Here is a 288,358-nt window from a genome sequence, read left to right as displayed (position 1 = left end):
GTCTGCGTCTCTGATGTTCCTCATTGGTGAGACGGGAGCGGTTGACCTGCATGGGTTCTTCAGTAGACGGTGAGGATGGTCTAGGAGTGGGACAGGCCCGAGGATTGGATCGCTCGAACCTTGTTCTCTCAAGACAGTGCTCCTTGTATCTTAGGTCAATCTTGTTACATAAAGAAATAAGCTGATCGAGCTTAACTGGCACATCCTGAGTGACCAGGTCATCTTTAATTTTGTCGGAGAGACCGTTCCAAAAGGCGGCAATGAGAGCCTCTTAATTCCAGCCCACTTCGGAAGACAGAGTACGGAATTGGATCACGTACTGGGCGACAGAAAGGGTTCCCTGATGCAGACGCAGAATCTCCAAAGAGGCAGAGGTGGTCCGGCCTGGCTCGTCAAAGATTTTGCGAAAAGTTGCCACGAATTCTGGGTAATTCGAGAGTATGGGATCAGTTCTCTCCCATAAGGGTGAAGCCCAATCCAGAGCTGGTCCGGTTAAAAGTGAAATAATGTATGCGATTTTGGTCCAATCAGACGGAAAGTTAGCTGACTTGAAGCTCAAACTGGATCTCGCATTGATTGAGGAGCCCTCGGCATTGCTTTGGACTACCGTCAAATTTACTGGGTGGCGGTAGTTGTAAATGAGGAACTGGAATCGACACCTAGAGGATTAGGTGCTGGCGGATTGGAAGCTGGAACTGGAGTCCGAGATGTGGAAATGGCTGTGTGAAGAGAATCCAAACGAGTAGACATATTCTGCATGAACTGTACAATCTGTGCCTGCATGGCCTCCTGTTTATTTAGACGAGACAGAATGTTCACAGAGGCATCACCCCCGGTAGCCTGCTCACTTGCCGGATCCATTAGGCCAGTGCTTACTGTCCTGCTCGGCGTAAGTGGGGGTACCGACAACCGAGTTTTGGCTGAAGGGACAGCTACCTGTGAGGAGAGTAAATAAGGTGGCTGAATGTAATTCCTCCTCATGGGGTGGAAGCCAAACTAAGTGTTAACGTAGGCCAGAGGGCGTAAAGAAAAGGAGGACTTCGTAGGAAGATAACTGTAGTTTTAATGAATAATTAAACTGTACACGAATATTGGAGAAATAGAAGAAACTGGAAGAATTAGAGTCTATGGTTAAATGACTTGAAGAGTGAAGCTGGAGAATTCCGGTAAAGATGAACTGAAGACTGTGTTTTATGATTAAAGACGAGGCTGAAGAACTTGGACTTTGAATAAATGAAGACTGTGGTTTGTGATTGAAAGACGAGGCTGAATAACTTGGACTTTGAATAAATGAAGACTGATGCGGGAACCGCTGTTAGCACCTGGAGATCCTCTATGACCTGGAACCCCGTGAGCGCTTCCACGAGTGGCAACGGACTTAGCAGGACTGCAGCAGCATTTAGGTAACCGATGGATTTGAGCAACCAGGACCAGGGAACCAGAAGTAACCTGGGAGCACAGAGCTGGAGAACCTTTCACAAAGAGGTAACTTGAAGCACTGGCACTCTCCCTCTGAGCCAGCCCCCTTTTGTAAGGGGAGAACACGCAGGATTGGCTGAACACAGATTGGGAACTTCATTGGTAATACTCTGGTCTCCAACATGGCTGCCCCCAGCACAGGAGACATACTTAGCTGTTAGCACATAGCTTTAGCCAGCTTCTGTCTCTGACACACTATACTGTGTCACCACCAGAGGACCTTACCGCAGCGATCCCCGCGACAGCGCCCGGCTCTCCAGACCCTCGCCCCCGGCCCTTGGCATCCGCACATCCGTCCAGGAGGACCCGCCACCAGCAGCTCCCTGCCGCCGCAGCCGTGCCAACCAACGGGACGGTAACCCGCGGGAGCACCCCCCGGAGGTAAGGCTCCGGAGCCTGACACTGACTCAGAGACTCCAACTCCTGGGGATGATCCTCGATACAGTGTTACAGCGAGTATTCCTTCCTCTGGAAAAGGCTACTGCAATCCAGTCCATGGTGCGACTGGTTTTGCAGTCTCAAAAAGTCTGTCCATCTATGCATTCGCTTGCTGGGGAAGATGGTATATTCTTACAAAGCGATTCAGTATGGCAGGTTCCATGCCAGACCTTTCCAGTTAGACCTTCTCAGCAAGTGTTGAGGGTCACATCTTCATATGCACCAAATAATATGTCTCTCACCTCAGACGGGAGTCTCACTCCTGTGGTGGATACAGACCTCGAACGTAGTGGCAGGTCGGTCCTTTGCAGCGTATCCCTGGATACTACTAACGACGGATGCCAGCCTCAGGGGCTGGGGTGCGGTCTTTCGGGGAGCGCAATTTCAGGGTTGATGCGCCAGACAGGAATCGACTCTTCCCATAAACATACTAGAGCTCCGAGCAATATTCAATGCTCTCCCTCAGGGGGCACATTTGCTACGGAACCAGGCGATACAGGTTCAGTTGAACAACGCAACAACTGTCGCGTACATAAATCGCCAGGGCGGAACAAAAAGCAGAGCGGCAATGAGAGAGGTTACAAAAATTCTACTCTGGGCCGAAAAGTATGCAACAGCAATTTTCCGCAATTTTCATACCAGGAGTAGACCACTGGGAAGCATACTTCCTCACCTAGGCGAGTGGGGTCTTCATCCGCAGGTCTTCCAGATGATAACTCATTGGTGGGGACGCCCGCAGATAGATCTGATTGCGTCCAAGCACAACACAAAACTTCCATGTTACTGTGCCAGGACTCGGGATCCACAGGCTGTGGCAGTGGATGCCTTGACATCGGATTGAAACTACCAGTTGGTGTATCTTTTCCCTCCACTTCCACTGTCGGCGAGAATTCTCAGGCGCCTGAAGCATGAAGGGGCCCCGGCAATCTTGATTGCTCCGTATTGGCCTCGCAGAGCATGGTATATGGATCTCTTGTTCCTGTCAGACGAGGATCCGCTGCCGCTCCGAGAAGATCTTCTTCAACAAGGCCCCTTCGTCTACCCAGACTTACGGTATTCCTGGAGTGGTTATTCCTACTATGATTCAGGCCAGGAAGGCAGTGACGTCTTGCCACTATCATAGGATATGGAAGAGATATGTTTAGTTGTGTGAAGAATGAAAATGGCCTCCGGCTGAATTCAAACTGGGTCGCCTTTTGAGATTCATCCAGGTGGGTGTTGATTTGGGCCTAAGGCTTAGATCCTTGAAGGTCCAGATCTCGGCTTTGTCAGTCTTTTTTCAAAAACAGATTGCGGTCCTTCCAGAAGTTCAGACTTTCCTGCAGGGTGTGCTCCACATCCAGCAACCGTTTGTTCCACTTACGGCTCCGTGGGATTTGAATGTGGTCCTTGAGTTCCTCCACTCTTCCTGGTTCGAACCGTTGCAGTCAGTTGAGGAAAAATTTCGAACGTGAAGACATTTGTGCTTTTGGCGTCAGCCTCGGCTAGGAGAGTCTCGGAATTAGGGGCCCTGTCTTGTAAGAGTCACTAGTTGATATTTCACAAGGACAGAGCAGAGCTACGCACTCACCAGACATTTCTGCCTTCCACATCAATTAACCTATTGTGGTTCCAGTACGGAAGGATTCATCTACTCCAAAGTCGTTGGATGTTGTCCGAGCTCTTAAAATTTATGTCAAGAGAACGGCTCGGTTCCGCAAGACAGAGGCCACACCTCAGACCACTTGCTAAAAGATTGGTACATACAAGGGCATATTCATAGGGGCTGGACCTGGGCTACTGTATATAGTAGATTTGTAGTCTCCGGAATGGGAATTGGGGTCGTTACCAAAGGCTGTATGTGTCTTCTGGCCTGGATTATGTTTCCACAAATCCAACAGTGTTCCTGCAATGTTCTGCGGCTCTTTGTCCAAATCTAGGTGCTATCCAAACTATCAGACATGCACACAGATAAACACTGAAAGTTAGAAAATAGGATTTTAAATACCTACCGGTAAAACCTTTTCTCGTAGTCCTTACTATCCAGACTAGTGCAGTCATTTGTTCTTTTCCTGTATGAGTTTTTCCATGTCTTGGTAAGCAAAGTCTGTCTTGACTTCTCCATACTCCATCCTCCTGTTGTTCTGTTCCTTTTCTTTTTCCAGGCTTCTTTCTTATTCTCTCCTGCTTGGTTCTGAAGCTTCTGCCAGATTGTTGCCTCTTGTTTCAGGAGTATCGTTTCTTGTGTGTGCCTGGATCTTAATTACTGCCACTTTGTGTGGCCCTTGCAGAGCTCTGAACATGTGCCTGATTAGGGAAGCATGTTGTACTTCTTTGCCACTTGCTGTCTTGAAGCCTCTGCTTTTCCATAAATCTTGCGTCACTCCCCATGCATATCGGGAATCTGTGTAGATGTTGGTTGTGGTGCTTCTGCATGTTCCAGAGCTTTTGCAAGGGTTATTATCTCTGCTGCTTGTGCTGATAAGCTGCAAGATAAGGAGACAGAGTCAATTACTTCTGTAGATGAAGTGACTGCATACCCTGTATAGGAAGTTCCATTGTCATAATATCGGAACCGTCCACAAAGAGTGTGTATGCTGGATCGAGCAAAGGGACATCAGTGACATTTGGAAGAACTTGAGTCTCTCTTGTTCCATAAGGGAGAGACAATCATGAACATTTTGAGAATAGGTTTCATTCTATTTATCTTCTTCTATTTCTCCTTCATATAACTCCTCTTCTTCATTATTTGTTACTATCCTTCCTTTTGAATCTTCTGATTCAACAAATGCTAGTATCAGTGTAGCGGTGTTGAGGGTAGTACATCTTTTAATGATGAGATTAGAGGCACTGAGAAGTGCTACTTCATATTTGGTAAGTCTTGCTGCAGACAGATGTTTGGTTCTTGCCTGTTGCAATATTTCTGTAACTGTATGTGGTACTTGTATAGTAAGCTGATGGTCCAAAACAATGTCTGTGCTTTTGTCTTTTAAAATGGCGGCTGCTGCTACTGCTCTGACACATGAAGGAGCCCCTTTAATGATAGGATCCAAATTTGCAGAGTAGTATGCTACTGGTCTTTGCTTTGTTCCAGGAAACTGTGTGATGACTCCTGTTGCATGGCCCTTATCTTCATTGCAAAAGAGGTTAAAGGGCTTGGTATAATCTGGGAGTCCCAATGCTGGTGCAGATAATATAGTTTGAGCTTTTCCACAGCTTCTGTTTTCTATGTAGAGTGGAATGAGGTCCTTCCTTCTTTGTGCTGTCATATAAAGTCTGCAAGTGCACTGAAGCTGAAGGAATCCATTCTCTACAGCATCCTATAAGTCCCAAGAATGCTCTCATCTGTTTAGTAGTAGTTGGGAATGGAGCTTTGACTATCAGCTTCTTCCTTTGGTCTGTGAGGTGTCTAGTTCTCTGTGATATACAATGTCCCAAGAAGATCACCTTCTCTTGTACCAGCTGTATTTTAGTAGGAGACACACTACAGTCTTGTTGAGCCAGAAATGTAAGTAGAGAAACAGTCTCATCTTTGCATTTGTCTTCATCTGTAGTGGCAATGAGTAGGTCATCAACATACTGCAAAAGTTGAGTGTCATCTGGATATACTGGTCTCCATGCTTGTAACACTGCAGACATAGCTTCTGTAAATTCTGAAGGGCTTGTAGCTCCTCTTTGTGGTAGCCTTGTCCAACAATATTGTGTACCAGCATGTGTGAATGCCAGCATCTGCTGTAAGTCTTTAGTAATTGGTACAGAGAAAAAATGCATTTGCTAGATTGATGACTGTAAACCATTTGGCTTGAGGCGGTATTTGTGGTTTAGCAAGGTGTGGTGATTATGGACAATGGGTGTATATACCACCAGTCTCTTGTTTATTTCTCTTAGATGATGAACAAGCCGATATTGAGGGATCCCATCACTTCCAACTTCCTTCTGCTTTACAGGAAATGAGGGAGTGTTAAAAGGCGAGCGACACCTTGTGATTATTCCCTTGCGGATATACTCCTGAAGTTGTTTTATGATTGTTTCATTTTGCGAGGGTGTAAGTGGAGACTGTTTTATGGAGACAGGTATGGTTCCTGGCTTGAGTACCAGCTGAACTGGTTGTACCTTGAGCAATCTCACGTCCATCTTGCCCTTGGACCATAACTTCTGAGGTCCCACATGTAGCCATGAAGGCAAGGAATGTTGTATGTCTTCTGCTTTTTCTTCCTTCTGGACATGATAGACTTGAATAGCTGCTTCCATTTGCTCCCTCGTCCAGTCTGAGAGGTTATTATTATAAAGTACACCTTGAGGTGTATATTTGATTGAAGCTTGCATGAGGCTTAGGATGTCAGCACCCAATAAATTTACAGGACCAGTTGCTGATACCAGGAATTGCACCGGTACAGGGGTGCATTCATCTTGAATCTGCAATGTAGTTTTCTTGCTTTTCTGGAGTGTGACTGAGCATCCTGTAAATCCTGTAGCATCAACTTTTTCTTGGGTAGTATTACAGTCAATGTACTACCAGGTAGCTGAATGTCCCCAGAAGCGGCCATTATCTGGGGTGACAGCAGGGAGTCTGTTTTTCATGCTTGATGGGGTTTATCTTCCTGTACTTTAAATGATGCCTGTCCGCCTTGCTGATCCTTCTGTCATAATGTCTGGTGCTGCTGGAGCTCTCTGTCTTTCTTCATGACACCACCACTGGATTCTTGCCAAATAATTTTGTCCACTTTCAATTGTGTATCTGTCAGCTAGGGCTGGTGCTGCAGATATTGCCAGTCTAGTACCCTCTGCCACTCTGTTTGCTATATTTGTAAGCTGTGTTGCTACTCCATCCCCCAGCAGTGCCTTTGCTGTTTGTTCCAGCATCTCCTCCACACTGTCTGTATTTTTGGCATGTATGCAGAGAACGCTGCAGGGTTCTTCCTAGGATCTTGGACTACTGTATGCAGTTCTGACTTGTACCACGGAGTATAGCTGTCTTGTGGATTAGGCATATATGGACGGGCGGCTGGTGTGTCTGCCTGTGCTGCTGGATCATAACTTGGGTTTGGCACCATTTGTACCCTAACCAGATAGAAATATGAATTGTTTTGTCCCATATAAGGCATAACCCCTTTCCTTGCTCTCAGTTTCTGAGTTTCTTTATCCTTTACAGGTGTGTCTCTTTCAGGACTGACGTTAAAATCTTGTAACTGTTCCATTAGGTCATTTGGGTTAGGGGTGGACGTGAGTGCATTGCCATTGTCTGTGCAAGCAGGCAAACCTGGTGGAATATCATTTCTACACTGTGGGCAGAATCTCCATCCCACAGGGATACATGCAAAGCAGAAACACTGCCACTGTGGATGTTCAGGGTCTAGGATTGCTGGTGGTCTCCTTTTAATAAATGTTTGTGCTGGACTGTCAATTTGTGGGGCTGTAAAATCTATTTCAGACAGCCGGGGGTACTGTGAAACATATGGTGACATTCCTGATATAGGTGTCACTGTTTGAGGCATCGGTGGGTGTATTACTGGCACATCAGCTATTGAGGCTGCCTGTATCAATGCTGGTGGCTGAAGTGGGTTACCTAATGATAAGGTGGACACATAGGGTGGTGGATTTTGTGTACTGTCTAACTCTTCCTCCCTCTTTTTTCTTGTATATTCTTGTACCTCTTGTGCCACTGCCCGCCATATTCTGCATGTGTCTATCAAAGCTGCATCTGTAGGGAAACCAGCGCTTTTAAAGATTTTGGAGATCCCCTTCAGGGCTTTCTTACCCTCCCTTCCACTCTGGGAGTCTGTCCCTAACCCTTGCTACCCTGTGCGCCCGTATTCTGGGGTAGCTAATCCCAAAATATCACTTTTAATGGGCTGCCTCCGCATGCACTTGTAGCTATGAGTGAGGGTAAGTGCTGCAAATAGCCCTGAATGTGACAATACACCTTGAGATACCTTGTCTTTGTTAGCACACTCCACTCATTTGAAAACAATTTACACAGCTTTAATCGTCTAATGCAGAACAGAAATCTTCAGTATGCACACACAATTTTTGCTTCTTTTCCCACCTAGCCCACTGCTTCCGTATATGCCAGTAATCTGTCTCCTCACCTTGAACCACAAGAGTTATTATGGGTTCGGGCAGCTTATGAATGCTTTGTGTACACAAGGGCATACCATCTTTTGGTATGAAATTCACTGGCAAGTACAACAGCACCTCTGGTCACACCTGTCCCACCAACACAGTTAAACCAATCTTGTCTAAATGAGTATTAATACAGGTTGAGTATCCCATATCCAAATATTCCGAAATACGGACTTTTTTGAGTGAGAGTGAAATAGTGAAACCTTTGTTTTTTGATGGCTCAATGTACACAACCTTCGTTTAATACACAAAGTTATTAAAAATATTGTATTAAATTACCTTTAGGCTGTGTGCATAAGGTGTATATGAAACATAAATGAATTGTGTGAATTTAGACACACTTTGTTTAATGCACAAAGTTATAAAAAATATTGGCTAAAATTACCTTCAGGCTGTGTGTATAAGGTGTATATGAAACATAAATGCATTCTGTGCTTAGATTTAGGTCCCATTGCCATGATATCTCATTATGGTATGCAATTATTCCAAAATACAGAAAAATCCGATATCCAAAATACCTCTGGTCCCAAGCATTTTGGATAAGGGATACTCAACCTGTAGTACAATAAAAATTTCCTTTATGCGAGACCAAACCAAAATCAGAAACCTCAATTATAGCCTCTATACAGGGGACCACTTCTCCCGAACGTTTCCTTAAAATTATAGCACTTGTACATTCAGAGCAATAACCTTTTAAGTGAAACAATCGTTCAAAACCTGGACCTGGTGTCCCTTGATTATTCATATACAAAACATAAACACAGATATCTCTTTTAAACCTTGTAATCAAAATAGCCAACTGGGTTCATTGGAATCTCGCTTACCACACACAGATGAACAACTGATACAAGCAAAAGCACTGAGTATGAGCAAACAAGTGGAAAATCACACTTTGTTTACCCACCGTACGGATTTGATGGTCAGTGGTTGTGCTATGCTGTCAGTGGGTTGATGTCAACTGTCATGGTGTTGAGATCCCAGACAAGGAGCCCCTAGGTAATGTTAGGGACATTCTATTTGTTTAGCAATATCCTTCAGTTGTCTGCTGATTCTTGTACCAGCTGCTGGGAGTCAGTAATCAAGACACAAACGCAGTATCTATGTCAAAACTGATTCTGACCTACGCTCGTTTACTTTCTAGGGGTTTTTATGGCAAAGTTTTCACATAATTAATATGTAATGAATACGTCACAAAGGGGTTTGGTAATAATTACAAATTTCTATAGAACAATACAGAACATTTTAGCAACATTACACATTTCTGCATTTCAGCGAGTTCTCATGAGTCTCCTAGTCCAGAGAGTTGTGTCTTGTAGTTATTAGTGTTCTCTCAAGGTTGGACAGCTGAAACATTCCACTTCTAATTACTGGGACTTGTTAGCGTAGAGAAACGTCTGCCTCATATCTGCTATTAACTGCTTAAGGTTCAAAACACACATATATTTCTTATATTTGATTTGCAAGCAATTAATTTAACCCTTACATCGTCAAAGCCAGTCTGGCCAGGTCCGGTAGACACAAGGGCAATGAACGAGGAGGCCTGGGCATTGAGGAAGTAGAAGAGGACGCTCTATCGAGAGACCATGCAGGTCTGAGAACCACTGCTGTCTGGGCAACGCTGGAGCGACTAGAAGTAGTATTCCTCCTTCTTGCTTGAACTTCCGTATTACCCTGGGCAGGAGTGATACTGGAGGGAACATGTATGGCAGCCAAAAGTTCCATGGAATTGCCAGTGCATCCACAAATGCTGCTTGAGGATCCCTTGTCCTTTCTCCAAAGACCGGAACCCTGTGATTGTGTCGAGATGCCATCAGGTCTACATCTGGTAGGCCCCACATGTCCACTAGGAGTGGAAAGACTTCTGGATGAAGACTCCACTCTCCGGCGTGCATGTCCTGAAGACTGAGGAAATCCGCTTCCTGGTTGAGGACTCCAAGAATGAACACTGCCGATATTGCTGGCAGATGGCGTTCCGCCCAAATGGAGGATTTTTGACACTTCCATCATTGCCATGCAGCTTCGAGTGCCGCCTTGATGATTTATGTACACCACCGTAGTGGCGTTGTCTGATTGTACTTGAACAGGCCTGTTCTGTACCAGAGGCAGGGCCAGTGTCAACTCATTGAACATTGCCCACAATTCCAGAAAGTTTATCGTGAGGAGAGATTCCTTCCTGGTCCACCGACCCTGGAGAGAGTGTTGCTCCAACACCGCGCCCCAACCTCGCAGACTGGCATCCATTGTCAGGAGGACCCAGTTGGAGATCCAGAAAGGACGGCCCCTGCTCAGCTGTTGGTCCTGTAGCCCCCAGCTCAGTGACAGATGAACCTCCGGAGTCAAGGAGATCATTTGAGACCTGATCCAATGAGGCAGGCCATCCCAATTGCAAAGGATTAACCTCTGCAGAGGGCGGGAATGAAATTGAGCGTACTCTACCATGTCGAAAGCCGACACCATGAGGCCTAGTACTTGCATCGCCGAGTGTATTGACACTCTAGCGAGAGAGGAAGCATCTGATCTTGTCCTGAAATTTCAGGACCTTCTCTGGAGATGGAAATAGCCTTTGGTTGTGTGTGTCCAGCAGCGCCCCCAGGTGCACCATGCTCCGAGAAGGGACTAGCGAGGACTTCATCTGATTGAGAGCCACCCGTGGGCTTGAAGGAAGTTGACTGACCTCTCCAGTTGACTGAGGAGGACATCTTGGGAGTTCGCCAGAATCAGCAAGTCATCCAAATATGTCGGATTCTGATTCCCTGATGACGGAGAAAAGCCGTCATCACAGCCATTACCTTGGTGAAAATACGAGGTGCCGTGGCCAGTCCAAATGGCAGAGCCTGGAATTGAAAATTAAGGTTGCCAATAGCAAACCACAGATATTGCTGATGCGAAATGGCAATAGGTATGTGCAGGTAAGCATCTTGTATGTCCAGGGATATCATATAGTCCTCAGGTTCCATGGCCAGCACAATAGAGCGCAGAGTTTCCATACGGTTTGGACACTCTTACAAACTTGTTCAATTATTTGAGGTTGAGAATAGGCTGGAAAGACCCATTCGGTTTCGGAACTAGAAACAGGGTCTAATAGTATCCCCTGCCTCTCTGGGACAGAGGTACCGGCAGTGTCGGACTGGGGCATGGAGGGCCTACCAGGGAATACAGAGGTAAAGGCCCATGCTTAGGGGTGTGGCCAGCTGCCTGTCAGAGCTTATCTGTCAGTCCCTTCACTGAGGTGATAGTGGTGACGGGCAGAGTAGAGTACACCACAAGACCGGCGATACGAGAGTCCACCGGTGGTGGAGTTTCCCACTTGTTGCTCAACTCCGCAGGGATAGGATAATGAGCTAGCATCTTTTTAGACAGGGAAAACTTGTTTCCTGGAGATGACCAGGATTCCTGACGTATGTCAATCAAATGGTCAGAATGTGGTAAGACTACTTTAGCAACCTTCTGCCGTTAAAACTTATCAGGTTTCTTAGATGTTTCAGGAGGCTCAATGTCATCATCAATTTGGAGAATCTGCTTGATAGCCTCCACAAGGTCAGGAACATCAACCTGGGTTGCAGTTTCCTTATCAGAAACAACTGTATCAGTGTCTGACGGATCAGTATATTCCCCATCTTCATTGGAATAATTATCTGAAATATTAGTGGATTGTGAGGAAGATATGGCCCACTTAGATGACCCCTTGGCCCCAGAGGGACGTGGGGTGGATTTTTGTCTAACCAAAGTCTGATTTAATTGCTGTAACTGGGTAGACAAATTATCTGCCCATGGCGGATGAACTACAGGGACAATATGTGGCTGTAATGGCACAGGAGGCCCCACAGGGGGCGTGAGACACGTTACAAGCGTAGTCAGCATATTTGAAAATGCTGCCCAAGGTGGGTCTTGATTGAACACAGGTGCCACAGATGGACCGGGAGATGTATGACCCCCAGCACCTGAACCAGCAGCTAACACTTCCCCCCACTGGTGAATCCATGATGACAGCACTGCATGATGCAGGAGCATCCGCAGATGTCCCACCCTGTGTAGCAGACATGATGTGGGATGTAGCCTTAGGATGTAATAGTACAATATAGCCAAGCAAACAAACAAAAACAAATAATCCCCTGTGTTTTGTGACCGTAAATACAGGGCACAAACAGTGGATATAAGTGGTGTGGGGTGACTGAAAAACACAGTGAGAAAAACAAACAGTATGCTCTGTGTAGTACTATATATTATATGAGACCCTGACGCTCCTAGTTCCCCAGGGCACAGAATATAATGATAGCAAACATGTGATATACAAGAGTGGAATCCATACAGCAGCTATAGGCACTCAGTCACAGGTACAATTCAGGAATTATCACATATAACAATAAAACTGCACTGGCATACTGTATTTCTATGGACAATACATATACGAAAACGGCCGGCTTCCATATGTGGTAATATACCAATTAATCTACTTTGCTTGCCCTATAACACAAATTTTATATTAATTGTTTATTTGTTGCAACAATCTTTTATGTGTTTATTAAAATATGTTTTAATCCATATCCAGGTATTAGTGCTGTATATATTCTCTAGTCTTTTGCTTCTCAGGGACTAACTATTCCTTTTGATCAGCAGCTTAAAGGTTAAACATATCATTTCACTGGCGCCGGCCCAATTACTTTGGTAGTTCTTTTTTTACAATTTCACAAAGTTTTGTCCGGCAGCAGAAATTAGCTGTTTTTCCTCTTTTAACGACAGGTATAGTCGGAGACAAATGTATATGTCCAAATGGGACAATAACAAAAGTCCTATGATTATTGATGATGAGGATTTGTTGAAAAATTATTTTTTGAAATTAGAGGATCTCTTGAAGTCTGAGACCAAACATTGGCTTGACAGCGTGAACCTACAAAAATATATAGATAAAAAAAATCATTCCAAGGGGTTTACGTCTGTTCAAGCCATCAATATTTCAGGAGATCCCAGAATTTCAAAATGAATGGGAATTTTTTTTTTAAATTCAATAATTTTTATTTGAGTTTTCGATTTTGCATTAACAACTTACACAAAAAACCAAACTTAAAACTACACACATACACAAAATACACATAAACAGCTGTACATTTATAAGGCACATGGTACATCAAGCGGATATAATGTCTCATAAGTCACATAGTCGCAAAGCGTCGGCGTCTGGGAGTAACACAACCCAAACATATCACTTCCAATATAAGCATAAGCATAGCAGAATAAGCACAGTATATCGAAATACAACATAGCAAGGCCGGCCGTGAGGGTATCCACCTCCAAAACATCCCAGAATAAAACAAGGAGAGAAATACAAATCTAAACTTTATTTATCCTTGAAATATTTAGAGTCCATCCACCTGCCCCATATTGTAAACAATTTCCTCTCCACCTTCCTAGCCAGGAACACAAATTTTTCGTGTGCAATAGTTTCGTTGACCAGGGATATCCAAGCCTTAGCTGCCGGAGCCTCACCAGCCAGCCACAACCGGGCTATACAGACCCTAGCCAGGGCACATAAATTGATGACATATCGCCTGCTAGGCGGATCTAAAGCTTCCTCATCCACAATCAGCAGTGTACACAGCACAGGCATACATACGGAAGAGGGAATACCTGTATCACTTATGGTACGTATAACAGCCGTCCAGAACAGAGACACGCTAGGGCACAACCAAAGTAGATGCCAGAAGTCGGCACCCATGGCCCCACACTTAGGGCACCGTGAGCTATGAGACCCCCCAATATGTGCTAACCTCACCGGGGTCATATACACTCTATGCAGAATATATAATTGTATTTGCTGGTATCTAACAGAGGAAGTGAAGATCCGATGGGCTCCCATAGCAGTGTTCCATGCATCATCTGATAACATACCCACATCTGACTCCCACCTACCCCGAAGAGCAATTAGAGGGTCAGTATGATGCATCTGGAGAATGCGACCATATATCCTAGAAACTAGGTGTCCCGAGTCCAGCGTCTGCAACATTAATTTGACCGGGGAATCAACGAGGACTGGAGGGCCATTCGGAAACTGGGCAGCCAAAGCGTGTCTCAGCTGAAGGAATCGAAAGAAGAACCGTGAGGGGACATTATGCGCCTGTTAAAGTTGTTGGAATGAGTTAAGGGTCCCATCACTATATAAATGGCCTAAAGAATACACTCCCCAGTTACCCCAGACCTCCCGGACCTGAAGTTGACACAGTTCCGGCAACCCGTAAGCATTATCCAGTGGGGTATCAGGATCAACACCGTGACCACGCATCACAGAGTGCACCAATTTCCATATTAGGATGGATTGTTTAATCAGTGGCAGTGTGGACATTTTGACGCTACCGCAAAGTAGTAGCTGTAATGGGGAGCCCCCAGGGTAATCATGGTGCACCATCAGCGAGTGCAAAGCCAGGGCATCGAGGTCGTTAACCCACTCCCAGACATGCGTCAGTTGCGCCGCAAAGTAATAAAAATGGAAGTTGGGGAGAGCCAAACCCCCCATTTCCCGTGACCTGGTCAGGGTATCCAATCTCAAATGTGCCCGCTTACTAGCCCACACCAGGGAGGAAAGCAACCCATTTATTTGTTTAAAAATCTTCTGCGGAATATAAACGGGAGAGTGCTGCAAAACATATAGAAGTTTGGGCTGGAAGACCATTTTCACCATATTAACACTCCCCGTGACCGTTAAAGGTAGCTTTCCCCATGCCTTCACCCGGCTACGGAGATACGTTATTTGTGGAGTGATATTTAGGAAGGAAAATTTTTGAGGATCATTAGACACCCAAATGCCAAGATATTTGAAGGAGTCCACCCACCGCAGCGGGAGAGCTACCAACGGGGAGGCAGGAACTTCGCCCCGAAGTGGGATAATAAAGGATTTCTCCCAATTAATCAGGAGCCCAGAGTATCGCCCGAACCCAATAATAATTTCCAAAATCCTAGGCATAGACTCAGCATAGCGATCCACAAACAGTAAAACATCATCGGCATATAAGGCCACCCTGTCCTCACGGGCACCCACCTTAAAGCCAGAGATCCCCACGTCTGCCCTCAGGAGGCATGCAAGGGGTTCAATGGCCATAGCAAACAGAGTAGGGGACAGTGGGCAACCCTGTCGTGTACCTCTAGATAGGGGAAAGGAGTGAGATACGAAACCATTAACCGCCACCCTCGCCGAAGGAGAGGAATACATCAATCGAACATATTTAATAAAGTTTGGGCCTATACCAAATCTACGCGTAACTTCCCACAAATAGTCCCACTCCACAGAATCAAAAGCCTTAGCAGCATCCAACGAAACGACTATGGAGGAGGAGGGGTCCTCGCGGGGGATTTGCAGGTGAGTAAACAGACGTCTAAGGTTAATGGAGGTCAATTTATTGGGCATAAATCCCGTCTGATCCGGGTGTATGATGTGAGAAATAACTGTATTTAATCTGCCAGCCAGCACCTTAGCCAAAATTTTAATATCAGTGGGTAAGAGGGATATAGGGCGATAGGACTCAACTTTCCTAAGATCCTTGTCAGGTTTAGGGAGAACCACAATCACTGCCTCCGCCATAGACGGGGGGAGAGACTCCTGTGCAAAGAGTTGGCCATACAACTCAAGTAGACGAGGGACAAAGAAATCCAGGTGTTGCTTATAGACCTCAGAAGGTATGCCATCCAAGCCCGAGGCTTTACCACTAGGGAAGGCCCTAACAGCGGCCATAATTTCATCGGATGAGATAGGTGCCTCCAAAAGGTCACAAGCCTCACTGGATAAGGTGGGGAAACAAACACTGTCTAAATAATCGTTCAGTTGCGACAAAGTACAATCCAGTTTGGATTCGTACAAGCGGCTATAATAGGATACAAATTCAGCCGCCATTTGTGGAGTCTGAGTCAGGGAAACACCCTCAGAGTTCACAATCTCAACCACAACACTAGTAGGTCTAACACCCCGGGCCAAAGAGGCCAGGTACGTCCCCGGCCTATCACCAGTAGCATAAAAGGTATGGGATGAGAAAAGGAGTCTATGCTGAGTCTTTTCCATTAGGTAATCTTTCCATTCCCTCTGAGCCGATAACCAGGCTAGCTTAGAACTGTTCAAAGAATCTTGTAAGTATTGTAATTCTGCAGCGACACTCTGGGCCTCCAACTCAGCCTCCCGTCGCCTATAGAAGGACTTCAAACTAGACACCCGTTTAATCAAACTCCCACACAGAAAGGCCTTAAACGTGTCCCATAGAATAGAGATAGCTTTTTCGGCACTGTTCAGTACAAAGAATTCCCGCCATGCAGCCACCAGGTCAGAGCCGTCCCCCATGTGAACGAGCCAAAATGGATTAAATTTCCATACAGCTTGGCCCCTAGAACAGATAAAGTCTAAAGTAAAGGTCAAAGGGGAGTGATCTGATATACCCCTAGTCTTATATCTGACACTACCAACCCGGGGAACCATGTCGCTCGAGAGGAGGGCCAGGTCAATCCTGGAGAACGAAGAATGAGAGTGAGAGAAACAGGAGTATTGATTAAGAGATGGGTGTCTCAATCTCCAAGGATCGACCAGGGCCAACCCCGACACCGCATTTGCAAAAGTGGATCTCCCAGGACACGCAGCAGATGGAGATATAGAGAGCCATCTAGCACATTATTGAAATCCCCAAGGCAAATAACAGATATCCCGGGGGATGAGGCCATGAACCCGGCAGCCTTCTTAAGAACATCAGGAGAATAGGGAGGGGGCACATAAACAGCTAGAAGGAGGACAGGGACATAAAATAGTCTACATTTCAAAAACACATATCTCCCCCAGGGATCCGTTTGTCTAGACTCCAGCACGAAGGGGACGGTCTGCCTAATAAGGACTGAAACTCCACGAGAGGCAGAAGTATGCATGGAGTGGTACGCCCATCCCACCCGGGGTCTTTTCAAAGAGAGAATCTTACTCCCCACCAAGTGCATTTCCATAAGGCAGACAATATCAGCAGCATAATGTTTAATCTGTCGGAGTACCAGCGACCTCTTAACTTTATCATTGAGCCCTCTCACATTCCACGATAACACTTTAAGCCCAGCCATAGGACATCAAAAGTATAATAAGTGCAACACCCCGCGGCCAGCCAATTCCGCCATGCATAAATTCAGTTACCGGACACCATTGCTTAAATAGTACAGCAGCAGACCATGTACATTCACAACATACACTTCCACACAAAAAGTAAATACAAACCAAAACCTTCCCCCACCCCCCTCCCTGTATACCACCCCCAACATGCCACATACTTGGATGCCAAAACTGAGTGCAAATACCTAAAAATAAAAATAAACAAAACTTCGTAGCACCATTAACTAGTGCAAACACACCTTAATTGGGGCCAAGAATATAATGACTCTCGGGAGAAAAAGAGGTAGCCTCCAGCCGAAAAAATTGAGGGGAAATCATAGAGATCCGCCCCCTAGGTCTATCCAATACCCAAAGTGAAGCATACACGGATATCAGAGAACCAAGCATATCAAGCCAAAAATATAACCCCCCCACCCCCCAAAAAAGAAAAACAGAAAAAACGAAAGCATAACAGAGATATCAGAGCAGGCAAGCGAATAATCATATAACCTGTCTAAACCGTGGGAGCAGAGTAGCGGAGGATAAAGTGGACATCGACAACAATCAAACACTCCCGCATCCTATCGCCTCGCAGTAAATAGCTCATATAAGCACAGCAAACAGAATAAATAACAAGGAAAACAAAAACAGGAGAAAGTCTGCTTCCAGAGCTAAGCCGGAGATTCACGGATCTGCAAGGGCACACCTCGCCGGGAATCGTCTGTCCAGCCACATCATGGCCTCACGAGGAGTTGTGAAAAACTTTGTTTCCCCATCTGCCACCACCCGCAGCCTAGATGGAAAGAGCATGGCATATGGCAGGTCAAGTTCACGGAGCCTCCTCTTAACAGGCAGGAACTGATCCCTATCTTTTTGTACATCCACCGCAAAATCCGGGAATACCGATATAGGCGACCCATTCCATTTTAAAGGGCCTTTGGTACGAGCCAGCCTCAAAACTGCGTCCCGGTCACGGAAGTGGAGGAACTTAGCAATAAAGGTGCGGGGTGGAGCCCCTGGAGGCAGCGGGCGCATTGGAACTCTATGGGCCTGTTCAACGGTGAAGTAAGGCGAAAATTCCTCAGATCCAAAGGCATCCCGGAGCCATTTTACGAGAAACTCTTCGGGAGCTGAGCCCTCTTCCTTCTCGGGCAGTCCAATGAAGCGGACGTTATTGCGCCGCAGACGTCCCTCCATATCCGTCAGCTTTTCGCGCACATCTGTCATCTGAGATTCCAAAGCATTAGTGCGACGACCCAGCGGGCCGACAGAGTCTTCAACATTGTATATACGGGTCTCAGCCTCTCCCACTCTCTCTCTCACACGCTGAAGGTCCTGATGAATAATGGAGAGATCAGACTGCACTTGCCCGATTTTATCAGCCAGACGTGCCTCGCTGGCAGTCACCGCATCCAATACTCTCTGCAGTGCGGCATCTGGAGGGTCAGAGGAGGCGGAACTATACACAGGAGATGGGGACGATGCCTCAGATCTTACAGCCTCCCCCCTCCGCTGTTTAGGACCAGGGTCACGAACAAACTTATCCATCGCTCCCGCCGCCGTGCCAGTCTGGCGACCCCTCAACATTTTGGACAACACGGTGTTGTTCCCTCCTGTCAGCAGGATATATCAAAGCAAATACAGGCAAAGGGGGGCGCCCGCACCAACACCTTACAGACCGGCCAGCGGGTGCGAGAAAGTATATAGATATGTATAGATAGACAACAGGGCCAGAGTCTCCAGTTATAATGCAAAGTGTCCGCCTAATGCAACAGGGGTGCAGGGACTGTCACCCCCAAACAAAGCCGTGGGACGTAGAGGATCAGTCCCCCGGCACCAACCACCAGGCACAGCAGGGAAGCTCGCGCCACAGATGATGAGGGCAGGGTCAGCGAGCCAGAGGATTGAAGCAGGAGGATGGAAAGGGTGTATGCAGCCCAATGACCACCCAGCCAGCACAGTTGAGGCTCCAAGTGTTAATCTTCCCCACAGTAGTGAATGTGCACCCCGTGTACCTGGGTCCCAGTGTGGATGGGGACATACAGCAGCAGGGGATCTGAAGAATGGCCGCAAAGGCAGGCAGCAAACAGTATTCAGGGTGGCCACGCTCCCCTCTAGACTTCACCCACGATTAGAGGGGTCAAGCAGTGCAGTCCCGCGGTCCGTGTATGAGTGCCCAGGCCGGCTGCAGTGGGCGGCGGCGGACAGCGGGAGCCGCACTTCCAGGTTTCCCGGGCAGCGCGAGTCCGCGGCAAACTGAGCAATGCAGGGAGACCCACACAGGACTCCCCCCGGATACTGCAGGAGGCTGACGGGGCAGCAGAGGAGAGCCCGGCGCTCCCGCTTCCAGGTACACGGCTGGCCGCAGTGGGTGGCGGCAGGGAACAGGAGCCGGACTTCCGGGTTGAGCGCGAAGCAGCAGTCCCACACGCCGGCCCAGCATAGATCAGGGCCCGCAGGCACACAAGGCTCCAGGACCTCTGTAGACAGCGGCAGCTGTCTCAAACCCGTTCCAGGGGGGGCAGGAGATGCTCACACACCGATGGCCCCAGTATTAGACCCAGGGGGGAGTACAGGATATACAGGATTAAGTGGCTGGAGAGCTGCACAATGCAAGTGCTACTCCATGCCCGTCCAGGCCACGCCCCCGGGAAAATATTTTAGATAAATGTTCGGTACAATTAATGGAGTTGGTCATTAAATTTAGAAACAAGAAGGTGGAGACACTGGTCTCAGAGATAGAAATCTTAAAGAAAAAAGTGGATAATCATAAAACTGCCATGGAATATATAGAAAGAGACCGCATCGTCTCTGAAAAGGTCATTAAGTTTGAAATATCCATTACAGAAATGAAATGCAAAAAATGTATGCGTGATATGGATGATTATAAGAAGGGAGACTCTAGATCATACAGAGACAAACATAAGGCCATGTCAGAGGGTACTAAAAATGGAGTAAGAAGAAACCATAGAAATACTTATTATGGTAAGGAAAATAATTCTAGGATAAATTAGTTCAATCGGGGGCAAGAAGAACCAATAACAAAATCTAAATATACCACACTACAAGAAAGTGGAGATTTGCAGAGAGGAGCACGTCCAAAGGAGGTACAACACAGGGGTGTCACAACTGAGGGCCTGAGCTGACGGGAGGCAGCCTCAGTTGTAGGGGCTGAGATGTACCGGAACCTGGGAGGTTGTATCAGACCCCTGGACATGTAAGTAACATGAATAATAACTGCCCGAAGGCGTGACCACGACAACTTAGATAAAAGTCAATGATGTTTATTATGACAACTCCGCAACACAGCAGCAGTAAAAGAAAACGTAAAAGTCAGCAAATAATAAATACAGTTCCTGGGTACTACAGGATGGCAGGAGCCACAGGGCACTGGTAGTGTGAGATAGTTCTTATGATCTTCTAGATGGAAAGTCCTTACCATGCCCGACTGTAGCAATGGAGATAACCCAGGATTGTGCCAGCTGGTGTTCCAGGAAAAGCTGGGTTGCTGAAGGTAAAACAGCTGCTGTGGATACTGGCTGGAACCAGACTGTTGTTAGCACGGAGTGGATACTGGCTGGAACCAGTTAAATAATAAATGAACTTGGGAGCGATGAAATATAACTGAAATGTAGAACTTGAGAGCGGAGAAATAATAATACCGGTGGAGAGTGGTAAAGTGTAGAAAGGACACCGGCCCTTTAAGGGAAGCTGTACTCTGCTGGAAGCTGAGCTGGAAGCAGGTAATGTTGTAGCTGGAAACAGATGAATCCACAATGGATTGGAGAGTCAGGCTACACCGCAGGTGGAATGCTGGTGCGGGTCTCTATGGTGGAAGTCTTGAGACAGGAGCTGGAACCTGGAAGACAATCACAGGAGAGAGACAAACAGGAACTAGGTTTGACAACCAAAGCACTGACGCCTTCCTTGCTCAGGCACAGTGTATTTATACCTGCAGCAAGGAAGGGATTGGCTAGGCAATTATGCAGATTAACAATACTGACAACAGATTGGAGGAAATGATCAGCTGACAGAATCCAAGATGGCTGCGCCCATGCAGACACTTGGAGGGAAGTTTGGTTTGTAATCCATGTGGTAATGAAAACAGTAATGGCGGCGCCGGCCACTGGAGACAGGAGACGCCAGGCTGACAAGTGCACATCCAACCACGCGGACACAGCGGAGGCCGCGGCTGACGTAATCGCCACTCTGACACTCTGCATGCAGAAGCTCAGGGACGGCGGCGGAGGCCGCGGGAGACGCCATGCCAGATGTAATAAGGCGTTACTGTGACAGCGTCTCAGAGAGACAGGAGAGGATGCAGGAATGTGAACATTAGGATAACAGATGGGATCCGGTCCTGGAGCGCTGAGCCAGCCTTAGGAGGCATCTGATGGGTAAGAAATGGCGTCCAGATACCCGGATCGTGACAGCACCCCCCCCTTTAGGATTGGCCCCAGGACACTTCTTTGGCTTTTGAGGAAACTTGGAATGGAATCTCCGGACCAAGGCAGGAGCATGGACATCAGAAGCATTGGTCCATGAACGTTCCTCAGGACCATAACCCTTCCAGTCAATAAGATATTGTAGTTGACCGTAACGGTGACGTGAGTCCAGGATCTTGGCCACTTCATACTCAACGCCTCGTTGAGTTTGGACTTTCGGAGTTGGAGGAAGTGAGGAATGAAACCGATTCAAGATCAGCGGTTTCAACAGGGAAACATGGTATGTCCTGGGTATTTTTAAGAAGGGAGGCAACTGGAGTCTGTAAGCAACAGGATTGATGACTTGTTCAATCTTGAAAGGACCGATATAGCGAGGTGCAAACTTCATACTGGGAACTCTTAACCTCAAATTCTTCGTGGATAACCATACCCGATCACCCACCTTGAGAGCAGGAACTGCTCGACGCTTCTTATCCGCAAACTTCTTGTACCTGAACGATGCCTTGAGCAGAGCTGATCGTACGCTCTTCCAGATATTGGCAAACTGATGCAAGGTGATATCCACTGCGGGAACAGAAGTTGCTGGAAGCGGTTGGAACTCAGGAACTTTAGGGTGGAATCCAAAGTTAGTGAAGAATGGTGTTGAAGCAGATGAAGAATGATACTGGTTGTTATGACAGAACTCGGCCCAGGGAAGTAATTGAACCCAGTCATCTTGAGAGGAGGACACATAGATGCGGAGGAAGGCCTCCAAGTCCTGATTCACCCTCTCGGTTTGACCATTGGTCTGAGGATGGTAAGCCGTGGAAAACTTTAGCTTGACTTGGAGGACTTGACATAAACTTCGCCAGAATTTGGCTGTGAATTGAACTCCTCAATCTGAGATAATTTCTTCAGGAAGACCGTGGAGTCGGAAGATCTCTTGTATGAATACTTGAGCCAACTTGGAAGCTGACGGAAGACCGGTGAGAGGAATGAAGTGTGCCATCTTGGTGAACCGGTCAACTACCACCCAGATGGTATTGAACTTGTTGCACATGGGTAAGTCTGTAATGAAATCCATCGACAAGTGGGTCCATGGTCGACGGGGAACGGACAGTGGAACCAGTTGCCCCGCAGGCGACTGGCGGGATACTTTATGTTGGGCACACTTTGGGCAAGATGCAATAAACTCCAAGACGTCCTTTTTCAGAGTTGGCCACCAATAGGACCTAGAGATAAACTCCAGGGTTTTTTGGATACCTGTATGTCCGGCAAAACGGGAAGCATGGGCCCAATGCATGAGCTTCTTCCTTAGCATCGGCTTCACAAAACTTTTCCCTGATGGGGGCGTAGAGTCCATCCCTACCGTGGAGAATGCCAACGGATTTATAATAGGATGCTTGTCTGAAGACTCTGACTCATTTTCTTGCTCCCATGAGCGGGAAAGGGCATCGGCCTTGCGATTCTGAGAGCCCGGACAGAACTGGAGTTTAAAGTCGAACCTGGAAAAGAAAAGTGCCCATCTGGCCTGACGAGGGTTGAGACATTGTGCGCCCTTCAGGTATAAAAGGTTCTTGTGGTCTGTAAGTATGGTGATTAAATGAGAAGCTCCCTCCAACAGATACCTCCACTCTTCTAGAGCGAGCTTGATGGCTAGCAACTCCTGGTCGCCAATGGCATAGTTGCGCTCAGCTGGGGAGAACTTCCGGGAGAAGAAACTGCAAGGATGTAAATGGCCATCTTTAGCCCTCTGAGATAACACCGCTCCTACTCCAACGGAGGAGGCATCCACCTCTAGGATGAAAGGAGAGTCGATGTCAGGCTGTTTCAGGACAGGCGCAGAGATGAACCTCTGTTTTAAAAGATGAAAAGCTTGCATGGCTTCTTCAGACCACTTGGACGGGTTAGCACCCTTCTTGGTGAAAGCAGTAATAGGCGCCACAATGGTGGAAAAGTCTCGTATAAACTTTCGGTAATAATTGGCGAACCCTAAGAACCTCTGGACCCCTTTGAGGGTTAAGGGTACCGGCCAATTCTGAATTGCTTGTAGTTTCTCAGGATCCATCTCTAGTCCGGAACCGGACACAATGTACCCTAGAAACGGAATGGACTTGACTTCAAAGACGCATTTTTCTAATTTGCAATAGAGATGATTGACACGGAGACGGGACAGAACCTCTTTAACCCAAAAACGATGTTCCTCTAAATCGTTGGCAAAAATGAGGATATCGTCTAGATAGACCACGACATGACGGTATAGAATGTCTCTGAAAATCTCATTGACAAAATGCTGGAAGACAGCTGGAGCATTGCTCAATCCGAAGGGCATGACGAGGTACTCATAATGTCCGTCACGGGTGTTAAAGGCGGTCTTCCACTCGTCACCCTCACGGATCCGGATGAGATTGTATGCACCTCGCAAGTCCAGCTTTGTAAAGATGGTAGCTCCGCTAACTCTGTCAAAGAGCTCAGTAATCAGGGGTAAAGGATAACGGTTCTTGATGGTAATGTCGTTCAAACCTCTGTAGTCGATGCACGGCCGCAGACCACCATCTTTCTTTTTTACAAAAAAGAAGCCTGCGCCGGCTGGGGAAGAAGAAGGTCGAATGAACCCCTTTGCTAGGTTCTCTTTAATGTATTCCTCCATAGAATGCGTCTCAGGCAGAGACAACGGATAAGTTCGGCCTCGAGGTGGAACCTTCCCTGGAACGAGATCAATCGGGCAGTCCCATTCTCTATGAGGAGGAAGGATATCAGCAGAAGCTTTACTGAACACATCCGTGAAATCTTGATATGGAGGAGGTGGAACATCTGACGACCTGGGGGAGGAAGAACAGACAGGCAATACTTTAAACAAACATGTCTCTGCACAGGAGGAACCCCATGCCAGGATTTGCGTAGTCGTCCAATCAATTGTAGGATTGTGAAGACGGGGCCATGGAAGGCCCAGGACCACAGGATGTGTGGCTCTTGGAATCACTAAAAGTGAAATAAGTTCGGAATGAAGAACTCCCACTCTCAGACGAACTGGTAGAGTCCTTAGAGCAATAACAGTATCAAAAATTTTACTGCCATCCACTGCAGTTAAGGAAAAGGAGGAAGGAAGTCTCTCGGTGGGTAGGGACCACCGTTTAACATAGGCTTCAGTAATAAAGTTCCCAGCTGCTCCGGAATCAAGGAGGGCAATGACGTTCCGATAACGTTGAGCAACTTGAAGCGAGACTGGGAGATTACAATCATGAGGAGATGGAGAGGAGATCATTACTCCTAGCCGGCCCTCTCCTGGGCGAGCTAGGGTTTGGAGTTTTCCCGGACGTTCGGGACAGGCATTGATGGTGTGAGACGGAGCTGCACAGTAAAGACAAAGAGATTCAGAGAGGCGTCTTCGGCGCTCAGCAGGAGTTAAACGGGAACGGCCAATTTGCATGGGCTCATCTTTAGATGGTGACAGTTGACGAGGAGGAGGAGCAGAAGATTTTGGAGCAGATGATCTTCCACGCTCAGTTGCTCTCTCTCTAAAACGTAAATCAACTTTCGTGCAGAGTGAGATTAGCTCATCTAACTTAGAAGGTAAGTCTCTGGTAGCTAACTCATCTTTAATAAGCTCAGATAAGCCATGCCAGAATGCAGCATACAGGGCCTCGTCGTTCCATGCCAGTTCGGATGCCAGGATCTGGAACTGTATCAGATATTGTCCTACAGTACGTGACCCCTGGCGTAAACGGAGAATCTCGGATGAAGCTGAGGTTACCCGGCCTGGCTCGTCGAAGATGCGCCTGAATGTTGACACGAATGCAGTGTAAGAAGATAGCAGGGTGTCGGACCTCTCCCATAACGGTGATGCCCAGTCAAGGGCGGAGCCACTGAGAAGAGAGATAATGTAGGCAATTTTTGTACGGTCACTGGGAAAATTGCCAGGTTGTAGCTCAAACTGAATCTCACACTGGTTGAGAAATCCCCTGCAGAATCTTGGAGATCCGTCAAATTTTGCTGGCGTTGGAAGATGAAGACGTGGAGCAGAAATGGGTAAGGTGGGTGGGGTTATAGCTGGAGTCACTGTGGTTGACGCACCAGATGCGCCTGATCCACGGAGAGTTGTCTGAATCCCATCCAGCCGAGTAGAGAGATCCTGGAGACAGCGGATGATGTGGCCCTGTGCAGCCTCCTGATGTTCTAGTCGGGCTGCCAGTTCTTGCATCGGCCTGGCCGCTTGATCCTGGTCTCCGGCTGGATTCATTAGGTCAGTGCTTACTGTCACAACTGAGGGCCTGAGCTGACGGGAGGCAGCCTCAGTTGTAGGGGCTGAGATGTACCGGAACCTGGGAGGTTGTATCAGACCCCTGGACATGTAAGTAACATGAATAATAACTGCCCGAAGGCGTGACCACGACAACTTAGATAAAAGTCAATGATGTTTATTATGACAACTCCGCAACACAGCAGCAGTAAAAGAAAACGTAAAAGTCAGCAAATAATAAATACAGTTCCTGGGTACTACAGGATGGCAGGAGCCACAGGGCACTGGTAGTGTGAGATAGTTCTTATGATCTTCTAGATGGAAAGTCCTTACCAGGCCCGACTGTAGCAATGGAGATAACCCAGGATTGTGCCAGCTGGTGTTCCAGGAAAAGCTGGGTTGCTGAAGGTAAAACAGCTGCTGTGGATACTGGCTGGAACCAGACTGTTGTTAGCACGGAGTGGATACTGGCTGGAACCAGTTAAATAATAAATGAACTTGGGAGCGATGAAATATAACTGAAATGTAGAACTTGAGAGCGGAGAAATAATAATACCGGTGGAGAGTGGTAAAGTGTAGAAAGGACACCGGCCCTTTAAGGGAAGCTGTACTCTGCTGGAAGCTGAGCTGGAAGCAGGTAATGTTGTAGCTGGAAACAGATGAATCCACAATGGATTGGAGAGTCAGGCTACACCGCAGGTGGAATGCTGGTGCGGGTCTCTATGGTGGAAGTCTTGAGACAGGAGCTGGAACCTGGAAGACAATCACAGGAGAGAGACAAACAGGAACTAGGTTTGACAACCAAAGCACTGACGCCTTCCTTGCTCAGGCACAGTGTATTTATACCTGCAGCAAGGAAGGGATTGGCTAGGCAATTATGCAGATTAACAATACTGACAACAGATTGGAGGAAATGATCAGCTGACAGAATCCAAGATGGCTGCGCCCATGCAGACACTTGGAGGGAAGTTTGGTTTGTAATCCATGTGGTAATGAAAACAGTAATGGCGGCGCCGGCCACTGGAGACAGGAGACGCCAGGCTGACAAGTGCACATCCAACCACGCGGACACAGCGGAGGCCGCGGCTGACGTAATCGCCACTCTGACACTCTGCATGCAGAAGCTCAGGGACGGCGGCGGAGGCCGCGGGAGACGCCATGCCAGATGTAATAAGGCGTTACTGTGACAGCGTCTCAGAGAGACAGGAGAGGATGCAGGAATGTGAACATTAGGATAACAGATGGGATCCGGTCCTGGAGCGCTGAGCCAGCCTTAGGAGGCATCTGATGGGTAAGAAATGGCGTCCAGATACCCAGATCGTGACAGCGGGAAAGAGAAATCCCAATGAGTCCTCCACTTTTTTAGACCAACGCAACCACCAATACAGGGACCAGATAGGGGGAAAAAAACAACGGGAACATACACCAAAAAGGTACAGAGATTCAAGTATAGAGGACGACGGGGAGGCAAAAAAGAGAAACTTGAGAGAATAAGAAATCAAAGAATAAAAAATAACGCTAAGAGCATCATAGTAGCATAGTATCTAAGGTTGAAAAAATACAATTGTCCATCGGGTTCAACCTATTTGTGGTCTCCTATGCACGATTATTTTGTATAAAATTTTGACTGCCGTTCCGATTAACCCCTCTTTTTTATAATAACCATAGTGTGTGACTATGCCCCGTAAACCCTGGATATCCTTATCCATTAGGAATTTATCTAACCCATTCTTAAAGGTGTTGACTGAGTTGGCCATTACAACTCCCTCAGGCAGGGAATTCCAAACACGTATCGTCCTTACCGTAAAAAAGCCTTTACGCCATATTGTGTGGAATCTCCTCTTCTCTAACCTGAGCGAGTGTCCATGAGTTCTCTGTGTTAATCTAACCAAAAACAGGTCCTGCGCAAGATCTGTATATTGTCCCCTTATATATTTGTAAATGTTGATCATGTCCCCTCTTAATCTCCTCTTTTCCAGTGTAAACATGCCTAGTCTTGCAAGCCTTTCCTCGTATTCCAGCGTCTCCATACCCTTAATTAGTTTGGTCGCCCGCCTTTGAACCTTTTCTAGCTCCAGGATATCCTTTTTGTAGTAAGGTGCCCAGAATTGTACACAGTATTCAAGGTGTGGCCTCACAAGTGATTTATATAACGGGAGTATAATACTCTCGTCCCTAGCATAAATTCCCCATTTTATGCATGCTAATATCTTATTAGCCTTCTTTGCTGCAGTCCTACTTTGGGTACTACTGCTTAGTTTGCTATCTATGAGGACACCTAAGTCCTTTTCCAGTACAAAATCCCCTAATTTTACCCCATTTAGTAGGTAGGTGTTATGTTTGTTCTTGTTACCACAGTGCATTACCTTACACTTGTCTGTATTGAAGCGCATTCTCCATTTGGCTGCCCATGCTTCTAATTTAACTAAGTCATTCTGAAGCGACTCACATCCCCCTCCACATTTCTAACTTTACACAATTTGGTATCATCTGCAAAAATTGACACCATGCTCTCTAGACCTTCTGTTAGGTCGTTAATGAAAATATCGAACAATAGCGGTCCTAATACTGAGCCTTGCGGCACACCACTTAGCACTTCAGTCCAAGTTGAAAAAGATCCATTAACCACAATGCGCTGCTCCCTATTATCTAACCAGTTTTTGACCCAAGCGCATATTGTGCTTCCTAGCCCTGATTCTTGTAACTTGTAGATAAGTCTCATGTGTGGTACAGTATCGAACGCTTTGGCAAAATCTAAAAAGATTACATCCACGTCTTTACCCTGATCTAGGTTTGCGCTTACTGTTTCATAAAAGCCAAGTAAGTTGGTTTGACAGGATCTGTCCTTCATAAACCCATGTTGATTCCTTTTAATGACCTTATTGACTTCAAGGAACTTCTGAATACTATCTCTTAGAATACCTTCCAATACTTTGCCCACTATAGATGTAAGACTAACTGGTCTATAATTACCTGGTTCAGCTTTACTTCCCTTTTTGAATATAGGCACTACTTCCGCTATACGCCAGTCTTTGGGAACCATACCTGATATTACTGAATCCTACATCTACAATTTATCTTCAAAAAAAATTACCAGATAGTGAGATTTCCCTCTTATGTAGAGGGCTCAAGTTCTCACCTACAGAATCCCCCAATATGTTTGACCTTTATGTGGAACTGAACAGGTTTGTTTGCACTCTCTGCAGAAAAAGATATTTTGCAAAGAAGGCAAACACAGGGGTTGGATTGGGTGAGATGCCCATTATACTAGATTCCATGGATGATCCACCCTTAAGATATTAGAAGAACTAGAATGAGAAAGTGATCCACAGTCCCCTAAGAAAAAGATTTTTGATATCGAAAAGAAAACATGTAGGCTAAAGTTGGATTTTTTTTCCAATAAGCTTTAAGAGTAGCCAGGTGGAAACTTTTTATAAAACAACTCTAGAAGACTTTAAAGTACTGTGCTCATCAAGTCACAATGTTAAACAAAATTTAAATAAATGGGAGAAACAAGCTATAAAAAATTTGACAAAAGATATTTCAATTATTATCAAGGAGGCTGACAAGGGGGTGGACTTGTCATACAGGACAGAGAGGATTACGTCAAAAAGGCTCTTCGACAACTGCATGACGTGAACTTCTCTGAAGTCCTGTGTGGTGATCCCACCCCCTCTGAGCTATATATACTCCTGCATTCTGCATTTGGGGATGGTGTTATATCCAAAGAAGAATTTAAGTTTTTATTTCCGATTCATCCCACTATTCCAGTTTATTATCATTTACCTAAAATTCACAAGTCCCTCACTTCAACCCCGGGACGTCCTATTATTTCAGGTGTTAACTCTTTAACTTCTTTTTTATCAGCCTATGTCCAACCACGTGTCTCTCGGTTGAGGTCCCATATAAGAGACACAATGCATTTTCTGGAGTTGCTCCAACAGATTACTTGGAAACCATCATATTCCTTTGCAACCCTGGATGTCTCTAGCCTGTATACAAACATACTACATACCTTAGGTGTACAGGTGATTAATGAGATATTACTATCTGATGAGGACCTCACCAAGAGACACCGAGGATTTAGTTTCGACTCTATTTCCTTTATCCTTTCACATAATTATTTTCTTTTTTCGAACACGTTTTATAGTCAGATGATGGGAACCGCCATGGGGACCAGATTTGCGCTGAGTTACGCCAACCTATATGTTGGACACCTTGAATAGGACCACATATGGGGAGGCAGACTCGGCGATTGTCTGGTCCTCTATGGGCGGTACATCGATTACTTATTCTTTATTTGGGATGGGGACTATAACACTTTTTCTGATTTGGTTTAAGTCTCTCAACATTAACACATAATTTATTTTTCACTTCTAACTTCAATTCTTCAAAAATTAATTTTTTGTAGATCACACTTGAAATAATTGACAACCAAATCCATACCTCTAATTATATTAAAGAAGTAGGAAATAACTCATATCTAAATTACAGGAGTGCTCATCATCAGTCCTGGAAAAATAATATTCCAAAAGGACAGTTACTTCGTATAAAAAGAAATTGTTCTTCCACTCAATCTTTTAAAAAACAAGCTTCATGTTTATTGGAATCTTTTGTTGATAGAAACTATCCGCAATATGTGTTGGATAAAGCAATGTCAGAAGTTGAGAAAGTAGATAGATATAGTCTTCTACATCCAAAATCTAAGACTACTTACAAGGAGGATAATAAGGAATTAGCCTTTATATCCAAAGTTAATGGGAGATCAAATGAAATAAAAAATTTAATAAAACACAATTATCATATGCTTCAAAGTGACCCTATTTTATGTAGCATCCTTCCGTCACAGCCTGAGTTCATTTTTAAGAAAAATAAATCTTTAAAAACGATATTAGCACCCAGTCAATTTAAAAGCCATATATCTAATACAGAGAAAAAGTCTGAAAAGGTCTGGTTAACAACAAAAGTGAAATGCTTCTATAGATGTGGGGCCAACAGATGCACGACCTGTACATATTTGTAATAAAATCAAAATAGTGAACCTGGCATTAGAAGAGAGAAGTATCACTATTTCAAGCTTTATTAATTGCAATACCTCATGGGTCATTTACTTATTAGAGTGTGGGTGCAATTTAAAATATGTTGGAAGGACTACTCGGATGCTTAAATCCAAGTTTATGGAACATCGCAGAAACATTGTCAATGAGATAACCAAACATAGCCTATCTAGACATTTTTTTACATCATCACAATAAAGATCCAAGCTCCTTACGCCTAATTGGGTTAGAGCACAGACAAGTCGGGGGGAGACAGGTTTACTAGATTATGTCGCCAGGAGATATACCTGAACTTTTCAGCTTAATTATTTATTTCCAAGTGGCCTCAATGAAGCACTAGAATTATATGCAGTATTATGGTAAAATGGTTTAAAGATACCCTTATTATTAGGATTCACATTTGTATCCAATTTACTATGATTTATATAAATCCATATACATGCCTGTATTAATAAATGTGTGCAGAAGTCAATTAAGATTACTAATAATACACATTGGTCAGTATGATCTTTAACCACAAGATGTCAGTAGTGAGATAATGTGAAAATATTCAATCATAGTGATTATTAATATACTTATTTAACCTGCATATGGACCCATTTTTTATTATATGATGCACTGTCAATAAATATATATGTATTTGTGTCAATACTATATAATGAGATATTAATTTATGTTTAAAGACACACTATTTGTACAGATCGAATAAGAGGATACTCATTGGATAAATGCAGTCATGTGATATGGACACGTGACCTTCTGTTTTGGCCCTCTGGAAATGCACACAGAGAGGTGGATTATATGTCCATTGAATTAACCTTTTAGAATGACAGCTCAGCCGCAATTGGCGGGACCGCGGGTCATGTGACGGGTGTTAGAAAGAGCCCAGTCATGTGATTACAACTAGAATAGGACTTAGGGCGGTGACGCACTTCCGGAAGTCTGCAATGAAAGCGATCACGTGGACAGATGTAATGGTAAACATTCGGTCACGTGATCACGGACTCTCACAAGCACGACCAATACAGTTTGGTGTGCGTTTCAAATACAGGAAGTTTCTACATGCGGTCACATGACCCGGAGCTCCATACAGGAAATGTCAGAAATATTTGTTATATTTATTCAGTAAGTGTTTTTCAAATGAAGTTTTATTTGGTCTATACATTTGTCTTGGTATAATATAAGTCATCAAAACTGGATATGGAGTTGTTTTTTAAAATATTATAGTATTTGTAATTAACATCAGCTGTAAGTGATGGGCAATTAGCACAGCCTTTAAAAAGGGCATTTTTGCAATGGGCACACATACCTTGACAAAGCTGTTGATACAGTGAAACGCGTTGGTACAGAGGAGCCAGACATCGTTGGTTATACATCCATACCTGAAATTACGCCTGGAAGTCCGCTATCATCTACAAAAGGGGAGCTTGCTATTACCCACAAAGGCATACAAGACCGGAGCTTTAAATAGGACTAATCCATGTCCGGAATCAAGCATTTGAAGGTCTGTCTCCAAATCCTATGTGGACAGTGGCGCACGCAGGGGGGTTTCCGAGTACCTGGAAACCCCCCTGGCCGCCGATCTAACGTGCAGCTGACCGATTTTTTTAATTATTATCGTGGGTCCTGGAGAGGAGAGACCCACCTGCAGTCCTGAGGACCAGTGATCGCAGCACGCACAGAAGAAGTAGGCCACCGGGAGTGTGAGATCGGGAGCCGGATGAGCTGAGCCTGCAGAGTCAAAAGGACCAGCGACCACAGAAAGGACCCCTTTCCGGAGGATAGTTGCCCGCAGCACTGCCTGACTGGACGGAGCGCCTGGAAGAGCCGCCGCTGGTGGAGGGACGTCAGCGCCGTGGCGGAGGGACAGCAGCCGCATAACAGACTTAGGGGAAGACGCCTATCCTGACATGGAAAGTGGAGGAGCAGTGCTGGCCGGTGACTGAAATCGCAGGCACCGCAGAAGACACCCCGCCTACCCGGAGAAGGACCCTAGAAGGACATCCTGCTGCTGCTGTGCGGAGGAAGGCGCTGACACGAGCCCAGAGCGTAGAGGAAGACCCCGGCAGAGGACCAAGAGACGACACCTGTATGCGGAGCACAGAATCGGACCTTTGTCGGCGAGACCTGTGACAAAGTGCACAGCTTGGTGCGGTGCTCAGCATCCCGGGCAGTGCTGAAGACCAACAGCCGGTCCTAGGTGGCAGAAGAGCCCCAGCTTGGGGTGAGCCCTTCCGCTGCCAATATTGCCCTTTTAACCCCTTCCGCTGCAATACTCTGCCTGAGTAAAGTAATGGGGTAGGCTCACCTGTGTTTTTTTCCTTGCTGCCTCAGTGTAGTTAATGAGGGGGTAGGAACAAAGTGCTTTGCATTGTGCTGAAGTTTAAAGGGGTAGGATCCCCTGTTGTTATCCTCTTCCCATTATTTAATTTATAAAGGGGGAATGTTCCCCTTATCCTGGTGAGTGCAGGGAACAACGGCTCCTCGGGTCCTCCAGCTTTAGGTAAGGTATCTGTCCAGCCGTGCAGTGGTGCTTTTCCTTTCTTCGGGAACCCCCTTTTCCGCGTTTTTGTCTCTCTTTTAAGGATCCTCAGTCACTTTGGGACCTCCTCTGCTCCCTCGGCTTCTCACTACCACTGGCTACAGGGTCCTCAGCGACAGGCCGCCCTCTGGTCACTCTGCACTACAACATGGGTACGGATGATAATGATGGTGTCTGTGCTTTCTGTTTACGAGGGGGGGGGGTCAGTAACTGTGCTCTTTTTCTTTGGTTCTGTAACCAATTATTTGGAAACCCCTATTTCAAAATCCTGCGTTTGCCACTGGTGGACAATCAATCGATAGCTTTGAACATACCCCTGTGGCATATTTCTATGGACAATACATATACGAAAACGTCCGGCTTCCATATGTGGTAATATACCAATTAATCTGCTGTGCTTTCCCTATAACACAAATTTTATATTAATTGATTATTTGTTGCAACAATCTTTTATGTGTTTATTAAAATATGTTTTAATCCATATCCAGTTATTAGCACTGTATATATTCTCTAGTCTTTTGCTCCTCACAGAGTCCACCTGTGGATCTTTAAAAATGTGACAGTGTCACAACTGAGGGCCTGAGCTGACGGGAGGCAGCCTCAGTTGTAGGGGCTGAGATGTACCGGAACCTGGGAGGTTGTATCAGACCCCTGGACATGTAAGTAACATGAATAATAACTGCCCGAAGGCGTGACCACGACAACTTGGATAAAAGTCAATGATGTTTATTATGACAACTCCGCAACACAGCAGCAGTAAAAGAAAACGTAAAAGTCAGCAAAGAATAAATACAGTTCCTGGGTACTACAGGATGGCAGGAGCCACAGGGCACTGGTAGTGTGAGATAGTTCTTATGATCTTCTAGATGGAAAGTCCTTACCAGGCCCGACTGTAGCAATGGAGATAACCCAGGATTGTGCCAGCTGGTGTTCCAGGAAAAGCTGGGTTGCTGAAGATAAAACAGCTGCTGTGGATACTGGCTGGAACCAGACTGTTGTTAGCACGGAGTGGATACTGGCTGGAACCAGTTAAATAATAAATGAACTTGGGAGCGATGAAATATGAACTGAAATGTAGAACTTGAGAGCGGAGAAATAATAATACCGGTGGAGAGTGGTAAAGTGTAGAAAGGACACCGGCCCTTTAAGGGAAGCTGTACTCTGCTGGAAGCTGAGCTGGAAGCAGGTAATGTTGTAGCTGGAAACAGATGAATCCACAATGGATTGGAGAGTCAGGCTACACCGCAGGTGGAATGCTGGTGCGGGTCTCTATGGTGGAAGTCTTGAGACAGGAGCTGGAACCTGGAAGACAATCACAGGAGAGAGACAAACAGGAACTAGGTTTGACAACCAAAGCACTGACGCCTTCCTTGCTCAGGCACAGTGTATTTATACCTGCAGCAAGGAAGGGATTGGCTAGGCAATTATGCAGATTAACAATACTGACAACAGATTGGAGGAAATGATCAGCTGACAGAATCCAAGATGGCTGCGCCCATGCAGACACTTGGAGGGAAGTTTGGTTTGTAATCCATGTGGTAATGAAAACAGTAATGGCGGCGCCGGCCACTGGAGACAGGAGACGCCAGGCTGACAAGTGCACATCCAACCACGCGGACACAGCGGAGGCCGCGGCTGACGTAATCGCCACTCTGACACTCTGCATGCAGAAGCTCAGGGACGGCGGCGGAGGCCGCGGGGAACGCCATGCCAGATGTAATAAGGCGTTACTGTGACAGCGTCTCAGAGAGACAGGAGAGGATGCAGGAATGTGAACATTAGGATAACAGATGGGATCCGGTCCTGGAGCGCTGAGCCAGCCTTAGGAGGCATCTGATGGGTAAGAAATGGCGTCCAGATACCCGGATCGTGACAGCACCCCCCCCTTTAGGAGTGGCCCCAGGACACTTCTTTGGCTTTTGAGGAAACTTGGAATGGAATCTCCGGACCAAGGCAGGAGCATGGACATCAGAAGCATTGGTCCATGAACGTTCCTCAGGGCCGTAACCCTTCCAGTCAATAAGATACTGTAGTTGACCGTAACGGTGACGTGAGTCCAGGATCTTGGCCACTTCATACTCAACGCCTCGTTGAGTTTGGACTTTCGGAGTTGGAGGAAGTGAGGAATGAAACCGATTCAAGATCAGCGGTTTCAACAGGGAAACATGGAATGTCCTGGGTATTTTTAAGAAGGGAGGCAACTGGAGTCTGTAAGCAACAGGATTGATGACTTGTTCAATCTTGAAAGGACCGATATAGCGAGGTGCAAACTTCATACTGGGAACTCTTAACCTCAAATTCTTCGTGGATAACCATACCCGATCACCCACCTTGAGAGCAGGAACTGCTCGACGCTTCTTATCCGCAAACTTCTTGTACCTGAACGATGCCTTGAGCAGAGCTGATCGTACGCTCTTCCAGATATTGGCAAACTGATGCAAGGTGATATCCACTGCGGGAACAGAAGTTGCTGGAAGCGGTTGGAACTCAGGAACTTTAGGGTGGAATCCAAAGTTAGTGAAGAATGGTGTTGAAGCAGATGAAGAATGATACTGGTTGTTATGACAGAACTCGGCCCAGGGAAGTAATTGAACCCAGTCATCTTGAGAGGAGGACACATAGATGCGGAGGAAGGCCTCCAAGTCCTGATTCACCCTCTCGGTTTGACCATTGGTCTGAGGATGGTAAGCCGTGGAAAACTTTAGCTTGACTTGGAGGACTTGACATAAACTTCGCCAGAATTTGGCTGTGAATTGAACTCCTCGATCTGAGATAATTTCTTCAGGAAGACCGTGGAGTCGGAAGATCTCTTGTATGAATACTTGAGCCAACTTGGAAGCTGACGGAAGACCGGTGAGAGGAATGAAGTGTGCCATCTTGGTGAACCAGTCAACTACCACCCAGATGGTATTGAACTTGTTGCACATGGGTAAGTCTGTAATGAAATCCATCGACAAGTGGGTCCATGGTCGACGGGGAACGGATAGTGGAACCAGTTGCCCCGCAGGCGACTGGCGGGATACTTTATGTTGGGCACACTTTGGGCAAGATGCAATAAACTCCAAGACGTCCTTTTTCAGAGTTGGCCACCAATAGGACCTAGAGATAAACTCCAGGGTTTTTTGGATACCTGTATGTCCGGCAAAACGGGAAGCATGGGCCCAATGCATGAGTTTCTTCCTTAGCATCGGCTTCACAAAACTTTTCCCTGATGGGGGCGTAGAGTCCATCCCTACCGTGGAGAATGCCAACGGATTTATAATAGGATGCTTGTCTGAAGACTCTGACTCATTTTCTTGCTCCCATGAGCGGGAAAGGGCATCGGCCTTGCGATTCTGAGAGCCCGGACAGAACTGGAGTTTAAAGTCGAACCTGGAAAAGAAAAGTGCCCATCTGGCCTGACGAGGGTTGAGACATTGTGCGCCCTTCAGGTATAAAAGGTTCTTGTGGTCTGTAAGTATGGTGATTGAATGAGAAGCTCCCTCCAACAGATACCTCCACTCTTCTAGAGCGAGCTTGATGGCTAGCAACTCCTGGTCGCCAATGGCATAGTTGCGCTCAGCTGGGGAGAACTTCCGGGAGAAGAAACTGCAAGGGTGTAAATGGCCATCTTCAGCCCTCTGAGATAACACCGCTCCTACTCCAACGGAGGAGGCATCCACCTCTAAGATGAAAGGAGAGTCGATGTCAGGCTGTTTCAGAACAGGCGCAGAGATGAACCTTTGTTTTAAAAGATGAAATGCTTGCATGGCTTCTTCAGACCACTTGGACGGGTTAGCACCCTTCTTAGTGAAAGCAGTAATAGGCGCCACAATGGTGGAAAAGTCTCGTATAAACTTTCGGTAATAGTTGGCGAACCCTAAGAACCTCTGGACCCCTTTGAGGGTTAAGGGTACCGGGCAATTTTGGATTGCTTGTAGTTTCTCAGGATCCATCTCTAGTCCGGAACCGGACACAATGTACCCTAGAAACGGAATGGACTTGACTTCAAAGACGCATTTTTCTAATTTGCAATAGAGATGATTGACACGGAGACGGGACAGAACCTCTTTAACCCAAAAACGATGTTCCTCTAAATCGTTGGCAAAAATGAGGATATCGTCTAGATAGACCACGACATGACGGTATAGAATGTCTCTGAAGATCTCATTGACAAAATGCTGGAAGACAGCTGGAGCATTGCTCAATCCGAAGGGCATGACGAGGTACTCATAATGTCCGTCACGGGTGTTAAAGGCGGTCTTCCACTCGTCACCCTCACGGATCCGGATGAGATTGTATGCACCTCGCAAGTCCAGCTTTGTAAAGATGGTAGCTCCGCTAACTCTGTCAAAGAGCTCAGTAATCAGGGGTAAAGGATAACGGTTCTTGATGGTAATGTCATTCAAACCTCTGTAGTCGATGCACGGCCGCAGACCACCATCTTTCTTTTTTACAAAAAAGAAGCCTGCGCCGGCTGGAGAAGAAGAAGGTCGAATGAACCCCTTTGCTAGGTTCTCTTTAATATATTCCTCCATAGAATGCGTCTCAGGCAGAGACAACGGATAAGTTCGGCCTCGAGGTGGAACCTTCCCTGGAACGAGATCAATCGGACAGTCCCATTCTCTATGAGGAGGAAGGATATCAGCAGAAGCTTTACTGAACACATCCGTGAAATCTTGATATGGAGGAGGTGGAACATCAGACGACCTGGGGGAGGAAGAACAGACAGGCAATACTTTAAACAAACATGTCTCAGCACAGGAGGAACCCCATGCCAGGATTTGCGTAGTCGTCCAATCAATTGTAGGATTGTGAAGACGGAGCCATGGAAGGCCCAGGACCACAGGATGTGTGGCTCTTGGAATCACTAAAAAAGAAATAAGTTCGGAATGAAGAACTCCCACTCTCAGACGAACTGGTAGAGTCCTTAAAGAAATGACTGCATCAAAAATTTTGCTGCCATCCACGGCAGTTAAAGAAATGGACGAAGGAAGTCTCTCGGTGGGTAGGGACCACCGTTTAACATAGGCTTCGGTAATAAAGTTCCCAGCTGCTCCGGAATCAAGGAGGGCAATGACGTTCCGATAACGTTGAGCAACTTGAAGCGAGACTGGGAGATTACAATCTTGAGGAGATGGAGAGGAGATCATTACTCCTAGCCGGCCCTCTCCTTGGCGAGCTAGGATTTGGAGTTTCCCGGACGTTTGGGACAGGCATTAATGGTGTGAGACGGAGCTGCACAATAGAGACAGAGAAACTCGGAGAGACGTCTTCGGCGCTCAGCAGGAGTTAAACGGGAACGGCCAAGTTGCATGGGCTCATCTTTAGATGGTGACAGTTGACGAGGAGGAGGAGCAGAAGATTTTGGAGCAGATGATCTTCCACGCTCAGTTGCTCTCTCTCTGAAACGTAAATCAACTTTCGTGCAGAGTGAGATTAGCTCATCTAACTTAGAAGGTAAGTCTCTGGTAGCTAACTCATCTTTAATACGCTCAGATAAGCCATACCAGAATGCAGCATACAGGGCCTCGTCGTTCCATGCCAGTTCGGATGCCAGGATCTGGAACTGTATCAGATATTGTCCTACAGTACGTGACCCCTGGCGTAAACGGAGAATCTCGGATGAAGCTGAGGTTACCCGGCCTGGCTCGTCGAAGATGCGCCTGAATGTTGACACGAAGGCAGTGTAGGAAGATAGCAGGGTGTCGGACCTCTCCCATAACGGTGATGCCCAATCAAGGGCTGAGCCACTGAGAAGAGAAATAATGTAGGCAATTTTTGTACGGTCACTGGGAAAATTGCCAGGTTGTAGCTCAAACTGAATCTCACACTGGTTGAGAAATCCCCTGCAGAATCTTGGAGATCCGTCAAATTTTGCTGGCGTTGGAAGATGAAGACGTGGAGCAGAAATGGGTAAGGTGGGTGGGGTTATAGCTGGAGTCACTGTGGTTGACGCACCAGACGCGCCTGATCCACGGAGAGTTGTCTGAATCCCATCCAGCCGAGTAGAGAGATCCTGGAGACAGCGGATGATGTGGCCCTGTGCAGCCTCCTGATGTTCTAGTCGGGCTGCCAGTTCTTGCATCGGCCTGGCCGCTTGATCCTGGTCTCCGGCTGGATTCATTAGGTCAGTGCTTACTGTCACAACTGAGGGCCTGAGCTGACGGGAGGCAGCCTCAGTTGTAGGGGCTGAGATGTACCGGAACCTGGGAGGTTGTATCAGACCCCTGGACATGTAAGTAACATGAATAATAACTGCCCGAAGGCGTGACCACGACAACTTGGATAAAAGTCAATGATGTTTATTATGACAACTCCGCAACACAGCAGCAGTAAAAGAAAACGTAAAAGTCAGCAAAGAATAAATACAGTTCCTGGGTACTACAGGATGGCAGGAGCCACAGGGCACTGGTAGTGTGAGATAGTTCTTATGATCTTCTAGATGGAAAGTCCTTACCAGGCCCGACTGTAGCAATGGAGATAACCCAGGATTGTGCAAGCTGGTGTTCCAGGAAAAGCTGGGTTGCTGAAGATAAAACAGCTGCTGTGGATACTGGCTGGAACCAGACTGTTGTTAGCACGGAGTGGATACTGGCTGGAACCAGTTAAATAATAAATGAACTTGGGAGCGATGAAATATGAACTGAAATGTAGAACTTGAGAGCGGAGAAATAATAATACCGGTGGAGAGTGGTAAAGTGTAGAAAGGACACCGGCCCTTTAAGGGAAGCTGTACTCTGCTGGAAGCTGAGCTGGAAGCAGGTAATGTTGTAGCTGGAAACAGATGAATCCACAATGGATTGGAGAGTCAGGCTACACCGCAGGTGGAATGCTGGTGCGGGTCTCTATGGTGGAAGTCTTGAGACAGGAGCTGGAACCTGGAAGACAATCACAGGAGAGAGACAAACAGGAACTAGGTTTGACAACCAAAGCACTGACGCCTTCCTTGCTCAGGCACAGTGTATTTATACCTGCAGCAAGGAAGGGATTGGCTAGGCAATTATGCAGATTAACAATACTGACAACAGATTGGAGGAAATGATCAGCTGACAGAATCCAAGATGGCTGCGCCCATGCAGACACTTGGAGGGAAGTTTGGTTTGTAATCCATGTGGTAATGAAAACAGTAATGGCGGCGCCGGCCACTGGAGACAGGAGACGCCAGGCTGACAAGTGCACATCCAACCACGCGGACACAGCGGAGGCCGCGGCTGACGTAATCGCCACTCTGACACTCTGCATGCAGAAGCTCAGGGACGGCGGCGGAGGCCGCGGGGAACGCCATGCCAGATGTAATAAGGCGTTACTGTGACAGCGTCTCAGAGAGACAGGAGAGGATGCAGGAATGTGAACATTAGGATAACAGATGGGATCCGGTCCTGGAGCGCTGAGCCAGCCTTAGGAGGCATCTGATGGGTAAGAAATGGCGTCCAGATACCCGGATCGTGACAGACAGTTAGTAATAACTGCACATGTGCAACTGCCAGGTGAGCTGGAAAATGTGAACTGTTGGTAGCTCTTGAGGACCAGGGTTGGCTACCACTGATCTAACTTATTCAGACGCAATGCGAAATAAACAACTGTAAATGTATACAGACTCATATGCAATAGGCACTTATCAAACTATTCATACTCAAAGGGTAGAGAGAGACTTAGGGGGTCATTCCGAGTTGTTCGCTAGCAGATTTCGGTTGCAGAGCAGCGATCAGGCAAAAAATTGGCACCTCTGTGCATGCGTATGCGGCGCAATGCGCACGCGCGTCGTACTATTACAACGAACGATGTAGTTTCACACTAGCGAAGCTTTTCAGTCGCACTGCTGGGCGCAGAGTGATTGACAGGAAGTGGGCGTTTCTGGGTGGCAACTGATCATTTTCAGGGAGTGATCGGAAAAATACAGGTGTGCCAGATAAAAACGCAGGCGTGCCAGATAAAAACGTAGGCAAGGCTGGGGAAACATAGGCGTGGCTGGCCGAACGCAGGGCGTGTTCATGATATCAAAACAGGAACTGAATAGTCTGAAGTGATCGCAAGCGCTGAGTAGGTCTGGAGCTACTCTGAAACTGCACAAAAATAAGAATTTACTTACCGATAATTCTATTTCTCGTAGTCCGTAGTGGATGCTGGGGACTCCGTCAGGACCATGGGGTTTAGCGGCTCCGCAGGAGACAGGGCACAATAATAAAAGCTTTAGGATCAGGTGGTGTGCACTGGCTCCTCCCCCTATGACCCTCCTCCAAGCCTCAGTTAGGATACTGTGCCCGGACGAGCGTGCATAATAAGGAAGGATATTGAATCCCGGGTAAGACTCATACCAGCCACACCAATCACACCGTACAACCTGTGATCTGAACCCAGTTAACAGTATGATAACAACGAAGGAGCCTCTGAAAAGATGGCTCACAACAAGAATAACCCGATTTTTGTAACAATAACTATGTACAAGTATTGCAGACAATCCGCACTTGGGATGGGCGCCCAGCATCCACTACGGACTACGAGAAATAGAATTATCGGTAAGTAAATTCTTATTTTCTCTAACGTCCTAAGTGGATGCTGGGGACTCCGTCAGGACCATGGGGATTATACCAAAGCTCCCAAACGGGCGGGAGAGTGCGGATGACTCTGCAGCACCGAATGAGAGAACTCCAGGTCCTCCTCAGTCAGGGTGTGCCCCTGACCAAGTAGCAGCTCGGCAAAGTTGTAAAGCCGAGACCCCTCGGGCAGCCGCCCAAGATGAGCCCACTTCCTTGTGGAATGGGCTTTTACTGATTTTGGCTGTGGCAAGCCTGCCACAGAATGTGCAAGCTGAATTGTACTACAAATCCAGCGAGCAATCGTCTGCTTAGAAGCAGGAACACCCATCTTGTTGGGTGCATACAGGCTAAACAGCGAGTCAGATTTTCTGACTCCAGTCGTCCTGGAAACATATATTTTCAGGGCCCTGACAACGTCAAGTAACTTGGAGTCCTCCAAGTCCCTAGTAGCCGCAGGTACCACAATAGGTTGGTTCATGTGAAAAACAGAAAACACCTTAAGGAGAAATTGAGGACGAGTCCTCAATTCTGCCCTGTCAGAATGAAAAATTAAGTAAGGGCTTTTATATGATAAAGCCGCCCATTCTGACACACGCCTGGCTGAAGCCAGGGCTAATAGAATCTTCACCTTCCATGTGAAATATTTTAATTCCACAGTGGTGAGTGGATCAAACCAATGTGACTTTAGGAAACTCAAAACAACATTGAGATCCCAAGGTGCCACTGGGGGCACAAAAGGAGGCTGTATATGCAGTACCCCTTTTACAAACGTCTGAACTTCAGGCACTGAAGCCAGTTCTTTCTGGAAGAAATTCGACAGGGTCGAAATTTGAACCTTAATGGACCCTAATTTTAGGCCCATAGACAGTCCTGTTTTCAGGAAATGTAGGAAACGACCCAGTTGGAATTCCTCTGTAGGGACCTTCTTGGCCTCACACCACGCAACATATTTTCGCCAAATGCGGTGAAAATGTTTTGCGGTTACATCCTTCCTGGCTTCGACCAGGGTAGGGATGACTTCATCTGGAATGCCCTTTCAGGATCCGGCGTTCAACTGCCATGCCGTCAAACGCAGCCGCGGTAAGTCTTGGAACAGACAAGGCCCCTGCTGGAGCAGGTCCTCTCTTAAAGGTAGAGGCCACGGTTCTTCCGTGAGCATCTCTTGAAGTTCCGGGTACCAAGTCCTTCTTGACCCATCCGGAACCACGAGTATCGTTCTTACTCATCTCCTACTTATGATTCTCAGTACTTTTGGTATGAGATGCATAGGAGGGAACACATACCCTGACTGGTACACCCACAGTGTTACCAGAGCGTCCACCGCTATTGCCTGAGGGTCTCTTGACCTGGCGCAATATCTGTCTAGTTTTTTGTTCAGGCGGGACGCCATCATGTCCACCTTTGGTTTTTCCCAACGGTTTACAATCATGTGGAAGACTTCCCGCTGAAGTCCCCACTCTCCCGGGTGGAGGTTATGCCTGCTGAGGAAGTCTGCTTCCCAGTTTTCCACTCCCGGAATTAACACTGCTGAGAGTGTTATCACATGATTTTTCGCCCAGCGAAGAATCCTTGCAGTTTCTGCCATTTCCCTCCTGCTTCATGTGCCGCCCTGTCTGTTTACGTGGGCGACTGCCGTGATGTTGTCCCACTGGATCAATACCGGCTGACCTTGAAGCAGAGGTCTTGCTAAGCTTAGAGCCTTGTAAATTGCCCTTAGCTCCAGTATATTTATGTGGAGAGAAATCTCCAGACTTGATCACACTCCCTGGAAATTTTTTCCTTGTGTGACTGCTCCCCAGCCACTCAGGCTGGCATCCGTGGTCACCAGGACCCAGTCCTGAATGTCGAATCTGCGGCCCTTTCATAGATGAGCACTCTGCAGCCACCGCAGAAGAAAACACCCTTGTCCTTGGAGACAGGGTTATCCGCTGATGCATCTGAAGATGCGATCCGGACCATTTTCCCAGCAGATTCCACTGAAAGGTTCTTGCGTGAAATCTACCGAATGGGATCGCTTTGTAAGAAACCACCATTTTTCACAGGACCCTTGTGCAATGATGCACTGATACTTTTCCTGGTTTTAGGAGGTTCCTGACTAGCTCGGATAACTCCCTGGCCTTCTTCTCCGGGAGAAAACATCCTTTTCTGGACTGTGTCCAGAATCATTCCTAGGAACATTAGACGTGTCGTCGGAAAAAGCTGCGATTTTGGAATATTTAGAATCCACTCGTGCTGTCGTAGAACTACTTGAGATAGTGCTACTCCGACCGCCAACTGTTCTCTGGACCTTGCCCTTATCAGGAAAGCGTCCATATTTCTTTTAGGAAGAATCATCATTTCGGCCATTACCATGGTAAAGACCCGGGGTGCCGTGGACAATCCAAACGGCAGCGTCTGAACTGATAGTGACAGTTCTGTACCACGAACCTGAGATACCCTTGGTGAGAAGGGCAAAATTTGGACATGTAGGTAAGCGTCCCTGATATCCAGTGACACCATATCGTCCTGGTTCGCTATCACTGCTCTGAGTGACTCCATCATGATTTGAACCCTTGTATGTAATTGTTCAAATCTTTTAGATCTCACCGAGCCGTTTGGCTTCAGTACCACAATATAGTGTGGAATAATACCCCTTCCCTTGTTGTAGGAGGGGTACTTTGATTATCACCTGCTGGGAATACAGCCTGTGAATTTTTTCCCAATACTGCCTCCTTTTCGGAGGGAGACGTTGGTAAAGCAGACTTCAGGAACTTGTGAGGGGAAGACGTCTCGAATTTCCAATGTACACCTGGGATACTACGTGTAGGATCCAGGAGTCCACTTGCGAGTGAGCCCACTGCGTGCTGAAACTCTTGAGATGACCCCCCACCGCACCTGAGTCCGCTTGTATGGCCCCAGCGTCATGCTGCGGACTTGGCAGAAGCTGTGGAGGACTTCTGTTCCTGGGAATGGGCTGCCTGCTGCAGTCTTCTTCCCTTTCCTCTAACCCTGGGCAGATATGACTGGCCTTTTGCCCACCTGCCTTTATGGGTACGAAAGGACTGAGACTGAAAAGACTGTGTCCTTTTCTGCTGAGATGTGACTTGGGGTAACAAAAGTGGATTTTCCAGCTGTTGCCATGGCCACCAGGTCCGATGGACCGCCCCTTTATACGGCAATACTTCCATGTGCCGTCTGGAATCTGCATCACCTGACCACTGTCGTGTCTATAAACATCGTCTGGCAGATATGGACATCACATCTACTCTTGATGTCAGAATGCAAATATCCCTCTGCGCATCTCGCATATATAGAAATGCATCCTTAAAATGCTCTATAGTCAATAAAATATTGTTCCTGTCAAGGGTATCAATATTTTCAGTCAGGAAATCCGACCAAGCCCCCCCAGCGCTGCACATCCAGGCTGAGGCGATTGCTGGTCGTAGTATAACACCAGTATGTGTGTATATACTTTTTAGGATATTTTTCAGCTTCCTATCAGCTGGCTCCTTGAGGGCGGCCGTATCTGGAGACGGTAACGCCACTTGTTTTTATAAGCGTGTGAGCGCCTTATCCACCCTAAGGTGTGTTTCCCAACTCGCCCTCACTTCTGGCGGGAAAGGGTATACCTCCAATAATTTTCTATCGGAGGAAACCCACGTATCATCACACCCTTTAATTTATCTGATTCAGGAAAAACTACAAGTAGATTATTCCCACCCTACATAATACCCTTATTTGTGGTACTTGTAGTATCAGAAATATGTAACACCTCCTTCATTGCCCTTAACATGTAACGTGTGGCCCTAAAGGAAAATACGTTTGTTTCTTCACCGTCGACACTGAAGTCAGTGTCCGTGTCTGTGTCGACCAACTGAGGTAAATGGGCGTTTTTACAAGCCCCTGACGGTGTCTGAGACGCCTGGACAGGTACTAATTTGTTTGCCGGCCGTCTCATGTCGTCAACCGACCTTGCATCGTGTTGACATTATCACGTAATTCCTAAATAAGCCATCCATTCCGGTGTCGACTCCCTAGAGAGTGACATCACCAATACAGGCAATTTGCTCCGCCTCCTCACCAACATCGTCCTTCTACATGTCGACACACACGTACCGACACACAGCACACACACAGGGAATGCTCTGATAGAGGACAGGACCCCACTAGCCCTTTGGGGAGACAGAGGGAGAGTTTGCCAGCACACACCAAAAACGCTATAATTATACAGGGACAACCCCTTATACAAGTGTTTTCCCTTATAGCATTTTCACATATGTAATCATATCGCCAAATAAGTGCCCCCCCTCTCTGTTTTAACCCTGTTTCTGTAGTGCAGTGCAGGGGAGAGCCTGGGAGCCTTCCTCACAGCAGAGCTGAGCAGGAAAATGGCGCCGTGTGCTGAGGAGAATAGGCCCCGCCCCCTAAAACGGCGGGCTCTTCTCCCGGAGTTTGTGAGATCTGGCAGGGGTTAAATACATCCATATAGCCTCAAGGGCTATATGTGATGTATTTTAGCCATAAAAAAGGTATAATACATTGCTGCCCAGGGCGCCCCCCCCCCAGCGCCCTGCACCCTCAGTGACCGCTGGTATGAAGTGTGCTGACAACAATGGCGCACAGCTGCAGTGCTGTGCGCTACCTTATGAAGACTGAAAGTCTTCTGCCGCCTGTTTCTGGACCTCTGGACCTCTTCAACTTCGGCATCTGCAAGGGGGGTCGGCGGCACGGCTCCGGGACGAACCCCAGGGTGAGACCTGTGTTCCGACTCCCTCTGGAGCTAATGGTGTCCAGTAGCCTAAGAAGCAAATCCATCCTGCACGCAGGTGAGTTTACTTCTCTCCCCTAAGTCCCTCGTAGCAGTGAGCCTGTTGCCAGCAGGACTCACTGAAAATAAAAAACCTAACTTAAACTTTTATTCTAAGCAGCTCAGGAGAGCCACCTAGATTGCACCCTTCTCGGCCGGGCACAAAAATCTAACTGAGGCTTGGAGGAGGGTCATAGGGGGAGGAGCCAGTGCACACCACCTGATCCTAAAGCTTTTATTATTGTGCCCTGTCTCCTGCGGAGCCGCTAAACCCCATGGTCCTGACGGAGTCCCCAGCATCCACTTAGGACGTTAGAGAAATTATTTTGTAGCCGCTCTGCGATCCTTTCGTTCGCACTTCTGCTAAGCTAAAATACACTCTCAGAGGGCGGCGGCTTAGCGTTTGCACGGCTGCTAAAAGCAGCTAGCGAGCGAACAACTCAGAATGACCACCTTAGTGCTGTATAACCTGTACTCAGTAGAGTGAGATACAGGGAGACTCACGTCGCTTCCAGGACCGATCAATACGTTAGCAAACGCTGAGTGGATCCAGACGCTACTAGTGTACACTGCCACTCCATGAACCTATAGTGAACAGATGCTCAGTGAACAGAGACGCACCAGTCACACAGCCGCCTATGCTGCGACTGGGTCCCCTTCGTGTACAGTGTCTGAGACGGAAGCGGGAAATAGTTCATGGCGGGAGACTCGGAGAAAACTGGTCATGAATCGGGGGGGGGGGGGGAGGGGCGACCAGGAGAGTGTCTGACTCCCCAGTGCTGACATCAACACTAGGGATCGCGGCCTCATACTGTTCCTGGAGCCTCTGATCCCTAAGGCCTAGCGCTGGTGCACCCGAGGTGACAGCCGCATCAGCGACTGTTTGGTGGTCTCCTCCCAAAAGAGTGCTGCTGTGTCCGTATTCCCCTTCTAAGCGGAACCGATGCCTTACCTTCTCCCCGTGCTCCGGCCACAGCCTGGTAACATCTGCTGGACCTGCTAGTATATCCAACACAGATGCCCGCCAAAACAGCACTGTACTCGTGGGTAAGCGTTGTCGCGACCCGGCGGAGAGTTGTTGGAGCGACTCTTTCTAAGGTCCGTATAAGACGTTGTTTAGAAAGATCACTCAGAAAAATAGTAAGACTATAAAAATAAAATAAGAAAGCTTAGGGCTGCTAAAAACCAGCAGCCCTCTGACCATGGTCCGGCTCCTGCCACACCAAACAAAAAACTGATTTGTCGCAGCAAGGAGGCAGGGATATATGGACAGCCTCGTTGCATGCTGGGAGGCCGGAAAAGCTTTGACCAATTGGTGCAAATCCGCTGTCGATTCATCATATCCCATTGTTATCCTGTGGATAACCTGTGGACCCTGCCGGAGAAAAGACACATATACACCACACATGAAGGGGGAGTAGAAGAGTGGTGTAAACTTAATAATATAATATTAAGGGAGGGACAGGAGGTGGGGATGTCAAATAACAGAATTTAATTCTACAGCTTCATTAATACCCGTGGGGTATATAGAGCCCATCTTGTACATCCAGTACACCTCCTGTTTACACAGTTTCTTAAATCTGTCCCCTCCTCTTTTCTTTGCTCTTATGATTTTGTCAAAGTCGAAAATATTATAGGCACACTCATCACGTACAAACACCACACAGATGGCCTCCATGCGGGTGCTTGTTCTGCCGTGCGTACGCATACTCGCAAGCTACGTATAATCGCTCACGCGGTCTTGCGTGTTAGCACATGGTATGAGTAAATACGGTAACATACGCATTTGCACAGAAAAGCCACATTCAATATTTTACCCATATAGTGCATAACTCACACACTGTCTGTACATCCTTCAATAGCAAGTTACTGTTCACACACAAATTAATCAAACCACTCGTACGCATAGAAAGGCGATTCACAAACAGTGTCTTGAATGTATCAGACTGTCTTCTTTACGCAAAGCTTTGTAATCATGGAACATGGACCCTGACTCTATGGGAAATGTAAATACCATTGTTTGCCCCCCAGCACTGGACTGTCATTGTTTTACTAGAAGCCAGGACAAACAAGAAGACAATATCCTACACAAAACACAAGCCAGAAACCTTGCTTGTACAATAACTTGAAAAAACTCGATTAACAACTTACAAAAGCACATACCAGACATATATATATATATATATATATATATATATATAAAAAAACACAGAAGTATCCTTATCTCGCGCCAACTCAAGAGCGACACACTGGGAGAGGTCTTTGTTGGGAGACCTCAGGAACATACAAAGAAAAACACAGATTCCCAAGTGCGCTAGTGATGTAATGTAATTACACAATTCTTCCAGCGTTTATTTCATCAGAAAATGTGAACTGGAGGATGTTTAGATCTGGGGACCTGTAACAGACACCCCTCACCAAAAAGTCACCCAAACAAGAGGCCAACAGGCCAATTAATAAAAGGTTATTTTAATAACATATGATTTTTATGCACAATATAAAATTATATCAATAAAACACAGCCACAACCAACATGTTTGTAAGATGGATTCTAGATACTCCCTCACCTTTTTCAAGGTGCAAGCTCGAAGGGAGTATCTTCACAAACTAGGGTGCGATTTTCTGACTGACAAACCCAACGCGTTTCGTCTTATCGACTTCATCAGGGGCAACGCATATAGGAAAAAAGGCTAATTCACTCTCGATGGGTTTATATGGCAAAACGTAACCTCAAATGGGAATTAATACAGTCTCCTTTATCAGGATTTAGTAGATGGAATTCCTATATTCAGGCTCCTAGCCAGAGTGGTAATTCTTTTTGGATATAGAAATCTTAAAACTAATTAAGCATGATTCCTTAAAGGCCGTCTAGGAAATACTCTTGATTATAGTCCGTTGGAAATGCCGACAACTGTATGCCGGCGTTTTTGCAAACTGCTAAAGTATGGTCTCCAGTTCTTATAATCAAGGTTATTGTTGGTTCAAATGTTGACTCACATGAAATTCAAAACTCAAATAGCTGGTCTGACAATCACAGGAATATAAAAGATGTGACTTCCCCAAATAGATCTCAAGGAACAAATCCTGGAGGAAATTTAGGCTGTATCTGAAAGTCACAGAGGTGGGGATGTCAAATAACAGAATTTAATTCTACAGCTTCATTAATACCCATGGGGTATATAGAGCCCATCTTGTACATCCAGTACACCTCCTGTTTACACAGTTTCTTAAATCTGTCCCCTCCTCTTTTCTTTGCTCTTATGATTTTGTCAAAGTCGAAAATATTATAGGCACACTCATCACGTACAAACACCACACAGATGGCCTCCATGTGGGTGCTTGTTCTGCCGTGCGTACGCATACTCGCAAGCTACGTATAATCGCTCACGCGGTCTTGCGTGTTAGCACATGGTATGAGTAAATACGGTAACATACGCATTTGCACAGAAAAGCCACATTCAATATTTTACCCATATAGTGCATAACTCACACACTGTCTGTACATCCTTCAATAGCAAGTTACTGTTCACACACAAATTAATCAAACCACTCGTACGCATAGAAAGGCGATTCACAAACAGTGTCTTGAATATATCAGACTATCTTCTTTACGCAAAGCTTTGTAATCATGGAACATGGACCCTGACTCTATGGGAAAGGTAAATACCATTGTTTGCCCCCCAGCACTGGACTGTCATTGTTTTACTAGAAGCCAGGACAAACAAGAAGACAATATCCTACACAAAACACAAGCCAGAAACCTTGCTTGTACAATAACTTGAAAAAACTCGATTAACAACTTACAAAAGCACATACCAGACAGATATATATATATATATATATATATATATATCTATCTATCAGAGGTATAACATTTATAGTCTAAACTCATGGTAATATATGTATACTTCATAACTAAGTGTAATAGCAGGAATGTATGTATATATATATATATATATATATGTATATATATATATATATATATATATATATATCTATCTTGAGGATAGAAATGGATAATCATATCATGTATGGGATCATATTGTTCAGGGTCACATAACCAGTAATCCGGTGGGTATGAGGATATTGTCGCATATTGCAACAATAAGTTATTAGTAATACCAGATTTATGTATGATTAATGTGGTGGGTTTAACTGGTCATGGGGCGGGAACACAGATGTAAACAACAGTAATCACATCTCAAGACTTAGCCATCGCCCACTGCTTGAGCTGACCAATGATTCCCAGTGCACAGGATATGTCCCACCCCCGAACCAATGGAAGAAGAGCATACAGTTTCTATTGTTTCATGCTTTGGAATACTGTATAAAAGCCAAGCCTCCTGGCTGGTTAGACACATTCTCTAAAGGTCATCTATCTTGATTGACTGAGGACCGGGACCGGGTGGCGCTGGCGAAACAAACGTATGTATAATTGATTGTAGCCTGTATCTCTTATGTAATTGTATTATTGTTGTAACCCCCTGTTTAGTAAATAACTTGGTGGGTCGGATCCCAACATTTTTAATACAATTGGTGTCGTGTTCCTTTCCTGCTAGGGGTTATAAAGTGTATTCCGCCTCACATGTAGCTACTCCGTGCTTACAGCGTGACGGCGTGCTTACGCAACGTGTACGCATCTGTTAGGGGTTTACACACACACACACACACACACACACACTTAGCGGTCACAGCGGCCTGCACAAATATAAGTTAAAGGTATTGCTTTTTCTTCCTGTAAATTAATCAGCATTAACAGTTTCTACCCCCACAATTCTAAGGCCTATAGGGTCGCTTCTGTGATGTTCAGAAAAGTGTTTGGACACTGTGTGTCATTACACGATTCTGCACATTCCTGTGATGCTCTAAGAACCTAGTCCTTAGTTTTCTTGTTGTTCTCCCCACGTACATGAGTTTGCAAGTGCAGCTGAGAATATATATAACATAAGGGGTGTTACAGTTTATAAAACTTTTTATTTCATATTTCTTGTTCTCCCTAGCTTCCTTCTGTGTTCTAAGATCAACTGCGTGTTTACTTGTAATGCAATTGTGTCCCCCACACCTAAAGAACCCATTTGGTTTTGGGGGAGCCAGTTTAAGCGTGCGTCTACCTCTTTCGGTAAGGGTTCTAACTTCAAAAAGTATTCTTTATGAAAATAAAATTAGGTTTAGGGGGTATATGTTCTATCAAAAGGGGATCTTGTCTCAAGATATTATAGTTTTTCTTGATAATACGTTTAATAGCCGGACAGTAGTTATTATAGGTGGTATAGGTGGAGATGAAGGCTATGGGTCTTTCTAATTTTTCTGCAGGTAATTTCCTCCGGGAAAGGAGAAGTTCCCTTCTATCTAACTGTGAAGTTTCTGAGAGGGCTTTCTCCAAAAGGAGTTCAGGGTATCCCCTTTGTCTAAAGGATTTAAGCATGGTAATTGCCTGCTCCTCGAATTTTTCTTGATTAGAACATTTGCGTTTTAGATGAGTTAATTGACCCTTCGGAATATTTGCTTTCCAAGGTGGATAATGCTGGCTTTGATAATGTAGGTAGCCATTTGTTCCTACTTCTTTCACAGTTATTCTTTTCAATCATATTATTTGTCACCTCTAGGGTCAAGTCCAGAAAGTTCATCCAGCTAGTGTGAAGGGAGTGAGTGAAAGTCAAATTATAAGGGTTGGTATTAAGGTGATCAACAAACGATATTGCCGAAAGTGAATCCCCATCCCAAATTATAAACAAATTATCAATATAGTGGCCATAGAGGACAAGGTTTGCGCCAAAGTCACTGCCCCAAATTAGATGGTCCTCCACTTCTCCCATGTATAGGTTGGTGTAACTTGGCACAAATCTGGTCCCCATGGCCTTTCCCATCACCTTTAAATAAAAAATGTCTAAAACAAAAAATAATTGTGCTTTAAGATGAATTATATGGAATCCAAAATAAACTGTTTGTGTTCCTCCAACAGGTCACCATCTTTTTCCAATCTATTAGAAATGTTCGGTATCCCTAAATTGTGCGGGATATTGGAGTACAAACTTTGTACATCCAATGTTAAAAAACTGTAGGTGTCCTTCCATTGGAAGTTTTCAATCAATTTGAGAAAATGCGTTGTATCCTTGATATGTGACCTGATGGAGGAAACTTGTGGCTGTAAAAATGTGTCAACCTAATAGGACAGATTAGAAGTTAAAGAATTAATCCCAGAAATAATAGGCCGCCCCGGGGGTGATGTCAGGGATTTGTGAATTTTGGGTAAATGATAATAAATGGGCATCAGGGTGTGTTCAGAAAATAAAAAACGGAATTCCTCTCTGGACAAGACCCCATTTAGTGTCGCCCCGTCTAAAAGATGGCGTAATTCAATAAAAATGATCTAATTGCCTGTTGGCTTCCAACACAGAGTCGGTTCTGTTTTGTATTACAAGGGCCCCACCCTTATCTGCCTCCTTAATGACAATTGAAGAGTCCTTAGTAAGCTATCGAAGGGCTTTCTGTTCCTGTTTTTTAAGGTTGGATATTTTCTTATCACTACCTTTACCCGATTTTTTATTTATATCCAAACATAAAAGCTTAAATTCATCTAAAGTTGTGGTACAAAAGGATGCTATTTTTGATCCCTTCGACTTAATCGGATAAAACTCAGATCTGTGCTTGAATTTGTTTCCAGAGATATCGAACAATTTTTGGGGTTCGTTATTAGACTCCTCCCATAGTTCTGTAAGGGCATCTATAAATGGAAGATCTCCCACATCCAATAGGATAGAGGTAGCTTCCTCCTTCTTTTTGTCAAGGCACTGCCTGGCAAAATATCGTTTGCGGCAAAGTGACCTGACAAACCTGTTTAATTCCACAAACAAGGTGAATATATTAGGTGTAGAGGAGGGGGCAAACTTTAAACCACAACTCAATAGAGACAATTCTGCTTCTGTGAGATTTTTGGAGGATAAATTAAATATACTACCTGAAACAGATGGTTTATTTATAGCTTTCTTAATTTCTCTTTCTTCACTCCTCTTCTTCCTCTGAACTTATACTCTGTCTTCTTCTTTTTGGAGTGCCCTGTAGGTTTTCTTTGGTTACAAAGGACTCTCTAAATGGTTTCTACCTGCGTTGTTCTAAAAAATTACTAGAATCATCATCCCGATTTCTATAATTAATTATTGTTTTATTTTTCGGTCTAGTGCCTGTTCTTTAACTTTCCCTATAGTCTTCTCGGTGATCTTTTTCTATGTCCCTCTGGTTTTTATTAGTAACCATCTCCCAGTCTTGGGTCCTTTCACCCTGCTTTTGATTGTTAAAGGAACGGTTTCTTGATCTATAATTCTTAGTATATTTTCCCAGATTCTGTTTAGATCTATAGCTTGATTGGGAATTGCTAGGTGATCTATTGTGTCTTTTCCTGAATGGGTCTGTTTTTTAAAACATTTTGGGTCTCCTCCCCCTATTTCTGTGTTTGTAAATTCTCACTTGTCCCTCTCTATAATCCTCAAAATCCCTCTTATATTTTTTACATTTTGTATCTACAGTAGCAGTGTTTGCTCAAATCTCTCTATTTTCTCCGTCAGTATTTGATCCCTCTCTTTATATTCCCTTACTTGATTGAATGGTTCTAATGTCTTTTTAATCACTTCAATCTCTTTTTCAAAGAATTATGCTTTTTTCTTTCTATTTTTAATTACAAGTTCCATGACTGAGAATGAACAGCTGTCTAGGATTTTTCCCCCATTATGTCTGAAAAACATCATCACCCTGAAATACGGAGGGTTTGAAAAGTCTGAGATCCCTGGGTATCATTTTTATATCAAGATATTTCTGTAAATTAACACTGTCTATCCAGTGTTTCATCTCAGACTTCAATAAATCCTCCAATTGGTGAAATTCATCTTTTAATTCACAATCATGTCTATCAGTTCCCTGATCGAGTGGTAAATCCCACTGAGAAAAATAGGTCTGCCTCCTTTTTTCCCTATTGTAAAAATTAGTAAAACAACTCATATTAGCAGCCCCCCTGTGGGACTATGTGTAACGTGTGGCCAGAAAGAAATAGTGGGATGGGTGCTGGAAATGAGTGTTCCACGAATAGCAGCTGCTACAAGGAGAGTCACTCCTTATACATAGACATATATAAACACAATTTAGCAGCACTGGACAATATTAAAGAATATATATGGATTGATCGCATTAGCTGTAAATAATTATTTTATTGATACATCATAGATATAAAGGATATATAAAATTAATAAAAAAGGTTTAAACTGTCATAAAAACAATTCATGTAATCTGGCACTTCTGCTCCTAGGGACAATATTTATAGAGTCCGGTCCTATGAAAGCTTTGCACTTGAGTTGTTAAGCTCTATTATCCTCAGGCAGGCTTTTGTTATGATGAGCAATTATATTTACCAGTCCACCATTAACGTAGATGTCCACTTGTATATTGGGGTGGTGATGGATGCTAATTTGCTGGAAATTGCTACACAAGCCTCCTTCCATTTGTGGAGTAGTTGAGCTGTTATGAATAAAGGGCCTAATTCAGATCTGTTCGCTCGCTAGCTATTTTGTGCAGTGTTACGAACAGATAGACGCTGCCTATAGGGGAGTGTATTTTAGCTTTGCAAGTGTGCGAACGCATGTGCAGCCGTCCTGTACAAAAACAGCTTGTGTAGTTTCTGTGTCGCTCTGACCTTACTCAGCCGCTGCGATCACTTCAGCCTATTCGAGTCCGGAATTGACGTCAGACACCCACCCTGCAAACGCCTCGACACGCCTGCGTTTTTCCAACCACTCACAGAAAATGGTCAGTTGCCACCCACAAACGCCCTCTTTCTGTCAATCACCTTGCGTTCGGCTGTGCGAGTGGATTCTTCGTGAGAACCAGTGCACAGAAACGATCCGCTTTGTACAAGTACGATGCGCCTGCGCATTGCGGTGCATACGCATGCGCAGTAGTTACCTGATCGCTGTGCAGCGAAAAACGCTAGCGAGTGAACAGATCTGAATTAGGCCCAAAGTGCAAAGTTCCTGGAGTCTTTTTAAGGTGCTGGTGGGGTCCTCCTTACATGCTCGCTGCTTGTCCCCAAATTGCAGCTACCATGCACAGTAGGCCTCATTCAACATCAATTGCAAATGCGAATAATCACGCAATGAGCGCTTAACGGAACACTGCGCATGCGTACCCAACCAAACAGAAGACAGTGCGCACGCCTCAAGTCTGGTCTTCCTTATCGTACCTAAGTATCTGCAAAGTCATGGGTGTTACAATCGCAATATATCTAAAACAGATTGCAGAAAATGCAAACACAGGCTGAGTAGCTAGAGAGCTACGCAGATTATGGAAGTACTGATGGCAGCAGCAAAAGTTCTGACGGTCAAGCTAATAATTGCAAAATCACAGGCAGCTGATGGTGTTTAGTGTTGCAGGGAATGCTGTATAGTGTGCTGCATACCTAATTAAATACATTCGTTTTTTAAATTTAAAAAATAACACTTTTCTTTAGGTATGTTGTCATTTGTATGCTCATTTTAACAGTGTTACGTATTACTATTGTAAGCAACACATGTTTACACCATGACCCTTAATGTCTGCCTAACATTATTTGACAGAATAGAACAAGAAACAAACCATCCAAGTTTTGTGCTGACATTGATGTATAAGAGCTGCGCTTATTCTCGTAATTTTGAGTGAATGTATGCAATGTTGCATTTGTAGCTATGTGTGCAATGGGAGTGGGCCAGATTTGCGATGGAGTTGAATAAACACAGATGAGATTGTGGGTTTGGCTAGAGGTCTTCGCAGGTTTGCAATTGCAATCAGTGTGCATTCAGTCGCAATTGCAATCCATGCTGAATGAAGCCCAGAGAGCTATGCTAGCTGAGCAGTGCAGCCTTCCGGCTCTCTGCTTGGCCACCGGCCCTCCAACACACCAGCGGCCGGTATACAGGGCATGACGCAAGGACAGGCCCGTCTGACTTGAGGCATTCCCGCATGAGCTATGGCCATCCCCCCCTTGTGTGTGTGTGTGGGTGCATGCCCTGTGGGTTGCCAAGGCAGCTTCACGGCCCCAGTACATTCCTGTTCCTCACCATGTGTCTCAGCCTCACATCTCCCATGTCTCTCCATTTGTAAGGGGAGATGGTTTAAAAGCATGTACTGTCTGCATAGGGTGCATTTGCATGCTTTCTGTGCATAAGATGCTGTAAGAGGTGTTATGCAAATTGCCGTACATCCCACTCTGCATCAGATTTTGTGATTTTTGTAAACAGTGTTAGAATACCAGGGCCGTATTTTCATATGAGCTCAATGGGCAGTTGCCCAAGGGCCCCAGGAGCAAAAGGGCCCTAGCCGATTGCCAAGGGTCCCTTTTCCCAGGTTTTTGAAAATCGGCCCTGGGGAGCTGGAGATATCAGACCTCAAAGTTGACTGATGCATGCGCATCAGTCAGTGATATGATGATGGCAACGTTAGGCTTCTGGCAACACAGTAGAGGGTGCTGTGGATGAGGAAGACATGGCTTGAGCTTGCCAGACAAGTGATGTTAAATATAGGGGGGTGGGGGATGTTAAAAACATGGGGGGTGTAGTTAACATCCCAACAGTCAGAATAGCTGTGCCGGCATACTGACAACTGTCAGAATGCCGATTCCAGAACTCAAATGTAAGTATGTGGGGAAGGTTAGGATTAGTCTGGCGGGGATAGGGGGGGTTGAGGGTACGGTGTGGGAGGGGAGGGTTAGACTGCAGGGAGGAGGGGTTAGGTGGAGAATTAGGATAAGGGTTCCTTAGCTCCAGTGCCCCTGTTGGGATTTCAGACTGTTGGCATGCCGATATGGTTGTGTCTATGTTACCTTCATGCTCAGGACCTGGAATTGACAAAACGAGAGGGCAGGAGAGAACTTCCGCCCTTATAGCACCTAACTGGTTTCTTTGTTCTCCGTTCGTTTGGGGTATTTTTTTTTCTATGCAGCATTGGACCCTTGCGGGCTCACTTCGCTCGCCACGCTTCGAGCCCGGTGTATCACTCCGCTTTGCTCGCCACAGGTTACTATTCCAAATAAATTGTGACATGGACCCAGGGGGTTATGGGAAAGGTCCTCTCCACGAAGGTAAACTGGACGCTACCACGCCGATATATACGTTATGGTAAAAACTTACAGTGGATAACGGTATTTATCCTAAGTCCACAGGTTCCATAGGATAACAATGGGATATGATGGAGTGACGGCGGATTGGCACCAAACAATCAAAAGCTTTCCGGCCTCCCAGGATGCAACGGGCCCGTCCATATATCCCGCCCACTGGCTCAGGCAAATCAGTTGTATTCCAAAGCACAAGGCAGGAGCATCATGTAGAGCCCTAATCAGGCGAGAACACATATGCACACCCTTCCATACAAGAAGGAAGAGGCTAGTGAGTAGAAGGATCCTCAAATCAGGTGCGTCAGTGTGGAATCCCTGTGGAACCTGTGGACTTAGGAGAAATACCGTTATCCATGGTAAGTTCTTATCATAACGTATATTTCTCCAGCAGGGTCCACAGGTTATTCACAGGATAACAATGGGATTTCCCAAAGCAATTTAGTGGTGGGGACGCTCCTGATTGGACAGGAGAACCTTACGCACGAATTTAGCGTCATGAGAGGCAAAAGTATCCAAAGCATAATGTCTAATGAATGTGTTAATGGAAGACCATGTGGCTGCCTTACATATCTGTTCTGCTGAAGCACCATGTTGTGCTGCCCATGAAGGACCTACCTTACGAGTAAAGTGAGCAGAGACATTAGCTGGAATAGGGAGATCCGCTTGAGAATATGATTCTGAAATCGTCATTCGAAGCCATCTTGCCAGCGTCTGTTTAGTAGCAGGCCATACTCTCTTGTGAATCCATAGAGAATGAAGAGAAAATCTGTCTTTCTGATGGCACTGGTACGATCCACGTAGATCCTTAATTCCCGGACTATGTCCAGCGACACATCTCCCGCAGAAAGTCCCGATACCTGAAAAGCCGGGACTACAATTTCTTCATTAAGGTGGAATTTAGACACCACCTTCGGAAGATACCCAGACCTAGTACTGAGAACTGCTTTATCTGGATAAAAAGTCAGAAAAGGGGAACGACATGACAGCGCTTCTAAATCTGATACTCTTCATAGCCAGTAGAAAGAGTACTTTTGCTGTCAACCATTTAATATCCACCTTGTTAAGTGGTTCAAATGGGGCAATTTGAAGGGCTTTCAGGACTAAACCTAAATCCCACGGTGCTGTAGGTAAAAATAAAGGGAGGTTGAATGTGCAGCATTCCCTGGAAAAAAGTGCGCACATCCTGCAAATTGGCAATTTTCTTTTGGAACCATACAGTCAGTGCCGATACCTGCACTCTCAAGGAAGCCACCTTCAAACCTTTATCCATTCCTGCCTGAAGGAATGCAAGGACTCTAGAAACTCTAAACGATTTCGGGTCCATACCTCCTTCACTGCACCAATGAATATAGCACTGTCATATTCGGTCATAAATACGAGCTGAGGAAGGTTTCCTTGCTCTGAGCATTGTTTGAATTACCTGTTTAGAGAATCCTCTTGACTTTAGGATAGAGGTTTCAAGAGCCATGCCGTCAAAGACAGTCGATCCAGATGTCTGTGATAACAGGGACCCTGCATCAGTAGATCTGGACGTTGAGGGAGCAGAAATGGAGCATCCATCGACTTTCTCTGCAGATCTGTGTACCAATGCCTTCTGGGCCAAGCCGGAGTTATTAGAATCGTGGCACCCTTTCCTTGCTTTATTTTCCTCACCACCCTGGGTAACAGGGTGATCGGAGGAAATAGATAAGCCAGATGAAAGTCCCATTTCACCGACAAGGCGTCCACAAAGATCGCTCCGGGATCCTTTGTTCTTGACCTGTTTTCGGGCACTTTGTTGTTCAGATGGGATGCCATGAGATCTATGGCAACCCCCATTTGTCTACTAGAGTCTGAAAGACCTCCGGGTGTAGAGCCCATTCGCTTGCTTGAATGGTGTGTCGACTGAGAAAGTCCGCTTCCCAGGTTAGGACTCCCGGAACGAACACTGTGGACAAGGCTGGAAGATGGAGTTCTGCCCACTTTAGTATGTAACTTACCTCCTTCATTGCTTTTTGGCTGTGAGCTCCTCCCTGATGGTTGAGGTACGCTACTGCCCTTGCATTGTCCGAGCGGATCTGGACTGGTTTTACCTGAAGAATGTCCTTTGCCTGAATCAGCGCCATGTATATGGCCCGACGTTCTAATAGGTTTATTGGCAGGCAACTTTCTTCTCTTGTCCATTGTCCCTGGAAGCATAATTTTCCGGACACTGCTCCCCATCCCTGAAGACTGGCATCTGTTGTCAGGATCTCCCAATCTGATATCCAAAAGGGTCTTCCCCTGTCTAGATGGGATGTCTGTAGCCACCAGGCTAATGACTTTCTTACCTTTACTGAAAGTACCATCGTCTGTTTCTTTATTGTCTGATGTACTCCATTCCATCTGACCAGAATCAGACGCTGCAGAGGTCTCGAGTGGAATTGTGCATACTCCACCATGTCAAATGTTGAAACCATCAACCCCATCACTCGCATGGCTGCGTGAATGGATACCCTCTGACTGTGTAACAAGTCCTGAATTCCTGACTGTACCTTGGATATCTTGTTCCGAGGTAAAAATACTCTCTGTAGACCTGAATCCAGTACAGCCCCCAAGTGCGTCATCCGTTGTGACGGCACCAAAGATGATTTTGCCCAATTTGTGAGCCACCCGTGCCTCTGCAGACATGTTATTGTCTGTTGGAGATGGCACAGGAGCAATTCCTGTGATTGTGCCAGGATTAAAATGTCGTCGAGGTATGGAAAAATTCTTATCCCCTGCTTGCGGAGATAAGCTGCCATAACCACCATAATCTTGGCAAATACTCTGGGGGCTGTGGCTAACCCAAAGGGTAGGGCCTAGAACTGGAAATGCTACTGGAGGATAGCAAACCTGAGATAACACTGATGGGACAGTGCTATAGGAACATGTAGGTAAGCATCCTGAATATCCAGGATTACCATATAATCCCCTGGCTCCATGGCTAAAACTATGGAGCGTAATGTCTCCATGTGGAACCTCGGTACCCAAATATACTTGTTTAGCATTTTGAGATTGAGAATGGGCCGAAATGACCCATTTGGTTTCTGGACCAAAAATAGGTTTGAGTAAAACCCCTGTACCCATTGTGCCGGGGGTACTGGAATGACTACTCCTGACTGAAGTAATTTCTGAACTGCTTCTTGCAAAGCCCTGGCCTTTGTCCGAGATGGGCTGGTGCAGAAGAACCTTCGAGGAGGATGCTTTTTGAAGGGAAACACATAACCCAGAGATACTGCTTCTTGCACCCAGGCATCTGTTGTAGATTGTCGCCAGATGTGTGCAAACTGAAGAAGTCGGCCCCCCACCCTGGGATCCCCCAGGTGGAGGCCCGCACCATCAGGCTGATGGCTTATCTTCTGGTTTGGAAGCTGGCCCTCTGGTAGCCCGATGCTTTTTTGACTTACCAAACTTATTGTATTGGGGCTGCTTACGATCACTTTTTCCCTTTTGTTTTCCCTGAGACCGAAAGGGCTGGAAAACCGGACCCCTAGGTTTGGGGTTATATGTGGAAGGAAACTGGACCTTCTTGGAGTCTGCTTCTGTCTCCAGAATATCTGTCAATTCTTTACCAAACAGAATATTTACAGAAAAAGGCAAAGATTCCAAAACCTTCTTGGATTCTGAATCAGCTTTCCAGGTACATAACCAAACTGCTCTGCGAGCAGCTATTGTTAAGGCTGATGCCCTAGAAGCAATAGTACCCATATCTAATGCAGCTTCTTCCAAGAATACTGCAGCTTGTTTAATATGGGCTGTATAAGATTTTTGCTCTCTAGAAGCTGATGAAAAATCACTTTCCAATGCATTAGCCCAGGCAGCAACTGCCTTTGCTATCCAAACTGAAGCCATAGCTCCAGACAGGGAAAATATGTTTTTTAGAAAACCATCCACTCTCCTATCCGTGACATCATTTAAAGATGTTGATAGCAACGGCAATATAGATTTTCGCACTAATCAAATCACGTGCATATCTACCTTAGGAGCTACCTCCCTTTTTAAACAGTCCCCAGCTGGAAAAGAATAATTAGAGTCCCATTTTTTGGGAATTCTATATTTTTTGTCGGGTGTTGCCCAAGCCTCTTCCGTGATTTCCGTCAGCTGGTCTGACCCTGGAAACTCAGTCTTAACTGTCTTGGGATGTTTAAACACAGGTGCCTTGGTTTTTAACAAAGGCTCTGCTGAATCTTCTAAGGATAGAATGACCTTCATTGCTCTAATTAATTCAGCTATATCTACTGAGCTGAGACCTTCCGCCTCCTCTTCGTATACTGAAGTAAATAGAGCTTTCATCATCTGATGAATCGTCATGTGTAGCCTGTGAAGGTGAAGATTTACTTACCATCGGTTTATCAGCTTGTTTAATTTGAGAAGCTGCTGAGGGAAATGGTATACCATAGGTAGGGAGCTGCATGTATGGATACCCCATTCCTGGTACAGAAACTGTAGGAATTATCCGTTCCGCTGTACTGGACAAGGTCTGTGCAAACATAGCCCAGGGTGGATCTATCTGTACCTTATGGTGTACAGGGATCTGCCTTATGTTCTGCTGAAAAGCAAAACAATTTGCACATAAACTATTCTGGACCAGATCCTGAGAGGATAACACAGTTTTGCAAGACAAACATGATATGAGTGTTGCTGTAAGTGTACCTTCGTCACCTTTGACGCTCTTAGACATGATAAATAATCAGCACTTTCAGTGTACTACACAATTTGTGACTGTAATCACTTTAACCCTCTAAAGTGATATCAATCTGATACTACCTATGCACCAGCACTGAGGATCAGAAGAAACAACTGACAAACATATATTAAAGTCAGCAATCACACTAGCAGTCAGTCACATGTTATATATTAGTCATATGAGCACATCATCAACTACACTTTTTAAAGTATGTAGGCGAACATTTACTGAATCCTGTATAAACAGATCTAACGTATTCAGACGCAATGCGAAGAAAACCACAGTAAATGTACACAGACTTATATGCAATAGGCACTTAACTTAACTATTCATACTGAACAAGTAGATAGAAATTTAGTGCTGTATAGCCCGTACTCAGTAGAGTGGGATACAGGGAGACTTACCTCACTTCCAGTGATCGATCAATACGTTAGTGAACGCTGAGTGGATCCAGATGCTACTAGTGTACACTGCCGCTCCAGGAACCTATAGCGGACACAGACGCTCAGTGAACACAGATGCACCGGCGACCGAGTCTCCTCACTGTAACGTTCAGTGAACACAGAGGCAGTGGTCACACAGCCGTCTATGCTGCGACCGGATCTCTCGTGGTAGCGCTTAGTGAACACTGACACAGCGCCTATGCTGCGACCGAGTTCCCTCTGGTAGCATCTGAGACGGAAGCGAGGAATCAGTTCATGGTGGGAGACTTGGCGGAAACTGGTCATGAACCGGAGGGAGGGGCAACCAGGAGAGCATCTGACTCCCCACTGCTGACATCAACTCTAGGGATCGCGGCCTCCTGCTATTCCTGGAGCCTCTGATCCCTAAGGCCTTGCACTGGAGCACCCGTGGAGGCGGCGCGTCAGCTACTGTTTGGTAGTCTCCCTGCAAAACAGTGCAGCTGTGTCCATATTCCATCTACTAAGCGGAACCGATGCCTTACCTTCTCTCCGTGCTCCGGCCACAGCCTGGTAACTTCTGATGGACCTGCTAGTATATCCAACACAGAAGCCCGCCGAAACAGCATTGTACTCGTGGGTAAGCATTGTCGCGACCCGGCGGAGAGTTGTTGGAGCGACTCTTTCCAATATGCGTATAAGACGCTGTTCAGAAAGATCACTCAAAAAATAGTAAGACTATAAAAATAAAATAAGAAAGCTTGGGGCTGCTAAGGAAACAGCAGCCCTGACCATGGTCCGGCTCCTGCCGCACCAAACAAAAAACTGATTTGCCTGAGCCAGTGGGCGGGATATATGGACGGGCCCGTTGCATCCTGGGAGGCCGGAAAGCTTTTGATCGTTTGGTGCCAATCCGCTGCTGCTCCATCATATCCCATTGTTATCCTGTGGATAACCTGTGGACCCTGCCGGAGAAATTGGTATTCTGACTACCGACATCCTGACTGCAAGTTTTCAAATCCCAACACATACAGGGCAGTGCCTAAATCTCCTTCGCCAGAAGGACCTTTCCTCATGCTTGCCTGACCTCCCGCATTTAGCGGGAGGCTCCCATTTTTTAATAAAGCCTCCCGCTGCCCCGCAAACCCTGCTTTTCCTCCCGGATTTTGCGGTCTCGCCGCGAAAAATCCGCACTGCACATGCGCGAGTGCAAAAATGTCTGAGGGTGGCATGATTTTATTTATTTATTTATTAACAGTTTCTTATATAGCGCAGCAAATTCCGTTGCGCTTTACAATTGGAAATAACAATGATATAACAAACTGGGTGATAACAGTCATAGATGTAGGAAGGTCCTGCTCGCAAGCTTACAATCGTGACGCTTGACATCATGTTACCTAAACGCCGGCCACCGCGGGTTGTCAGTAGCGGTGGCCGTTCTGCAGAGAGAGCCGGGGCAGGGCAGTCCGTGGAGGAGGAGACAACAGCAGCGGCGGGGTCTGGCTCAGCATGTAGCAGACGGCAGTGAAAGGAAGGATGTCCTTGCCTCCCTCAAGGTTGTTCCCTGGAGCCCTGACATTCCCCAGTAGGTAAGGAGAGGAGGGGGTGTCTGTACTCACCAGGACAGCCTTTCCTTCGGCTGCCAGAGCAGGGACAGCCTCCAGGCTTCCTCCATGCAGCCCCAGCCAGGCCCCAGGAATCAGGACATCATAGCTGCTGTGTCTGCTCTTCTCTCACACTCCGGCTTGTAGCCCCGCCCCCTCCAGCTCCAAGTCAGTCAGAGCTGGACTCAGGCAGAGAGAGGGTGAGGTGACTGGGGCAGGGGCAGAACTCTGGGAGTCAACGGAGTCATCTGCCGTCGGGCTCCTGCTCTGAAGGGGGCACCTCTCCTCCCATTCTGTGACACCATTGAATTAAGTTAATTGATATCTGTTGCTGTCTTTTCAGTGGCCAACCTATTCACTGGTCCCTGCACCTTACAAATCACATCCTTTTCATTATACTGTAGGTACACATTTTACAAGGGTCACACCCAAGATTAGAAACCACGACCTATTACACTGGAAGCAGACACCTTGCTAGTGGAGCTATTTGTAGGAAATAATAAGATTTTACTTACCGGTAAATCTATTTCTCGTAGTCCATAGTGGATGCTGGGGACTCCGTAAGGACCATGGGGAATAGACGGGCTCCGCAGGAGACATGGGCACTTTAAGAAAGAATTTGGATTCTGGTGTGCTCTGGCTCCTCCCTCTATGTCTCTCCTCCAGACCTCAGTTAGAGAAACTGTGCCCGGAAGAGCTGACAGTACAAGGAAAGGATTTTGGGAATCCAGGGTAAGACTCATACCAGCCACACCAATCACACCGTATAACTTGTGATAACTTTACCCAGTTAACAGTATGAACAACAACAGAGCATCAGATCAACCCTGATGCAACTATACATAACCCTTATTTAAGCAATAACTATATACAAGCATTGCAGAAGGAGTCCGCACTTGGGACGAGCGCCCAGCATCCACTACGGACTACGAGAAATAGATTTACCGGTAAGTAAAATCTTATTTTCTCTAACGTCCTAGTGGATGCTGGGGACTCCGTAAGGACCATGGGGATTATACCAAAGCTCCCAAACGGGCGGGAGAGTGCGGATGACTCTGCAGCACCGATTGAGCAAACACAAGGTCCTCCTCAGCCAGGGTATCAAACTTATAGAACTTTGCAAAAGTGTTTGAACCTGACCAAGTAGCCGCTCGGCAAAGCTGTAATGCCGAGACCCCTCGGGCAGCCGCACAAGAAGAGCCCACCTTCCTTGTGGAATGGGCCTTAACTGATTTAGGCAGCGGCAACCCTGCCGCAGAATGAGCCTGCTGAATCGTGTTACAGATCCAGCGAGCAATAGTTTGCTTTGAAGCAGGTGCCCAAAGCTTGTTGGAAGCATACAGGATAAACAAAGATTCTGTTTTCCTGACCTTAGCCGTTCTGGCTACATAAACCTTCAAAGCCCTGACCACATCCAGTGACTCGGAATCCTCCAAGTCAGTAGCAGCCACAGGCACCACGATAGGTTGGTTGATATGAAAGGATGAAACCACTTTCGGCAGAAATTGTGGGCGGGTCCGCAATTCTGCTCTATCCGCATGGAAAACCAGATAAGGGCTTTTATGTGACAAAGCCGCCAATTCTGACACACGCCTAGCCGAAGCCAAGGCTAATAGCATGACCACCTTCCACGTGAGATATTTCAATTCCACCGTCTTAAGTGGTTCAAACCAGTGTGATTTCAGGAAACTCAACACCACGTTAAGAACCCAAGGTGCCACTGGAGGCACAAAAGGGGGCTGAATATGCAGCACTCCCTTTACAAACGTCTGAACTTCAGGCAGAGAAGCCAGTTCTTTTTGAAAAAAAAATGGATAGGGCCGAAATCTGGACCTTAATAGAACCCAATTTTAGGCCCAAAGTCACTCCCGACTGTAGGAAGTGAAGGAAACGGCCCAGCTGGAATTCCTCCGTAGGGGCATTCCTGGCCTCACACCAAGCCACATATTTTCGCCATATACGGTGATAATGTTGAGCTGTCACATCCTTCCTAGCCTTTATCAGCGTAGGAATAACTTCATCCGGAATGCCTTTTTCTGCTAGGATCCGGCGTTCAACCGCCATGCCGTCAAACGCAGCCGCGGTAAGTCTTGGAACAGACAGGACCCCTGTTGCAACAAGTCCTGTCTTAGAGGCAGAGGCCACGGGTCCTCTGTGAGCATTTCTTGCAGATCTGGATACCAAGTCCTTCTTGGCCAATCCGGAACAATGAGTATTGTTCTCACTCCTCTTTTTCTTATGATTCTCAGCACCTTGGGTATGAGAGGAAGAGGAGGAAATACATAGACCGACTGGAACACCCACGGTGTCACCAGTGCGTCCACAGCTATCGCCTGAGGGTCCCTTGACCTGGCGCAATATCTCTGTAGCTTTTTGTTGAGGCGGGATGCCATCATGTCCACCTGTGGCAGTTCCCACCGACTTGCAATCTGCGTGAAGACTTCTTGATGAAGTCCCCACTCTCCCAGGCGGAGGTCGTGCCTGCTGAGGAAGTCTGCTTCCCAGTTGTCCACTCCCGGAATGAACACTGCTGACAGTGCGCTTACGCGATTCTCCGCCCAGCGAAGAATTCTGGTGGCTTCTACAATCGCCACCCTGCTCCTTGTGCCGCCTTGGCGGTTTACATGAGCCACTGCGGTGATGTTGTCTGACTGAATCAGAACCGGTTGGTCGCGAAGCAGGGACTCCGCTTGACGTAGGGCGTTGTATATGGCCCTTAGTTCCAGGATGTTGTTGGAAATTTCTTCCCTGTGTGACTGCCCCCCACCCTCGAAGGGCTTGCATCCGTGGTCACCAGGACCCAGTCCTGTATGCCGAATCTGCGACCTTCGAGAAGGTGAGCACTCTGCAGCCACCACAGGAGAGACACCCTGGCCCTGGGGGATAGGGTGATTAACCGATGCATCTGAAGATGTGATCCGGACCACTTGTCCAGTAAGTCCCATTGGAAGGTCCTCGCATGGAACCTGCCGAAGGGAATGGCCTCGTATGAAGCCACCATCCTTCCCAGGACTCGAGTGCAGTGATGCACTGACACCTGTTTTGGTTTTAATAGATTCCTGACCAGTGTAATGAGCTCCTGAGCTCTCTCTATCGGGAGATAAACCCTTTTCTGGTCTGTGTCTAGGATCATGCCTAGGAGAGGCAGATGAGCTGTAGGAACCAACTGCGACTTTGGAATATAAAGAATCCAGCCGTGTTGCCATTACACTTCCAGAGAAAGTGATACGCTGTTCAGCAACTGCTCTCTTGATCTCGCTTTTATGAGGAGATCGTCCAAGTACGTGATAATAGTGACACCTTGCTTCCGCAGAAGCACCATCATTTCTGCCATTACCTTGGTGAATATTCTCGGGGCCGTGGAGAGACCAAACGGCAACGTCTGAAATTGGTAATGACAATCCCGTACCGCAATTCTGAGGTACGCCTGATGAGGTGGATAAATGGGGACATGAAGGTATGCATCCTTTATGTCCAGAGTCACCATAAAATCTCCCCCTTTCAGGCTTCCAATGACCGCTCTTAGCGATTCCATCTTGAACTTGAACCTTTTCAGGTATATGTTCAGGGATTTTAAATTCAATATGGGTCTGACCGAACCGTCTGGTTTCGGGACTACAACATGGTCGAATAATAACCCCCTCCTTGTTGAAGGAGGGGAACCTTGACCACCACCTGTTGAAGATACAATTTGTGAATTGCAGTTAACACTGTTTCCCTCTCGTGGGGGGAAGCCGGCAGGGCCGTCGGTGAGGGGGCATCTCCTCAAAGTCCAGCTTGTATCCCTGAGACACAATATCTATTGCCCAGGGATCTAACAGGGAGTGAACCCACTTGTGGCTGAACTTACGAAGGCGTGCCCCCACCGGGCCTAGCTCCGCCTGTGGAGCCCCAGCGACATGCGGTGGATTTTGTAGAGGCCGGGGAGGACTTCTGTTCCTGGGAACTAGCTGTGTTGTGCAGCTTCTTTCCTCTGCCCCCGCCTCTGGCAAGAAAGGACGCACCTCGGACTTTCTTGTTTCTTTGTTCGAAAGGCTGCATTTGATAATGTCGTGCTTTCCTAGGCTGTGCAGGAATATAAGGCAAAATATCAGAATTACCAGCTATAGCTGTGGAGACCAGGTCCGAGAACCCTTCTCCACACAATCCTCAGCCTTCCATATGCCTCTTAAGTCGGCATCATCTGTCCATTGCATATTCTACAGGACACGTCAAGCAGAAATCGACATAGCTTTGACTCTAGGACCCAGAAGACTCATGTCTCTTTGGGCATGTTTTATATATATATATATATATATATATATATCTCTTAAGACAGCATCTTTAATATATATATATCTCTATATATACATATATATATATATATATATATATATACATACTAGGGTCTCAAACTCTGCTGATAAGGTACCTGTCCACGCTGCCACAGCGCTATAAACCCACGCCCACACAATCGCCGGTCTGAGTAGTGTACCAGAATGTGCACGCTATCTGCAGGATCCCTGAGAATAGCTGTTACGTCAGGGCTACCTTTTGGGCAAACGTGACACCCTAGGGGAAGATTCCCATCGTATCCTGGCCCTAGTGGGGAAAGGATACTCCCTGAGAATTCTTTGTGGGAAACTGCAGTCTCTTGTCTGGAGATTCCCGCTCTTTTTCATCATGAGAGGAGGGAAATTTACCTCAGCTTTCTTCCCCTTAAACATGTGTACCCTTGTGTCAGGGACAGATGAGTCATCAGTGATATGCAAATCATCTTTTATCACAATAATCATATATTGAATACTTTTCTGCCATTTTGGCTGTAATTTTGCATTATCGTAGTCGACACTGGAGTCAGACTCCGTGTCGATATCAGTGTATATTATTTTGGATAGTGAGCATTGAGAGACTCTGAAGGTCTCTGCAACATAGGGACAGACATGGGTAGATTTCCTGTCTGTTCTCTAATCTTTTGTGCAATAAATTCACCTTAGCACTAATTACACATATCCAAACAGGTGTCGGCGTTGTCGACGGAGACACCCTCTCACACACATATTTGCTCCATCTCCTCCTTAGGGGAGCCTTTTACCTCAGACATGTCGACACACACGTACCGACACACCACACACTCAGGGAATGCTCATCTGAAGACAATTACCCCATAAGGCCCTTTGGAGAGACAGAGAGAGAGTATTCCAGCACACACCCCAGCGCTATTAACCCAGGAATAACACAGTAACTTAATGTTAACCCAGTAGCTGCTGTTTATATTGATTTTTGCACCTAATTATGTGCCCCCCCCCCTCTCTTTTTACCCTCTTCTACCGTGTAACTGCAGGGGAGAGGCTGGGGAGCTTCCTCTCAGCGGTGCTGTGGAGAAAAAACATGGCGCTGGTGAGTGCTGAGGAAGAAACCCCGCCCCCTCGATGGCGGGCTTCTGTCCCGCTTTCATGTACAATTTTGGCGGGGGCTCATACATATATACAGTGCCCAACTGTACATATGCAAACTTTTGCCAAAGAGGTCTCTAATTGCTGCCCAGGGCGCCCCCCCCCCCCCTGCGCCCTGCATTGTTACAGTGACCGGAGTATGTGGGTGTATTGTGGGAGCAATGGCGCACAGCTGCAGTGCTGTGCGCTATCTCATGTGAAGACTGGAGTCTTCTGCCGCCGATTTCGAAGTCTTCTTGCTTCTTTCACCCGGCTTCTGTCTTACGGCTCTGCGAGGGGGACGGCGGCGCGGCTCTGGGATCGGACGACGAGGGTGAGATCCTGTGTACGATCCCTCTGGAGCTAATGGTGTCCAGTAGCCTAAGAAGCAGGACCTAGCTTCAGAGAGTAGGACTGCTTCTCTCCCCTCCACGATGCAGGGAGTCTGTTGCCAGCAGAGCTCCCTGAAAATAAAAAAACCTAACAAAATACTTTCTTATAGCAAGCTCAGGAGAGCTCACTAAACAGCACCCAGCTCGTCCGGGCACATATTCAAACTGAGGTCTGGAGGAGGGACATAGAGGGAGGAGCCAGAGCACACCAGAATCCAAATTCTTTCTTAAAGTGCCCATGCCTCCTGCGGAGCCCGTCTATTCCCCATGGTCCTTACGGAGTCCCCAGCATCCACTAGGACATTAGAGAAATGAGAATTTTAACTATATGTAGATACTTCTCTGACAATTACACGTAAATTCATATAGTTAGAATTCTCATGCTTCCTGTACAGGAGCAAATAGCTCCATCAGTAAAGTGTCTGCTGTCAGTGTAACAGGTCATGGGTTCTAATCCTCGGAATGACTGCTAAGAATTGTGTGATTTAAAATAAAAGACAATTAAATGTGTAAATACAGTATATAAATTTTTTCAGAACACTACACACACACACACACACACACACACACACACACACACACACACACACACACACACACACACACACACACACACACACACACACACACACACACACACACATACATTTATTTATCTTAATATAGGAAATAGGGGGGGCACCATTATTTATCTTGCCTCCGGGCAACTGGGACGAACTTCCGCCACTGGGCAGGGGTATATATGTTTCATGGAGGTTAGGTTACTGGGTGCCAGGCTGGGTGTGAGGGAGGTTGCTAGGTGCAGTACTGGGGCATATTGGTTTAAGGGAGATTGCTGGGTGCAGGGTTGGGGCATAATGGGTGTTAGGGAGGCTGCTGGGTCAGACTTGCCTATCCTCCCAAACTGAAGTGCAGCGCCCGGATTTCACAGTGTGCGCCCCCTCCCCCCATAGAATATGCACTGAGCATCCGCAAGTACAGAATTCACTGGGGCAGGGCTGGTAGGACTGTGGGAAGGAACGCAGCATGTGGCCCCTCTCCCGTAATACATCACTCACCATGCTTTCCAGATAGCGCACCAGCAGCTACAAAGACTCCGCAGCTTGGAGGAGCCTGTCCTTGAATCTGGAACCAGAAGCTCCTCAAGCCACCAGTCCCCGACTGCATCCACTGTGACAGCATGCCCAGCACAACAGTCACACGTAGCAGAGCCACAGCGGTCCCATTATCCAGCAGGGCAGGCTCTGTTTGCAGAGTGGCTTGTTTCCTTAGGCTTTCACTTTCTCCCCTCACAGCTGCAAACTTCCACCTTCCCCATCTGCGGCACCCCCAACCCCCTCTCCCCCACAGAGATTCCCCACCTGCTCACTCTTTCCATACATCCACCTCCCCTATGCACAGCGCCCCTGACCCCCCTCCCCACACAGGTTCCCCTCTGCTGCTCACTCTCTCCACACAACCCCCTCCCTCATCCACTGCCCCCCCTCCCCCACACAAGTTCCTCACTCCTGCTCACTTTCTCATCACATCCCCCTCCACGGCACCCCCAACCCCCCCTCTCCACCCCACCCAGGTTCCCTTCTGCTCACTTTCTCCTCACAGCCCTCCCTCCCATCCAGAGCACCACCAACGCCCCCTCCCCACACAGGTTCTCCTCTCATGCTCTGTCCCTACTCACATCCCCCTCCCCCATCTACGGCACCCCCAATGCCCACTCCCCACACAGGTTCCCCTCTCATGCGCTCTCTCTCTCTCCTCACAGGGTCCCGACTCCGGCGGTGTCAATTAGGTGAGGGCTGCTGGCTGGAGTGTGGAAGCAGTACATTCTTCATTGCTGTCCCCTCTCCCAGCGCGTGACTCCAGCATGGGCATGACCTGGCTGCTGAAGTCTGATGCCGCCTACTCCCCACAACCACCTCCGTGTTGCCTGGTTAGTGTTCTCTGCTGCAGGACCTGATTCCTGTTGGAGTTGGGGGGGTGGTTGGAAAGAAGATCTGCCTTCAGATCTCTCTCTGACACCCCCCTCTCTCACCCCCCTCACTCTCTATCCCTGACACCCTCTCTCTCTTCCCTCTTTATCCCTGACACCATCTCTCTATTCCCTCTCTCCCTACCTCTGACACCATCTCTATCTCTCACCCCCCTTTCTCTCTTCCCTCTCTAACCCTGACACTCTCTCCCTCTATCCCTGACACCATCTCTCATCCCCTCTCTCGCTATTCCTGTCACCCTTTCTGCCTCCCTCTCTTTATCCCTGACACCGTTTCTTTCATCCCTTTTTATTTTCCTTCTCTCTCTCATCCCCCTCTCTCTATCCCTGACACCCTCTCACTCACTTCACTCATACCCCCCATCCCCCTCTCTCTATCCCTGACACCCTCTCACCCCCCTTCCCCCACTTTCTATCCCGGGCAACCTCTCTCTCACACCCTCCTCTCTTTCTATCCCTGATACCCTCTCTCTCTAATCACCCTCTCTATCAATGACACCCTCTCTCACCCCCCCTCTCTCTATCCCTGACACCCTCTTCTCTATCAATGTCACCCTCTCTCTCTCCCTCTCTTTCTATCCCTGACACACTCACTCTCTCATCCCTCTCTCCATGATACTCTCGCTCTCTCCTCTCACTTTCTGTCATTCCCTCACTTTCCTTGACATCCGCTCTCTTGCTCTCACCCCCCTCTTTCACCCTGACACTTTCTCGCTCTCCCCCTCTCATTTCCTCACTTTCTCTTAACCACCCTCTCCCTGACACTGGAAAAGATCTCTAATACCCCTTTCATACCTAAAACTGCGGGTCTTACCTGGGAATACGGTCCCGGGATCATACAGGGGCATTCCCGGGTAAGACCCCTTGCATACTGCAGTCAGCGGTGACGCGGCGGGGGTGGCGCAAGAGATCACATGATCTCTAAGCGCCGCCTGCTACATAGAGAGTGAACGGGAGCCGGGGCATATTGACCCGGCTCCCGTTCACACTGACCAGGTTCCCGGGAAGATCCCGGGACCAACCCTGGAAGATAGCAGGGCTGAAATGCCAGGGCAGGAATCCCGGGATTTTGACCCTGTACCCTTTCACACTGAGAAATTTCCCGGGTTGATGCGCGTTCATGTGCATTAACCCGGGAAATTTTGGCTGGTGTGAAAGGGGTATTACACTCCCCTCCCCAATGTGGCATGTAAACAATGTAAGAACATTAAAATTTGAAACTTAGCAGTTATTACCAGGGCTGGATTAAAGTCTGTCAAATGTATATGTCACATATACTGTATGTGTATGATGTGTGATGTCAGTATTATGCTCTGCTGTGTAATTGTGTAATGTAGGTGTGATGTCAGTAGTATGCTCTGCTGTGTAATGTAGGTGTGATGTCAGTGTTATGCTCTGCTGTGTACTGTAGGTGTGATGTCAGTATTATGCTCTGCTGTGTACTGTAGGTGTGATGTCAGTATTATGCTCTGCTGTGTAATGTAGGTGTGATGTCAATATTATGCTCTGCTGTGTAATGTCAATGTGTAGCTCTGCTTTGTAATGTAGGTGTGATGTCAATGTGTAGCCCTCCAGTGTAATGTTGATATGTCAGTGTGTAGCCATGTAATGTAGCTGTGATGTAATTGTGCAGCCCTGTTATGTAACGTTAGTGTGATGTCAGTATGTAGCCCTGCTGTGTAATGTAGCTGTGATGTCAGTGTGTAGCCAGTACTGAGCTTTGTAGTTTGGTTTTCACCTGACACTGCAGGACACACCCCTGATTGACAGTAGATACCCCCATAGGTGGAGATAGACACGCCCCTTGGGTGCAATGTGACGTCCCCTCAATGGCGCGCCACGCGGAGCAGAGTGCGATCCGTAATCTCCCTAAAACTACTTTTCAAAAGTAGGCAATGCCTTTCCTTCCTCTCAGGCACTGAGGCAACATAATCCACTACTAGGAATAGTAACAGTCATACCTCCCAACATGACCCTCTCCAGGAGGGACAGAATGCTCTGCTCCTGGACTTCCCTCTTAATTTATGATTGCCGGCACTTGTGCTGAAACACCTTTTCTTATCCATTAACCTGTTCAATACAGGTGCTGGCAATAATAATTTAAGAAAAAAGTCCAGAAGCAGAACAGTCTGTCCCTCCTGGAGAGTGTCATGTTGGGAGGTATGGTAACATATGGCTGGTGAAGCGGAGTGAGCCCCCAGGTTGGAAGCATGGGAAGTGAAGCAAGCCCGCGAAGGTACAAAATGCAAAACAACAAGAAAATACTTAAAACTTAACCAGATTTGGGACAAAAAAAAGTTAAAGGGCATAAAAGCACTTCAACCCTCACTGTCACGTCACGTTACGCCCGGGTCCTTACGGCGAAGGGGAACTAAGCTGAACACAACCATGAAATATCAGAGTCGGAAACGTGTTGTGCGGCGGGTATCACGTGACTGCCCATATGGTCGTCACTTCCTGTGCCGCTACCTCGCGGAAGCGGAAGTCGTTCTCAGTCACAAGAAAGTTGCCGGTACAATGGGACGTGCGGAACGGAAAGCGGAAGCCCGAGAAGAAATTGTGCGGCGTGAGCAGCACCGGGAGCGGCGGAGACAGGTAACGCGGGAGAGCGGAGAGGCTGCGGCATATAGGAGCGGGGAACGGCACCGGTAACTCTCCGTCTCTCTGCAGATTTCGCGGATACTGTACAAGCCCGCAGCTGAGCGGAGTCCCGGGGAGCGGGGGCTGCTGGAGAGCTGTGCGGAGCTGGTGCAGGAGCTGGAGAAGCAGCGGCAGCGGAGGGAGCGGCTGCGCTACCGGGAGCAGGAGGTGGGTGATGATGGTCACCAAGCGGGAGGGCTGTGCCCGTCACTGTGGGTGATTGTAGTCACCATGGATATGTCATTGGTAGTCAGCATAAAGGCAGGATAAATGGATGTCTGTCACCATGAAGGTTGCTGGCAATTGCCATGGAAACATCACTAGTAACTGAGCCAGGTTGAGGGTCATCCGGTAGCTGTGGATACATTGCTGTCAGCCACAGGGAGGGTAGTTGATGGCATTGTCAGGATACAGGGATATTATTTAGCTCTTCGCCTCTGCTTACAGGTCAGACCTTATGGAGCTGATTCAGTTCTCATAAATCTGCCACTGGATATCACCCCACTGTCCAGCTGCGTGCTTTAACATCAAGTTAAGACCATGTTCACTGATTCTTGCGCATCTCTATGGGGTGTGACAGAAAGTCAGCAAAGGTGGATAGTCTCAGTGCACACAGCGACCGTTCTAGTGGAACTACATACTGTAACCCCCAGAGAGGGGATGCATTTATTTTACTGGCTGCTGGGATCCCGGTGATCAGAATACCGATTCCGGAATCCTGGAGCAACAGGGCTATTCCCACTCGTGGGTGTCAACGACATCCATAGAGTAGGAATAGATCCTGTGGCAAGTCACCGAGCCCGCAGCGTGGCTCAGGGGACTCATATCTCTCTCCTGCTGCCAGCATACTGGCGGGCAAGATGCCGCTGTCAGGATTTTGACAGCTGGCATCCCATACCAAACCCGCACAGTGTAATGAATCTGTCTACATGTGTCACTTTTGGCCTTCCTAGTACCTCAGTGTTTTTTAAATAAATGATTAGTGGGTGCAAGATACGGCCTGCTATTATCTATAAAAAAAAATTGTTTTTTTATTAAGGCGCACAACAGACCATACTAGATTGTTCATCACACTGCAAAATTCACACTCCTGTATGTCACCGACGTCTATGTCTCAATCACTTGGCTGTATAGTACCAGCTGCTGAGCCACACTCTTCACTCCTGTGTTCATGTGATAGGGACTAGATCAAATGGCTTTTTGCTGTTAGTGCATGCTCAAAGATAACAAAGTCCACATAATCTTCTCAATCCTCTGACAGCCAATTGTTATTTCTCTGTGGCTGTCTTGCACAACCAATCCTTACCACCTGGAGTCCAGTCCTCCTGGATTAGTGATTCTGGGTCAGCGCTGAGCAAGTTATATGCAGCAAAATGTTGCACTGCAACTCTACCTTTTTAATCTTCCTGGTATCGTGGAGACTTGCTACACCAGGATTGGTCCTGAGACATCCACCAGCCTTTGTCATGGTTGCCATGCACAACCTGGCTCCAGCATGTCTAATCAGACAAGCTTGGCCTGCTAATATCGCCTCTCCAACAGGACAGAGGGAAATTCAAATAGCAATGTAGGCATCATTTAAGAATACATACAATATATTACAGTACACACACTTAAATACTGACTGCAATAATAGTACACTTATTATTACACCAGATGGTGAGAAGGGGAACTCCAGTGGGCTAAATGTTTGCTCTCAATAGCTGATATTCTTGATCTCGCCACAGGCAGTCCCCATGTTACTGGTAGCCACTGTGTGGGTGGATGAGTGATGTCAGTCACCATGGAAGTGTGACTCTTGGGTACTTAGAAGGTTGGTAACGGCAGTGACATAGAAACATTAAGATAGCCACTGGGAGGGTTGATGATGGCAGTCTCCATGTATACTGAACTAGTAGCCACTGGGAGCCTGAGTTATGATGATAGGATATGATGATAGGGTGCATGATGAACCCCTGGTAGAGTGCATGATGTCAGTTGCATGGATACATAACTGGGTGGAAGGTTAAAGGCTGTGACAATAGATATGTTACTGGTAGTCACTAGGTACTTGGGGGATAGCAGTCACCTGGATACGTCACTGGGAGGGCGAGTGATGGCAGTCACCTGGATACGTCACTGGGAGGGCGAGTGATGGCAGTCACCTGGATACGTCACTTGGAGGGTGGGCGATGGCAGTCACCAGGATACGTCACTTGGAGGGTGGGCGATGGCAGTCACCAGGATACGTCACTTGGAGGGTGGGCGATGGCAGTCACCAGGATACGTCACTTGGAGGGTGGGCGATGGCAGTCACCAGGATACGTCACTTGGAGGGTGGGCGATGGCAGTCACCTGGATACGTCACTTGAAGGGTGGGCGATGGCAGTCACCTGGATACGTCACTTGGAGGGTGGGCGATCGCAGTCACCTGGATACGTCACTTGGAGGGTGGGCAATGGTAGTCAGGCAGAGGCGATCGCAGGGCTAAGACAGCCATCGGCTGTCTGCCATTCGCCGGCGCACTGCAGACCTGATCGCTGCTGTGCGAACACGCACAGCAGCGATCAGGTCTGAATTGGCGCCCTTGTCTAGATTTTTCCTAGAATGATAGTTTGCAAAGGACTGTGTTCCTATTGTTTCAACCTTGCAGCCCAGCTATTTTTAGTCTGTAATTTTTTTCAGAATTAATTTGTTTTTTTGTGAACTAAAACAAGGCCTGGTGGGTTCTGATGGTGTTTTACCAATACTGAATGTGACTAGCGAATGTTATTGCTTGACGTACTGGCCGTTGTTAGTAATATAATGGATAACGCTTCTGTTAAATTACTGTGTATTGCCTATTCAGGTTGTGGATGCAGCTGGATTACTTCAAGAGAAAGTTCTAGAGTTGGCTGAAGCTGTGCGTGGAGCAAAGAATATGGTGATCTACACTGGAGCCGGGATCAGCACGGTAAGGAGGAGCTAGCATCTGTCAGTTGGAAAGTGGCCCTGATAACCGCTGTAAGTTCATGGCCGACAGAATGTTTTAGCTATTTGAAGTTTCTTAACCACTTAACTGACTATTTATTTCGCCGAAAACCGCTCCGAAATTGTCGTGTTTTTTTTTAATGAGTTTTATTAGGTGAAGAACATGACTTTAACCCTATCCAAAATGATATTAGTAAAAAAAAAAAAAAAAAAAAAGGGAAAAAAAAATATTTCTCTGACGTCCTAGTGGATGCTGGGACTCCGTCAGGACCATGGGGAATAGCGGCTCCGCAGGAGACAGGGCACAAAATTTAAAAGTTTGACCACTAGGTGGTGTGTACTGGCTCCTCCCCCTATGACCCTCCTCCAAGCCTCAGTTAGGTTTTTGTGCCCGTCCGAGCAGGGTGCAATCTAGGTGGCTCTCCTAAAGAGCTGCTTAGAAAAAGTTTGTTAGGTTTTTTATTTTCAGTGAGTCCTGCTGGCAACAGGCTCACTGCAACGAGGGACTTAGGGGAGAAGAAGTGAACTCACCTGCGTGCAGGATGGATTTGCTTCTTAGGCTACTGGACACTAGCTCCAGAGGGACGATCACAGGTACAGCCTGGATGGGTCACCGGAGCCGCGCCGCCGACCCCCTTGCAGATGCCGAATAGAGAAGAGGTCCAGAAACCGGCGGCAGAAGACGTCTCAGTCTTCATGAGGTAGCGCACAGCACTGCAGCTGTGCGCCATTGCTCTCCGCACACTTCACACCAGCGGTCACTGAGGGTGCAGGGCGCTGGGGGGGGCGCCCTGGGCAGCAATGTAATATACCTATTCTGGCTAAAATATATCACATATAGCCCCTGGGGCTATATGGATGTATTTAACCCCTGCCAGGTTCCAAAAAAACCGGGAGAAGAAGCCCGCCGAAAAGGGGGCGGGGCCTATTCTCCTCAGCACACAGCGCCATTTTCCTGCCGAGCTCCACTGCGAGGAAGGCTCCCAGGACTCTCCCCTGCACTGCACTACAGAAACAGGGTAAAAACAGAGAGGGGGGGCACTTATTGGCGATATTTATAATATTTGAGCTGCTATAAAGGGAACACACTTTTCTCTAAACGTCCTAGTGGATGCTGGGGACTCCGTCAGGACCATGGGGATTAGCGGCTCCGCAGGAGACGGGGCACAAAAATAAAGCTTTAGGATCAGGTGGTGTGCACTGGCTCCTCCCCCTATGACCCTCCTCCAAGCCTCAGTTAGGTTTTTGTGCCCGTCCGAGCAGGGTGCAATCTAGGTGGCTCTCTTAAGGAGCTGCTTAGAAAAAGTTTTAGGTTTTTTATTTTCAGTGAGTCCTGCTGGCAACAGGCTCACTGCATCGAGGGACTTAGGGGAGAGAAGTTCAACTCACCTGCGTGCAGGATGGATTGGCTTCTTAGGCTACTGGACACCATTAGCTCCAGAGGGAGTCGGAACACAGGTCTCACCCTGGGGTTCGTCCCGGAGCCGCGCCGCCGACCCCCCTTGCAGATGCTGAAGATTGAAGGTCCAGAAACCGGCGGCAGAAGGCTTTTCAGTCTTCATGAAGGTAGCGCACAGCACTGCAGCTGTGCGCCATTGTTGTCACACACTTCACACCATTAGGTCACGGAGGGTGCAGGGCGCTGCTGGGGGCGCCCTGGGCAGCAATGTATAATACCTTTTATGGCTAAAAAAATACATCACATATAGCCCTTGAGGCTATATGGATGTATTTAACCCCTGCCAGATATCTCAAACTCCGGGAGAAAAGCCCGCCGGAATAGGGGGCGGGGCTTATTCTCCTCAGCACACAGCGCCATTTTCCTGCTCAGCTCCGCTGTGAGGAAGGCTCCCAGGACTCTCCCCTGCACTGCACTACAGAAACAGGGTAAAACAGAGAGGGGGGGCACTTTTTTTGGCGATATTTTATATATTTAAGCTGCTATAAGGATACAACACTTATATAAGGTTGTTCCCATATATATTATAGCGCTTGGGTGTGTGCTGGCAAACTCTCCCTCTGTCTCCCCAAAGGGCTAGTGGGGTCCTGTCTTCAATAGAGCATTCCCTGTGTGTCTGCTGTGTGTCGGTACGTGTGTGTCGACATGTATGAGGACGATGTTGGTGTGGAGGCAGAGCAATTGCCGATAATGGTGATGTCACCCCCCAGGGAGTCGACACCGGAATGGATGGCTTTATTTATGGAATTACGTGATAATGTCAGCACATTACAAAAATCAGTTGACGACATGAGACGGCCGGAAAACCAGTTGGTACCTGCCCAGGCGTCTCAGACACCGTCAGGGGCTGTAAAACGCCCTTTACCTCAGTCGGTCGACACAGACCCAGACACGGACACTGAATCTAGTGTCGACGGTGAAGAAACAAACGTATTTTCAAGTAGGGCCACACGTTATATGATCACGGCAATGAAGGAGGCTTTGCATATCTCTGATACTGCAAGTACCACAAAAAGGGGTATTATGTGGGGGGTGAAAAAACTACCTGTAGTTTTTCCTGAATCAGAGAAATTAAATGATGTATGTGATGAAGCGTGGGTTAACCCAGATAGAAAAGTGCTAATTTCAAAAAAGTTATTGGCATTATACCCTTTCCCGCCAGAGGTTAGGGCGCGCTGGGAAACACCCCCTAAGGTGGATAAGGCGCTCACACGCTTATCAAAACAAGTGGCGTTACCGTCTCCTGATACGGCCGCCCTCAAGGATCCAGCTGATAGGAGGCTGGAAACTACCCTAAAAAGTATATACACACATACTGGTGTTATACTGCGACCAGCCATCGCCTCAGCCTGGATGTGCAGTGCTGGGGTGATCTGGTCGGATTCCCTGACTGAAAATATTGATACCCTGGATAGGGACAGTATTTTACAGACTTTAGAGCAATTAAAGGATGCTTTTCTTTATATGCGAGATGCTCAGAGGGATATTTGCACTCTGGCATCGAGAGTAAGTGCGATGTCCATATCTGCCAGAAGAAGTTTATGGACACGACAGTGGTCAGGTGATGCGGATTCCAAACGGCATATGGAAGTATTGCCGTATAAAGGGGAGGAATTATTTGGCGTCGGTCTATCGGATCTGGTGACCACGGCAACGGCCGGGAAATCCACCTTTTTACCTCAGACCCCCTCCCAACAAAAAAAGACACCGTCTTTTCAGCCGCAGTCCTTTCGGTCCTATAAGAACAAGCGGGCAAAAGGACAGTCATATCTGCCCCGAGGCAGAGGAAAGGGTAAGAGAGGGCAGCAAGCAGCTCCTTCCCAGGAACAGAAGCCCTCCGCGGGTTCTGCAAAGCCCTCAGCATGACGCTGGGGCTTTACAAGCGGACTCAGAAATGGTGGGGGGTCGACTCAAGAATTTCAGCGCGCAGTGGGCTTGCTCACAGGTGGACCCCTGGATCCTGCAGATAATATCTCAGGGTTACAGGTTGGAATTCGAGAAGTCTCCCCCTCGCCGGTTCCTAAAGTCTGCTCTGCCAACGTCTCCCTCAGACAGGGCGACGGTATTGGAAGCCATTCACAAGCTGTATTCTCAGCAGGTGATAGTCAAGGTACCCCTCCTACAACAGGGAAAGGGGTATTATTCCACACTATTTGTGGTACCGAAGCCGGACGGCTCGGTAAGACCTATTCTAAATCTGAAATCTTTGAACCTGTACATACAAAAATTCAAGTTCAAGATGGAGTCACTCAGAGCAGTGATAGCGAATCTGGAAAAGGGGACTTTATGGTGTCCCTGGACATCAAGGATGCTTACCTGCATGTCCCAATTTGCCCTTCACATCAAGGGTACCTCAGGTTCGTGGTGCAAAACTGTCATTATCAGTTTCAGACGCTGCCGTTTGGATTGTCCACGGCACCTCGGGTCTTTACCAAGGTAATGGCCGAAATGATGTTTCTTCTACGAAGAAAAGGCGTATTAATTATCCCTTACTTGGACGATCTCCTGATAAGGGCAAGGTCCAGAGAACAGCTGGAGGACGGAGTAGCACTAACCCAAGTAGTGCTGCAACAACACGGGTGGATTCTGAATTTCCCAAAATCTCAGTTGACCCCGACAACACGTCTGCTGTTCCTGGGAATGATTCTGGACACGGTTCAGAAAAAGGTGTTTCTTCCGGAGGAGAAAGCCAGGGAGTTATCCGAACTTGTCAGGAACCTCCAAAAACCAGGAAAAGTGTCTGTGCATCAATGCACAAGAGTCCTGGGAAAGATGGTGGCTTCTTACGAAGCAATCCCATTCGGCAGATTCCACGCACGAACTTTTCAGTGGGATCTGCTGGACAAATGGTCCGGATCGCATCTGCAGATGCATCAGCGGATAACCTTATCGCCACGGACAAGGGTGTCTCTTCTGTGGTGGTTACAGAGTGCTCATCTGTTACAAGGCCGCAGATTCGGCATACAGGACTGGGTCCTGGTGACCACGGATGCCAGTCTGAGAGGCTGGGGAGCGGTCACACAGGGAAGAAACTTCCAGGGAGTATGGTCAAGCCTGGAGATATCTCTTCACATAAATATACTGGAGCTAAGAGCGATTTACAATGCTCTAAGCCTGGCAAAACCCCTGCTTCAGGGTCGGCCGGTGTTGATCCAGTCGGACAACATCACGGCAGTCGCCCACGTAAACAGACAGGGCGGCACAAGAAGCAGGAGAGCAATGGCAGAAGCTGCAAGGATTCTTCGCTGGGCGGAAGATCATGTGATAGCACTGTCAGCAGTGTTCATTCCGGGAGTGGACAACTGGGAAGCAGACTTCCTCAGCAGACACGATCTACACCCGGGAGAGTGGGGACTTCATCCAGAAGTTTTCCACATGATTGTGAACCGTTGGGAAAAACCAAAGGTGGATATGATGGCGTCTCGCCTCAACAAAAAACTGGACAGGTATTGCGCCAGGTCAAGAGACCCTCAGGCAATAGCTGTGGACGCTCTGGTAACACCGTGGGTGTTCCAGTCAGTGTATGTGTTTCCTCCTCTGCCTCTCATACCCAAAGTACTGAGAATTATACGGCAAAGGGGAGTAAGAACGATACTCGTGGCTCAGGATTGGCCAAGAAGAACTTGGTACCCGGAACTTCAGGAGATGCTCACGGAAAATCCGTGGCCTCTACCTCTAAGACGGGACCTGATTCAGCAGGAACCGTGTCTATTCCAAGACTTACCGCGGCTGCGTTTGCGCGGCTGCGTTTGACGGCGTGGCGGTTGAACGCCGAATTCTAAGGGAAAAAGGCATTCCGGAAGAGGTCATCCCTACACTGGTTAAAGCCAGGAAGGAGGTGACTGCACAACATTATCACCGCATTTGGAGAAAATATGTTGCGTGGTGCGAGGCCAGGAAGGCCCCCACGGAGGAATTTCAATTGGGTCGATTCCTACATTTCCTGCAAACAGGATTGTCTATGGGCCTCAAGTTGGGGTCCGTTAAGGTTCAAATTTCGGCCCTGTCGATTTTCTTCCAGAAAGAATTGGCTTCAGTTCCTGAAGTCCAGACTTTTGTAAAAGGAGTACTACATATACAGCCCCCGATTGTGCCCCCAGTGGCTCCGTGGGACCTTTAATGTAGTTTTGGATTTTCTCAAATCCCATTGGTTTGAGCCACTCAAATCGGCGGATTTGAAATATCTTACATGGAAAGTAACCATGCTACTGGCCCTGGCTTCAGCCAGGAGAGTGTCAGAATTGGCGGCTTTATCGTATAAAAGCCCATATCTGATTTTCCATTCGGACAGGGCAGAACTGCGGACGCGTCCTCATTTTCTGCCTAAGGTGGTGTCAGCGTTTCACCTGAACCAGCCTATTGTGGTGCCTGCGGCTACTAGCGATTTGGAGGATTCCAAGTTGCTGGACGTTGTCAGGGCATTGAAAATATATATTTCAAGGACGGCTGGAGTCAGAAAATCTGACTCGCTGTTTATACTGTATGCACCCAACAAGCTGGGTCCTCCTGCTTCTAAGCAGACGATTGCTCGTTGGATTTGTAGCACAATTCAACTTGCACATTCTGTGGCAGGCCTGCCACAGCCTAAATCTGTCAAGGCTCATTCCACAAGGAAGGTGGGCTCATCCTGGGCGGCTGCCCGAGGGGTCTCGGCATTACAACTCTGCCGAGCAGCTACGTGGTCGGGGGAGAACACGTTTGTAAAATTCTACACATTTGATACCCTGGCTAAAGAGGACCTGGAGTTCTCTCATTCGGTGCTGCAGAGTCATCCGCACTCTCCCGCCCGTTTGGGAGCTTTGGTATAATCCCCATGGTCCTGACGGAGTCCCCAGCATCCACTAGGACGTTTAGAGAAAATAAGATTTTACTTACCGATAAATCTATTTCTCGTAGTCCGTAGTGGATGCTGGGCGCCCATCCCAAGTGCGGATTGTCTGCATTACTTGTACATAGTTATTGTTACAAAAAAATCGGGTTGTTCTTGTTGTGAGCCGTCTGTTCAGAGGCTCCTACGTTGTCATACTGTTAACTGGGTTCAGATCACAAGTTGTACGGTGTGATTGGTGTGGCTGGTATGAGTCTTACCCGGGATTCAATATCCTTCCTTATTGTGTACGCTCGTCCGGGCACAGTATCCTAACTGAGGCTTGGAGGAGGGTCATAGGGGGAGGAGCCAGTGCACACCACCTGATCCTAAAGCTTTATTTTTGTGCCCTGTCTCCTGCGGAGCCGCTAATCCCCATGGTCCTGACGGAGTCCCCAGCATCCACTACGGACTACGAGAAATAGATTTATCGGTAAGTAAAATCTTATTATTAAGGTTGTCCCTATATATATTTTATAGCGCTTGGGTGTGTGCTGGCAAACTCTCCCTCTGTCTCCCCAAAGGGCTAGTGGGGTCCTGTCTTCTATCAGAGCATTCCCTGTGTGTCTGCTGTGTGTCGGTACGTGTGTGTCGACATGTATGAGGATGATGTTGGCGTGGAGGCGGAGCAATTGCCTGTAATGGTGATGTCACCCCTAGGGAGTCGACACCAGAATGGATGGCTTTGTTTATGGAATTACGGGATAGTGTCAGCACGCTACAAAAGTCGGTTGACGACATGAGACAGCCGGCAAACCAGTTAGTACCTGTCCAGGCGTCTCAGACACCGTCAGGGGCTGTAAAAACGCCCTTTACCTCAGTCGGTCGACACAGACCCAGACACTGACACTGAATCCAGTGTCGACGGTGAAGAAACAACGTATTTTCCAGTAGGGCCACACGTATATGATCACGGCAATGAAGGAGGCTTTGCATATCTCTGATACTGCAAGTACCACAAAAAGGGGTATTATGTGGGGTCTGAAAAAACTACCTGTAGTTTTTCCTGAATCAGAGGAATTGAATGACGTGTGTGATGAAGCGTGGGTTACCCCTGATAAAAACTGCTAATTTCAAAGAAGTTATTGGCATTATACCCTTTCCCGCCAGAGGTTAGGGCGCGCTGGGAAACACCCCCTAGGGTGGGACAAGGCGCTCACACGTTTATCAAACAAGTGGCGTTACCGTCTCCTGATACGGCCGCCCTCAAGGATCCAGCTGATAGGAGGCTGGAAAATACTCTAAAAAGTATATACACACATACTGGTGTTATACTGCGACCAGCAATCGCCTCAGCCTGGATGTGCAGTGCTGGGGTGGCTTGGTCGGATTCCCTGACTGAAAATATTGATACCCTGGATAGGTAGGGACAGTATTTTATTGACTATAGAGCAATTAAAGGATGCGTTCCTTTATATGCGAGATGCACAGAGAGATATCTGCACTCTGGCATCAAGAGTAAGTGCGATGTCCATATCTGCCAGAAGAAGTCTATGGACACGACAGTGGTCAGGCGATGCGGATTCCAAACGGCATATGGAAGTATTGCCGTATAAAGGAGAGGAATTATTTGGGGTCGGTCTATCGGATTTGGTAGCCACGGCAACAGCCGGGAAGTCACCTTTTTACCTCAAGTCCCCTCCCAACAGAAAAAGCCGCAGTCTTTTCAGCCGCAGTCCTTTCGTTCCTATAAGAACAAGCGAGCAAAAGGACATTCATATTTGCCCCGAGGCAAAGGAAAGGTAAGAGACTGCACCAAGCAGCCCTTCCCAGGAGCAGAAGTCCTCCCCGGCTTCTGCAAAGGCCTCAGCATGACGCTGGGACCTTACAAGCGGACTCAGGGGCGGTGGGGGTCGCCTCAAGAATTTCAGCGCACAGTGGGCTCACTCGCAGGTGGACCCCTGGATCCTGCAGGTAGTATCTCAGGGTTACAGGGTTGGAATTCGAGAAGTCTCCCCCTCGCCGGTTCCAAAAGTCTGCTTTGCCAACGTCTCCCTCCGACAGGGCGACGGTATTGGAAGCCATTCACAAGCTGTATTCTCAGCAGGTGATAGTCAAGGTACCCCTTCTACAACAGGGAAAGGGGTATTACTCCACGCTATTTGTGGTACCGAAGCCGGACGGCTCGGTAAGACCTATTCTAAATCTGAAATCTCTGAACCTGTACATACAAAAATTCAAGTTCAAGATGGAGTCACTCAGAGCAGTGATAGCGAATCTGGAAGAGGGGATTTTATGGTGTCCTTGGACATCAAGGATGCTTACCTTCATGTCCCAATTTGCCCTTCACACCAAGGGTACCTCAGGTTCGTGGTACAAAACTGTCATTATCAGTTTCAGACGCTGCCGTTTGGATTGTCCACGGCACCCAGGGTCTTTACCAAGGTAATGGCCGAAATGATGATTCTTCTTCGAAGAGAAGGCGTATTAATTATCCTTACTTGGACGATCTCCTGATAAGGGCAAGATCCAGAGAACAGCTGGAGGTCGGAGTAGCACTAACTCAAGTAGTGCTCCAACAGCACGGGTGGATTCTGAATTTTCCAAATCCAACTGATCCCGACGACACGTCTGCTGTTCCTACGGATGATTCTGGACACTGTTCAGAAAAAGGTATTTCTTCCGGAGGAGAAAGCCAGGGAGTTATCCGAACTAGTCAGGAACCTCCTAAAACCAGGGACAGTGTCTGTGCATCAATGCACAAGAGTCCTGGGAAAAATGGTGGCTTCTTACGAAGCGATTCCATTCGGCAGATTCCATGCACGAATTTTTCAGTGGGATCTGCTAGACAAATGGTCCGGATCGCATCTGCAGATGCATCAGCGGATAAAATTGTCGACAAGGACAAGGGTCTCTCTGCTATGGTGGTTGCAGAGTACTCATCTGTTAGAGGGCCGCAGATTCGGCATACAGAACTGGGTCCTAGTGACCACGGATGCCAGCCTGAGAGGCTGGGAGCGGTCACACGAGGAAGAAACTTCCAGGGCGTGTGGTCAAGCCTGGAAACGTCTCTTCACATAAATATACTGGAGCTAAGAGCAATCTACAATGCTCTAAGCCTGGCAAAACCTCTGCTTCAGGGTCAGCCGGTGTTGATCCAGTCGGACAACATCACGGCAGTCGCCCACGTAAACAGACAGGGCGGCACAAGAAGCAGGAGGGCAATGGCAGAAGCTGCAAGGATTCTTCGCTGGGCGGAAAATCATGTGATAGCACTGTCAGCAGTGTTCATTCCGGGAGTGGCCAACTGGGAAGCAGACTTCCTCAGCAGACACGATCTTCACCCGGGAGAGTGGGGACTTCATCCAGAAGTCTTCCACATGATTGTGGTCCATTGGGAAAGACCAATGGTGGACATGATGGCGTCCCGCCTCAACAAAAACTGGACAGGTATTGCGCCAGGTCAAAAGACCCTCAGGCAATAGCTGTGGACGCTCTGGTAACACCATGGGTGTACCAGTCAGTGTATGTGTTCCCTCCTCTGCCTCTCATACCCAAGGTACTGAGAATTATACGGCAAAGGGGAGTAAGAACGATACTCGTGGCTCCGGACTGGCCAAGAAGGACTTGGTACCCGGAACTTCAGGAGATGCTCACGGAAGATCCGTGGCCTCTACCTCTAAGAAGGGACCTGCTTCAGCAGGGACCGTGTCTATTCCAAGACTTACCGCGGCTGCGTTTGACGGCATGGCGGTTGAACGCCGGATCCTAAGGGAAAAAGGCATTCCGGAAGAGGTCATCCCTACCCTGGTCAAAGCCAGGAAGGAGGTGACTGCACAACATTATCACCGCATTTGGAGAAAATATGTTGCATGGTGTGAGGCCAGGAAGGCCCCGACAGAGGAATTTCAACTGGGTCGATTCCTACATTTCCTGCAAACAGGATTATCTATGGGCCTCAAATTAGGGTCCATTAAGGTTCAAATTTCGGCCCTGTCGATATTCTTCCAGAAAGAATTGGCTTCAGTTCCTGAAGTTCAGACTTTTGTAAAAGGAGTACTACATATACAGCCCCCGGTTGTGCCCCCAGTGGCACCGTGGGATCTCAATGTAGTTTTGGATTTTCTCAAATCCCATTGGTTTGAGCCACTCAAATCGGTAGATTTGAAATATCTTACATGGAAAGTAACCATGCTACTGGCTCTGGCTTCAGCCAGGAGAGTGTCAGAATTGGCAGCTTTATCATATAAAAGCCCATATCTGATTTTCCATTCGGACAGGGCAGAATTGAGGACGCGTCCTCATTTTCTGCCTAAGGTGGTATCAGCGTTTCACCTGAACCAGCCTATTGTGGTGCCTGCGGCTACTAGCGATTTGGAGGATTCCAAGTTGCTGGACGTTGTCAGAGCATTGAAAATATATATTTCAAGGACGGCTGGAGTCAGAAAATCTGACTCGCTGTTTATACTATATGCACCCAACAAGCTGGGTGCTCCTGCTTCTAAGCAGACGATTGCTCGTTGGATTTGTAGCACAATTCAACTGGCACATTCTGTGGCAGGCTTGCCACAGCCTAAATCTGTCAAGGCCCACTCCACAAGGAAGGTGGGCTCATCTTGGGCGGCTGCCCGAGGGGTCTCGGCATTACAACTCTGCCGAGCAGCTACGTGGTCAGGGGAGAACACGTTTGTAAAATTCTACAAATTTGATACCCTGGCTAAAGAGGACCTGGAGTTCTCTCATTCGGTGCTGCAGAGTCATCCGCACTCTCCCGCACGTTTGGGAGCTTTGGTATAATCCCCATGGTCCTGACGGAGTCCCACCATCCACTAGGACGTCAGAGAAAATAAGATTTTACTTACCGATAAATCTATTTCTCGTAGTCCGTAGTGGATGCTGGGCGCCCATCCCAAGTGCGGATTGTCTGCAATACTTGTACATAGTTATTGTTACAAAAAAATCGGGTTGTTTATTGTTGTGAGCCATCTTTTCAGAGGCTCCTACGTTATCATACTGTTAACTGTGTTCAGATCACAAGTTGTACGGTGTGATTGGTGTGGCTGGTTTGAGTCTTACCCGGGATTCAAAATCCTTCCTTATTGTGTACGCTCGTCCGGGCACAGTATCCTAACTGAGGCTTGGAGGAGGGTCATAGGGGGAGGAGCCAGTACACACCACCTAGTGGTCAAACTTTTAAATTTTGTGCCCTGTCTCCTGCGGAGCCGCTATTCCCCATGGTTCTGACGGAGTCCCAGCATCCACTACGGACTACGAGAAATAGATTTATCGGTAAGTAAAATCTTATTATTTTTAAAAATAATAATAAATGTTCCCAAACATCGAAACATCGATCGGGAACATCGAGAGCATCACGGACTGCCTGCAGGTATACGGGGGGGGGGGGGGGGGGGGGTCTGGGGGTGGTTTGGGAGGGTTCATTTACTCTCCCCAGCGGCTGCCATTGTCTGCAGCCGCTGGAGGGGGGGGGGAGGGGGGGATCCTGCCGTGCTGACCGATCAGCAGTGATCGGCAGCACGGCAGACACAGGGGGAGAGTGCAGGGAGGCAGAGGGACCTTGCGGTCCCTCTGACAGCAGTAGCGGAAGGAAGTTTATCTTCTAAGCCGCTGCTAACACTCTCTATCTGACTGGTCGCATCCTGTGCGACCAGGTCAGATAGAGCACTTACAGGCATGGTCGCATCTGATGCAACCATGCCAGGCAAGTGGTTAAAGGAACTCTCTTGATCATATTTATGTTTTTGGGAATCGTGTTATTGGTTCACTCAGATATCTGTAGGGCATATTGTAATAATTGTAGCATGGACTGTAAAGCTGGGTACACACTTGCCCAATCCTCAGGAGATCCGACTCCAGACCAACCGGCTTACCAGACATTGGACAAGTGTGTACCCTCCACTGACTGACCTGCACATCCAATCCTGGTCGCCTGTCTGGTCTCCAGATTTTTAAACACGCTTAAAAAGTAGGAGACCTGATTGGCGACCGAAATTGTAGTATGTAGGCTGCTGAGACCAGAGCAGGTGACCGATATCCGGCCCTGGCATCCTAGCACACTATCAGCGTGGTGGCAGTGCAGGATCCAGAGGGAGTCTGTACTGTCCTCCACTGCTACAAGGCATGGCGGGAGGTGTTGAGGGTATTGTGGCGGGGCTGTGTGTGTTTTACCTGTGCAGAGTTTGGCAGCGGGTGGCATGCATAATAGGGGTGGGCAAATTTTTAAATGGCGCCAGTTTTAAAACCTAAGCTGGCTGCGGCGAGACTTAGTCCGGCACTAAGGCCTCTTAGTGCCGGCTAAAATTAGGCTGCGCAGACAACGTGTGTCAGTTCCACAGTGCAGGAGGACCGATAAAGAGCTACTGAAAACAGAAGATACTGTGGAAGTTCTAGATGGGCAGCGGCCATGTAAAAAAAGCTTAAAGGCTGCTGCCACCAGGTGAAGATGCTGGCTAATAAAATATTAAAATATAAAGTGTGGTGTTTTTATTTTAATATTTCTTTTACATGGGGCCTATAGGTACCAGTTGGCCCTTAATGCTGTGCCTGCTGGTACTTGTTTTTCTCCCAAGTACCAGAATGCTGGGGAGGCTTGCTAGGACCTGTAGTCCTCCTGGAAACTACATTAATATTCTATTTCTCTGACGTCCTAGTGGATGCTGGGAACTCTGTAAGGACCATGGGGAATAGCGGCTCCGCAGGAGACTGGGCACAACTAAAGAAAGCTTTAGGTCACCTGGTGTGCACTGGCTCCTCCCACTATGACCCCCCTCCAAGCCTCAGTTAGATTTTGTGCCCGGCCGAGGCTGGATGCACACTAGGGGCTCTCCTGAGCCCATAGAAAGAAAGTATAGATTTAGGTTTTTTATTTTCAGTGAGACCTGCTGGCAACAGGCTCACTGCAGCGAGGGACTAAGGGGAGAAGAAGCGAACTCGCCTGCTTGCAGCCGGATTGGGCTTCTTAGGCACTGGACACCATTAGCTCCAGAGGGATCGACCGCAGGCCCAGTCCTTGGTGTTCGGTCCCGGAGCCGCGCCGCCGTCCCCCTTACAGAGCCAGAAGCAAGAAGAGGTCCGGAAAATCGGCGGCAGAAGACATCAGTCTTCACCAAGGTAGCGCACAGCACTGCAGCTGTGCGCCATTGCTCCTCATGTACACCTCACACTCCGGTCACTGAGGGTGCAGGGCGCTGGGGGGGGGCGCCCTGAGCAGCAATATTAACACCTTGGCTGGCAAAAATACCACAATATATAGCCCCAGAGGCTATATATGTGGTAAATACCCCTGCCAGAATCCAGAAAAAAGCGAAAGAAAAGTCCGCGAAAAAGGGGCGGAGCTATCTCCCTCAGACACACTGGCGCCATTTTCTCTTCACAGTGCAGCTGGAAGAAAGCTCCCCAGGCTCTCCCCTGTAGTTTTCAGGCTCAAAGGGTTAAAAAGAGAGGGGGGGCACTAAATTTAGGCGCAATATTATATATACAAGCAGCTATTGGGGAAATTTCACTCAGTTATAGTGTTAATCCCCACATTATATAGCGCTCTGGTGTGTGCTGGCATACTCTCTCTCTGTCTCCCCAAAGGGCTTTGTGGGGTCCTGTCCTCAGTCAGAGCATTCCCTGTGTGTGTGCGGTGTGTCGGTACAGCTGTGTCGACATGTTTAATGAGGAGGCTTATATGGTGACGGAGCAGATGCCGATAAATGTGATGTCGCCCCCTGTGGGGCCGACACCAGAGTGGATGGTTAGGTGAAAGGTATTAACCGACAGTGTCAACTCCTTACATAAAAGGGTGGATGACGTAACAGCTGTGGGACAGCCGGCTTCTCAGTCCGCGCCTGCCGAGGCGTCTCAAAGGCCATCAGGGGCTCAAAAAACGCCCGCTCACTCAGATGGCAGACACAGATGTCGACACGGAGTCTGACTCCAGTGTCGACGAGGTTGAGACATATACACAATCCACTAGGAACATCCGTGACTTAATCCCGGCAATAAAAAATGTGTTACACATTTCTGACATTAACCCAAGTACCACTAAAAAAGGGTTTTATGTTTGGGGAGAAAAAGCAGGCAGTGTTTTGTTCCCCCATCAGATGAATGAATGAAGTGTGTGAAAAGCGTGGGTTCCCCCCGATAAGAAACTTGTAATTTCCAAAAAGTTACTGATGGCGTACCCTTTCCCGCCAGAGGATAAGTTACGCTGGGAGATATCCCCTAGGGTGGAGAAGGCGCTCACACGGTTGTCAAAAAAGGTGGCACTGCCGTTTTAGGAACGGCCACTTTGAAGGTACCTGTTGATAAAAAGCAGGAGGCTATCCTGAAGTCTGTATTTACACACTCAGGTACTAGACTGAGACCTGCAGATCGTGCTGCAGCAGCGTGGTCGGTGACCCTGTCACACATGAGAACATATTAAAGACGTCGTCTTATATATGAGGGATGCACAGAGGGATATTTTGCCGGCTGGCATCCAAAATGAATGTAATGACCATTCTGTCAGGAGGGTATTAGAGACCCGGCAGTGGACAGGTGATGCTGACTTTAAAAGGCGCATAGAGACTCTGCCTTATAAGGGTGAGGAATTATTTGGGGATGGTCTCTGGGACCTCGTATCCATTACCTCAGGTTTCCTCACAGACTAAGAAAGCACTGTATTATCAGGTACAGTCCTTTCGGCTTCAGAAAAGCAAGCGGGTCAAAGGCGTTTCCTTTCTGTACAGAGACATGGGAAGAGGGAAAAAGCTGCACCAGTCAGCCTGTTCCCAGAATCAAAATTCTTCTCTCGCTTCCTTTGAGTCCACAGCATGACGCGGGGGCTCCACAGGTGTAGCCAGGTACGGTGGGGGGCCGTCTCAAAAATGTCAGCGATCAGTGGGCTCGCTCACAGGTGGATCCCTGTTTCATTCAAGTAGTATTTCAGGGGTACAAGCTGGAATTCGAGATGTCTCCCCCCCGCCGTTTCCTCAAATATGCCTTGCCGACAACTCCCTCAGGCAGGGAGGCTGCGCTAGAGGCAATTAATAAGCTGTATTCCCAGCAGGTAATACTCAAGGTGCCCCTACTTCAACAAGGACGGGGTTACTATTCCACACGGTTTGGGGTACCGAAACCGCATGGTTCGGTGTGACCCATTTTATATTTAAAATCCTTGAACACATACATAAAAAAATTCAAGTTCAAGATGGAATCGCTCAGGGCGGTTATTGCAAGCCTGGACGAGGGGGATTACATGGGATCCCGGGACATCAAGGATGCTTACCTGCATGTCCCCATTTACCATCCTCGCCAGGAGTACCTCAGATTTGTGGTACAGGATTACCATTACCAAGTCCAGACACTGCCGTTTGGACTGTACATGGCACCGAGGGTGTTTACCAAGGTAATGGCCAAAATGATGATACTCCTTCGAAAAAAAGGGAGTTTTAATTATCCCGTACTTGGACAATATCCTTATAAGGGCAAGGTCCAAGGAGCAGTTGCTAGTCGGGGTAGCACTATTTTGGAAAGTGCTACAACAGCACGGTTGGATTCTAAACAGTCCAAAGTCACAGCTGGTTCCTACGACACGTCTATTGTTCCTGGGGATGGTTCTGGACACAGAACAGAAATAAGTGTTTCTCCCGGAGGAGAAAGCCAAGGAACTGTCATCTCTAGTCAGAGACCTCCTGAAGCAAAAACAGGTATCGGTGCATCATTGCACGCGAGTCCTGGGAAAAAATGGTAGCTTCCTACGAAGCAATCCCATTCGGCAGGTTCCATGCAAGAGGGCCGCAGGTTCGGCATATAGGACTAGGTCCTAGTGACCATGGATGCCAGCCTTTGAGGCTGGGGGGCAGTCACACAGGGAAAAAACTTCCAGGGACTTTGGTCAAGTCAAGTGACTTCCCTACACATAAATATTCTGGAACTGAGGGCCATTTACAATGCCCTGAGTCAGGCAAGGCCTCTGCTTCAAAACCAGCCGGTACTGATCCAATCAGACAACATCACGGCAGTCGCCCATGTAAACCAACGGGGCGGCACAAGAAGCAGGATGGCGATGGCAGAAGCCACAAGGATTCTCCGATGGGCGGAAAATCATGTGTTAACACTGTCAGCAGTGTTCATTCCCGGAGTGGACGACTGGGAAGCAGATCTTCTCAGCGGACACGACCTCCACCCGGGAGAGTGGGGATTTCATCCAGAAGTCTTCCAAAGGATTGTACACCATTGGGAAAGGCCACAGGTGGACATGATGGCGTCCCGCCTCAACAAAAAGCTATAAAAGATATTGCGCCAGGTCAAAGGACCCTCAGGCGATAGCTGTGGATGCTCTGGTAACACCGTGGGTGTACCAGTCGGTTTATGTGTTCCTCCCTCTGCCTCTCATACAAAAGGTACTGAGAATAATAGGAAGGCGAGGAGTAAGAACGATACTCGTGGTTCCGGATTGGCCAAGAAGAGCTTGGTACCCAGAACTTCAAGAAATTATATCAGAGGACCCATGGCCTCTGCCGCTCAGACAGGACCTGCGGCAGCAGGGGCCCTGTCTGTTCCAAGACTTACCGCGGCTACGTTTTGACGGCATGGCGGTTGAACGCCGGATCCTAAAGGAAAAGGGCATTCCGGAGGAAGTCATTCCTACGCTGATTCAAGCCAGGAAAGATGTATCTGCAAAACATTATCACCGCATATGGCGAAAATATGTTGCTTGGTGTGAGGCCAAAAAGGCCCCAACAGAGGAATTTCAACTAGGTCGATTTCTGCATTTCCTACAAGCAGGAGTGTCTATGGGCCTAAAATTAGGCTCCATTAAGGTACAGATCTCGGCTCTGTCGATTTTCTTCCAAAAAGAACTAGCTTCAGTACCTGAAGTTCAGACATTGTAAAAGGAGTGCTGCATATTCAGCCCCCGGTTGTGCCTCCAGTGGCACCTTGGGTTCTCAACGTGGTGTTGAGTTTCTTAAAATCACATTGGTGTGAGCCACTAAAAACCGTGGATCTACAATATCTCACGCGGAAAGTGGTCATGTTATTGGCCTTGGCTTCGGCCAGGCGTGTATCAGAATTGGCGGCTTTGTCATATAAAAGTCCTTATCTGATTTTCCATATGGATAGGGCAGAATTGAGGACTCGTCCCCAGTTTCTCCCTAAGGTGATATCAGTTTTTCACTTGAACCAACTATTGTAGTGCCTGCGGCTACTAGGGACTTGGAGGATTCCAAGTTACTGGACGTAGTCAGGCCCTTGAAAAATTATGTTTCCAGGACGGCTAGAGTCAGGAGAACTGACTCACTGTTTATCCTGTATGCACCCAGCAAACTGGGTGCTCCTGCTTCTAAGCAGACTATTGCTCGCTGGATTTGTAGCACAATTCAGCTGGCGCATTCTGCGGCTGGACTACCGCAGCCAAAATCTGTAAAAGCCCATTCCACAAGGAAGGTGGGCTCATCTTGGCAGCTGCCCGAGGGGTCTCGGCTTTCCAACTTTGCCGAGCTGCAACTTGGTCAGGGGCAAACACGTTTGCTAAATTCTACAAAATTGATACCCTGGCTGAGGAGGACCTGGAGTGCTCTCATTCGGTGCTGCAGAGTCATCCGCACTCTCCCGCCCGTTTGGGAGCTTTGGTATAATCCCCATGGTCCTTACGGAGTTCCCAGCATCCACTAGGACGTCAGAGAAAATAAGATTTTACTCACCGGTAAATCTATTTCTCGTAGTCCGTAGTGGATGCTGGGCGCCCATCCCAAGTGCGGATTGTCTGCAATACTTGTATATAGTTATTGCCTAACTTAAGGGTTATTGTTGAGCCATCTGTTGAGAGGCTCAGTTATATTCATACTGTTAACTGGGTATAGTATCACGAGTTATACGGTGTGATTGGTGTGGCTGGTATGAGTCTTACCCGGGATTCAAAATCCTTCCTTATTATGTCAGCTCGTCCGGGCACGGTGTCCTAACTGAGGCTTGGAGGGGGGTCATAGTGGGAGGAGCCAGTGCACACCAGGTGACCTAAAGCTTTCTTTAGTTGTGCCCAGTCTCCTGCGGAGCCGCTATTCCCCATGGTCCTTACGGAGTTCCCAGCATCCACTACGGACTACGAGAAATAGATTTACTGGTGAGTAAAATCTTATTTTTTCACTAATGGACTATGGGGTGCCTCTTATGCCCTGGTACCAGTTTTGTCCCCCATATTTTCTCTGACGTCCTAAGTGGATGCTGGGACTCCGTAAGGACCATGGGGAATAGCGGCTCCGCAGGAGACTGGGCACAACTAAAGAAAGCTTTAGGACTACCTGGTGTGCACTGGCTCCTCCCTCTATGACCCTCCTCCAGACCTCAGTTAGAATCTTGTGCCCGGCTGAGCTGGATGCACACTAGGGGCTCTCCTGAGCTCCTAGACAAGAAAGTATATTTTAGGTTTTTTTATTTTCAGTGAGATCTGCTGGCAACAGACTCACTGCTACGAGGGACTAAGGGGAGAAGAAGCGAACCTACCTGCTTGCAGCTAGCTTGGGCTTCTTAGGCACTGGACACCATTAGCTCCAGAGGGATCGAACACAGGACCCGACCTCGATCGTCCGGTCCCGGAGCCGCGCCGCCGTCCCCCTTACAGAGCCAGAAGCAAGAAGATGGTCCTGAAAATCGGCGGCAGAAGACTTCGGTCTTCAACAAGGTAGCGCACAGCACTGCAGCTGTGCGCCATTGCTCCTCATGCACACCTCACACTCCGGTCACTGATGGGTGCAGGGCGCTGGGGGGGGGGCGCCCTGAGCAGCAATATTAACACCTTGGCTGGCAAAAAAAATCACAATATATAGTCCTAGAGGCTATATATGTGAAAAATACCCCTGCCAGAGATCCATAAAAAAGCGGGAGAAAGTCCGCCGAAAAAGGGGCGGGGCTATCTCCCTCAGCACACTGGCGCCATTTTTCCCTCACAGCTCCGCTGGAAGGATCGCTCCCAGGCTCTCCCCTGCAGTTTTCAAGACTACAAAGGGTAAAAAAGAGAGGGGGGGGCACTAAATTTAGGCGCAGCAGTATATATATAAGCAGCTATAAGGGAAAATCACTCGGTTATAGTGTTTATCCCTGTGTTATATAGCTCTCTGGTGTGTGCTGGCATACTCTCTCTCTGTCTCCCCAAAGGGCTTTGTGGGGTCCTGTCCTCTGTCAGAGCATTCCCTGTGTGTGTGCGGTGTGTCGGTACGGCTGTGTCGACATGTTTGATGAGGAGGCTTATGTGGAGGCGGAGCAGATGCCGATAAATGTGATGTCACCCCCTGCGGGGCCGACACCTGAGTGGATGGACTTGTGGAAGGAATTACGTGAAAGTGTCAACTCCTTACATAAAAGGTTTGACGACATACCAAATATGGGACAGCCGGCTTCTCAGCCTGTGCCTGCCCAGGCGTCTCAAAAGCCATCAGGGGCTCTAAAACGCCCGCTACCTCAGATGGCAGACACAGATGTCGACACGGATACTGACTCCAGTGTCGACGACGATGAGACTAATGTAACTTCCAATAGGGCCACACGTTACATGATTGAGGCAATGAAAAATGTGTTGCACATTTCTGATGTTACCCCAGGAACCACAAAAAAGGGTATTATGTTTGGAGAGAAAAAACTACCAGTAGTTTTTCCCCCATCTGAGGAATTAAATGAAGTGTGTGAAGAAGCGTGGGCTTCCCCCGATAAGAAACTGGTAATTTCTAAAAGGTTACTAATGGCGTACCCTTTCCCGCCAGAGGATAGGTCACGTTGGGAAACATCCCCTAGGGTGGATAAAGCGCTCACACGCTTGTCAAAGAAGGTGGCACTACCGTCTCCGGATACGGCCGCCCTAAAGGAGCCTGCTGATAGGAAGCAGGAGGCTATCCTGAAGTCTGTATATACACACACAGGTGTTCTACTGAGACCAGCTATTGCTTCAGCATGGATGTGCAGTGCTGCAGCTGCGTGGTCAGATTCCCTGTCGGAAAATATTGATACCCTAGACAGGGACACTATATTGCTAACCGTAGAGCATATTAAAGATATTTGCCGGCTGGCATCTAAAATAAGTGCAATGTCCATTTCTGCCAGGAGAGGGTTATGGACTCGGCAGTGGACAGGTGATGCAGATTCTAAAAGGCACATAGAAGTTTTGCCTTATAAGGGTGATGTTCGGGGATGGTCTCTCGGACCTCGTTTCCACAGCAACAGCTGGGAAGTCAGCATTTTTACCCCATGTTCCCTCACAGCCAAAGAAAGCACCGTATTATCAGGTACAGTCCTTTCGGCCCCATAAGGGCAAGCGGGTTAAAGGCGCGTCCTTTCTGCCCAGAGGCAGAGGTAGAGGGAAAAAGCTGCAGCATACAGCCAGTTCCCAGGAGCAAAAGTCCTCCCCCCACTTCCTCCAAGTCCGCCGCATGACGCTGGGGCTCCACAGGCGGAGCCAGGTACGGTGGGGGCCCGTCTCAAAAACTTCAGCAATCAGTGGGCTCGCTCACGGGTGGATCCCTGGATCCTTCAAGTAGTATCTCAGGGGTACAAGCTGGAATTCGAGACGTCTTCCCCCCTGCCGTTTCCTCAAATCTGCCTTGCCTACAACTCCCTCAGGCAGGGAGGCAGTGTTAGAGGCAATACACAAGCTGTATTCCCAGCAGGTGATAGTCAAGGTGCCCCTCCTTCAACAAGGACGGAGTTACTATTCCACAATGTTTGTGGTACCGAAACCGGACGGTTCGGTGAGACCCATTTTAAATTTGAAATCCTTGAACACATATATAAAAAAAAAATTCAAGTTCAAGATGGAATCGCTCAGGGCGGTTATTGCAAGCCTGGACGAGGGGGATTACATGGTATCACTGGACATCAAGGATGCTTACCTGCATGTCCCCATTTACCATCCTCACCAGGAGTACCTCAGATTTGTGGTACAGGATTGTCATTACCAATTCCAGACGTTGCCGTTTGGTCTGTCCACGGCACCGAGGGTATTTACCAAGGTAATGGCCGAAATAATGATACTCCTTCGAAAAAATGGAGTTTTAATTATCCCGTACTTGGACGATCTCCTGATAAAGGCGAGGTCCAGGGAGCAGTTGTTGGTCGGGGTAGCACTATCTCGGGAGGTGCTACAACAGCACGGTTGGATTCTAAATATTCCAAAGTCACAGCTGGTCTCTACGACACGTCTACTGTTCCTGGGGATGGTTCTGGACACAGAACAGAAAAAAGTGTTTCTCCCGGAGGAGAAAGCCAAGGAGCTGTCATCTCTAGTCAGAGGCCTCCTAAAACCAAAACAGGTGTCGGTGCATCACTGCACGCGAGTCCTGGGAAAAAATGGTAGCTTCCTACGAAGCAATAACATTCGGCAGGTTCCATGCAAGGACTTTTCAGTGGGACCTGTTGGACAAGTGGTCCGGATCGCATCTTCAGATGCATCGGCTGATAACCCTGTCTCCAAGGACCAGGGTGTCTCTGCTGTGGTGGCTGCAAAGTGCTCATCTTCAAGAGGGCCGCAGATTCGGCATACAGGACTGGGTCCTGGTGACCACGGATGCCAGCCTTCGAGGCTGGGGGGCTGTCACACAGGGAAGAAACTTCCAAGGACTATGGTCAAGTCAGGAGACTTCCCTACACATAAATATTCTGGAACTGAGGGCCATTTACAATGCCCTAAGTCAGACAAAACCCCTGCTTCAAAACCAGCCGGTACTGATCCAGTCAGTCAACATCACGGCAGTCGCCCATGTAAACCGACAGGGCGGCACAAGAAGCAGGACGGCGATGGCAGAAGCCACAAGGATTCTCCGATGGGCGGAAAATCACGTGTTAGCACTGTCAGCAGTGTTCATTCCGGGAGTGGACAACTGGGAAGCAGACTTCCTCAGCAGGCACGACCTCCACCCGGGAGAGTGGGGACTTCATCCAGAAGTCTTCCAAATGATTGTAAACCGTTGGGAAAGGCCACAGGTGGACATGATGGCGTCCCGCCTAAACAAAAAGCTAGAAAAGTATTGCGCCAGGTCGAGAGACCCTCAGGCAATAGCTGTGGACGCTCTAGTGACACCGTGGGTGTACCGGTCGGTTTATGTGTTCCCTCCTCTTCCTCTCATACCCAAGGTACTGAGGATAATAAGGAGAAGAGGAGTAAGAACTATACTCATTGTTCCGGATTGGCCAAGAAGAGCTTGGTACCCGGAACTTCAAGAGATGATCTCAGAGGACCCATGGCCTCTGCCGCTCAGACAGGACCTGCTGCAGCAGGGGCCCTGTCTGTTCCAAGACTTACCGTGGCTGCGTTTGACGGCATGGCGGTTGAACACCGGATCCTGAAGGAAAAGGGCATTCCGGAGGAAGTCATTCCTACGCTGATTAAAGCTAGGAAAGAAGTGACCGCAAACCATTATCACCGCATTTGGCGAAAATATGTTGCGTGGTGTGAGGCCAGGAAGGCCCCAACGGAGGAATTTCAGCTAGGCCTTTTTCTGCACTTCCTACAGTTAGGGGTGACTATGGGCCTAAAATTGGGTTCCATTAAGGTCCAGATTTCGGCTCTATCGATTTTCTTCCAGAGAGAACTGGCTTCACTACCTGAAGTTCAGACTTTTGTTAAGGGAGTGCTGCATATTCAGCCCCCTTTTGTGCCTCCAGTGGCACCTTGGGATCTCAACGTGGTGTTGGATATCCTAAAGTCACATTGGTTTGAGCCACTTAAAACCGTGGAATTAAAATATCTCACGTGGAAAGTGGTCATGCTGTTGGCCTTGGCTTCGGCCAGGCGTGTGTTAGAATTGGCGGCTTTGTCATGTAAAAGCCTTTATCTGATTTTCCATATGGATAGGGCAGAATTGAGGACTCGTCCCCAGTTTCTCCCTAAGGTGGTATCAGCCTTTCATTTGAACCAACCTATCGTGGTGCCTGCGGCTACTAAAGACTTGGAGGCTTCCAAGTTGTTGGACGTAGTCAGGGCCCTGAGAATTTATGTTTCCAGGACAGCTAGTGTCAGGAAAACTGACTCGTTGTTTATCCTGTATGCACCCAACAAGCTGAGTGCTCCTGCTTCAAAGCAGACTATTGCTCGTTGGATCTGTAGTACGATTCAGCTTGCACATTCTGCGGCTGGACTGCCGCATCCTAAATCAGTGAAAGCCTATTCCACAAGGAAGGTGGGCTCTTCTTGGGCGGCTGCCTGAGGGGTCTCGGCTCTACAACTTTGCCGAGCAGCTACTTGGTCGGGGTCAAACACATTTGCTAAATTCTACAAGTTTGACACCCTGGCTGAGGAGGACCTAGAGTTTGCCCATTCGGTGCTGCAGAGTCATCCGCACTCTCCCGCCCGTTTGGGAGCTTTGGTATAATCCCCATGGTCCTTACGGAGTCCCAGCATCCACTTAGGACGTCAGAGAAAATAAGATTTTACTCACCGGTAAATCTATTTCTCGTAGTCCGTAGTGGATGCTGGGCGCCCATCCCAAGTGCGGATTGTCTGCAATACTTGTATATAGTTATTGTTTAACTAAAGGGTTATTGTTGAGCCATCTGTTGAGAGGCTCAGTTATTGTTCATACTGTTAACTGGGTATAGTATCACGAGTTATACGGTGTGATTGGTGTGGCTGGTATGAGTCTTACCCGGGATTCAAAATCCTTCCTTATTGTGTCAGCTCTTCCGGGCACAGTATCCTAACTGAAGTCTGGAGGAGGGTCATAGAGGGAGGAGCCAGTGCACACCAGGTAGTCCTAAAGCTTTCTTTAGTTGTGCCCAGTCTCCTGCGGAGCCGCTATTCCCCATGGTCCTTACGGAGTCCCAGCATCCACTACGGACTACGAGAAATAGATTTACCGGTGAGTAAAATCTTATTTTAACTTGGATGTAGAACCTGCGAGAGCAGGCCTGCAGTAGATTTGTATAAACTGTGTTATCTGCAGTTTGATCTGCCAAGGATTGGACACCTGTGTATGCAGTTTAACTTTTTCCACTCCACAGGAAATAGTGACCGTTTGAGATTAGCCATTTTAATATTCGTGTCCTTTTCTGGAGACCTTACCTGTTACCATATACAGTATATTGCCTTCCTTCTCACCACAGTAAACGGCATTAAAGTGCTTAAATAACATAATGAAATCTGTGACACAAAGTGCAATATATAACAATTCAAAGCATACAATAATATAAATCTATAAATTTAGAAAGAATTGCACAAGGACGTGCCAGTAGCTTTATTATGCAACAGTAGAAAACCCTGTTTGTTCTCCTACTTCGTAATGCGTTTGCATGGGACATGCTTCACACTGTGAGTTGATAATTTGTTATGACATCCAATTGTTAAAGTAGCACTAACATGCAGGTGGCAGAACTTTGAAGTTTGCTGCTGTCTCAGTGAGGACCAATATGAAGTTGTAATCTATATAATTGTTTGGTACAGACTGGGTGGTAGAATGTCGGGAGGCATGGGATACTACAGTAATCAGTTGGCAGATGACTGGTATTGTGGAGTTACAAGTCTAGTATGTTGTATGTAATGCATGAGTTAACGTTTCTTGCAGTGCTAGTATAATTTGGCATGAGCTGTTAAATTTAAGAGACCAACACATAGTGGAATCAAACATTTTGTACACTAAACCAAGGTTCATGAAAATACAGCCTAAGTATTGGCTAGTGACCTCACTGAGCTGCCCCATAACCAATAGTCTAACAGGGATCAGTATGAAATACCTACAATCAAAATTCCGACAACAATTGACCGACGGTCAAAATACTGACAAGGTCAAAATGCCAACATTTAAAATGCCGACAGGTTAAAAAGTCAACACAAGTTTTTCATTGTTTTTTGGTTTGTATGTCGACATAGTTTGACATAGACACTGCTGCGCTCACCATGCTTTGGGCACGTTGCCTCGCTGCGCTCAGCACATTATTATATTCCCCCTCCAGGTCCACTGGGATGGTAAAGTATGAACAAGTCAGTTTCGGTTAAAAAAAAAAAAAAAAAAATCATGAAAAACTCATGTCTACTTCTTGACCTGTCTACATTTTAAATGTCGGTCTTTAAAATATCAGTATTTTGACCTTGTCGTGATTTTGTCCATCGGCCAATGTTTGTCGGGATTTTGATTGTAGGTAAATTGACTGCATCCCGTCTAGCAGGTGATTAGTGGTGATTCATTAAATATCTGCTTGCTTCTTACAGGCAGCTGCTATCCCAGACTATCGGGGACCAAGTGGTGTATGGACTCTTCTGAATAAAGGCAGAAGTGTGAGGTGAGGGGTGCCCTAAGAGGCTAGCCTGTCTTATGGGGCCTTGATGATGATAACTTATGTACTTAATTTGTGAACTGTTGTTTTTCCCATAGTACCGGAGATCTGAGTGAAGCTCAGCCAACGTTCACGCATATGTGCATTGCACAGCTACATCGAGCAGGGCTGGTAAGAGATTACACCTGCTCACCTATGCTGTATTCTGGATGGTGATAATTTTTTTTTATTTTTTTTCCCTGTGTAGCCTAGCCTTAACCACAAGCATTGCACCGATCTTTCTGTAGCAGATGTGTCAGAATGGTCCCCTTCTCTGTCTCCCGCGGGTTCCCTTTGACTCTTAAAGAGTAGCCATCCCTTTACACCCAATGGAAAAAGCCGTGTTTTGGGCTGAGCCAACATCCCTAATAATGAAGACTATAGTTTCAGTATAAACTTTTCTTTAGTTGAAAGAAATTTGTCCATAAGCCCAGCTCGCAGGTCATGCATACACGGGCAGTCAGACCTGCCTTATCAAAAAAACTTGATCATTTGGGAACTAGATTTCATTGGAATATTTTTGTGTCTTCTCTGTTGATGTCACTGTCTACTAGTAAATGGAATATTTTATGTATTTTATTATGTTCTTTATATAGTGCGCACACATTATGCAGCTCTTAACAGAGAATAATATGTGTCCCTGCCCCAGTGGAGCATACAACTTATATTACCTATCACATGGACGGACGAACACACTAACACTCTTAACCTACTATTAAGCGTTTTGAGTGCGGAAGTAAACCAGAGCACATGCAAGGAGAACATACTAACTCCACATAGTGCCTTAGTCAGGAGTTGATAGTGCAATATGCTTTTTATTCATGAAAACTCGTACATACACATTAAGTTTTTCTTATACCTCAGAGTTCATCTGAGTGGGCTTTAGATACCACTTGGTTTAAGAGTAAAATCCTCGACATCGGCTCCACCACCCGTCAGTATCCGCGTTAGGACCCTGTACCTCGCGCCACAGATTGATCTCAGCACGCCGGGTCACCGCCGCTTACAAAGCAGGGAGAGACTATCCGGGAGTCAGTAGTTACGTCACCAGGCCAGTCACCTACGCGTTTCGTCGTCGGACTTTGTCGGAGGATTGGCCCCGGTGACGTGAACTTCGATTTTATTGTAGCAGTATCCAATCAGCACAGGCATCAGCTAATTACCGTATATGAAACACAGTATACACATTAAAATATACAGTAAGAGCATGTACAATAAAAGTTTTTTTTTTTTATATAAAAACTCATTTTAGATAATTCTGAAGTCTCGTTTCTTACCCTTCGTACCAACTATTATGTTTTATATATACAGTGTATATGATCAATTTATATTCACACGCTGCATTGAGAGAGAGGGAGGCTTTCTCTGCTCCGTGTTCGTGTAACACCTGATTGCAGTGTTTCATAATTACCACACGCAGACTAAGTCTGAGATAACTATAGAGAAGAAATAAGTACTTCAGGGTATAGCTCATCAGATCGCATTTTTTTACTTTACAGTCAAAACAACTATTTACAAATTATCAAATTTGAAGGATTCAAATGTTGGTAACACTTCTCATTTCAATTTACAGGATAAACTTCTTTTGTTACAATTTTTTTTTAGGTTGTTTAGATAAGAGTACAACAGGAGATACATAGTAGCTTAATTGCATCTAGCCTCTATATGCAATAATAACTATCATATATTTAGACATTTAAACAGACAGTGAACTGGCAGATATAAGAGAAATGTAATTCGGTCATTTATCGCTTTTAAAGCAGAGCCCGCAGCATGACCTTTATCAGATCTAAAGTATGATATTTCTTATATGATAGATAAATGTTTCTCTGATTATTCAGACATAAATGTGCACCACATGTTCAGAACTTTATTTAAGAGTACAAGCTGCTCGTTTGCTACTAATTCCAGTTAGAGCGGTGGCATTGCTGCTTCAATAGGAGGAGCCATGGGTAACCAGACAGATAAATAAGCGGATCAGCACAGAAATAGTTGTATAAATAGACAAGTGACTAAACACCAAAAGTACATATATACCTCTCAGGGGAGACAGTATTACCTTCTCCTTTGAGACATTCAGTGGACTCCCTAGGAAAATCAATCACTATTAAAAAATCGGGAACGTAGGCATTACCCAGTGGTATATTAGAGATCACTGGTCTGAAATAAAGGGGGTGATTTCGTAGTTTTCATTTAATCCTTTAGGGATCAAAGTGTCTAATGTAATTATCCAAAAGGTTTCCCTCTCTTTCAGTTTTTTTTGTCCCTATCCCCTCTGTCACATGTTCTATACCTTGTAAATTTTAATAAATTTGGATCACTATTATGGAATTGTTTAAAATGTCAGGGTACACTATGATTGGTAACTCCATTCTTTATATTTTGTGTATGTTCTAATATTCTAATTTTTAATTCCCTTTTAGTTTTACCTATATAGTGATATCCACAGGGACAGGTCAGCGTATAGATCACGTATGTGGTATTACAGTTTATGAAGGTTTTTATAGATTGTTCTTTCGTACATTTAGTTTGTGACTGAAATACTTTTTGTTTTTTCACCTAGTGATCTTACAATGCCCACAGGGAGGAAAAAAAGCCCTTTAGCCCATTTAGGAAGGTCCTTTTTTTTTTTTTCTCCCTGAAACTTTTTCTAGACAACTTTTTGACACCCGGGACTTTATATTATTTGCTTTTTTGTAAATTATGTCCGGCCTTTCTGGAAGATGTTCTGACAGGATAGGATCCATTTTTAATACATTCCAATTTTTCTGAATCACTCTTTCTATTTCTTTATTACTATTAAATTGTTACAAACTGGCAGAAAGTTCTAGTATTGTTCTTAGTTTCTATTACTTTTTTATCTTTATTTTTATATTCTAATAATTCTATTCTTTTCCTTAGCCTTGTTTCTAGAATTTATTATAAGTTCCTCAGGGTAGCCATGTTCGTTAAAACATTTACATATACCTGTGACTGTTAATCAAATGTATTCAAATCTGTGCAATTCCGTCTTAGTCTAGTGAACTGTGAGAACGGAATGTTTGTTTTCCATCTTGGAAGATGACAACTTGTAAATTCCAGATAACTGTTACTATCCACATTTTTAAAATGGGTATATATTTCTATTTCTTGTTTTGCCGGAAATTTTTCAGTACTTATTACTAGATCTACTAACTCTATTTTGCTACTATTTGTATTGTATGTAAATTTCAGATTATATTCATTAATATTTATTTGTTCCATAAACCTCTCAAAGCTGTTAGTATCACCATTCCGTATCATGAGTATATCCTCTATGTATCTTTTAAACATTTCTATTTGTTCTCGCATAGTTCCAGTTAGGACCTCTGTTTCGCAGTGCCCCATATATAAATTCGCTAGACTTGGTGTACAGATACTACCCATCACGGTCCCGCACGTTTGGAGGTACCATTCCTCCAGAAACATAAAATAATTATTTTTTAATACAAATTGTAAACAAGATCCTATACATTCTACTAGTTTTGGACTTATTTCGGGGTCTTTCTGTAGTACACTTTTTATGACTTCAATCCCTTTTTGGTGAGGGATAGCTGTATAGAGTGACTGAACATCAACCGAACACCATATATAATTTTCAGCCCATGTAACACCTTCTAGTATTTTCAATACATGTGTAGTTTCCTGAATATATGAATCCAGATGGCAAACATATTTTTTAATATAAGTATCTAAAAATTCAGAAACTCTTGAAGTCTTAGAGCCTATACCACTAAATATAGGGCGACCTGGGGGGTGGGATAGATTCTTAGGTATCTTGGGGATATGATAGAAAGTCGCTATTCTAGGACTTTTATTTAGCATATAATTATATTCCTCTAGAGTTATACACTTAAGGGGGGTACTCACGGAGCGATCGCTGCTTAAAATCTAAGCAATCTGACTAGATTGCTTAGATTTTAAGCAGCGATCACTCCGTGTGTACCCCTCACAGCAATAGCGATGCGCAGCCCCGCGCATCGCTATTGCTGGTGCTAGATACAAGCCAATCTAGCAGGTCGCTCACTTCACCCGCTGGGTGAAAAGAGCTCTCCCCCGCACGCTTAGCACACATCTCTACCCAAATCGGCCCGTGAATACGGTCCTTTATTCTACAGACCTTCATTTAATATAATCTCAAGATCTTTTACAAACTCCTTTGTCGGGTCTGTTTTCAATTTTTTTTTAGAAGAAATGGGATCATTCAAAAGATTATATGCTTCCTTTTAATATATACACACACATCATTGTGATAATAATCCCTCATAGAATTTCTCTAGCTCTCTTTGAAACTCTCCTGTGTCTTCTGCATTAGCATTGTCTGTGTTATTGGTGTCATCCTCTTGTAACAGGTGAAACATGTAGTATCACAGAACTGTGATGGACTCCACCTTCGGAGTGGTTTACCCCGAGAAGTCACTTCTGAGGTTCATGGAAATATGTACATTGAGGTAAGGAGAGCTAAGCATTTGTTTCCTGTTTAATGCATTATTATTTATCCGGGTAAACTGAGCATATTAGAGCAATATCTTTTATAAATTGTGATGTATATTGCTTGTTGGTAGTTATATAAAGCAACCACTTCACTCCTTGTCAACCCGGTTCCACTAAGTCTGGGTTGGGAGATTTACTCATTAAAATCTCTTGCAAAAACATCTTCAGAGTTTTGGCACAGAAGGCATGCTGCTACCTCCAAGCAGAATAGGGCTTTCTTGCATTTGCTCTAGGATGTTTTTTCAGAAAGATGGCTGGTCACTTAGAAGGGGCACATTTTAATTTTAAAGGGCAAAAGTTTGGATTCTTTGCATTGCTAAAGTTGAAATATAGTGTTGTTGTAATTAGTATAATCAGTGTTACATTGTATGTAATGTTTACTCTCGCTCCCATTCAACGGTTTTGTACAACAAACACCTTAAGTGCCCATTGGCCCTCCACCCTCTCAACCAGCCCTGATATATGCCTGTTGCCTGTTTGTGGAAGCTAGCATAGAGGGCACTGTGGGGCAATAAAGTCAGTTGCTTGTCAGATACTTGAGGTTATGGCTCTATGTACAGAACTACATTTTGTTAGGGGAAACTGGAGATCTCCGTGTACTCACGTTGCTTCCATCCGACCTGTCAACATGCTTAATTCCCCTTCTACAAAGCAAGGTGCTGGTGACCTCTGCCACTGCATCTGATCTGCCTGGATTACTTCTGACTCCTGTACAGGAGCCATGATTAGCAGAACATAATGTGGACGTGCTGACAGGCATATCTAGGAAATATGCAGAAAAGGGCAGGGCACATTCTAAAATGTTAAAAACTGGCTGGGCACAGTTCCCTACTAGAACAGCCTAGCAGAAAACATTACTTCAGAAGGGTAGCACCTATATCCCCACATGGGAGGTTATTGTGGAGCAGCAGTCCAAAGGCAACTGGACCCCTTCATCTCACAACTACAAATAGAGACTATTTTCACAGTAAATTCAACCGAAGATTAGGCCTTTGGATGCATTAAGAGTTGACAACCCAAAAAGTACATCCAGGAAACTTCAACCTCTGTCAACATGGTAAATGTTAAGCTTCATAAGAATACAATCTGTAAAAGAATGAACAATAATGGCTTCCCTGGAAGGGTTAACAGGAAATAGTCCCTTATTTCTCTTACGTCCTAGAGGATGGTGGGGACTCCGTAAGGACCATGGGGTATAGACGGGCTCCGCAGGAGATAGGGAACCTAAAAAGAACTTTGACTATGGGTGTGCACTGGCTCCTCCCTCTATGCCCCTCCTCCAGACCTCAGTTAGATCTTGTGCCCAGAGGAGAATGGGTGCACTGCAGAGAGCTCTCCAGAGTTTTCTGTTGAAGAAGAATTTTGTTAGGTTTTTTATTTTCAGGGAGTCCTGTTGGCAACAGGCTCCCTGCATCGTGGGACCGAGGAGAGAGAAGCAGAGCTGGCTTGTCAAGTTGGGCACTGCTTCTAAGGCTACTGGACACCATTAGCTCCAGAGGGAGTCGGAACACAGGTCTCACCTGGGGTTCGTCCCGGAGCCGCGCCGCCGTCGTCCTCACAGATGCCGAAGATAGAAGCCGGATAGAGAAGGCAGAAGACATCTTAGGCGGCAGAAGACATCAGATCTTCATGAGGTAAGGCTGCGCGCCATTGCTCCCAGTCACACACACACAGAGCAGCACTGAAGGGCGCAGGGGGGGGGGGGGGGGGCGCCCTGGGCAGCAATAAACCTCACATTTGGGCAAATACACATTGACTAGGCTGCGGAGGCAGTAAATCAATGATACCCCGCCATTTTTATTGAAAAATCACTGGGACCGAAGCCCGCCGTCGGGTGGGCGGGGCTTTATCCTCAGCACTAACCAGCGCCATTTTCTCCACAGAAGCTGCATGAGGAAAACGCTGGCTCCCTGGTCTCTCCCCTGCTGAACTTCACAGGTTAGAAAAAGGAGGAGGGGGGCACATTAGCGACGCAGTAAGTGGGAATTGGCATATTATATATAGAAAAGCGCTATCTGGACATATTTTTTCCAGTGTTTTTAAGCGCTGGTGTGTGCTGGCATACTCCCTCTCTGTCTCTCCTAAGGGCCTGGTTGGGGTTTTGTCCCCTTATAGGTTAATCCCTGTGTGTGTGGGGTGTCGGTACGTGTGTGTCGACATGTCTGAGGCGGAAGGCTTCTCCAAGGAGGAGGTGGAGCAAATGAGTGGTGTGTCCCCGTCGGTTGTGCCGACTCCAGATTGGATGGACATGTGGCATATGTTGAATGCAAGTGTGGCATCTTTACATAAAAGGCTTGATAAGGCTGATGTAGGGGGGACATCAGGGGGTCAATTCTCGGATTGGACCGACTCACAGGGCCCGTCGGGGTCTCAAAAGCGTCCCTTAACACAAGACACTACTACCGACACGGATTCTGATTCCAGTGTCGACTATGACGAAGTAAAATTGCACCCTAGGGTGACTAAAACCATTCAGTGTATGATTGTGGCAATAAGGGATGTGTTGCATATTGTGGATGAACCCTCGATCCCCGACACAAGGGTACACATTTTTAAGGAAAAGAAACAGATTATTAACTTTCCCACATCTCATGAATTGAATGATTTCTTTGGAAAAGCTTGGGAGACTCCGGATAAGAGACCGCAGATCCCCAAAAGAGTTTATATGGCATACCCCTTCCCTAAGCAGGACAGGTAGATTTGGGAATCACCCCCCACTGTGGACAAGGCCCTGACGCGCTTGTCCAAGAAAGTGGCGCTACCGTGTCCTGACACAGCAGCCCTTAAGGACCCTGCAGATCGCAGGCAAGAAACAACCTTAAAGTGTATTTATTCTCATACGGGTGCTGTGCTAAGACCGACAATTGCGTCGGCATGGGTGTGTAGCGCAATTGCAGCTTGGACATATGAGCTGACAGATCAATTTGATAATATGGATAAGGATACTATATTCCTAACTCTAGCCCATATTAAAGACGCAGTCTTATTTATGAGGGATGCTCAAAGGGACATTGGATTGCTAGCTTCTAGGGCCAATGCCATGTCTATCTCAGCGAGAAGATCCTTATGGACTCGCCAATGGACGGGTGATGCGGATTCCAAGAAACAAATGGAAGTACTACCCTATAAGGGTGATGTATTGTTTGGGGACGGGCTGACGGACCTGGTTTCCACAGCTACAGCAGGTAAATCAAATTTTTTTACCATATATTCCCCAACAGCAAAAGAAAGTAACACCCTATCAGATGCAGTCCTTTCGGTCGCACAAGTCCAAAAGAGGTCGGGGATCCTCTTTCCTCGCCAGAGGTAAGGGCAGAGGCAAGAGAACATCTGCTTCGGCAGGTGCCCAGGAACAAAAGTCCTCCCCGGCTGCTCCAAAACCCACAGCATGACGCTGGGGCTCCCCTGAGGGGGTCCGCACCGGTAGGGGCACGTCTTCGACTTTTCAGTCAGGCCTGGGTCAGTGCGGACCTGAATCCCTGGGTGTTGGAAATAGTTTCCCAGGGTTACAAATTGGAATTTGAGGAGGTGCCCCCGCGCCGATTTTTCAAATCGGCCCTACCAGCTTCCACATCGGAAAGGGATATAGTGTTAGCTGCAATTCAAACGCTGTGTATACAGCAAGTGATAATCAAGGTTCCCCTGCACCAGCAGGGAAGAGGTTACTACTCAACCCTATTTGTGGTCCCGAAACCGGACGGTTCGGTCAGACCGATTTTGAATCTGAAATCCCTAAACCTGTACATAAAAAGATTCAAATTCAAAATGGAATCTCTCAGAGCGATAATAGCCAACATGGAGGAGGGGGAGTTTATGGTGTCTCTGGACATAAAGGATGCGTACCTTCATGTCCCCATATATGCCCCCCATCAGGAATATCTGAGATTCGCTGTACAGGATTGTCATGACCAATTTCAGACGTTGCCGTTTGGACTCTCCACGGCCCCGAGGATTTTCACCAAGATAATGGCAGAAATGATGGTGGTCCTGCGCAAGCATGGAGTCACAATCCCATACTTGGACAATCTCCTGATAAAAGCGAGATCAAGGGAGAAATTGCTGAGCAGTGTGGCGTTCTCTCTGAGAGTGCTCCAGCAACACGGGTGGATTCTAAATCTACCGAAGTCACAGTTGATCCGACAACTCGACTACCGTTCCTAGGTATGATACTGGATACGGAACAAATGAAGGTCTTCCTCCCAATAGAGAGAGCCCAAGACATCCAGAACATGGTCAGAGACCTGCTAAAACCGAAAAGGGTATCAGTTCTCCAATGCACTCGAGTTCTGGGGAAAATGATGGCGGCCTACGAGGCCATTCCCTTCGGAAGGTTCCATGCAAGGACTTTTCAATGGGACCTTCTGGACAAGTGGTCCGGGTCCCATCTGCACTTACATCGGAAAATAACTCTGTCCCTAGGGACCAGAGTGTCCCTCCTGTGGTGGTTGCAAGGTGCTCACCTCCTGGAGGGTCGCAGGTTTGGAATTCAGGATTGGATCCTGGTTACCACGGACGCGAGCCTCCGAGGATGGGGAGCGGTCACACAGGAAAAAAAATTTCAGGGTCTTTGGTCAGACCAGGAGTCCTGTCTACACACCAACGTGTTGGAACTCAGGGCCATTTACAACGGCCTTCGACAAGCGGAGAGTTTTCTTCGAAACCTACCGGTTCTGATTCAATCAGACAATGTCACAGCAGTGGCTCATGTGAACCGCCAAGGTGGGACAAGAAGCAGAGTCGCGATGGCGGAAGACACAAGGATCCTTCGCTGGGCGGAAAATCATGTAAGCGCTCTGTCGGCTGTCTTCATTCCGGGAGTGGACAACTGGGAAGCAGACTTCCTCAGCAGACACGATCTCCATCCAGGAGAGTGGGGACTTAATCAAGAAGTCTTTGCAGACGTAACACGTCTTTGGGGAACTCCTCAAATAGACATGATGGCGTCACGCCTCAACAAAAAACTTCGGAGGTATTGCGCCAGGTCTCGGGACCCTCAGGCAGTAGCAGTAGACGCTGTGGTAACACCGTGGGTGTTCAAATCGGTCTATGTGTTTCCTCCTCTTCCTCTCATCACAAAAGTGTTGAGGATCATAAGACGAAGAAGAGTACAGACTGGCCTCGAAGGGCTTTGTACTCGGATCTACAAGAGATGCTCACAGGAGATCCCTGGCCTCTTCCTCTGAGGGAAGACCTGTTGCAGCAGGGGCCCTGTGTATTTCAAGACTTAACGCGGTTACATTTGACGGCATGGCGGTTGAACGCCGAATCCTAGCGAAAAAGGGGATTCCGGAAGAGGTCATCCCTACTTTAATCAAGGCTAGGAAGGAGGTGACGGTAAAACATTATCACCGTATCTGGCGAAAGTATGTGTCTTGGTGTGAGACCAAGAATGCACCTACGGAAGATTTTCATCTGGGTCGTCTTCTCCACTTCCTACAGACAGGAGTGGATATGGGCCTGAAATTAGGCTCTGTTAAGGTACAGATTTCGGCCCTCTCGATTTTCCTTCAGAAGGAATTGGCTTCTCTTTCAGAAGTCCAGACGTTTGTAAAGGGAGTGCTGCACATCCAGCCCCCTTTTGTGCCTCCAGTGGCACCATGGGACCTGAACGTGGTGTTGCAGTTCCTAAAATCACACTGGTTTGAACCGCTTAACAAGGTTGAGTTGAAATTTCTTACCTGGAAGGTGGTCATGTTGTTGGCCTTAGCATCAGCAAGGCGACTGTCAGAATTGGCGGCTTTGTCACACAAGAGCCCCTACTTGATTTTTCATGTGGATCGAGCTGAATTGAGGACACGTCCGCAATTTTTGCCTAAAGTGGTTTCTTCGTTCCATATGAATCAACCTATTGTGGTGCCTGTGGCTACAAGTCTCCTGGAGGATTCCAGATCCCTGGACGTAGTCAGGGCCTTAAAAATTTATGTAGCCAGGACGGCTAGAATTAGGAAAACAGAGGCTCTGTTTGTCCTGTATGCGGCCAATAAGATTGGTGCTCCTGCTTCGAAGCAGACTATTGCTCGCTGGATCTGTAATACGATTCAGCAGGCTCACTCTACGGCTGGATTGCCGGTACCAAATTCGGTTAAGGCCCATTCCACTAGGAAGGTGGGCTCTTCTTGGGCGGGTGCCTGGGGCGTCTCGGCATTACAACTTTGCCGAGCGGCGACTTGGTCGGGGTCAAACACTTTTGCTAAATTCTACAAGTTTGATACCCTGGCTGATGAGGACCTAGCGTTTGCTCAGTCGGTGCTGCAGAGTCATACGCACTCTCCCGCCCGATTGGATGCTTTGGTATAAACCCCATGGTCCTTACAGAGTCCCCAGCATCCTCTAGGACGTAAGAGAAAATAAGATTTTAAACCTACCGGTAAATCTATTTCTCCTAGTCCGTAGAGGATGCTGGGCGCCCGTCCCAGTGCGGAAACTCTGCAAGACTTGTATATAGTTGTTGCTTACATAAGGGTTATGTTACAGTTGACATCGGTCTTGGACCGTTACTGTCGTTTGTTCATACGGTTAACTGGTTATGTATGTTCCAGGTTACATGGTATGATTGGTGTGGGCTGGTATGAATCTTGCCCTTGGATTGCTAAATCCTGCCTTGTATTGTCCATCTCCTCTGGGCACAGTTCTCTAACTGAGGTCTGGAGGAGGGGCATAGAGGGAGGAGCCAGTGCACACCCATAGTCAAAGTTCTTTTTAGGTGCCCTATCTCCTGCGGAGCCCGTCTATACCCCATGGTCCTTACGGAGTCCCCAGCATCCTCTACGGACTAGGAGAAATAGATTTACCGGTAGGTTTAAAATCTTATTTTTACCTCCGACAAAAGAGAACATTACTGTGTATTGGTTTAGAAATTTGTATTTGAAGGAAACACAAGATTTTGATGACATCTGTCTTGGGAGCATTGGGTCTGATTCTCAGTTGCACTCCATTTTGAATGTGAATGTATTGAGACATTTTTAGCAAACTCTGAATGCTATGTGGGTAGCATTCGCAATTTAAAGTACTTACGAGTGATTCAGAGTCATGCGTACCTCGGTCACTTCTTACTTGCAGCTGAATGGGCATTACAGGGTTGCAACGGGAGTTCGCTTGTAGAATAAATTTGCAGCCAGATTATTATTATTAATTTTTTTTATTTATAAGGTGGCACAAGTGGTTTGCATCGTCACACATATGGCAGACATTAGAACAATACAGGGTACACAGAACTTAACGTTACAGTGACAGAAAAACTAAAACAGAGCACAGGTAACAATTAGCACCACAATTCTCAGTACACAATACAGCTGAGATGTAAGGAAGCAAAGGTGTAATCGGAGTACTACTAGGGGTAGGCAACCACTGGAAGAATTAAATTGTAACGAGCGGGAGGAGATGCAGGTATAGACATTCGCTACGTAGGAGAGATCTGTAAATGAAGTGTGAGAGAAGAGGGTTGTGAGACCAGGAGGGAAGAGGGCCCTGCTCGAAAGAGCTCACTATCTAGGAGGTGGGTGGAGGCAGACAGGTGACTTGATGTGTGAGCAAGTGGAAGGTGGCCTGATGACAGGAAGTAAGCGAGGTATAGATGGCCATGGCATGAGGCAGTGGGTTGGGAGAGTGGCCTTGAGACTAGGTTATGCGGAAAGGTAAGGGTTCCAATGTTCTGTTTAGACTGCATATTGCAAGGGCATGTGGTTGCATGTATTTTGGGGTATGGGACTAGAACAGTGTGGACACAGGCTGGTGTATGATGTTTGGGGACCCAAGACTTGTATAATGTGTGTGGATATTGCTGGTGTTCTAGATATAGGGGCACGTGCCAAAGGAGGTAGAATTTATTTTATTTATTTTGTTCCTTTTTAATAATTCTCATTCCTGTTATAAGTTGCCTAATGATTATACAGTGCATACATTATACAAATATCTGGGCAATCTGCCTAATATCAGCAAATCCCCAGATAACTGCACAATGTAAGTGCACAACCGATCCAAAAATATCGATCGGTAGGACATGCTGAATCGTCCAGCATATCTGTCCGATCTGATATATGCAAGTCTGACGCATTGGGCAGTTTATGCATTGCTGCGGCCAACTAACAGACATGTCTCCTGTTCCCTCACAATGGAATAATGGAGAAATGTCTCCTCCCCAGGGGAGGAACCCGGATATCGGGTGGCCATACACTGTGAGACCTCTGTGTATTCTCATATCAGGCTGTCAGATAAAATGTCTGTCAGTATGACATGCATTTTATCTGACCGTCTATGCCCAGCATTAGGACTGAGTTTGGTACATTTTCTCCAGTTTTCCTCAATGCTTTCCTGTCTCCTGTAGGTTTGCACTTCCTGTTCTCTACACAGAGAGTATGTGCGATTATTTGATGTGACGGAACGCACAGCTCTTCATAAACACAACACTGGACGTTACTGCCATAAGTGTGGCGGAGAACTGAGAGACTCGATTGTTCACTTCGGAGAGCGGGGAAAGTTGACACAACCACTGAACTGGTCAGGGGCAGTTAAGGCTGTTGAGAAGGCTGATGTAATTCTCTGTCTTGGCTCCAGCCTGAAGGTAATTTATCATCTGTAAACCCTGTGTTACTAGTGTGTGCTACAAATACACTAACAGCTGTCCAACTGCTAAATGTGGACCCTTTTTTATCATGAACTATTAATACCCTTCATTACATCATCTATAAAAATACTGCTACAGCAAGGGAACATTGTTGATCAACTTGCATAACAACAGGAGACATGCATTTCATGCTGAATAATGATGAGATTTTGTTTAAAATTTCTTTCAAGTACTAAGACCCCATGTATATGATGGGCAGATTTCTTGCCATGCCCAGATACATTGGGCTCATAGTCTCCATTTTCTCTATGGGAGAATACAGACCTAGTTGTAACAGCATATTCTGTAGCACTGCTGCATCACCTTGGGGGTTATTCAGAGTTGTTAGCAAACCAAAAAAGTTAGCAATTGGGCAAAACCATGTTGCTCTGCCGGTGGGGTAGATGTAACGTGCAGAGATAGTTTGTGTGGGTTATAGTGTGTCTGTGCATGATAAATACTGGCTGCTTTATTTTGACAACGCTCTTAAGGTTTCAGTTTGAACACACCCCATCCAAATCTAATCTTTCTGCACATGTTACATCTGCCCCACCTGCACTGCAGCATGGTTTTGCCCGTTAGTTTTTCTTTTTTTTTTTTTCTTCTAACAACTCTGAATATTCCCCCCCCCCTATAGTTGAGCTGCTGTCCATAAAAATGTTTCAGATTTCTGAGTAACTGCCTGAGTACTTAGTTGTGGCTGCAACTTATTAATAAAGTATGGAAAGCCTTGAGAATTTGACCAGTGTGTTCCCTGAAAAAAGGTTTTCTTTTTGTACTTTTTATACAGTTTCTTTAGCTTTTTTTTTTTTTTTTTTTACCCAGTTTTGTTTTCTTCATTGATTCTGGTCTGTCCCCTCAGGTCCTAAAGAAATATCACTGTCTGTGGGCCATGAGTAAACCTAGTACTCGGCGTCCCAAACTTTATATTGTGAATTTGCAGGTAAGATGCAATATTTGTGTAAACTTATCAGGTGTTTTAAAATGCACAAAATATTTCAGGTTTGCACAGATCCAGTTATTTATTTTATTCACTAAAACACTTTCTATATGTAGATTAAAAAAAACGAATTTTATGGTAAGAACTTACCTTTTTTAAAACTCCTGTGAGGTACACTGGGCTCCACAAGGATTGGACAATGGGTGTAGAGTAGGATCTTGATCCGAGGCACCAACAGGCTCAAAGCTTTGACTGTTCCCAGAATGCACAGCGCCGCCTCCTATATCACCCCGCCTACCAGCACAGGAGCTCAGTTTTTAGTTAACCAGCCCAATGCAGTAGCAGGAAAAGAGATGACAACAGTTAGTAGCCACATACACCACACTCTCACGACAAGAGAAGTGTCAGCGGCTAATGCCATACCAACCCAAAGAAGCTAAGTGCGTCAGGGTGGGCGCCTTGTGGAGCCCAGTGTACCTCGCAGAAAGAGTTTTAACAAAGGTAAGTTCTTACCATAAAACTCGTTTTCTGCTGCGGGGTACACTGGGCTCCACAAGGATAGACATAGGCAGTTCCTTATGGGAGGGGACGCACTGTAGCGGGCACAAGAACCCGGCGTCCAAAGGAAGCATCCTGGGAAGCGGCAGTATCGAAGGCATAGAACCTTATGAACGTGTTCACAGAGGACCACGTAGCCGCCTTGCACAATTGTTCAAGGGTCGCACCACGTTGGGCCGCCCAAGAAGGTCCAACAGACCGAGTAGAATGGGCCTTAATGTGATCAGGAGCAGAGAGACCAGCCTTCACATAAATAAGCATGTGCAATCACCATTCTAATCCATCTGGCCCGAGTTTGCTTGTGAGAATTCCAGCCACGTTTGTGAAATTCAAACAAAACAAAGAGAGAATCAGATTTTCGAATAGAAGCAGTTCTGTTCACATAGATACGGAGAGCCCGTACCACATCCAAAGACCGCTCTTTGGGAGACAAATCAGGAGAGACAAAGACCGGAACCACAATCTCCTGAGTAAGGTGGAACGAAGAAACCACCTTAGGTAAATATCCGGGACGAGTCCTAAGAACCGCCCGGTCACGGTGAAAAATCAGATATGGGGAACTACAAGACAAGGTACCCAGATCCGACACTCTTCTAGCAGAGGCAATAGCCAGCAAGAACACCACCTTAAGGGAAAGCCGCTTAAGGTCAGCTGAACTAAGAGGTTCAAATGGAGGCTCTTGCAACGCCTCCAAAACCACCGACAAGTCCCAAGGAGCCACAGGCGGGACATAGGGAGGTTGGATACGCAACACACCCTGAGTGAAAGTATGAACATCAGGTAAAGTCGCAATTTTTCTCTGAAACCACACCGACAAGGCAGAAATATAAACCTTGAGAGAGGCCAGACGCAGGCCTAAATCTAGGCCTTGCTGCAGAAAAGCCAAAAGTTTAGCTGTACTAAACTTCGAAGTGTTATAATTGTTAGATGCGCACCAAACAAAGTAGGAATGCCAGACCCTATGATAAATCCGAGCAGAAGCCGGTTTCCGGGCCCGCAACATAGTTTTAATGACCCCTTCAGAAAACCCTTTTAGCCCTCAAGACGGAAGCTTCAAGAGCCACGCCGTCAAAGACAGCCGGGCTAGGTCCTGGTAGACACAGGGGCCCTGAACGAGGAGGTCTGGGCGTTGTGGAAGTAGAATTGGACGCTCTGACGATAGGCCCTGCAGGTCTGAGAACCAGTGCCGTCTGGGCCACGCTGGAGCTATGAGAAGCAGATTCCCTTTTTCTCTAACGTCCTAGTGGATGCTGGGGACTCCGTCAGGACCATGGGGATTAGCGGGCTCCGCAGGAGACAGGGCACATCTAAAAAGCTTTTTAGGTCACATGGTGTGTACTGGCTCCTCCCCCTATGACCCTCCTCCAAGCCTCTGTTAGGTTTTTGTGCCCGTCCGAGAAGGGTGCAAACTGGATGGCTCTCTTAAGGAGCTATTTAGTAAAGTTTTTTTTTAGGTTTCTAATCAGTGATTCCTGCTGGCGACAGGATCACTGCAACGAGGGACTTAGGGGAGAGACTGGCAACTCACCTGCGTGCAGGAGGATTGAAGTCTTAGGCTACTGGACACTGAGCTCCAGAGGGAGTCGGAACACAGGTCAGCCTGGGGTTCGTCCCGGAGCCGCGCCGCCGATCCCCCTTACAGACGCTGAAGAAAGACGGCGGAACGGAGGTCCGGAAACAGGCGGCAGAAGACTTCACAGTCTTCAGAGAGGTAGCGCACAGCACTGCAGCTGTGCGCCATTGTTGTCACACGGCTCACTGACACGGTCACGGAGGGTGCAGGGCGCTGCTGGGGGCGCCCTGGGCAGCAATATAAATACCTATTTGGCAAATAAATACATCACATATAGCCATTAAGGCTATATGTATGTATTTTAACCCAGGCCAGTTATTAAAAAAACGGGAGGAAAAGCCCGCCGAAAAGGGGGCGGAGCTTATTCTCCTCAGCACTCAGCGCCATTTTCCTGATCAGCTCCGCTGGTGAGGAAGGCTCCCACTCTCCCCTGCACTGCACTACAGAAACAGGGTTAAAAGAGAAGGGGGGCATAAATTGGCGATATAATGATATATTAAGAGCGCATATATAGAAACAACACCTTCTAGGGTTGTTATATACATTATAGCGCTTTTGGTGTGTGCTGGCAAACTCTCCCTCTGTCTCCCCAAAGGGCTAGTGGGTCCTGTCCTCTATCAGAGCATTCCCTGTGTGTGTGCTGTATGTCGGTACGTGTGTGTCGACATGTATGAGGAAAATGTTGGTGAGGAGGCGGAGCAAATTGCCTGTAATGTTGATGTCACTCTCTAGGGAGTCGACACCGGAATGGATGGTCTACTTATGGAATTACGTGATAATGTCAACACGCTGCAAGACGGTTGACGACATGAGATGGCCGGCGGACAAATTAGTACCGGTCCAGGCGTCTCAGACACCGTCAGGGGCTTGTAAAAACGCCCATTTACCTCAGTCGGTCGACAGACACAGACATGGACACTGACCCCAGTGTCGACGGTGAAGAAACATACGTAATTTTCCTTTAGGGCCACGAGTTACATGTTAAGGGCAATGAAGGAGCTGTTACATATTTCTGATACTACAAGTACCACAAATAAGGGTATTTTGTAGGGTGTGAATAAACTACTTGTAGTTGTGCCTGAATCAGATAAATTAAATGAAGTGTGTGATGATACGTGGGGTTCCTCCGATAGAAAGTTATGGGCGGTATACCCTTTCCCGCCAGAAGTAAGGGCGAGTTGGGAAACACACCTTAGGGTGGATAAGGCGCTCACACGCTTATAAAAACATGGCGTTACCGTCTCTAGATACGGCCGCCCTCAAGAAGCCAGCTGATAGGAAGCTGAAAAATATCATGACAGTATATACACACATACTGGTGTTATACTACGACCAGCAATCGCCTCAGCCTGGATGTGCAGCGCTGAGGGGGCTTGGTCGGATTTCCTGACTGAAAATTTTGATACCCTTGACAGGGACAAGATTTTATTGACTATAGAGCATTTTAAGGATGCATTTCTATATATGCGTGATGCGCAGAGGGATATTTGCATTCTGGCATCAAGAGTAAATGTGATTTACATATCTGCCAGACGAAGACACGACAGTGGTCAGGTGAGGCAGATTCCAGACGGCATGTGGAAGTATTGCCGTATAAAGGGGCGGTCCATCGGACCTGGTGGCCATGGCAACAGCTGAAAAATCCACTTTTTGTTACCCCGAATCACATATCGGCAAAAAAGGACAGTCTTTTCAGTCTCAGTCCTTTCGTCCCCATAGGGGCAGGCGGGCAAAGGCCAGTCATATCTGCCCAGGGGTAGAGGAAAGGGAAGAAGACTGCAGCAAGCAGCCCATTCCCAGGAACAGAAGCCCCTCACAGCTTCTGCCAAGTCCGCAGCATAACGCTGGGGCCGTACAAGCGGACTCAGGTGCGGTAGGGGGTCATCTCAAGAGTTTCAGTACGCAGGGGGCTCACTCGCAAGGGAACTCCGGGATCCTACATGTAGTATCCCAGGTGTACATTGGAAATTCGAGACATCTCCCCCTCACACAATTCACAGGCTGTATTCCCAGCAGGTGATAATCAAAGTACCCCTCTTACAACATGGAAGGGGGTAGTATTCCACACTATATTGTGGTACTGAAGCCAACCGGCTCGGTGAGATCTGAAATATTTGAACACTTACATACAAGCGTTCAAATCAAGATGGAGTCACTCAGAGCAGTGATAGCGAACCAGGAAGAAGGGGACGATATGGTGTCACTGGATATCAGGGACGCTTACCTACAGGTCCAAATTTGCCCTTCTCACCAAGGGTACTTCAGGTTCCTGGTACAGAACTGTCACTATCAGTTCAGACGCTGCCGTTTGGGTTGTCCACGGCGCCCCGGGTCTTTACCAAGGTAATGGCCGGAATGAAGATTTTTCTTAAAAGGAAACATGGACGCTTTCCTGATAAGGGCAAGGTCCAGAGAACAGTTGGAGGTCGGAGTAGCACTATCTTAAGTAGTTCTACGTCAGCACGAGTGGATTCTAAATATTCCAAAATCGCAGCTTTTTCCGATGACACGTCTACTGTTCATAGGGATGATTCTGGACACAGTCCAGAAAAACGTGTTTCTCCCAGTGGAGAAAGCCAGGGAGTTATCCGAGCTAATCGGGATCCTCCTAAAACCAGGAAAAGTGTCAGTGCATCATTGCACAAGAGTCCTGGTAAAAATGGTGGCTTATTACGAAGCAATTCCATTCGGCAGATTTCCCGCAAGAACTCTTCGGTGGGATCTGCTGGACAAATGGTCCGGATCGCATCCTCAGATGCATCAGCGGATAACCCTATATCCAAGGACAAGGGTGTCTCTCCTGTGGTGATTACAGAGTGCTCATCTTCTAGAGGGCCGCAGATTTGGCATTCAGGATTGGATGCCGGTGACCACGGAGGCCAGCCTGAGAGGCTGGAGAACAGTCACACAGGGAAAAAATTTCCAGGGAAGTGTGATTAAGTCTGGAGAATTCTCTCTGCATAAATAAGCTTAGAGCAAATTTATAAGGCTCTAAACTTAGCAAGACCTCTGCTTCAAGGTCAGCCGGTATTGATCCAGTGGGATAACTTCACGGCAGTCGCCCACGTAAACAGAAAGGGCGGCACAAGAAGCAGGAGGGCAGTGACAAAACTGCAAGGATTTTTCGCTAGGCGGAAAATCATGTGATAGCACTGTCAGCAGTGTTCTTTCTGGGAGTGGACGACTGGGAAGCAGACTTCCTCAGCAGGCATGACCTCCACCCGGGAGAGTGGAAACTTCATAGGGAAGTTTTTCAGCATGATTGTGGACCGTTGGCAAAGACCAAAGGTGGACATGATAGCGTCCCGCCCGAAAAACGGGACAGGTATTCCGCCAGGTCATGAGACCTTCAGGCGATAGCTGTGGATGTTCTGGTAACACCGTGGGTGTACCAGTCAGTGTATGGGTTCCCTCCTCTGTTTCTCATAACCAAGGTATTGAGAATTATAAGACATAGAGGAGTATGAACTATACTAGTGGCTCCGGATGGGCCAAGAGGGACTTGGTACCCGGAGCTTCAAGAGATGCTCACAGAGGACTAAGGGCCTGGGGAGCTAAGAAGGGACTTGCTTCAGCAAGTACCATGTCTTTTCCAAGAATTACCGCGGCTGCGTTTGACGGCATGGCGGTTGAATACCGGATTCTGAAGGGAAAAAGGCATTCCATAAGAGGTCATACCTACCTTGGTCAAAGCCAGGAAGGAGGTGACCGCACAACGTCATCACCACATGTGGTGAAAATATGTTGCGTGGGTAAGGCCAGGAAGGCTCCACGAAGGAAATTCAACTAGGTCGATTCTGCACTTCCTGAAAACAGGAGTGTTTTGAGCCTCAAATTGGGGTTCATTAAGATTTAAATTTCGGCCCTGTAGATTTTCTTCCAGAAAAAATTGACTTCAGTTCCTGAAGTCCAGATTGTAAAGGGTGTATTCCATATACAGTTCTTTTGTGCCTCTAGGGGCACCGTGAGATCTCAACATAGTGTTGGGATTCCTTAAAATCATATTGGTTTGAACCGCTCAAATCTGTGGATTTGAAATATCTCACATGGAAAGTGACCATGCTGTTGACCAATATCTCACATGGAAAGTGACCATGTTGTTAGTCCTGGCCTCGGCCAGGCGATTGTCAAAAAGAATGGGCGGTTTTTGTTTTACAAAAGCCCATATTAGAATTTTCCATTTGAACAGGGCAGAACTGGGACTCGTCTCCAGTTTCTTCCTAAAGGGGTGTCAGCGTTGTCACCTGAAACAACCTATTGTGGTGCCTGCGGCTACTGGGGACTTGGAGGACTCCAAGTTACTAGACGTTGTCAGGGCCCTAAAAATATATATATATATATATATATATATATATATATATATATATATATATATATATATATATATATATATATATATATATATATAGTTAGGACGGCTGGAGTCAGAAAGTCTGACTTGCTGTTTATATTGTATGCACCCAACAAGCTGGGTGCTCCTGCTTTTAAGCAGTCTATTGCACGCTAGATTTGTAGTACAATTCAGCTTGCACATTCTGTGGCAGGCCTGCCACAGCCGAAATATGTAGATGCCCATTCCACAAGGAAGGTGGCCTCATCCTGGGCGGCTGCCCGAGGAGTCTCGGCATTATAACTTTGCCGAGCAGCTACGTGGTCAGGGGAGAACACGTTTGTAAAATTTTACAAATTTGATACTCTGGCTAAAGAGGACCTGGAGTTCTCTCATTCGGTGCTGCAGAGTCATCCGCACTCTCCCGCCCGTTTGGGAGCTTTGGTATAATCCCCATGGTCCTGACGGAGTCCCCAGCATCCACTAGGACGTTAGAGAAAATAAGAATTTACTTACCGATAATTCTATTTCTCGTAGTCCGTAGTGGATGCTGGGCGCCCATCCCAAGTGCGGATTGTCTGCAATGCTTGTACATAGTTATTGTTACAAAAATCGGGTTATTACTATTGTTGTGAGCCATTTTTTCAGAGGCTACTTCGTTTTGTTATCATACTGTTAACTGGGTTCAGATCACAAGTTGTACGGTGTGATTGGTGTGGCTGGTATGAGTCTTACCCGGGATTCAAGATCCTTCCTTATTGTGTACGCTCGTCCGGGCACAGTACCTAACTGAGGCTTGGAGGAGGGTCATAGGGGGAGGAGCCAGTACACACCATGTGACCTAAAAAGCTTTTTAGATGTGCCCTGTCTCCTGCGGAGCCCGCTAATCCCCATGGTCCTGACGGAGTCCCCAGCATCCACTACGGACTACGAGAAATAGAATTATCGGTAAGTAAATTCTTATTTTCTCTAACGTCCTAGAGGATGCTGGGACTCCGTAAGGACCATGGGGATAGACGGGCTCCGCAAGAGACATGGGCACTTTAAGAAAGACTTTGACTCTGGGTGTGCACTGGCTCCTCCCTCTATGCCCCTCCTCCAGACCTCCGTTTGATACTGTGCCCAGAGGAGATGGGTGCACTGCAGGGAGCTCTCCTGAGTTTCCTGCTAAGAAAGTATTTTAATTAGGTTTTTTATTTTCAGGGAGCACTGCTGGCAACAGACTCCCTGCATCGTGGGACTGAGGAGAGAGAAACGGCCCTACTTCTCTGAGTTTCAAGGTCCTGTTTCTTAAGCTACTGGACACCATTAGCTCCAGAGGGAGTCGGAACACAGGTCTCACCCTGGAGTTCGTACCAGAGCCGCACCGCCGTCCTCCTCGCAGAGCCAGAAGATAGAAGCCGGGTGAGTATGAGAAGTAAGAAGGCTTCAAAGGCGGCAGAAGACTTCGTGATCTTCACTGAGGTAACGCACAGCACTGCAGCTGTGCGCCATTGCTCCCATACACCTCACACACTCCGGTCACTGTAAGGGTGCAGGGCGCAGGGGGGGGGGGGGCGCCCTGGGCAGCAATATAAACCTCTATTATGGCATAAACACATATATACATGTACAGCTGGGCACTGTACATGTATATAAAGAGCCCCCGCCATGTTTTTGAATAATTTGAGCGGGACAGAAGCCCGCCGCCGAGGGGGCGGGGCTTCTCCCTCAGCACTCCCCAGCGCCATTTTTCTCCACAGCACAGCGCTGAGAGGAAGCTCCCCGGACTCTCCCCTGCTTACTGAGGTGACAGTGGATTTTTCAAGAGGGGGGCACATAATTGGCGAAAAAGTGTTATTTCAGCGCTACTGGGGAAACATTCTGTGTTTTGCCTGGGTTATATAGCGCTGGGGTGTGTGCTGGCATACTCTCTCTGTCTCTCCAAAGGGCCTGGTGGGGAACTGTCTTCAGATAAGAGCTTCCCTGTGTGTGTGTGGGGTGTGTCGGTACGCGTGTGTCGACATGTATGAAGTGGAAGGCTCACCTAAGGAGGAGGGGGAGTGTATGAATGTCAGATCTCCGTCGGCAGCGCCGACACCGGACTGGATGGAGATGTGGAATGTCTTGAGTGCTTGTGTAAATTTATTACACAAGAGATTAGACAAGGCTGAGGCTAGGGAACAGTCAGGTAGTCAGACCATGACTGTCCCTGTGTCACCGGGACCTTCCGGGTCTCAGAAGCGCACATTGTCCCAGATAATGGACACAGATACCGACACGGATTCAGACTCCAAAAGTGGCTAAGGGCATTCGATATATGATTATTGCAATAAAAGATGTTTTGCATATCACAGAGGAACCCCCTGTCCCTGACAAGAGGGTACACATGTATAAAGAGAAAAAGCCTGAGGTCACTTTACCATCCTCGTATGAGCTGAGCGAGCTGTGTGAAAGGCTTGGGAATCTCCAGACAAGAGGCTGCAGATTCCCAAAAGGATTCTTATGGCGTATCCTTTCCCGCAAACGGATAGGATACGATGGGAGTCTTCTCCTAAGGTGGACAAGGCTTTAACATGTTTATCAAAGAAGATAGCGCTGCCATCCCAAGATACGGCTACCCTCAAGGATGCTGCTGATCGCAGACAAGAGGTTACCATGAAGTCCATTTACACACATTCAGGTACAATTCTTAGACCGGCAATGGCGTCGGCCTGGGTTTGTAGTTCTGTCGCAGCATGGATACCATTTTAATGACCCTAGGGCATATAAAAGATGCTGCGTTATATATGAGGGATGCTCAAAGAGACATTTGTTTGCTAAGTTCCAGAATAAACGCTATGTCTGTTTCTGCTAGGCGAGTCTTATGGACCCGACAGTGGACGGGTGATGCCGACTCAGAGGCATATGGAGTCTTTGCCTTACAAAGGTGAGGAGTTATTTGGAGAAGGCCTCTCGGACCTCGTCTCCACAGCTACGTCAGGTAAATCAAATTTTTTGCCTTATGTTCCCTCACAGCCTAAGAAAGCGTCTCATTATCAAATGCAGTCCTTTCGTTCGAATAAAAGCAAAAAAGTACGAGGATCGTCCTTTCTTGCCAGAGGTAAGGGCAGAGGAAAAAAGCTGCACACAGCTAGTTTCCAGGAACAGAAGTCCTCCCCTGCCTCTGCAAAATCCACGGCATGACGCTGGGGCTTCCCTGGGGGAGTACGCTCAAGTGGGGGCACGTCTTCAACTTTTCAGCCACATCTGGGTTCATTCACAGGTGGATCCCTGGGCAATAGAAATTGTTTCTCAGGGATACAAGCTAGAATTCGGAGAGGTGCCTCGTTGCCGGTTTTTCAAATCTGCTCTACCTCCGGCTCCCTCAGAGAGGGAGTTAGTGTTGAATGCAATACAAAAATTGTATCTTCAACAGGTAGTGGTCAAGGTTCCTCTACTGCAGCAAGGAAAGGGTTATTACTCAACCCTGTTTGTGGTTCCGAAACCGGACGGTTCGGTCAGACCCATTTTGAATTTAAAATCCCTGAACCTATACTTGAAAAGGTTCAAATTCAAGATGGAATCGCTCAGGGTGGTCATCGCCAGCCTGGAAGGGGGGGATTTTATGGTTTCCCTGGACATAAAGGATGCATACCTTCATGTTCCAATATTTCCTCCTCATCAGGCGTTCCTGAGATTTGCTGTACAAGATTGTCATTACCAATTTCAGACGTTGCCGTTTGGGCTTTCAACGGCCCCGAGGATTTTCACCAAGGTAATGGCGGAAATGATGGTGCTCCTGCGCAAGCGAGGGGTTACAATTATCCCATACTTGGACGATCTCCTCATAAAAGCGAGATCTCGGGAGAAGTTACTGGACAGCGTGTCTCTGTCTTTGAAGGTGTTACAGCAACACGGCTGGATTCTCAATATCCCAAAGTCACAGTTGGTTCCTATGACGCGTCTGACCTTCTTGGGCTTGATTCTGGACACAGACTAGAAGAAGGTTTTTCTTCCAATGGAAAAAGCTCAGGAACTCATGACTCTGGTTAGGAACCTATTGAAGCCAAAACAGGTGTCGGTGCATCACTGCACTCGAGTCCTGGGGAAAATGGTGGCATCGTACGAAGCCATTCCCTTCGGCAGGTTCCATGCGAGGACCTTCCAATGGGACCTACTGGACAAGTGGTCCGGGTCACATCTACAAATGCATCAGAGGATCACCCTGTCCCCCAGAGCAAGGGTGTCTCTCCTGTGGTGGCTGCATAGTGCTCACCTCCTAGAGGGTCGCAGGTTCGGCATTCAGGACTGGATCCTGGTGACCACAGACGCAAGTCTCCGAGGTTGGGGAGCAGTCGCACAGGGAAGACATTTCCAAGGTCTTTGGTCGAGTCTAGAGACTTGTCTCCACATCAACATCCTGGAGTTGAGGGCCATATACAACGCCCTACATCAAGCGGAGGCATTACTTCGCGACAAACCAGTTCTGATTCAGTCGGACAATGTCACCGCAGTAGCTCATGTAAACCGCCAAGGCGGCACAAGGAGCAGGGTGGCAATGGCGGAAGCCACCAGGATTCTTCGCTGGGCGGAAAATCATGTAAGCGCACTGTCAGCAGTGTTCATTCCGGGAGTGGACAACTGGGAAGCAGACTTCCTCAGCAGACACGACCTGCATCCGGGAGAGTGGGGACTTCATCAGGAAGTCTTCGCACAGGTCGGTGGGAACTGCCCCAGATAGACATGATGGCGTCCCGTCTCAACACAAAGTTAAAAAGGTATTGCGCCAGGTCAAGAGATCCTCAGGCGATAGCTGTGGACACCCTGGTGACACCGTGGGTGTTTTGGTCGGTCTATGTGTTTCCTCCTCTTCCTCTTATACCCAAGGTGTTGAGAATAATAAGACAAAGAAGAGTGAGAACAATCCTCATTGTTCCAGATTGGCCACGAAGGACTTGGTATCCGGATCTACAGGAATTGCTCACAGAAGATCCGTGGCCTCTTCCTCTAAGACAGGACCTGCTGCAGCAGGGGCCCTGTCTGTTCCAAGACTTACCGCGACTACGTTTGACGGCATGGCGGTTGAACGCCGGATCCTAGCGGAAAAAGGTATTCCGGATGAGGTCATTCCTACGCTAATAAAGGCTAGGAAGGACGTGACATCAAAACATTATCACCGAATATGGAGAAAATGTTTCTTGGTGTGAGACCAGGAATGCTCCTACGGAGGAATTCCATTTGGGTCGTCTCCTTCACTTCCTGCAAACTGGAGTGAATTTGGGCCTAAAATTAGGCTCCATAAAAGTTCAGATTTCGGCCTTATCCATTTTCTTTCAAAAGGAATTGGCCTCTCTACCTGAAGTACAGACTTTTGTAAAGGGAGTACTGCATATTCAGCCTCCTTTTGTACCTCCGGTGGCGCCTTGGGACCTTAACGTGGTGTTAAGTTTCCTTAAGTCACTTGGTTTGAACCACTCAAAACGGTGGAGTTAAAATATCTCACTTGGAAGGTGGTCATGTTGTTAGCCTTGGCTTCGGCTAGGCAAGTTTCGGAATTGGCGGCTTTATCACATAAAAGCCCCTATCTGGTTTTCCATATGGATAGAGCGGAGTTGCGGACCCGTCCTCAATTCCTACCTAAGGTGGTCTCATCCTTTCATATGAACCAACCTATTGTTGTGCCTGTGGCTACTCGTGACTTGGAGGATTCCGAGTCCCTTTATGTGGTCAGGGCTTTAAAAATTTACGTGGCCAGAACGGCTAGGATCAGAAAAACAGAAGCACTGTTTGTCCTGTATGCAGCCAACAAGGTTAGCGGCCCTGCTTCAAAGCAGACTATTGCTCGCTGGATCTGTAACACGATCTAGCAAGCGCATTCTACGGCAGGATTGCCGTTACCAAAATCGGCAGGATTGCCGTTACCAAAATCGGTTAAGGCCCATTCCACTAGGAAGGTGGGCTCGTCTTGGGCGGCTGCCCGAGGGGTCTCGGCACTACAGCTGTGCCGAGCTGCTACTTGGTCGGGGTCAAACACCTTTGCAAAGTTTTATAAGTTTGATAGCCTGGCTGAGGAGGACCTCATGTTTGCTCAATCGGTGCTGCAGAGTTATCCGCACTCTCCCGCCCGTTTGGGAGCTTTGGTATAATCCCCAAGGTCCTTACGGGGTCCCAGCATCCTCTAGGACGTTAGAGAAAATAAGATTTTAAACCTACCGGTAAATCTTTTTCTCGTAGTCCGTAGAGGATGCTGGGCGCCCGTCCCAAGTGCGGACTACTTCTGCAAGACTTGTATATAGTTATTGCTTAAATAAGGGTTATGTTATAGTTTCGTCGGTTTTGGACCGAAACTATGTTGTTTTTCATACTGTTAACTGGTTAGTTTAACGCAAGTTATACGTTGTGATTGGTGTGGCTGGTATGAATCTTGCCCTTGGATTAACTAAAATCCTTTCCTCGTACTGTCCATCTCCTCTGGGCACAGTTTCTCTAACTGAGGTCTGGAGGAGGGGCATAGAGAGAGGAGCCAGTTCACACCCATTTAAAGTCTTAAAGTGCCCATGTCTCCTGCGGAGCCCGTCTATCCCCATGGTCCTTACGGAGTCCCAGCATCCTCTACGGACTACGAGAAAAAGATTTACCGGTAGGTTTAAAATCTTATTTTCTCTAACGTCCTAAGTGGATGCTGGGGACTCCGTAAGGACCATGGGGATTAGCGGCTCCGCAGGAGACTGGGCACATCTAAAGAAAGCTTTAGGACTATCTGGTGTGCACTGGATCCTCCCCCTATGACCCTCCTCCAAGCCTCAGTTAGATCTCTGTGCCCGAACGAGAAGGGTGCACACTAGGGGCTCTCCTGAGCTTCTTAGTGAAAGTTTTAGTTTAGGTTTTTTATTTTCAGTGAGACCTGCTGGCAACAGGCTCACTGCATCGAGGGACTAAGGGGAGAAGAAGCGAACTCACCTGCGTGCAGAGTGGATTGGGCTTCTTAGGCTACTGGACATTAGCTCCAGAGGGACGATCACAGGCCCAGCCATGGATGGGTCCCAGAGCCGCGCCGCCGGCCCCCTTACAGAGCCAGAAGACAGAAGAGGTCCGGAAAATCGGCGGCAGAAGACATCCTGTCTTCACCAAGGTAGCGCACAGCACTGCAGCTGTGCGCCATTGCTCCTCAGCACACTTCACACTTCGGTCACTGAGGGTGCAGGGCGCTAGGGGGGGGCGCCCTGAGCAGCAGTAAAAACACCTTGGCTGGCGAAAATACATCACATATAGCCCCCAGGGCTATATGGATGAATTTTAACCCCTGCCAGAATCCATAAAAAAGCAGGAGAAAAGTCCGCGAAAAAGGGGCGGAGCCTATCTCCTCAGCACACTGGCGCCATTTTCCCTCACAGCTCCGTTGGAGGGAAGCTCCCCTGGCTCTCCCCTGCAGTCACTACACTACAGAAAGGGTTAAAAAAAGAGAGGGGGGCACTAATTAGGCGCAGTATTAACAATACAGCAGCTATAAGGGGAAAAACACTTATATAAGGTTATCCCTGTATATATATATAGCGCTTTGGTGTGTGCTGGCAAACTCTCCCTCGGTCTCCCCAAAGGGCTAGTGGGGTCCTGTCCTCTATCAGAGCATTCCCTGTGTGTGTGCTGTATGTCGGTACGTTTGTGTCGACATGTAGGAGGAGAAAAATGATGTGGAGACGGAGCAGATTGCCTGTAATAGTGATGTCACCCCTAGGGGGTCGACACCTGAGTGGATGAACTGTTGGAAGGAATTACGTGACAGTGTCAGCTCTGTATAAAAGACAGTGGTTGACATGAGACAGCCGGCTACTCAGCTTGTGCCTGTCCAGACGTCTCATAGGCCGTCAGGGGCTCTAAAGCGCCCGTTACCTCAGATGGCAGATATAGACGCCGACACGGATACTGACTCCAGTGTCGACGGTGAAGAGACAAATGTGACTTCCAGTAGGGCCACACGTTACATGATTGAGGCAATGAAAAATGTTTTACACATTTCTGATAATACGAGTACCACCAAAAAGGGGTATTATGTTCGGTGAGGAAAAACTACCTGTAGTTTTCCTGAATCTGAGAAATTAAATGAGGTGTGTGATGATGCGTGGGTTTCCCCCGATAACAACTGATAATTTCTAAAATGTTATTGGCATTATATCCTTTCCCGCCAGAGGTTAGGGTGCGTTGGGAAACACCCCCTAGGGGGGATAAAGCGCTCACACGCTTGTAAGGGCTCTATCCTCTCCTGAGATGGCCGCCCTTAAGGATCCTGCTGATAGAAAGCAGGAGGGTATCCTAAAATGTATTTACACACATACTGGTGTTATACTGCGACCAGCAATCGCCTCAGCCTGGATGTGCAGTGCTGGGTTGGCGTGGTCGGATTCCCTGACTGAAAATATTGATACCCTAGATAGGGACAGTATATTTTTGCCTATAGAGCATTTGAAAGATGCATTTCTATATATGCGTGATGCACAGCGGAATATTTGCCGACTGGCATCAAGTCTAAGTGCGTTGTCCATTTCTGCCAGTAGAGGGTTATGGACACGTCAGTGGTCAGGTGATGCGTATTCCAAACGGCATTTGGAAGTATTGCCTTATTAAGGGGAGGAGTTATTTGGGGTCGGTCTTTCAGACCTGGTGGCCACGGCAACAGCTGGGAAATCCACGTTTGTACCCCAGGTCGCCTCTCAACATGAGAAGACGCCGTATTATCAGGCGCAGTCTTTTTGTGGATAAGCGGGCAAAAGGTTCCTCATTTCTGCCCCGTGACAGAGGGAGAGGAAAAAGGCTGCAGAAATCAGCCAGTTCCCAGGAACAGAAACCCTCTCCCGCCTCTGCCAAGCCCTCAGTATACGCTGGGGCTTTACAAGCAGAATCAGGCACGGTGGGGGGCCCGTCTCAATGAATTTCAGCGCGCAGTGGGCTCACTCGCAAGTAGACCCCTGGATCCTTCAGGTGATATCTCAGGGGTACAAATTAGAATTCGAGACGTCTCCCCCTCGCCGTTTCCTAAAGTCGGCTTTACCGATGTCTCCTTCTGACAGGGAGACAGTTTTGGAAGCCATTCACAAGCTGTATTCCCAGCAGGTGATAATCAAGGTACCCCTCCTGCAACAGGGAACGGGGTATTATTCCACACTGTTGTGGTACCGAAGCCGGACGGCTCGGTGAGACCGATTCTAAATCTAAAATCTTTGAACACTTACATACAGAGGTTCAAATTCAAGATTGAGTCACTCAGAGCAGTGATTGCGAACCTGGAAGAAGGGGACTACATGATGTCTCGGGACATCAAGGATGCTTACCTTCATGTCAAAATTTACCCTTCTCACCAAGGGTACCTCAGGTTTATGGTACAGAACTGTCACTATCAGTTCAGACGCTGCCGTATGGATGGTCCACGGCACCCCGGGTCTTTACCAAGGTAATGGCCGAAATTATGATATTCCTTCGAAGGAAGGGAATTTTAGTTATCCCTTACTTGGACGATTCCCTGATAAGGGTAAGATCCAGGGAACAGTTGGAGGTCGGTGTAGCACTATCTCAGGTAGTGTTGCGGCAGCACGATTGGATTCTCAATATTCCAAAATCGCAGCTGGTTCCGACGACTTGTCTTCTGTTCCTAGGGATGATCCTGGACACAGTCCAGAAAAAGGTGTTTCTCCCGGAGGGGAAAGCCAGGGAGTTATCCGAGCTAGTCAGGAACCTCCTAAAACCGAGCCAAGTCTCAGTGCATCAATGCACAAGGGTTCTGGGTAAAATGGTGGCTTCCTACGAAGCAATCCCATTCGGCAGATTCCACGCAAGAACTTTCCAGTGGGACCTGCTGGAAAAATGGTCCGGGTCGCATCTTCAGATGCATCAGCGGATAACCCTGTCACCAAGGACAAGGGTGTCCCTCCTGTGGTGGTTGCAGAGTGCTCATCTTCTAGAGGGCCGCAGATTCGGCATTCAGGACTGGGTCCTGGTGACCACGGATGCCAGCCTGCGAGGCTGGGGAGCAGTCACACGGGGAAGGAATATCCAGGGCTTATGGTCAAGCCTGGAGACATCACTTCACATAAATATCCTGAAGCTAAGGGCCATTTACAATGCTCTAAGCTTAGCAAGACCTCTGCTTCAAGGTCAGCCGGTGTTGATCCAGTCGGACAACATCACGGCAGTCACCCACGTAAACAGACAGGGTGGCACAAGAAGCAGGAGGGCAATGGCAGAAGCTGCAAGGATTCTTCGCTGGGCGGAAAATCATGTGATAGCACTGTCAGCAGTATTCATTCCGGGAGTGGACAACTGGGAAGCAGACTTCCTCAGCACGACCTCCACCCGGGAGAGTGGGGACTTCACCCAGAAGTCTTCCACATGATTATAAACCGTTGGGAAAAACTCGACAGGTATTGCGCCAGGTCAAGGGACCCTCAGGCAATAGCTGTAGACGCTCTGGTAACACCGTGGGTGTACCAGTCAGTGTATGTGTTCCCTCCTCTGCCTCTCATACCCAAGGTACTGAGATTGATAAGATGGAGAGGAGTAAGCACTATATTCGTGGCTCCGGATTGGCCAAGAAGGACTTGGTAACCGGAACTTCAAGAGATGCTCACGGAGGATCCGTGGCCTCTACCTCTAAGAAGGGACCTGCTCCAACAAGGACCCTGTCTGTTCCAAGACTTACCGCGGCTGCGTTTGACGGCATGGCGGTTGAACGCCGGATCCTGAAGGAAAAAAGGCATTCCGGATGAAGTCATCCCTATCCTGATCAAAGCCAGGAAGGATGTAACCGCAAAACATTATCACCGGATTTGGCGAAAATATGTTGCGTGGTGCGAGGCCAGTAAGGCCCGACGGAGGAAATTCAACTGGGTCGATTCCTACATTTCCTGCAAACAGGAGTGTCTATGGGCCTGAAATTGGGGTCCATTAAGGTTCAAATTTCGGTCCTGTCAATTTTCTTCCAAAAAGAACTAGCTTCTGTCCCTGAAGTTCAGACGTTTGTAAAAGGGGTACTGCATATACAGCCTCCTTTTGTGCCTCCAGTGGCACTTTGGGATCTCAATGTAGTTTTTTGGGTTCCAAAAGTCACATTGGTTTGAACCACTTAAATCTGTGGAGTTAAAATATCTCACATGGAAAGTGGTCATGCTGTTGGCCCTGGCCTGGGCCAGGCGCGTGTCAGAATTGGCGGCTTTATCCTGTAAAAGCCCTTATCTGATTTTCCATTCGGACAGGGCGGAATTGAGGACTCGTCCTCAGTTTCTCCCTAAGGTGGTTTCAGCGTTTCACCTGAACCAACCTATTGTGGTGCCTGCGGCTACTAGGGATTTGGAGGACTCCAAGTTGCTAGACGTTGTCAGGGCCCTGAAAATATATGTTTCCAGGACGGCTGGAGTCAGAAAATCTGACTCGCTGTTTATCCTGTATGCACCCAACAAGCTGGGTGCTCCTGCTTCTAAGCAGGCTATTGCTCGTTGGATTTGTAGTACAATTCAGCTTGCACATTCTGTGGCAGGCCTGTCACAGCCAAAAAATCTGTAAATGCCCACTCCACAAGGAAGGTGGGCTCATCTTGGGCGGCTGCCCGAGGGGTCTCGGCTTTACAACTTTGCCGAGCAGCTACTTGGTCAGGACCAAATACGTTTGTAAAATTCTACAAAATTGATACCCTGGCTGAGGAGGACCTGGAGTTCTCTCAATTGGTGCTGCAGAGTCATCCGCACTCTCCCGCCCGTTTGGGAGCTTTGGTATAATCCCCATGGTCCTTACGGAGTCCCCAGCATCCACTTAGGACGTTAGAGAAAATAAGAATTTACTTACCGATAATTCTATTTCTCGTAGTCCGTAGTGGATGCTGGGCGCCCATCCCAAGTGCGGATTGTCTGCAATACTGGTACATAGTTATTGTTACCAAAAAATCGGGTTATTGCTGTAGTGAGCCATCTTTTCTAGAGGCTCCTCTGTTATCATGCTGTTAACTGGGTTCAGATCACAAGTTGTACGGTGTGATTGGTGTGGCTGGTATGAGTCTTACCCGGGATTCAAAATCCTTCCTTATTGTGTACGCTCGTCCGGGCACAGTATCCTAACTGATGCTTGGAGGAGGGTCATAGGGGGAGGAGCCAGTGCACACCAGATAGTCCTAAAGCTTTCTTTAGATGTGCCCAGTCTCCTGCGGAGCCGCTATTCCCCATGGTCCTTACGGAGTCCCCAGCATCCACTACGGACTACGAGAAATAGAATTATCGGTAAGTAAATTCTTATTTTCTTGCTTGAACTTCAGAATTACCCTGGGCAGGAGTGACACCGGAGGGAACACAAACAGCAGCCGAATCCTCCACGGCACCGCCAGCGCATCCACGAATGCTGCTTGAGGATCCCTTGTCCTTGCTCCGAAGACCGGAACCTTGTGATTGTGTCGAGGCGCCATCAGATCCACGTCTGGAAGACCCTACTTTTCCAAGAGGAGTTGAAACACTTCTGGATGGAGGCCCCACTCGCCGGCATGCACGTCCTGACGACTGAGAAAGTCCGCTTCCCAATTCAGGACTCCCAGAATAAATATGGCCGGTAGATGGCGTTCCGCCCAACGTAGAATCTGTGAGACTTCCTTCATTGCCAAACGGCTTCGAATGCCGCCTTGATGATTTATGTAAGCCACTGTGGTGGCGTTGTCCGACTGTACTTGAACAGGACGGTTCTGAATGAAATGCTGGGCCAGGTTCAACGCATTGAAGACCGCCCGCAATTCCAGAATGTTGATCGAGAGGAGAGATTCCTCCTTGGTCCACCGACCCTGAAGGGAGTGTTGCTCCAGCACCGCGCCCCAACCTCTTAGACTGGCATCTGTCGTCAACCGTAACCAGTTGGATATCCAGAAGGGACGACCCCTGCACAATTGTTGGTCCCGGAGCCACCAGTGTAGCGACAGACAGACCTCCGGAGTCAATGAGATCATGTGAGACCTGATCCGGTGAGGCAGGCCGTCCCACTTGGCTAGAATCAGCCTCTGGAGGGGGCGAGAATGGAATTGAGCATACTCCACCATGTCGAATGCTGATACCATAAGGCCCAGCACCTGCATTGCCGAATGTATCGACACTTGCGGACGAGAAAGGAAGCAACGAATCCTGTCCTGAATCTTCAGGACTTTCTATTGGGACAAGAACAACCTCTGGTTGTGAGTGTCCAACAACGCTCCCAGGTGCACCATTCTCTGAGCAGGGACCAGGGAGGATTTCTCCCAGTTGATGAGCCACTTGTAGAAACCAGACCGAAACCGGGCTTGTAGAAACCGGACCGTCATATCCAGATGACGCAGGAGAAGATCTGGGGAGTTTGCCAGGATTAACAAGTCGTCCAGATATGGCAGTATCCTGACCCCTTGACGGCGGAGTACCACCGCCATAACTTTGGTGAAGACTCGCGGAGCCGTTGTTAAACCAAAAGGTAACGCCCGAAATTGGCAATGTAGGTTGCCAATAGCGAACCTCAGGTATTGTTGATGTGACACTGCTATAGGAATATGCAGGTAAGCATCCTGTATGTCCAGGGAGACCATGTACTCCCCAGGTTCCAAGGCCAGAACTATAGAGCGAAGGGTTTCCATACGGAACTTGGAAACCTTCACAAACCTGTTCAGTGCCTTGAGGTTGAGAATGGGCCGGGAGGACCCATTCTGTTTCGGGACTAGAAACAGCGGAGAATAATACCCCCAGCCCCTCTGAGCAAGAGGCACTTGTACTACAACTCCTGTATCCTGGAGGGTCTGTACCACCGAGTGTAGAGTTTTTGCCTTTGTCTGGTCCAAAGTGAAGTCTGTCTGGCAAAATCGATGAGGGGGTCAGTATTTAGAAGGCTATGGCGTAACCTCGAGTGACGACTTCCCGTACCCAGGCATCTGAAGTGGTCTTCAACCATTCCTGGGTATACCCTACTAGCCGGCCCCCCACCCTGGGATCTCCCAGGGGGAGGCCCGCCCCGTCATGCGGCAGGCTTCTCGGTCTTGGCAGCTGGCTGACGGGCAGCCCAGGCTCTTTTGGGATTCGGCTTACCAGGTTTGGAAGTGCGGGCCTGCTTATGGTACGCCTGACCTTTTGCTTTACCTGAAGGACGAAAGGGGCGAAAGGACGTACCTTTAGCCTTCGACACAGAAGGAGCGGTATTAGGCAGACAGGCAGTTTTGGCAGTAGCCAAGTCAGCCACAATCTTATTTAAGTCCTCCCCAAACAGAATATCTCCCTTGAAAGGGAGTACCTCCAGGGTTTTTCTAGAGTCCAGATCCACAGACCAGGATCGCAGCCACAATATCTGGCGAGCCAGGACTGACGTAGAGGCCTTGGCTGCTAGGATACCGGCATCAGAAGCTGCCTCTTTAATATATCGAGAAGCTGAGACAATATATGACAAGCATTGTCTAGCATGGTCAGAAGAGATTTCAGCTTCTAACTCCAAGGCCCATGCTTCAATAGCCTCTGCAGCCCATGTAGCTGCAATAGTGGGCCTTTGTGCAGCACCCGTGAGGGTGTAAATCGCTTTCAGACAACCCTCCACACGTTTATCCGTAGGCTCTTTTAGAGACGTGACGATAGTGATAGGTAGAGCTGAGGAAACCACCATCCTATCCACATGTGAGTCCACTGGAGGAGGCATTTCCCAATTTTTAGACAGCTCTGGCGCGAGGGGATAGCGAGCCAGCATCTTCTTTTGAGGCACAAACTTCGTACCCGGGTTTTCCCAGGGTTCCTGACGTATATCCACTAGGTGGTCAGAGTGAGGTAAAACTTGCTTAACCACCTTGTGACGCTTGAACCTATCTGGTTTCTTAGGAGGGACAGATGGGTCGGGATCATCCGTAATCTGCAGAATTCATTTAATAGCCTCCAAAAGATCAGGAACATCCACATGTGAACTACCCTCCCTATCAGCCGTATCTGAGTCAGAACCTGAGGGGTCAGTATATGTGCAGTCTTCATCAGACGAGGTGTCAGTGACAGCAGTGGATTGTGAGGAGATAAGCGCTCGCTTAGAGGACCTCTTGGACTTAGGCGAGCGTTGGTCAGACTTTTTAGTAGTCAAGGACTGGTTCAACTTCTTTAATTGAGCAGATAAATTGTCCGCCTGCGGCAGGTTAGCTGCAGGGACCACATACGGTTGTACCGCCATTGGGGGTTCCATAGGGGGAGTTAGTTTATGAACTAGCGTATGCAGAAGCGTGGAAAAAGCGGCCCACGGTGGGTCAGTATGTGCCTCCGTTGCCTCAGTCCCACTGGGGGGCAAGGAGCCCCCAGAACCAGAGCCCACAGCTGCTATATTCTCCTCATATGGCCCCGTGGCGTCTGCAACACCGGCAGTGTGTTCAGCCCCAGAACCGTTACCCTCAGAAGCAGACATGATATAACTTGCAGTGTGAGGTTAACACAGTACAATTATCAGCAGCACTGTGGGGGTAATTCCAAGTTGATCGCAGCAGGAAATTTTTTTAGCAGTTGGGCAAAACCATGTGCACTGCAGGGGGGGGCAGATATAACATTTGCAGAGAGAGTTAGATTTGGGTAGGTTATTTTATTTCTGTGCAGGGTAAATACTGGCTGCTTTATTTTTACACTGCAAATTAGATTGCAGATTGAACACACCACACCCAAATCTATCTCTCTGCACAGGTTATATCTGCCTCCCCTACAGTGCACATGGGCCCTCATTCCGGGTTGTTTGCTTGTTGCAGAGTTTCGCTATATTGCGATTAGTCGCTTACTGCACATGCGCAAGTTTCGCAGAGCGCATGCGCTTAGTTATTTTACTCAAAAGTTAGGTATTTTACTCACGGCATAACGAGGATTTCTCATCGTTCTGGTGATCGGAGTGTGATTGACAGAAAGTGGGTGTTTCTGGGTGGAAACTGGCCGTTTTATGGGAGTGTGCGAAAAAACGCTGGCGTTTCTGGGGAAAACGCGGGAGTGTCTGAAGAAACGGGGGAATGTCTGGGCGAACGCTGGGTGTGTTTGTGACGTCAAACCAGGAACGAAACTGACTGAACTGATCGCAATGGCTGAGTAAGTCTGGAGCTACTCAGAAACTGCTAAGAATTTTCTATTCGCAAATCTGCTAATCTTTCGTTCGCAATTCTGCTATGCTAAGATACACTCCCAGAGGGCGGCGGCTTAGCGTGTGCATTGCTGCTAAAAGCAGCTAGCGAGCGAACAACTCGGAATGAGGGCCATGGTTTTGCCCAATTGCTAACAGAATTCCTGCTGCGATCAACTTGGAATTACCCCCTATATCTCTTAACCCATACCCCTGCACAGTGTAGTCAGCACTAGCAGAGATAAAGGAGAGATATGGTAACTAAATCACAGAGAAAAATACGTAATACAGTATATCTTTGTGAAAATCCTATTTCTCTGACGTCCTAGTGGATGCTGGGAACTCCGTAAGGACCATGGGGAATAGCGGCTCCGCAGGAGACTGGGCACAACTAAAGAAAGCTTTAGGACTACCTGGTGTGCACTGGCTCCTCCCACTATGACCCTCCTCCAGACCTCAGTTAGAATCTTGTGCCCGGCTGAGCTGGATGCACACTAGGGGCTCTCCTGAGCTCCTAGAAAAGAAAGTATATTTTAGGTTTTTTATTTTCAGTGAGATCTGCTGGCAACAGACTCACTGCCACGAGGGACTAAGGGGAGAAGAAGCGAACCTACCTGCTTGCAGCTAGTTTGGGCTTCTTAGGCTACTGGACACCATTAGCTCCAGAGGGATCGAACACAGGACCCGACCTCGATCGTCCGGTCCCGGAGCCGCGCCGCCGTCCCCCTTACAGAGCCAGAAGCATGAAGATGGTCCTGAAAATCGGCGGCAGAAGACTTCGGTCTTCAACAAGGTAGCGCACAGCACTGCAGCTGTGCGCCATTGCTCCTCATGCACACCTCACACTCCGGTCAATGATGGGTGAAGGGCGCTGGGGGGGGGCGCCATGAGCAGCAATATTAACACCTTGTCTGGCAAAATAAGCACAATATATAGTCCTAGAGGCTATATATGTGTAAAATACCCCTGCCAGGATCCATAAAAAAGCGGGAGAAAAGTCAGCCGAAAAAGGGGCGGGGCTATCTCCCTTAGCACACTGGCGCCATTTTCTCTTCACAGTGCAGCTGGAAGACAGCTCCCCAGGCTCTCCCCTGTAGTTTTCAGGCTCAAAGGGTTAAAAAGAGAGGGGGGGCACTAAATTTAGGCGCAAATCTGTGTATTATAGCAGCTATAAGGGAAAAATCACTGTGGGTAGTGTGAATCCCTGCATTATACAGCGCTCTGGTGTGTGCTGGCATACTCTCTCTCTGTCTCCCCAAAGGACTTTGTGGGGTCCTGTCCTCAGTCAGAGCATTCCCTGTGTGTGTGCGGTGTGTCGGTACGGCTGTGTCGACATGGTTGATGAGGAGGCTTATGTGGAGGCGGAGCAGATGCCGATAAATGTGATGTCGCCCCCTGTGGGGCCGACACCTGAGTGGATGGATAGGTGGAAGGTATTAACCGACAGTGTCAACTCCTAACATAAAAGACTGGATGACGTAACAGTTGTGGGACAGCCGGCTTCTCAACCCGCGCCTGCCCAGGCGTCTCAAAGGCCATCAGGGGCTCAAAAACGCCCGCTACCTCAGATGGCTGACTCAGATGTCGACACGGAGTCCGACTCCAGTGTCGACGAGGTTGAGACATATACACAATCCACTAGGAACATCCGTTGCATGATCTCGGCAATGAAAAATGTGTTACACATTTCTGACATTAACCCAGGTACCAAAAAAAGGGGTTTTATGTTTGGGGAGAAAAAGCAGACAGTGTTTTGTTCCCCCATCAGATGAGTGAATGAAGTGTGTGAAGAAGCGTGGGTTCCCCCGATAAGAAACTGGTAATTTCTAAAAAGTTATTGATGGCGTACCCTTTCCCGCCAGAGGATAGGTCACGTTGGGAGAATACGGCCACTTTGAAGGAGCCTGCTGATAAAAAGCAGGAGGCTATCCTGAAGTCTGTATATACACACTCAGGTACCATACTGAGACCTGCAATTGCCTCAGCATGGATAGTGCTGCTGCAGCGTGTTCTATTACCCTGTTAGGACAGGGATACTATTTGCTAACCATAGAGCATATTAAAGACGTCGTCTTATATATGAGGGATGCACAGAGGGATATTTGCCGGCTGGCTTCTAGAATTAATGCAATGTCCATTCTGCCAGGAGGGTATTAGGGACCCGGCAGTGGACAGGCGATGCTGACTTTAGAAGGCACATGAAGATTCTGCCTTATAAGGGTGGGGAATTGTTTGGGGATGGTCTCTGGGACCTCATATCCACAGCAACAGCTGGGAAGGAAAAAATTTACCTCAAGTTTCCTCACAGCCTAAGAAAGCACCGTATTATAAGGTACAGTCCTTTCGGCTTCAGAAAAGCAAGCGGGTCAAAGGCGCGTCCTTTCTGCACAGAGACAAGGGAAGAGGGAAAAAGCTGCACCAGACAGCCAGTTCCCAGGATCAAAAATCTTCCCCCGCTTGCTCTGAGTCCACCGCATGACGCTGGGGCTCCACAGGTGGAGCCAGGTGCGGTGGGGGCGCGTCTCGGGAACTTCAGCGACCAGTGGGCTCGCTCACAGGTGGATCCCTGGGTTCTGCAAGTAGTATCACAGGGATACAAGCTGGAGTTCGAGGCGACTCCCCCTCGCCGTTACCTCAAATCGGCCTTGCCTGCTGCCCTCGAGGAGAGGTAGTACTGGCGGCAATTCACAAGCTGTACTTCCAGCAGGTGATAATCAAGGTACCCCTCCTTCAACAAAGCCGGGGTTACTATTCCTCAATGTTGGTGGTTCCGAAACCAGACTGTTCGGTGAGACCCATTCTAAAATGTAAATCCTTGAACACTTATATACGAAGGTTCAAGTTCAAAATGGAATCGCTCAGGGCGGTTATTGCAAGCCTGGACGAAGGGGATTACATGGTATCACTGGACATCAAGGATGCTTACCTGCATGTCCCCATTTACCCTCCTCACCAGGAGTACCTCAAAATTGTGGTACAGGACTGTCATTACCAATTCCAGACGTTGCCGTTGGTCTGTCCCCGGCACCGAGGGTATTTACCAAGGTAATGGCCGAAATGATGATACTCCTTCAAAAAAAAGGGAGTTCTATATATCCCGTACTTGGACGATCTCCTTATAAAGGCGAGGTCCAGGGAGCAGTTGTTCGTCGGAGTAGCACTATCTCGGGAAGTGCTACAACAGCACAGCTGGATTCTGAATAGTCCAAAGTCGCAGCTGGTTCCTACGACGCGTCTACTGTTCCTGGGTATGGTTCTGGACACAGAACAGGAAAAAGGGTTTCTCCCGGAGGAGAAGGCCAAGGAGTTGTCATCTCTAGTCAGAGACCTCCTAATACAAATACAGGTGTCGGTGCATCAATGCACGCGAGTTCTGGGAAAGATGGTAGCTTCTTACGAAGAAATTCCATTCGGCAAGTTCCATGCAAGGATCTTCCAGTGGGATCTGTTGGACAAGTGGTCCGGGTCGCATCTTCAGATGCATCGGCTGATAACCCTGTCCCCAAGGGCCAGGGTGTCGCTGTTGTGGTGGCTGCAGAGTGCTCATCTTCTAGAGGGCCGCAGATTCGGCATACAGGACTGGGTCCTGGTGACCACGGATGCCAGCCTTCGAGGCTGGGGGGGCAGTCACACAGGGAAGAAACTTCCAAGGACTATGGTCAAGTCAGGAGACTTCCCTACACATAAATATTCTGGGACTAAGGGCCATTCACAATGCCCTAAGTCAGGCTAGACCCCTGCTTCAACACCAGCCGGTGCTGATCCAGTCAGACAACATCACGGCGGTCGCCCATGTAAACCAGCAGGGCGGCACAAGAAGCAGGATGGTGATGGCAGAAGCCACAAGGATTTTCCGATGGGCGGAAAATCATGGGTTAGCACTGTCAGCAGTGTTCATTCCCGGAGTGGACAACTGGGAAGCTGACTTTCTCAGCAGACACGACCTCCACCCGGGAGAGTGGGGACTTCATCCAGAAGTCTTCAAAATGATTGTACACCATTGGGAAAAGCCACAGGTGGACATGATGGCGTCCCGCCTCAACAAAAAGCTAAAAAAATATTGCGCCAGGTCAAGGGACCCTCAGGCGATAGCTGTGGACGCTCTGGTAACACCGTCGGTGTACCAGTCGGTGTATGTGTTCCTTCCTTAGTATTCTCAGTACCTTGGGTATGAGAGGCAAAGACGGAGGGGAGTAAGAACTATACTCGTGGTTCCGGATTGGCCAAGAAGAGCTTGGTACCCAGAACTTCAAGAAATGATCTCAGAGGACCCATGGCCTCTGCCGTTCAGACAGGACCTGCTGCAGCAGGGGCCCTGCCTGTTCCAAGACTTACCACGGCTGTGTTTGACGGCATGGCAGTTGAACACCGGATCCTAAAGGAAAAAGGCATTCCGGAGGAAGTCATTCCTACGCTGATTGAGGCTAGGAAAGATGTGATCGAAAAACACCGCATATGGCAAAAATATGTTGCTTGGTGTGAGGCCAGGAAGGCCCCAACGGAGGAATTTCAACTGGGTCGATTTCTGCACTTCCTACAGTCAGGAGTGACCGGGCCTAAAATTGGGTTCCATTAAGGTCCAGATTTCGGCTCTGTACATTTTCTTCCAAAAAGAACTGGCTTCACTGCCTGAAGTTCAGACTTTTGTTAAGGGAGTGCTGCATATTGAGCCCCCGTTTTGTGCCTCTAGTGGCACCGTGGGATCTCAACGTGGTGTTGGATTTCCTGAAGTCGCATTGGGTTGAGCCACTTAAATCCGTAGAGCTAAAAATACCTCACGTGGAAAGTGGTTATGCTGTTGGCCTTGGCGTCGGCCAGGCGTGTATCAGAATTGGCGGTTTTGTCATGCAAAAGCCCTTATCTGATTTTCATATGGATAGGGCGGAATTGAGGACTCGTTCCCAATTCCTTCCTAAGGTGGTATCAGCTTTTCATGTGAACCAACCTATTGTGGTGCCTGCGGCTACGTGGGACTTGGAGGACTCCAAGTTACTGGACGTAGTCAGGGCCCTGAAAATATGTTTCCAGGACGGCTGGAGTCAGGAAAACTGACTCGCTATTTATCCTGTATGCACCCAACAAGCTGGGTGCTCCTGCTTCTAAGCAGACTATTGCTCGCTGGATCTGTAGCACGATTCAACTTGCACATTCTGCGGCTGGACTGCCGCACCCTAAATCTGTAAAAGCCCATTCCACGAGGAAAGTGGGCTCTTCTTGGGCGGCTGCCCGAGGGGTCTCGGCTTTACAACTTTGCCGAGCTGTTACTTGGTCGGGTTCAAACATTTTTGCAAAAGTCTACAAGTTTGATACCCTGGCTGAGGAGGACCTTGAGTTGCTCATTCGGTGCTGCAGAGTCATCCGCACTCTCCCGCCCGTTTGGGAGCTTTGGTATAATCCCCATGGTCCTTGCAGAGTTCCCAGCATCCACTAGGACGTCAGAGAAAATAAGATTTTACTCACCGGTAAATCTATAAATCTAGTCAGTAGTGGATGCTGGGCGCCCGTCCCAAGTGCGGATTGTCTGCAATACTTGTATATAGTTATTGCCTAACTAAAGGGTTATTGTTATGAGCCATCTGTTACTGAGGCTCAGTTATATTTCATACTGTTAACTGGGTATAATATCACGAGTTATACGGTGTGATTGGTATGAGTCTTACCCGGGATTCCAAATCCTTCCTTATTGTGTCAGCTCTTCCGGGCACAGTATCCTAACTGAGGTCTAGAGGAGGGTCATAGTGGGAGGAGCCAGTGCACACCAGGTAGTCCTAAAGCTTTCTTTAGTTGTGCCCAGTCTCCTGCGGAGCTGCTATTCCCCATGGTCCTTACGGAGTTCCCAGCATCCACTACGGACTACGAGAAATAGATTTACCGGTGAGTAAAATCTTATTATTAGATAACACCTGACGCACCAAGCCCCCCTCAGGTTATGGATTATAGGGATAGCAGGTTGAGTGAAAGACACGAAATGGACACCACTCAGCTATCAAATGCACACACAGAAAGTCACAGTTTGTACAATGCAGAGGTTATTACTGACAATAATACTGCACTGGACTAGCTTACACAGCTATATAACAATAGATATAACAGTACACAGTAAGAACAGGATGTATATCACAGGGTAATTGTACTATAAAACCCTGACTAAGGCCCTCATTCCGAGTTGTGTGCTCGCAAGCTGCTTTTAGCAGCATTGCACACGCTAAGCCGCCGCCTACTGGGAGTGAATCTTAGCTTAGCAAATTTGCGAACGAAAGATTCTCAAAATTGCGAATAGAAATTTCTAAGCAGTTTCTGAGTAGCTCGACACTTAATCTTCCAGTGCGATCAGTTTAGTCAGTTTCGTTCCTGGTTTGACGTCACAAACACACCCAGCGTTCGCCCAGACACTCCCCCGTTTCTCCAGCCACTCCCGCGTTTTTCCCAGAAACGGCAGCGTTTTTTCACACACTCCCATAAACGGCCAGTTTCCGCCCAGAAACACCCACTTCCTGTCAATCACACAACGATCACCAGAACGAAGAAAAAATCTCGTAATGCCGTGAGTAAAATACCAAACTTCTTAGCAAATTTACTTGGCGCAGTCGCAGTACGAACATTGCGCATGCGCAGTTTGCGGAAAATCGCTGCGATGCGATGAAAAAGAACGAGCGAGCAACTCGGAATGAGGGCCTAAGTGCACTCTTTCTTAACTATCACTGTCTAAAAAGGCAGGTAGAATACTTAAGTGTCATGTGAAGGCACAGCACTGACAACCAGGCAGCTTTACATAGGAGGATTTGCCCAAGCAGTCCCAGGAACAGTGAGCTGAGGGATAATGGCACCGCAGACACTGACAGGGAGTGAGGAAAAGAGAGATATGCAGCTCCAGGGCGGGAACACTTGCTAGAAATGGCGCCCTGGGGCTGGGGGAGGGGCTTCAGGTCTAAGCCTTATCCCCTCTGCTGGCAAAACCACCGGGTACTGTGGGCGATATAAGAATTGGTTTAGAGAGAGAACCTGACCTGCGCCCATGCCCTGGTGATCTAGTGGGATCGCCTGTACTGCCACAGTGTCCGCCGCCAGCGCGCGCGGCCCGCCTCCCACTGACCGCGCCAGATCGCGATAAAGACCGGGTCCCGCAAGCGGGACCCACTTACCACCTCCCGAAGCGCGGCCACGCGATCCTGGAGAGCCCCAGCCGTGTGTGTCTAACGTGAAGAAAACCGGAGCCTCCGCTGTAGGTACCCGGCAACCAGGGCTCGGGAGTGTACAGCACTGCTGGGGAGAGCTGGAGCTGCAGCAGTGAATGTCACAAGACATTTACCACCGCTGCTGCCCCTGAAGTCTTCACTTTTTACCTCATAAAAAGCTTTTCTTAGGGCTGCTTGGAGCAGCCCCTCTGTTAAGTGCCTGCTTTCTGCAGCACCAACTTACAAAACTGAGCTCCTGTGCTGGGAGGCGGGTTGATATAGGAGGCGGCGCTGTGCATTCTGGGAACAGTCAAAGCTTTGAGCCTGTTTGTGCCTCGGATCAAGATCCTACTCTACACCCATTGTCCAATCCTTGTGGAGCCCAGTGTACCCCGCAGCAGAAATAGATATTTATTTATTTATTGGTGTCTTTATCCGTAAGTATCACTCTGCTGTTCTAATGTGATGTTTAAAAATGTTCTCAGTTGACCGCCGGCAACTCGATTGCCCTCCGTTCTCAGTACACCGTATTTTTTTAAAACTTTTTGGTAATATAACTTGATACAACTTTTTCATTCTATATTTTAGATTTCCTAGCAACCCAATTAGAAGTACCAATGTTTTGTTGTACAAGTTATGTAAAGCGCTGCGGAGCCTGTATGGCATTGTATAAATAAAAATTAAGCAGTTTGCTGTAAGCAATATAAGCAACGACAGTATATGTTCCAACCACACTGTATATTTCCTCAGTGGACACCGAAAGATGCAATTGCTAACCTAAAGATTAATGGGAAATGTGATGATGTCATGCACCTTCTGATGGAGGAGCTTCGGTTGGACGTTACCAAATATGACAGGTGACTTGCTTTGTATTTCTGTGGCCCATGTGGCAGTTCTTCACCCTGACATATGGCGTGCTCTCACACAACTTTATGTTTCCTAGATCTCAGGACCCAATTTTCTCTATGGCTGTACCCCTGCGTCCTGGAGAAGAAGGTAGTCACACTCGAAAACCCATCCAGGCCGTGGAGATTCACCCTGTGCCCCCAGAGCAGACTATGCCAGTCTCAGAAGAGCCTCTCAGTGGCGGCTGGTTTGGGAGAGGATACACCAAAGGAAGAAAATCAAAAAGATAGCGATGTAGTTTTTATTATCCCACTGGCTCTGAATAGGTGTAACATTGCACAATCCCACTGAGCCATGCTGTTTGCACAGTGTCATATTTTTGTTTTTGTTTTTAATTTTTATTTTTTTAATAAAAATGTTTTATTAGACCTGTCTGTCGTTTATAAAAACAGTTCAGTGTAATACAAGTCTGCCCAGAGTAAAAATGGCCGCGGTGTCGGAGCGTTTGTGGTTTCTATGGCAGCGCTACGTGTGCATCACTTCCGGGGGCGCGCCTTGGTGACACTTCCGTTTGGCTGACACTTCTATCTTAAAGATGATTCGGAACGGACACGACGGCCCCGCCCCGCAGCGGGATATGTCCCGGAGAACCGTGCGGGTGTGGTGCGATGGATGGTGAGATGGGCGGCGATCTGCTGCTGTTATTATCCCCCTTACGTCACTGGGCTTGATAGAGTGCGGCGCTGTATACGTCTAACACAGTGTATATACAACATGTATGACAGGCTGCAACGTGTGTGGGAGTGGGTGCAGTGTGATGCTCCTCGTTCTGTATTGGCTTTCAACGTTAGAAAAAACTGCGCAAGTTGTGTATTAATATCTTAATATTGTGAGGGTGTATAATCTCTATAGTGTGTTTTGCATATTTTCATGTACAGTGGGTGGGGGTTAAATCCCATTAGGATGATCACGTTGTATTTGTGCTACAGTCACATGAATGTAGCAGGGTTACATCAGGTCATGTTACATTATGTAGTTTATGCAGAAGTCCATGAAATCTCCATGATTGCAGTGTCCCTGTAACCTTGCGTAGATTACACAGTGACACTTGAAGTCATGCCATGTAGTAAAAGTTTACTAATTGGTTATCTCCTGAACTTGTAGCTGAGCAGTGACCGCATTAGTACAACGTGTCCTGTGATTGTGACCTTTGCGCTGCTCCCAGTATTTTCTGAGAAGAGATAAACATTATTTTGAAGAGAGTTCCCCCCCCCCCCCCCCCTTCCTAAGTATGATGAGTAATGTTAAATCTAACAAACAAAAACTTTGATCCATACACAAGACCTACAGATCCACAACCTCAAAGCAAGAACAGCAAATCACATAGCTTCATATACCTAATTTCTCTGACGTCCTAGTGGATGCTGGGGACTCCGTAAGGACCATGGGGAATAGCGGCTCCGCAGGAGACTGGGCACAAAAGTAAAGCTTTAGAACTACCTGGTGTGCACTGGCTCCTCCCCCTATGACCCTCCTCCAAGCCTCAGTTAGATTTTTGTGCCCGAACGAGAAGGGTGCACACTAGGTGGCTCTCCTGAGCTGCTTAGTGAAAAGTTTAGTTTTAGGTTTTTTATGTTCAGTGAGACCTGCTGGCAACAGGCTCACTGCATCGAGGGACTAAGGGGAGAAGAAGCGAACTCACCTGCGTGCAGAGTGCATTGGGCTTCTTAGGCTACTGGACATTAGCTCCAGAGGGACCGATCACAGGCCCAGCCATGGATAGGTCCCAGAGCCGTGCCGCCGGCCCCCTTACAGAGCCAGAAGACAGAAGAGGTCCGGAAAATCGGCGGCAGAAGACGTCCTGTCTTCAACAAGGTAGCGCACAGCACTGCAGCTGTGCGCCATTGCTCTCAGCACACTTCACACTCCGATCACTGAGGGTGCAGGGCGCTGGGGGGGGGCGCCCTGAGACGCAATAAAAACACCTTGGATGGCAAAAAAAAATGCATCACATATAGCTCCTGGGCTATATGGATGAATTTAACCCCTGCCAGAATACACAGAAAAACGGGAGATAAGGCCGCCGAGAAGGGGGCGGAGCCTATCTCCTCAGCACACTGGCGCCATTTTCCCTCACAGCTCCGTTGGAGGGAAGCTCCCTGGCTCTCCCCTGCAGTCACTACACTACAGAAAGGGTTAAAAAAGAGAGGGGGGCACTAATTACGCGCAGTATTAAAAATACAGCAGCTATAAGGGGAAAAACACTTATATAAGGTTATCCCTGTATATATATATATATATAGCGCTCTGGTGTGTGCTGGCAAACTCTCCCTCTGTCTCCCCAAAGGGCTAGTGGGGTCCTGTCCTCTATCAGAGCATTCCCTGTGTGTGTGCTGTGTCGGTACGTTTGTGTCGACATGTATGAGGAGAAAAATGATGTGGAGACGGAGCAGATTGCCTGTAATAGTGATGTCACCCCCTAGGGGGTCGACACCTGAGTGGATGAACTGTTGGAAGGAATTACGTGACAGTGTCAGCTCTGTATAAAAGACAGTGGTTGACATGAGACAGCCGGCTACTCAGCTTGTGCCTGTCCAGACGTCTCATAGGCCGTCAGGGGCTCTAAAGCGCCCGTTACCTCAGATGGCAGATATAGACGCCGACACGGATACTGACTCCAGTGTCGACGGTGAAGAGACAAATGTGACTTCCAGTAGGGCCACACGTTACATGATTGAGGCAATGAAAAATGTTTTACACTTTTCTGATAATACGAGTACCACCAAAAAGGGGTATTATGTTCGGTGAGGAAAAAACTACCTGTAGTTTTCCTGAATCTGAGAAATTAAATGAGGTGTGTGATGATGCGTGGGTTTCCCCCGATAACAACTGATAATTTCTAAAATGTTATTTGCATTATATCCTTTCCCGCCAGAGGTTAGGGTGCGTTGGGAAACACCCCCTAGGGTGGATAAAGCGCTCACACGCTTGTAAGAACAAGGGCTCTACCCTCTCCTGAGATGGCCGCCCTTAAGGATCCTGCTGATAGAAAGCAGGAGGGTATCCTAAAATGTATTTACACACATACTGGTGTTATACTGCGACCAGCAATCGCCTCAGCCTGGATGTGCAGTGCTGGGTTGGCGTGGTCGGATTCCCTGACTGAAAATATTGATACCCTAGATAGGGACAGTATATTATTGCCTATAGAGCATTTAAAAGATGCATTTCTATATATGCGTGATGCACAGAGGAATATTTGCCGACTGGCATCAAGTCTAAGTGCGTTGTCCATTTCTGCCAGTAGAGGGTTATGGACACGACAGTGGTCAGGTGATGCAGATTCCAAACGGCATTTGGAAGTATTGCCTTATTAAGGGGAGGAGTTATTTGGGGTCTGTCTTTCAGACCTGGTGGCCACGGCAACAGCTGGGAAATCCACGTTTGTACCCCAGGTCGCCTCTCAACATAAGAAGACGCCGTATTATCAGGCGCAGTCTTTTCGTGGGCAAGCGGGCAAAAGGTTCCTCATTTCTGCCCCGTGACAGAGGGAGAGGAAAAAGGCTGCAGAAATCAGCCAGTTCCCAGGAACAGAAGCCCTCTCCCGCCTCTGCCAAGCCCTCAGTATGACGCTGGGGCTTTACAAGCAGAATCAGGCACGGTGGGGGCCCGTCTCAATGAATTTCAGCGCGCAGTGGGCTCACTCGCAAGTAGACCCCTGGATCCTTCAGGTGATATCTCAGGGGTACAAATTGGAATTCGAGACGACTCCCCCTCGCCGTTTCCTATAGTCGGCTTTACCGATGTCTCCTTCTGACAGGGAGGCAGTTTTGGAAGCCATTCACAAGCTGTATTCCCAGCAGGTGATAATCAAGGTACCCCTCCTGCAACAGGGAACGGGGTATTATTCCACACTGTTGTGGTACCGAAGCCGAACGGCTCGGTGAGACCGATTCTAAATCTAAAATCTTGAACACTTACATACGGAGGTTCAAATTCAAGATTGAGTCACTCAGAGCAGTGATTGCGAACCTGGAAGAAGGGGACTACATGATGTCTCGGGACATCAAGGATGCTTACCTTCATGTCCCAATTTACCCTTCTCACCAAGGGTACCTCAGGTTTATGGTACAGAACTGTCACTATCAGTTTCAGACGCTGCCGTATGGATGGTCCACGGCACCCCGGGTTTTTACCAAGGTAATGGCCGAAATGATGATACTCCTTCGAAGGAAGGGAATTTTAGTTATCCCTTACTTGGACGATTCCCTGATAAGGTTAAGATCCAGGGAACAGTTGGAGGTCGGTGTAGCACTATCTCAGGTAGTGTTGCGGCAGCACGATTGGATTCTCAATATTCCAAAATCGCAGCTGATTCCGACGACTCGTCGTCTGTTCCTAGGGATGATCCTGGACACAGTCCAGAAAAAGGTGTTTCTCCCGGAGGAGAAAGTCAGGGAGTTATCCGAGCTAGTCGGGAACCTCCTATAACCGAGCCAAGTCTCAGTACATCAATGAAAGGGTTCTGGGAAAAATGGTGGCTTCCTACGAAGCAATCCCATTCGGCAGATTCCACGCAAGAACTTTCCAGTGGGACCTGCTGGACAAATGGTCCGGGTCGCATCTTCAGATGCATCAGCGGATAACCCTGTCACCAAGCACAAGGGTGTCTCTCCTGTGGTGGTTGCAGAGTGCTCATCTTCTAGAGGGCCGCAGATTCGACATTCAGGACTGGGTCCTGGTGACCACGGATGCCAGCCTGCGAGGCTGGGGAGCAGTCACACAGGGAAGGAATTTCCAGAGCTTATGGTCAAGCCTGGAGACATCACTTCACATAAATATCCTGAAGCTAAGGGCCATTTACAATGCTCTAAGCTCAGCAAGACCTCTGCTTCAAGGTCACCCGGAGTTGATCCATTCGGACAACATCACGGCAGTCACCCACGTAAACAGACAGGGTGACACATGAAGCAGGAGGGCAATGGCAGAAGCTGCAAGGATTCTTCGCTGGGCGGAAAATCATGTGATAGCACTGTCAGCAAGTGGGGACTTCACCCAGAAGTCTTCCACATGTTTATAAAACTCGACAAGTATTGCGCCGGGTCAAGGGACCCTCCGGCAATAGCTGTAGACGCTCTGGTAACACAGTGGGTGTACCAGTCAGTGTATGTGTTCCCTCCTCTGCCTCTCATACCCAAGGTACTGAGAATTATAAGATGGAGAGGAGTAAGCACTATATTCGGGCTCCGGATTGGCCAAGAAGGACTTGGTAACCGGAACTTCAAGAGATGCTCACGGAGGATCCGTGGCCTCTACCTCTAAGAAGGGACCTGCTCCAGCAAGGACCCTGTCTGTTCCAAGACTTACCGCAACTGCGTTTGACGGCATAGCGGTTGAACGCCGGATCCTGAAGGAGAAAGGCATTCTGGATGAAGTCATTCCTATCCTGATCAAAGCCAGGAAAGATATAACCGCAAAACATTATCACCGCATTTGGCGAAAATATGTTGCGTGGTGCGAGGCCAGTAAGGCCCCGACGGAGGAATTTTCAACTAGGTCGATTCCTACATTTCCTGCAAACAGGAGTGTCTATGGGCCTGAAATGGGGGTCCATTAAGGTTCAAATTTCGGCCCTGTCAATTTTCCTCCAAAAAGATCTAGCTTCAGTCCCTGAAGTTCAGACGTTTGTGAAAGGGGTACTGTATATACAGCCTCCTTTTGTGCCTCCGGTGGCACCTTGGGATCTAAATGTAGTTTTTGGGTTCCAAAAGTCACATTGTTTTGAACCACTTAAATATGTGGAGTTAAAATATCTCACATGGAAAGTGGTCATGCTGTTCGCCCTGGCCTGGGCCAGGTGCGTGTCAGAATTGGCGGCTTTATCCTGTAAAAGCCCTCATCTGATTTTCCATTCGGACAGGGCGGAATTGAGGACTTGTCCTCAGTTTCTCCCTAAGGTGTTTTTCAGCGTTTCACCTGAATCAACCTATTGTGGTGCCTGCGGCTACTAGGGACTTGGAGGACTCCAAGTTGCTAGACGTTGTCAGGGCCCTGGAAATATAGGTTTCCAGGACGGCTGCAGTCAGAAAATCTGACTCGTTGTTTATTCTGTATGCACCCAACAAGCTGGGTGCTCCTGCTTCTAAGCAGACTATTGCTCGTTGGATTTGTAGTACAATTCAGCTTGCACATTCTGTGGCAGGCCTGCCACAGACAAAATCTGTAAAAGCCCATTCCACAAGGAAGGTGGGCTCATCTTGGGCGGCTGCCCGAGGGGTCTCGGCTTTACAACTTTGCCGAGCAGCTACTTGGTCAGGAGCAAATACGTTTGTAAAATTCTACAAATTTGATACCCTGGCTGAGGAGGACCTGGAGTTCTCTCATTTGGTGCTGCAGAGTCATCCGCACTCTCCCGCCCGTTTGGGAGCTTTGGTATAATCCCCATGGTCCTTACGGAGTCCCCAGCATCCACTAGGACGTCAGAGAAAATAAGAATTTACTTACCGATAATTCTATTTCTCGTAGTCCGTAGTGGATGCTGGGCACCCATCCCAAGTGCGGATTGTCTGCAATACTGGTACATAGTTATTGTTACCAAAAAAATCGGGTTATTGCTGTAGTGAGCCATCTTTTCTAGAGGCTCCTCTGTTTTTATGCTGTTAACTGGGTTTAGATCACAAGTTATATGGTGTGATTGGTGTGGCTGGTATGAGTCTTACCCGGGATTCAAAATCCTTCCTTATTGTGTACGCTCGTCCGGGCACAGTATCCTAACTGAGGCTTGGAGGAGGGTCATAGGGGGAGGAGCCAGTGCACACCAGGTAGTTCTAAAGCTTTACTTTTGTGCCCAGTCTCCTGCGGAGCCGCTATTCCCCATGGTCCTTACGGAGTCCCCAGCATCCACTACGGACTACGAGAAATAGAATTATCGGTAAGTAAATTCTTATTTTAAGATGCACACAGATCACACAAAATGCCTAATCTTGGCAGAGTTACACAAGCTCTTTCTTGTAAAATGCAATGTAGCACTGAACATTTGTTCTGTATGTATTGTCTTACCACTTTTTGAATTAAATGGTTTTGGCTAAAACGGCAATGTATGTTACGCTTTTACACACAAGCCCTGGTCGTAGCTATATAATTACGGGTTTCATCAACCTGGATCTCGGCCTTAGACCTCCTCTCGCACAACAACAAAATCGGGGAAATTCTCGGTCGGATGAGTTCACCCCAGACCGGTGTCGTCCAGATTAACAGTGCAGGTTTTAGTGCTATCCAGGCTTCAACACAGATGGTTGAAAATAACTGAGGTACTAATTATGTCACCTGTGCTCAAGCATGGATATCACTATGACCTGGACTACTAGGGTGAGATTCAAATGTTAGTCCACCACCCCCTCCCGGCTATGATCACGCCCTCCGGCGGTGTTCTACCACCGGAGGTAGTGAGCTACAATGCGCTTAAAGAGACCTGTTTGGGCGCCCAAACAGGTCTTTCTCACAATCGTTCCTATTAGTTTAGTCGGGTTTAGGTGCTTTGTGTACCTAAACCCAATGGTACTAGGGGCGATAACGGGGTCCATTTGAATATTGCCCCTCTATCTCCCATCACTTTAGTGTTAAGATTTGAATTCCCCTCTGTGTGCCTTGCAGGCCGAGGCTGTTAATGCCTTATCTAGAGAAAGATGTTGCTCATTGCCAGGGCCGGTGTAAGGTTTCTCGACGCCCTAGGCAAAACTTCAGCCTGCTGTGCCCCCCCCCAAGGGGTGAGATGCAGGGGGAGGTGTTGTGACCAGCGGTCACATAACTACATCCCGTGCTTGCTGTTTCTCCAATACCTTGTGTGTATATATATATTTCCGAACGATGTCTCATTCAGAGCAGACACGGCACTCCAGGTCTTTCATATAAGCAGATTTAATAGCCACAACAGCAAAGCTTGTATACATACATATCCAGGGTTGCAAGTTCAGGAGTGTATTTCATGTGTGGCATAAAGCAGCAGTAACATCAGCACAAGCATAATCACAATGCAGCATTTCGGGCCACAGCTGGACCGTTCATCAGGCTTTGCAAGTGCTCAAATAAGACAAACATGAACATAACACACAACATGAATCTCACCTAAATAGCATCCCCATGCCGGCATTCAGGTCCATGGTCCGGCATGGAGCTTCCGGTCTCCCGAAGGCGCAGTACAGTGACATCATCAAAAAGCGTCGGTAACCATAGCAACCCAGCCGCACATGACGCACCTACGTCGCCACAAGGCTGGCGACCGGACAGGGAGACACTGTGATAAAACATAAATTCCCATGAGATAATAGACCCCATGAAAAAAACATATATTAAACATGGATGTTTTATATATATATATATGTTTTTTTGTGGGGTCTATTTAGGTGAGATTCATGTTGTGTGTTATGTTCATGTTTGTCTTATTTGAGCACTTGCAAAGCCTGACGAAGGGTCCCACTGTGGCCCGAAATGCTGCATTGTGATTATGCTTGTGCTGATGTTACTACTGCTTTATGCCACACATGAAATACACTCCAGAACTTGCAACCCTGGATATGTATGTATACATGCTTTGCTGTTTTGGCTATTAAATCTGCTTATATGAAAGACCTGATTACTTGACAAAGGCACAAAGGCAGTTGCAATATTCTTTAAGTGCCGGACTTTCTTGAGACTGTGTGTGTGTATATATATACATATATATATATATATATATATATACATATACATACAATTATATAATGGAAGAACAATGGCGGCACTCTGGAGACTTTGTTCAAAGAGGTGAAAAAATCAGTGCAGTTTAATCAACGTTTCGGGGGTACTGGCCCCCGTCTTCAGGATACACTCACAAAGTCACTTTGTGAGTGTATCCTGAAGACTGGGACCAGTACCCCCGAAACGTTGATTAAACTGCACTGATTTTTTCACCTCTTTGAACAAAGTCTCCAGAGTGCCGCCATTGTTCTTCCATTATACTTATGCTGACTGCTGTGTCTGCAAGGAGGGCACCGGCACAGGAGCCTTGCTCAGCCTGTCCAGAGGGGAGTGCCAGACTTGTTTGTTCTATATATATATATATATATATATATATATATATATATATATATATAATAAATGAAAGACAGTATAATAAAAGGCTAATGCCGCTCCTCACCTGTTTGGGGGGGGGGGGGGATTCAAGTGTTTTGCGCGCTGGCAGACACTATATGGCGCCTGACTGAGCAGTTCAAGTGTTGCTACGTCCGGGCGTGCACAGCCACTGATATTACTGCTATGATGTTCCGTCATTTTGACGGGCTGGTAACTAGTGTGTGTGTGTGTATATAAACAGATAGGCGGCACTCACGGACTTTTCAAAGCCAAAGAACAGACGTGACTCTGCCCTTGGTGCTTAACGTTTCGGTTGCTTCTGATGACGGTTGAAATAAACCGAAACGTTAAGCGCTAAGGGCAGAGTCACGTCTGTTCTTTGGCTTTGAAAAGTCCGTGAGTGCCGCCTATCTGTTTGTATATACCGCATGTGGATGCTTTGGATGGTACCAGGCTCGCTGCATCTAATTTGAGTGCCTTAAGTGCTGAATATCTTCCGTGTGTGTGTGTGTGTGTGTGTGTATGTATGTGTGTATGTGTATATATATATATATATATATATATATATATATATTCTATACCTCCGGCACTCAGACTGTCGGCGACGGGAGCTGTCCTGTAAATAAATGTAATCTTTCCCCCTTCCAGCATCCCAGCACCTCCAGCCCTTATATATTTAAGGATGCACCTTCAGCCATGCCCTTTACTGTATAGATTTAATAATCCCACCCCTTAAGTATTTCCCCCCTCTCCCTTAAATGAAGCTCTCACTTACCCAAAGAGCTACCGGTCCTTAATCCTGCCGTGTCTGGTGGTGCAGGTTATACACAGTGAGTGATTGCAGCCTGTGTCGCGATCATGAAGGGTAGGGCGGGGGAAGGAAGGAGGGGGGCTATAATATTCATGATGCAATTGCGGGGGGGGAAGGGAGGGGTGTTATCGTAGAGAGGGGGTGTAACATGTGGGGTGAGATCGCGGGAGTCTGTGGTGCGGGGCGGCAATACGTGGATCGTTTTCGTGGAGAGGAGGTAGAAGCACTGTAACAATAGCCGGCAGGACGCTGCTTACTCTGGGCGGGATGTACTAACCTCCGCCACTTTTCTCTGCACTCTGACACTCCCCGCTCCGCTGCCCACCGCTCCCCTGTCTGCTTTCTCATCCCCTTCTTCTGCTTGCACCAAACAGCCAGGGGGAGCGCAGCGATGAGAGAATACAGTGGCCGCGGCGGTGAGCATAGAGCCGCTGCCGATGGGTTACGAGCGCTGCACAGATGCCGCGGCCGCCCAACTGTTATCAGCCGCCAGCGCTATCATTGTGATTGTAACCCATGGGCAGAGGCTCTAATACTCTATGCACATAGAGTAAGCAGCGTCCTGACGGCTATAGTTACAGTGCTTCTAACAACTGTCTTCTCCTCTCCGCGGTAACGCTCCACATATTGCAAGGGAAAAGGAAAAGAAGGGAAGCATCCATCGGCAGCGTGACCGCCCTCTAGTGGCTGCCGCCCATAGGCAGCTGCCTAGTGGTGGCGCCGGCCCTGCTCATTGCAATTGAATGTTATGTAACCTATGAAGAAATCCGTGCAGTGGGTGAGGGAAAGCATCAAAACCTTATACTGTACATAATGCCACCCGCACTAAGTAATATATATAATTAGACACTGTATTATAACTTTAGGGAGAAAAGCTAAAAATTGACAGCAAAAGAATAAACTTCATTCATATTTCAGTCCTGGCCTTAAAACATATCTGTACATACTTGCCATCCTACAGTAGCTTATATATTCTTTTCTGCTACTACAATTATCCTATTGGTTTGAATTGTTCTATATTACGAACATAACATGCAGTACAGGATCCACTGTATTTCTGAGCAGCACTACATAGGGTGGGGGAGGGGTTCCTGTTCTACTTCCAGATAATGAGCTTCCTCTTATTGGGGCAGATGTATTAACCTGGAGACGGCATAAGGAAGTGATAAACCAGTGATATGTGCAAGGTGATAAAGGCACCAGCCAATCAGATTCTAACTGTTAATTTACATATTGAAGCTGATTGGCTGGCGCCTTTATCACCTTGCACATATCACTGGTTTATCACTTCCTTATGCCTTCTCCAGGTTAATACATCTGCCCCATGGATTTTTTGGGTGGGTTATACAATTTAGGGAGGGAGAGGGAGTTGTGCTCATCTCCATCCAGCAATAAAGCAAATCATCATAATTGCTCTTGTTAATGTTTTTTTTTTGTTTTGTTTGTTTTTTAAATGTATCACTAAATATCGATTTACAGCAAGCTCTGTATTGCACAGAACTCCAGATATTGTAGTTAATGGACTAAATATGCAAAAATTACTAGCAAGAGATAGCAACATGTGTACATGTCATAAAATAAAGCAAAATATACATTTACAATATTACTGCATAATAGAAAATAAAGCAACATTGCAGTATATCTGATCAATAATTCAAAACATGTACATAATCATACCATAATGAGGGAGAAGCAGCTAGGTTAAAGGCCCATACACACTTGCCAATAGAATGAGCGACGTCGGTCATTTTCCCCCTCCCTGAGCGATATCGCTCATTTTATCGGCAAGTGTGTATGCCACCAGAGACGACCGATGCGCGGCCCTGCGGGTCGGCAACGATCGTCGCTGTCGCCAGTGCATGCGTGCAGGATCTGGACTTGTCGTCCACGACCTGAGCGATATGAGTGGTCATATCGTTCAGTGTGTACAGTCGGCCGCTGACCGGCCGGCCCGGGAGGGGGAAACATTAGACGACGTCACTTATAGAGCGACATCGTCTAATGTGTACGGACCTTAAGAATCCTCATGCCAGATAAAATATGCTAATATTACTCTCGCAAAACATTCATTCCATCCAGCTCAGTGTTTCATACAAAATATCCGGACATAGGGCCTAATTCAGACCTGCTCGTAGCAGCACATTTGTTAGCAGATGGGCAAAACCATGTACACTGCAGGGGGGTGTGTGTGTGTGTGTGTGTGTGTGTGTGTGTGTGTGTGTATATATATATATATATATATATATATATATGTGTGTGTGTGTGTGTAAAACGTCAAATTTCATTAGAACTCCTTGTCCCATTCATTAACATATATATGTATACAGCAGTTTTCTGCCACATGATATTTATTCCAGTGTCACTTGATGAGGTAGGTATGTTTATTTACCATATACTTGTCCTATATTGTATTCAACTGTAAGTTCCTGTTTTCCTGATTTGATTATATGTTTATGTATTCTGTAATTGGGCGCTGCGAAACCCTTGTGCGGCCATATAAATAAAGGATAATAATCTTTGAAGACTCCTAAAAAATGTCATCACACTGGTCTGAACTTTGACTCCTCCCATACATATAACACAAATCTACAGTTTCCAGATGCTTCTGGTATTTCCCACACTTCCTCGGCACACACCACCTCATGATGCCAACACTGACACTCCTGATAATCTACCAATCACAGCATTATCCACAGCCACAAATCTATAATTAGTATAGAAGAAAGAGGCACATAGAGATGCACAGGCCGCATACAGAAAGGGAGAGAGTACAATAGTAAAGTGAAAAAAGATATAATGCAAATAATATTTATATAATAAAATCTAGTACTGTTCGGAGAAACAGACGGGTGATGGTGCAGTGTGAGGGGAGTGCTGAGGAGCGTAGGAGAACTAGCAGTGCCTGGGACTATCTATTTTTATATATGTCTTTTTGGGAGGCAGTCAAGTTGCCAGCTGCTGGGATCCCGGAGGTCAGGATACCAACACCGTAATCCCGACAGCCAGTGAAATACCACTGCCCGGAATTCCCGGTCAGGTGGTGGTCCACGACACAACCCCGAGGGATAATATAACCCTACGTCGGCACCAGGCCTGAAGCGTGGCGAATCCGCAAAGGGTACACACTGGTCTCGCCGCCCGTATTCTAGCTGTCAGGATCCCGCCGTCGGTCTCCTGACCGCCGGAATCCCGACAGCAGAGATATCATACTGAATCCGTGTTGTTGTTTTTTTCCCCCTCCAGCTTATACGTTTAACTGCTGGAAACTTTTTAATGTTATAAAAAGTAACAGCTGGCAAATTTTAGGCTTTTGTGAATTCTGTCTGCTGATGTTTACATGTTAATCGATCAGTGTTTTCTTCCAGTTGTTACCTGTGTGTTTTTTCTGATAAGAATTGCCCAGTGTCATTACTAGGAGCTGAGCTGTCCTTGAGAAGAGGTGTAACCTGGTGCCTAAAGGGCCCTACTCACTTGGCGATGTGCCGCCGAGGTGCCCGACGGCCGATACGGCCGACGAGCGACCCGGTGACGGGGGGAGTGAAGTTTCTTCACTCCCCCCGTCACCCGGCTGCATTGAAGTGCAGGCAAATATGGACGAGATCGTCCATATTGGCCTGCATGCACAGCCGACGGGAGACCAGCGATGAACGAGCGCGGGGACGCGCATCGTTCATCGCTGGAGTCTCCACACTGAAAGATATGAACGAGTTCTCTTTCATTTATGAACGAGATCGTTCATATCTTTCAGAATATCGCCAAGTGTGTAGGGCCTATAACATTTCCTGCTGTAAGATGAAAGCAGTGGCCTGGCCTCTGGGAGGGGATGTTCTAGCTATGGGTTATGTGAGGTGAGGGTGGGAGTGTACATGAGATTTGTGTGTGCCAATTCATTCTTTCACTAATTATCATGAGTAGAATGATTTAGTATTGGTCCTTATTCATGACCCGCATAAACAAGTTTAGCAAAGCAGCCCTGACACCTGTAAAGGTGTGTACACACGGTGAGATTTAGCCTTGCGAATTTGACTATTTAGTCAAAATCGCAAGGAAAGTTAGTGCAAATCACACTGTGTTAGGCAGCTTGCGATACCGATGTGCACTCCTGCGGGATGGGTATCGCAAGGAAAAATAGACTGTGCAGGAAAGTCAATCTTGACTATAAAGTGTACTATCTAGTACAAAGTCAAAATTGTCACTTAGTCAAAATCTGTGCTTCTGAGGGAGTTCAAGGGAAATCGCATCAAAATCAGAGATAGTCACTATCTCACCGAGTGTATGCACTTGAATATGCATCCTTCAGTTATTGTAGTTAAGTTTATCTTGCTTCTCAGATCAATAATTTGCTACTAGGATTTGCAGTTTGTGTTTTGAGTTAGGAAGCGCCATTGTGTCATCAGTAAAGTTAAATGCTTCATCTTATTCAGGCATAATTTTGTAGTGTCATTGATGGACAAATAAATGACGACATGCAAGATTAAGGTTTTTTTTCTTTCCTTGGGCCTCACTTATACAAAGAGACACACACATACGCAGTGGTGTAACTTCATTCCAGACGCCTGAAGGCAAGATAACCTGTTTTCTGCTGCGGGGTACACTGGGCTCCACAAGGATAGACATTGGGGTGTAGAGTAGGATCTTGATCTGAAGCACCAACAGGCTCAAAAGCTTTGACCTTCTTCCCAAGATGCATAGCGCCGCCTCCTATATCACCCCGCCTCTGTGCACAGGAGCTCAGTTTGTAGTTGGTGCTTGCAGTGCAAGCATGTAACAGGAAGAGCTGCTCACAGCAGCTCTATAAAAGCTTTTTCTGAGGAAAAAAGAAGACTATAAGGGCTGCAGCAGAGGCACAGATTGTGCTGGATGTTAGTAGACATTGCCTGCTGCAGCTCCATCTCTCCCCCAGCGGCGCTGTACACTCCCGAGCCCTGGTTGCCGGGTACCTACAGCGCAGGCTCCGGTTTTCTTCACGTTAGACACACACGGCTGGGGCTCTCCAGGATCGCGTGGCCGCACTTCGGGAGATGGTAAGTGGGTCCGCTTGCGGGACCCGGTCTTTATCGCGATCCGGCAGTACAGGCGATCCCACTAGATCACCAGGGCATGGGCGCAGGTCAGGTTTTCTCTCTAAACCGGTTTTTATATCGCCCACAGTACTCGGTGGTTTTGCCAGCAGAGGGGATAAGGCTTAGACCTGAAGCCCCTCCCCCAGCCCCAGGGCTCCATTTCTAGCAAGTGTTCCCGCCCTGGAGCTGCATATCTGTCTTTTCTCACTCCCTGTCAGTGTCTGCGGCGCCATTACTCCTCAGCTCACTGTTCCTGGGACTGCTTGGGCAAATCCTCCTATGTAAAGCCACCTGGATGTCAGTGCTGTGCCTTTACATGACACTTAAGTATTCTACCTGCCTTTTTAGACAGTAATAGTTAAGAAAGAGTGCACTTAGTCAGGGTTTTATAGTACAATTACCCTGTGATATACATCCAGTTCTTACTGTGTACTGTTATATCTATTGTTATATAGCTGTGTAAGCTAGTCCAGTGCAGTATTATTGTTAGTAATAACCTCTGCATTGTACAGACTGTGACTATTTGTGTGTGCATTTGATAGCTGAGTGGTGTCCATCTCGTGTCTTTCACTCAACTTGCTATCCCTATATTCCATAACCTGAGGGGGCTTGGTGCGTCAGGTGTTATCTAATATAGGATTTTCACAAAGATATACTGTGTTACGTATTTTTCTCTGTGATTTAGTCACCATATCTTTCCTTTATCTCTGCTAGTGCTGACTACACTGCGCAGGGGTTTGGGTTTAGAGGTATAGTGCTGCTGATAATTGTACTGTGTTACCTCAAACTGCAAGTTATGTCATGTCTGCTTCTGAGGGTAACGGTTCTGGGGCGGAACACACTGTTGTTGTTGCTGAAGCCACAGACACATATGAGGAGAATATACCAGCTGTGGGCTCTGGTTCTGGGGGCTCCTTGCCCCCCAGTGGGACTGTGGCAGCGGAGGCACATACTGACCCACCGTGGGACGCTTTTTCCATGCTTCTGCATACGCTAGTTCATAAACTAACACCCCCTATGGGACCCCCAGTGCCGGTACAACCGTATGTGGTCCCTGCAGCTAACCCGCCGTGGGCGGACGATTTATCTGCTCAATTAAAGAAGTTGAACCAGTCCTTGACTACTAAAAAGTCTGACCAACGCTCGCCTAGGTCCAAGAGGTCCTCTAAGCGAGCGCTTGTCTCCTCACAATCCACTGCTGTCACTGACACCTCGTCTGATGAAGACGGCGCATATACTGACCCCACAGGTTCTGACTCAGATACGGCTGATGGGGAGGGTAGTTCACATGTGAATGTTCCTGATCTTTTGGAGGCTATTAAGTTAATTCTGCAGATTACGGATGATCCCGAGCCATCCGTCCCTCCTAAGAAACCAGATAGGTTCAAGCGTCAGAAGGTGGTTAAACAAGTTTTACCTCACTCTGACCACCTAGTGGATATACGTCAGGAACCCTGGGAAAACCCGGGTACGAAGTTTGTGCCTCAAAAGAAGATGCTGACTCGCTATCCCCTCGTGCCAGAGCTGTCTAAGAATTGGGAAACGCCTCCTCCAGTGGACTCACTCACATGTGGCTAGGATGGTGGTTTCCTCAGCTCTACCTGTCACTACCGTCACGTCTCTAAAAGAGCCTACGGATAAACGTGTGGAGGGTTGTCTGAAAGCGATTTACACGGGTGCTACACAAAGGCCCACTATTGCAGCTACATGGGCTGCAGAGGCTATTGAAGCATGGGCATTGTAGTTAGAAGCTGAAATCTCCTCTGATCATGCTAGATAATGCTTGTCATATATTGTCACAGCTTCTCGATATATTAAAGAGGCGGCTTCTGATGCCGGTATCCTAGCAGCCAAGGCCTCTACTACGTCAGTCCTGGCTCGCCGGATATTGTGGCTGAGATCCTGGTCTGTGGATCCGGACTCTAGATAAACCCTGGAGGTACTCCCTTTCAAGGTAGATATTCTGTTTGGGGAGGACTTAAATAAGATAGTGGCTGACTTGGCTACTGCCAAAACTGCCTGTCTGCCTAATACCGCTCCTTCTGTGTCGAAGGCTAAAGGTACGTCCTTTCGCCCCTTTCGTCCTTCAGGTAAAGCAAAAGGTCAGGCGTACCGTAAGCAGGCCCGCATTTCCAAACCTGGTAAGCCGAAGCCCAAAAGAGCCTGGCCTGCCCGTCAGCCAGCTGCCAAGACCGATAAGCCTGCCGCATGACGGGGCGGGCCTCCCCCTGGGGGATCCCAGGGTGGGGGGCCGGCTTCTAGGGTATACCCAGGAATGGTTTAAGACCACTTCAGATGCCTGGGTACGGGAAGTCGTCACTCGAGGTTACGCCATAGCCTTCAAAAACCGACCCCCTCAATGATTTTGCCAGACAGACGTCCCTTTGGACCAGACAAAGGCAAAAACTCTACACTCGGTGGTACAGACCCTCCTGGATACAGGAGTCGTAGTACAGGGGTCTCTTGCTCAGAGGGGCCGGGGGTACTATTCTCCGCTGTTTCTAGTCCCGAAACCGAATGGATCCTCCCGGCCCATTCTCAACCTCAAGGCATTGAACAGGTTTGTGAAGATTTCCAATTCCGTATGGAAACCCTTCGCTCTATAGTTCTGGCCTTGGAACCTGGGGACTACATGGTCTCCCTGGACATACAGGATGCTTACCTGCATATTCCTATAGCAGTGTCACATCAACAATACCTGAGGTTTGCTATTGGCAACATCCATTACCAGTTTCGGGCATTTCCTTTTGGTTTAACTACAGCTCCGCGAGTCTTCACCAAAGTTATGGCGGGGATGACGGTGGTACTCCGCCGTCAATGGGTCAGGATACTACCGTATCTGGACGACTTGTTAATCCTGGCAAATTCCCCAGATCTTCTCCTACGTCATCTGGATATGACGGTCCGGTTTCTACAAGCCCACGGGTGGCTCATCAACTGGAAGAAATCCTCCCTGGTCCCTGCTCAGAGCATGGTGCACCTGGGAGCGCTGTTGGACACTCACAACCAGAGGTTGTTCTTGTCTCAGGAGAAAGTCCTGAAGCTTCAGGACAGGATTCGTTGCTTCCTTTCTCGTCCGCAAGTGTCGATACATTCGACAATGCAGGTGCTGGGCCTCATGGTATCAGCATTCGACATGGTGGAGTATGCTCAATTCCATTCTCGCCCCCTCCAGAGGCTGATTCTAGCCAAGTGGGACGGCCTGCCTCACCGGATCAGATCTCACATGATCTTATTGACTCCGGAGGTCCGTCTGTCGCTGCTTTGGTAGCTCCGGGACCAACAATTGTGCAGGGGTCGTCCCTTCTGGATATCCAACTGGGTCCTGTTGACGACAGATGCCAGTCTAAGAGGTTGGGGCGCGGTGCTGGAGCAGCACTTTCTTCAGAGTCGGTGGACCAAGGAGGAATCTCTCCTCTCGATCAACATTCTGGAATGGCGGGCGGTCTTCAATGTGTTGAACTTGGCCCAGCATTTAATTCAGAACCGTCCTGTTCAATTACAGTCGGACAACGCAACATAAGTGGCTTACATAAATCATCAAGGCGGCACTCAAAGCCGTTTGGCAATGAAGGAAATCTCACGGATTCTACGTTGGGCGGAACGCCATCTACCGGCCATTTCGGCAATATTCATTCCGGGAGTCCTGAATTGGGAAGCGGACTTTCTCGGTCGTCAGGACGTGCATGCCGGCGAGTGGGGCCTCCATCCAGAAGTGTTTTTAACTCCTCGAGTGAAAGTGGGGTCTTCCAGATGTGGATCTGATGGTATCTCGACACAATCACAAGGTTCCGGTCTTCGGAGCAAGGACAAGGGATCCTCAAGCAGCATTCGTGGATGCGCTAGCGGTGCCGTGGAGATTTCGGCTGCCGTACATGTTCCCTCCGGTGTTACTCCTGCCCAGGGTAATTCGGAAGTTCAAGCAAGAAAAAGGAAATCTGCTTCTCATAGCTCCGGCGTGGCCCAGATGGCACTCGTTCTCAGACCTGCAGGGCCTGTCGTCAGAGCGTCCAATTCTACTTCCACAACGCCCAGACCTCCTCGTTCAGGGCCCCTGTGTCTACCAGGACCTAGCCCGACTGTCTTTGACGGCGTGGCTCTTGAAGCTTCCGTCTTGAGGGGTAAGGGTTTTTCTGAAGAGGTCATTAAAACTATGTTGTGGGCCCGGAAACCGGCTTCTGCTCAGATTTACCATAGGGTCTGGCATTCCTACTTTGTGTGGTACGCATCTAACAATTATGACGCTTCTAAGTTTAGTACAGCCAAGCTTTTGGCTTTTCTGCAGCAAGGCCTAGAGTTAGGCCTGCGTTTGGCCTCCCTCAAGGTTCATAATTCTGCCTTGTCGGTGTGGTTTCAGAGAAAGATTGCGACTTTGCCTGATGTTCATACTTTCACTCAGGGTGTGTTGCGTATCCAACCTCCCTATGTCCTGCCTGTGGCTCCTTGGGACTTGTCGGTGGTTTTGGAGGCGTTGCAGGAACCTCCATTTGAACCCCTTAGTTTAGCTGACCTTAAGTGGCTTTCCTTTAAGGTGGTGTTCTTGCTGGCTATTGCCTCGGCTAGAAGAATGTCGGATCTTGTAGTTCCCCATATCTGATTTTTCACCGTGACCGGGTAGTTCTTAGGACTCGTCCCGGTTATTTACCTAAGGTGGTTTCTTCGTTCCACATTAATCAGGAGATTGTGGTTCTGGCCTTTGTCTCTCCTGATTTGTCTCCCAAAGAGAATGGGGCTGGCCTGCTCACAAGCAGACTTTGGCCAGATGGATTAGAGTGGTGATTGCACATGCTTATGTGAGGGCTGGTCTGTCAGCTCCTGCTCACATTAAGGCCCATTCTACTCGGTCTGTTGGACCTTCTTGGGCGGCCCGCCGTGGTGCAACCCTTGAACAATTGTGCATAGCGGCTACGTGGTCCTCAGTGAACACGTTCATTAGGTTCTATGCCTTCGATACCGCCGCTTCCCAGGATGCTTCCTTTGGACGCCGGGTTCTTGTGCCCGCTACTGTGCGTCCCCTCCCATAAGGAACTGCTTTAGGACATCCCCAATGTCTAGCCTTGTGGAGCCCAGTGTACCCCGCAGCAGAAAACGAGTTTTATGGTAAGAACTTACCTTTGTTAAAACTCTTTCTGCGAGGTACACTGGGCTCCACAAGGCGCCCACCCTGACGCACTTAGCTTCTTTGGGTTGGTATGGCATTAGCCGCTGACACTTCTCCTGTCGCGAGAGTGTGGTGTTTGTGGCAACTGGCAGTGGTCGTCTCTTTTACTTGCTACTGCATTGGGCTGGTTAACAAAACTGAGCTCCTGTGCACGGAGGCGGGGTGATATAGGAGGCGGCGCTATGCATCTTGGGAAGAAGGTCAAAGCTTTTGAGCCTGTTGGTGCTTCGGATCAAGATCCTACTCTACACCCCAATGTCTATCCTTGTGGAGCCCAGTGTACCTCGCAGAAAGAGTTTTAACAAAGGTAAGTTCTTACCATAAAACTCGTTATCGCTCTCTTTCAACCATGGATGCAGATCCTTGCGAGCGCCAGACAATACAGAGCATTTTAGTGACTGCCAGAGAATATAGAGACCATTTTAATGACTGGCAGTCAATATTAAAAGCAATTTTGTGACCACCAGACAATATTGAAAGTTATTTTCTGACTGCCAGACAATACTGAGAGTAATTTAATAACCGCCAGACAATACTGTGAGCATTTTAGTGACTGCCAATCACCACTGAAAGCATTTTTGTGATTGACCGACAAAACAGAGAGCATTTTAGTGACATACAAATAACAATGCAAGGATCACCAGACAATACAGAGAGCATTGCAGTGATTGCCATATAATACAGAGAATGTTGCAGTACAAGTCATATAATGCAGAGTGTGCAGTAACTGCAATAAAATGAAGTGTCACAGTGACCCTCATATTATACAGAGAGCATCATAGCCAAATACAGAACTACCTGCCCACAAATTCATCCACTCTGCATCCAGGAGTTTAGGCTATGTATATGTTACAAAAACACACACATGCAGTTACTCAGATGCATATACATAGACACAGTATAGACCGAGACACATATATGCACATACTCATACAGTACATAGTTGCACAGACACAATATAATGTAATGCCCCTCATACCTTACAGATTTGTAGCACTAGCAGCGTCATCCCTCCTATCTGCCATGTTACACTGCAGGAATCAGGGCAGTACACTGTGCTGGGTAACCCTACCCCATGTAGGGACACTGCCACCTCTATCACCTCAAATTTTCTGGTCATTGTGGATGGCCCCTTGAAGTAGGGTTGGCCATCAACCATCGATGATTCAAAATCATCGAAGGTCTATGGCCGATGTTGAATACTTTCACCATTGATGGGGGAGAACCAGATGGCTTCCCACCATCGATGGTTCAGTGCTACTGAATATTTTTTTCTTCTCCTCAAAATGTCAGGACATGGGCCCTCATTCCGAGTTGTTCGCTCGCTAGCCGCTTTTCGCAGCAGTGCACACGCTAAGCCGCCGCCCTCTGGGAGTGAATCTTAGCTTAGCAGAATTGCGAACGAAGTATTCGCAATATTGCGAAAAGATTTTTCTTTGCAGTTTCTGAGTAGCTCGACACTTACTCTTCCAGTGCGATCAGTTCAGTCAATTTCGTTCCTGGTTTGACGTCCCAAACACACCCAGCGTTCGCCCAGACACTCCCCCGTTTCTCCAGCCACTCCCGCGTTTTTCCCAGAAACGGCAGCGTTTTTTCACACACACCCATAAAACGGCCGGTTTCCGCCCAGAAACACCCACTTCCTGTCAATCACACTACGATCACCAGAACGAAGAAAAAACCTCGTAATGCCGTGAGTAATTTGAGTAAAATACCAAACTTCTTAGCAAATTTACTTGGCGCAGCCGCAGTGCGAACATTGCGCATGCGCAGTTAGCGGAAAATCGCACCGATGCGAAGGAAAATAACGAGCGAACAACTCGGAACGAGGGCCATGGAGCTTAGCATCGCCCCGACTCCCATAGAGCCATGCCCCCGGGCTCTGATTGGCCCACATTTAATTGTTCTATAATGCAGGGATGACCATTCATGGTTAAAACCATCGATGGTTCACTTACAGATGGTTTTACACCATCAAGGTTATCGATCTATTGTACCATCGATGGATAACCCACCGATGGCTATCCCTACCTTGAAGGAGGGGGCCCCTGGACACATGGCCCTAGAGACCCTCTTACTGCTCTTCATGCAGCTGCCCCCTCCTCCTCTGGGAGGCGGAGCTTCTGCCTGCCTTGCTGGGACTCAAGAGGACAGTAGTTCATTTTAGAGCAGCATAGCCAGGAGGAAGCGGAGCTGGCTGATAGCACACAACATGCAAGCCAGGACTCAGAAGCAGTGAAGAAGCGTTCAGCTAGAGGCAGCTAATAAGACCCGCAGCTGCTGCAGGCATCAGACGAAGTCTCCTGCTTAGCGCCAGCGCCACTGGTGAGCTGGATTGGAAGCTGGCTGGGAAACAGTGAAGGACATGTGCCTCCTTCAGGGCTGGAGCCCAGCGGCAACTAACTCCATAGTCTCTGGCAGTTCTGCTCCCTGCACGTACATATATACAAAATAGGATGCAAGGGAAATGTTACAAGATACAGGGGGTTATTCAGGTTTATTAGCAAACTAAAAAAGTTAGCAATTGGCCAAAACCATGTGCAGTGCAGGTGGGGCAGATAGAACATGTGCAGAGGTGAGTTAGATTTGGGTGGTTTATTTTGTTTCTGTGCAGGGTAAATACTGGCTGCTTTATTTTTACACTGCAATTTAGATTTCAGTTTCAACACACCCCACCCAAATCTAACTCTCTCTGCACATGGTATGTCTGCCCCCCCCTGCAGTGCACATGGTTTTGGCCAACTTTTTTTGGTTTGCTAACAAACCTGAATAAGGCCCACAGAGTAGTATTATACTGTAAAAAAAACTTCTTGCAAACAGGGATGTTTTGAGTACTTAAGTTTGTTACGCCCACATTTCAAATATTTTTAGAAAAGGGTTATTTCTTTGTAATCCAAAAAAGCACCCCTAGCCTGTAACAACTAGAGCAGGCCTGTCCAAACTGCGGCCCTCCAGCTGTTGAGAAACTAGACATCCCAGCATGCCCTGGCACAGCTTTTGCATTCTCTGACCCCAAAACTGTGTCAAGGCATGCTGGTATATGTAGTTTCACAACAGCTGGAGGGCCGCAGTTTGGACATGCCTGAACTAGAGAAACCTTGTTTTGTGACGTTCCTGGATGCTATTTGATTTCCCCCCACTAGGTACAATTACTTTTCTTTGGCTTGTGTTGTTTTTTCTCCCTGAATACCTTTTCCATTTCAGAAGCTAAATATATAAAATGTTATGCATTGTGTGTAACCCAGCTTGGTATATTGCAATGTGCAGCATTATAATTTAATGCATTAATACTGAGCCGGAGTGTGGCATAAAGCTACTTGGTCACTAAAGCAGTATTGTGCTTACTGATGAGGTTTAGCACCAGAGAGAGATGTACTATACTGTACTCTTCTCCCCTTCCTGTAGCTGCCTTGTCTTTGTTGAACTAGATTAGCTGGGGATTTGTGTGAGCAGATGAATGAGATTTCCTGTTTTGTTGTACAGCTATGACATGGTGCATTATGGACATTCCAACCAGCTCCGCCAGGCACGGGCCATGGGAGATTACCTGATTGTTGGAGTACACACAGATGGTAAGTGGTGTGCCTTAGCTGCATAGAATTGAAGCGGTTGTGCTATAGGGAGAACAACGGAACTTGATATTCAGTTCAATTGCACAGCGTATTCACTACCTGCGAAGTGACCTTACCTCACTTTCAAAAGGTCACAGTATCTTTTCACCACTGGTAGCACTTACTACAGTAATGCGGTCAATAGTTTCCAAATTGGGGATTCTCGAGCACAACTCTATTTCTCTATCGTCCTAAGTGGATGCTGGGGTTCCTGAAAGGACCATGGGGAATAGCGGCTCCGCAGGAGACAGGGCACAAAAGTAAAGCTTTTACAGGTCAGGTGGTGTGTACTGGCTCCTCCCCCCTATGACCCTCCTCCAGACTCCAGTTAGATTTTTGTGCCCGGACGAGAAGGGTGCAATTCTAGGTGGCTCTCATAAAGAGCTGCTTAGAGAGTTTAGCTTAGGTTTTTTATTTTACAGTGATTCCTGCTGGCAACAGGATCACTGCAACGAGGGACAGAGGGGAGAAGAAGTGAACTCACCTGCGTGCAGGATGGATTGGCTTCTTGGCTACTGGACATGAAGCTCCAGAGGGACGATCACAGGTACAGCCTGGATGGTCACCGGAGCCACGCCGCCGGCCCCCTCACAGATGCTGAAGCAAGAAGAGGTCCAGAATCGGCGGCTGAAGACTCCTGCAGTCTTCTTAAGGTAGCGCACAGCACTGCAGCTGTGCGCCATTTTCCTCTCAGCACACTTCACACGGCAGTCACTGAGGGTGCAGGGCGCTGGGGGGGGGCGCCCTGGGAGGCAAATGTAAACCTTTAAAAAGGCTAAAAATACCTCACATATAGCCCCAGAGGCTATATGGAGATATTTACCCCTGCCTAAATGTACTAAATAGCGGGAGACGAGCCCGCCGGAAAAGGGGCGGGGCCTATCTCCTCAGCACACGGCGCCATTTTCTGTCACAGCTCCGCTGGTCAGGAAGGCTCCCAGGTCTCTCCCCTGCACTGCACTACAGAAACAGGGTATAACAGAGAGGGGGGGCAAAATAAATGGCAATATATTAATATAAAAGCAGCTATAAGGGAGCACTTAATCATAAGGCTATCCCTGTCATATATAGCGCTTTTTGGTGTGTGCTGGCAGACTCTCCCTCTGTCTCCCCAAAGGGCTAGTGGGTCCTGTCTTCGTATAGAGCATTCCCTGTGTGTCTGCTGTGTGTCGGTACGTGTGTGTCGACATGTATGAGGACGTTATTGGTGTGGAGGCGGAGCAATTGCCAAATATGAGGATGTCACCTTCTAGGGGGTCGACACCAGAATGGATGCCTTTATTTGTGGAATTACGGGATAGCGTCAACTCGCTTAAGCTGTCGTTTGCCGACATGAGGCGGCCGGACACTCACTTAGTGCCTGTCCAGGCGCCTCAAACACCGTCAGGGGCTGTAAAACGCCCCTTGCCTCAGTCGGTCGACACAGACCCAGACACAGGCACTGATTCCGGTAGTGAAGGTGACGAATCAACCGTATTTTCCAAAAGGGCCACACGTTATATGATTTTGGCAATAAAGGAGATGTTACATTTAGCTGATACTACAGGTACCACTAAACAGGGTATTATGTGGGGTGTGAAAAAACTACCAGTAGTTTTTACCGAATCAGAAGAATTAAATGACGTGTGTGATGAAGCGTGGGGTGCCCCGATAAAAAACTGCTAATTTCAAAGAAGTTATTGGCTTTATACCCTTTCCCGCCAGAGGTTAGGGAGCGCTGGGAAACACCTCCTAGGGTGGACAAAGCGCTAACACGCTTATCAAAACAAGTGGCGTTACCCTCTCCTGAGACGGCCGCACTTAAAGATCCATCAGATAGGAGGATGGAAAATATCCAAAAAGGTATATACACACATGCAGGTGTTATACTACGACCAGCTATTGCGACTGCCTGGATGTGCAGTGCTGGGGTAGTTTGGTCAGAGTCCCTGATCGAAAATATTGATACCCTGGACAGGGACAATATTTTACTGTCGTTAGAACAAATAAAGGATGCATTTCTTTATATGCGTGATGCACAGAGAGATATCTGCACACTGGCATCACGGGTAAGTGCTATGTCCATTTCGGCCAGAAGAGCTTTATGGACACGACAGTGGACAGGCGATGCGTAGAGGAGTTATTTGGGGTCGGTCTATCGGATTTGGTGGCCACGGCTACGGCCGGGAAATCCACCTTTTCTACCTCAAGTCACTCCCCAACAGAAAAAGGCACCGACCTTTCAACCGCAGCCTTTTCGTTCCTTTAAAAATAAGAGAGCAAAGGGCTATTCATATCTGCCACGAGGCAGAGGACGAGGGAAGAGACAGCAACAGGCAGCTCCTTCCCAGGAACAGAAGCACTCCCCGGCTTCTACAAAAGCCTCAGCATGACGCTGGGGCTTCGCAAGCGGACTCGGGGGCGGTAGGCGGTCGTCTCAAGAATTACAGCGCGCAGTGGGCTCACTTGCAGGTAAATCCCTGGATCCTGCAGATAATATCTCAGGGGTACAGTTTGAAATTAGAGACAGAGCCACCTCGCCGTTTCCTGAAGTCTGCTTTACCAACGTCCCCCTCAGAAAGGGAGACGGTTTTGGAAGCCATTCACAAGCTGTATTCTCAGCAGGTGATAGTCAAGGTACCTCTTCTACAACAAGGGAAGGGGTATTATTCCACTCTTTTTGTGGTACCGAAGCCGGATGGCTCGGTAAGGCCTATTCTAAATCTGAAGTCCTTGAACCTGTACATAAAGAAGTTCAAGTTCAAGATGGAGTCACTCAGAGCAGTGATAGCGAACCTGGAAGAAGGGGACTTTATGGTATCCTTGGACATCAAGGATGCGTATCTCCACGTTCCAATTACCCCTCACACCAGGGGTACCTCAGGTTCGTTGTACAAAACTGTCACTATCAGTTTCAGACGCTGCCGTTTGGTTTGTCCACGGCACCTCGGGTCTTTACAAAGGTAATGGCCGAGATAATATTTCTTCTTCGAAGAAAAGGCGTATTAATTATCCCATACTTGGACGATTTCCTAATAAGGGCAAGGTCCAGAGAACAGCTAGAGATGGGTTTAGCACTATCTCAAGAGGTGCTAAAGCAGCACGGATGGATTCTGAATATTCCAAAATCCCAATTAATGCCGACAACTCGTCTGCTGTTCCTGGGGATGATTCTGGACACAGTTCAGAAAAGGTTTTTCTTCCCGAAGAAAAAGCCAAGGAGTTATCTGACCTGGTCAGGAACCTCCTAAAACCAGGAAAGGTGTCTGTACATCAATGCACAAGAGTCCTGAGAAAAAAAAAAAAAAAAAAAAAAAAAAAAATGGTAGCTTCTTACGAAGCAATCCCTTTCGGCAGATTCCATGCAAAGGGATCTGTTGGACAAATGGTCAGGGTCGCATCTTCAGATGCACCTGCGGATAACCCTGTCGCCGAGGACAAGGGTATCCCTTCTGTGGTGGTTGCAGGAGGCTCATCTATTGGAGGGCCGCAGATTCGGCATGCAGGATTGGATCCTGGTGACCACGGGTGCCAGCCAGAGAGGCTGGGGAGCAGTCACACAGGGAAGAAATTTCCAGGGAGTGTGGTCGAGCCTGAAAAAGTCTCTTCACATAAGCATTCTGGAACTAAGAGCAATCTACAATGCTCTAAGCCAGGCGGAACCTCTGCTTCAAGGAAGACCGGTGTTGATCCAGTCGGACAACATCACGGCAGTCGCCCATGTAAACAGACAGGGCGGCACAAGAAGCAGGAGGGCAATGGCAGAAGCTGCCAGGATCCTTCGCTGGGCGGAGAATCACGTGATAGCACTGTCAGCAGTATTCATCCCGGGCGTGGACAACTGGGAAGCAGACTTCCTCAGCAGACACGACCTTCACCCGGGAGAGTGGAGACTTCATCCAGAAGTTTTCCACATGCTATTAAACCGTTGGGTAAAACCAATGGTGGACATGATGGCGTCTCGCCTCAACAAAACACTGGACAGGTATTGCGCCAGGTCAAGAGATCCGCAGGCAATAGTTGTGGACGCGCTGGTAACACCTTGGGTGTACCAGTCGGTATATGTGTTTCCTCCTCTGCCTCTCATACCAAAGGTATTGAGGATTATACGGCAAAGTGGAGTAAGACTAGTGGCTCCGGATTGGCCAAGAAGGACTTGGTACCCGGAACTTCAAGAGATGGTAACGGACGATCCGTGGCCTCTACTTCTGAGAAGGGACCTGCTTCAGCAGGGTACTTGTCTTTTTCAAGACTTACCGCGGCTGCGTTTGACGGCATGGCGTTTGAATGCCAGATCCTAAAAGGAAAAGGCATTCCAGAAGAAGTCATTCCTACCTTGATAAAGGCAAGGAAGGAAGTCACCGCGAAGCATTATCGCCGTATTTGGCAAAAATATGTTGCGTGGTGCGAGCAGCGGAGTGCTCCGATGGAGGAATTTCAACTGGGTCGTTTTTCTACATTTCCTGCAATCAGGATTGTCTATGGGTCTCAAATTGGGATCTATTAAGGTTCAAATTTCGGCCCTATCAATATTCTTCCAAAAAGAATTGGCCTCAGTCCCTGAGGTCCAGAGTTTTATCAAAGGAGTACTGCATATACAGCCTCCTGTGGTGCCTAAGGTGGCACCGTGGGATCTAAATGTAGTTTTAGATTTCCTCAAATCAAATTGGTTTGAACCACTAAAGAAGGTGGATTTGAAATATCTCACATGGAAAGTGACTATGTTACTGGCCCTGGCTTCGGCCGGGAGAGTATCTGAACTGGCGGCTTTGTTTTATAAAAGCCTTATTTAATTTTCCATTCGACATAGGGCAGAGCTGCGGACGCGTCCGCATTTTCTCCCTAAGGTGGTATCAGCGTTTCACCTGAACCAGCCTATTGTAGTGCCTGCGGCTACAGACGACTTGAAGGACTCCAAGTTGTTGGACGTTGTCAGAGCCTTAAAAATATACATTTAAAGGACGGCTGGAGTCAGAAAATCTGACTCGCTGTTTATACTGTATGCACCCAACAAGTTGGGTGCACCTGCTTCTAAGCAGTCGATTGCTCGTTGGATTTGTAACAAAATTCAACTTGTACATTCTGTGGCAGGCCTGCCACAGCCTAAATCTGTTAAGGCCCATTCCGCAAGGAAGGTGGGCTCATCTTGGGCGGCTGCCCGAGGGGTATCGGCATTACTACTCTGCCGAGCAGCTACGTGGTCAGGGGAGAACACGTTTGTAAATTTTTACAAATTTGATACCCTGGCAAAGGAGGACCTGGAGTTCTCTCATTCGGTGCTGCAGAGTCATCCGCACTCTCCCGCCCGTTTGGGAGCTTTGGTATAATCCCCATGGTCCTTTCAGGAACCCCAGCATCCACTTAGGACGATAGAGAAAATAAGAATTTACTTACCGATAATTCTATTTCTCGGAGTCCGTAGTGGATGCTGGGCGCCCATCCCAAGTGCGGATTATCTGCAATACTTGTACATAGTTATTGTTAACTAATTCGGGTTATTGTTTAGGAAGCCATCTTTCAGAGGCTCCTCTGTTATCATACTGTTAACTGGGTTTAGATCACAAGTTGTACGGTGTGATTGGTGTGGCTGGTATGAGTCTTACCCGGGATTCAAAATCCTCCCTTATTGTGTACGCTCGTCCGGGCACAGTACCTAACTGGAGTCTGGAGGAGGGTCATAGGGGGAGGAGCCAGTACACACCACCTGACCTGTAAAAGCTTTACTTTTGTGCCCTGTCTCCTGCGGAGCCGCTATTCCCCATGGTCCTTTCAGGAACCCCAGCATCCACTACGGACTCCGAGAAATAGAATTATCGGTAAGTAAATTCTTATTATTAGATTCTGTCCTTATGTTATCACTACACGCTCTGCTACATCAATGAGTGAAGACTGTAACGTTGCTTAAACCTGTACACCAGTTGGGAAGTTTCCACTTTCTCTGTGTAGTTATGGTTTATATGGGTTGGGTATGGCTTACCGGTGCTGGAGATCCCGGTGGTCAGTATACCGACTGCGGGATCCCGGGTAGCCATTGGTATTGTGACACCACCGGTCACATAACTACATCCCGTTTTATACATGGTTCTCATCCTACTGTATGCTGACATTGCAATGCTGCACTAGCTAGAGACATGATTACTGCAGGATCTTGGTGTACTACAGGCTGCATGCAGCATTATCTGAGCTAAAGTGCTCTTGTTACCAGGATAAAGGCTTCCCCTTCAGCTCTTATTTATTTCCCAGCTGAAGAAGAGCAGCATTAAAGTAACCCTTATGTAAGGCCTTTCTTACCCCAGCTAGAGAAAGTGTTCTGCCAGGTTTTCCCAATCTGTTTATAGATTACACCACTCTTTTAGGCCCTACACACATGCCGATTTTTTGAAAGATATGAACGATCTCGTTCATAAATGAACGAGAACTCGTTCATATCTTTCAGTGTGGAGGCTCCAGCGATGAACGATGCGCGGCCCCGCGCTCGTTCATCGCTGGTCCCCCGTCGGCTGTGCATGCAGGCCAATATGGACGATCTCGTCCATATTTGCCTGCACCTCAATGGAGCCGCGTGACGGGGGGAGTGAAGAAACTTCACTCCCCCCGTCACTACCCCCCCGCCGCCGGGTCGCTCGTCGGCCGTATCCGCCGTCGGGCAGCTCGGCGGCGGGTCGGCCAGTGTGTAGGGCCCTTTTGTTTCCACATACTGCCCAGTATTGTTTAAAAACAAACCTTGGCCGTCTATTCCATCTATTGATGGCACAATATGTATTGGAACAAACACCATGGTCCTGGTGAGATGTATTATTATGCAATGTAGCTTTCCTTATCAGAAGTGCTTTTTTATTGTCCATGTACAATTCATTGCCTGAACAGATGCATGATACTGCCTTACAGCTTCTGCAGCTCTGTGTTTGAGTCTACAGTTTGTCCATTATTTGGTCATCTGTACCAAAATATTCTAATTTACCTTCTGAAAATGACCCCTTTTCATTCCCTGCAAGGAGAAATAAATGATGACATCTAAGTAACAGCAATAATGTTATAGAGTTCTTGTCTGGTCTTTTTGTTTTGTTTTTCCCCCCTCTCCTAAATAAGGAAACAAAAAGGACCTCCCATGTGTAGGGTTCATTATTTTCACATATTTATGCTGCATTAACAGTTCTGGGAAATAGAAATATACTTGACTTATATAATGAGGTATGTTTCCACAGTGGTGAGTCAACATTGCTTTCAATATAATCTGTTTAGAGGAGATTTCCCGTCACAAGGGGCCACCTGTCTTTACCCAGGAAGAGCGCTACAAGATGGTGCGAGCCATAAAGTGGGTGGATGAGATCGTAGCCGGAGCTCCCTATGTGACCACTCTGGACACGCTGGACAAGTACAACTGCGATTTCTGCGTTCATGGAAGTGAGTTACATCTCAAAAACACCCGCCAACTGCATCTAGCATGGCGAACACAGTGCAAACCTGATTAAAGTGTGTGTTACTCTGTTACTGTATACAATTGTACAATAACTCTATGTAATATTCAAAGTAAAATATGCACAAAAAAAGTAGTAAAAATGTTTCTATATGTGAAGGGGGTGTGGTTCGTTTTATCGACAGTATCTAGGTCGACATGGATGGAAGGTTGACAGGGTTTCTAGGTCGACATGTGCTAGGTCGACAGGTCTAAAGGTCGACATGAGGATTTTATTTATTTATTTGTGTCGTTTTCTTCGTAGAGTGACCTGGATCCCAAATTAGTGCACCGCGTCCCCTCGCATGGCTCGCTTCGCTCGCCATGCTTCGGGCATGGTGCCTTCGCTCCGCTACCGCTTCGCTCGGCACTCTTTACCGTTCCAATCGTAGTCCACGTGGATCGTTAAGTATGAAAAAATTAAAAAAAAAATAAAAAATTTGAAAAACTCATGTCGACCTTTAGACCTGTCGACCTAGCACATGTCGACCTAGAAACCCTGTCGACCTAGTGACTGTCGACCTATAGTGGTCGACCTAAACATTGTCGACCTAGACACTGTCGATCTTCAGACCGGATCCCATGTGAAGGTCATTGTAGAAGATAACTGTAGTCACTTGCAGATTTTGGGGGGAGTGTAATAGAGTGTGAGAATCAGGAAGACATACCCTCCAACTGTAGCTCTTTAGCAGGTACAGTGCCTTTTTTTTTTTTTTTTTTTTTTTTCGTATGGTCTGTACCGATTTTTGGCTCTCCAAACTTCAAGTGAAAGTATAGGAAAAGGGGTGTGACCACGCCCCTTTTACCCACAGCCATGCCCCCTTTCTTAATTTGTACCAATTTTTATGTGTAAAATGTTGGAGGGTATGGAAAGAGAGATTTTGTGACAGTTGTCTTTTTTTTTTTTTAAAGTGGCAATCATTTACACAGCAAAATCAGAACTCCAAAAATCACAATTCAGGCGCTGTATGTTTTTAAATTGTATAAATTCAATTAGTTTTTATACTATGCGCTGCAAAAAAAAAACAGTCCAGCTGTGTCTGTGTGCACACAGCTATTTTAATTAGTGATGATGAAGAGCCACAGATCTCCACCTTAGAAATTAAAGCAAACCAAAGAACCAAAAAATGACTGTTTTGCGCTAAAATACTAAATGGTCTATATATGAATGAAAACTCCTGTATAATATCTAACCATCTGATTTATTTATTCAATAAAAAATATATATATAAAAAGATTGGGTAACATTCTGCTTTTACTATATAGAATTCATGTGTACAAGGCATCAAATACTTTTCCTAATTGCTATATCAATGGAAAACACCTGATATATATTACCACATGTAGTATGAATACTTATGAACACTCTAGATAGTATCCAATCTTAAGTATACATCTTTCATAAAAAAGTGCAATTTAACTTTAAAATGTTATCCATATAGATATTGTAGAAACTACTGTTTAAAGATGCTGTCCCAAATTGTGGTTACCACTCATATGCTGTATGCACACAGCTTATTGTTCCATGATATATATGCTTATTAAAATGGTATGAAAACTTTTGCACGTAGAAACAACTGTGTTTAAAATTGCTGTCCCAAATTGTGGTTACCACTCATATGCTGTATGCACACAGCTTATTGTTCCATGATATATATGTTTCTTAAAGTGGTATGAAAACTTTTGCACACTCGTATCAGAAACCGCCAGCTGGGTCTTCTGCAACGAGGACGCGGCCAACCAGCTGACGGGGAGAGCCAGATCTGCACAGCCGTCCGTATACAAGCGGCTCCAGCTTCCCGTGCTCTGTTGAGCGGACGTAGACGGGTGAGAGACAGCACCACATACCGCTGAGTGCAGCGCAAGATCCCGCAAAACAGCCAGTTGGGCTGCAGTGGTAAGCTGCCATACACGGCACATAAGCAGCAATCACATTACGGGACAAGTGCTCTCAGGATCGTTTGCACATAACGTGGGACACCATACATAGTGCCACTGCTTGTATATACAAGAGACTGCACCTTAAAACTGAAAAGCATACGAGTGTGCAAAAGTGTTCATACCATTTTAAGAAACATATATATCATGGAACAATAAGCTGTGTGCATACAGCATATGAGTGGTAACCACAATTTGGGACAGCAATTTTAATCATAGTTGTTTCTACAATATCTATATGGATAACATTTTAAAGTTAAATTGCACTTTTTTATGAAAGATGTATACTTAAGATTGGATACTATCTAGAGTGTTCATAAGTATTCATACTATATGTGGTAATATATATCAGGTGTTTTCCATTGTTATAGCAATTTGGAAAAGTATTTGATGACTTTTACACATGAATTCTATATAGTAAAAGCAGAACGTTACCCAATCTTTTTATATATATATATATATATATATATATATATATATATATATATATATATATATATTTCTCTGACGTCCTAGTGGATGCTAGGAACTCCGTAAGGACCATGGGGAATAGCGGCTCCGCAGGAGACTGGGCACAAAAAGAAAGCTTTAGGACTACCTGGTGTGCACTGGCTCCTCCCCCTATGACCCTCCTCCAAGCCTCAGTTAGATTTTTGTGCCCGACCGAGCAGGGTGCAATCTAGGGGGCTCTCCTGAGCTTCTTAGATAAAAGTTAGTTTTAGGTTTTTTATTTTCAGTGAGACCTGCTGGCAACAGGCTCACTGCATCGAGGGACTAAGGGGAGAAGAAGCGAACCTGCCTGCTTGCAGCCAGCTTGGGCTTCTTAGGCTACTGGACACCATTAGCTCCAGAGGGATCGAACACAGGCCCAGCCTCGGAGTCCGGTCCCAGAGCCGCGCCGCCGGCCCCCTTACAGAGCCAGAAGCAAGAAGAGGTCCGGAAAATCGGCGGCAGAAGACATCAGTCTTCATCAAGGTAGCGCACAGCACTGCAGCTGTGCGCCATTGCTCCTCATGCACACCTCACACTGCGGTCACTGATGGGTGCAGGGCGCTGGGGGGGGGGGGCGCCCTGAGCAGCAATATTAACACCTTGGCTGGCAAAAATACATCACATATAACCCCCAGGGCTATATGGATGTACATTAACCCCTGCCAGAATCCATAAAAATGCGGGAGAAAAGTCCGCGAAAAAGGGGCGGAGCTATCTCCTCAGCACACTGGCGCCATTTTTCCCTCACAGCTCCGTTGGAGGGAAGCTCCCTGGCTCTCCCCTGCAGTTAATACACTACAGAAAGGGTTAAAAAGAGAGGGGGGGCACAATTTAGGCGCAGTATACATATATATATGCAGCTATAAGGGAAAACACTTTTTATAGGTGCTATCCCTGTGATATATAGCGCCCTGGTGTGTGCTGGCATACTCTCCCTCTGTCTCCCCAAAGGGCTTTGTGGGGTCCTGTCCTCTATCAGAGCATTCCCTGTGTGTGTGCTGTGTGTCGGTACGGCTGTGTCGACAGGTATGTGGAGGTGGAGGCGGAGCGAATGCCTGTAAATATGTTGTCACCCCCTGCGGGGTCGACACCGGTGTGGTTGAACTTATGGAAAGATTACGTGAAAGTGTCAACTCCTTACATAAAAGGTCGACGACACAGAACAGCCGGCTACTCAGCTTGTGCCTGTTCCAGCGTCTCAAATGTCATGGGGGGCTCTAAAATCGCCCGCTACCTCAGATAACAGACACAGATGTCGACACGGATACTGACTCCAGTGTCGACGTCGATGAGACTGGTGTACCCTCCAAATAGGTCCACCCGTTACAGGCTTGAGGCAATGAAAAATGTATTACACATTTATGATTATACCCCAGGTACCACATAAAAGGGTATTGTGTTTGGTGAGAGAAAACTATTAGTAGTTTTTCCTGCATCTGAGAAATTAAATGAGGTGTGTGAGGAAGAGTGGTCTTCCCCCGGTAAGAAATTTGATAATTTCTAAAACGGTTATTGGCAGCGTACCCTTTCCCGCCAGAGGATAGGTCACGCGGGGAAACACCCCATAGGGTAGATACAGCGCTTACACGCTTATCAGAAAAGGTGGCACTACCGTCTCCGGATACGGCCGCCCTGAAGGGACCTGCTGATAGAAAGCAGGAGGTTACCCTATAAGATATAGTCACACACTAGGGCATTATATTGCGACCAGCCGTTGCTTCGGCATGGATGTGCAGTGCTCCCGCTGCGTGGTCAGATTCCCTGTCGGAAAATAACTATGGATAGGGACAATATTTTGCTGAAAATAGAGCATATAAAAGACGTGGTCTTATACATACGTGATGCACAGAGGGATATTTGCCGGCTGGCATCAAAAATAAGCGCTAGGTCCATTGCCGCCAGACGGGGGTTATGGACTTGGCAATGGTCAGGCGATGCCGACTCGAATCGGCACATGGAAGTTGCCCTATAAGGGGGTAAAACTGTTTGGGGATGGTTTTTCAGACCTCGTTTCCACAGCTACTGTTGGGAAATAGATTTTTTTGCCACAGGCTACCCCACAACAACAAAAAGAAAAAGCACCGTATCATCAAGTACAGTCCTTTCGGCCCCAGAAAAGCAGGAGGGCTAGAGGCTCATCCTTTCTGCCGAGAGGCAAAGGTAGAGGAAAAAGCTGCAACACACAGCTAGTTCCCAAGAGCAGAAATCCTCCCTGCGTCCGGTAGGTCCACAGCATGGTGCGGGGGCTGCTCAGGCGGACCCGGGTACGGTGGGGGCCCGTCTCAGAAATTTCAGCGGACAGTGGGCTCTCTCACATGGATCCCTGGGTCCTTCAAGTAGTATCTCAGGGGTACAGGCTGGAGTTCGAGACGTTCTTCCCCCCGCCGTTTCCTAAAATCTGCCTTACCGGCACCTCCCTCTGCCAGGGAGACGGTGTTGGTGGATATTCAACACTATAATCACAACAAGTGATTGTCAAGGTGCCCCTCCTTCAGCAAGGAAGGGGTTACTATTCCACAGTGGTTGTGGTACCGAAACGTTTCGGTGAGACCCATCTTGAAATTAAAATACTTGAACTTTTATATCAGAAGATTCAAGTTCAAGATGGAATCGCTCAGGGCGGATATTACGAGCCTGGACGAGGGGGATTACAGGGTCTCCCTGGACATCAAGGATGCGTACCTGCATGTCCCCATTTACCCTCCTCACCAGGAGTACCTCAGATATGTGGTACAGGACTGTCACTATCAGTTCCAGACGCGGCCGGTGGAGTTGTCCACGGCACCGAAGGTCTTTACCTAGGTAATGGCAGAAGTGATGATACTCCTTCGCAAGAAGGAAGTTTTTATTATCCCGTACTTGGACGATCTCCTGATAAAGGCGAGGTCCAAAGAACGGTTGGTAGTGGGGGTAGCACTCTCTCGGGAAGTGCTACAACAGCACGACTGGATTCTCAATATTCCAAAGTCACAGCTGGTCCCGACGACACGTCTTCTGTTCCTGGAAATGTTTCTGAACGCAGACCAGAAAAGAGTGTTTCTTCCAGTGGAAAAAGCCGAGGAGTTGTCATCTCTAGTCAGAGACATCCTATAACCAGGACAGGTGTCGGTACATCAATGCACACGAGTCCTGGGAAAAATGGTAGCTTCGTACGAAGCATAATTCCATTCGGAAGACTCCACGCAAGGACGTTCCAGTGGGACCTGTGGGACTAATGGTCCGGGTCCCATCTACAGATACAACAGCGGATAACCCTGTCAGCAAGAAACAGGGTGTCGCTGCTGTGGTGGCTGCAGAGGGCTCATCTACTAGAGGGCCGCAGATTCGGAATACAGGACTGGGTCCTGGTGACCACGGATGCCAGCCTTCGGGGCTGGGGTGCAGTCACACAGGGAAGAAATTTCCAAGGAGATTTCGCTTCACATAAATATTCTGCAGCGAAGGGCCATTTACAATGCCCTAAGCTAATCAAGCAAGGCCCCTGCTTCAGAACCAGCCGGTTCTGATCCAATCAGACGACATCACGGCGGTCGCCCATGTAAACAGACAGGGCGGCACAAGAAGCAGGATGGCGATGGCAGAAGCCACAAGGATTCTCCGATGGGCGACCTACACCCAGGAGAATGGGGACTTCATTCAGAAGTTTTCCAAATGCGGGTAAACCGTTGGGAATGACCACGGGTGGACATGATGGCGTCCCGCCTCAACAAGAAGTTGAAAAGATATTGCGCCAGGTCAAGGGACCCTCAGGCGATCGCTGGGGACGCTCTAGTGACACCGTGGGTGTACCAGTCGGTTTATGTGTCTCCTCCTCTACCTCTCATACCCAAGGTACTGAGAATAATAAGAAGGCGAGGAGTGAAAACCATACTCGGGGTTCCTGATTGGCCATGAAGAGCTTGGTACCCGGAACTTCAAGAGATGCTGGCAGAGGACCCTTGGCCTCTGCCGCTTAGACAAGACCTGCTGCAGCAGGGACCCTGTCTGTTCCAAGACTTACCGCGGCTGCGTTTGACGGCATGGCGGTAGAACACCGGATCCTAAAGGAAAAGGGTATTCCGAAGGAAGTCATCCTTACCCTGATCATAGCCAGGAAGGATGTCACCGCAAGACATTATCGCCGCGTTTGGTGAAAATTTATTGCTTGGTGGGAGGCCATGAAGGCCCCGACGGAAGAATTTCAACTATGTTGATTCCTGCACTTCCTACAAGCAGGGGTGACGTTTGGGCCTCAAATTGGAGTCCATCAAGGTCCAGATTTCGGCTCTGTCGATTTTCTTCCAGAAAGAACTGGCTTCACTGCCTGAAGTTCAGACTTTGGTTAAAGGAGTACTACATATTCAGCCTCCTTTTGTGCCTCCTGTGGCACTTTTTGGATCTCAACGTGGTGTTGGATTTCCTAAAGTCGCATTGGTTGAGCCACTTAAAACCATGGAGCTAAAGTATCTCGCGTGGAAAGTGGTCATGCTGTTGGCCTTGGCCTTGGCCAGGCGTGTGTCAGAATTGGCGGCTTTGTCATGTAAAAGCCTTATCTGATTTTCTATATGGATAGGGCAGAGTTGAGGACTCGTCCTCAGTTTCTCCCAAAGGTGGTCTCAGGTTTTCACTTGAACCAACCTATTGTGGTGCCTGCGGCTACTAGGGACTTGGAGGATTCCAAGTTGCTGGACGTAGTCAGGGCCCTGAAAATTTTATTTTTCCAGGACGGCTGGAGTCAGGAAAACTGACTCGCTGTTTATCCTGATGGCACCCAACAAGCTGGGTGCTCCTGCTTCTAAGCAGTCTATTGCGCGCTGGATTTGTAGCACTATTCAGCTGGCGCATTCTGCGGTGGGATGACCGCAGCCTAAATCAATAAAAGCCCATTCCACAAGGAAGGTGGGCTCATCTTGGGCGGCTGCCCGAGGGGTCTCGGCTTTACAACTTTGCCGAGCAGCTACTTGGTCAGGGGCAAACACGTTTGCAAAATTCTATGAATTTGATACCCTGGCTGAGGAGGACCTGGAGTTCTCTCATTCGGTGCTGCAGAGTCATCCGCACTCTCCCGCCCGTTTGGGAGCTTTGGTATAATTCCCATGGTCCTTACGGAGTTCCCAGCATCCACTAGGACGTCAGAGAAAATAAGAATTTACTTACCGATAATTCTATTTCTCGTAGTCCGTAGTGGATGCTGGGCGCCCATCCCAAGTGCGGATTGTCTGCAATACTTGTACATAGTTATTGTTAACTAATCGGGTTCTTGTTGTGAGCCATCTATTCAGAGGCTCCTCTGTTATCATGCTGTTAACTGGGTTTCATATCAAAAGTTGTACGGTGTGATTGGTGTGGCTGGTATGAGTCTTACCCGGGATTCAAAATCCTTCCTTATTGTGTACGCTCGTCCGGGCACAGTATCCTAACTGAGGCTTGGAGGAGGGTCATAGGGGGAGGAGCCAGTGCACACCAGGTAGTCCTAAAGCTTTCTTTTTGTGCCCAGTCTCCTGCGGAGCCGCTATTCCCCATGGTCCTTACGGAGTTCCCTGCATCCACTACGGACTACGAGAAATAGAATTATCGGTAAGTAAATTCTTATTATATATATATATATATATATATATATATATATATTATTGAATAAATAAATCAGATGGTTATATATTTATACAGGAGTTTTCATTCATATATGCACCATGTAGTATTTTAGCGCAAAACACAGCTTAATCAACCTGGTTTTGCCGTGTAAATATTTGGCGCTTTAAAAAAAAAAAAAAAACCCCACAGAAAACTCTCACAAAATCTCTCACTTTGATTTTCACACCCTTTTACATTCCCCCTTTGTGTAGGATAAACTGAACCTTTGCAGAATCTAGAAATGCAGTAACATCTCTCATGCTGCTCTTTCAGCCTCAGCTTTTATACTTTATAATGTGGATACAGGGCCTAATTCAGTAAGGATTGCAAATTCTGCTAATTAGCAGAATTTGCAATCCTCTGGATTCGCATGTTGGGGGCCGCCCAGCATGCTGACAGGAGCCCCCCCGTTGAACAAGCAGAAGTGGCGAACGCATCTCAATTTCTGCTTGTTAGCCGAAACTAATTGTGAGCACTTCGCTACACAATTCAGGGGAGGATGCACTGATTGACAGGCAGAGGCGATTGCATTTTCTGCGCCCCTTCCTAGCTGAAAATGCGGGTGCATGCCCATGACGGGCGCTGGGCATGCGCCCGCATCTTTTTCTCAGAATTTGCGCTTGGATCGCTTACTGACATCAAATCTGAATTAGGTCAACAGTCTCTAGTAGCAGCACAAGTGAGTGTCTGTAACATGGAGTAGCTGTACACTGCTGTCAGTGGTCACAATCTCACATCATGTTCCATCAATTTGTGGTGGTTGTAGCTGCACACCTAATGCAGTATCAGGAAAACATCTATATATTTGCTAGCAAACAAATCTAAAAGTATCATTACATAGACTTTGACGGCAGATAAGAGCCACTTTGGCCTATCTTGTCTGCAAAGTACACGCTTACACACGGTTAATTTTTGTTGAGCACCAATTTACCTATCAGTGTATTTTTGGAGTGTGGGAGGAAACCGGGGCACCCAGAGGAAACCCACAAAAGCACAGGGAGAATATACAAACTCCACACAGTTAGGGCCATGGTGGGAATTGAACCCACGCTCTCAGTGCTGTGTGGCAGTAATGCTAACCATTACACCAGCCGTACTGGCCAAATGTAGATCAGTTTAGATCTGCATACCCTGAGGAAGGATTTTATCCGTAACGCGTTGGTATTTTAAGGAGGACCCTGGGCCATACTCTTCCATGGTGGTTGGCAACATATTGTGGGTAATTTGTTTTCTCTGACGTCCTAAGTGGATGCTGGGACTCCGTAAGGACCATGGGGAATAGCGGCTCCGCAGGAGACTGGGCACAACTAAAGAAAGCTTTAGGACTACCTGGTGTGCACTGGCTCCTCCCACTATGACCCTCCTCCAGACCTCAGTTAGAATCTTGTGCCCGGCTGAGCTGGATGCACACTAGGGGCTCTCCTGAGCTCCTAGAAAGAAAGTATATTTAGGTTTTTTATTTTACAGTGAGATCTGCTGGCAACAGACTCACTGCAGCGAGGGACTAAGGGGAGAAGAAGCGAACCTACCTAACAGGTGGTAGCTTGGGCTTCTTAGGCTACTGGACACCATTAGCTCCAGAGGGATCGACCGCAGGACCCGACCTTGGTGTTCGGTCCCGGAGCCGCGCCGCCGGCCCCCTTACAGAGCCAGAAGTGTTCCTGAAAATCGGCAGCAGAAGACTTCTGTCTTTAACAAGGTAGCGCACAGCACTGCAGCTGTGCGCCATTGCTCCTCATGCACACTTCACACTCCGGTCACTGATGGGTGCAGGGAGCTGGGGGGGGGGGCGCCCTGAGGGCAATATAAACACCTTGGCTGGCAAATCATCACAATATATAGTCCCAGGGCTATATATGTGATAAATTACCCCTGCCAGAATCCATGAAAAAAGCGGGAGAAAAGTCCGCCGAAAAAGGGGCGGGGCTATCTCCCTCAGCACACTGGCGCCATTTTTTCTTCACAGTGCAGCTGGAAGACAGCTCCCCAGGCTCTCCCCTGTAGTTTTCAGGCTTAAAGGGTTAAAAAGAGAGGGGGGGCACCAAATTTAGGTGCAATATGTGTATACAAGCAGCTATTGGGGGAAAAATCACTCAGTTATAGTGTTAATCCCTGCATTATATAGCGCTCTGGTGTGTGCTGGCATACTCTCTCTCTGTCTCCCCAAAGGACTTTGTGGGGTCCTGTCCTCAGTCAGAGCATTCCCTGTGTGTGTGCGGTGTGTCGGTAGGGCTGTGTCGACATGTTGGATGAGGAAGGTTATGTGGAGGCGGAGCAGAGGCCGATAAATGGGATGTCGCCCCCTGTGGGGCCGACACCAGAGTGAATGGATAGGTGGAAGGTATTAACCGACAATGTCAACTCCTTTCATAAAAGGCTGGATGACGTAACAGCTGTGGGACAGCCGGCTTCTCAGCCCGCGCCTGCCCAGGCGTCTCAAAGGCCATCAGGGGCTCAAAAAACGCCCGTTACCTCAGATGGCAGACACAGATGTCGACACGGAGTCTGACTCCAGTGTTGACGAGGTTGAGACATATACACAATCCACTAGGAACATCCGTTGCATGATCTCGGCAATGAAAAATGTGTTGCACATTTCTGGCATTAACCCAAGTACCACATAAAAGGGGTTTTATGTTTGGGGAGAAAAAGCAGCCAGTGTTTTGTTCCCCCATCGGATGAGTGAATGAAGTGTGTAAAGAAGCGTGGGTTCCCCCGATAAGAAACTGGTAATTTCTAAAAAGTTACTGCTGGCGTACCCTTTCCCGCCAGAGGATAGGTCACGTTGAGAGATATCCCCTAGGGTGGATAAGGCGCTCACACGTTTGTCAAAAAAGGTGGCACTGCCGTCTTAGGATACGGCCACTTTGAAGGAGCCTGCTGATAAAAAGCAGGAGGCTATCCTGAAGTCTGTATATACACACTCAGGTACTATACTGAGACCTGCAATTGCCTCAGCATAAATAGTGCTGCTGCAGCGTGGTCTGATACCCTGTCAGATAATATTAATACCCTAGACAGGGATAATATTTTGCTAACATAGAGCATATTAAGGACGTCGTCTTATATATGAGGGATGCACAGAGGGATATTTGCCGGCTGGCATCCAGATTTAATGCAATGTCCATTCTGCCAGAGGGTATTAGAGACCCGGCAGTGGACAGGTGATGCTGACTTTAAAAGGCACATGGAGATTCTGCCTTATAAGGGTGAGGAATTGTTTGGGGATGGTCTCTGGGACCTCGTATCCACAGCAACAGCTGGGAAGAAATTTTTTTACCTCAGGTTTCCTCACAGCCTCAGAAAGCACCGTATTTTCAGGTACAGTCCTTTCGGCTTCAGAAAAGCAAGCGGGTCAAAGGCGCTTCCTTTCTGCACAGAGACAAGGGAAGAAGGAAAAAGCTGCACCAGACAGCCAGTTCCCAGGATCAAAAATCTTCTCCCGCTTGCTCTGAGTCCACCGCATGACGCTGGGGCTCCACAGGTGGAGACAGGTGCGGTGGGGGCGCGTCTCGGGAACTTCAGGGACCAGTGGGCTTGCCCACAGGTGGATCCCTAGGTTCTGCAAGTAGTATCACAGGGATACAAGCTGGAGTTCGAGGCGACTCCCCCTCGCCGTTACCTCACATCAGCCTTGCCTGCTGCCCTCGGAGAAAGGGAGGTAGTACTGGCGGCAATTCACAAGCTGTACTTCTAGCAGGTGAAATCAAGGTACCCCTCCTTCAACAAGGCCGGGGTTACTATTCCAAAATGTTTGTGGTACCGAAACCAGACGGTTCGGTGAGACCCATTCTAAAATTGAAATCCTTGAACACTTATATACGAAGGTTCAAGTTCAAAATGGAATCGCTCAGGGCGATTATTGCAAGCCTGGAGAATTTCATGGTATCACTGGACATCAAGGATGCTTACCTGCATGTCCCTATTTACCACCCTCACCAGGAGTACCTCAAAATTGGGGTACAGGATTGTCATTACCAATTCCAGACGTTGCCGTTGGTCTGTCCCCGGCACCGAGGGTATTTACCAAGGTAATGGCCGAAATAATTATCCCGTACTTGGACGATCTCCTTATAAAGGCGAGGTCCAGGGAGCAGTTGTTCGTCGGAGTAGCACTATCTCGGGAAGTGCTACAACAGCACAGCTAGATTCTGAATATTCCAAAGTCGCAGCTGGTTCCTACGACGCGTCTACTGTTCCTGGGTATGGTTCTGGACACAGAACAGGATAAAAAGGGTTTCTCCCGGAGGAGAAGTCCAAGGAGTTGGCGTCTCTAGACGGAGACCTCCTAATACAAATACAGGTGTCGGTGCATCAATGCACGCGAGCCCTGGGAAAGATGGTAGCTTCTTACGAAGAAATTCCATTCGCCAGGTCCCATGCAAGGATCTTCCAGTGGGATCTGTTGGACAAGTGGTCCGGGTCGCATCTTCAGATGCATCGGATGATAACCCTGTCTCCAAGGGCCAGGGTGTCGCTGTTGTGGTGGCTGCAGAGTGCTCATCTTCTAGAGGGCCGCAGATTCGGCATACAGGACTGGGTCCTGGTGACCACGGACGCCAGCCTTCGAGGCTGGGGGGCAGTCACACAGGGAAGAAACTTCCAAGGACTATGGACAAGTCAGGAGACTTCCCTACACAAAAATATTCTGGAACTAAGGGCCATTTACAATGCCCTAAGCCAGGCTAGACCCCTGCTTCAACACCGGCCGGTGCTGATCCAGTCAGACAACATCACGGCGGTCGCTCATGTAAACCGACAGGGCGGCACAAGAAGCAGGATGGCGATGGCAGAAGCCACAAGGATTCTCCGATGGGCGGAAAATCATGTGTTAGCACTGTCAGCAGTGTTCATTCCCGGAGTGGATAACTGGGAAGCAGACTTTCTCAGCCGGCACGACCTCCACCCGGGAGAGTGGGGACTTCATCCAGAAGTCTTCCAAATGATTGTACACCGTTGGGAAAGGCCACAGGTGGACATGATGGCGTCCCGCCTCAACAAAAAGCTAAAAAGATATTGCGCCAGGTCAAGGGACCCTCAGGCGATAGCTGTGGACGCTCTGGTAACACCGTGGGTGTACCAGTCGGTGTATGTGTTCCCTTCTCTGCCTCTCATACCCAGGGTAATGAGAATAATAAGAAGGAGAGGAGTAAGAACTATACTCATTGTTCCGGATTGGCCAAGAACAGCTTGGTACCCAGAACTCCAAGAAATGATCTCAGAGGACCCATGGCCTCTGCCGTTCAGACAGGACCTGCTGCAGCAGGGGGCCTGTCTGTTCCAAGAAGTACCGCGGCTGCGTTTGACGGCATGGCGGTTGAACGCCGGATCCTGAAGGAAAAGGGCATTCCGAAGGAAGTTATTCCTACGCTAATTAAAGCTAGGAAAGAAGTGAACGCAAACCATTATCACCGCATATGGCGGAAATATGTTGCGTGCTGTGAGGCCAGGAAGGCCCCTACGGAGGAATTTCAGATAGGTCGATTTCTGCACTTCCTACAGTCAGGGGTGACTATGGGCCTAAAATTGGGTTCCATTAAGGTCCAGATTTCGGCTCTATCGATTTTCTTCCAAAATAGAACTGACTTCACTGCCTGAAGTTCAGACTTTTGTTAAGGGAGTGCTGCATAGTCAGCCCCCGTTTGTGCCTCCAGTGGCACCGTGGGATCTCAACGTGGTGTTGGATTTCCTGAAGTCGCATTGGGTTGAGCCACTTAAATCCGTGGAGCTACCATGCCTCACGTGGTAAGTGGTCATGCTGTTGGCCTTGGCGTCGGCCAGGCGTGTATCAGAATTAGCGGCTTTATCATGCAAAAGCCCTTATCTAATTTTTTTATATGGATAGGGCGGAATTGAGGACTCGTTCCCAATTCCTTCCTAAGGTGGTATCAGTTTTCATGTGAACCAACCTATTGTGGGCCTGCGGCTACTTGGGACTTGGAGGATTCCAAGTTACTGGACGTAGTCAGGGCCCTGAAAAATATATGTTTCCAGGACGGCTGGAGTCAGGAACACTGACTCGCTATTTATCCTGTAGGCACCCAACAAGCTGGGTGCTCCTGCTTCTAAGCAGACTATTGCTCGCTGGATCTGTAGCACGATTCAACTTGCACATTCTGCGGCTGAACTGCTGCACCCTAAATCTGTAAAAGCCCATTCCACGAGGAAAGTGGGATCTTCTTGGGCGGCTGCCCGAGGGGTCTCGGCTTTACAAATTTGCCGAGCTGTTACTTGGTCGGGTTCAAACACTTTTGCAAGAGTCTACAAGTTTGATACCCTGGCTGAGGAGGACCTAGAGTTTGCTCATTCGGTGCTGCAGTCATCCACACTCTCCCGCCCGTTTGGGAGCTTTGGTATAATCCCCATGGTCCTTACGGAGTCTCAGCATCCACTTAGGAGGTCAGAGAAAATAAGATTTTACTCACCGGTAAATCTATTTCCCGTAGACCGTAGTGGATGCTGGGCGTCCATCCCAAGTGCGGATTGTCTGCAATACTTGTATATAGTTATTGCCTAACTAAAGGGTTATTGTTGAGCCATCTGTTGAGAGGCTCAGTTATATTTCATACTGTTAACTGGGTATAGTATCACGAGTTATACGGTGTGATTGGTGTGGCTGGTATGAGTCTTACCCGGGATTCAAAATCCTTCCTTATTGTGTCAGCTCTTCCGGGCACAGTATCCTAACTGTGGTCTGGAGGAGGGTCATAGTGGGAGGAGCCAGTGCACACCAGGTAGTCCTAAAGCTTTCTTTAGTTGTGCCCAGTCTCCTGCGGAGCCGCTATTCCCCATGGTCCTTACGGAGTCCCAGCATCCACTACGGACTACGAGAAATAGATTTACCGGTGAGTAAAATCTTATTTTTTTCCCTTTCTAAACCTTATAGTTGGGAACATTTTGCCTAGTCCATCCTACCGGTATTATTGGAAGTGGCCCTGCTTTTCCTAATATAGGGTACCTCTTGTATTCTGTTTTCTCTAACGTCCTAGTGGATGCTGGGACTCCGTCAGGACCATGGGGAATAGCGGGCTCCGCAGGAGACAGGGCACATCTAAATAAAGCTTTTAGGATCACATGGTGCGTACTGGCTCCTCCCCCTATGACCCTCCTCCAAGCCTCAGTTAGGTTTTTGTGCCCGTCCGAGAAGGGTGCAATCTAGGTGGCTCTCCTAAAGAGCTGCTTAGAAAAAGTTTTTTTAGGTTTAAATCTCAGTGAATCCTGCTGGCATAGTACCGGCTCAGGCGTCTCAGACACCGTCAGGGGCTGTAAAACGTCCCTTACCTCAGTCAGTCGACACGGGTACCGACACAGATGAATCTAGTGTCGACGGTGAAGAAACAAACGTATTTTCCAATAGGGCCACACGTTATATGATCACGGCAATGAAGGAGGCTTTGCAGATCTCTGATACTGCTGGTACCTCAAAAAGGGGTATTATGTGGGGGGTGAAAAAACTACCTGTAGCTTTTCCAGAATCAGAGGAATTGAATGACGTGTGTGACGAAGCGTGGGTTAACCCAGATAGAAAACTGCTAATTTCCAAGAAGTTATTGGCATTATACCCTTTCCCACCAGAGGTTAGGGCGCGCTGGGAAACACCCCCTAGGGTGGATAAGGCGCTCACACGTTTATCAAAGCAAGTGGCGTTGCCGTCTCCTGATACGGCCGCCCTCAAGGATCCAGCAGATAGGAGGCTGGAAACTACACTGAAGAGTATATACACACATACTGGTGTTATACTGCGACCGGCAATAGCCTCAGCCTGGATGTGCAGTGCTGGGGTAGTGTGGTTGGATTCTCTGACTGAAAATATTGATACCCTGGATAGGGACAGTATTTTATTGACTCTAGAGCAATTAAAGGATGCTTTTCTTTATATGCGAGATGCTCAGAGGGATATTTGTACTCTAGCATCAAGAGTAAGCGCGATGTCCATATCTGCCAGAAGAAGTTTATGGACGCGACAGTGGTCAGGTGATGCGGATTCCAAAAGGCATATGGAAGTATTGCCATATAAAGGAGAGGAATTATTTGGGGTCGGTCTTTCGGACCTGGTGGCCACGGCAACTGCCGGCAAATCCACTTTTTTACCTCAGACCCCCTCCCAACAGAAAAAGACACCGTCTTTTCAGCCGCAGTCCTTTCGCTCCTATAAAAACAAGCGACCAAAAGGACAGTCTTATCTGCCGCAAAGCAGAGGAAAGGGTAAGAGAGGGCAGCAAGCAGCCCCTGCCCAGGACCAGAAGCCCGCCCCGGGTTCTACAAAGCCATCAGCATGACGCTGGGGCTTTACAAGCGGACTCAGGAGCGGTGGGGGGTCGACTCAAGATTTTCAGCAATCAGTGGGCTCGCTCACAAGTGGACCCGTGGATCCTGCAGATAATATCTCAGGGTTACATGTTGGAGTTCGAAAGGTCTCCCCCTCGCCGGTTCCTAAAGTCTGCTTTACCAACGTCTCCCTCAGAAAGGACGTCGGTTTTGGAAGCCATTCACAAGCTGTATTCTCAGCAGGTGATAGTCAAGGTACCCCTCCTACAACAGGGAAAGGGGTATTATTCCACACTATTTGTGGTACCGAAGCCGGACGGTTCGGTAAGACCTATTCTAAACCTGAAATCCTTGAACCTGTACATACAGAAATTCAAGTTCAAGATGGAGTCACTCAGAGCAGTGATAGCGAATCTGGAAGAAGGGGACTTCATGGTGTCCCTGGACATAAAAGATGCTTATCTGCATGTCCCAATTTACCCCTCACACCAAGGGTATCTCAGGTTCGTGATACAAGACTGTCATTATCAGTTTCAAACGCTGCCGTTTGGTTTGTCCACGGCCCCTCGGGTCTTTACCAAGGTAATGACCGAAATGATGGTTCTTCTACGAAGAAAAGGCGTATTAATTATCCCTTACTTGGACGATCTCCTGATAAGGGCAAAGTCCAGAGAACAGCTGGAAGTCGGTGTAGCACTAACCCAGGTAGTGCTTCAGCAACACGGGTGGATTCTGAATCTTCCAAAATCTCAATTGACCCCGACAACTCGTCTGCTGTTCCTAGGAATGATTCTGGACACGGTTCAGAAAAAGGTGTTTCTCCCGGAGGAGAAAGCAAGGGAGTTATCCGAACTTGTCAGGAACCTCCTAAAACCAGGAACTGTGTCAGTACATCAATGCACAAGAGTCCTGGGAAAGATGGTGGCTTCTTACGAAGCGATTCCATTCGGCAGATTCCATGCACGGACATTTCAGTGGAATCTGCTGGACAAATGGTCCGGATCGCATCTGCACATGCATCAGCGGATAACACTGTCACCAAGAACAAGGTTGTCTCTCCTGTGGTGGTTGCAGAGTGCCCATCTGTTAGAGGGCCGCAGATTCGGCATACAGGACTGGGTCCTGGTGACTACGGATGCCAGCCTACGAGGCTGGGGAGCAGTCACACAGGGAAGAAACCTCCAGGGCGTGTGGTCAAACCTGGAGACGTCCCTTCACATAAATATACTGGAGCTAAGAGCGATCTACAATGCTCTAAGCCTGGCAAAATCGCTGCTTCAGGGTCAGCCGGTGTTGATCCAGTCGGACAACATCACGGCAGTCGCCCACGTAAACCGACAAGGCGGCACGAGAAGCAGAAGAGCAATGACAGAAGCTGCAAGGATTCTGCGCTGGGCGGAGAATCATGTCATAGCACTGTCAGCAGTGTTCATCCCGGGAGTGGACAACTGGGAAGCAGACTTCCTCAGCAGACACGACCTTCACCCGGGAGAGTGGGGACTTCATCCAGAAGTCTTCCACATGATTGTGAACCGTTGGGAAAAACCAAAGGTGGACATGATGGCGTCTCGCCTCAACAAAAAATTGGACAGATATTGCGCCAGGTCAAGAGACCCTCAGGCAATAGCTGTGGACGCTCTGGTAACACCGTGGGTGTACCAGTCAGTGTATGTGTTCCCTCCTCTGCCTCTCATACCAAAGGTGTCATGACTAAGGTTTTTGTGAACCCGGTGCTAGCGAAGTCTGCGCGGGCGACTGGAGGACTACACGAATACCACCACTGACCTGGTTTTGGAAGTGTTGTGGACTCGGGGTCTCTTCCGGTGACTGGGAAGAGGAACCGCGGCAGAGATGGCCGAATCCAAGTTCTCCTCATGCAGGATGAGGTCGGCAGACAGGAAGCACGTGTGGGCGCTGAAGGTCTCCTGAAAGACAGAACTGGAAAGGCACTGATGAATCAGTGAAGAATAACAGGTACAACTGTGCTAAAGGGCACGGGGTGCTTGGGGACACTGAGGTGCTTGGAGACACTGAGGTGCTTGGAGACACTGAGGTGCTTGGAGACACTGAGGTGCTTGGAGACACTGAGGTGCTTGGAGACACTGAGGTGCTTGGAGACACTGAGGTGCTTGGAGACACTGAGGTGCTTGGAGACACTGAGGTACTTGGAGACACTGAGGTGCGTAGAGGCACTGAGGTGCGTAGAGGCACTGAGGTGCGTAGAGGCACTGAGGTGCGTAGAGGCACTGAGGTGCGTAGAGACACTGGGGTGCGTAGAGACACTGGAGTGCGTAGAGACACTGGGGTGCTGAGGCACGGAGGCACGGAGGTGCTGGAAGCACGGAGGTACTGAGGCACGGAGGTGCTGAGGCACGGAGGTGCTGAGGCACGGAGATGCTGAGTCACGGAGATGCTGGAAGCACGGAGGCACGGAGGTGCTGGAAGCACGGAGGTACTGAGGCACGGAGGTGCTGAGGCACGGAGGTGCTGAGGCACGGAGATGCTGAGGCACGGAGGTGCTGGAAGCACGGAGGCACGGAGGTGCTGGAAGCACGGAGGTACTGAGGCACGGAGGTCCTGAGGCACGGAGGTACTGAGGTGCTGAGGCACGGAGATGCTGAGTCACGGAGGTGCTGGAAGCACGGAGGCACGGAGGTGCTGGAAGCACGGAGGTACTGAGGCACGGAGGCACGGAGGTCCTGAGGCACGGAGGTACTGAGGTGCTGAGGCACGGAGATGCTGAGTCACGGAGGTGCTGGAAGCACGGAGGTGTTGGAAGCACGGAGGTACTGAGGTGTTGGAAGCACGGAAGTACTGAGCTCTGGAGATCCCAACTACAACAGTAGTAAAACTGAAACACGACAGCTGTGGTTTTCAGTGGAGAACATGGAATTCAGTACTGTGCCTTTAAGACGAAACATTGCAGCTGTGCCTTTACATTGAGACTCAGGGAAATGGTGAAATCAAATGGCAACACACAAGTAACCATACAGGAACAAGGGAACAGAGTTTCCACAGGAACTTAGGTACAATGGTTACCTTAAGGGAGCTCAGCATAAAGACTCTCACAAGGCTGTATGTGACACGAGGAAATGGCCCAGATTCCAACTCAGCCTCCTGATTTATACTTCCTGGTCCTTGATGATTGGTGGGCAGGATTAGGTGATGTCACTGTCATGTGACTACTCTAGCCAAGGCTGTGATGTAGAATGAGGCCTAGCAGGCCAAGAGAACACTGAAGCCTGGACTTCTGCAAAACACAGGATGCTTGCTTTTAGATTACTGAATTCAGCCTCACACAGGAGATCACCACAGGTGGAGCTGATTACCTCCCAGGCAGAGAACTCAGGAAACTCAGTGCTGACAAGCTGTTTAACTCCGTGAGTGAAAAGACACAGGATCCAGGACAGAAAGCAGGGGTAAGTCACCAAATATGAGAATTACAGTCAGGATTGTGACAGTATCCCCCTCTTCGAGGGTGGACTCCGGACACCCATCCAATCTTAGGGGAACTTGAGAAATTCATACAGAAGAATTTAGGACCTTTGTTGATGCCTCTTCTTCTTATGGGAACGTTTGGTTTTGACCAAGGACCGCGGGATCTCCTGTAAAGAAAAACCTTCCTTAGAAAACATGGGGGCTCCCAAGAAAGGAGTAGCATCATGGACTGGATCAAATTCAGAGTCTGAGTCCAAGTCTAATGGAAGATATGAATCTCCCATAGATACACAGTTTGCAGATGAAAATGAGGTGCACTGGAGATTTAAATTCTCTGGGCTAGGAGAGACTCCAACATGAGCAATTTTAATGGTCGGATTCTTACTGAAGGAGATTCTTAGATTATCCCTGGGAGGACAGCACAAACTTCCTTCTGCATTCCCTTTAGAGCCTGATTTCTTTACCGAGTCAGATTCCATAGGTTTAGGACCAAATTCTTTAACCACAGCATTACTAAAATTCTGTAAGTCATGGAACACAGGATCATTACTCTCAAAAAGCATGTTGGCCCACTCCAAAGCTCTTCCTCTGAATGCCAGGAACAGATATCGAGTAACGTTGGAAGGAGTTACTGCACCTGAAGGATCAGACTCCATCCGAGACAGAAATTGTTCAACCAAAGCGGCATATTGCAGTAAATCTCCATCGAAGTAAATAGGTGGTAAACCATCAGACGAAAGCTTAGAGGCTGAAACTGGAGAAATCTTTGACTGGACGAGTAGGACTGGATTGGATCCGGGGATGCTTGAATTGGCTGGAACCAAAGGAGACTGACCAGGCTGGTCCTGGAGTAACACTGGACCGGCTGGAACCGGAACGAACTGACCAGGCGGAGCCTGGAGTATTGCTGGACCGGCTGGAACCGGAACGGACTGGCCAAGCTGGGCCTGGAGTATTGCTGGACCGGCTGGAACCGGGACGGACTGACCAGGCTGGGCCTGGAGTATTGCTGGACCGGCTGGAACCGGGACGGACTGAGTCCTTTCTTCACGGGGCTGAACCAAGGCAGGAGCCCCCACTTCAAGGGGCTGGGCTGAGGCAAGAGCCCCCACTTCAAGGGGCTGGGCTGAGGCAAGAGCCCCCACTTCAAGGGGCTGGGCTGAGGCAAGAGCCCTCTCTTCACGGGGCTGGTCTGCGCTCTGAAGGCTCTCTGGCTGGGCAGCGCTCTGAAGGCTCTCTGGCTGGGCAGCGCTCTGAAGGCTCTCTGGCTGGGCAGCGCTCTGAAGGCTCTCTGGCTGGGCAGCGCTCTGAAGGCTCTCTGGCTGGGCAGCGCTCTGAAGGCTCTCTGGCTGGGCAGCACTCTGTAGACCCTCTGGCTGGGCAGCACTCTGTAGACCCTCTGGCTGGGCAGCACTCTGTAGACCCTCTGGCTCTGGACCCTCGGATCCCCTTCCTGGGGCTGTACCCTCGGAACCCCCTCCTGGGGCTGGACCCTCTGAAGAACCCCCTCCTGGGGCTGTGCCCTCTGAAGAACCCCCTCCTGGGGCTGGACGCTCTGAACCCCTCACTGGGGCTGGACGCTCTGAACCCCTCACTGGGGCTGGACGCTCTGAACCCCTCACTGGGGCTGGACACTCTGAAGAACCCCTTCTTGGGGCTGGACACTCTGAAGAACCCCTTCTTGGGGCTGGACACTCTGAAGACGCCCCCCCTGGGGCTGAAGACACGGACGCCCCCCCTGGGGCTGGACACTCTGAAGACGCCCCTCCTGGGGCTAGACACTTTGAAGACGCCCCTCCTGGGGCTGGACACTCTGAAGACGCCCCTCCTGGGGCTGGACACTCTGAAGACGCCTCTCCTGGGGCTGGACACTCTGAAGACGCCCCTCCTGGGGCTGAAGACACGGACGCCCCCCCTGGGGCTGGACACTCTGACTCCTCTGTGACTCTAAATGGCTTGAATATTCTTCTCTGGACACCCAACTTGGGATAAGGTCTTTTAATCACCGGACCCCAGTCATAAATTTGAGTCTCTTTCCGAGTAGCCATCTTGATACCCCCGTCAGCAGTAGCAGGATCGGCTACTGTGGATGACTTGTAGACATGAGCACTGTGATACTGCGATTTGTCACCATTCCCTGGCTTGCGAAGAATGCAGTCTTTAACAAAATGACCAGAATTTCCACAGTAAAGACAGAGATGTAGCTCCTTACGCCGCTGACGTTCAGCTTCAGAGAGCTTGGGCCGTGGATAGCTCTGATGAAAAACTTTCCCTTGCGCAGAGGAAGAGACTCTATTAACTGGATGGGACAAAACAGGATCAACAACGTTGGTAGTATTCCTGAGGAGATCAGGCATCACAGAGAGAATACTAGGCAAAAGTTCTTGTAACTGTAGTAACATCTGGTAGAAAATCTGCAGTTGGTCAGGAGTCTTAGAGCAGAAGGTCATAGAATCTCTGGAGGACGAATTCCGCTGCAGACACTGTGCCAATCGATGCTGAGTCGACTCCAGACCTTCCAAGCGTCCTGCAATATTGCTTAGGAGGTCATGCGTCAGACTAACACTTTCGGCCGGGTCCATGTGGCCATTTCCTACTGTCATGACTAAGGTTTTTGTGAACCCGGTGCTAGCGAAGTCTGCGCGGCGACTGGAGGACTACACGAATACCACCACTGACCTGGTTTTGGAAGTGTTGTGGACTCGGGGTCTCTTCCGGTGACTGGGAAGAGGAACCGCGGCAGAGATGGCCGAATCCAAGTTCTCCTCATGCAGGATGAGGTCGGCAGACAGGAAGCACGTGTGGGCGCTGAAGGTCTCCTGAAAGACAGAACTGGAAAGGCGCTGATGAATCAGTGAAGAATAACAGGTACAACTGTGCTAAAGGGCACGGGGTGCTTGGGGACACTGAGGTGCTTGGAGACACTGAGGTGCTTGGAGACACTGAGGTGCTTGGAGACACTGAGGTGCTTGGAGACACTGAGGTGCTTGGAGACACTGAGGTGCTTGGAGACACTGAGGTACTTGGAGACACTGAGGTACGTAGAGGCACTGAGGTGCGTAGAGGCACTGAGGTGCGTAGAGGCACTGAGGTGCGTAGAGACACTGAGGTGCGTAGAGACACTGGGGTGCGTAGAGACACTGGAGTGCGTAGAGACACTGGGGTGCTGAGGCACGGAGGCACGGAGGTGCTGGAAGCACGGAGGTACTGAGGCACGGAGGTGCTGAGGCACGGAGGTGCTGAGGCACGGAGATGCTGAGTCACGGAGATGCTGGAAGCACGGAGGCACGGAGGTGCTGGAAGCACGGAGGTACTGAGGCACGGAGGTGCTGAGGCACGGAGATGCTGAGTCACGGAGGTGCTGGAAGCACGGAGGTGCTGGAAGCACGGAGGTACTGAGGCACGGAGGCACGGAGGTCCTGAGGCACGGAGGTACTGAGGTCCTGAGGCACGGAGGTACTGAGGTGCTGAGGCACGGAGATGCTGAGTCACGGAGGTGCTGGAAGCACGGAGGCACGGAGGTGCTGGAAGCACGGAGGTACTGAGGCACGGAGGCACGGAGGTCCTGAGGCACGGAGGTACTGAGGTGCTGAGGCACGGAGATGCTGAGTCACGGAGGTGCTGGAAGCACGGAGGTGTTGGAAGCACGGAGGTACTGAGGTGTTGGAAGCACGGAAGTACTGAGCTCTGGAGATCCCAACTACAACAGTAGTAAAACTGAAACACGACAGCTGTGGTTTTCAGTGGAGAACATGGAATTCAGTACTGTGCCTTTAAGACGAAACATTGCAGCTGTGCCTTTACATTGAGACTCAGGGAAATGGTGAAATCAAATGGCAACACACAAGTAACCATACAGGAACAAGGGAACAGAGTTTCCACAGGAACTTAGGTACAATGGTTACCTTAAGGGAGCTCAGCATAAAGACTCTCACAAGCAGTGGCGTAAGTTCGTCCTAGACGCCCGGAGGCAATATAAATACAGGTGCCCCCCTATATAGAGGCAAAAAAATTTTTTTTTTATATATATATATATATATATATATATATATACATATACACACCACACCAATATTGATCCTGCAGGCTATATATATATTTATATATATATATATATCCTGCCATTCTTTGCAAGCATAATGGCGTATGCATGAAGAAATTTCCAAAGGACAGCTCTTGCGGTGAGAGCTATTCTTTGCCATGATACAGTAGAACTTCCCGGTGTATGATCCGGAGTCCTATCTGTGCATGCGTGGGCTGATGCGCCCCACTAGGGGGTGCTGGGAGGGGTCCAATGGGTAATGTGATAGAAGCCCATCTAAAGATGGTGTTGCCCACCGCATCCAAGCCCTGGGGTCTAGGCTTGGTGGATAAGTAGTAAGCCGCCAAACCTCTGAAAACTGCATTTTTGGAGGTTTGGCTGCATTTTTAACCTTGTGCCAATGATACATCCCTGCAGACCAGTGCCAGTTTGGGGTCCACATGGGCCTGGAGCTGAAAGTGAGTCTATTATGTGACCGATACTGCGGGAGGGGAGGCAATCATTTTGCTGGCTGTCGGGATTCCTAGCGGTCAGGATACCGACACCAGAATACCGTCTCACAGGTCTTATTCCCATTCGTGGGTGTCCACAACACCAATAGAGTGGGATGGGAACCACCGAGACCACTGCGTTGCGAGCGCAACAAGCAAGGGCCTTCATTGCGCACGCCCCCTGCCAGAATTCTGACGGACGGGATGCTGCTGTCAGGATGCTGACAGACGGCATCCCGTCTGTCGGTAAAACATATGTATTCCCTGCGGGAGGACAATTAATTATGGGAGGAAGATGGGGAGGGATGGTCGCGGGCGGGCAGAAGGACTTGGCAAATGGGGGGGGGGGGGGGCGATGGAGTAACAGAGGTCTGGAGGACGGGATGAGGCAGAATGGGGGTCATTGTATATATGACAAAAATGCAGATTCATTAAACGGGCATTGAAACGTTGCACTACTTCAATTGGTGTCAGTGTGCAAATCATTGGAGTGCCGCACCACCTCTATTTTGCTAAACTACTTTGCTGTGAGGGCACCCAATGTATTAGTCTATTATGTGGCTGTGCCAGACCCCTACCTCTATCTATATATACAAACATACATACAGTATACTGGCAGTGCACTTATACAGGGAGAAAGGGAGCATAGATGGATACCTTGTGTAGTGAAAGAAGGCTCTTCTCTCCTCCCCAATTACCAGAGGCAGAGCGCAATAAGAAGTGTAATCCAAGGCAAGCGTGGTACCAGCTCTTAAACACCGCCTCGCACGTGTGTCCATCCATCCCGTCCCCCCCTTCCCCACAGCAGCGGGGCAACGGTAGCAGCAGCTCCTCTCCTACCTCCCACAGCAGGCGCGCACCAGCGTACTCTCCTGGGGTTTGCGCTGTAGTGGCGGCTTACAGGAATGAGTCAGTTCAGTGACGTAACTAGAAATTTTTCTCCCCCAAGCCAAAAAATTATTCGCCCCCCCCCCCCCCCCCTCCATAATTGGCAGTATAGAGTGTGTGGCTTCATTGGGATGGGCATGGCTTACCATAAAGGGGTGTAACATTGCAGGAAAAGACTGCGTTATACCCCAGTTTTCCAACCTGCACGCCCAGGCGGGAAAGAAAATTAATCCTGATTCATGCCCCTTACATTATTTGTAATTTTTCCTCCTTATAGTAATGCCCAGTATACATTATGCCACATACTGCAGTGGCCCTTAGACATTATGCCACACACAATAATGCACATGACACAATATGAACACACCATAATGCCCCCGACACATTATGCCACACACCGTAATGCCCCCGACACATTATGACAGGAATCGTAATGCCCGTTATACATTATGCTACACACTGCAATGCCCCTGATACATTATACCACACACCGTAATGCCTGTGACACATTATGACAGGAATCACAATGCCCGTTATACATTATGCTACACACTGCAATGCCCTTGATACATTATAGCACATACGTCTTTGACACAGTATAACACACACCACAATGAGCCTGAGACATTATACCACATATCACAATGCCCGCGATATAGTATACCATACACCGTAATGCCCGACACATTATGACACACACCGCAATGTCCGTGATACATTATGCCACACACCGTAATGCCCATTATACATTAAGTTCTACAGTAAGGCTTCTAATTACTTTTAAATTACCTGCTCGTTGCCAGGGGTTTCATGCTCTTGGTTCCATGCACGGTGCCAGGGGTTTTCATGCTCAGGTTGTCATGCTCGTTGCCAGGGGTTTCATGCACTGGGTGTCATGTTCGTTGCCAGCGGTTTCATGCTCTTGGTTCCATGCACGGTGCCAGGGGTTTTCATGCTCAGGGTGTCATGCTCGTTGCCAGGGGTTTCATGCACTGGGTGTCATGCTCGTTGCCAGCGGTTCCATGCACGGTGCCAGGGGTTTCATGCTCAGGGTGTCATGCTCGTTGCCAGGGGGTTCATGCACTGGGTGTCATGCTCATTGCTAGGGGGTAGTGCGTGTTGCTAGGGCCGTGCTCCCAGTGCCACATATGCCCTCAGTGCCAGATATTCCCCCACAGTGCCAGGTATATGCACCCAGTGCCAGATATTCCCCCACAGTGTCAGGTATATGCCTCCAGTGCCAGGTACATGCCCCCAGTGCCAAATATACCCCCCCAGTGCCACATATGCCCCCTCAGTGCCTGCTCCCCCACAGTGCCAAATATTCCACCACAGTGCCACCTATGCCCCCTCAGTGCCAGCTATATGCCCCCAGTGCCAGATATTTCTCCACAGTGCCAGGCATATGCCCCCAATGCCAGATATTCCCCCACAGGGCCAGGTATATGCCCCCAGTGCCAGATATTCCCCCACAGTGCCAGGTGTATGCCCCCAGTGCCAGATATTCCCCCCACAGTGCCGGGTATATGCCCCCAGTGCCAGATATTCCCCCACAGGGCCAGGTATATGCGCCCAGTGCCAGGTATATGCCCCCAGTGCCAGATATTCCCCCACAGGGCCAGGTATATGCCCCCAGTGCCAGATATTCCCCCACAGGGCCAGGTATATGCGCCCAGTGCCAGGTATATGCCCCCAGTGCCAGATCTTCCCCCATATGCCCCCAGTGCCAGATCTTCCCCCACTGTGCCAGGTATATGCCCCCAGTGCCAAATATACCCCCCTCCCCAGTGCCACATATGCCCCCCGCCCCAGTGCCAGGTCTCCCCCCCCAGTGCCAGGTATATGCCCCCCAGTGCCAGGTCTTCCCCCACAGTGCCAGGTATATGCCCCCAGTGCCAAATATACCCCCCTCCCCAGTGCCACATATGCCCCCCGTCCCAGTGCCAGGTCTTCCCCCCCAGTGCCAGGTATATGCCCCCCAGTGCCAGGTATTTGCCCCACAGTGCCAGGTATATGCCCCCCAGTGCCAGGTCTTCCCCCCCAGTGCCAGGTATATGCCCCCCAGTGCCAGGTCTTCCCCCACAGTGCCATGTATATGCCCCCCAGTGCCAGGTCTCCCCCCCCCCCCAGTGCCAGGTATATGCCCCCCAGTGCCAGGTATATGCCCCCCAATGCCAGGTATATGCCCCCCAGTGCCAGGTCTTCCCCCCCCAGTGCCAGGTATATGCCCCACAGTGCCAGGTATATACCCCACAGTGCCAGGTATATACCCCACAGTGCCAGGTATATGCCCCCCAGTGCCAGGTCTTCCCCCCCAGTGCCAGGTATATGCCCCCCAGTGCCATGTATATGCCCCCCAGTGCCAGGTCTCCTCCCCCCCCCAGTGCCAGGTATATGCCCCCCAGTACCAGGTATATGCCCCCAGTGCCTGCTCCCCCCTTGTGTTGGAGGGACATGGAGCGCATCGCGCGTCTCCTGTGTCCCTCCCTGGCTCTCTCCCCCGGCCGGTCTAATACAGGAAGTGCCGGTTCGTGAGCCAATCAGAGCTCACGAATGGCACTTCCTTAGACCGGCCGGGAGAGAGCCAGGGAGGGACACAGGAGACGCGCGATGCGCTCCATGTCCCTCCAACACAGCAGGGAGGGAGACATCAGATTGACATGCGGGCGCTCGTCCGCATGTCAATCTGTGTAATGTCAGAGGCGCCACTGCGAGGCGCCCTCTGCGGGTCAGGAGCCCGGCGGCAGCCGACTCCGCTGCCTCCCGGACTTCCGCCCCTGCTCACAAGGCTGTATGTGACACGAGGAAATGGCCCAGATTCCAACTCAGCCTCCTGATTTATACTTCCTGGTCCTTGATGATTGGTGGGCAGGATTAGGTGATGTCACTGTCATGTGACTACTCTAGCCAAGGCTGTGATGTAGAATGAGGCCTAGCAGGCCAAGAGAACACTGAAGCCTGGACTTCTGCAAAACACAGGATGCTTGCTTTTAGATTACTGAATTCAGCCTCACACAGGAGATCACCACAGGTGGAGCTGATTACCTCCCAGGCAGAGAACTCAGGAAACTCAGTGCTGACAAGCTGTTTAACTCCGTGAGTGAAAAGACACAGGATCCAGGACAGAAAGCAGGGGTAAGTCACCAAATATGAGAATTACAGTCTGGATTGTGACAAAAGGTACTGAGAATTATACGGAAAAGAGGAGTAAGAACAATACTGGTGGCTCCGGACTGGCCAAGAAGAACTTGGTATCCGGAACTTCAAGAGATGCTCACGGAGGATCCGTGGCCTCTACCTCTAAGAAGGGATCTGCTTCAGCAGGGACCTTGTATGTTCCAAGACTTACCGCGTCTGCGTTTGACGGCATGGCGGTTGAACGCCGGATTCTAAAAGAAAAGGGCATTCCAGAGGAAGTTATTCCTACCTTGATTAAGGCTAGAAAGGAAGTGACTGTACAACATTATCACCGCATTTGGCGGAAATATGTTGCGTGGTGTGAGGCCAAGAAGGCTCCAACGGAAGAATTTCAATTGGGTCGATTCTTACATTTCCTGCAAGCAGGATTGTCTATGGGCCTAAAATTGGGGTCCATTAAAGTTCAAATTTCGGCCTTATCAATCTTCTTCCAGAAGGAATTGGCATCAGTGCCTGAAGTACAAACTTTTGTCAAAGGTGTACTACATATACAACCCCCAATAGTGCCTCCAGTGGCACCGTGGGATTTGAATGTAGTTTTGAATTTTCTCAAATCTCATTGGTTTGAGCCTCTAAAATCGGTAGATTTAAAATACCTTACATGGAAGGTAACCATGCTATTGGCCCTGGCTTCAGCCAGGAGAGTTTCAGAGTTGGCGGCTTTATCATACAAAAGCCCATATCTGATTTTCCATTCGGACAGGGCAGAACTGCGGACACGTCCTCATTTTCTCCCTAAGGTGGTTTCGGCTTTTCACTTGAACCAGCCTATTGTGGTGCCTGCGGCTACTAGCGACTTGGAGGACTCCAAGTTACTGGACGTTGTCAGAGCATTAAAAATATATATTTCAAGGACAGCTGGAGTCAGAAAATCTGACTCGTTGTTTATATTGTATGCACCCAACAAGATGGGTGCTCCTGCGTCTAAACAGACGATTGCACGTTGGATCTGTAGCACAATCCAACTTGCACATTCTGTGGCAGGCCTGCCACAGCCTAAATCTGTAAAGGCCCACTCCACAAGGAAAGTGGGCTCATCTTGGGCGGCTGCCCGAGGGGTCTCGGCATTACAACTTTGCCGAGCAGCTACGTGGTCAGGGGAGAACACGTTTGTAAAATTTTACAAATTTGATACTCTGGCTAAGGAGGACCTGGAGTTCTCTCATTCGGTGCTGCAGAGTCATCCGCACTCTCCCGCCCGTTTGGGAGCTTTGGTATAATCCCCATGGTCCTGACGGAGTCCCAGCATCCACTAGGACGTTAGAGAAAATAAGAATTTACTTACCGATAATTCTATTTCTCATAGTCCGTAGTGGATGCTGGGCGCCCATCCCAAGTGCGGATTGTCTGCAATACTTGTACATAGTTATTGTTACAAAGATCGGGTTATTACTATTGTTGTGAGCCATCTTTTCAGAGGCTACTTCGTTTTTTGTTATCATACTGTTAACTGGGTTCAGATCACAAGTTGTACGGTGTGATTGGTGTGGCTGGTATGAGTCTTACCCGGGATTCAAGATCCTTCCTTATTGTGTACGCTCGTCCGGGCACAGTACCTAACTGAGGCTTGGAGGAGGGTCATAGGGGGAGGAGCCAGTACGCACCATGTGATCCTAAAAGCTTTATTTAGATGTGCCCTGTCTCCTGCGGAGCCCGCTATTCCCCATGGTCCTGACGGAGTCCCAGCATCCACTACGGACTATGAGAAATAGAATTATCGGTAAGTAAATTCTTATTTTATTATTGTTTTTAAAATCTTTTACTCCCGCATTGTTGTGGGACAATTCTTTTTGGAATAAAATAGACTTTTTTTCACCACTTGCTGTCATTTGGAGCCATTTTTGAGTGGAGGCGACGGGAGTCCAGATATCAACTAGGACTGGAAAAGATACCTTTCCGTGCATATAGGGCTTATCCTAAAGGTAAGCCTGGTGCTAATAGACCGTGGGTTAGAAGGCTGTGGATATATAAAGTGTGAAAGAAACCTTTATGGGAATGCATCTTATTTAGTACAGGTCAGTCACTGAAAGATAGTGACCTTGGAAGCCATCTGTGGAAATATTGATATCTGCTAACAAACATGTTATATATTATGTTCTCTGTTTGAGGAACAGGAATACACACGGATTTGGAACTTGTATATAGCATCGCTGGGAGATCGCCTCTGTGTTTCTATTGAATTTAGATCTCTCTTTAATAAATATAAATATATATATATATATATATATATATATATATTAGTGAAACCTGAGCTAGAAGAAACTGCAATGGGGTAAAACTCAGATTAGCCTTTTCAAGTAGGACCAGTGGGGCATCCCTATGTTACAAAAGCAAGACTCAGGAGCAGATGTATTAAGCATGAGGAAGTGATAAATCAATGATAAGTGCAAGGTGATAACGCACCAGCCAATCAGCGCCTAACTGCAAATTGACATATGGGAGCTGACTGGCTTAATACATCTGCCCCTCATTCCCACAGATGAGTTAATTGAGCTGCAATATAATAAAGGCACATGTTTGGCAAAGCTAAGACACCCTCCCGTCTAGGTTGACAGAGTTTTATAGGTTATTCTTGCTCTGCTGTTGCCCCATACAAAAGAGGTTACATACCTGGCAATGAGAGTAAACTGAGAGGGAAGAATATAAACAGGAGAATTATGTAATAAATATATATATATATATATATATATATACTGTATATATAACATGTTGGCTGTATCAACATCATTATAAGATTGACATGGCCTGTAACTGAGAGGTAGATTCTGACAGGCACGGGACTTAGGGCCTAATTTAGTATAGAATGCATCCGTTCGCATACTGAAGCCCTTGTGGCACACAGTGAGATGCGCTGGCATCTCACATGCGAGCGCCTCTGCCTGACTGACAAGCAGAAGAGGCATTCGCGGGTTGGGCGGGGGTGTCGACGCACCACTTTTGTTGCAGCGTTTGGGGGGGGGGGGGGGGAGTGCGGTCCGGACAATGCAGGCGCGTCCAGACCATTTATAATTTATAGGCTGCGTGATGTCACGAGTAGCCGCTTGACCCAAAACATGGCAGCCTCGCAACTGCCTTTGCAGCTAGACTGTGGAGGCAGGGGGCTACCCTAAACATGCGATCACTTCACTGTGAAGCAAAGTGCTCACATTTTAAAACTTGAGAGTTCCGAGAATGCCCTGACTGCACACACCTTTGGTTCTATATCCAGAGCAAATAATCATGGGGACAGTGGACAGCCCTGCCTAGTCCCACGCTCTAGCAAAAATGCTCAGCAACAAACCCGTTCACACAAACCTGGGCATACGGACAGGAGAAAAGTAATTGAATACATGTTATAAAAGTAGGGCCAATCCCAAATTTAGAAATCAGTTCCCAAAGAAAGGGTCACACTGTTGAATGAAATGTGTGGGCTGCATCAAGGCAAACAACTACAGCATCATCCATTTCTCTAACGTCCTAAGTGGATGCTGGGGACTTCGTAAGGACCGTGGGGGGATAGCGGCTCCGCAGGAGACTGGGCGCAACTAAGAAAGCTTTAGGACTACCTGGTGTGCACTGGCTCCTCCCTCTATGACCCTCCTCCAGACCTCAGTTAGAATTTTGTGCCCGGCCGAGCTGGATGCACACTAGGGGCTCTCCTGAGCTCTTAGAAAGAAAGTAATATTTAGGTTTTTTATTTTCAGTGAGATCTGCTGGCAACAGACTCACTGCTACGAGGGACCTAAAGGAGAGAAGCGAACCTACCTGCTTGCAGCTAGCTTGGGCTTCTAGGCTACTGGACACCATTAGCTCCAGAGGGATCGAACACAGGCCCAGCCTCGGTCGTCCGGTCCCGGAGCCGCGCCGCAGTCCCCCTAGCAGAGCCAGAAGCAAGAAGACGTTCCTGGAAATCGGCGGCAGAAGACTTCGGTCTTCATTAAGGTAGCGCACAGCACTGCAGCTGTGCGCCATTGCTCCCCATGCACACCACATACTCCGGTCACTGATGGGTGCAAGGCGCTGGGGGGGGGGGGGGGCGCCCTGGGCTGCAATATGAGTACCTTACTTGGCAAATTAACACATAATATAGTCTTTAAGACTATATATGTGTAAAATCCCCTGCCATAACTGTATAAAAAAAGCGGGAGAAGTCCGCCGAAAAAGGGGTGGGGCTATCTCCCTCAGCACACTGGCGCCATTTTCCCTCACAGCTCCGCTGGAAGGATCGCTCCCCAGGCTCTCCCCTGCAGTTCCAGACTACATAGGGTAAAAAAGAGAGGGGGGGCACTAATTTTAGGCGCAATCTGTGTTATATAAGCAGCTATAGGGGAAAAATCACTGTGTAGTGTGTATCCCTGTTTTATATAGCGCTCTGGTGTGTGCTGGCATACTCTCTCTTTGTCTCCCCAAAGGGCTTTGTGGGGTCCTGTCTTCTGTCAGAGCTTTCCCTGTGTGTGTGCGGTGTGTCGGTACAGCTGTGTCGACATGTTTGATGAGGAGGCTTATGTGGAGGCGGAGCAGGTGCCGATAAATGTGATGTCACCCCCTGCGGGGCCGACACCTGAATGGATGGACATGTGGAAGGAATTACGTGATAGTGTCGACTCCTTACATAAAAGGTTTGACGACATAGCGGATGTGGGACAGCCGGCTTCTCAGCGCGTGCCTGCCCAGGCGTCTCAAAAGCCATCAGGGGCTCTAAAACGCCCGCTACCTCAGATGGCAGACACAGATGTCGACACGGATACGGACTCCAGTGTCGACGACGATGAGACTAGCGTACATTCCAGTAGAGCCACCCGTTATATGATTGCGGCTATGAAAAATGTGTTGCACATTTCTGATATTACCCCAGGTACCACAAAAAAGGGTATTATGTTTGGGGAGAAAAAACTACCAGTGGTTTTTCCCCCATCTGATGAATTAAATTAGGTGTGTGAAGAAGCGTGGGCTTCCCCCGATAAGAAACTGGTAATTTCTAAAAAGTTACTAATGGCGTACCCTTTCCCGCCAGAGGACAGGTTACGGTGGGAGACATCCCCTAGGGTGGATAAGGCGCTCACACGTCTGTCAAAGAAGGTGGCACTACCGTCTCCGGACACGGCCGCCCTAAAGGAACCTGCTGATAGGAAGCAGGAGGCTATCCTGAAGTCTGTTTATACACACTCAGGCATTATACTGAGACCAGCTATTGCTTCAGCATGGACGTGCAGTGCTGCAGCTGCGTGGTCAGATTCCCTGTCAGAAAATATTGATACCTTAGACAGGGACACTATATTGCTAACCATAGAGCATATAAAAGACGCTGTCTTATACATGAGAGATGCACAGAGGGATATTTGCCGGCTGGCATCTAGAATTAATGCAATGTCCATTTCTGCCAGGAGGGGTTTATGGACTCGGCAGTGGACAGGGGATGCAGATTCTAAAAGGCACATGGAAGTTTTGCCTTACAAGGGTGAGGAGTTGTTTGAGGATGGCCTCTCGGACCTAGTTTCCACAGCGACAGCTGGGAAATCAGCATTCTTACCCCATGTTCCCTCACAGCCAAAGAAAGCACCGTATTATCAGGTACAGTCCTTTCGGCCCCAGAAAGGCAAGCGGGTTAGAGGCGCGTCCTTTCTGCCCAGAGGCAGAGGTAGAGGGAAAAAGCTGCACCATACAGCCAGTTCCCAGGAACAGAAGTCCTCCCCCGCTTCCTCTAAGTCCACCGCATGACGCTGGGGCTCCACAGGCGGAGCCAGGTGCGGTGGGGGCCCGTCTCAAGTACTTCAGCGATCAGTGGGCTTGCTCACGGGTGGATCCCTGGATTCTACAAGTGGTATCTCAGGGGTACAAGCTGGAATTCGAGACGTCTCCCCCTCGCCGTTTCCTCAAATCTGCCTTGCCAGCGACTCCCTTGGACAGGGAGGCAGTGCTAGAGGCAATTCACAAGCTGTATTCGCAGCAGGTGATAGTCAAGGTACCCCTCCTTCAACAAGGAAGGGGTTACTATTCCACAATGTTTGTGGTACCGAAACCGGACGGTTCGGTGAGACCCATTTTAAATTTGAAATCCTTGAACACGTATATAAAAAGATTCAAGTTCAAGATGGAATCGCTCAAGGCGGTTATTTCAAGCCTGGAGGAAGGGGATTACATGGTATCACTGGACATCAAGGATGCTTACCTCCATGTCCCCATTTACCCTCCTCACCAGGTGTACCTCAGATTTGTGGTACAGGACTGTCATTACCAATTCCAGACGTTGCCGTTTGGTCTGTCCACGGCACCGAGGGTATTTACCAAAGTAATGGCCGAGATGATGATACTCCTTCAGAAAAAGGGAGTTATAATTATCCCGTACTTGGACGATCTCCTTATAAAGGCGAGGTCCAGGGAACAGTTGTTGATCGGAGTAGCACTAGCTCGGGAAGTGCTACAACAGCACGGCTGGATCCTGAATATTCCAAAGTCGCAGCTGGTTCCTGCAACGCGTCTATTGTTCCTGGGGATGGTTCTGGACACAGAACAGAAGAAGGTGTTTCTCCCGGAGGAGAAGGCCAAGGAGTTGTCATCTCTAGTCAGAGACCTCCTAAAACCAAAACAGGTGTCGGTGCACCACTGCACGCGAGTCCTAGGAAAGATGGTAGCTTCTTACGAGGCAATTCCATTCGGGAGGTTCCATGCAAGGATATTTCAGTGGGATCTGTTGGACAAGTGGTCCGTATCGCCTCTTCAGATGCATCGGATGATAACCCTGTCTGCAAGGACCAGGGTGTCTCTAATGTGGTGGCTGCAGAGTGCTCATCTTCTGGAGGGCCGCAGATTCGGCATACAGGACTGGGTCCTGGTGACCACGGATGCCAGCCTTCGAGGCTGGGGAGCAGTCACACAGTGAAGAAATTTCCAAGGACTATGGTCAAGCCAGGAGATGTCCCTACACATAAATGTTCTGGAACTAAGGGCCATTTACAATGCCCTAAGTCAGGCAAGACCCCTGCTTCAAAGCCAGCCGGTGCTCATCCAGTCAGACAACATCACGGCGGTCGCCCATGTAAACCGACAGGGCGGCACAAGAAGCAGGATGGCGATGGCAGAAGCCACAAGGATTCTCCGATGGGCGGAAAATCACGTGTTAGCACTGTCAGCAGTGTTCATTCCGGGAGTGGACAACTGGGAAGCAGACTTCCTCAGCAGGCACGACCTCCACCCGGGAGAGTGGGGACTTCATCCAGAAGTCTTCCGGCTGATTGCAAACCATTGGGAAAGACCACAGGTGGACATGATGGCGTCCCGCCTCAACAAAAAGCTAGAAAATTATTGCGCCAGGTCAAGGGACCCTCAGGCGATAGCGATGGACGCTCTAGTGACACCGTGGGTGTACCAGTCGGTTTATGTGTTTCCTCCTCTTCCTCTCATACCCAAGGTACTGAAGATAATAAGAAGGAGAAGAGTAAGAACTATACTCATCGTTCCGGATTGGCCAAGAAGAGCTTGGTACCCAGAACTTCAAGAAATGATCTCAGAGGACCCATGGCCTCTACCGCTCAGACAGGACCTGCTGCAGCAGGGGCCCTGTCTGTTCCAAGACTTACCGCAGCTGCGTTTGACGGCATGGCGGTTGAACGCCGGATCCTAAAGGAAAAGGGTATTTCGGAGGAAGTCATTCCTACGCTGATCAAAGCCAGGAAGGATATTGACCGCAAAACATTATCACCGCATATGGCGAAAATATGTTGCTTGGTGTGAGGCCAGGAAGGCCCCAACGGAGGAATTTCAGCTGGGTCGATTCCTGCACTTCCTACAGTCAGGGGTGACTATGGGCCTCAAATTGGGTTCCATTAAGGTCCAGATTTCGGCTCTGTCGATTTTCTTCCAAAAAGAACTGGCTTCGCTGCCTGAAGTTCAGACTTTTGTTAAAGGAGTGCTACATATTCAGCCTCCTTTTGTGCCTCCTGTGGCACCTTGGGATCTCCGCTTGGTGTTGGATTTCCTTAAATCGCATTGGTTTGAGCCACTTAAAACCGTGGAGCTAAAGTATCTCACGTGGAAAGTGGTCATGCTGTTGGCCTTGGCCTCGGCCAGGCGTATGTCAGAATTGGCGGCTTTGTCATGTAAAAGCCCTTATCTGATTTTCCATATGGATAGGGCGGAATTGAGGACTCGATCCCAATTCCTGCCTAAGGTGGTATCAGCTTTTCATTTGAACCAACCTATTGTGGTGCCTGCGGCTACTAAGGACTTGGAGGATTCCAAGTTGCTGGACGTAGTCAGGGCCTTAAAACTTTGTTTCCAGGACGGCTAGTGTCAGAAAAACTGACTCGTTGTTTATCCTGTATGCACCCAACAAGCTGGGTGCTCCTGCTTCAAAGCAGACTATTGCTCGCTGGATCTGTAGCACGATTCAACTTGCACATTCTGCGGCTGGACTGCCGCATCCTAGATCAGTGAAAGCCCATTCCACGAGGAAGGTGGGCTCTTCTTGGGCGGCTGCCCGAGGGGTCTCGGCTTTACAACTTTGCCGAGCAGCTACTTGGTCGGGGTCAAACACATTTGCAAAATTCTACAAGTTTGATACCCTGGCTGAGGAGGACCTAGAGTTCGCTCATTCGGTGCTGCAGAGTCATCCGCACTCTCCCGCCCGTTAGGGAGCTTTGGTATAATCCCCATGGTCCTTACGGAGTCCCCAGCATCCACTTAGGACGTTAGAGAAAATAAGATTTTACTCACCGGTAAATCTATTTCTCTGACGTCCTAGTGGATGCTGGGGACTCCGTAAGGACCATGGGGAATAGCGGCTCCGCAGGAGACTGGGCACAGCTAAGAAAGATTTAGGACTACCTGGTGTGCACTGGCTCCTCCCACTATGACCCTCCTCCAGACTTCAGTTAGAATGCTGTGCCCGGCTGAGCTGGATGCACACTAGGGGCTCTCCTGAGCTCCTAGAGAGAGAGTATATTTTAGGTTTTTTATTTTACAGTGAGATCTGCTGGCAACAGACTCACTGTAGCGAGGGACTAAGGGGAGAAGAAGCGAACCTACCTAACTGGTGGTAGCTTGGGCTTCTTAGGCTACTGGACACCATTAGCTCCAGAGGGATCGACCGCATGGAACCGGCCATTGATGTTCGGTCCCGGAGCCGCGCCGCCGGCCCCCTTACAGAGCCAGAAGCAAGAAGAATCCGGAAAATCGGCGGCAGAAGACATCAGTCTTCACCAAGGTAGCGCACAGCACTGCAGCTGTGCACCATTGCTCCTCATACACACTTCACACTCCGGTCACTGAGGGTGCAGGGCGTTGGGGGGGGCGCCCTGAGAAGCAATAAATACACCTTGGCTGGCAAATATATCACAATATATAGCCCCATAGGCTATATATGTGATAAATACCCCTGCCAGAATCCATAAAAAAGCGGGAGAAAAGTCCGCCGAAAAAGGGGCGGAGCTATCTCACTCAGCACACTGGCGCCATTTCTCCCTCACAGCTCCGCTGGAAGGAAGCTCCCTGGCTCTCCCCTGCAGTCTACACTACAGAAAAGGGTAAAAAAGAGAGGGGGGGGCACTAAATTTAGGCGCAATATACATATAGCAGCTATAAGGGGATGTAATTTAGTTAATCCCTGATTTATATAGCGCTCTGGTGTGTGCTGGCATACTCTCTCTTTGTCTCCCCACAGGGCTTTGTGGGGTCCTGTCTTCTGTCAGAGCATTCCCTGTGTGTGTGCGGTGTGTCGGTACGGCTGTGTCGACATGTTTGATGAGGAGACTTATGTGGAGGAGGAGCAGGTGCCTATAAATGTGTTGTCACCCCCTGCGGGGCAGACACCGGAGTGGATGGACTTGTGGAAGGAATTACGCGAAAGTGTCGACTCCTTACATAAAAAATTTGACGACATGCCAAATGCGGGGCAGCCGGCTTCTCAGCCCGTGCCTGCCCAGACGTCTCAAAAGTCATCGGGGGCTCTAAAACGCCCGCTACCTCAGATGGCAGACACAGATGTCGACACGGATACTGATACCAGTGTCGACGACGAAGAGACTAATGTAATGTCCAATAGGGCCACTCGTTATATGATTGAGGCAATGAAAAATGTTTTACACATTTCTGAGGTGACCCCAGGTACCACAAAAAAGGGTATTATGTTTGGGGAGAAAAAACTACCAGTAGTTTTTCCCCCTTCTGAAGAATTGAATGAAGTGTGTGAACTAGCGTGGGCTTCCCCCGATAAAAAATTGGTAATTTCAAAAAAATTACTAATGGCGTACCCTTTCCCGCCAGAGGATAGGTCACGTTGGGAAACACCCCCTAAGGTGGATAAAGCACTTACACGCTTATCAAAAAAGGTGGCACTGCCGTCCCAGGATACGGCCGCCCTAAAGGAACCTGCTGACAGAAAGCAGGAGGCTCTCCAGAAAGCTATATATACACACACTGGTATTATACTGAGACCAGCTATTGCCTCAGCATGGATGTGCAGTGCTGCAGCTGCATGGTCAGACTCCCTGTCAGAAAACATTGACACCCTAGACAGGGACACTATATTGCTAAACGTAGAGCATATTAAAGACGCTGTCTTTTACATAAGAGATGCACAGACGGATATTTGCCGGCTGGCATCAAAAATAAGTGCACTGTCCATTTGTGCCAGGAGAGGGTTATGGACCCGGCAGTGGACGGGTGATGCAGATTCTAAAAGGCACATGGAAGTTTTGCCTTATAAGGGTGAGGAGTTGTTCGGGGATGGTCTTTCAGACTTAGTGTCCACAGCAACAGCTGGGAAGTCAGCATTTTTGCCACATGTCCCCTCACAACCAAAGAGAGCACCGTATTATCAGGTGCAGTCCTTTCGCCCCCAAAAGAGCAGACGGGGTAGAGGCGCGTCCTTTCTGCCCAGAGGCAGAGGTAGGGGAAAAAAGCTGCAGCATACAGCCACTTCCCAGGAACAAAAGTCCTCCCCTGCTTCTTCTGCTAAGTCCGCGGCATGACGCTGAGGCTCAGCAGGCGGAGCCAGGTACGGTGGGGGGCCGTCTCAAAAACTTCAGCAATCAGTGGTGGGCTCGCTCACAGGTAGATCCCTGGATCCTTCAAGTGGTATCTCAGGGGTACAGGCTGGAATTCGAGACATCCCCCCCCCCCCCCCTTCCCGCCGTTTCCTCAAATCTGCCTTACCAACGACTCCTTCAGAAAGGGAGGCTGTGTTAGAGGCAATTCACAAGCTGTATTCCCAGCAGGTGATAGTTAAGGTGCCCCTACTTCAACAAGGACGGGGTTACTATTCCACAATGTTTTTGGTACTGAAACCGGACGGTTCGGTGAGACCCATTTTAAATTTGAAATCCTTGAACACATATTTAAGAAAATTCAAGTTCAAGATGGAATCGCTCAGGGTGGTTATTGCAAGCCTGGAAGAGGGAGATTACATGGTGGTATCTCTGGACATCAAGGATGCTTACCTGCATGTCCCCATTTACCATCCTCACCAGGAGTACCTCAGATTTGTGGTACAGGATTGTCATTACCAATTCCAGACGTTGCCGTTCGGCCTGTCCACGGCACCGAGGGTATTTACCAAGGTAATGGCCGAAATGATGATACTCCTTTGGAAAAAGGGAGTTTTAATTATCCCATACTTGGACGATCTCCTGATAAGGGCGAGGTCCAGAGAGCAGTTGTTGGTCGGCGTAGCATTATCTCAGGAGGTGCTACACCAGCACGGTTGGATTCTGAATATTCCAAAGTCTCAGCTGGTTCCGGCGACACGTCTACTGTTCCTGGGGATGATTCTGGACACAGTCCAGAAAAAAGTGTTTCTCCCAGAGGAGAAAGCCAAGGAGCTGTCATCTCTAGTGAGAGGCCTCCTGAAACCAAAACAGGTGTCGGTGCATCATTGCACACGAGTCCTGGGAAAGATGGTAGCTTCCTACGAAGCGATTCCATTCGGCAGGTTCCATGCCAGAACCTTTCAGTGGGACCTGTTGGACCAATGGTCCGGATCGCATCTTCAAATGCATCGGTTGATAACCCTGTCTCCGAGGACCAGGGTGTCTCTGCTGTGGTGGCTGCAGAGTGCTCATCTCAGAGAGGGCCGCAGATTCGGCATACAGGACTGGGTCCTGGTGACCACGGATGCCAGCCTTCGGGGCTGGGGTGCAGTCACACGGGGAAGAAACTTCCAAGGACTTTGGTTAAGTCAGGAGACTTCCCTACACATAAATGTTCTGGAACTGAGGGCCATTTACAATGTCCTTAGTCAAGCAAAGCCCCTGCTTCAAAACCAGCCGGTTCTGATCCAGTCAGACAACATCACGGCAGTCGCCCATGTAAATCGACTGGGCGGCACAAGAAGCAGGACGGCGATGGCAGAAGCCACAAGGATTCTCCGATGGGTGGAAAATCACGTGTTAGCACTGTCAGCAGTGTTCATTCCGGGAGTGGACAACTGGGAAGCAGACTTCCTCAGCAGGCACGACCTCCACCCGGGAGAGTGGGGACTTCATCCAGAAGTCTTCCAACTGATTGTAAACCGTTGGGAAAAGCCACAGGTGGACATGATGGCGTCCCGCTTAAACAAAAAGCTAGAAAAATATTGCGCCAGGTCAAGAGACCCTCAGGCGATAGCTGTGGACGCTCTAGTGACACCGTGGGTGTACCGGTCGGTTTATGTGTTCCCTCCTCTTCCTCTCATACCCAAGATACTGAGGATAATAAAGAAAAGAGGAGTAAGAACTATTCTCATTGTTCCAGATTGGCCAAGAAGGTCTTGGTACCCGGAACTTCAAGAATTAATCTCAGAGGACCCATGGCCTCTGCCGCTCAGACAGGACCTGCTGCTGCAGGGACCCTGTCTGTTCCAAGACTTACCGCGGCTGCGTTTAACGGCATGGCGGTTGAACACCGGATCCTAAAAGAAAAGGGTATTCCGGAGGAAGTCATTCCTACTCTTATTAAAGCTAGAAAAGATGTAACCGTACAACATTATCACCGCATATGGCGAAAATATGTTGCGTGGTGTGAGGCCAGGAAGGCCCCAACGGAGGAATTCCAGCTAGGTCGATTTCTGCACTTCCTACAGTCAGGGGTGACTATGGGCCTAAAACTGGGTTCCATTAAGGTCCAGATTTCGGCTCTGTCGATTTTCTTCCAAAAAGAACTGGCTTCACTGCCTGAAGTTCAGACATTTGTCAAGGGAGTGCTGCATATTCAGCCTCCTTTTGTGCCTCCAGTGGCACCGTGGGACCTCAACGTGGTGTTGGGTTTCCTAAAGTCACATTGGTTTGAGCCACTCAAAACCGTGGATTTAAAATATCTCACGTGGAAAGTGGTCATGCTTTTGGCCTTGGCTTCGGCAAGGCGTGTGTCAGAATTGGCGGCTTTGTCATGTAAAAGCCCCTATTTGATTTTCCATATGGATAGGGCAGAATTGAGGACTCGTCCCCAGTTTCTTCCAAAGGTGGTATCGGCTTTTCACTTGAACCAACCTATCGTGGTGCCTGCGGCTACTAGGGACTTGGAGGACTCCAAGTTACTGGACGTAGTCAGGGCCTTGAAAATTTATGTTTCCAGGACGGCTGGAGTCAGGAAGACTGACTCGCTATTTATCCTGTATGCACCAAACAAGATGGGTGCTCCTGCTTCAAAGCAGACTATTGCTCGCTGGATTTGTAGCACAATTCAGCTTGCGCATTCTGTGGCTGGCCTGCCGCAGCCTAAATCTGTAAAAGCCCATTCCACGAGGAAAGTGGGCTCTTCTTGGGCGGCTGCCCGAGGGGTCTCGGCTTTACAACTTTGCCGAGCTGCTACTTGGTCAGGGGCAAACACGTTTGCAAAATTCTACAAATTTGATACCCTGGCTGAGGAGGACCTTGAGTTCTCTCATTCGGTGCTGCAGAGTCATCCGCACTCTCCCGCCCGTTTGGGAGCTTTGGTATAATCCCCATGGTCCTTACGGAGTCCCCAGCATCCACTAGGACGTCCGAGAAAATAAGATTTTACTCACCGGTAAATCTATTTCTCGTAGTCCGTAGAGGATGCTGGGCGCCCGTCCCAAGTGCGGACTGTCTGCAATACTTGTATATAGTTATTGTTAACTACAAGGGTTATTGTTGAGCCATCTTTTGAGAGGCTCTGTTGTGTTCATACTGTTAACTGGGTATATTATCACGAGTTATACGGTGTGATTGGTGTGGCTGGTATGAGTCTTACCCGGGATTCAAAATCCTTCCTTATTGTGTCAGCTCTTCCGGGCACGGTATCCTTACTGAAGTCTGGAGGAGGGTCATAGTGGGAGGAGTCAGTGCACAACAGGTAGTCCTAAATCTTTCTTAGCTGTGCCCAGTCTCCTGCGGAGCCGCTATTCCCCATGGTCCTTACGGAGTCCCCAGCATCCACTACGGACTACGAGAAATAGATTTACCGGTGAGTAAAATCTTATTTTCTCGTAGTCCGTAGTGGATGCTGGGCGCCCATCCCAAGTGCGGATTGTCTGCAATACTTGTATATAGTTATTGTTTAACTAAAGGGTTATTGTTGAGCCATCTGTTGAGAGGCTCAGTTATATTTCATACTGTTAACTGGGTATAGTATCACGAGTTATACGGTGTGATTGGTGTGGCTGGTATGAGTCTTACCCGGGATTCCAAATCCTTTCCTTATTGTGTCAGCTCTTCCGGGCACAGTATCCTAACTGAGGTCTGGAGGAGGGTCATAGAGGGAGGAGCTAGTGCACACCAGGTAGTCCTAAAGCTTTCTTAGTTGTGCCCAGTCTCCTGCGGAGCCGCTATCCCCCCATGGTCCTTACGGAGTCCCCAGCATCCACTACGGACTACGAGAAATAGATTTACTGGTGAGTAAAATCTTATTTTCATCATTAACCGCCGGTAAATAGGTATAGAGCTTTCTAAGATTAATGGCTGTAGACTTCCTCGGCATAAAACCTGTTTGGTCAGGGTGGGCAATTAACAACATAACCTTATTGAGCCGGAGGGCCAGAGTTTTAATATCCGTAGAGAAAAATGAGATGGGACTAAAAGAATCTGGATAGAAGTCCTTATCCGGCTTTGCAATAACCATATAAGGGCCTCAGCCATGGAGGGAGAAAGAGAACTAACCTTATATGGCCTGAAAGATTTCCAGCAATTTAGGGACAAAAAAGCCTAAATGGGTCTTATATAATTCAATGGGAAGGCCATCTACCCTAGGGGCTGTACTAGTAGGAAAGGACTTTTCAGCATCCTCTAGTTCCTCCAGAGTAATGGGGGAATCCAAGTACTGTTGATGCACATCATACAAAATCGGCAAAATAAATTGGTCTAAATAGGTCAACGCTGAGGAGGAGTAGTGGGCCATAGAACGATACAAAGTGGGCACAAAATGCAGCAGCAGCAATAGAGGCGGTCTCCTCATTAATAAATCCAGCAGCTTCTTGCAGTCTGTGTACAGTGGTAGGAGAAACCTCCACCCTAGCGAAATACGCCATTAACCTACCAGTATGATCTGCATAGTAGTCATGGGCTGTAAAAAGAAGAGCACGTCTGGAATCATCAAGAAGGAAATCTGTCTATATTGCTTGTGTACAATGAGCCACCTCACCCTGTCAGTCTGACGTCAGCCAGTAGTATATGCAGCCTCAAGAGCTCTACTCTTCTGCTGGTACACAGGGTGCGATTCAGGCTGTGGCCGATATTGACTATACGATCTGCCTGGAGGTATGAACCTCCGATACAGTCAATACTGGCCTGTCTGCACAGTCTATTTTTCCTTGCAATGCCGTTCCCGCGGGACAGCGCATCGGCATCGCAAGGTGTTTCTACAAGGTGCGATATGCACTATGTTTTCTACCTATATCGGTAGTTAATATCGCACCGTGTGTAGGCCCCTTTACACTCCAGTTCCATTTCACGCTTTTATGGAAGACCTTGATCTGAGCAACCCTAGAAATTAGAGAGCCCCTCTGACTATGCCGCAAGGAGTTTAGAGACTGGGGCAGACTGGGGGCCATCTGCGTCAACCAGAAAGGGTTGTCTGTTGCAGATTTGAAGCGTGTAATGCAATCGTATTACATACAAGTGAGATCAGGTAGACAGGAGGAATGCCATTACAGACCCCAAAATGATATTTCCAATATTAATCACTAGTGGGCTTAGAGGTTCATAGACATTTTCCAGAATAATCAGGTGGTTGTAGCATCCCTTTACCTCTCACTGATTGTGGTGCAGCTTACATTACAGTTCAGGTGTTCAAAGTCTTGTGCTGTATTGAATGTTGGATAGTCATTTTCTGTATCCATGCTTGTTGTAGCCTGGTGATCTTTATTATTTAGCAATTGAAGATTTAGCGTTGATGAGTACTCACTTGGGAATATGTTTATCCTTGTACTCCATGTGCAGTGCTCTGGCAGCTCCCCGTATTAGGTTGCTTAGTAACCATGCACTACCAGAGGGAGAGGTGTGTGCAGCAATGTAGTGCAGACTCCTCCATATCCTCCCTACAGAAGGAATACGTTGTCTGCATCTGTGTATACCGGTACTCCTCCCAGCAGCTTGTGTCTAGTGTGTGCTCAGCAGTCCTTATCTAACTCATTGATTCCTCTTTATTAAGTGGTGGTACCAGGTAAAGGCTATGCCACTTGCTACGTTTCTGTTTAGGTTGAGTGAATTCATCACCTCTGAATGTGCATTTTTCTATGCCTGCCTGCTTCTCATTCAGCTCCACCAGGGATAGCATAATCTGGCTACATATAAAGATGTACTATTTATAATGGGAATCGTTATCTACATCTTATGTATTAATCAGTTCCATAATAAAGATCCAATGATTTCTATAACGTGATGGTGACAGGTCTAATAAGTCAGTTTCCACAGCTGTGGTATTCCTACTGTTGGTAAACATACAAGGATCGCTGCTGGGAATTAGCTCCCCCACCCCTCCCCAGCGTTGCATGGGGAAGCCTTTTTAACAGTCAAGAGGTAAAAACTGAAAATATGCTTTATTTTCTGTTTAATGGTTGATAGTTTGTGTTTTATATCTTTTTTTTTTCCCAAACCCCCCCCCCCCCCCCATTAGTGGATGTAAAAGGTCATGTCTGTACTTTCATTGGAACTGTGAATGTGCGAGCTGCTGTCTGGCGCATACATTCACGTTTCTGCATAGATTGTACATCCACATGATGACCCATGCCCGCAGTATTTACAATCAACTGTCCTTCCCAACTAGAAATTCAGGTATTCCATTCATCTGTCTTATGCCCCCAACTAGCCAAATGCTAGATTTCATCACCAATTCTGCACATACTTTGAGTTGTTCACCAAAAACTGGACTGGCTACATCAGTCAACAGAACTGCTAGGTAGTATGTGGATTGCAGTATAACACCTATCTGCATGGCCTACAGTAAGGAGTGCCTGAGCCTGCATTTAAGGAACTAAGGGGTAAATCTGTGAAACGTCGTTATGGGGGAGAAGTTGTATCATCACAGCAATGTGCAGGGACACCTGCAGCTATAGATGTGGACAGCTGCAGGTGTCATTGCCCATTCACCACAGCCAGAGACAGTGCTGTCCCTGGCTACGGCGGCTGCCGTTCTGGAGCTGCATAGGAAATCTTGCGATAATAGCGAGATCAAGGCGCATGCCCAGTGAGCCGGCCAGGGGAAGAGACAGCGCATCAGCACTAGGCTGATGCGCTGTGCGACTAGAGCAGGGATTGCCCTGAGGGGGGAGATGTAGTATAGTGGCACTTCCTGCTTTGCCTCTTTCCCCAGACAGGAAGCTACTCTGAGGAGATGTATTACCATCTCGTTTGCCAAACTGGGGGAATGAAAACTTTCTCCGGCGATCCCCGCTTGAGTGCACAGGGCATGTGTTGATGCGCTGTCTCCCTCCTCCCGGCCGGCTCCACTGGACATGCATGAAATCTTGCTATTACCCGGAGCCGGCAGCCAGAGGACAGTGATGCCCCTGCTATAGTGGATGGGCAGTGATATCTGCATCAGTCTGTCGATACCTTCACGTATCGGAATGGTCAGTGTTACTGACCATTCATACATTGCTCTGCATATCAGCGCGCTATCTTGGAGATAGCGCCGATAATGACAGGGGCGCATACACCCCTATCATATAGCACAAATTGCCGCAGTAATACATGGGGGAGACATAGTATCAGTGCACATAACGTGTGCTGATACCACTTCTCCCCCGTAACAGAGTATCATACATCTACCCCTGATCCTGCTTGCATGTAGCAGCAGACAGTGCTTACCTTTATACTGGTCAGCAATAGACATGTGACTCAGGTACCTATGCTTTGAACTCCCCAATCGTCTATATTCTGTGCCCTTCTACACAAATCACAGGTAGCCGATGGATCAGTAAGAATTTTCAGTGTCTATTCATTTGAATGCCAATATAGGAATTTTAAAGTGTAGTTTTAAAGGGGAACATTTTTTTTTCATTTGCCTTGAGCGCCATCAAACCTATTTACGCCTCTGAGTGCTTTCATAAGAGAGCTGCACACAGCAGCGACCAGACTACAGGATCATTACTAGGCATAATAGACCAGGCTGACGGAAGCTGCATGTGTGCGGTGGTCTGTCATGCCTAGTAATGATCCTGTAGTCTCTGGTCGCTGCTGTGTGCGCATGTATACATAATGTAATGTGAAGTTGGCCTTTCAGCATTCATATCCCTTTCGTTTATTAACAAGAGATTTGGCATTTGTGTAACTGAAACTGCAATTTTATTTATTTAAAACCTTTTTTTAATGTCACTTCAGTTCTCTTTCCAGCCTGCTCCTCCATTATAAAATAACACCGAGGTAACAGCTGTGCATGACACATGAGACTGTGATGCCTGATACACACTAATAAATGTTTCCTTTCCTACTCCTCAGATGACATCACTCTGACTGTAGATGGTAAGGATACGTATGAAGAGGTGAAGCTGGCGGACAGATACAGGTCAGTGGATGTAGAGGAGACGTCCAGGTACTGCACAGGACATAATTCTGTGTAGAGTGTGCTTTATTCTTGTCTCCTATTCTATTTTAAGGGAATGTCAGCGCACACAGGGAGTGTCAACTACTGACTTGGTGGGAAGGATGCTACTCATGACAAAGGCCCATCACAGTGTAGTAAGTAATGTGTAGGTGACTTAGTAGTGAGAATGTGCTAGGTGCAATGTATTGTGTAGGTCGCACAGGAGCAAATGGTGATATTGTGGCTGAACCATTGAGCAGCTGTGAGGCAATCATGGGCACCAGAGATTTTGAAAAAGCGTTTTTTTGCATCTGGAGAGATATTATCACATGGTGGTGTCAGTGTAGCTGGTAAAGCGAATGTGAAGCGTTAAAGTTGATCGGTCACTTAAAGAAAATTGAAGCAGAGGTTTTGTGGGCCAAATAAATATTCAGGAAAGTGTAGCCCAGTGGTTCCCAATCTGTGTGCTGTGGCACCCTGGAATGCCGCTGGTCACTTGTAGTGCCACAAGTTGGTGGTCCAGCACCAAATCACAAGCTCTGGTTTTGCCTGTCATAAAATATGTGGACAAACAGAATAGCAACGCTGTCCACCACCACATAACTGAACCTAGGGATGACAGACAAACACAATTTACTTCATTTAATACTTTTTGCAGAATTTCTCAATAAGAAACTTTTGACCTAAGATTGCAGTGAAAAAAATGCTGATACTGTAGGGCACTGTGATTCAAAAAAGTTTGGTAACTACTGGTGTAATGGGATGCGGTTCCCCCGGTCACCATACCGGCGCCAGAATCCCAAGCATGGGAAATCCCGACAGTCGGCATGCCGACTAACAGGGACTATTCCCACTCCTGGGTGTCCACTACACCCATAGAGTGGGAATAGAACCTGTGGCGAGCCACTGAGCCCGCAAGGTGCTTCGCTGCGCTCGCCAAACCCCCCACCCCCCCTTCCTTATCCTCCGGGATCCCAAACGTCGCTCTCACAATACCAGCCCGGTGTAATTTATCTTGTCACCAGACACATGCGTCACTGAAGCACCTGGGCTGAACCAGTGTCCTGAGAATGTATTCTGTGTGCAATATATCTTTTTGTTCCCACACAGGAAGCTACCCAAGATTATAAGCGCCACCAGGACAATTTTGGTAAGGTGAGTATACGCTTCCCCACTAATTAATTTATTAACATTTATTTTATAGTGCCAGCATTTTCCACAGTGCTGTGCCATTGGTAATAAAGGCATTCCCAACCTCGGTCCTCAAGGCACACTAACAGTCCAGGTTTTAGCGATATCCATGCTTGAGAACAGGTGACCTAATTACTACCTCTGTTTATTTTGATGTAACCGTCTGTGCTGAAGTCCGGACATCATGAAAACCTGCACTGTTAGTGTGCCTTAAGGACTGAGGTTGGGAATACCTGCATTAAATAAAGAAGATTGGATATTGACAAACAGATGAAGAGATCAGAGGATCCTGCTCGCTACAATCTGTAGAGAAATAGGAGTTTGATTTATGTGGTTTCACAAAGAGCATATGAGTCCAGCTAGATTGCAGTGGGAAAAGTGCTTAGCTGGGCTATGTGGTCCAGTCACACTGCAATGTTGGTTTGGGGAGCAGGAGGTTGCTTGAGCATAGGAGAGTTTTGATCTGATTAGTAGGATGGAAATCTGGATGGTTCAGTGTCTTGAAGACCTGGGGGATGTAGTGTCTGTATGAGAGGTGTGTGGGGCAGAGTGCAAACAAGCACCAGATCCAGGAGAATTAGAAGTGTGTAGTGGCCTTTAAATTCGTCAGTAATCAATTCATTGACCAGCTTAGTCCGTGCATTCTCTGTGGAGTGTTGGGAAATAAAGCTGGACTGAAGAGGGTCCAATAGGTTATGTAAGGCGAGTGTAGAATAGCCTCGCAGGAAGCTTGTAGGGACATGGATTGGCTGATTTGTGAGGGCATGGGGTCCTATGTACATGTAATGTGAGGTGGAAACCCATTTAAATTACAGTGTTCTGTGGACTTAAAGGGCTCCTGTCTACCATACACTTGGGTCATAAGGACGGCAGTGGGTTTTCCTCTATTTTTTTTTTTCAGTCCTTCTGTATGAATGTCACAGGGGATATGTATTAGTGTCCTCTTCATAACCCCCATTACACAGCAGCAATAATTAATAATACAGTATTTTGGTAGGTAAACCCAATCTGTATTTCCATATCTATTTCTTTCTTAATTGCTTTTTTTATGTCAGGTCATACATTTGCCATGGATTCATATGTTACATGAAATACAAGTGCCTGACTTGCTGGTGAAATGGAGAACTGAATAAGAAATGCAAGAGGATGTCTCGTGTGACATTTAAATATCACTTTACAGTTTACATTCACTGTTGCTGTCACTAAGGGATTTCAAAGTTCAGTGTTGTAAAGTGTCTATGAAGCTCCAGCCCCCAGCACATTGATGGTTCTTGTCTAATACTAATAATAGCAAGTAAATTAAAAATACATATTGCTAGGACCTTTTTCTGTTCTGGGTGTGTTGTAGCTAAATCCTGTTAGACTTGTAATGCTTATGTTTTGTCATCTCACTATTGTACAGAGGACCCCCACACACACTGTAGGTGGGGCATACAGCACCCTAGAAATAGGAATCAGAGTGATGGAAGCCAGAACCTGCACAGACACTGCAGCAAGCACTCACTGTTACTAATGCTATTAACTTTGCTTATACCTCTCATTCATTCTGACTTGTACCGGTCATTTCAATTGTGGGTGATGCCCATGATGCGTCATGACAACGTTGTGGGAACACATGCAATGGCACACCAAATTGCAGCCCCAGAAGGGTGGCACCTAAAAGATCATAATTGAAAAAAAATGTCCAGAAATATGATTGTCTACTGTTGAGTATACAGCAGTGTTTTGTTAGTAAAAGAATTGCTCTCTTTAAGTTTTGGGCATAAACACGATCGGAAGCACTGGGTTTAAGAACCCATCACTTGGTAAATAAAGGGGGTCATTCCGAGTTGTTCGCTCGCCAGCAGTTTTTAGCAGCCGTGCAAACGTTATGCCGCCTCCCACTTTGAGTGTATTTTAGCTTAGCAGAAGTGCGAACGAAAGGATCGCACAGCGGCTACAAAATTATTTTGTGCAGTTTCAGAGTAGCTTCAGACCTACTCAGCACTTGCGATCACTTCAGACTGTTCAGTTCCTGTTTTGACGTCACGAACACGCCCTGCGTTCGCCCAGCCACGCCTGCGTTTTTTCGAACACTCCCTGAAAACGGTCAGTTGACACCCAGAAACGCCCTCTTCCTGTCAATTACTCTGCGGCCAGCAGTGCGACTGAAAAGCTTCGCTAGACCTTGTGTGAAACTACAATCTTTGTTATAATAGTACGACGCGCGTGCGCAATGCGCCACATACGCATGAGCAGAAGTGCCGTTTTTTTTTTTTGCCTGATCGCTGCACAGCGAACGAAAGCAGCTAGCGATCAACTCGGAATGACCCCCAAAGTCTCTAGTATTAAGGGTTCCTAATAAGAGGTGTAAATGAATGAACATATATTCTGTATTCTTCAGGGATGCCATGTTGTCTGCTGCTGCCCCCTTGTGACTCTATTTGTAATTGTTGCTTGTTTAATTGTTGAAAAGCCAACCAGCTCATCTTTGTCATAACTCCTTCCTATAAGACAAGTTCAAGGGTCAAAATGTTTTGTTTTTGTCTTTTCATTGTTAACCTGTTCTCCAGCATATGATTTTAAGGGGTAAATGTATGAAGCAGTGATAAGAGAGGAAAAGTGAGCCAGTGGAGAAGCTGCCCGTGGCAACCAATCAGCTGCTCTGTATAATTTTATAGTATGCAAATGATAAATGTTACTTCAATGCTGATTGGTTGCCATGGGCAACTTCTCCACTGGCTCACTTCTCTCTTATCACTGCTTCATACATTTACCCCTAAGTTACGTATTTCCCAGGACTGCCCCCCTTCCCCTTTAAGATTGATAAACTCATTTTTGAAGTGTTGTGTTATCTAATTTTTTTAGTGTTGTATTATATAGGATGCCAGGGGTCATAGTCCATGGACAGGGGTGTCTCAGTTCCTTCAGACATCACAAAAGATTATGCAGTTTGCCTCAGGAAAGGAGCCTGAACCTGGAGACTGCATTATATATGTGGCGGGAGCCTTCGATCTGTTTCGTATCCTTTACTTGTTATCACAGAAGATAAACTTGCTTTAGCTGTACCTATTGTGTTCCCCCACACTCGCTCCCTCTCTCCATCCATTTCTCTCCACGCTTGGTATTACCTTGCTGACAACATTACCTGTTCTTTTATTTCTGTTAACATTTTTGCATTCTAAATGGTTTACACCTGATCTTATTATGTGACTGTGCCCTCATATCTTCTGCTGCATACTTTATTAATTCCCCCTACCTTTCTCTTGATAGAGTTAAATTCAGAATGATGAGTGGTTCAAATTATGCTGACATGTAGAAACAAGACTTTGTCTTTAAAGGTTCATATTCTCACATATTTTCTCAGAGTTGCTCAGCTTCGATTCCCATGAGCTTAGCAGGTGCAAAATATACAAAGTTTCAATTAGAATGCCGTTATCTACGTGTTCCCAGAGACCACAGAATAGTCTAGAAAAGCAGTATTTATTTGCTTATTAATAATAATAATTAGGCAATACTGCCCCCTGCTGCAAATCCAAAATACACCTAATAGCGTGTACATGACTTGAGAACATTTTTGGTGACGCTCAACTCATGCTCTAAATATGAAATGATGTTTGATTCAAAAAGCTATATAAACCCATTCCATGCATAATAAAGACAGAGTACTGCTAGAACACCATAAGTGTGTGGGTTCTCTTACTCTCTGGCCATTACACATTTCTTTTATTATTAGCCTGGTTATGCTGCTGTCACTCTTTACCTCTGCTATCTTACTTGGGCCTCATACACACTGTGCACATGGAATACACTGTATAACTGACCAGCTTATAATGGGTGTGGTTCATCAAATCGACAGTATCTAGGTCGACAATGTTTAGGTCGACCACTATAGGTCGACAGTCACTAGGTCGACATGTATGGAAGGTCGACAGGGTTTCTAGGTCGACAGGTCTAAAGGTCGACATGAGGTTTAATATTTTTTTGGTGTCGTTTTCTTCGTAGAGTGACCGGGATCCCCAATTAGTGCACCGCGTCCCCTCGCATGGCTCGCTTCGCTCGCCATGCTTCGGGCATGGTGCCTTCGCTTCGCTCGGCACAGATTACCGTTTCAATCGTAGTCCACGTGGATCGTAAAGTATGAAAAAATTTAAAAAAAGAAAAAAAATGTGAAGAACTCATGTCGACCTTTAGACCTGTCGACCTAGCACATGTCGACCTGGAAACCCTGTCGACCTAGTGACTGTCGACCTATAGTGGTCGACCTAAACATTGTCGACCTAGACAGTGTCGACCTTCAGGCCGGATCCCCTAATAATGGTTATTACAGTTCAGCCCTTCAGATGATATGCACTATTTGTGTGTTTTAACACATTATTAAGATCTGCAAACCTAAAATACAAGATGACTTGTATAAAACAGTCAGTAACAACACATATGAGTCTCAGCACTTGAAGATGTCTGAGAAAAAGGGATGCTGGTATCTTCGGTCTCTTGTGTTCTGTGTTTCACTGGCTTGTAAGTGTAATATCTATCCACACATCCGGCTACCTCCAAATCTTTATATCTCTGTATGGTTTATCTCCTGCCTTTGAAGTTTTTGGATCCTTCATAATTTGCTGCAGATATTGGTCATATAGACTTCCTGGAGAAGGTACACAGCTTGGCACAGAAGCCATATGTCATTGTGGGATTGCATTTTGACCAGGTAATTAGGAACCCGAGTGACTTCCGTATTGGCTGCTGTTCCTCTTCTGTACGCTAACAATGTCTCTTTGCAGGAAGTCAATCACTACAAGAGGAAGAATTATCCCATCATGAACATCCACGAGAGGACGCTGAGTGTGTTGGCCTGCAGGGTGAGTCTTGGGTTATTAGTATGCAATTGTCTGCAGCGAACAGCTTTGTCCTTACCTGTATTGTCTGTGCTTTTCCCTTTGTCTGATTTTGATCTCCTCTAACTTGTCTCTGTACGTTACACACAACTACAGTATTCAGCACTGTTTATCTTTTTTTTGCCGGTGCAGTATGTTTCGGAAGTCGTCATTGGGGCTCCATATTCAGTCACTTCTGATTTACTGGATCATTTCAAGGTACATTGTGATTTGCAAGAGGGACAGCTGCAATCTGAACTCAGATTAGGGGGGGGAGGCTAGTAGTGGTTAATGAGAGGGTTGGCAAAAACATGTTCTAAATGGCTCAAAGAAAATGAGAGAGAAGTTGATGATTTTCCCTTTATCTTTTTAGAGCAACCTAATAACTTTTCTCTATCGTCCTAAGTGGATGCTGGGGTTCCTGAAAGGACCATGGGGAATAGCGGCTCCGCAGGAGACAGGGCACAAAAGTAAAGCTTTTACAGGTCAGGTGGTGTGTACTGGCTCCTCCCCCTATGACCCTCCTCCAGACTCCAGTTAGATTTTTGTGCCCGGCCGAGAAGGGTGCAATTCTAGGTGGCTCTCATAAAGAGCTGCTTAGAGAGTTTAGCTTAGGTTTTTTATTTTACAGTGATTCCTGCTGGCAACAGGATCACTGCAACGAGGGACAGAGGGGAGAAGAAGTGAACTCACCTGCGTGCAGGATGGATTGGCTTCTTGGCTACTGGACATGAAGCTCCAGAGGGACGATCACAGGTACAGCCTGGATGGTCACCGGAGCCACGCCGCCGGCCCCCTCACAGATGCTGAAGCAAGAAGAGGTCCAGAATCGGCGGCTGAAGACTCCTGCAGTCTTCTTAAGGTAGCGCACAGCACTGCAGCTGTGCGCCATTTTCCTCTCAGCACACTTCACACGGCAGTCACTGAGGGTGCAGGGCGCTGGGGGGGGGGCGCCCTGGGAGGCAAATGAAAACCTTTAAAAAGGCTAAAAATACCTCACATATAGCCCCAGAGGCTATATGGAGATATTTACCCCTGCCTAAATGTACTAAATAGCGGGAGACGAGCCCGCCGAAAAAGGGGCGGGGCCTATCTCCTCAGCACACGGCGCCATTTTCTGTCACAGCTCCGCTGGTCAGGAAGGCTCCCAGGTCTCTCCCCTGCACTGCACTACAGAAACAGGGTATAACAGAGAGGGGGGGCAAAATAAATGGCTATATATATTAATATAAAAGCAGCTATAAGGGAGCACTTAATCATAAGGCTATCCCTGTCATATATAGCGCTTTTTGGTGTGTGCTGGCAGACTCTCCCTCTGTCTCCCCAAAGGGCTAGTGGGTCCTGTCTTCGTATAGAGCATTCCCTGTGTGTCTGCTGTGTGTCGGTACGTGTGTGTCGACATGTATGAGGACGTTATTGGTGTGGAGGCGGAGCAATTGCCAAATATGAGGATGTCACCTCCTAGGGGGTCGACACCAGAATGGATGCCTTTATTTGTGGAATTACGGGATAGCGTCAACTCGCTTAAGCAGTCGTTTGCCGACATGAGGCGGCCGGACACTCAATTAGTGCCTGTCCAGGCCCCTCAAACACCGTCAGGGGCTGTAAAACGCCCCTTGCCTCAGTCGGTCGACACAGACCCAGACACAGGCACTGATTCCGGTGGTGAAGGTGACGAATCAACCGTATTTTCCAGTAGGGCCACACGTTATATGATTTTGGCAATAAAGGAGATGTTACATTTAGCTGATACTACAGGTACCACTAAACAGGGTATTATGTGGGGTGTGAAAAAACTACCAGTAGTTTTTACCGAATCAGAAAAATTAAATGACGTGTGTGATGAAGCGTGGGGTGCCCCGATAAAAAACTGCTAATTTCAAAGAAGTTATTGGCTTTATACCCTTTCCCGCCAGAGGTTAGGGAGCGCTGGGAAACACCTCCTAGGGTGGACAAAGCGCTAACACGCTTATCAAAACAAGTGGCGTTACCCTCTCCTGAGACGGCCGCACTTAAAGATCCATCAGATAGGAGGATGGAAAATATCCAAAAAGGTATATACACACATGCAGGTGTTATACTACGACCAGCTATTGCGACTGCCTGGATGTGCAGTGCTGGGGTAGTTTGGTCAGAGTCCCTGATCGAAAATATTGATACCCTGGACAGGGACAATATTTTACTGTCGTTAGAACAAATAAAGGATGCATTTCTTTATATGCGTGATGCACAGAGAGATATCTGCACACTGGCATCACGGGTAAGTGCTATGTCCATTTCGGCCAGAAGAGCTTTATGGACACGACAGTGGACAGGCGATGCGTAGAGGAGTTATTTGGGGTCGGTCTATCGGATTTGGTGGCCACGGCTACGGCCGGGAAATCCACCTTTCTACCTCAAGTCACTCCCCAACAGAAAAAGGCACCGACCTTTCAACCGCAGCCCTTTCGTTCCTTTAAAAATAAGAGAGCAAAGGGCTATTCATATCTGCCACGAGGCAGAGGACGAGGGAAGAGACAGCAACAGGCAGCTCCTTCCCAGGAACAGAAGCCCTCCCCGGCTTCTACAAAAGCCTCAGCATGACGCTGGGGCTTCGCAAGCGGACTCGGGGGCGGTAGGCGGTCGTCTCAAGAATTACAGCGCGCAGTGGGCTCACTCGCAGGTATATCCCTGGATCCTGCAGATAATATCTCAGGGGTACAGGTTGAAATTAGAGACAGAGCCACCTCGCCGTTTCCTGAAGTCTGCTTTACCAACGTCCCCCTCAGAAAGGGAGACGGTTTTGGAAGCCATTCACAAGCTGTATTCTCAGCAGGTGATAGTCAAGGTACCTCTTCTACAACAAGGGAAGGGGTATTATTCCACTCTTTTTGTGGTACCGAAGCCGGATGGCTCGGTAAGGCCTATTCTAAATCTGAAGTCCTTGAACCTGTACATAAAGAAGTTCAAGTTCAAGATGGAGTCACTCAGAGCAGTGATAGCGAACCTGGAAGAAGGGGACTTTATGGTATCCTTGGACATCAAGGATGCGTATCTCCACGTTCCAATTACCCCTCACACCAGGGGTACCTCAGGTTCGTTGTACAAAACTGTCACTATCAGTTTCAGACGCTGCCGTTTGGTTTGTCCACGGCACCTCGGGTCTTTACAAAGGTAATGGCCGAGATAATATTTCTTCTTCGAAGAAAAGGCGTATTAATTATCCCATACTTGGACGATCTCCTAATAAGGGCAAGGTCCAGAGAACAGCTAGAGATGGGTTTAGCACTATCTCAAGAGGTGCTAAAGCAGCACGGATGGATTCTGAATATTCCAAAATCCCAATTAATGCCGACAACTCGTCTGCTGTTCCTGGGGATGATTCTGGACACAGTTCAGAAAAAGGTTTTTCTTCCCGAAGAAAAAGCCAAGGAGTTATCTGACCTGGTCAGGAACCTCCTAAAACCAGGAAAGGTGTCTGTACATCAATGCACAAGAGTCCTGGGAAAAAATGGTAGCTTCTTACGAAGCAATCCCTTTCGGCAGATTCCATGCAAAGGGATCTGTTGGACAAATGGTCAGGGTCGCATCTTCAGATGCACCTGCGGATAACCCTGTCGCCGAGGACAAGGGTATCCCTTCTGTGGTGGTTGCAGGAGGCTCATCTATTGGAGGGCCGCAGATTCGGCATGCAGGATTGGATCCTGGTGACCACGGATGCCAGCCTGAGAGGCTGGGGAGCAGTCACACAGGGAAGAAATTTCCAGGGAGTGTGGTCGAGCCTAAAAAAGTCTCTTCACATAAGCATTCTGGAACTAAGAGCAATCTACAATACTCTAAGCCAGGCGGAACCTCTGCTTCAAGGAAGACCGGTGTTGATCCAGTCGGACAACATCACGGCAGTCGCCCATGTAAACAGACAGGGCGGCACAAGAAGCAGGAGGGCAATGGCAGAAGCTGCCAGGATCCTTCGCTGGGCGGAGAATCACGTGATAGCACTGTCAGCAGTATTCATCCCGGGCGTGGACAACTGGGAAGCAGACTTCCTCAGCAGACACGACCTTCACCCGGGAGAGTGGGGACTTCATCCAGAATTTTTCCACATGCTATTAAACCGTTGGGTAAAACCAATGGTGGACATGATGGCGTCTCGCCTCAACAAAACACTGGACAGGTATTGCGCCAGGTCAAGAGATCCGCAGGCAATAGCTGTGGACGCGCTGGTAACACCTTGGGTGTACCAGTCGGTATATGTGTTTCCTCCTCTGCCTCTCATACCAAAGGTATTGAGGATTATACGGCAAAGAGGAGTAAGACTAGTGGCTCCGGATTGGCCAAGAAGGACTTGGTACCCGGAACTTCAAGAGATGGTCACGGACGATCCGTGGCCTCTACTTCTGAGAAGGGACCTGCTTCAGCAGGGTCCTTGTCTTTTTCAAGACTTACCGCGGCTGCGTTTGACGGCATGGCGTTTGAATGCCAGATCCTAAAAGGAAAAGGCATTCCAGAAGAAGTCATTCCTACCTTGATAAAGGCAAGGAAGGAAGTCACCGCGAAGCATTATCGCCGTATTTGGCGAAAATATGTTGCGTGGTGCGAGCAGCGGAGTGCTCCGATGGAGGAATTTCAACTGGGTCGTTTTCCTACATTTCCTGCAATCAGGATTGTCTATGGGTCTCAAATTGGGATCTATTAAGGTTCAAATTTCGGCCCTATCAATATTCTTCCAAAAAGAATTGGCCTCAGTCCCTGAGGTCCAGATTTTTATCAAAGGAGTACTGCATATACAGCCTCCTGTGGTGCCTAAGGTGGCACCGTGGGATCTAAATGTAGTTTTAGATTTCCTCAAATCCAATTGGTTTGAACCACTAAAGAATGTGGATTTGAAATATCTCACATGGAAAGTGACTATGTTACTGGCCCTGGCTTCGGCCGGGAGAGTATCTGAACTGGCGGCTTTGTTTTATAAAAGCCCTTATTTAATTTTCCATTCGACATAGGGCAGAGCTGCGGACGCGTCCGCATTTTCTCCCTAAGGTGGTATCAGCGTTTCACCTGAACCAGCCTATTGTAGTGCCTGCGGCTACAGACGACTTGAAGGACTCCAAGTTGTTGGACGTTGTCAGAGCCTTAAAAATATACATTTAAAGGACGGCTGGAGTCAGAAAATCTGACTCGCTGTTTATACTGTATGCACCCAACAAGTTGGGTGCACCTGCTTCTAAGCAGGCGATTGCTCGTTGGATTTGTAACAAAATTCAACTTGTACATTCTGTGGCAGGCCTGCCACAGCCTAAATCTGTTAAGGCCCATTCCGCAAGGAAGGTGGGCTCATCTTGGGCGGCTGCCCGAGGGGTCTCGGCATTACAACTCTGCCGAGCAGCTACGTGGTCAGGGGAGAACACGTTTGTAAATTTTTACAAATTTGATACCCTGGCAAAGGAGGACCTGGAGTTCTCTCATTCGGTGCTGCAGAGTCATCCGCACTCTCCCGCCCGTTTGGGAGCTTTGGTATAATCCCCATGGTCCTTTCAGGAACCCCAGCATCCACTTAGGACGATAGAGAAAATAAGAATTTACTTACCGATAATTCTATTTCTCGGAGTCCGTAGTGGATGCTGGGCGCCCATCCCAAGTGCGGATTATCTGCAATACTTGTACATAGTTATTGTTAACTAATTCGGGTTATTGTTAGGAAGCCATCTTTCAGAGGCTCCTCTGTTATCATACTGTTAACTGGGTTTAGATCACAAGTTGTACGGTGTGATTGGTGTGGCTGGTATGAGTCTTACCCGGGATTCAAAATCCTCCCTTATTGTGTACGCTCGTCCGGGCACAGTACCTAACTGGAGTCTGGAGGAGGGTCATAGGGGGAGGAGCCAGTACACACCACCTGACCTGTAAAAGCTTTACTTTTGTGCCCTGTCTCCTGCGGAGCCGCTATTCCCCATGGTCCTTTCAGGAACCCCAGCATCCACTACGGACTCCGAGAAATAGAATTATCGGTAAGTAAATTCTTATTATTTCTTTCTTTAGGTTGATCTTGTTTGTCATGGAAAGACGGAGGTTCTGCCTGACAAGGACGGGTCTGACCCCTATGCAGTGAGTGTGTCACAATATGTCCTTAGGCATCTGCGTTCACACTGAGAGGATTTATATCTCTTTCTTGGCATGAGATTGGACCATTCTTTTCCGCTTATATTCCCACTGCATCTTATGATCTGCATAAGCTTTTGTATTTGTAGCCTAGAGGCGAGTTGAGTAATCTAGATTTCACTTGTGTCTCTTCTCTGTTTCTGAGCTGTCATTGTATTTCGCCTCAGGCGGTCCTAAATGTGTGTTTATTTGTTTGCAGAGCTCCTAATATCTGATAGTGTTCATCAGAGCTCCCTGTGCTTTTATTTTTCCCTGTCATTACTTTGTCATTTCACTATTTCAGGAACCTAAGCGCCGCGGCATATTCAAGATGATAGACAGTGGCAGCAGCCTCACAACTGATGATATTGTACAGAGGATCATAAAAAACAGGTCAGAATTTCATGGGGGTTGTTTGCCAGTTAGTCTAAGAATAAGTTTCTGGTGTTTAATTGTCTCCCTCTGGCTATATTTCTGCCTCCTGTAAATCCCTATTTCCATAGACAGCAGTCTAATCTATTCTCCCAGTCCTCTTTCTGATACTGAATTTGGCCCTGCCATCTCTGGATGGATTTATCCCCAGGACAGTGGGTCTGGTGGATGGCACTGCATTTACAGAATGGTCATTTGTACAAGAACCAAGGATAGCAGAGCTGACCTATCCAAAGATCTTTCCATTTGTAACCTGTGGCTGGCATCTTACATAGATGGACTGGATAGAGTTGAAATCTCATGCAGTTAGAGCTACATATATTAAGAAGCACCATGTGTATGGCTTACTAGTAGACATAAGTAGTGCATTCTACAAAGTCATTTTAATAAGTTATTTAAACTATTTACTCTGTAGGTTGGAGTATGAAGCTCGAAATCAGAAGAAGGAAGCGAAAGAGTTGGCCCTGCTAGAGGCACAACAGAGACGAGAGAGAGTCATAGAGGGACAAGAAAACTGAAACCTTCCTGAACACACACACTCTCTCTCGCTCTCTCTCTCTCTCTCTCTCCCTCCCTCTCTCTCACACACTACTGTCTGCTTTCTAATACAATGACTTTACTACTCCATCATCCCAGCAGCTGTATGCCAGGCATTCTCTCACCTGCATTACACCAGTAATGCTATAGGTGATGTAAGGATTGTATGCGCTCAGTGGTTTCTGTATAAAGTGTGGCCTGCACCCAACCTAGTATAGGTCCCCAACTAAATCACTGCCATATAAAACGACATTGGTGTCTTACAAAAACTGGATTACTCTAGGCCAGGGATTACCAACCACGTTCCTTAAGGCACACTAACAGTCCAGAATTTAAGGATAGCCATACTTGAGCATAGGTGACCTAATTAGCACCTCAGTTATTTGATATGGATATCACTAAAACCAGGACTATTATTGTGCCTTGAGGACCAATATTGGGAATCACTGCTCTAGGCAATTGTATGTTACAGCAATTAAAAGTAACTTTTTTATATTTTATCTGAAGCTAAAGTGGGAAGGAGGAAGAATGCCTGTTATCATTCTATGTACATACTATCCCATTGGCATTGCAGAGGAACAGCCACCAAAGATGCAGTAGATAGCAGCTGTCTTAGAAAGACGTGCCTGTCTTTTTATGTAAACCGTTTCATATTCTCCTAACTTGTTCATTCAAGCTGACTGGGCCACTGTAGATGCAACATATGGTTGAAGAATGATTTCCTTTCATTGTTCCGTACCATGTACAGCCAATAGAAAGGATATTATTTATTGCACTGTGCAAACTGGACCGGTCTTGCATAGCACCACTCCTATGATTCCTGATGTAGGGAGAGGGGGTGGTGCAGTGTAGCAGGGCTGCAAAAGTCTCCTAGTAGAGTGTGTTTCCTATCTCCACAGATGTCTATATTAAGGGTTAAATAACAGAACTGCCTGCAGTGTCCAGCACAGCCACCAGGGGACAACCCCAACAATTTAAACTAAATCAGCTGTTATTGTTTCTATTATATGTATACGGTATATGTGTACCTTGCTGGACAATATATACAGTCTGGGCTCTAAACAAATGCTTGCTTTGTGTGCAGCTGTCTGTTATTATGAATAATACAAAACTGCTTTTACTGGGAAACCGTTTTTTCATTTAAGTTTATTGGTTAGACATCCCTAACATACCATTAAATCTCCCCATTTACATAGCAATATCTTGCTACATAACGGTTGCAGGACATTCTGGAGTTAGAGGAAACAACTTAATCTTTCATGTCTATAGCTACATTGTTCGGATCACAGAAATACATTGATATATAATTTCCTTCATCGGCCTCTTTTATTCAGGATATCAATAACCTCACACTACCACCATGGGCTCCCAAACCCCCCAAATGCCTACCTTCCATCAGCATTCCTTGTATATTATTATTAATTTATAAAGCACTGACATATTAGGCAATGTTCAATATTGAGGAGCTAATGATGCTAAATGACATACAATGACCTGAATCAGAAGTGCTATGTAAGAGGTGAGGGACATACTGATGTGTGAGGTAGTGGAGTAACCAGCTGCTGGAGGGGGAGTGTGTGTGACTGCTGTAAGGCGGAAGCATTGTCAGCCAACAACCATGTGCAATTGGCATTTCTGTGCACCTTCCATGCTGTCAGCTTATGTCCTTCAGCAGAACACCTTTTCCTCCCAGAATCCTTTCATCAATGTCCATCAGCTTCCCATCTTCCATGCATCAGCCTGCAAATATCATTTCTCTATCGTCCTAAGTGGATGCTGGGGTTCCTGAAAGGACCATGGGGAATAGCGGCTCCGCAGGAGACAGGGCACAAAAAAGTAAAGCTTTTACCAGATCAGGTGGTGTGCACTGGCTCCTCCCCCTATGACCCTCCTCCAGACTCCAGTTAGATTTTGTGCCCGAACGAGAAGGGTGCAATCTAGGTGGCTCTCCTAAAGAGCTGCTTAGAGAAAGTTTAGCTTAGGTTTTTTACTTTACAGTGAGTCCTGCTGGCAACAGGATCACTGCAACGAGGGACTTAGGGGAGAAGTAGTGAACTCACCTGCGTGCAGAGTGGATTTGCTGCTTGGCTACTGGACACTAGCTCCAGAGGGACGATCACAGGTACAGCCTGGATGGTCACCGGAGCCGCGCCGCCGGCCCCCTTGCAGACGCTGAAGAGAGAAGAGGTCCAAAATCGGCGGCTGAAGACTCCTGAGTCTTCATAAAGGTAGCGCACAGCACTGCAGCTGTGCGCCATTTTCCTCTCAGCACACTTCACACAACAGTCACTGAGGGTGCAGAGCGCTGGGGGGGGCGCTCTGAGAGGCAAATAAAAACCTTATTAGAGGCAAAAAATACCTCACATATAGCCCACAGAGGCTATATGGAGATATTTAACCCCTGCCTAACTTCAAAAATAGCGGGAGACGAGCCCGCCGAAAAAGGGGCGGGGCCTATCTCCTCAGCACACAGCGCCATTTTCTCTCACAGAAAAGCTGGAGAGAAGGCTCCCAGGCTCTCCCCTGCACTGCACTACAGAAACAGGGTTAAAACAGAGAGGGGGGGCACTGATTTTGGCGATATTGTATATATATAAAAGATGCTATAAGGGAGAAACACTTATATAAGGTTGTCCCTATATAATTATAGCGTTTTTGGTGTGTGCTGGCAGACTCTCCCTCTGTCTCCCCAAAGGGCTAGTGGGTCCTGTCCTCTGTCAGAGCATTCCCGGTGTGTGTGCTGTGTGTCGGTACGTGTGTGTCGACATGTATGAGGACGATGTTGGTGAGGAGGCGGAGAAATTGCCTGTAATGGTGATGTCACTCTCTAGGGAGTCGACACCGGAATGGATGGCTTATTTAGAGAATTACGTGAGAATGTCAACACGCTGCAAGGTCGGTTGACGACATGAGACGGCCGACAATCTATTAGGACCGGTCCAGGCGTCTCAGAAACACCGTCAGGGGTTTTAAAAACGCCCATTTACCTCAGTCGGTCGACACAGACACAGACACGGACACTGAATACAGTGTCGACGGTGAATAAACAAACGTATTTCTCATTAGGGCCACACGATAAGGGCAATGAAGGAGGTGTTACGTGTTTCTGATACTACAAGTACCACAAGAAAGGGTATTATGTGGGAGTGAAAAAACTACCTGTAGTTTTTCCTGAATCAGATAAAATAAAATGAAGTGTGTGATGATGCGTAGGGTTACCCCGATAGCAAATATTGGCGTTATACCCTTTCCCGCCAGAAATTAGGGTACGTTGGGAAACACCCCTTAGGGTGATAAGGCGCTCACACGCTTATCAAGTGGCGTTACCGTCTCCAGATACGGCCGCCCTCAAGGAGCCAGCTGATAGGAAGCTGGAAAAATATCCTAAAAAGTATATACACACATACGGTGGTTATACTGCGACCAGCGATCGCCATCAGCCTGGAGATGCAGTGCTGGGTTGGCTTGGTCGGATTCCCTGACTGAAAATATTTTATTCATGTAGAGCATTTAATAGGATGCATTCTATATATATGTATGTGAGATGCACAGAGGGATATTTGCTCTCTGGCATCAAGATAAGTGCGTTGTCCATATCTCCCAGAAGATGTCAGGGACACGACAGTGGTCAGGTGATACAGATCCCATACGGCAGATGGAAGTATTGCTGTATAAAGGGAAGGAGTTATTTGGGGGTCGGTCCATCGGACCTGGGGACCACAGCAACAGCTGGGAAATCCAACCTTTTTTACCCCAAGTTACATCTCAGCTAAAAAAGACACCGTCTTTTCAGCCTCAATCTTTCCTTTCCCATGGGGGCATGCAGGCAAAAGGCCAGTCATATCTGCCCAGACATAGAGGTAAGGGAAGTAGACTGCAGCAGGCAGCCCTTTCCCAGGAAAAGAAGCCCTCCACCGCGTCTGCCAAGTCCTCAGCATGACGCTGGGGCCGTGCAAGCGGACTCAAGGTGGGGGGGTAGTCTCAAGAGTCTCAGGGCGCAGTGGGATCACTCGCAAGTTGACCCCTAGATCGTACGAGTATTATCCCAGGGGTAAAGATTGGAGAGTCGAGACATCTTCTCCTCGCAGGTTCCTGAAGTCTGCTTTACCAACGGCTCCCTCCGACAGGGAGGCAGCATTGGAAACAATTCACAAGCTGTATATCCAGCAGGTGATAATCAAAGTACCCCTCCTACGACAAGGAAAAGGGTATTATTTTTCCACACTATATTGTGGTACTGAAGCCAGACGGCTTGGTGACACATAGTCTAAATCTAAAATGTTTTGAACACTTACATAAAAGGTTCAAATCGAGATAAAGTCACTCAGAGCAGTGATAGCGAACCGGAAAAAAGGGGACTATATGGTGTCCCTGGACATCAAGGATTACCTCCATGTCCAAATTTTGTCCTTCTCATCAAGGGTACCTCTGGTTCGTGCTACAGAACTGTCAATATCAGTTTCAGACGATGCCGTTTGAATTATCCACGGCACCCCGGGCCTTTTTACCAAGGTAATGGCCGAAAAGATGTTTCTTCAAAGAAAAAAGGCATCTAAATTATCCCTTACTTGCACGACCTAAAAAGGGCAAGTTCCAGAGAACAGTTGGAGGTCGGAAGAGCACTATCTAAAGTAGTTCTTCGACGGCACGACTGGATTCTAAATATTCCAAGAATCGCAGCTGTTTTCCGACGATACGTCTGCTGTTCCTAGGGATGATTCTGGACACGGTTCAGAAAAAGGTTTTTCTTCCCGAGGAAAAAGCCAAGGAGTTATCCGACCTGTCAGGAACCTCCTAAAACCAGGAAAGGTGTCTGTACATCAATGCACAAGAGTCCTGGGAAAAATGGTGGCTTTTTACGAAGCAATTCCATTCGGCAGATTCCATGCAAGAATTTTCCAAAGGGATCTGTTGGACAAATGGTCAGGGTCGCATCCTCAGATGCACCTGCGAATAACCCGGTCGCCAAGGACAAGGGTATATCTTCTGTGGTGGTTGCAAAAGGCTCATCTATTGGAGGGCCGCAGATTCGGCATACAGGATTTGATCCTGGTGACCACGGACGCCAGCCTGAGAGGTTGGGGAGCAGTCACACAAGGAAGAAACTTCCAGGGGGTATGGACGAACCTGGAAAAGTCTCTTCACATAAACATTCTGGTACTAAGAGCAATCTAAAATGCTCTAAGCCAGGCGGAACCACTCCTGCAAGGAAAACCGGTGTTGATTCAGTCGGACAACATCACGGCGGTCGCCCATGTAAACAGACAGGGCGGCACAAGAAGCAGGAGTGCAATGGCAGAAGCTGCCAAGATTCTTCGCTGGGCGGAGAATCACGTAATAGCACTGTCAGCAGTGTTCTTCCCGGGCGTGGACAACTGGGAAGCAGACTTCCTCAGCAGACACGATATTCACCCGGGAGAGGGGGGTCTTCATCCAGAAGTCTTCCACATGCTAATAAACTGTTGGGAAAGACCAATGGTAGACATGATGGCGTCTCGCCTCAACAAGAAACTGGACAAGTATTGCGCCAGGTCAAGAGATCCACAGGCAATAGCTGTGGACGCACTGGTAACACCTTGGGTGTACAAATCAGTATATGTGTTTCCTCCTCTGCCTCTCATACCAAAGGTATTGAAGATTATACGGTGAAGAGGAGTAAGAACAATACTAGTGGCTCCGGATTGGCCAAGAAGGACTTGGTACCCGGAACTTCAAGAGTTGGTCACGGACGACCCGTGCCCTCTACTTCTGAGAAGGGACCTGCTACAACAGGGTCCCTGTCTCTTTCAAGACTTACCGCGGCTGCGTTTGACGGCATGGCGGTTGAACGCCAGATCCTAAAAGGGAAAGGCATTCCAGAAGAAGTCATTCCTACCTTGATTAAGGCAAGGAAGGAAGTCACCGCGAAACATTATCACCGCATTTGGCGAAAATATGTCGCGTGGTGCGAGGATCGGAGTGTTCCGACGGAGGAATTTCAACTGGGTCGTTTCCTACATTTCCTACAATCAGGATTGTCTATGGGTCTCAAATTGAGATCTATTAAGGTTCAAATTTCGGCCCTGTCAATATTCTTCCAAAAAGAATTGGCCTCAGTTCCTGAGGTACAGACTTTTGTTAAAGGAGTACTGCATATACAGCCTCCTGTGGTGCCTCCGGTGGCACCGTGGGATCTAAATGTAGTTTTAGATTTCCTCAAATCCCATTGGTTTGAACCATTGAAAAAGGTGGATTTTAAATATCTCACATGGGAAGTGACTATGTTACTGGCCCTGGCTTCCGCCAGGAAAGTATCTGAATTGGCGGCTTTATCTTATAAAAGCCCTTATCTAATCTTCCATTCGGATAGGGCAGAACTGAGGACTCGTCCGCATTTTCTCCCTAAGGTGGTATCAGCGTTTCACCTGAACCAACCTATTGTGGTGCCTGCGGCCACTGGCGACTTGGAGGACTCCAAGTTGTTGGACGTTGTCAGAGCCTTAAAAATATACATTTCAAGGACGGCTGAAGTCAGAAAATCTGACTCGCTGTTGATACTATATGCACCCAACAAGTTGGGTGCCCCTGCTTCTAAGCAGACGATTGCTCGTTGGATTTGTAACACAATTCAACTTGCTCATTCTGTGGCAGGCCTGCCACAGCCTAAATCTGTTAAGGCCCATTCCACAAGGAAGGTGGGCTCATCTTGGGCGGCTGCCCGAGGGGTCTCGGCATTACAATTCTGCCGAGCAGCTACGTGGTCGGGGGAAAACACGTTTGTAAAATTCTACAAATTTGATACCCTGGCAAAAGAGGACTTGGAATTCTCTCATTCGGTGCTGCAGAGTCATCCGCACTCTCCCGCCCGTTTGGGAGCTTTGGTATAATCCCCATGGTCCTTTCAGGAACCCCAGCATCCACTTAGGACGATAGAGAAAATAAGAATTTACTTACCGATAATTCTATTTCTCGGAGTCCGTAGTGGATGCTGGGCGCCCATCCCAAGTGCGGATTATCTGCAATACTGTACATAGTTATTGTTAACAAATTCGGGTTATATTGTTAAGGAGCCATCTTTACGAGGCTCTTTCTGTTATCATACTGTTAACTGGGTTTAGATCACAAGTTGTACGGTGTGATTGGTGTGGCTGGTATGAGTCTTACCCGGGATTCAAATTGCCTCCCTTATTGTGTACGCTCGTCCGGGCACAGTACCTAACTGGAGTCTGGAGGAGGGTCATAGGGGGAGGAGCCAGTGCACACCACCTGATCTGGTAAAAGCTTTACTTTTTTGTGCCCTGTCTCCTGCGGAGCCGCTATTCCCCATGGTCCTTTCAGGAACCCCAGCATCCACTACGGACTCCGAGAAATAGAATTATCGGTAAGTAAATTCTTATTTTATTCCCCTTTCAGACTAACAACAGAGGTCCAACCTGGGTTATTGAACACCGTTTCAAGCTGTGTCACACTGCAAGTTGGACCCATGTTATTGCCTGGTCATCCCTCTGCCGCCACTTCGCTTGTCTCCCAGAGCCAGTGATCCGACTCTTTTAGCGTGATCTGGGTAGCGGACCCGGGACACACAACCTGGGTAGACCCTTTCACACCAAGCCAGGTTGCCATGAAGTCAGAGGCTCGGTGTGAAAGGGGTAATACATTCCACAAGACTCTGAGAGACTTCCATCAGAGGTACACCAGAGGTGTCCCTCACCCTGCAATCCATCAGTGTATCTAATCTTCTCTACTACACTACATCACAGCCCCTCATATAAGACCATTGCATACCTGAATCCCTCACAACCCATCTAGCCTTTCATCTATAGTATGTCACATTTAAATCTACTTTCAGTGTTCACCTTATCTTTACTATTCCAGGATCTATCACCAATCCCATAGACTACTCTACTCTACCAATATATCCATCACACTTCTGGTTTCCTGATATCTATGAAATCTCCCCTAATGTACACAGATCCCAACTTTTATTATGTATCCATATCTTCCTGCAACAGTCGCAACAGTTATCACTTTCCACTCAACAAGGACATGTTAGGGCCTTGTGCAGAGATTTATCTAAATGTCTTAAATTAAAGAATTTTAATTGTTTTACTTTTTGTACGTGGTTTATTTGCTGTGGTTTTTTTAAGATTTGTATGCAATGCTTTATGATGTTTGGCTGGTAAATACAATCTGACTGTACTAACTGCCACCTCTATTACCTGACCATTCCGCCATAGCCCCATATGGTCAGAACTGCCGTATTTGGTGCTGCACTTGTATGTTCATATTTAACAGAGACCAGAAGGATAATTTGGTAAAGCTGCTAAAACAGATACAGTAAGTGGTGGCACCCATAGCAGCCAGTTTCTGTCTATAATTTTCTAGAATGCAGTAGAGAAATGATAGCTGGAATCTGACACCACCACTTGTCTGGTTTTGAAGCGTTGATAGGGGGGGGTACACACGGAGAGATCCGTGCTTAAATTCTAAGCAATCTGACTTAAACATGGATCTCTCCGTGTGTAGGGTGCCGGCGCCACGATGCGCGGCCCCGCACGTCACTGTCGCCGGCTCTAGATTTGGCATGCATGCATGCCAAATCTAATGAGATCGCTCATTTCACAGCTGGGTGAAATAGCGGGCCCCCCCACCACCACCCCTTGCTCAGCACACATTGCGCTGAGTGGGGAGAGGTGTGCTGAGCGGTCACTGATAGATCGTTCAGCACACATCTCAGTGTGTATGGGGCTTTGATCTACCCCCAGTCACTTTGGTGTAAAAGCCAGGTCACTCTCTGTATGGGAACATTAAGGCAACATATATTTCTGCTGCGGGGTACACTGGGCTCCACAAGGATTAACATCGGGGTGTAGAGTAGGATCTTGATCCGAGGCACCAACAAGCTCAAAGCTTTGACTGTTCCCAAGATGCACAGTGCCACCTCCTCTATAACCCCGCCTCTGTGCACAAGAGCTCAGTTTGTAAGTTGGTGCCATGCAGTGATCAGGCAATCACCAAGGGGGCTGCCTTTTGCAGCCCATTTATAGCTTTTTCTCTAACGTCCTAAGTGGATGCTGGGGACTCCGTAAGGACCATGGGGAATAGCGGCTCCGCAGGAGACTGGGCACATCTAAAGAAAGCTTTAGGACTATCTGGTGTGCACTGGCTCCTCCCCCTATGACCCTCCTCCAAGCCTCAGTTAGATTTCTGTGCCCGAACGAGAAGGGTGCACACTAGGTGGCTCTCCTGAGCTGCTTAGTGAAAAGTTTAGTTTTAGGTTTTTTTATTTTCAGTGAGACCTGCTGGCAACAGGCTCACTGCATCGAGGGACTAAGGGGAGAAGAAGCGAACTCACCTGCGTGCAGAGTGGATTGGGCTTCTTAGGCTACTGGACATTAGCTCCAGAGGGACGATCACAGGCCCAGCCTGGATGGGTCCCGGAGCCGCGCCGCCGGCCCCCTTACAGAGCCAGAAGGCAGAAGAGGTCCGGAAAATCGGCGGCAGAAGACGTCCTGTCTTCAACAAGGTAGCGCACAGCACTGCAGCTGTGCGCCATTGCTCTCAGCACACTTCACACTCCGGTCACTGAGGGTGCAGGGCGCTGGGGGGGGCGCCCTGAGACGCAATAAAAACACCTTGGATGGCAAAAAAAATGCATCACATATAGCTCCTGGGCTATATGGATGCATTTAACCCCTGCCAGAATACATAGAAAAACGGGAGATAAGGCCGCCGATAAGGGGGCGGAGCCCATCTCCTCAGCACACTGGCGCCATTTTCCCTCACAGCTCCGTTGGAGGGAAGCTCCCTGTCTCTCCCCTGCAGTCACTACACTACAGAAAGGGTTAAAAAAGAGAGGGGGGGCACTAATTACGCGCAGTATTAAATAAAACAGCAGCTATAAGGGGAAAAACACATATAAGGTTATCCCTGTATATATATAGCGCTCTGGTGTGTGCTGGCAAACTCTCCCTCTGTCTCCCCAAAGGGCTAGTGGGGTCCTGTCCTCTATCAGAGCATTCCCTGTCTGTGTGCTGTATGTCGGTACATTTGTGTTGACATGTATGAGGAGAAAAATGATGTGGAGACGGAGCAGATTGCCTGTAATAGTGATGTCACCCCCTAGGGGGTCAACACCTGAGTGGATGAACTGTTGGAAGGAATTACATGACAGTATCAGCTCTGTATAAAAGACAGTGGTTGACATGAGACAGCCGGCTACTCAGCTTGTGCCTGTCCAGACGTCTCATAGGCCGTCAGGGGCTCTAAAGCGCCCGTTACCTCAGATGGCAGATATAGACGCCGACACGGATACTGACTCCAGTGTCGACGGTGAAGAGACAAATGTGACTTCCAGTAGGGCCACACTTTACATGATTGAGGCAATGAAAAATGTTTTTACACATTTCTGATAATACGAGTACCACCAAAAAAGGGGTATTATGTTCGGTGAGGAAAAACTACCTGTAGTTTTCCTGAATCTGAGAAGTTAAATGAGGTGTGTGATGATGCGTGGTTTTCCCCCGATAACAACTGATAATTTCTAAAATGTTATTGGCATTATATCCTTTCCCGCCAGAGGTTAGGGTGCGTTGGGAAACACCCCCTAGGGTGGATAAAGCGCTCACACGCTTGTAAGGGCTCTACCCTCTCCTGAGATGGCCGCCCTTAAGGATCCTGCTGATAGAAAGCAGGAGGGTATCCTAAAATGTATTTACACACATACTGGTGTTATACTGCGACCAGCAATCGCCTCAGCCTGAATGTGCAGTGCTGGGTTGGCATGGTCGGATTCCCTGACTGAAAATATTGATACCCTAGATAGGGACAGTATATTTTTGCCTATAGAGCATTTAAAAGATGCATTTCTATATATGCGTGATGCACAGCGGAATATTTGCCGACTGGCATCAAGTCTAAGTGCGTTGTCCATTTCTACCAGTAGAGGGTTATGGACACGTCAGTGGTCAGGTGATGCGTATTCCAAACGGCATTTGGAAGTATTGCCTTACTAAAGGGAGGAGTTATTTGGGGTCGGTCTTTCAGACCTGGTGGCCACGGCAACAGCTGGGAAATCCACGTTTGTACCCCAGGTCGCCTCTCAACATGAGAAGACGCCGTGCTATCAGGCGCAGTCTTTTCGTGGACAAGCGGGCAAAAGATTCCTCATTTCTGCCCCGTGACAGAGGGAGAGGAAAAAGGCTGCAGAAATAAGCCAGTTCCCAGGAACAGAAACCCTCTCCCGCCTCTGCCAAGCCCTCAGTATGACGCTGGGGCTTTACAAGCAGAATCAGGCACGGTGGGGGGGCCGTCTCAATGAATTTCAGCGCGCAGTGGGCTCACTCGCAAGTAGACCCCTGGATCCTTCAGGTGATATCTCAGGGGTACAAATTAGAATTCGAGACGTCTCCCCCTCGCCGTTTCCTAAAGTCGGCTTTACCGATGTCTCCTTCTGACAGGGAGACTGTTTTTGGAAGCCATTCACAAGCTGTATTCCCAGCAGGTGATAACAAGGTACCCCTCCTGCAACAGGGAACGGGGTATTATTCCACACTGTTGTGGTACCGAAGCCGGACGGCTCGGTGAGACCGATTCTAAATCTAAAATCTTTGAACACTTACATACAGAGGTTCAAATTCAAGATTGAGTCACTCAGAGCAGTGATTGCGAACCTGGAAGAAGGGGACTACATGATGTCTCGGGACATCAAGGATGCTTACCTTCATGTCAAAATTTACCCTTCTCATCAAGGGTACCTCAGGTTTATGGTACAGAACTGTCACTATCAGTTCAGACGCTGCCGTATGGATGGGCCACGGCACCCCGGGTCTTTACCAAGGTAATGGCCGAAATGATGATATTCCTTCGAAGGAAGGGAATTTTAGTTATCCTTTACTTGGACGATTCCCTGATAAGGGTAAGATCCAGGGAACAGTTGGAGGTCGGTGTAGCACTATCTCAGGTAGTGTTGCGGCAGCACGATTGGATTCTCAATATTCCAAAATCGCAGCTGGTTCCGACGACTTGTCTTCTGTTCCTAGGGATGATCCTGAACACAGTCCAGAAAAAGGTTTTTCTCCCGGAGGAGAAAGCCAGGGAGTTATCCGAGCTAGTCAGGAACCTCCTAAAACCGAGCCAAGTCTCAGTGCATCAATGCACAAGGGTTCTGGGTAAAATGGTGGCTTCCTACGAAGCAATCCCATTCGGCAGATTCCACGCAAGAACTTTCCAGTGGGACCTGCTGGACAAATGGTCCGGGTCGCATCTTCAGATGCATCAGCGGATAACCCTGTCACCAAGGACAAGGGTGTCCCTCCTGTGGTGGTTGCAGAGTGCTCATCTTCTAGAGGGCCGCAGATTCGGCATTCAGGACTGGGTCCTGGTGACCACGGATGCCAGCCTGCGAGGCTGGGGAGCAGTCACACAGGGAAGGAATATCCAGGGCTTATGGTCAAGTCTGGAGACATCACTTCACATAAATATCCTGAAGCTAAGGGCCATTTACAATGCTCTAAGCTTAGCAAGACCTCTGCTTCAAGGTCAGCCGGTGTTGATCCAGTCGGACAACATCACGGCAGTCACCCACGTAAACAGACAGGGTGGCACAAGAAGCAGGAGGGCAATGGCAGAAGCTGCAAGGATTCTTCGCTGGCCGGAAAATCATGTGATAGCACTGTCAGCAGTATTCATTCCGGGAGTGGACAACTGGGAAGCAGACTTCCTCAGCACGACCTCCACCCGGGAGAGTGGGGACTTCACCCAGAAGTCTTCCACATGATTATAAACCGTTGGGAAAAACTCGACAGGTATTGCGCCAGGTCAAGGGACCCTCAGGCAATAGCTGTGGACGCTCTGGTAACACCGTGGGTGTACCAGTCAGTGTATGTGTTCCCTCCTCTGTCGCTCATACCCAAGGTACTGAGATTGATAAGATGGAGAGGAGTAAGCACTATATTCGTGGCTCCGGATTGGCCAAGAAGGACTTGGTAACCGGAACTTCAAGAGATGCTCACGGAGGATCCGTGGCCTCTACCTCTAAGAAGGGACCTGCTCCAGCAGGGGCCCTGTCTGTTCCAAGACTTACCGCGGCTGCGTTTGACGGCATGGCGGTTGAACGCCGGATCCTGAAAAGGCATTCCGGATGAAGTCATCCCTATCCTGATCAAAGCCAGGAAGGATGTAACCGCAAAACATTATCACCGCATTTGGCGAAAATATGTTGCGTGGTGCGAGGCCAGTAAGGCCCGACGGAGGAAATTCAACTGGGTCGATTCCTACATTTCCTGCAAACAGGAGTGTCTATGGGCCTGAAATTGGGGTCCATTAAGGTTCAAATTTCGGCCCTGTCAATTTTCTTCCAAAAAGAACTAGCTTCAGTCCCTGAAGTTCAGACGTTTGTAAAAGGGGTACTGCATATACAGCCTCCTTTTGTGCCTTCAGTGGCACTTTGGGATCTCAATGTAGTTTTTGGGTTCCAAAAGTCACATTGGTTTGAACCACTTAAATCTGTGGAGTTAAAATATCTCACATGGAAAGTGGTCATGCTGTTGGCCCTGGCCTGGGCCAGGCGCGTGTCAGAATTGGCGGCTTTATCCTGTAAAAGCCCTTATCTGATTTTCCATTCGGACAGGGCGGAATTGAGGACTAGTCCTCAGTTTCTCCCTAAGGTGGTTTCAGCGTTTCACCTGAGCCAACCTATTGTGGTGCCTGCGGCTACTAGGGACTTGGAGGACTCCAAGTTGCTAGACGTTGTCAGGGCCCTGAAAATATGTTTCCAGGACGGCTGGAGTCAGGAAAACTGACTCGCTGTTTATCCTGTTTGCACCCAACAAGCTGGGTGCTCCTGCTTATAAGCAGACTATTGCTCGTTGGATTTGTAGTACAATTCAGCTTGCACATTCGGTGGCAGGCCTGCCACAGCCAAAAATCTGTAAATGCCCACTCCACAAGGAAGGTGGGCTCATCTTGGGCGGCTGCCCGAGGGGTCTCGGCTTTACAACTTTGCCGAGCAGCTACTTGGTCAGGAGCAAATACGTTGTAAAATTCTACACAATTGATACCCTGGCTGAGGAGGACCTGGAGTTCTCTCATTTGGTGCTGCAGAGTCGTCCGCACTCTCCCGCCCGTTTGGGAGCTTTGGTATAATCCCCATGGTCCTTACGGAGTCCCCAGCATCCACTTAGGACGTTATAGAAAATAAGAATTTACTTACCGATAATTCTATTTCTCGTAGTCCGTAGTGGATGCTGGGCGCCCATCCCAAGTGCGGATTGTCTGCAATACTGGTACATAGTTATTGTTACCAAAAAAATCGGGTTATTGCTGTAGTGAGCCATCTTTTCTAGAGGCTCCTCTGTTATCATGCTGTTAACTGGGTTCAGATCACAAGTTGTACGGTGTGATTGGTGTGGCTGGTATGAGTCTTACCCGGGATTCAAGATCCTTCCTTATTGTGTACGCTCGTCCGGGCACAGTATCCTAACTGAGGCTTGGAGGTGGGTCATAGGGGGAGGAGCCAGTGCACACCAGATAGTCCTAAAGCTTTCTTTAGATGTGCCCAGTCTCCTGCGGAGCCGCTATTCCCCATGGTCCTTACGGAGTCCCCAGCATCCACTACGGACTACGAGAAATAGAATTATCGGTAAGTAAATTCTTATTATTTGAAGAAAAGAAGAAATACTTTTAAGACTTCAAGGTCTGCAGCGTTTGATGTCAGAAAGACATTCTTTGCTGCAGCTCCATCACCCCCAGCGGCGCTGTATACTCCCGCGCCCTGGTTGCCGGGTAACTACAGCGGAGGCTCCGGTGTCCTTCTCGCTAGTCACACACACCCGCCGCTGCCCTCCAGGATCGCGTGGCCGCACATTCAAGGTGAGGTAAAGGGTCTCTTTGGCCGCTGTTACCGCGATCCGGCGCGGCCGCGCGGACACTGTTACTGGGCAGCCGCTCCACTAGCCACCAGGGACACTGGGCACAGGTGGGGGTTTTTACCTCTGAAAACCCCCGTTTCTCATACGTCCTAGAGGATGCTGGGGACGCTTCAAGAACCATGGGGTATAGATGGGATCCGCAGAAGACATGGGCACTTTAAGACTTTGAAAGGGGTGTGAACTGGCTCCTCCCTCTATGCCCCTCCTCCAGACTCCAGTTTAGAATCTGTGCCCAGGCAGACTGGATGCACAACTGAGGAGCTCTACTGAGTTTCTTTGAAAAGACTTATGTTAGGTTTTTTATTTTCAGGGAGACCTGCTGGCAACGGTCTCCCTGCATCGTGGGACTTAGGGGAGAGAAGTCAGACCTACTTCTAGGGAGTTTAAAGGCTCTGCTTCTTGGCTACAGGACACCATTAGCTCCTGTGGGTTTGGAACACTAGGTACGCCTAGGGGTTCACTCCCAGAGCCCGCCGTCACTCCCCTTGCAGAGCCAGAAGTCAGAAGACAGGTGAGTAGAAGAAGATAGAAGACTTCAGTGACGGCTCCTGAGGTACCGCACAGCGATCGCGCTGCGCGCCATGCTCCCATACACAGCGGCACTGCAGGGTGCCCCCACGCCCTGGGCAGCATTAGAAACCTTTTCAGGCTGGCAGAGTGAAATTGAAGTGCCTTGGCACTAAATTCGTACCCCCGCCAGCATTACTTGTTTTAAAAAAGAGCGGGCTGTAGCGCGCCATGAAGGGGGCGGGGCTTAACCCTCACAGCTCTCATCAGCGCCATTTTCTCTCCAGAGCTGCAGAGACGCTGGTCCTTCCTCACCACTGCTATATACAAGTAACGGGGGGGGGCACAGCAAATTTGGTGCTAAATTAAGTGATTATAAAGCGCTGCAGGGTCTAAAGGCATTATATATTAAGGCTTCAGATCCGGGACAGGTGCTGGGTTGTGAGCTGGCAAACTCCCTCTGTGTTTCTCTGACAGGCTTTACTGTGGATCTGTCCTCTTTTTGCCCAGTGTGTCTGTGGGTGTCGGTATAGGTGTGTCGTCATGTCTGAGGCGGAGTGCTCTTCCCAGGAGGAGACTGTGTTGGGGGCAGAAATGGCTGTGGGAATTACCCTGTCGGCACCGCCGACTCCTGACTGGGTAAATGTGTTGAATGCTTTGAATGCTAATGTGGCTCTTATTAATAAGAGATTAGATAAATCTGAGTCTCAAAACCAGGTATGGAAAAAATCTGTGGAGGATGTGTTATCACAAGTCCAGACCCCTCGGGGTCACATAAACGTTCATTTGCTCAGTTAGCAGACACAGATACCGACACAGACACTCACTACAGTGTCGACTGTAGTGATACCAGATTAGACCCAAAATTGGCAAAGAGCATTCAGTACATGATTGTGGCAATAAAAGACGTGTTACATATCACCGAGGACCCTGCTGTTCCTGATACTAGGGTCTGTATGTATAAGGGAAAGAAACCTGAGGTAACGTTTACTCCCTCTCATGAACTGAATGCCCTTTTTGAAAAAAATGGGGGAAAATCCTGACAGAAAGTTTCTGATTCCCAAAAGGATTCAAATGGCATATCCGTTCCCCTCTGGGGATAGAGAGAAGTGGGAGTCACCTCCCATTGTAGACAAGGCGCTGTCACGGTTGTCTAAAAGGGTGGCTTTACCGTCTCCTGACACGGCAGCCCTTAAGGATCCTGCGGATCCTAGACAGGAGAATAGGCTAAAATCCATTTACGTCACCACAGGTACACTACTCAGACCAGCTATTGCATCTGCGTGGGTGAGTAGTGCTATCGAAAAGTGGGCAGATAACTTGTAATCTGATCTAGATACCCTGGATAGGGATACCATCCTTTTAACGCTAGGTTATATCGGGGACGCTGCAGCCTACCTAAAGGAAGCGGCGAGAGATATTGGCCTCTTGGGATCAAGGGGCAAATGCCATGGCAGTCTCAGCTAGGAGAGCATTGTGGATTCATCAATGGAACGCTGATGCTGACTCTAAGAAAGCTATGGAGTCTCTACCGTATAAAGGTGGTGTGTTGTTTGGTGAAGGGCTCGCGGAGTTGGTATCTACGGCTACCGCGGGTAAGTCGTCTTTTTTGCCTTATGTTCCTCCACAGCAAAAGAAAGCTCACCACTTGCAGATGCAGTCCTTTCGGCCAAATAAATACAAAAAAGGCAGAGGTTATTCCTTGCTTGCTAATAGAGGAAAAGGTAAAAGATCTGCGGCCGTGGCAGGTTCTCAGGAGCAGAAGTCCTCCCCGGCTTCTACCAAATCCACCGCATGACGCTGGGGCTCCTCTGTGGGAGTCCGCACCGGTGGGGGCACGTCTCAAGCTTTTCAGTCATTTCTGGGCTCGTTCGGCCCTAGACCCATGGATTCTAGAAATAGTGTCCCAGGGGTACAAACTGGAGTTTCAAGACGTACCCCCTCAATGTTTTTTCAAATCAGCCATACCAGCTTCTCTCCCGAACAGGGAGGTAGTATGCGATGCAATACAAAAGTTGTGTCGGAATCAAGTCATTGTCAGGGTTCCCCCGGCACAACAGGGAGAAGGCTTTTATTCAAGCCTGTTTGTGGTCCCGAAACCCGACGGCTCGGTCAGACCAATTCTGAACCTAAAATCCCTCAATCTTTACCTAAGAAAATTCAAATTCAAGATGGAATCTCTCCGAGCAGTGATCTCCAGTCTCGAGGAAGGGGATTTCATGGTGTCGGTTGACATAAAGGATGCCTACTTACACATCCCCATATATCCTCCGCATCAGGCTTACCTGCGGTTTGCTACTCAGGATTATCATTACCAATTTCAGACGCTGCCGTTTGATCTATCCACAGCTCCGAGGATTTTCACCAAGGTAATGGCGGAAATGATGGTTCTCCTTCGCAAGCAAGGAGTCACAATTATCCCTTACCTGGACGATCTCCTGATAAAGGCGAGATCCAAAGACAAGCTGGAGCAGGACATTGCGGTCTCCCTGACAGTTCTGCAACAACATGGTTGGCTCCTAAACCTGCCGAAGTCACAGTTCAATCCTACGAAGCGGCTGTTGTTTTTGGGAATGATTCTGGACACGGAATTACAGACCGTTTTTCTTCCAGAAGAGAAGGCTCTGGAAATTCAGAGTTTGGTCAAACAAATTCTGAAACCAGCGAGAGTATCAATTCATCAATGCACTTGGTTGCTGGGAAAGATGGTGGCGGCCTACGAGGCCATTCAATTTGGCAGATTCCATGCCAGGGTGTTTCAGTGGGACCTGTTGGACAAGTGGTCCGGATCCCATCTGCACATACACCGGAAAATAATCCTGTCCTCCAAGACCAGAATCTCACTCCTGTGGTGGCTGCACAGCTCTCACCTCCTAGAGGGACGCAGGTTCGCGATCCAGGACTGGATTCTAGTAACCACGGAAGCGAGTCTCCGAGGCTGGGGAGCAGTCACACGGGGAAACCTTCCAGGGAAAATGGTCAAGCCAGGAAGTTTGTCTACACATAAATGTTCTGGAGTTAAGGGCCATTTACAACGGCCTTCTTCAAGCGGAGCGTCTTCCTCGCAACCGGCCCGTCCTAATACAATCGGACAATATAACAGCAGTAGCGCACATAAACCGCCAGGGCGGAACAAAGAGCAGGGCGGCAATGGCAGAGGCCACAAAAGTTCTCCGCTGGGCGGAAAGACATACAAGCGCTCTGTCAGCGATCTTCATTCCAGGAGTGGACAACTGGGAAGCAGACTTCCTCAGCAGACACGATCTCCATCCAGGAGAGTGGGGTCTTCATCAAGAGGTTTTCACAGAAGTGACAAGTCTTTGGGGAATTCCTCAAATAGACATGATGGCGTCTCGCCTCAACAAGAAACTTCAGAGATATTGTTCCAGGTCGAGGGACCCTCAAGCAATAGCGGTGGACGCACTGGTAACTCCATGGGTGTTTCAGTCGGTGTACGTGTTTCCTCCGCTGCCACTCATTCCAAAGGTGCTAAAGATCATAAGAAGAACAAAGGTTCAGGTGATCCTCATTGCTCCGGACTGGCCAAGAAGGGCTTGGTATCCAGATCTTCAGGAATTACTCATAAGAGATCCCTGGCCTCTTCCTCTACGAGAGGATCTGTTACAGCAGGGTCCGTGCGTGTACCACGAATTACCGCGGCTTCGTTTGACGGCTTGGCGGTTGAACGCCGGATCCTAGCCCGAAAGGATATTCCCAGTGAAGTTATTCCCACACTTCTTCAGGCTAGAAAAGGAGTAACGTCTAAACATTATCACCGTATTTGGAGAAAATATGTGTCTTGGTGTGAATCCAAGAAGGCTCCTACGGAAGAATTTCAGCTAGGGCGTTTTCTCCATTTTCTGCAAGCAGGTGTGGATGCGGGCCTAAAGTTAGGCTCAATTAAAGTACAAATTTCGGCCGTATCGGTTTTCTTTCAGAAACAATTGGCCTCCTTTCAATTGTTCAGACGTTCGTGAAAGGAGTTTTGCAAATCCAACCTCCATTTGTGCCCCCAGTGGCACCATGGTATCTTAACGTGGTGTTGCATTTTCTTCAATCACATTGGTTTGAACCTTTACAGAAGGTTGAGTTGAAATTTCTCACTTGGAAAGTGGTCATGCTATTGGCCTTAGCATCCGCAAGGCGGGTGTCTGAGTTAGCGGCTTTGTCTCACAAGAGTCCTTATTTAATCTTCCATGAGGATAGAGCGGAGTTGAGGACTCGTCAACAATTTCTGCCGAAGGTGGTTAGATCGTTCCACATGAACCAGCCTATTGTGGTACCAGTGGCTACTGACGCCTTCGAGGAGTCAAAATCTCTCGATGTTGTCAGGGCCTTGAAGATTTATGTCGCCAGAACGGCTCCACTTAGGAAAACGGAAGCTCTGTTTATCCTGTATGCTGCCAACAAGATTGGAACGCCTGCTTCAAAGCAGACTATTGTGCGCTGGATCTGTAACACGATTCAGCATGCTCATTCTACGGCTGGATTGCCGTTACCGAAATCAGTGAAGGCCCACTCTACCAGGAAAGTGGGCTCATCCTGGGCGGCTGCCCACGGAGTCTCTGCATTACAACTCTGCCGAGCAGCTACTTGGTCGGGTTCAAACACTTTCGCAAAATTTTACAAGTTTGATACCTTGGGTGATGAAGACCTCATGTTTGGTCAATCGGTGCTGCAGAGTCATCCGCACTCTCCCGCCCGTTCTAGAGCTTTGGTGTAAACCCCATGGTTCTTGTAGCATCCCCAGCATCCTCTAGGACGTGTGAGAAAATAAGATTTTAATACCGGTAAATCCTTTTCTCTTAGTCCGTAGAGGATGCTGGGCGCCCGTCCCTGTGCGTACTCTATCTGCAGTTATTAGTTATGTGTACACACGGGTTGTGTTACGTTATGGTCAGCTTGTTGCTGATGTTGTTCATGCCGTTGACTGGGTTTCTGTTAAATGCCATGTTTTACGGCGTGTTTGAGGTGTGAGCTGGTATATGTCCCACCTTAGTTAACAATAATTCCTTTCCTCAAAATGTCCGTCTCCCTTGGCACAGTTCCTATAACTGGAGTCTGGAGGAGGGGCATAGAGGGAGGAGCCAGTTCACACCCCTTTAAAAGTCTTAAAGTGCCCATGTCTCCTGCAGATCCCGTCTATACCCCCTTTTCTTGAAGCGTCCCCAGCATCCTCTACGGACTAAGAGAAAAGGATTTACCGGTAGGTATTAAAATCCTATTTTTTTATGTTCCCGCCCTGGAGCTGCATATATCTCCCTCACTCCCTGTCAGCCGCCATCACACACGGGGCTGAGCTGTTCCTGGGACTGCTGGGCCTGATGGCCAGCGCTGTGCATTTTACAGGACACTTAAGTATTCTACCTGTCACTGGGACAGTGTTAGTTAAGAAAGAGTGCATACATTCAGGGTTGTGTGGGTACAAACAACCTGTGATATACATCCAGTGTTCACTGTGCTTTGTTATATCTATTGTTGACACATAGCTATACTGAGTATTACTTTGTATTGCTAGTCCAGTGCAGTTTTATGCTGCATAATTTCTGCATGGTACGCTTGTGACTATATATATATATGCGTGTGTGCATGTAGGTGCTGTGTGGCTGCCTTATTGGGTATTTCACTCGGCGTGCTATTCCTATATTTCGTAACCTGTGGGCAGTCACACTTCACGGGGAGTTCTTGCTAGGTATATTGCTGCTACGAATTGTACCAGGTTGCCCATTATTGTGCTTACTATTATGTCAGCTACAAGAGGTAACGGAGCTGGGGCCTCAACCACACTGTGTGGTGATGACGCTGCAGACATCTTTAAGGAAAATTTGGCAGCGGAGAGTTCAGGCTCAGGGGGTTCCTTACCCCCAGTGGGTCCGTAACACCGGGGGCAACAAATGACCCACCTTGGGCTACCTTTTCCACGCTATTAAACACGCTTGTAACTAAATTGGCGCCCCCTGTGGGACCACCTGTGCTATTGCAGCAGTTTATGGTCCCTGCTATTAATCCGCCATGGGCAGATCAAATCTCTACTCAGTTACAGCATTTGAACCGGTCACTGACTAAATATAAGTGTCATTCTCGCCCGTCTAAGACTAAGTCGTCTTCTAAACGGGCCATTACCTCCTCCCAATCCACTGTTATCCCGGACACGTCCTCTGAGGAGGATGATGCATATACTGATCCCACAGACACTGACTCAGATGTTTCTGATGGGGAAGGGAAGTCATTGGTGGATGTCCCTGATCTGATTGAGGCTATTAGGCTCATTCTTCAGGTGTCTGATGATCCTGAGCCTGAGGCTGTCTCTAAAAGGCCGGATAGGTTTAAATGTAAGAAGGTGGTTAAACAAGTTTTACCTCATTCTGAGCACCTGGTTGACATATGTCAGGAATCCTGGGAAAATCCGGGGACTAAATTCACACCAAATAAGAGACTGTTGGCTCGCTATCCTCTCTCTGCGGAGATAAATAAGAATTGGGAAACTCCTCCGCCTGTAGATTCTCATGTGGCGCGCATGGTAGTTTCCTCTGCTCTGCCGGTAACTACAGTCACTTCTCTGAAGGTACTGATGGATAGTCGTGTGGAGGGTTGTTTGAAAGCAATTTACACCCTAACGGGGGCTGTGCATAGGCGAACCATTGCAGCAACATGGGCTGCTGAAGCTGTTGAGGCGTGGGCTCAGGAGCTTGAGGCGGAGCTGCCTTCCAATGCATCTGAGCATGCTCGACAATGTCTCTCTTTATATTACCACGGCTTCTCTGTACCTTAAGGAGGCGGCCTCCGATGGCGGGGTGCTGGCGGCCAAGGCTGCTACTACGTCCGTTTTGGCCAGACGTATCCTTTGGTTGAGATCCTGGTAGGTGGATATGGATTCCAAGAAAACCCCAGAGGTGCTTCCTTTCAACGGAGACATTCTCTTTGGAGAAGACCTCAATAAGATTGTGGCTGATCTGGCTACTGCTAAAACAGCTTGCCTAACTAGTACGGCTCCTTCCACGCAGAAGGCTAAAAGTACTTTCCCTCTGCCCTTTCGTCCTCCAGGTAAAGCAAAAGGTCAGGCGTACCCAAAGCAAGCTTGTGCTTCCAGACCTGCCAAGCTCAGACCGAAACGTGCCTGGGCTGCTCGTCAGCCTGCTTCCAAAACTGACAAGCCTGCCGCAGGGTGGGGGGCCGTCTTCTAGGCTTTGCCCAGGAATGGTTGAAGACCCCTTTCCGATGCCTGGGTAAGGGAAGTCGTCACTCGAGGTTACGCCGTACCTTTCAAGAATCATCCCCCTCATCGATTTTGCCTGACAGATGTTCCTCTGGACCCGACAAAGGCAAACAATCTGCATTCGGTGGTACATTCCCACCTGACCACAGGAGTGGTAGTACAGGTGCCTCTGGCTCAGAGAGGCAAGGGGTACTAATCACCGCTGTTTCTAGTCCCGAAACCGAACCGGTCCTCGTGGCCCATTCTCATTCTGAAGTCCTTGAACAAGCATGTGCGGTTCTCCAAGTTTTGTATGGAAACTCTGCGCTCTATTGTTCTGGCCTTGGAGCCTGGGGACTATATGGTCTCCCTGGACATACAGGATGCCTACCTGCATATTCCTATTGCAGTGTCTCATCAGCAGTCCCTGAGGTTTGCGATGGGCAACCTTCATTACCAATTTCGGGCGTTACCCTTTGGTTTGACAACTGCTCCCCACGTTTTCACAAAAGTAATGGCGGTCATGACGTATACACTCCCCTGTCAAGGGGTCAGGATCCTACCGTTGATCCTGGCAAATTCCCCAGACCTTCTCCTGTGTCATCTAGATTTGACGGTCCAGCTCATGAAAGCCCACGGGTGACTGATCAACTGGAAGAAATCCTCCCTGGTTCCTGCTCGGAACATGGTACACCTGGGAGCGTTATTGGAAACTCACAACCAACGGTTGTTCTTGTCTCAGGAGAAAGTCCTGAAGCTTCAGGACAGGATTCAATGCTTTCTATCTCGCCCGCAAGTGTCGATACATTCAGCAATGCAAGTGCTAGGTCTCATGGTGTCGGCTTTCGACATGGTGGAGTATGCTCAATTACATTCTCGCCCTGTGCAGAAGTTAATTCTGACCAAGTGGGACGGCCTGCCTCACCGGATCAGATCTCACATGATCTCCTTGTCTCCGGAGGTACACCTGTCACTGAACTGGTGGCTTCAGCACCAGCGATTGAGCAGGGGCCGTCCCTTCTGGATATCCCACTGGGTCTTTCTGATGACAGATGCCAGTCTGAGATGTTGGGGCGCGGTGTTGGAACAACACTCTCTTCAGGGTCGGTGGACCGAGGAGGAGTCTCTACTCCCAATAAATATTCTGGAACTGCGGGCAGTGTTCAATGCATTGACAATGGCCCAGCATCTAATACAGAACAGACCTGTTCAAGTACAATTGGACAACGCCACCACGGTGGCGTACATCAATCATCAAGTCGGCACTTGAAGCCGCATGGCAATGAGGGGAGTATCACGGATTCTTCAGTGGGCAAAACGCCATCTGCCGGCCATATCCGCAGTGTTCATTCCAGGAGTCCTAAACTGGGAAGCGGACTTTCTCAGTCGTCATGACGTACACACCGGAGAATGGAGCCTCCATCCAGAAGTGTTTCAACTTCTCGTGGACAGGTGGGGCCTTCCAGATGTGGACCTGATGGCGTCTCGACACAATCACAAGGTTCCGGTCTTCGGAGCAAGGACAAGGGATCCTCAAGCAGCGTTCGTGGATGTCAATCCCATGAACTTTCGGCTACCGTACGTGTTCCCTCCGGTGTCACTCCTGCCCAGAGTAATACGGAAGTTCAAACAAGAAGGAGGAAACCTGCTTCTGCTCGCTCCAGCGTGGCCCAGACGGCACTGGTTCTCCGATCTACAGGGCCTCTCGCTAGATCGTCCCTTTCTACTTCCACAACGACCAGACCTCCTCATTCAGGGCCCTTGTGTTTACCAGGACTTGGCCCCTCTGGCTTTGATGGCATGGCTCTTGAAGATTCCGTCCTGAGGGCCAAGGGTTTCTCTGAGGCGGTCGTTCAAACTATGTTGAAGGCCCGTAAGCTGGCTTCTGCTCGGATTTACCATAGGGTCTGGAATGCTTACTTTACTTGGTGTGCATCTCACAATCATGACGTTTTCAAGTTTAGCACGGCCAAACTGTTGGCCTTCCTACAACAGGGCCTGGACTTAGGCCTGCGTCTGACCTCCCTCAAGGTTCACATTTCTGCCTTGTCGGTTTGGTTTCAGAGAAAGATTGCTGCCCTTCCGGATGTTCATACATTCACTCAGGGCGTGTTGCGGATTCAGCCTCCTTATGTACCTCCTGTGGCCTAAAGTTGGGAGGAAAAAAGAGAAGGAATCTGTATTGTTGACGCACTGGAGGAAAAGTTGATTAAAATAAAATTTCTCTTACATCCTAGAGAATGCTGGGGTCCATATTAGTACCATGGGGTATAGACGGGTCCACCAGGAGCCATTGGCACTTTAAGAGTTTAATAGTGTGGGCTGGCTCCTCCCTCTATGCCCCTCCTACCAGACTCAGTTTAGAAAATGTGCCCGGAGGAAACGGTCACAGCTAGGGGAGCTCTACAGCTTTCCTGGAAAAAGTTTTTCTTAGAGTTTATTTTATTACAGGAGGCTGCTGGCAACAGCCTGCCTGCATCGAGGGACTAAGGGGGGGAGCAGTGTCCACCCTGCGGGGTCTTGAGCCACTGACTCCGCTGACTGGACATTGAGCTCCAGAGGGGACAGATCGCGCTCCTCCACAGGGGAACGCTCACCCCGGCACCCAGCCGCCACCCCCTTACAGAGCTGAAAGTGGTGAGTGAGTCACTGTCCCCCCTTACAAGCAGGGAGTGTCAGTGTGAAGAGGGCGGCTTTGAGGGTAGTGCGCGGTATTAACTGCGCTCCCGGACATCTCAGCGGTACTGTGGTGCGGCGCTGTGAGGGGCGCCCTGAGCCAACACATTACCCTACACTGACCATTTCCAGCCTGTCGGGGTCCGCGGATCTCAGTCAGCAAACAAATCCTCAGGCCAGTATAATCTTAGAGCGGGAAGACAGCACCATTGAAGGGGTGGAGCTTCTCCTCAGAGCGGACCCAGCAGCGTTCAGCACCATTTTCCTGCCTGCAGCTCACTGCTAGTGGATGAACGGGTCCCTCCAGAGCAACTCCAGCTATCTGTACGGTACCAGGGGGTTGTAGAAGGGAGGGGAGGCTGTGTAAAGGCTGTGTCACCTATTAAGGGACACAGCGCTGGTTGGGGTCTCCCTATACCTATAATAGCGCTGTGTGTGGGTTGGCTCCAATCTCTGTGTCTCTCTGCCATTCTTGGGGGGAAACTCTACCCAGTACCCTGTGTGTTTGTGGGGTGTTTGGTGTGTATGTGACAACATGTCAAGGGACACTGTTTCATATGCTGCAGAGGATTTATCTTCCCAGGAAGACTCCATACCATGTAATCAGGATTGCACTGTTGTAGCGCATATCCCAGCTAGAGAGCCAGAATGGTTAGTCTCTCTGAGGGGGACTATTTCTCAGATTTCTGATAAGGTTGCTAGGACTGAGCATGCCACTCAAGTTCTGCAATCCTCTATGGTTGTATGGTCTGATACTGCTTCCTCGGGGTCCCCTGCAGTACATTCTCACAAACGTGCACTTGCCAAACTAATGCAGGATGACACGGACACCGATTCTGACACTGCAGACGGTGATGGAGATGTGTCGAGGGGGACGGCATCACTTGCTAAGGGGGTGCAGTTGATGATTGAAGCCGTAAGGGATGTGTTACACATTGCTGACACAGCTCCTGAGCAGGTGGAGGAGGCCTTTTTCACAGACAGCAAAAAGCCCCCCCTCACCTTCCCGGCATCCAAAGAATTGAATGCTATCTTTGAAAAAGCCTGGGAAAATCCAGAAAAGAAATTCCAGAACCCTAAGAGGGTCTTGGTTGCTTTTCCCTTTCCAGAAGATTCTCCGCCGATAGTTGACGCCTCTGTCTCCAGGCTGTCCAAAAAGGTGGTATTACCAGTCCCTGGATCGACCGCGTTGAAATACCTGGCAGATCGCAAGGTGGATGCTACACTAAAATCCATTTACACGGCTTCAGGGGCCATACTGCGGCCTACTATAGCCTGTGCTTGGATTGCAAAAGCTATTGCCAGGTGGTAATTCACTCTGCAGGAGGAATCTACTACGATGGATAAAGGTGACGATTTATTTTTACGCCATATTCAGGATTCTGCAGGATTCCTGGTAGATTCCATGAAGGACCTGGGTTCCATGGCTGCGGGGATCTCCTCCATGTCGTCTCAGCTCGCAGAGGTCTCTGGCTGCGCCAATGGTCTGCAGACGCGGAATCCAGAAAAAGTGTGGAGGGTCTACCTTATACAGGTCAGGCTCTCTTTGGGGAGGCGCTAGATGCGTGGATTGCCACGGCTACAGCAGGTAAGTCTCCTTTTCTCCCCTCAGCTGCACCGGCTACGAAGAAGCCTTTAACGCCAGCCACGTCACAGCCCTTTCGGCCCGCAAGGCCTAGAAAGAACAAGCCTCCGAACACCTTCAGAGGTGGTCGTGCTAAAGGAAAGAAGCCTGCTCCCGCTGGCTCCCAGAACCAGAAACCCGCTTCTGATACACCAAAGTCCTCTGCATGACGGTGGACAGCTAGGCCTGGAGGAAGGTCAGGTGGGGGCAAGACTCCGGCATTTCAGCCACGTCTGGATGTCGTCGGGCCTGGATCCCTGGGTACTGGATATTGTGTCCAGAGGGTACAGGCTGGAGTTTCAAAATCTCCTGCCTCACCGTTTCTTCAAGTCAGGCTTACCAGCTCTGCTGGCAGACAGAACAAATCTTCTGGACGCTATCCAAAAATTGGTGGTGTCCAGGGTCATTGTTCCAGCTCCACCTCATCAGTGGAACAAAGGTTACTATTCAGACCTTTTCGTGGTACCGAAGCCGGATGGTTCGGTACGGCCAATTCTGAACTTAAAATCTCTGAACCCTTACCTTAGGGAGTTCAAATTCAAGATGGAGTCTCTGAGAGCTGTCATCTCAAATCTGACGGAGGCGGAGTTCCTGGTGTCCCTGAACATCAAGGATGTGTAACTCCACGTTCCCATCTGGTCACCGCATCAGGCATATCTCAGGTTTGCACTGTTGGACGATCACGATCAGTTTCAGGCGCTGCCGTTTGGCCTCTCCACAGCACAAAGGGTCTTCACCAAGGTGATGGCGGAGATGATGGTTCTCCTCCACAAGCAAGGGGTGAACATAATTCCGTATCTGGACGATCTCCTGATCAAGGCGTCGTCTAGGGAGAGGTTGTTGCGATCCATTGCTCTCACGACACATCTGCTTAAGGAGCACGGTTGGATCCTGAACCTTCCAAAGTCTCATCTGGAGCCCACAAGGAGGCTGTCTTTCCTGGGGATGATCCTAGACACGGAAGTGCAGAGGGTGTTTCTGCCGGTGGAGAAAGCATTGGTGATTCAATCAATGGTCCGGGATGTCTTAAAGCCTACCCGGGCCTCGGTTCATCAGTGCATCCTCCTTCTGGGGAAGATGGTTGCCTCCTACGAGGCTCTACAGTACGGAAGGTTTCATGCTTGATCTTTTCAGCTGGATCTCTTGTACCAGTGGTCGGGATCTCACCTACACATGCACCAGAGGATACGTCTGTCACCGTGAGCCAGGATTTCGCTCCTCTGGTGGTTACAACTACCACACCTTCTGGAAGGCCGAAAGTTCGGAGTTCAGGACTGGATCCTTCTAACCACAGATGCAAGTCTAGGAGGTTGGGGAGCAGTCGCTCAGGGGGAAACCTTCCAAGGAAGGTGGTCGGAACGGGAATCCCTTCTCCTGATAAACATTCTGGAGCTAAGAGCCGTGTACAACGGCCTTCTGCAAGCAGCACACCTTCTACAGGATCGGGATGTTCAGGGGCAGTCGGACAACATGACCACAGTGGCGTACATAAACCGACAAGGCGGAACGAAGAGCAGGGCTGCCATGTCAGAGGTGTCAAGAATCCTCCTCTGGGCAGAAAGGCACGCGGTGGCGATGTCAGCAATCTTCATTCCGGGAGTAGACAACTGGGAAGCAGACTTCCTCGGCAGACACGATCTCCATCCGGGAAGGTGTGGCCTCCATCCGGAGGTGTTCGAGGAGGTAACTGGTTGGTGGAGGGTTCCTCACATAGACATGATGGCCACCCACCTCGACAAGAAGCTGCAGAGGTACTGTTCCAGGTCGAGAGACCCACAGGCAGTGGCGGTGGACGCACTGGTAACACCGTGGGTGTTCACGTCAGTGTATGTGTTCCCTCCACTTCCACTGATACCAAAAGTTCTTCAACTGGTAAGAAGGACAAAGGTTCTGGCGATCCTCATTGCTCCGGACTGGCCAAGGAGGGCTTGGTACGCGGATCTACTGGATCTTCTGCTGGAAGATCCAAGGCCTTTACCTCTTCGGGAGGATCTGCTACTGCAGGGGCCGTTCGCTTATCAAGACTTACCACGGCTACATTTGACGGCATGGCGGTTGAATGCCAGATCTTAGCTCGGAAGGGTGTCCCAAGTGAGGTTATTACTACCCTGATACAGGCTAGGAAGGGGGTACCATCTAAACATTACCATCGCATTTGGAAAAAATATGTTTCTTGGTGTGAGTTCAAGAAGTTTCCTGGGGTGGAGTTTCAACTTGGACGTTTTCTCCTTTTCCTGCAAGCAGGTGTGGATATGGGACTGAGATTGGGCTCAAGGTCCAGATCTCTGCTTTGTCCATCTTCTTCCAAAAACAATTGGCTGTCCTCCCTGAGGTTCAGACCTTTTTGAAATGGGTTCTAAACATCTAGCCTCCCTTTGTGGCGCCAAAGGCACCCTGGGATCTTGATTTGGTGTTGCAGTTCCTGCAATCATCTTGGCTTGAGTCCCTACAGGAGGCTGATATCAAGTTTCTCACGTGGAAGGCGGTCACTTTGTTGGCCTTGGCTTCTGCACGACGAGTGTCGGAATTGGGGGCTTTATCTTGTAAAAGTCCCTATCTGCTCTTCCATGAAGACAGGGCGGAACTTCGAACTCGTCCACAGTTCCTGCCTAAGGTTGTATCGGCTTTCCATATCAACCAACCTATTGTGGTGCCAGTGGCTACTGACTCCTCAATTGCTTCAAAGGCCCTGGATGTTGTGAGGGCTTTGAAGATTTATGTGAAGAGGAAGGCTTGTCATAGAAAAAGTGACTCTGTTTGTCCTCTATGATCCCAAGAAAATTGGGTGTCCTGCTTGTAAGCAGTCGATTTTACGCTGGATCAGGTTCACTATCTAGCATGCTTATTCCACGGCAGGATTGCCGTGTCCAAGATCTGTAAAGGCCCACTCTACTCGTAAAGTGGGCTCTTCCAGGGCAGCTGCCCGGGTTGTCTCAGCTGTACAACTCTGCCGAGCGGCTACTTGATCTGGGTCGAACACGTTTGCCAATTTTTACAAGTTCGATACTTTGGCCTCTGATGACCTCAAGTTTGGTCAAGCAGTATTGCAGGAGCCTCCACGCTCTCACTCCCGTACTGGGAGCTTTGGTACATCCCCATGGTACTAATATGGACCCCAGCATCCTCTAGGACGTAAGAGAAATAGGATTTTGGTTACCTAACGGTAAATCCTTTTCTCGCAGTCCGTAGAGGATGCTGGGCCAGCGCTGCATTTTCCTGCTTTGGTTTTATAGTTCATTACTACCTGGTTCCTAGGTAAGTTCTGCGTTATTTACTGTTTCAGCTGTTGCTGAGTTGTTCCGGCATGTTAGCCGGATTTGCCTGTTGTGTGAGCTGGTTTGAATCTTGCCACTATCTGTGTAATTCCTTCTCTCGAAGTATGTTGTCTCCTCGGGCACAGTTTCTAGACTGAGTCTGGTAGGAGGGGCATAGAGGGAGGAGCCAGCCCACACTATTAAACTCTTAAAGTGCCAATGGCTCCTGGTGGACCCGTCTATACCCCATGGTACTAATATGGACCCCGGCATCCTCTACGGACTACGAGAAAAGGATTTATTGATAGGTAATTAAAATCCTATTTTTGCTGGCTATTGCTTCAGCTAGAAGGGTCTCGGACTTGGGTGCCTTATCCATTTGATTTTTCATTGTGACCGGACGGTTCTTAGAACGCGGCCGGGTTATTTACCCAAGGTGGTGTCTTCATTCCACCTTAACCAGGAGATTGTGGTTCCGGCCTTTAATTCTCCCGAGTTGTCTTCCAAAGAGCGGTCTTTGGATGTGGTACGGGCTCTCCGTATCTATGTGAAGAGAACATCCTCCATTAGGAAATCTGATTCTCTGTTTGTACTGTTTGGTTTTCACAAACGTGGCTGGCCTGCTTCCGAGCAGGCTCTGGCCAGATGGATTAGAATGGTGATTGCACATGCTTATGTACAGGCTGGTCATCCAGCTCCTGCTACCATCAAAGCCCATTCTACTCGGTCAGTTGGACCTTCTTGGACAGCCCACAGTGGTGCGACCCTTGAACAATTGTGCAAGGCGGCTACGTGGTCCTATGCCTTTGATACTTCCGCCTCCCAGGATGCTTCCTGTGGACGCCGGGTTCTTGTGCCCGCTACAGTGCGTCCCCTCCCATTAGGAACTGCTTTAGAACATCCCCGATGTTAATCCTTGTGGAGCCCAGTGTACCCCGCAGCAGAAAACGAGATTTATGGTAAGAACTTACTGTTGTTAATTCTCTTTCTGTGAGGTACACTGGGCTCCACAAGGCGCCCACCCTGACGCACTTAGCTTCTTTTGGGTTGGTGTGGCATAGCTGCTGACACCCTCTCCTGTGGTGAGTGTGTGGTGTAATTGGCTACGAGCGATTGTCGTCTCTAGTACCTGCTACTGCATTGGGCTGGTTAACGAAACTGAGCTCCTGTGCACGGTGCATCTTGGGAACAGTCAAAGCTTTGAGCCTGTTGGTGCCTCGGATCAAGATCCTACTCTACACCCCGATGTTAATCCTTGTGGAGCCCAGTGTACCTCGCAGAAAGAGATTTAACAACGGTAAGTTCTTACCATAAATCCCGTTTTCTCTTACATCCTAGAGGATCCTGGGGTCCACATTAGTACCATGGGGTATAGATGGATCACTTGGGAGCCATGGGCACTTTAAGAGTTTAATACTGTGGGCTGGCTCCTCCCTCCTACCAGACACAGTTTAGCTGATCGGAAGCCCACAAGGCGACCGCTCACTCCCGCAGCACGGCCGCCACCCCCTAACAGAGCCAGAAGATGGAGTGGTGAGTATGACGCCGGCACTCCGGTAAGCGGGTCACCGGCGGGAAATGGCTGCACAAGGGTAGGATCGCAGCTCTGACAGGCTGCGCTCCGGAGGGCTCAGCAGTACTTGTAGTGCGGCGCTGTGAGGGGCGCCCTGGGCCAGCGCACATACCCTACACTGGTCACAGATGCTAACGTGCTAATCCCACTGTTGGCAGCCAAATCACCTCAGGCCAATATAAACACTGCAAGTGGGAAGACGCGCCATTACAGGGGGCGGGGCTTCTTCCTCAGAGCGGACCCAGCACTCACCAGCGCCATTTTCTCCCTGCAGATCACACTGAAGAGACGCTGACAGGGAGCGCTGCCCTCCACATAACTCCAGCTTTCCTCTGCGCTACCAGGGTGTTATAGACAGGGGGGAGAGTAAGATATTAGCTGTTTAATCTATTAAGGTTATTCAGGAAGCACCGGCTGTTTACTGTATAAACTGCCTATTGGGGTGCTGTATGGCTGGCTCCTTATACTGTGTCTCTCTGAAGGTACTCTGGGAGAAACTGCATTTTCCTGTGTGTGTTTGTATAGCTCACATAAACATGTCTAAGAACTCTGTATCCTGTGCTGCAGAGTGTGTATCTTCTACTGAAGAGTCTATTCCTTGTACTCAGGACTGTAATATACTGTCTCAGCCTTCTGAATCCGAACCCCCATGGATGGATTCTATTAGGGGAATGATATCCCAGATTTCATCCGGGATAGCTCAAAATGAGACTGAAACACAGGTTTTGAGAAAGTCTGTTGAGGTTTTGTCGTATTCAGCTCCCACTACCTCTTCAAAGACCCTTAAGAAGCGTGCTCTTGCCCAGATAATGCAAGTTGACATGGATACCGACTCTGATACAGGTGATGGGGATGTACAGGAGGGAGATGCATCCCTTGCTAAAGGGGTGCAACTCATGATTGAGGCTATTAGGGACTGTGAATGCTGATTATTTTACAGGACAAAAAGCAATACCTTATTTCACCACTGTTCAAGCCGCTGCGGCCGCTGTATTTAATCTTTAACCTCTGTACTGTTTACACACCTTACGTACACAAGATCGTACCGTGTGCGCACTCTGCGTACCTACGCCGAACGGGCGTAGTAAGTACACAATTTGCGTACACAGGCCTACACGCTGTTAGTACAATGCAGCAGCCTGAGTGGCTGTAAATACACTTTAAACCTTAGCAGGAAAAGGGACACGACACCAATTGTATTTAAAAATATGTTGGGGTCCAACCCACCAACGGTTATTTACTAGCAGGGGGTTACAACAATAATACAATACAATAAGAGAAGAGGCTACAGTCAATGGTACATACGTTTGTTCGCCTGCGCTACCCGGTCTAGTCCTCAGTCAATCAAGGTAGATGACCTTCAGAGAATGTGTGTGACTGGGCATGCAGCTGGCCTTTTATACATTTGTCCAAAACCTAATACAATGGAATCTGTAATCTCTTCACCTATAGGTCACTGGGATGGTCATTTACAGTACAGGAGAGGTCATAGGTCGGTTTGAATAGGTGGGCGATGTCTGGTCCAGGTGCACTTGCAGTTGGTCTCCACTGGGTTCCCGCCGAATATCAGGAGTACAGTAAATACAGTTGATATTAATATTCTGCTCCTGCACATATCTATTCGCAGGAGCGTGCTATTTTCCGCAAACTGATACCGGAATATTGCTCTTAAAATACCTTACAGCTGGATACCAAACACCACCTCCTAACCTAATTCTGTCCCCTCATATCCTGTAAAGGTGAATCCTTTTGTTATTATACCCTTTAAGCAAGTGTAACTCACTGGTGTGCATGCAGACTATGTGTAAATTGTGCGCTATGTGTATTAAATATGAAATGTGTCTTTCTCTTACGTCCTAGAGGATGCTGGGGACTCCGTAAGTACCATGGGGTATAGACGGGCTCCGCAGGAGACATGGGCACCTATAAAGAACTTTTAGTATGGGTGTGCACTGGCTCCTCCCTCTATGCCCCTCCTCCAGACCTCAGTTAGATCCTGTGCCCAGAGAAGGGTGCACTGCAGAGAGCTCTCCTGAGTTTTCTGTGGAAAAAAGAATTTTGTTAGTTTTTTTATTTTCAGGGAGCAGTGCTGGCAACAGGCTCCCTGCATCGTGGGACTGAGGGGAGAGGAGCAGACCTACTTAAATGATAGGCTCTGCTTCTTAGGCTACTGGACACCATTAGCTCCAGAGGGAGTCGGAACATAGGTCTCACCTTGGGGTTCGTCCCGGAGCCGCGCCGCCGTCCTCCTCACAGAGCCGGAAGATAGAAGCCGGGTGAGTATGAGAAGCAAGAAGACGTCAAAGGCGGCAGAAGACTTCAGATCTTCATGAGGTAAAGCGTGCAGCGGTAAGCTGCGCGCCATTGCTCCCACACACAGACACACAGAAAGCACTGATGGGTGCAGGGGGGGCGCCCTGGGCAGCAATAAACCTCGTTTTTGGGCAAAAAAGGTCACATTAGGCTGCGGAGGCAGCAAATAGATGATCCCCCGCCATTTTATAAAAATTGAAGATGGACCGAAGCCCGCCGCTGGAGGGGGCGGAGCTTGATCCCTCAGCACTAACCAGCGCCATTTTCTCCACAGAGGCTGCAGAGAACGCTGGCTCCCTGGACTCTCCCCTGCTGAACACTTCAGAGGGCTGAAAAAGAGGAGGGGGGCACATTGGAGCGCAGTGAGTGGGAAGATTGGCATTATATAATAATATAAAAGCGCTGCCTGGATTTTCCAGTGTCAGTTTGGCGCTGGATGTGTGCTGGCATACTCTCTCTCTGTCTCCTATGGGCCTGGTTGGGGATTTGTCCCCTTATAGGTATATCCCTGTGTGTGTGGGGTGTCGGTACGTGCATGTCGGCATGTCTGAAGCGGAAGGTTTCTCCAAGGAGGAGGTGGAGCAGATGAGTGGTGTGTCCCCGTCGGCAGTGCCGGCTCAGGAATGGATGGACATGTGGCATATGTTGAATGCAAGTGTGGCATCTTTACATAAGAGGCTAGATAAAGCTGAATCCAGGGAGGCATCGGGTCAATCCTCGGATTGGACCGACTCACAGGGCCCGTCGGGGTCTCAAAAGCGTCCCTTGTCACTAATTGTGGACACAGATACTGACACGGACTCTGATTCCAGTGTCGACTATGATGAAGCTAGATTGCACCCTAAGGTGACAAAGAGTATTCAGTGTATGATTAGTGCAATAAGAGATGTGTTGCATATTGCTGATGAACCTTCTGTTCCAGACACGAGGGTACACATGTTTAAGGGAAAGAAACAGATAATAAACTTTCCCCCATCTCATGAACTTAACGAGTTATTTGAAAAAGCTTGGGAGACTCCAGATAAGAGGCTGCAGATTCCCAAAAGAATTAATATGGCATACCCTTTCCCTACACAGGACAGGGTACGTTGGGAATCCTCTCCCACTGTGGACAAGGCTTTAACACGCCTGTCCAAGAAAGTGGCGCTGCCGTCTCCAGACACAGCGGCCCTCAAGGACCCTGCGGACTGCAGGCAGGAGACTACATTAAAGTCTATTTATTCACATACTGGTGCTTTGCTCAGACCGGCAATTGCGTCAGCATGGGTATGTAGCGCACTTGCAGCTTGGACAGATACCCTGTCGGCTGACCTTGATACCCTAGATAGGGATGCTGTTTTGTTAACTCTAGCCCATATTAAAGACGCAGTCTTGTATATAAGAGACGCTCAAAGGGACATTGGGTTGCTGGGTTCCAGAGCCAATGCCATGGCTATTTCAGCGAGACGATCCTTATGGACCCGCCAATGGACGGGTGATGCGGATTCGAAAAAGCATATGGAGGTTTTACCCTATAAGGGTGACGTGTTGTTTGGGGATGGGCTCGCGGACCTGGTTTCCACAGCTACCGCGGGTAAATCTACCTTTTATTCCCCAACAGCAAAAGAAAACTCCACAACATCACATGCAGTCCTTTCGGTCGCAAAAGTCCAGAAGAGGTCGGGGATCCTCCTTCCTTGCCAGAGGTAAGGGTAGTGTTATGATTCCAGTACTCCTGACCGGAGGAGATCTCATGGCAATGGCCAGAGTACTGGAAGGGAATGCTGGTTACGGGAGCTGGAAAGACTAGTTGCCCCTGGCGCCCTAACTCTATTGTCTCACCCGTGCTATCGGAAATCCCTTGCGAGACTATGGTTTCTTGAGCCCCTGGCAGCCACGTTTGAAAGGCGGATTATGTCTGCCCAACTCCGGTGCCCCCCGGTCTTAGTGAGAGACAAAGGGAAATCCGAGGCAGGATGATGACAAGAGGACCTCTGACTGACAACAGGCCAGGGGCAACAAGCTAACTAACCAAACCAGAAGTATGCGCGGAAAAACCGCCAGATAAAAGGACAACCAAAATCCACTAGTCCGTTACTCCTACCCAGCACCGCTGGATACCAGAGTGGATCTGTGGGAGCGGAATCCTCCGCAAAAGCTCCGAAACACAAATAATAAATAATAAGTAATAAAGCGGCCAAGCCGCAACACACGGCTACGCCGTGACTCACGAACACCACTGGATGTATAAAGGTGCTCAGTCAGGACTCCAGGAACAGATGACGACTTCCGAGTACAGGACAACTGAGGACAGGAACGACCGGGTACAGCAGGACTGGAAACACTCTCAGCAAACAGATACAGCATGCAGGAAGCTATTACCGGCGTCTGTGAGGAGCCCTGGAAGTGTACTTAACAGGGAGTCCTCCAATCAGCTGTTCAGAGGCTGATTGGATTAAATGCCGTGCAGCTGCCTTGCTGCACGGCCAGGAAACAGGTGCCCTATTAATTTAAATGGACCCAGCAATGGGGAACGCGGTCCGCCAGTGGCGTCCCCGTTGCTAGGGTCCGTGCGGCTCCGTGCGCCCGGCGTCTAGCGTTGCCAGGGAGCCGGCGGCTGTACGCGCACGGCGTCCCTGGTTGCTAGGCGCCGGGCCGCACCGACGAGCGGACCCCAGCGCCTAACAGTACCCCCCCCCTTGAGGAGGGGTCAAGGAACCCCTAAAGCCAGGTTTCCGAGGAAATTCCCGAAAAAATGCCCTCTTGAGCCTCGGGGCATGGAGTTCCTTATCCAGGACCCAAGACCTTTCCTCTGGACCATAGCCCTTCCAGTGCACCAGAAAATAAAGCCGACCCCGGGACAATTTGGAATCGAGAACCTTCTCCACCAAGAACTCCTGATGTCCCTGTACATCTACTGGTGATTTCCCCTGAGAGATCTTCCGAGGAAATCTACTGGAAGAAACGTATGGTTTCAACAGGGAGCAATGGAACGTATTTCCGATTCGGAGAGCTCTTGGTAAACGTAACCGGAAAGCAACTGGATTGATTTTTTTAATAATATGAAATGGTCCAATAAATTTGGGGCCCAATCTAGCTGAGGTTTGTCGAAGTCTAATGTTACGAGTCGACAACCATACCCTGTCTCCCACCTTAAAAGTGCAAGGACGCCGGAGCCTGTCAGAAAACTTTTTCTCTCGAAATGCCGCTTTTCTGAGAGCAAGGTGCACTTTTTTCCAAATGACTCTGAGATGAGAGGTTAAGGTTAGCGAGGAAACAGAGGAATGTTGAAAAAAAGAATTAGCTCTGGGGTGAAAACCAAAAACTGAAAAGAATGGAGACACATTAGTGGAGGAATGACAAGAATTGTTGTAAGCAAACTCCGCCAAAGGAAGAAACTCGGACCAATCATTCTGGAGTTTGGCTGAGTACAAACGCAAATACTGTTTTAATGATTGATTAACTCGCTCGGTCTGCCCGTTGGATTGGGGATGATAGCCGGATGTTAAAGACAATTTCATCTTTAATGAGGCACAAAAAGACTTCCAGAATTGTGCAATGAATTGTGGACCCCGATCAGAAACAATATCAGTGGGCAACCCATGAAGTCTGAAAACATGGCGGAGAAACAAAACAACCAATCCCTGGGCAGATGGCAGTCGGGGAAGAGCAATGAAATGGGCCATCTTGCTAAAACGGTCCACTACCACCCATATGACTCGGAATCCGGCTGACAGAGGGAGGTCTACCACAAAATCCATGGAAATATGAGACCATGGCCTGAGAGGAACATTTAAGGGCATAAGTTGCCCGATAGGCAAGGAACGGGGAACCTTATGCTGTGCACAGACCTGACAAGAAAAAACAAACTCCTTAATGTCTTTTGAAAGACCAGGCCACCATACTGAGCGGGAGACTAATTCCAAAGTCTTAGAGATCCCCGGATGCCCGGCAACTTTGCTATCATGAAACTCAGTCAAAACAGTAGCTCTCAAAAACTCAGGGACGTAAAGACGACCAGCAGGAGTATTTCCAGGAGCTTGATGTTGAAGCTGCTTTAACTGGGTAAACAAATCTTGTGTGAGGCCTGCCCAAATGACTGAAGACGGAAGTATGGGAGTAACAGGACTGTTATTATGAACTGGAAGAAAACTGCGTGACAGGGCATCCGCCTTGGTATTCTTGGAACCTGGCCTAAAAGTGATCATAAACTTGAAACGAGTAAAAAATAAAGCCCAACGAGCCTGCCGGGCATTCAGCCGCTTAGCTGATTCGATGTACTGAAGATTTTTGTGGTCAGTCAATACTGAAATGGTATGTGTTGCTCCCTCAAGCCAATGCCTCCACTCCTCGAAAGCCCATTTAATAGCCAGTAACTCCCGGTTACCAACATCGTAGTTGGATTCAGCAGATGAGAATTTCCTGGACATAAAGGCACAAGGATGTAGTTCCAGAGAGTCCGGATCCTTCTGAGATAGGATAGCCCCCACTCCAACCTCCGAGGCATCAACCTCAACAATGAAGGGCAATTCTGGGTTGGGATGTCTGAGGACTGGAGCTGAGACAAAAGCTTGTTTCAAGGCCTGAAAGGATAACTCAGCTTCACGTGACCAGTTGGTAGGATCCGCTCCCTTCTTAGTCAGTGCCACAATGGGAGCAACCAGGTCGGAAAAAGAATGAATAAATCTTCTATAATAATTCGCAAACCCTAAAAAGCGCTGAATTGCTTTTAAGTTGGTGGGTTGCGCCCAACTAAGGATGGCTTGGAGCTTCTTAGGTTCCATATAAAATCCCCGAGGGGAAATAATGTACCCTAAAAAGGATACCTCCGTGACATGAAACTCACACTTCTCCAGCTTGGCATATAGGTGATTTTCACGTAATTTTTGAAGAACCTGACGCACCTGGGTAACATGTTGTTCAATTGAGTCAGAATAGATCAGGATGTCGTCTAAGTAAACGACCACGAATCTTCCTAGAAAATCACGGAGCACATCGTTAATGAGATCCTGGAAAACTGCCGGAGCGTTAGACAAGCCAAACGGCATCACCAGATACTCGTAGTGACCCGACTGAGTACTGAAAGCCGTCTTCCACTCATCTCCCGACTTGATTCGGATGAGGTTATACGCTCCCCTCAGGTCAATTTTAGAAAAAATCACAGCCGAACGCAGCTGGTCAAAGAGGACAGAAATCAGCGGCAGAGGGTAAGTATTTTTAACTGAGATCTTATTCAGGGCTCTAAAGTCAATGCAAGGTCTGAGTGATCCATCTTTTTTCTCCACAAAGAAGAAGCCTGCACTTAAAGGGGATTTAGATGGCCTGATAAATCCTTTCCCTAGGCTCTCATTAACATACTCATTCATGGCCGCAGTTTCTGGCCCGGATAATGCATATAACCTTCCCTTTGGCAATGTGGCACCAGGAATTAGCTCAATAGCACAATCATAAGGCCGATGGGGAGGCAGAATGTCCGCATTGCCCTTGGAAAACACATCAACAAAGTCCTGGTATTCCACGGGAATGAATTCGGGAATGGCAGCAGCTATTCTGACGGGAAACGTAATACATTCCTTATTACAGATGGTACCCCATTGTGAAATCTCCCCCGACTGCCAATCAATGATGGGATTATGAAAGGCCAGCCAAGGGTGACCCAGAACCACTGGAACTGCTGGGCAATGGGTAAGGAAAAACTCGATCTTTTCGGAATGAAGAGCTCCTACCGTAAGTAGTATAGGGGGTGTACGGAGGGAAATAACCCCATTGGACAAGGGACTCCCATCTAAACCATGCATGGTGATACACCTACCCAAGGCTAACTGAGGAATACCTAAGGCCTTGGCCCACGTTAAGTTCATAAAGTTCCCTGCAGCTCCACTGTCAACAAAAGCCGACACCGAAGAACTGAGGCTGCCAAAGGAAACTTTAGCTGGGACTAAAAGGGAGTTATTCGAGGAGATAAGCTGCAGACCAAAGTGAACCCTCTCACAATTCACTTGGTCGAGGCGTTTTCCCGACTTGTTCGGACAATTACGGGCAAAATGTCCCTTACCCCCACAGTACAAACAAAGACCAGAGTTTTGCTTTCTGGCTCTTTCTTCTGGAGACAGCCGGGAGAGACCCATCTGCATGGGCTCCTCTACGTCCTCAGGAATGGAAAATACACATGGAGTAGACCTGACAGGTGCTCCTTTTTCAGCCCTCCGCTCTCTGAGACGACGATCAATCTTAATAGAAAGATCCATGAGTTTATCGAGAGTCTCAGGAGCGGGATACTGAAGGAGACTGTCTTTTATAGACTCTGATAAGCCGAGGCGAAACTGACTGCGCAGGGCTGGGTCATTCCAGCCACAGTCGTTCGACCAACGGCGAAACTCTGTACAAAAAACCTCTGCAGGATTTCTACCCTGTCTGAGAGCGCGTAACTGACTCTCAGCGGATGCCTCTCTATCAGGGTCATCATACAAAAGCCCTAAAGATCCAAAAAAGGCGTCTACTGACAACAACGCCGGATCCTCTGCTTTTAAACCGAATGCCCAGGTCTGAGGATCCCGCTGGAGCAAAGAAATAATAATTCCGACCCGCTGAGATTCAGTACCTGAGGAGATCGGTCTTAAACGAAAATAAAGTTTACAGGATTCTTTAAAATTAAAAAACTCTTTTCTATCACCAGAAAAACGGTCAGGCAAGTGCATTTTTGGTTCAGGGACTACCCTCGGGGAAGTTCGTAAAAGATCTTCCGGCGACTTCACCCGAAGGGAAAGATCCTGAACCATCTGAGTAAGTTCTTGAATCTGGCTGACTAGGAGCTGACCAGGATTTGGCCCTAAACCTGTGGGATTCATGAGGCCAATAACTCTTACAAAACTGAATAAGGAAAAAATTAAACCCTGTTTAATTTTAAGTTTTGGTTTTGGGCCGGTAATAATGTTATGATTCCAGTACTCCTGACCGGAGGAGATCTCATGGCAATGGCCAGAGTACTGGAAGGGAATGCTGGTTACGGGAGCTGGAAAGACTAGTTGCCCCTGGCGCCCTAACTCTATTGTCTCACCCGTGCTATCGGAAATCCCTTGCGAGACTATGGTTTCTTGAGCCCCTGGCAGCCACGTTTGAAAGGCGGATTATGTCTGCCCAACTCCGGTGCCCCCCGGTCTTAGTGAGAGACAAAGGGAAATCCGAGGCAGGATGATGACAAGAGGACCTCTGACTGACAACAGGCCAGGGGCAACAAGCTAACTAACCAAACCAGAAGTATGCGCGGAAAAACCGCCAGATAAAAGGACAACCAAAATCCACTAGTCCGTTACTCCTACCCAGCACCGCTGGATACCAGAGTGGATCTGTGGGAGCGGAATCCTCCGCAAAAGCTCCGAAACACAAATAATAAATAATAAGTAATAAAGCGGCCAAGCCGCAACACACGGCTACGCCGTGACTCACGAACACCACTGGATGTATAAAGGTGCTCAGTCAGGACTCCAGGAACAGATGACGACTTCCGAGTACAGGACAACTGAGGACAGGAACGACCGGGTACAGCAGGACTGGAAACACTCTCAGCAAACAGATACAGCATGCAGGAAGCTATTACCGGCGTCTGTGAGAAGCCCTGGAAGTGTACTTAACAGGGAGTCCTCCAATCAGCTGTTCAGAGGCTGATTGGATTAAATGCCGTGCAGCTGCCTTGCTGCACGGCCAGGAAACAGGTGCCCTATTAATTTAAATGGACCCAGCAACGGGGAACGCGGTCCGCCAGTGGCGTCCCCGTTGCTAGGGTCCGTGCGGCTCCGTGCGCCCGGCGTCTAGCGTTGCCAGGGAGCCGGCGGCTGTACGCGCACGGCGTCCCTGGTTGCTACGCGCCGGGCCGCACCGACGAGCGGACCCCGGCGCCTAACAGGTAGAGGAAAGAGAACACCTGCTTCGGCTGGTGCCCAGGAACAGAAGTCCTCCCCGGCTTTTACAAAACCCACTGCATGACGCTGGGGCTCCCCTGCGGGAGTCCGCACCGGTGGGGGCACGCCTTCGACTCTTCAGCCAGGTCTGGGTCAGGTCAGACGTGAATACTTGGGCGTTGGAAATAGTTTCCCAAGGCTACAAACTGGAATTCGAAGAGGTTCCCCCACGCCAATTTTTCAAGTCGGCCTTACCAACTTCTACCCCAGAGCGGGATGTAGTGTTAGCTGCAATTCAAACGCTGTGTCAACAGCAAGTAATTATCAGGGTTCCCCTGAACCAACAGGGAAAAGGGTACTATTCGACCCTCTTTGTGGTCCCGAAGCCGGATGGTTCGGTCAGACCCATTTTAAATCTAAAATCCCTAAACCTGTACTTGAAAAGATTAAAATTCAAGATGGAATCGCTCCGAGCGGTAATAGCCAGCCTGGAGGGGGGGGATTTTATGGTGTCACTGGACATAAAGGATGCTTACCTTCATGTCCCCATATATCCCTCTCATCAGGAGTACCTGAGATTCGCTGTACAGGACTGTCATTACCAGTTTCAGACGTTGCCGTTTGGGCTTTCCACGGCCCCAAGGATTTTCACCAAGATAATGGCTGAAATTATGGTGGTCCTGCGCAAGCAAGGAGTCACAATTATCCCATACTTGGACGATCTCCTGATAAAGGCGAGATCAAAAGAGCAATTGCTGAGAAACGTGTCACTCTCTCTGAGAGTACTCCAGTAACACGGTTGGATTCTCAATCTACCGAAGTCACAGTTGGTTCCAACAACTCGACTAGCGTTCCTAGGTATGATACTGTATACGGAACAAAAGAAGGTTTTTCTCCCGTTGGAAAAAGCCCAGGACCTCCAGAACATGGTCAGAGACCTGCTAAAGCCAAAAAGAGTGTCAGTTCATCAATGCACTCGTGTTCTGGGGAAAATGGTGGCAGCCTACGAGGCCTTCCCCTTCGGCAGGTTCCATGCGAGGACGTTTCAATGGGACCTTCAGGACAAATGGTCCGGGTCCCATCTACAATTACATCAAAAGATAACACTGTCCCCCAGGGCCAGGGTGTCTCTTCTATGGTGGCTGCAAAGTGCTCACCTCCTAGAGGGTCGCAGATTCGGCATTCCGGACTGGGTTCTGGTAACCACGGACACGAGCCTCCGAGGATGGGGAGCAGTCACCCAAGGAAGAAATTTTCGAGGACTATGGACAAGCCAGGAGTCCTGCCTGCGCATCAACGTGTTGGAATTAAGGGCCATATACCATGGCCTTCGACAAGCGGAGAGTCTTCTTTGAAACCTATCGGTGCTGATTCAATCGGACAATGTCACAGCAGTGGCTCATGTGAACAGCCAAGGCGGGACAAGGAGCAGAGTCGCGATGGCAGAAGCCACCAGGATTCTTCGCTGGGCGGAAAATCACGTAAGCGCTCTGTCAGCTGTCTTCATTCCGGGTGTGGACAACTGGGAGGCAGACTTCCTCAGCAGACACGATCTCCATCCAGGAGAGTGGGGACTTCATCAAGAAGTCTTTGCAGAGATAACGGGTCTTTGGGGAGTTCCTCAAATAGACATGATGGCGTCACGCCTCAACAAGAAGCTTCGGAGGTATTGTGCCAGGTCCCAGGACCCTCAGGCAATAGCAGTAGACGCTCTGGTAACGCCATGGGTGTTCCAATCGGTCTACGTGTTTCCTCCTCTTCCTCTCATCACAATGGTGTTGAGAATCATAAGGCGAAAAAGAGTACAGACAATACTCATTGTTCCAGACTGGCCTCGAAGGGCCTGGTACTCAGATCTTCAGGAGATGCTCACAGAAGATCCTTGGCCTCTTCCTCTAAGGGAGGACCTGTTGCAGCAGGGGCCCTGCATGTTCCAAGACTTACCGCGGTTACGTTTGATGGCATGGCGGTTGAACGCCGGATCCTAGCTGAGAAGGGTATTCCGGAAGAGGTCATACCTACTCTAATAAAGGCTAGGAAGGAGGTGACGGCAAAACATTATCACCGTATCTGGCGGAAATATGTCTCTTGGTGTGAAACCAAGAATGCTACTACGGAAGATTTCCATTTGGGTCGTTTCCTACAGACAGGAGTGGATATGGGCCTAAAATTAGGCTCTGTTAAGGTACAGATTTCGGCTCTGTCGATATTCTTTCAGAAGGAATTGGCTTCTCTTCCAGAAGTCCAGACTTTTGTAAAGGGAGTGCTACACATCCAGCCTCCTTTTGTGCCCCCAGTGGCACCATGGGACCTGAACGTGGTGTTGCAGTTCCTAAAATCACACTGGTTTGAACCCCTTAACACGGTTGAGTTGAAATTTCTCACCTGGAAGGTGGTCATGTTATTGGCCTTGGCATCTGCAAGGCGGGTGTCAGAATTAGCGGCCTTGTCTCACAAGAGCCCCTACTTGATTTTTCATGTTGATAGACTCGTCCTCAATTTTTACCTAAGGTGGTTTCTTCATTCCATATAAACCAACCTATTGTGGTGCCTGTGGCTACGAAGGACTTGGAGGATTCCAGGTCCCTGGATGTAGTCAGGGCCTTAAAGATTTATGTAGCCAGGACGGCTAGAATTAGGAAAACAGAGGCTCTGTTTGTTCTGTATGCAGCCAACAAGATTGGCGCGCCTGCTTCAAAGCAGATTATTGCTCGCTGGATCTGTAACACGAATCAGCAGGCGTATGTTACGGCTGGATTGCCGTTACCACATTCAGTAAAGGCCCATTCCACTAGGAAGGTGGGCTCTTCTTGGGCGGCTGCCCGAGGCGTCTCGGCATTACAGCTTTGCCGAGCAGCGACTTGGTCGGGGTCAAACACTTTTGCTAAATTCTACAAGTTTGATACCCTGGCTGATGAGGACCTAGCATTTGCTCAGTCGGTGTTGCAGAGTCATCCGCACTCTCCCGCCTGAGTGGGAGCTTTGGTATAAACCCCATGGTCCTTATGGAGTCCCCAGCATCCTCTAGGACGTAAGAGAAAATAAGATTTTAAACCTACCGGTAAATCTATTTCTCCTAGTCCGTAGAGGATGCTGGGCGCCCGTCCCAGTGCGGAAAATCTGCAAGACTTGTATATGGTTATTGCTTACATAAGGGTTATGTTACAGTTGGAATCAGTCTTGGACCGTTGCTGTTGTTTGTTCATACTGTTAACTGGTTATGTGTATTCCAGGTTATATGGTATGATTGGTGTGGGCTGGTATGAATCTTGCCCTTAGATTTACAAAATCCTTTCCTCGTATTGTCCATCTCCTCTGGGCACAGTTCTCTAGCTGAGGTCTGGAGGAGGGGCATAGAGGGAGGAGCCAGTGCACACCCATACTAAAAGTTCTTTATAGGTGCTCATGTCTCCTGCGGAGCCTGTCTATACCCCATGGTCCTTACGGAGTCCCCAGCATCCTCTACGGACTAGGAGAAATAGATTTATCGGTAGGTTTAAAATCTTATTTTGTGGCTTTTCCATGCGATTACAAATGCTACCGTAATTACTCATACCACGCGCTAATACGCACTACCGCGTGAGCGGTTATACGCAGCTTGCGAGTATGCGCACACATGGCAGAAAAAGTATGCGCACGGAGGCCATTTGTGTAGTTTGTCCGTGATGTGTATGGCTGTAATATTTTCTACTTCGACAGTCCACCCTTTGGCAGTCATCAATAACTGCCACACTTGACTACTAAACAGAAAATATTATCTATACAATATATACAAGTTTGGATGATCGGGGGAGAGTTGTAGGTGGGAAATGTATAGCCTAGTGGGATAGTAAAAAGCATGTATGTATGAATCAATGTCTGAGGGGCATGTATCATCGTGCCGTATATGTTCTAAGTAAGCTTCGAGGTATTGCGAAGTATACATTAAATCCTTCTTATCCCGTATTAAGGGTCTGTACTTGGGCAAACAAACACTACTGAGCTTCGTTTGGGCAAGGGCTTTTAACCCTCGCCTCTTCGGCTTCTAATACCAACAAATGGGGAGCACATTTAGTTGATGATACATGGAGGGGGAACATATGTGAGTGCTAGTATATGTGGATAACACCTGTCGACTATGTGTGCCATTAACTGGAGGTTGCAGAGATGAAGATAAGATGCATATATAAAAATACATTCACATTAACATTGGGTAGGGCTGACGTCTTTTCCGGTTGGATGTTTTCTGGGTAAAAAGGGGGAAACAGAGAAAAATGGTGAAATAAACAGGCCATGAAATTCATTTGCAATCCTTATCATAACACTGTCTCTATGGATGGATCATAAACCAAATCTGCTGCTGTAACAATGCCCTCGCTCCTTAGACTCATCAAATTTGTGCTGTGCTTGCGCCGTGTCAGAATTCGAACACACCTGAATATCAAACCAATAATTATGACGACACCTAGGATACAAAGGAGAAACTTTCCTACACTTGTAATTACATCAGGCATGTCCAAACTGCGGCCCTCCAGCTGTTGAGAAACTACACATCCCAGCATGCCCTGACACAGCTTTACCATTCTCAGACAGCAAAACTGTGTCAGGGCATGCTGGGATATGTAGTTTCACAACAGCTGGAGGGCCGCAGTTTGGACATGCCTGAATTACATTCTGCACCCACTCTCCTAATCCAGAAAACCATTTGAGAGGGTTTGACCATGAGACCCAGCCAGTCAATTCATTACCCACAGCCGTCAAGGTAAGATTGTGTTTCCTCCAGAACTCCCACTTCAACTGTAAGATCTCATCCATCTTTTGATCGATGATCTCCGTGGGGTCGTCAGTGCTGTTCGTAATATATGTACAGCACTTCACGCCATATTGAGTTGCCAAAGTGACACAGTACCCACCCGTCACAGCCGTGACATAATTCAGGACCATCCTGTGCTGGACCAGCTCCGTCTTGTAGGCTTGTAACTCCCTGCCCGTATACCTAAAGGTGTCATCATACATCTCAGTGATATTATCTATCAAGTTCGCTAGCGCATGGATATACTTATAATTTATAGTTCCTCTGGCAGTACGGGTGATGTCTAATGCGAGAAGAATTTGAATCCCGGTGGATTCATGGATCAAATCGGAGGCTGCGTGCTCTGCCCTATCTATGATGTGTCTCTTGATGATGTGTTCATAGTGGGTGTGAGTATAAGGAGTCTGAGCGTTGCGGTGAATGTCTTTCATTTTATCGTGCTCTATGGTCATGACCTCTGGTAGTACCCTTCCAATGTAACACAATCCCTCAGCTCGGAGTGAGCCACTTGTACGCTTTCCTCCCACATATGAAATAGACATCATCTGGGAGAACATAGGGGACAAACTGTAACAACACCATATTGCAAATCTTCCTGGAAAAGAAACCAATCCCCAGTTCTCTCATCTGCTCACTACAAGTATCAGGCTGGATGATGTGGGCACAATACCCCGGTGATACCTTTCCAACCCACATGGTCTTGCTCCCACGTGTATACCTATACCTCCCACTGTTGGCTATCTTGCGTACAAGTTCAGAGTCAATAGGTATCCTATCAGCTCTGTGCGAGAAGGTCATTGTCTCGTTATTCCAGGTTACTTCCCAATTTCCGGGTTTTCGGAAACTGGAGACATTAAAACATATTAGTGATCTATCTACATGGTACTGGTGGAGCTTCAAGCTAGGGGGCCTAGATACATTGAATATCTTGTCCACCGGTCTCCCACCCCTTAATTCGAGTACCTCATCTAACGTTAAAGAATATGGCACTAATCCTGACTCTGTCCTTGAGGTACTTGTGAGCACACCCAACATTCTGTCTGGTTTAAGACCTTACCCACTAATGAGTGGTAATCACTCAACGGATGTCGGTCCATGTCGATATTAATGTTGGACTGACATATCTGGATGCACCCATCTTCAACTATGTTCTCGCAATATCTACAAATACAATATTCATCAGACAATAACACCTCACATTGTCTCGGAGCTCCGTGACTACCAGAGCGCTTACTGATACCAGGCTTTACTAGAGCGATGTGCTGCTACTGAGATCCTGCAAATTCGTACTCGCCATCAGAACCCATTCCAGATCCTTGCTCGACCTCTGTGGGACCCTTACCAAAACAGATTGTCCTTATCAAAAACAAAATTACCAGCAGAACCCGAAACGCAGTCTCTTGTGATAGATCCATTTCGTTAGGGGAAAGAAGGAGAATAAGGAGGAGAAAAGAAAGGAAAATGCAGTGGGGGGTAAAAAAAGAAAATGGTGTGACAACCGTCCTTGATCTTGTTGCTCTCCATGCTCAGGTGCTGTTCAACAGTCCTGCCTCTCAGCTTTCCCGGAATAGACTCTCTAGTGATACGAGGTTCTTTTCACCTTGCTCTTTGTCATGAATTTTCTCCAGGTCAGCGACCTTCTTGCAGTGGGACGAGTGGACCCAAGTCTCTCTTTCGGTGACCTTTAGTGCTGTTGTGCTGGTTAACAAGACTTGGTACAGTCCTTCCCACCTGTCTATGAGGCAACCTGAGCGTAGAAAATTTCGAATCATCACATAATCCCCAGGCTCAATGTCATGACAATCACTGTTCGGTAGGTCAGGAATCACCAGCTTTAGATTTCTTTGTTGATTTCTCAGCTGCTGGCTCATCCTAACCAAATATTTCACAGTTATTTCATTATTGCACTTCAAATCCTCCTGGAGGTCTATCAATACATGTGGTTGTCGACCAAAAAGAACTTCAAAGGGTGATAAGTTAAGCAGTGACCTGGGAGTGG

General features: G+C 48.0%; 2 protein-coding genes across 4 annotated transcripts; both read left to right on the top strand.

Annotated features, from left to right (window-relative positions):
* Window positions 1-74,458: 74,458 nt before the first annotated feature.
* Window positions 74,459-148,453, top strand: SIRT7 (sirtuin 7). Its single transcript, XM_063961215.1, has 10 exons — window positions 74,459-74,898; window positions 74,974-75,111; window positions 77,771-77,875; window positions 103,333-103,403; window positions 103,496-103,568; window positions 107,807-107,905; window positions 116,272-116,508; window positions 117,413-117,493; window positions 147,930-148,036; window positions 148,123-148,453. Exons 1-10 carry the CDS (start codon window positions 74,692-74,694, stop codon window positions 148,313-148,315), a joined length of 1,311 nt encoding a protein of 436 aa, XP_063817285.1. The 5' UTR covers window positions 74,459-74,691; the 3' UTR covers window positions 148,316-148,453.
* Window positions 148,454-148,584: 131 nt separating this feature from the next.
* Window positions 148,585-240,767, top strand: PCYT2 (phosphate cytidylyltransferase 2, ethanolamine). Of its 3 annotated transcripts, none has more exons than XM_063961217.1 (13): window positions 148,585-148,700; window positions 171,655-171,743; window positions 179,004-179,165; window positions 226,428-226,494; window positions 226,586-226,667; window positions 227,623-227,667; window positions 230,566-230,704; window positions 232,308-232,390; window positions 232,464-232,541; window positions 232,710-232,775; window positions 238,572-238,637; window positions 238,975-239,063; window positions 239,518-240,767. In XM_063961217.1, the coding sequence occupies exons 1-13, from the start codon at window positions 148,621-148,623 to the stop codon at window positions 239,618-239,620; spliced, it is 1,149 nt and encodes a 382-aa protein (XP_063817287.1). In that variant the 5' UTR covers window positions 148,585-148,620; the 3' UTR covers window positions 239,621-240,767. The 3 variants fall into 3 exon arrangements, with proteins under 3 accessions (XP_063817287.1, XP_063817286.1, XP_063817288.1); XM_063961216.1 differs by lacking the exon at window positions 148,585-148,700 and adding an exon at window positions 162,740-162,971; XM_063961218.1 differs by lacking the exon at window positions 148,585-148,700 and adding an exon at window positions 163,288-163,307.
* The last annotated feature ends 47,591 nt before the right edge of the window (window positions 240,768-288,358 follow it).

This window comes from Pseudophryne corroboree, chromosome 3, assembly GCF_028390025.1.
Source record: "Pseudophryne corroboree isolate aPseCor3 chromosome 3, aPseCor3.hap2, whole genome shotgun sequence".
NCBI classification, from domain to species: Eukaryota; Metazoa; Chordata; class Amphibia; order Anura; family Myobatrachidae; genus Pseudophryne; species Pseudophryne corroboree.
The sequence above is the reverse complement of the archived record's forward strand: the minus strand, read 5'-3'. Positions and strand labels throughout refer to the sequence as shown.

Excerpts from the sequence above, each read along its gene's own strand:
- SIRT7 (XM_063961215.1), top strand. The coding sequence starts at position 74,692 with ATGAAATATCAGAGTCGGAAACGTGTTGTGCGGCGGGTATCACGTGAC. Across the intron at positions 107,906-116,271 it reads ATGGAAATATGTACATTGAG|GTTTGCACTTCCTGTTCTCT; the intron begins GTAAGGAGAGCT and ends TGTCTCCTGTAG. Across the intron at positions 117,494-147,929 it reads TTTATATTGTGAATTTGCAG|TGGACACCGAAAGATGCAAT; the intron begins GTAAGATGCAAT and ends ATATTTCCTCAG.
- PCYT2 (XM_063961216.1), top strand. The coding sequence starts at position 162,808 with ATGTTAGTAGACATTGCCTGCTGCAGCTCCATCTCTCCCCCAGCGGCG. Across the intron at positions 171,744-179,003 it reads TGTTGGAGTACACACAGATG|AGGAGATTTCCCGTCACAAG; the intron begins GTAAGTGGTGTG and ends TAATCTGTTTAG. Across the intron at positions 226,495-226,585 it reads AAGCTGGCGGACAGATACAG|GGAATGTCAGCGCACACAGG; the intron begins GTCAGTGGATGT and ends TTCTATTTTAAG.